The sequence below is a fragment of the Adelges cooleyi genome, unplaced genomic scaffold (assembly GCF_023614345.1).
Source record: "Adelges cooleyi isolate 19-005CV unplaced genomic scaffold, UGA_ACOO_1.1 ACOO_flye_CR_arks_rails_tigmint_CR_PRNA_376, whole genome shotgun sequence".
Lineage (NCBI taxonomy): Eukaryota > Metazoa > Arthropoda > Insecta > Hemiptera > Adelgidae > Adelges > Adelges cooleyi.
In genome coordinates, this window is record NW_026096053.1 from 11,539,765 (window position 1) to 11,771,893 (window position 232,129).

The 232,129-nt window shown below is 30.9% G+C and overlaps 8 protein-coding genes across 11 annotated transcripts; 3 read left to right on the forward strand and 5 right to left on the reverse strand.

The window, feature by feature from the left end:
• The first annotated feature begins 93,181 nt into the window (after positions 1 to 93,181).
• On the forward strand, positions 93,182 to 103,484 carry LOC126840351 (uncharacterized). Of its 2 annotated transcripts, XR_007686062.1 has the most exons (4): positions 93,182 to 93,650; positions 100,751 to 100,901; positions 101,228 to 102,449; positions 103,363 to 103,484. XR_007686062.1 is itself a non-coding variant. In XM_050576025.1 (3 exons), the coding sequence occupies exons 1-3, from the start codon at positions 93,518 to 93,520 to the stop codon at positions 101,814 to 101,816; spliced, it is 873 nt and encodes a 290-aa protein (XP_050431982.1). In that variant the 5' UTR covers positions 93,182 to 93,517; the 3' UTR covers positions 101,817 to 102,495. The 2 variants fall into 2 exon arrangements, 1 of the variants encoding a protein (XP_050431982.1); XM_050576025.1 differs by lacking the exon at positions 103,363 to 103,484 and having other exon boundaries at positions 101,228 to 102,495.
• A 230-nt stretch (positions 103,485 to 103,714) lies between these two features.
• On the reverse strand, positions 103,715 to 105,971 carry LOC126840352 (cyclin-dependent kinases regulatory subunit-like). The gene is made up of 3 exons (XM_050576026.1): positions 105,760 to 105,971; positions 104,729 to 104,856; positions 103,715 to 103,991 (listed from the first exon to the last, which is right to left on the reverse strand). The coding sequence occupies exons 1-3, from the start codon at positions 105,816 to 105,818 to the stop codon at positions 103,942 to 103,944; spliced, it is 237 nt and encodes a 78-aa protein (XP_050431983.1). The 5' UTR covers positions 105,819 to 105,971; the 3' UTR covers positions 103,715 to 103,941.
• A 116-nt stretch (positions 105,972 to 106,087) lies between these two features.
• Positions 106,088 to 109,522, forward strand: LOC126840374 (mitochondrial potassium channel ATP-binding subunit). Its single transcript, XM_050576056.1, has 14 exons — positions 106,088 to 106,276; positions 106,351 to 106,630; positions 106,698 to 106,853; positions 106,909 to 107,054; positions 107,129 to 107,204; positions 107,266 to 107,406; positions 107,476 to 107,634; positions 107,728 to 107,931; positions 107,991 to 108,110; positions 108,168 to 108,271; positions 108,602 to 108,776; positions 108,841 to 109,019; positions 109,109 to 109,256; positions 109,340 to 109,522. Exons 1-14 carry the CDS (start codon positions 106,215 to 106,217, stop codon positions 109,427 to 109,429), a joined length of 2,040 nt encoding a protein of 679 aa, XP_050432013.1. The 5' UTR covers positions 106,088 to 106,214; the 3' UTR covers positions 109,430 to 109,522.
• Positions 109,523 to 113,184: 3,662 nt separating this feature from the next.
• On the reverse strand, positions 113,185 to 144,321 carry LOC126840602 (myosin-IIIb-like). The gene is made up of 23 exons (XM_050576461.1): positions 144,165 to 144,321; positions 141,306 to 141,449; positions 140,733 to 140,908; positions 139,089 to 139,193; positions 138,801 to 138,977; positions 120,170 to 120,643; positions 119,392 to 119,508; positions 119,135 to 119,323; positions 118,857 to 119,059; positions 118,642 to 118,786; positions 118,353 to 118,545; positions 117,869 to 118,076; positions 117,658 to 117,802; positions 117,435 to 117,585; positions 116,631 to 116,866; positions 116,266 to 116,558; positions 115,832 to 115,997; positions 115,479 to 115,766; positions 115,281 to 115,361; positions 115,090 to 115,185; positions 114,138 to 114,208; positions 113,985 to 114,065; positions 113,185 to 113,902 (listed from the first exon to the last, which is right to left on the reverse strand). The coding sequence occupies exons 1-23, from the start codon at positions 144,190 to 144,192 to the stop codon at positions 113,758 to 113,760; spliced, it is 3,912 nt and encodes a 1,303-aa protein (XP_050432418.1). The 5' UTR covers positions 144,193 to 144,321; the 3' UTR covers positions 113,185 to 113,757.
• Positions 144,322 to 147,104: 2,783 nt separating this feature from the next.
• On the reverse strand, positions 147,105 to 155,865 carry LOC126840769 (ionotropic receptor 75a-like). Its single transcript, XM_050576708.1, has 12 exons — positions 155,596 to 155,865; positions 155,339 to 155,499; positions 155,082 to 155,249; positions 154,765 to 154,985; positions 153,309 to 153,520; positions 152,939 to 153,219; positions 152,716 to 152,857; positions 150,849 to 151,009; positions 150,698 to 150,777; positions 147,777 to 147,988; positions 147,425 to 147,705; positions 147,105 to 147,336 (listed from the first exon to the last, which is right to left on the reverse strand). Exons 1-12 carry the CDS (start codon positions 155,863 to 155,865, stop codon positions 147,105 to 147,107), a joined length of 2,421 nt encoding a protein of 806 aa, XP_050432665.1.
• Positions 155,866 to 158,100: 2,235 nt separating this feature from the next.
• On the reverse strand, positions 158,101 to 168,522 carry LOC126840772 (uncharacterized). The gene is made up of 17 exons (XM_050576712.1): positions 168,482 to 168,522; positions 168,215 to 168,393; positions 167,189 to 167,702; positions 165,796 to 165,963; positions 165,494 to 165,708; positions 165,049 to 165,260; positions 164,494 to 164,771; positions 164,194 to 164,414; positions 161,736 to 161,855; positions 161,473 to 161,663; positions 160,871 to 161,200; positions 159,822 to 159,967; positions 159,580 to 159,750; positions 159,255 to 159,472; positions 158,974 to 159,189; positions 158,421 to 158,688; positions 158,101 to 158,347 (listed from the first exon to the last, which is right to left on the reverse strand). The coding sequence occupies exons 3-17, from the start codon at positions 167,200 to 167,202 to the stop codon at positions 158,101 to 158,103; spliced, it is 3,015 nt and encodes a 1,004-aa protein (XP_050432669.1). The 5' UTR covers positions 167,203 to 167,702; positions 168,215 to 168,393; positions 168,482 to 168,522.
• A 4,418-nt stretch (positions 168,523 to 172,940) lies between these two features.
• LOC126840472 (aspartate aminotransferase, cytoplasmic-like) lies at positions 172,941 to 176,225 on the forward strand. The gene is made up of 8 exons (XM_050576232.1): positions 172,941 to 173,129; positions 173,719 to 173,900; positions 174,003 to 174,111; positions 174,422 to 174,639; positions 175,127 to 175,277; positions 175,423 to 175,588; positions 175,720 to 175,862; positions 175,932 to 176,225. The coding sequence occupies exons 1-8, from the start codon at positions 173,027 to 173,029 to the stop codon at positions 176,069 to 176,071; spliced, it is 1,212 nt and encodes a 403-aa protein (XP_050432189.1). The 5' UTR covers positions 172,941 to 173,026; the 3' UTR covers positions 176,072 to 176,225.
• A 2,649-nt stretch (positions 176,226 to 178,874) lies between these two features.
• On the reverse strand, positions 178,875 to 226,920 carry LOC126840183 (adipokinetic hormone/corazonin-related peptide receptor variant I). Of its 3 annotated transcripts, none has more exons than XM_050575764.1 (9): positions 226,603 to 226,920; positions 209,485 to 209,886; positions 207,140 to 207,288; positions 205,191 to 205,296; positions 200,690 to 200,897; positions 199,507 to 199,630; positions 188,953 to 189,097; positions 180,080 to 180,312; positions 178,875 to 179,411 (listed from the first exon to the last, which is right to left on the reverse strand). In XM_050575764.1, exons 2-9 carry the CDS (start codon positions 209,755 to 209,757, stop codon positions 179,360 to 179,362), a joined length of 1,290 nt encoding a protein of 429 aa, XP_050431721.1. In that variant the 5' UTR covers positions 209,758 to 209,886; positions 226,603 to 226,920; the 3' UTR covers positions 178,875 to 179,359. The 3 variants fall into 3 exon arrangements, with proteins under 3 accessions (XP_050431721.1, XP_050431722.1, XP_050431723.1); XM_050575765.1 differs by lacking the exon at positions 226,603 to 226,920 and adding an exon at positions 215,675 to 215,831; XM_050575766.1 differs by lacking the exon at positions 178,875 to 179,411 and adding an exon at positions 179,540 to 180,014.
• Positions 226,921 to 232,129: the final 5,209 nt, after the last annotated feature.

A 232,129-nucleotide genomic window follows, 5' to 3' on the forward strand; every position in this document is an offset into this window, starting at 1 on the left:
TGTTACCCTAAAAACGAAATTGTGGAATGTATTTTGGGCGGCGGTTCGGTGTACTACACAAACTGTCGGACACTTGACTGTCGGAAAACCGGTAATGCTCTGTTCTATCCAGGCGATTGGTGGTCGCACTAGTTTTCTGTTGACATTTGACCCAACCTAATTTCGTCAGGTCTCCGATCCACGTCAGGCTCTCCGCACGGTGTCTCGCGCCGTCACTTCTCGAGCCGCCGGCTACAATTGAATAATAAAAAAACGTAATATAATACTATAATGTGCATGGTTTTTGCCCGGCACTTCTCGGCCGATCTTCGAGGATGAATAATATTAATTCTTGCTGCTACCGCTGATACGGCTTGTGCGGCTGCGAAAGTCGACCGACGGCACGCGGCTAATTCAAATCGTGCCCGGCCGGGTGTTTTGGTTTGTTTTTTTGCGCACTCGCTCACAGGTGCTAATTTGCCGCCGGACGTTCGTGCAGGTGCACCTGGATTAATAATGATCATATATACCCAATAACGCGAGTGTAATATCGGACCGGGTATTGCGCAACTTTCTAATAATAATGGTATTACTGTTAGGACCATATCGTGGACAACGTGTCGAAACTATCGCGCGCCGGTCCTGTTGAGCCGCTTTAGGTCCAAAAGGCGAAATACACCGTGTACTATATAGTAGAACATGATAAAAAAATATACGCATCCTATATACCTACGCGTTCCATATGGTCGGCCGTGCCCGTCTGTGTGGTCAACGATTCCGATTTTTTGCCCTTCGCGCATAACAAGATGGCCTATACAATATAATATATACAATATACACAATATAATATATTATTTTCCGCGTGTATCTATCTGCGCGCGACTGCGGTGGCGTGATCGGCGCTAATTTGTTTTGGCCAAACGGGTTGCTGCGAACGCACACACTGGCGGCGGTCACGAAGCACTTAGCGATTTATATATTATGTGTGTGTGTATTATAAATGCGACGAGATCGGATATTATGTCCTGCGCGCTGTTGATGCGACGACCACCGTTCCGAAACGAGATCGGCCAGTGCGATTGATACCGGACTAATAGTGGAGAAGGGGGAGGGGGGGGGGAGGAATTTAAATTAAAAAAAATATATAGAACAGAGAATTACACGTATTCGCAATTAAAGCCTCGGAGTAGACCGTGCTTTGACCCCCAACACGACCACGGTGGTCACATTGCAGTGTCGCAGGCGTGTGGTTTATGCGTGATAATAATATATGTATGTTTGAATGAGATTTAATTTGAATTAATTGAACAGAGATAGTTAACAGATATTGCGGGCTCGGCGCCGTTTTTCGAGAAGCCGTTCCGCGATATTTATAAAAAGCAGCCGGTGGCGATTTCACAAAAACACCTCATAAATACCGTTAAGTGTATTTATTTGTGTATACGCCTGTATAATATTAATAATACTACTGTGTGACCTATACTCGACGGCGAAGTACAGTCTCGTTACAGCGCTTCCTCGTCGTACACACACGACCTCTGTACGGCCCTTAGTACATAGTTGTCGACCGCTTTTCAAGTTTATATATATGAGGAAATCGTGCCGGTAATTTTAACATGTAAACACAGTCGGCCAAATTATAAGCGTCGGTTATTGTTTACGGTATATTGGTTTTGTATAGTTGTGTAACCCGTTAAAATTGAAAATTGCTTAAGGGTAGTCCGTCTAAAGCACAGTAGCCGATAGAGTTTTTGACACGTTCGGTGAAAATAGGTCACTAAAATATAATACTGATCGCGTATAAAACAAATAACGATTACCGGAGATGGATTTTTTAAATTTTAATTAAATTATTTCCAGGAGAACAAGAACATTGTGTAGTAGCGTACGCTACTCGTAGGTTGACAATTGTTTAGTCAACGAAATTTAATCAACGATTATGGTCGGACAAAAAAAAAAAAAAGCAATTAAATAACTTTCAATTCACAGTACAACACAAAAAAAAAAATACAATGACCAACAGACAACATGCTTGTGCCGTCGGTTCGTTTTATAGGACAACGCGAAAGTGTAGTATTCAATTCGCAAAAGCTTTTAATTTTTTAAAAGGAATTCAAGATAACGTATTTGTATACAACTTTAACAATACTGTACTTTTACAATATTGTCTAGTCGAAATACAGAACACGGTATAGGATTTGATATACGTGTATTTTTTTTGTACATTTAATTAGTTTAATATTTTTCAATTTTCACTCAATGTTTGAATGAAATCGTCCGCGCCTTTGTGTCGTGTGTTTTTATTAAAACTCTGTATAGAATGCGCGGTTACCGCTCAGACAGCGTAAGCCCTTTTCATTTTGATTAAATTGTTATATTATTTTTTACTGTTTGCTTTATATGCATTATTATGTTTGTTAAGTATATTTGTCTACCGTCGAATCCCCCCTTTCAACAGAATTCAACTACAGCAATCGTAATGATAATAATAATAATGATATTTTAACGTTTAATTATACTTTAATATCCGCTGTCGGACGTTTGAATATTAAAATAATATTAAAACCGGTCGTGCAACAATATTATTATTAACTGTGTGTTGAACAGACTAATTTGGAGTGCAGTTTAATTACCGATAATTGATCAGTTTATATTCTGTGGAACTATGCATTAAGTTATAATATAAATCTGATTTTTCCAATTGTACGGAAGCATAACAAGCCTTTATTAGTTAAAATCCGAAATCCAAATGTTCTTCTCTTAAGTGGTTTTGTTTTATCTAATTACGACTAATATATAGTAACACAATCGACAACTTAAACCATAGTCATACGACGAGTAGGTACATTGGACAGTGTAAAACATAATTTTGAACCGATTGAAAAGTTGTTCTAGAACAAAGTATTGAAATATAAAGGTTAGGGGGAAAATGATAAATGTAATTTTGTTATATAAACGCTTAACAATATAGAATATATTATACAGTAATACACACAATACTTGTTGGTTATACTTTTCCTTAATTAATTACACTTAAAAATAGATTTAAGGTCAGTACTTGTTGTGAGTGCCCAACTTAACCGACGGGTAAAAAAATGTAATGATAGCACTGCTTACTACTTTGTTATTCAAATTCTCATTTAAATTGTGTAGCCATTACATTGGAAATGCCAATTAGCAAGATCATCTGATTTTATCGATCGCTATTAGCATGTTATTATAATATCTTGGCTAATTTAATAATAATAATACAATTATTTAGTTGGTTTTTCTATTTTAAGACAAAACCAAAACATGTTTGTATCAATGTTAAAATTATCTTTAACCTTGTCAAGTACTGTCTAAATTTTATATTTTTCAGTTAAAGCTTCAATCGCAGAATATTTATTTTGTTGGACAATTGTTGGGACTAACGAGATAGTGTTTTATATAGATTAGTTTAAAGTAACAAAAAACTATTGTTTGGAGAGTTCTAACATATTTAACTCGACCAATGCGCACAATGCACTGTAGTTGTAATTTTAGTTAAACGTCTTGAGAGATGTAAAACGCATTGTTAATATTATGTTACTGTCATGTAAAGCTTTTGTGTATAAAATAACAAAGTCATGATTTGGGTTTTTATTCCTTGTCCGATCCTTACCTACTTGAAAACTATTCTGGAAACAATTTCTACGGCGGACACTGATTGTCGACAAATCAACAAAAAGTCAAAACCACAACACAACACGGCTGCTGCCGAAAAGCTATTATTGGACAGTATAATTATTATTCTAAAAAGGGATATTGATAGAAATGGTTCACTGAATCGACAATACGCACCAACTGCCCATCCGCTCTTTGGTATTATACATTTTCCTGAACAGACTACTTGCAGTTGAATATTATTTTTAGTACTATAAGTTATAACAATTAGCATACTTTTTGCCTATTATAATTTGCCTTCCGTTATTCATTAATATTTTAATATACAACTGGCCCACAAACACAAAAATTATACACCGGTCCTACAACTTCAACAGTTAAACGTCCTAAAGGGCAACTGCCTGCCGGTCCGCGCCTCAGTTCGCTCTGCTGCTCATTACATAATAATACATTATAATATATGCCACAAAAATCGCTGTAATTGGATTCTTGTATATTTTGACAATAATTAAGCTCAAAAGATGCATGCAGCTAATAAAAAGTAGACTAGTTTCAAAAACCGATATTTATATTTTCTTTTGAGCCCATGAACTTACAAAAATAGTCATTTTATTTGAATGTGACCTTTGGTAAATGTGTAGCAAACATTGGCTATTGTATTTTCAGGCGTACAATATTTATTAATGGATGATTGTATAAGCTTCCTTTTTTTTTCATTATCGAAAAATAATAATAATGTCTTCAGTGACACAACTATAGGGGCTTATAAAATGTCACATCTTAATGTTAATTCATTAATCAAGAACTATATTGTATACAAATATGAAGTTACAAAATCACACCTGTAGAACGAGGTGAAATTAGGGGCGGGGTAGGGCGGTAAGGAGTGACTTCTATACGTGCCGAATCCCTGGAGAACACTTTACAAACCGTATGTGACATGAACAATTATTTATACTGCAGGTGTGCGCTAACTACACTGCATTTGAGTTTTTGGTCCTTTCACTACTTGACGGCGGCGGCGCATCGTCCTTCGACGAATTTCTTCGTTTTACATACAACAACACCTTTGCCGGTCGGTCATTTTTCACGTACACAATCGAAATGCATTTTATTGGCAAAACACAACAATATAGTATACACACCGTCCGTATTCTGTAATGAATGTCGCTTATTATATTTTATGTGTGCTTTGTGCGCTGCAAGGGAAAGACTACTACTACTACGAGAATATATAGACCAAACGGAAAAATAAAAAAGTAATGTGCAGACTTATCCGTTAAGTGTAAACACTTCAGCCGCGCAGTGCCGAAAAACAACAATGCCGTTTTTGCGATTTGTCATTTTAGTGTTTAAGTATAAACTCGAAACGTAACGGCTCGGATGTGTTTTATATTTATTCGCCGAGCTGTAAGTGCAATCTCGCCAATAGTATTACAGTGTAATATAATAGTGTTATATCCAGTGCGGATGATCGCGATGACTCGACGCGTCGTTTCATAATCCTAAAAATCTGTACTTACTATGCACTCGTTTATTCGGCTAGATTATTATTTTTTTAAATGCCATGCAATTATGACGAGGAAATAATTTTAATAGGGAAAATTCTTTTTGAGTACCGACACGGACAATAATATTATCAAAATGGATAATGATAGAAAACCCGTTTTGGAATTTCACATAAAAGTTTGGAAGTGTCAAAACTGGAATATTACAATTATGCATCGCAACTATTGGTGTCGAGTATTTGTATTTCTACATTTCGGCGCGCATGCATTCAATTAATTGTGTTGTGTAAGTATTCGTCTACAACGAAATAAACAACAACCGATTACAATAACAGTGGGATATATTGTCTAATGGTAAAATAACACGACACTCCCTGTATAATACACAGGGTGTAGCCATAACACGTTTACTTATATTGTTGAAAATACAAATTTTACAATATACTTAATGTCAGGTATTTATTAAAATAAAGCGTACCAAACAATTTTTTTTTGAAACTATTGAAATACAATATTTGTATCATGTTAAATTCCATATATTATGTTCCCCATTCGTCGTTATGATGTTATTAATTCCTGTCGGTTCCGTTTCTGTAACGCGGGGGGGAATGTAGTTTAATGGTGAAAATTGTATCTTTTTTGTCATATTAATACTGTGTTTCATCCGGATACGGATACGATACCTTTTGCTGAACACCGGAAAATCGTTACTTTCAACAGTGTTCCAGAGCATAATGGTTCACACACACGTTGACAGGGCGCCCTTTAGATCGACAAAAATAATGAAGCGTATTACTGTGATACAAAAGCCGCGTGGGATTACAACTGGGCTATTTTGGGGGGGGGGGGCACGTGTACACTGGATAGTGTACCGAGTAGAAATCAAGTAGAGTATTTTTACAGTTGTCGATAATATAAAGCAACGACAGCCAGCAGCCGGTTTCATAATAATAATAATAATGACGACGACAAATGCTATAACATAGGCTGGCGAATATACTCAGCGGCGTGTGTACTACACATATATCAGCTATTATAATGATAAGTCAGGGGACATTTCGGTGGAGGGCGACCGCCCAAAGTATCAACGCTGTTCGACCCCCAGGGCGGTATAGGCCGTTGCGTAAGGGCAATGGCATTTTCAAAGACACACGGCATCGATAAACACACCCTGTTATTATGCACAAAACGTTTCATAACCCTCCACTCTTGTCGACCCGGATCCAGGTGGTTTTGCAAAGTCCAAAAAGCAACCTGTAGAATAATATAATACAACAACATCATGTGCATTACAAAGAGAAATTCGTTTTTTATCCAACGAGCACAAACAAATGGAACTTTTGCACGTTAAGTGTAAATCAGTGCAGTGGAATTAAAAACAAAATATACAGCAAGCGAGAAATAAAAATTTGCAGAAATTAAAAAATCAATATATTAGTTATTTGCAACGCAAGTCACACGGTTGTTGTGATACTTGTTGGTCATTTTACTTATGATAAATATATTTATATATATATATATTAGGAGATATATTGCTGTGACTGCATTAACATTATTTTATCCACATAACTCGAGTTCGAGAGACATAATAATAATTCATCAAGCTATAAATGAGTTGTTCGGTGCGACATCAAAAAAAAAAAAAATAATCGCACAGATATATAATGTAAAATGTTTCAAACGGCTATGTGAGTTATTTTGCATCTATTCGAGTGAAGAGCACACTTAAACACTAATCATTTAACATGCTCAAAACAGGTTTACTTATAGTCGAGGTAATTTAAAAATTATTGTCTACATCTGCAGTTTAAATCGACGATGTACGAGTTTTTTTTTTTTGTTCTTTATCAATTCGCTTTTTGAATTACACACCAATTAAAAACAGTACCGGTCGTGTACAATAGTTTATATACATATATAGTACACACGCACATGCAGTTTATACATCCATAGCATTAATTACACGTCTGTCGCTAAAATAATCAGTCTAAACAATCCAACAGTGTATGGATGATTCATACAGATCTTCAATCTTAATAATAATAATAATAATAATAATTTACCGGTGATGTCAGTTATTTACTAAGTCGACTTGAGCTGTATTGTGTACAATTATATTATTATGTACAAACGGTGGGTTATTAAACCTCGAATGATGATGATGGTATACTGTTTTTGTAATAAAACATTTTTAAAAATGCGCAATCGGACAAAACGATAAGTTTTATCATTTCTGCCAGGAGTGTAAAAAATATATATACATAATAAATAAGTAGTTTTCGTAGTGGCTGTAACTTAATGCTCTGAAGTTTTTGATTAGTCATTTCTGGTTCGTTGCCAGTTGCCGTCGATAAAATTATAGTTGGAAAAATGTTTCGAAAATACTATGTTCCTGAAAAAAAAACGCACGTGGCTTTATCGATAACCCTGTAGTCCTTGTTTCTAAATAAGGCAATACAGCTTCGTAACTATCAGAGAAAAATGTACACACCGCGCGTACATTAAATATAATATTATGTTTTCTGCACTTGGCCAGGTTATATCGTCGGTCGTTTTACCTTCAGAGCATAAAAAGAATCTGCTATCGACGGATTTAACGTGAAATCCGTCTTGCGCTTTGATTTTTTTTTTCTTTTAGAAAATTGGATTCCTTGTAAAATTATCTACCGACAAAGTTTAACTTAAATATGCGAGTCTCGGAATAGGTATGTTTAGTTCATTAGAATCTACTTGGTTTTTTTTATTTTTGTCTGCCAATCTTTTTTGAAAAGCGTAAAATGTACAGTAGTGGGTTAAATGACTGAACAGTTAAAAATAACAACAAAAACGGTTCAATTTTTTAGGTTCGGTTCAAATTTTCTTTTGCCGGAGCTCATATTTGTTCATCCTTTTAGGTTTAGAGCTCTACTTGTAGCCTATGCGGTAGGCGAAACCAAAATGTTTGTCCGACTGGTACATGCAGCGCGCTCCTGATGTTTATTTGGTAACCAAAACAAGACCGTTTTACCAAAAAGAAGGTAATCGATCGCAATTATACAATATATAAAAAAAAATATTTATTTCACTATATTTCTTATCGACATGAACCAATCATCGCGTTATTGAAAACCAACGTTTTTTTCGGTGTTGAACAATACAACCGAATTTATACACACATCACTACTTTATAGTCGGCGTCCATCGTCCAAAACGGTTTTCGTTTTTTACATACATTTGAGACGAACGACAGCAGCTGCTACGGATCACGGTCCAGACTGCGGTCCACGTTGTCCTAGTCTTAACTACCATTAACAAACGTGCTCCCTAAACAATTTCCAGTTAGTTTAGTCTGCACGCTACAAATCACATTGGCAACACGACCCTGTGTTGAAATTCGGTGTCCTCGCTCGCAACCGTCTCCTCAGTAACGTGTACGGGCTTTTTCCACCAGCACTTTAGATGCTCAGGTCGTCCGGTCGGACCTAACCGGTTCTGCGCAGTCGTCGTCCGATGATAGTAATAATAATAATAATGGTTCGGTTTAGGCGGGTCACTAACCGAAAGCGGTGACGCCAACTATTGCCTTTTACCTATACGCCACCAATTATTATTACACGACGAGGGTTATCACGCCCCAAAAGCACACGCTGTATAATAATGAAGGATATCGTGTTGCACTTCTAATCTGTGCACAGCGACACTCGTGTTAATGGTACCTTTGGCGATGTGGCGGCAAAGAAATCCGGTCACGACTGGGTTGCACAACCGCGGTCGCCGTTAATTCGCTTCGCATTATATTCCAGTGTCAAATTATAAGTTATATATACTGTTAAATGTTAACCGGGTTTGTTGATTTGTTGAATTATTATTATCGACGGTTTTTTTTTCCTACTCCGAGAAAACCCTCTCAATATTGCATAATGTGTTAATATTAACTTACGTTACATATTATTATATTTATACTAGTTTCAAATAAAACAGTATAGATATATATCGTAGAGTAACAATATAAAGAGATGAGCTAACATAATATTGTACTAGTATGCGATAGTGAAGTAAGCAGAAAGACTAAACCAATGTGGCCACACAAAATATCTTAAAAAGTCCTCATTCGATTGGTACTCTATGTGAAAATAATAAGATTGTACCCCTTATCTATTATTTCAGGTGCTTCCATAAGAACAAATTTCAATACCTACTTGTATGATTGGAAATTGTTGAATCGCTTTTTCATGTTTTTAAATTGTACACGCTTGCAACTATACTATACATAGGAAGACTCTTTTTAAGACCCTTCTAGCCCCAGAATTTGGGTAAAATAAAAATACTTTTAAAACTGACCATGTACCATATTCACTGTACAAATAATCAATAAATGTATTTAATCGATAACCAATAATTATTACTTCGATTGGAGTAAAAATGCTAAAAAATCTGATCTAGTGTAGAATTTTGTGTACGTTGGTTTTAATATAAATTTCTTAATATGACTATTTCATATATAAACAACAGAAGATACATGCAAAATGAAATAATACTATGAAATATTTATGCTGATTACTTTTGGGTATTTTTTTACCATTCGTGCACTTACATTTTTGTCTTATGTCACGACTGACATGAAAGATAAGTAACAAATTTGTTTTTTTTTTTTACTTTTTATTATGACACATATCTTTTGTATAACGTGTAACCTCGCTACCGTTGTGTTTCGCGGTTTGATGCTGCTCGTACACGGTTTGCAGGGAGCCAATGTAAAAACTGAAAAACCAAACAAACCGAGTAGAAACTCTACCACCGGCGACGGGTTAACACCAAAGTTTTTTTTTAATGTCCCTCGCCGTTATCAGCGTCGTCTCGGGTACGCTGTACTTACAATAACAATAACAACAACATGTAGCGTGATATTATTATTATTATGGTATACAAGTAAAACAAGTATAATATAAGGTATAGGTACAGTGCTTGCGGTATATCTTGGCCGTTGACTTGTGTACCTATGTGTGTGTGTGTGTGTGTGTGTGTGTCCTAATTTGTGTCTGTGCCCGGTCGCTAATGCCACAATGAGTCACGACTGTTGTGTGTTTTTACGGTTTTGTGTCACGCGATTCGCCACGCCGCATCGCCTGTTTCTCTGCCCTGTCCTGTCCGGGATGAGCCCAAGCCCAAGCCGACCGACATGGGTCACCGGCACACGGCGGGCCCGTTCAATCGTGCACATATAATAATATAAACGTATTATGTTTTCGACAATGACGCTATGCCTACGACTCGTCGTCTCCATAACGGCCAAGAAATAAAAATGTAATATTCTTGTTAATGTAATTTTCGGCCTCCTTGGGAATAGGCCGGAACCTCCTCGCCACCCCGTTAGCATTAGGCCTCCTCTACAACGGCGTCGTGTGTATCGAATATTACGTGACTTATGTGTTATCGTCGTTCTTTTCTTCATTCGTCATCCACGTCGTCGTCGCCGCCGCCGCGATATTATTATTTTATGTGTCGTATACTATTTTCTATAATATTGCATTGTGTGGGCTCCGGCAATATGTTTTAATTTTTTTTAGGCCCGACCCGTGTCCTGATGTCGACGATAATGACATTCGTGTGGCCCGGATAAAGTTCCGGACAAAAATACAATTTTATTGGCTGACTTACTAAAAAAAAAAAAATGTAATTTTGCCATGAACTTTACACCTTTGATCTGTACGAACAGCTCGACCGGTCTTTACCAAACCGCTAACGACTGTCCAGAATGGTTATTGGTTGTCTTCTGGCCAGTGTCATTATTTTGTCTGTGTACCTCGAAATTAGTTACCCTTGAAGCGTATGACTAGAGATATTAGGAGTTCTACATGGATCACTAATAAGATTATTGTGGCAAAGCTGATATCAATTGTGAATCATGTTGTGAACACTGAAGCGCATACAAATTAGTCAAAAAACGTGCATTGGATTTGGAGCTTTATAACTCGGATAGTGTTTTTCACATTTTTGACCTGCCAAAATTGAACAACTGGATCATGCAGCCGCGCGCGCTGCATCTTTACTAGTATATGTCCGGGATAATTAATATTGTTGGTTTTTTCGCGTTAGAGCGTTTAACCGGGACGAGCTGTTGGGTTCATTATTATTATTATTATTTAAAAATAACCATTTGCTCTGGACTGTCCGACAAACAGGACGGACCGCATAATCATAGCGTATATTGCGGCCGAGATGTAAACAACAACAGCTATATAAAACTCAGCATCACATAATATATTATTATTATCATTATATTATGTAAATATAAACCACGACTCCGAGCGTTTGGCAAATTAGTCAAGTCAATCATAATATATATATATATATTATACAGCCAGGCGGGCCGTGAGAAACGGTCACCGATTTACATAATAATTCCATAGTAGAGTATTTTTATGTTACATAGAAATCTATCGCGGTCCAGGCGCAACGACCAATGTGCGCAGTGCATATTTTTAATATTTTTTAAATTTTTTTAAGCACCATCTGGGGACACATGCGTACCGTATAAGATTATAATTACGAGTGTGTGTGTGTGTCGATGATTCGTAGTATATTGTTTTTTTTTTTTAACTACCCGCATGGCCCAAACGAGTCGGCACCATTAACATAATTATTGAAGGCATTGAAAGAGTTTTGTGTGTTGTGGTGACTTAGAAATGCGCAGCGAGACGTCGACGAAACGTTTTTAGCGTCTGTTGCAGATTAGTATACATTATTATTATTATTATTATTTCAGACGGTAAACATTAATTGATACTCGAGCGGTGCGCGGTGGTCGTAAAAAAGCAATAAAACATCTAAGAACGCGTTAGACGCGTTTTTCTCTAGAAAACATTCACCGAATGTGACCGTATTTTACGAGCCGCCCCCTCAAAAAAAAAATCGCTTCTACCTAGTAATATGCATAATGCTATAATCGTATCCATACGACGACGTATGCTGTACTTGTATTTCTTGCAGGCAATCACACCTATAGGCTGTATACGATTTGGGAATTAAAATACGATTCTTTTGGTTTTTAAAACAGCATAAGCTTAATTATAATAAAATTAAAAAGTCATCGTCTTGAAGTTACGACAAAAACAACTCAATAATTTACATTCAATCGGTCGAACTGTCACAAAGTCTGTCGCCGAATTTCATAAAAAAAAATAAAATATTTATGATAAAAAATTAACCAATTAACACCTTATTATATATTACAAATTAACTTGATTTTAGATTTTATTATATTATCTACGCATAAATTAAACTCATACTTAAAAATCAAAATACATTTCTTACATAGTAATATTAATATTGAATATATAATATTTTTTTTAAATATAAATGTTTAACCATATCAAATAATATTATATAATATAATCATTCACGCGTGGTATTAATTAGAATAAATGAACGGATTATTTAAAAAAATCAGCATATATTTACATTACACGGTTGAAAAAAGTGGCCGGCAGTTAATTTTAGATGGTATATTTTATTTATTGTAATAGATTTTCTTTATACTATAAAAATAGCCAATTAAATGAGTTATAATTATTCGAAGATCTCGATTCATAAGCACAGATCCCACATTAATAATTTAAACGCATAAATTGAGTCTTCAAGTCGTGCTACCCGCCATCCGATCCAACCCGTTTCGCACATAAATATTATAAAATACAAACATACGGGTTTAATAACCATTTTCGTTTATTATAATGTAATATAAAAGTATAGTGTTTTTTCCTCACTCGTCCGCCGAATGATTTATTGTATTCGTATAATTACTGTCGCCGTTACCTACACCTTTGGAGATTACTAAAAAACAATATATTATAATAGTAATACCATCTCGTTGCCCCGTCGAAGCATAATATGCAGTATATATGCGAGTTACAAGATTCCAAAAAAAACGTTATTTTTCCAACAGTAATAGGAAAAAAATAAAAATTTGTCTATTACACCGGCAACTCACTTCTTGTACGGCACTAGTAGTGTTACTATTGTTCTTATGATAATTATTATTATGTCTAATGAGTTTCGACGTGCCCCGTTAATTTTTTTCTTTTTCCCTTAATATCAGCTATATAATCAAAAAAACATACCTACGGACTATATTTTAATAATATATGTATATACTTTATAGCCAGACAGGTTTCCCGAAACGCGTTTAAATACAATATATAATAATTAGGTTTTCATTATGCGGACTTTCAACCAGAAGTTACCCGTCTCGTTCGGTTCGCTGAACACCACAAAGCGATGGGGTTTTATTTCACGGTCGGCGTTTATAAACATTTTTTCTTTTTTTTTTTTGTTCACCAAATAAGCTGTTAAATCCCATAATATTATTATAACAACTGATACATTCCGCCGAATATTAGTCACATCGCACGCGCAACACATTTACCGACGTACCGAGCAAGGTTAAAAAGGACATTGTTCTCAATAGAAAAATACACTAAATAGTATACTTATGTATCTTCATTTCACATCTAGTTACCGTTACGCCGTTTGACGACACAACGACAATGGACTGTTATTCGGTGATAAAAAAAAACCCGAATGAATTATATATTTTAAATATTAATTAGTAGTTCAATTAGTAATCATTTTGTTTTGTAACCAAATCGACGTTTTCTTTTGAATAATAATTAAGTGTTTAAATTACCTGAGCACTTTACTCCAGGCATTTTAAGTTAAATCTATCGTATACTTGCGGATTGAACCAGTTATACGTATAATTATGTAAAGCTGGTTGATGTGTCAATTCAAAACTCGTTTATTAATAATTGACGTTGATTCTGTTTTAATATTACATATTAGTTGCACTAAACAGACGATGCTGTCGAATAAAACTAATTTAACTACGGTTAATTTTCAGTACAAAAAAATAATATTTTTCAGTAAAATCAACTATCTACAATAAATATTTATTTTCCAATTTAGATTACTACTGTATATAAGGAATCACTGAATAATAAACGGTCAAAAACACAAGTTACCCACCAAGTTTTATTAACTGGGTGTAACTATTATTAACTTGTAAGCAAAAGTGTCAACACTATATTATGTACCTAGGTAAAACAACCTAGGTACATAATATAGTATACCTAATTTACACAATATATTTTTTAGTGTTACTATTTTTTTTTTTTTTTAAATAAACTGCCGGTGACTTAAATTATATATTTGATGAAAATTTAACTTGAAATATTTGTTTTGTTTATTAAACTAAAAATCCATCGTCGCAGGGTTTTTATTATTTTTTTTATGACTTTTTTTATTGCTCTAGTTTTGTTTAATAGTTAATAAATCATATTGTCGTATTTTCATTAGTTTCGGCTCAACATGTTAAATATTGGTGTACCATACATATCATTATTATTATGTGTTAATTTATGCGTTCTACCTGAGGTAATCTAGTATTAAAACCCGACCATCATTAGCGCACGCATTCGAATTCATAAAATATTATGCAAAAACCTAGCAATCGCCTACACTCGTGATGTCTGCTACAAGCCGGTTTACATTTACACACACTTATACGGGATTTTAATCACTGCGGTTTTATAAACACATACTACCTACCTTTATAGTAATAATTAATACAGATATACACGTACGTTATTATATTAAAAACAAACGCATTTGATTTGATTTTTTTCACAGAACCTAATACTACATTTTGATAATACCGTGACGAATGCGTTGTATTATTGGCTTCTCCCCATAAGTCATCCTCGTTGTGTACACATACGCAGTACAGTCATCGTTAATCACGGCACACAATGAGTCTTATGGGAACATTTTTTCAATCGACCGAATGTCGCGCGTTTTAATATGTAAATTTTAATTTATATCTGTACGTTTTTATTTTCCATTTTTTTTTTTATAGAAATAAATTATTATTATTGTTGCAGTCGAAAGCACAACGATTTGATATTATTGTCGCCTCGAACTGATAAAGTTTTTTATTTATGTATAAACTCCAAGGTATATTCTCAATCGGTAATATTATAACGTTATGTAATTATGTATCGAGTACTTAAATGGTTCTCCGACTAAGTAACCTTTACAAATCAAACAAACCACGCATTTGTATACTCAATTATATTCTATAACGTACTACTCCTAACCTAAACTCACTTAACCAAACTATAGTCTATTCCAACAGTATGAATATAATATAATATAAATCTTTTTTTTGTAATGATTTTTGTAGATTTATATAAAGTTTTTTTTTTTTTTATGAGCATTCGAAGGTTAAACATTTTCATCTCAGTTAAGCAAGCGCGTTTGAAACCTGATTTGGACCACCTATCATATTGTAAATAATTTGTTTTAAATCATAATGTATGCCTACACTTTTATAATGTAACGTTTTGAAGTTTGTCAAATTCTATCGACAGAAAAATAATCTATGTGCTGTAATAATATTATAAAATGAACATTTTTGATCACTATAGCCTGGAACCATACCACGAAGAAGAATTATTAATGTGTTCTAGTTATTAAAATATGATTTTACGTAACCTGCCCATTGGGCGATTGAAAATATGCACCTAATTTATAATATTGCAGAGCTTACATTATAACTAAACCGTGTATCTAAATAATTATGTATGATCTAATAACTATTATAATATTGTTTTACTTGTTTTGATAAATTAATGTGATTAGTGTCAGGTTTTTCTATTACTAAAATGAGAGATAAAATATTTTTGCTCTATCAATTTATAGGTTTAAATATTTGACAAGCAAGCTTCAAATAAATGTAATATTTAAATGTTTGAAGTCGAATACTAGCGGCGTAATAATATGTTGCCAAATAGTGGTAGTGTGCAGCGAAAATTTGGCTTTCTCTAAGACTTGGGATAAAGGAGATGAAAGTTTATACAGTATGAGGTAGTATCACGTCGCGACACATTTACCAACTTCTCCTTAATATATTATACTTGATATCCTTTGTAGGCTGTATTTTCAGAAGCCGAATTTAACAAGAACATACTTTTATGCCTTTTATTTACTACCCATGCTACATTTTTCAACGTTATATCCCCTCCTACAATAATCTGGTAATAAGTCTTTGAGATGTAACAGACGAACACTAGTCACCGCAAAATCAAACAGACAACTACCGATTTCCGGTAGTTTGTACAAAGTACTTAATAATCATGCACTATTAATATGATTTTTATTACTGATTTTAGTTTAATCATAATATTTTAATGAGAACGTTTTATTCAACTAAACACGCTGGAGTATTGAAATTTTTGACTACTTAAAGTAGCTAAATAAATTGAATAAGTACCTACCATATACACAAACAGCTGTTCTAGGTTATGTTTTCATTAAATCAATTACTTCATAATGAATAAACAATTATCGTATATTATACGATTGGACTGATTGGTATGTTCGCATGTCATGTGCCCTGCATTTATTAAATACCACCATAATACATATTTGTTATTCTACTGATCATTGATCTTGAAAAATTATCATAAGACGTTAGGCAATCATGCTTGAATATGTTATTATTATTGTAATACGGGTTGTATAATCGAGTATAATATTATCTAGCTAGCGACAAGGTTGTACACTTGCACTTGACCGTAGTTAACAATTTCAAACGTAAAATTGATACGACAATGAATAAACATCTACAAATCATCTGGTAACTGTAAAAGCGTTTAATCATGATCGTATTATTGTTATTTGCATGGTTCAATAATACAATTGTTTTCGATAATGTATGCCTATAAGTAAACTATAATTATACAGCATATCAGGTTGTTAAAATACATACATATATTATTCTTACACTCAAGGTAATCGTTTCCGAGTATGGTTTTCCTGTTAACACTTGCGTTGTTAAGTCGTCCACTATAGGTACGTTTCTCACTATACCTACTCGTGTTGCTATTTAAAAACACTGGGTATTAATAATAATAGTAATACAAGGATTATATTTAACCAATAATTTTAAGGACCTTAGATTTGTTAAACAGTACCTGTATACATGACATGTCACTAATTATTGTAAGCGTTGCTGAGTAGAGAAATACAAAATTATGGTTTAATATCATAATATATATATATAAAAGCTTGTGTTCGATTTGGCCTTGTCATAACCAAATAAGTGTTGGTTAGCTAACACTATTTTTACACACTTATTTTTGGTTAATAAGCTACCCAAACAATAAAGTTTGGAATACAATAGACATAGAATATTATCATAAATTGTACAATACCGGGGCATACCTAATGGTTTTCCCGTTAGCTATAATCGGATGTGTCGGTAAAGTATTTTTGAGATATACCAACTTACAGTCAGCTTAGATTAGGTCATTATTAGGATGACACGTGGACATATTTGAAACTAACAAATGTGTACTTATTATTATCTACAAAATATTCTAAGTGATTTAACGTATATAGAATGAATAATGTAAATATAAATCTTAAATTGAATATCGCATACATTCGATGTATTATAATTTATACACACTTAAAGTCTCGTTATGAAGTTGCGCTAATCGACTTAAACGTGATAAAAATGTTACTGGTGCCCAAAGGCAATAAACAAAGTAACCTTGTTTGGATTTTTAACATGGTATCATTGCAATCGTTGGTATCTGTAATATTAGAAAAAAGACCTCGATTAAAAAAAAAACATTTACCATAAAATTGGGGATTTTAATTTTATTGTATATAACACTTAAATATTATATTGACTGATGAATACATCTTTATTACTCATGTATAACAGAAATTATTTATACTATTAGTTTTGTCACATTTTACAAAATTAGTGCGTTTAGTGTTCATAACTATTTATATAATACATTTATTAGGAGATCATAAATGTATTATATAAATAAATAATAATACGATAAATAAATAAATGAATAATTAGTTTAAGATTTCAGAATAATAATCATACATTAATGAATTGCCAGAGAATAATAGAAAATATTCAGGTTTTGTCAGTATGCCAAATATTTTTTATATTAAAATGTGGTTTTAACTTTTAATTGAAATATGCAACCGGTATCTATTATAAATAACTGTTACCGACGTTATATACTTTACAGGAGATCCAAATGCAATAATTACATTAATCAATTATGTTTAAATTCTATGTTAATGTGTGTGTGTTTGTTAACACTTCACTACATAAATTAAATACTTCCTCGCTATTTCCATATATAGTAATAATAAGTATTATAATGAAATTCCAGGTTGATATGAAACGACATGTGAAACGTTTTGGCTGCGCTACGACGTATTATGATTAATATAACATAATACCGATGTAATTAATTAACTTTTCTAAAAAAAAATTGATAGACAATATGTATTTATTGAGTATGATGAATATTGTTTTATAGATCGAATACACCTCTGTCTCCGTGACCTTTTTCATAAGGGGAAATGTATAGGCAATATCTGTACAATAACATAATAAAATATTTCAATGGATTTACATTTTTCAGCATCGACTTTTGGCTGACTTATTATGCAACGTGTCAGCTATATTGCATTGCATTTCCAAAGGCATATTATAATATTATGTATATTTAACCGGAATACCTATGATATATCCCACCTTTGAAATTGGGGATAATTTTTTTTTATATTTATAGAGATAATCGCTACAACTTCCTAGATTTCAATACAAGGCTCAATATTCCAAGACGTCTCCCGAAGAAGGGGTGGTCTTGGGTTATTTGGGGTGGTTTTTTTTTTCGGCTCACACGGAATGGAAGTCAAGACTAAGAAGAATGCACGTCGATTGCCAAACGAAACAAGACTATATATGTACACACATATTAGAAGTGTGTATACAAAAACTAAGTATAGAGTTAGCTGTGCTGTGGCCGCCGCCATTTCGTCTGTGCTGACTGCCGTCGTCGATAACAAACGTCGGCTGTGTGAGAAAACAATTATGCAAAACGAAAAATGTTTGTTTGCGCCTTGCCCGGTCCCCGACCTTAAGCCTCCGTCGCCGTTACTAATAATTATATCACTGACGTCGACACGAATAACGCAATCTTCGCAGTGTATAATAATAACAATAATAATAACACGAGAAGAAAACATATCCGGCAAGCGGCTTATCACTTGACGCGGTATCGCAGTTGATATTTAAAAAAAAAAAAAACGCTATTAAAAAAAAAAAAAAAATTATAATAATTAATAAATCGTAATGTTTACCCGGTTTTTTTTTCTTTTTAGAAAAACAATTTTACTGCGCATTTTATTTAATGCGCGTTGCACTGACCGACCGCATGTACATAATAATAATAATATGACGATAGTACTATTATAATATTATATTTTGTCGTAGATTAGCGATTGGAACAATAATAGTTAGTAGGCAGCGGTGAGTAATATATACCATAGTATGGAAATAATAATGCAAATAAATGTAAATAATGATAATCGTTGGCAATTGTTGTGTATACTTAAACGCCGACGTAAACAAAGCCTAACAGTGTCTACGGCCGTCAAATAGAGACCATTCCACGTGTGTTACGGCGACACAGTATTATTACTTTATTGCGGATAGGCGACTGCAAATGGCATGTGCGCACGCGCTCTAAGATTTTCATTTGGCTGTCACAACTGTGTTTATTATTGTTGTTGTCTCTCGAAACGATCGATACGGTGCATCATCAATTTTCCTGACCGACCTGTTTGGCGGATTTCCATTCGTATACCGATTGTCCGTCAAGGAAGCGAAATAAATGTAAACGCCGTTAATTAAACAGTAATGGTAATAATAATAATAATAATAATAATGCGTAATGGTAATAATAGTGTTTACTGCAAAGAAAAAACAATAATAAATTGCGTAAAGTTAATGCGCATCACGTGACAGAATCCGTTTGTTTAATTATATTTTTGGAGAGCACTTCAAAACGTGCAGCACACACGCTGCCGAACGGGTCAACGATATATATATTGACTATAGATTTTAATTTAATCGCATAAAACAATAATTGGAAAACGATTATAACGTTTTTAAATAATTACAAAGAACATTTTATGTGCAAGTTGCTTTTTCGTTTAAATAATATATTCTGATACAATTCATATAAACATTATTTGCTGGCCAATAAAAATGTTTAAAAAAATTGGACAAAAAAAAAACATTGACATTTTTAAAACGTTCAACTAGTCCGCATACAGCTAACTCGAATGTTTTCGAAAACGGAATATTTTAAAATCATGGCAGGAGCTTAAATGTTTCAATAATATTATTTACAACGTCATGTTCTTTTATTGTGAAAATCGTTTTAATGTTTTACTTATATTTTGAATAAATAAATAATAATAATTTATTAATAATACATCGTCTTATCAGCTCTTCAAGAGCCTTAGCTGTCAACACAACTTTCATTCATCTATATATCACTTATGCATTCTTTCCAATCAATATTCCCCATTTTCTCTAGGTCTAGTCTGCCGTTAGCGCTGAAGATGGCAAAATTGTTGCCGTGTAGAGTGTACTATTTTTATCGTTTAGAATTTAAATTTTCATTTCATTACTATTTCTCTAGGTCTTCTTTAATTTCATCCATCCAAAGTTTTCTGTGTCTCCCCTTAGGTCTTTTACCCGTTGGATTTTATTCCATAACTGCTCTGATTCCTTGACCCTTTTCATCATCAAAATCCGCACCACATATTGATGACCGGGAACCCATATTGATCTCAATATCAGTTAATGGAAATTTCTGGTGTTTGGATCGAGAATGGTTAAATGTCACTTTTTAGTCATTTTTCTGAAAATGCGGTTTTAGCCTTTTTAAAATTGTTAATGTGACCAACAAGTGCCCTTTTTGACCTAAAGTACTGAGTTTTTTTTTATCATTCTGTTATTGGCATGTACATAATGCAAATTTTTATAAAAATTATTACCTACGCCTTAAGTAAATAATATATGGGATGTTTAAAAATAGCTCCTCGTGCTAAAAACGTGTAGTTTAGCATATTAATATAGGAAATGGCCGAAATGCGCTACACGTGTCAGCGGCTAATAAGCGAATAACATGTTAATTTGCTTATTCAAGTCGTTATGCCATAACGGTTATGGGATAGAAAACAAATACTGCAACTATTCTAAGTGGATTGTTTACATTATTTTGAACCATCATTGTATGTGTCATTTGCTCATTATAATGTAATTATTGATGTATTGTTGTCTGTTGATGATAATGTTATACTATTCACACGATTTTGCACTTATAGCGCGTTTTAACTAATTAAAATTGAATATTTTATTATTTTAATTATTGTAAAAATAAAAACATTGTATTAGTTGGCACGTATAGTAGAATTTTCGTTTTTTTAATTAAATTATTAATAAATAATATATGAGTGTACGCCTTAAGTGCCTATGCGCAATGTATAATTAATAGTAATTTAAATCAAGGCAATTCTATTTATAAGTAAATAATTTAAAAATATATTTAAATTTCGCAAAAACAATAGGTATGTGGGTTATATTTTGCCAACTGAAAGTTGTTTTTCATAAAAACAGGTTTCTGCCCTCCCAAAGACATTTTTATATTATTTTTATCAAAAATGTCTATATGATGAATAAATTTAATTAATAACTACGGCACAAACAAACAACACGGTAATAATAATAATAATAATGTGCTATTTCTGTACGATTCACCGTCATCTTTTAAGCAAATGTCGTCCAGTGTTTTATTTTGCGCAAATGCATATTATTAACCAATTATTAAAAGGGTCGTGCAAACGTGTAAAAAATAAAAAAACCAACAGGTATACATTGACTACGAGCATACAGGGCGATTCGCTAAATATGACCTAGTCAATATCTCAGAAGATATTACACTTTTTTTTATACTCTCACAGTCAGTAAACCTAACCTAGTGAAGTTAAGATTTTTAAATGGTAACATACATTTTTTAATAACTTTTTAAATTAAGAATATTTTGCTGAACATTTTGACTGGTCGATATTTTAAAGTTAAATAATTATAAAAGTAACCATCCAAAAACAGATTATCGATCAGTCATAATGTTCAGAAAAATATTCTTAATTTGAAAAGTTGATATTATATTATACATAGGTACGTTACCATTTAAAAATCGTTAATTTTTGCGAGGGTTTAACACGGCATTAGGAATTATAGGAGTTATAGTATAGTTGAAATTAGGACTAATTGAATACATGACTGTGAAAGTATGAAAAATAATAATTTATAGCAGTCTAATATCAATATAAAACATCATCGACTGGTTCGTGTATAGTAAGTGAATCACCCTGTATACTATTTGCTGTAGCCGAACACTGCAACGCATTAACGTCGATTATGTACTAATCCGTGACGGTCGAACCCCTTTTTTCGCTTAACAATAAATCTCACGGCACGTTGGAAACAAAAAAAAAATAAAAATAGAAATGAACACGAATCCCGGAAATTGATAAAATGCATTAGTATGTCCACCGGTCCGTGATTATGTAAAAATATGCTTAATCAAATTGCGCTACACTCGAGAAATCATGGTTTGAATTATTTTCGTTAACAGTAGTATTGTTTTTTTTTTTGCATATTTTGGAAATTATAAAAAGCGATCATAGATAATACTTACACCCGACATCCGGGACCGTGTCACACTTGCAACGGAAGCTATTTAGTAAGTCTTTTTTTGTTATTCAGCATCGTACAATATCGTGTTGTACCATTAAATGGCGGTGGTCATTACGCAAAATGGCCGCATAATAATTTCCATGGTAAAATAACAATAATAATACTGTGTATGATCGCAGAGTTTTTTGGCCGTTGGCGTTCAAGACGGTGGAGAACAAGACCGAATGAATGATGCTTAGTTGTTTATCGCAAATAAAAACAGCTTTACGGTACAATTAAAACCGTTCGGTTTGTATAAAATAAACTTCCCACGCCAAGTCGAGCGGTTCTTCGAACTCGGTTTGACGAAACTTCCCTGCTAACGTAACCTTTGATATTACAATGTTATAATAAGTATTAAAGGTTTCCTGGATTTCTATTCGAGGGTTTCCGAAATTAATTCACTTCAACTACGCGTTTCCGATTTCAAAATATAACAAACGAGCAACTTGAGGTTTGTCGAGCTTCTCTAAGCTCCACGAAAATTCCGCCCTACCTCCGAATAAGTTTACCAAGTCTTACACAAATACATCAAATATATGTACGTCATAATTAGTGAGTAAGATTTTGCAGCATTGTAGTAGTTGTTCATGACACAACATTATTATGTATACAATGTTGTCTGCTTTGGATAATCGTGTGAAAATAATAGTATTTAGAAACAGTCTATCCTTATACTTATATTTACTTATACAGCGTTTGTAAGTCGATGGATTAATGTTGTTTTCATTATAAAATAACTCCCGTGAATTATTAATTATTCCTAAATAGCTGTTGTTAAGTATAATTTATTTATAATGCTTTCAAGTAGCGTTTGTTTTTTAACAATTATTTAGGAAACGACCTTGTGTTAAATACACAGTTGAACCAGTACTTAATGTGAGTTTAATGTCATTGTTCATTGTCCAACAACTTTGCAGTTACTTTTAACGGGGTTTCTTTAAAGTAAAACCAACTTTTTGTGCTCTGTATACTGTTAAACTGTTCAAATAGCGATTTGAATGACTGCCGGGAAAATATACTGTAGTAGTATTTTCTAATGTGTAACATTATTAGTTTTTTTTTCTTCCGCGAACGTCATTATCTATACCCACAACAGTCTAGTATGTTCTCTGTAGTAATAGTCATTAAGACTAGCCAATAATGAGCGTTTGCCGTTAAAACTATTTGTCTAAGATGTTGAATACAGTTAAATCTTAGATATATATATATATAGATTTAAGGGAATTAAATTTTCACTGTTTTATTTTTTTTATGTATTCATAACCGACCGTTTGACTGCGGCTATCGGAGACGACGATCTATACACAACTTCACCGCAGATCTATACCCAATCGATTGAATGGCCAAAGACTAATAACCCCATTAATATTGAATATCGGACAGCACCGGTCGCTGCTATTGTATTGTCTTTTTTATCACAAAACAATGTCATAATGTCAGTATACGAGATCTTGTGTACATATATATTATTATTATTATTATTTTAGTGATAACCTTTGTGGTAACCCTGTCAGTTCCCTTCTGCTCAGCGGACTACCACTCTCACAGGGAACAATATAGACAAGCAGAGCCTATCCGTAAAATCATAAGCATGTTGTTGTTTTGTCAGGATGAGATATTATAAACAAAGTTCTATAAATCATAAAATGTATAACTACATAGTGTAGACACGAGTGGTGAATAAATATTAGTGTATTATGATGTGACTTCACGTTCATCTTGACATTTTTTCAACTTTCCTCCAAAAGCCATCTTATTCAAGATGACCAATTTATTCGTTCAATGTGCAGAGGATAACTAAATAATACAGAATTTACACATTATTATTGTTCAAGTCGGTTCAAGATAATATTATTATCATTGAATTATAATAATATAGCGAGTACAATATTAAAATGTAAACAAGCAAGCCGGATATCTAAAAAATTGTTTTAATCATTTAAAATGAGTGTAACGAGAGAAAATAAAATCAAACTACATTTAGGAAGACAAAATTATATAATTGAACATACATAAAAATAATAATGTTCAATATTTATTAGCAAACTGACAACAACAACAGAAACTTAAGAGTTTATCAGTAAGTTGAACGCAAGCCAATTTTTTATATTTTATTTTACGATAAAATTAATGTTCCGGCAATAGAAACAGAATCATGCAATTAGAATTTGTTACGTTAACGATCGTCGATATATAAACAACACAAATTTTACAATGCTATTCTAAGTGTCACTTGTTACCACGTCATCAAGATGCTGAAGATGTAAAAATATTAACGATTCATCTAGTTTTAATAAGTATAGTATCAAACTCACTCAGTTGGACAATTTTAGACGTTGTAAAATTACAAGCATAACAATGTACCTATTTTATGCTATTTATTTTTTAACAACATTTTTTTTGTTTTTTTTTTTTTAGTTTTTCACGTCAAGGATACCACATAATAATATAATTAAACAACGGTAACACGTGTGCGTATATAATAGTTCAGTAAATGTATTTTTATTGTATAAAATCAAAACGTATAAATATATATATGTGTGTGTGTGTGTGTGTGTGTGTGTATGTGTAATTATTATGGTAATAGTATTCGTGCTACGCATCAAAATGGATTTCACTTTGACGATATCGAAGCAATTAACGTTTACAGAGTTAAAAAAGTACACGTGTGCATGAACAGTTAAAAATAGAATCACTGTATACGATGCGATCAAATTGTGATTCACAGAAAAAAATCTTCATACTAGTTACCCACATACTAGAATAATCGTTAAAACAATGTCCAATTCAATTTAATGCGAGGTATACAAATAATGGGGGTTTATTGATTATTAGCCTCATCATAGCCACGTTTCTTTTTAGTCTATACGATTTGTGTAAAATAATTTTCTGAAGTCCACCTTAGATGTAATGTTAAAAAAACCACAGAGTGTGCACCAACAGTCTATAATCTTACTGTCTTTGAGAAAAATAGATAATTCTAGCGGATTATCACATAATACATTTAATTGACAATTTCCATTTATATTTTTTTTAAAACCGTACACAGCGTTTTGTGTTTATCAAAATATAAAAACAAAATAAATATTAAGACACACGTTTTTGTTGTTAGAAAATTCGATTGTTATTTTTTATCGCTTATTAGTCACTTATAATAATTAATTGGTACAACTAAAAAAATCCCGAAGGGTAATCAGCTCCTTGTTATGTGGGCGCTCTTGAAACTAAATAATGTTCATGAAATTGTTATTTGTTAAATCAAGGTCGAGATTAAGACGCATCTCAGAAAATATTATTACCTATTAACGGGTTGTCCTCAGTGGATTTATTTTGTAGGCATATAGCATAAATGAATTAGTAAGGTCATTGGTCAAAGATGATTTACATCAGTAGAAAATTATTATTTATGTATAAAAATATTTTTTATCAACATTTATTTAGCAGTGCTGGTAAAAGTATATATATATATATATATATAGCCAAGCCTGTCAGAAATCAAGAACACTCTAACATACTCAATCGCTTGGTTATAAATATAATAGCTACTAATGTCTTTTGAGCAGACAATTGCCTTCGGTGTATGGCAGATGTCATAAACGCCGGTTCCTTGTTTTCTTTTTGTGGGTTCTCCCCAAAATCATAAAATAGGAATCTTTTTACTTATGTATACGCGCACAGTGTCTACATTCAAATTGGAAGAAATCCCTCGGACAGATTATTTACCGTTAAAACGGCGAAACTAATACGCTTCCAATTCAAGTAAACCCGGAGGTGAGGTAATATGAAACCGTTAGGGAAAAAAAGCTATAGCACAGTGGCGGCAGGCCTCCTCTCAGGCTGCCAAGACACACAGCCAAAGATTATAATATTCGATAAGGGTGCGTCCGACGTTGGTGCACGTGCTTTAGTATGAGAAATAATATCAAAGGTGTTTACTTATCGTGACAGGCGCAATTAAAACCAACACTAATCACTCAACCGCTTGAACGCTCGAACGCACACATACATACACACACCTAAACTGGGACAAAGGTCAATAACGCAATATCATTATCGTAGGTTCGAGAAAAAAAAAATCAGTGTATGAATGCCCAATAGGAAAAAAAACCTATTGACCGTCACAGTGGCCCAGTTAAAATCAATTAATTAGGCGCATAAGCAAACGGGTGAAGTGATATAAAAAAAAAAAAGGTTCACATTTGCATGTTAAACAAGGTGATATATTATTATGTTCAAAACAAACTTGTATAATTATTAATCGTCAACAGGTGCAGCTTGAAACTGTTGTCGTGCATACTGTTTCAATAGTATTACCCACTATTGTTAAATCACACCGATTGATAATAATTTATAGATGTATACAAGTTTGCCTAATGGAAACATTCGACGGACAAAAAAGTGTTTGAATAATTCAATATTTATTATCCAAAAATTAGAATATATGACATCGTACATTCGATTCTACATATTTGAATAATTTTCTATTATGTATTTCAAAGAGAATTTTTTAGTCTATTGTGTTTACCGAATTCAGAAATGGTTTCATAACTAACTTATACACAAAAGAAAATTAAGACAATTTGATTTTTGTCATTTGTACGTTGTTTACAACTTTGGAGTTGATAATTAAAAAAAACCAAAATTGACACACTAGAACAATTATTCCAAGGCTACGTTCGCATTCAGCTAAAAATTGTATGTAATTTGTTTTTTTGTTCCAAAAAAAAAGGCCAAATTTTGTTGCAATAATAATAAGTGTATACGAAAAAGTAAAAAAAAAATAAAATTTTAGTTATTTAAATTTTTTTTGTTTATTGTAAGTAAAGTGATGTCTTACAAGTTAAAAAATATAATTAATAATTATAGTCGATGAACCAATTGAACATTATTGTAGCCAGTAAATATGTTGCATTGCTTTTAAGCTCAATCGGTACTCGCAAGAATAAATAAATAAATATAAAATATATATATATATATATCTTATTATTAGTAATAGGATATGTATATATGACAGTTAGATCAAATATCTTTGACACTTAAGCAGTAATCGTGACTTTTTAGTTAGTTGCGTAATGCAAAGCTTAATGAGAGTATCGCAAAGAACTTTACATGACTCTTTGTAAATTGACTATTATTAATCAAATGTTTTATTACACATTGTAAGAAGATTCGTCACTACATGCAGATAAGTGGATAAATTGTCAGATATTAGCTGAACACCTGTCACCACAATGAGCTGGCGCAGCGTTTATGGCCTATGACTAACTACCGTAACTGAGACCGTGACCTATGGACGGAAAAATTAAGAAAACATACAGACATTTAGTTAAATTTAATTAAATTAAATAATTTCAATCATTTTTCTAATGTTTTCAACGTTTATGTCATACACGCCCTTCCGGTCATAATTGTTTTTGGTAAACGATTTCATAAAAAATGTTTTTTAAATTTAATTTTATACATAAAAAAACAGGTATTGTTCGAATTGGACATATTTTTTTTTCTTCAAAGGGTTAATTTAGAGGGTAAGTTTTATAACAACATGAATGTTTGAATAATGCAACGACTAGTCAATAACCAGTTTTTGAATGAGTATTAATTTCATTTTAAAGCCATAACCGTGGAGCAAAGATGGGGGTGAGAACTCAGCAGTGTACGCGGATAAAAAAAACATTTACCTGTTCCCACGCCTGAACTAATATAGTTACACATCACAGTGTAAACCTTTTAATTAAGACTTTGCAAAAACTTCCATACACCCGACTCCATTATAAATTGAAGGTATTACGCCCTCTTGACAGTTGACAGGCCTATAAACGATTTGTATTCTATATTAGAGGTAGCGTACAGCAATTCTATACTATTAGCTATCGGTTTTAAAGTTAGCTGTGCTGTTACAATAATGTGTGAATATAATAATATTATTATTGTGAACTCGAGGTCAACAACCCGAATTGTTTTTAACGAGCCGTCGCGTGTATGGAAACAAAAATAAAAAACCCATAAGTACACGATGATAATATTTTATTAAAAACATCGGTTCTCGTTTTAACCGGCCGAGTAATGTATAATGTAAATGCATAACTGATGGACGACCGGCTGACAGAAACATGTGCCGTGGCCGCCGACCGACCGTGTGCGTGTAAGTGTATTATCCAAGACACTACTGTTGTGGTTGTACTTAGAAGGCATGTATTGCGCATTTCAATATTTTAATCGTTGCGGCGCTAAGTATAACAACCAACGAGTATTGTGCCGCCGCTATCGTGTTTACTTGTAATATATTAATTTATTGTACCGACCGGATGACGTATAAGCCAATTGCGTGATATTATATTGAAATTCGATATCGTTTCTCGAACGAACTCCAAAAGGCTTTTCAACGAAATTATTATCGTTGTATTCGCGAAAATCACAAGTATACAAACATTATTATCATCAAATTTTATTGCCTCGATTTCTGCGAGACCGATTAATATGACCGTGTGTATTATGTACCATTGTCGGTTATCACTCATCACTTAATCGTATCGAAGGTTTCCAAAATCCTTTTAGTGTAATTTTTTTTTAAATGACTAATCGATTGTAAACCGAAATCCCGTATGTTATGTTATGAGGAAGGATCGGCGTCTTGGGAATACAATTGTTATTATCCAGAGCACATCGAATATACAAACATTACAATAGTTTACATCAAGGCCGGACGAGTAAAGTAATTCTACCGGCACTGTAAATTAACAGTAGAATATCATGTTCCTTATCTTTGGTCATCACACGTGTAGCGTTAAAAAATCCGCAACTCGTATACTTGAAAAATTTACTGTGATTTCCTGGTCAGCAATAAGCGAATTCGCCTATTGTAATAATTTACGGATAATTATTATACTACCGAGTATTAGCGTTTAGTGTTTTCTCGGTAATCGGTATTATTATATTATAATATGTACTCCAAACCTAATTTATAAAAAAAAAACACCAAAAAAAAATTACACGTGTACTCTATTATGTATCATAGATCATAATCTGGAGCGTTAACAAATATTATTACTATTGTTTCTAGTACACATATACTAATAGCTACCTATTTAATTTTTTAACGCGCCGTTGACCGTTTTTTGTTGGTGGTCAGTGCCCAGTGGTGTAATATTTCCCATTATGCGAATGTGCCAATGGCCTGCAATATTAAAATTTAGACCAGGGGCCTCGGGTTAGGTGAGTTTGGACAGCCGCATGTTTTTCACATCTTTTTGACTCTGATTACCGTGACTAGGCTGGGCACGCGTGCTAACTTTTGTTGCGTTAACTATTTTATAACAGACGGACCTTTTGAGTTGACGGTTTAATTGAGTGTTCCACTCACGAAAGTCAGCACTTCTTTCAATTACATATATTGGACTGCCTACTTAAATCCGAATGTGCCGAATTTGTCCAAATTGAGCTTTGCGAATTGTGATTGATGTTCTTCTTACTTCCGTGTTAAAAATATTTTGTACACGGTATGTATATTTTATACGCTATAATACGATACTGACTACCTACACACCATTATCATGTTAGATATTAGGTATTCGAAAGAAGCTCTTGACCTAATGAGACGGCGCGTACATACTAATATGCATCGGTATAAAGATGAGTTATGACTTATGGCTACTAATAGTTATTTAGTAGTCTGAACGTTTTCATCTATTCCGTTTAGTGTTAATACAAAATATTTATACTTGGGTGATAGTGATCATACTAATAAAGTCTTATCGTATATTTTTTTCGACGGCGACGCTAATTCGGCGTTAAGTATCGAATTACCAAGTATTTATTGTCAATAGTTTTTACACAAAATCATAGAACTGGCTCGCGAACATCGTTCGCTCACTAGCCCTTCAGCCAATCCACCCTTGTTTTGTTACAAAAGTGTCGAAATACAGTAAATTGCATTTTTTTATATAATATATAACTAGGTAGATCATTTTCCACTTTTTTGGTAACATCAAAATATTGCGTAGGACGCTTGGAACAATAATTAAGACAGATACGCATAATTTATAATACAAAAATATTTTAATAATTATTAAATTGTTTTGTTAAAATAAATTAATTGCTTACGGAAGTGTTCATAAAAATAATTTTAAAAAAATAACAAAAACCGTAAAAGAAAAAAATATAAGAGTAGTTGTAATTAATAAGGTCAAATTGAAATGTGTTGCTATGAACATTGTACTCATTATCTACTCTACTATAAGATAGTTGTATTGATACCAAAGAAAAGGCCAATTAAAGCCATAAAATACAAAATTATTTAGTATAAACTACCTTCTGGTAAAATAAGATTGTTTTGAATTTAAATATTCAAGTGAATTTATGTTATAACAAAAATCAGGATTCCAAGAAATTAAGAAATGGGAAAGTTAGGTATTGGTTTTTTTTTTTTTTGTAATAAATGAGTCATTGACGAAATTTAAATGACTCATGATAATGTGAAATCTAAAAGTCTTTGAAGTTTCGTGTCTAGTATATATAACAATACAAACTACACATCTGTTTAACATACAAAATACATATTGTGGTTAGCCACTTAAATATCGTTGGCCTTTTTCTTGATGGTACACCGGCTGCACGTCAGCTTGTTCGACGCAAAAATACCATTTTTTTTTTTTATTATAATTCATTATTTAAACCGAAGACTTTCAAAATGAAGAAGTCTTTTGTAATATTGCGACGTAGATGAGACTACTGAAAGCAATCTTAAAGAGTAATTAAAATTGTTTTTTTACAGTATACAAAAAAACATTAATCATTAGGTATATCCATTTCATCGTGGCTTTGAGTTTTCACCCGATGTCGTACACGAGCAGACACGTGTATTGTAATCGTATCGCTCTAACCGGAGTCGGAAACGAAATCAAAGGAGTGCTGCTACAATATGAGTCACACGGCTCAAACGGTAAATTTTAATGAGTCGGCCACAAAGTTGACAATAGTCGGTTTAGTTCTATTGCCGGCAGCACTACCGTATCATCGAGTCGAGTCACCAATACTAGTCTATTGACAATAATAATTATGTTATAAGAATAATTTCTACCTTATTATATTGTGCTCGACTCGTGTCATCAGTTGACAGTTATTTGTGTAACTGTCATGTTTTCGGTATTCGAAACTCAAACGAGAGGCTATTTGGTAAGTGTCGTTTATTGTAATAGTGAATTATCTCCTTGCAATTGAATTTTGAAATAACGAGCTTTTTGTAAAATATTAATGTGTAGGAAAACAAAATATACAAGTATTCATTCGGCGTTTTCTATTTTTAAAAAATTTTTTTTTGGCATTTATTGGAGTTACACCACTTTTACAATGAACGACACTTACGAGCAACGGTGTTGGTAACCCAAAAATATACAATATCGGAAACGGTAATCAATATCATAATTGGTTTGTTTATTTCGGCGAGTTTGTTTGTCTAATCTCACACGGTTGGGGGACTGCACGCGTGTCAGTCCGACCCGTTTAATAATACATTGTGTCGCGTGGGGAATATTATATTATTTTTTATAATAATATAATAATGCAACGAACGCGACTGAAGTGTTATTAAACACTCGCGTTGGACTTGAATGCATTTTGATTTACATCGGGTCCGTTTGCGTGTGTACCGAACGGTTTTTAATTATTGTCGAGGGCTTAACCTGTTTGGGGGGTTTTGTGACTGTCGCATCGAAGAGCGATATAGATATTTAATATGTTTTTAAACATTTTTTATACGAAAAACCAATATTAAGTTTTGGCTTCGCGTCGGCTAGAAAAAAGGTTCAGAAGATTGCAAAATCCGAATCAAATAATAATAATAAACGCACGTGTGGAAGTACATACAAGAAAGTCAGTGCGACACACGCAGTGTATTAAAAGTATTATTATTATTTTCTCGTCTTGCAATCGATACGACGTAAATCTTCGGGCTAGCCGCGGCCCTTGAAGTTGGTTTGTCTTATCTGAAACGTTATCTCTTTTGCTGGACAAACGTACATACCATTAAAACATGCTGCACAGTGTGTATTATTATGTGTTTGTGTAATAATAAAGAACGGCATAGTAATAAAGACCGCAACGTTTCGCCTACGTAGCTTATTTATATTTGTGTTTGTGTATATAAATATATACAACTAGGTATTTATATTCTGTATACTGTATACTGTACACAAACTGTTATTGCGCATTCGATTTTCTTATAGTAAAAAAAAAATATATATTATAGTAAACGTGATATCGGGCGCGCTCTGTTGGGTACGGCGAAGCAATCAATCGCCCACACATGCATGAATTTAAATTAGAATGAAATATAAATATTAAATTATTATTGTTATTTGGCATTACTATTATTACCGTTGTTGCAATAATATAACAATGTAGTCTTATAATGCTACTACTGAGTATTGTTATCGGGACGAGTCAATTAGGTTAGTAAGTCAATATTGACATAAAAAAAGTGAAATTTGTTTTATATTTCGTTCAAAACATTAACAAAGCGTCACGGCGTCACTCGTCGTTAAAATATAATATAATAATTGTATTAGGTACGTTTGGTTCTGTGAAAATAAGCTAACAGTAATAATTGTTGCTGTGATGATATAAAAATTCCCATGTGGGTCACCGAGTTCGGCTTGACCGATACAAAAAAAAACAAACTTGATAATAATTCATTCGATTCGAATAAAGGAGGCTTAGGATTTTTTATTTGAACAAAAACATACAAAAATATCGAGAAAGATGACACATGACAAACACTTAAAAATGAACATGTACATTTGAGTTTTTTTTATTTTGGTTTCAAAACATTAAAAATAGTTATTTATAAAAATTATAGATTAACAGTTTACAAGTACTTTTAAAAAAGTTTACTGGTAATTTTATATAATTTAGTAATAATTATTACGGCAAACGTAACCCGTAAAAACTACTAGGGATCAGCCGATCATTCATTTGGGATCTTATTTGAGATAGGAAAGGCTACTAAGGAAGTGGATCAACCATAGATAGCTGGGACTGCCTACTCATCTATAAATTGTAGTTGTGATGCACACAGACGAGTAATGGTATACGTTATGGTAGGCCGAAGAAGCTTTACAAGAAAAAAAAAGGAAGGGTAGGTACTACCGTTGGCGAACCGGGGACAGGTTACACGGTTGTTGAGTAAAAAAAATAGTATAGGTTTATTGTCCGTGAAATAACACTGTGGTATCGTATAGAATCTCAAAAGTAAATAGGAAAACAACGAAGGAAGACTACAAGATGCAAAAAGATCTTTTGACCGCACCAACAGGGTAACACTTATATTACATTACAGATTGCCATAATATCGATAACAATAATAATTGTAAACAAATCAAAACATGAGGTATATTTGAGATTTTCAAAAAAAGTTTGTCACTCTGTCAAGACGGTAGGCAATATTATGTTTAAATACTTTTACGCTCGTCACAACTCATAACCATATAATAGCTTATTCGTTTTCATTTTTATTTTCAGGTTTGTGTTGTTGCACTTTTGAACTGGGCATCGATACGCATCAATAATTGCTCAATGCTAACAAAATTAGATTGTCCCTATAGTGGTATAGGCTGTATCGAATGTCAATGAAAATATTTGATGATTATCGATACTGCATACTTTTATGGACTATACGTGGGTTAGACGGGTAGAGTTTTGTATGGATCGGGAGTCCGAACAGAATGGGGCTTAAGCGACCAAATAGGCATTCTCGCACCCTTCCAGTGTACCTCTGCACCGAATATGTATATTTTATCCTCGAGCCCTACGCGATACCGCGTGATGGGTCCGTGCTGATAATGCGGTGGTCGTTGTGGAACAATGGAAAAAATTGCACGGGTCGTACACGGTTACCATTCATTAAAGCCGCGAACAGATGTTAAATAGATCGGAAGGAACGAAGCAGAAAAAATATTTATACGTTTGACGTTTGCCGGAGGACATTTGATCGAAATCACCGAGCCGAACACCGTATAATAATGACAGGGATTCCAATCGCTGTACTCGGACATAGTACTCTGTAGTTACTATATAGTTGATTGAAATCTTTTCAGTTAGTCCTTTGCCGCCGCCGAGCGAGCATAAAACACAAAATAATATTAAAAAAAAAAAATACCCACGTTAAAGCTACGCCGCGCTGTCGAGTCATCAAGATGTACATAAAGATGGAAAATTTCATTAAAATGTTTCAAAAGTCCATTACCGTCTAAAATTCGTTGGCGAACCCTTAGAGGTCCATTCGAAATGTTTTCACAAACTGGTGAGAACGTCCATCGAATTTTATTTTCAATCGTTTTTACAGCAACATATTTCAGAGAAACAGTATTTTTGCTACATTGATAGTTAGGAAATATGTTTCAATTGTAATATACCCTTCAAGTTATTTTGGAGGGATAACATCTTAAGTTGAGGGAACTTAGCACCCCAAGCCCCTTACCCCTTGTTACGCCTAAGTTAATTAATAATAGTTATTTACGCATGTACATTGTAGTTCAGAGAAAATCGTTTGATGATTTTCTAATCGGGATACTATAATTATTAAACGTCTTATCGTTGACCTCATAATGTCAGTGCTTAATGCCCGACGTATAGAGAACTTGAATTTTCCCACACTAGCAACGGTGATTATAACTATTTTATCATCAACCCGCCTAAACAAGTAATCGTCGTGATTATTACTAGACAATTCGAGAAATGTAATGTCATTAAAAAATGTAATGCAACTATGTTAATTTGTATTACATTGTGTAACTTTAGATGGATTTAAAGAACGTATTATCTTAACATCGTATTAAACGTGGGATCAATCAGTTAAACGAGTGTAAAAAAAAGAGCTAATTATTAAATAGTATCTCTATTTTATTGCAACAAAATCAATTGATTTTAATCTGTTAATACACATATATAAATGATGTTAAAAAAATAATTAATTAATTTGCCCACGTGGCGCTGTTAATCGTTGCTCACTTCGTTGTACGCAGATTAAAAAAATGGCACATCTAAAAAAGTAAAGCTGATATAATCATCAGTGATTCTAATTACGTCTAAGTTTTTTCCGGACATTTTTTATTTATATCATTCAGCGGCGTAAATCAGCGCATTTTATACTATAGCCACCGTTGGCGAGAGAAATAAGTCATTATTAAGACATCATAAAACAGGAAATGTCAAAATTTACCGGCTTCCACAAAAGTGGAATTTAAATATTTAAAAAATTGTATAACTGGCATACATTATTTAATTTCCAGTTATAAAAAATATGTAGTTTTCGTCTGGACCGCAATGCTTAGTATATTTTAACAGACTCGTTGTGTTTAAGAGGGTAAAAAAATAAAATAAAAACTTAGTCATCGTTTTTACATTTTTCTTCACTGTTCTACGCGGTCGGTCGCTGAAGTGATAAATAATTAATAACGACCGGCAATTATTTTGCTGCGTGACTGACCGGCAGACAGGTACAAACGTGCACATTTATTTCCTGTACGTACTGAAATATTATTTGTATATATGTACAGAAGATATCATACAATGTGTAATAAAAACAATACAAAGCTCTATTTGGTGTGCATATAAATCGTCTGTAGGTAATTTAAGTGATAGTAACTAAAAAAAAGGTTCACGTGACGTTTATTTTAAAGACAAGTTTAGTTGTACAGTTTTTTCCGAACATTTTAGCTTCGATACAGATAGAAATACTTATCGATAATCATTTTTTAATTTTATTATTAAGTCTCCGGGAATTGGGAAATAAGCCCAAAGCCCTAAAGAGCAGCAAGAGCTTTAGAAAAGTTAATTGATGACAACCGACAATTGGTTGACATGCAAACAGCAAACTTGCTCGAATCGCTACAAGTATAATGTAATGTACGTACTCACTATTGCTAAAGTATGAGCCGAGCTAACAAGATTAAAGGGATTTAAAAGCTGGAATCTGGATGTTGAGTTTTACTAATTACTCAAAGATAGGTATTACATTTAATTATTATTTGGTTTGATGTATATACGTGTGTAGTTAGTGCTAAATAGTTTCTTGACTTATTATAAAACTGTGCCGAGATTATGCTGTTTTGGTTTTACACTGTTCAATTAAAGTATAGGTACCCTATACTCGCTAGCTAACAAATTGATGACAAATAAATAGTACTGTTTACTGTTTAGTATGTTTATAGATTCAGCATGTTTTTACTATATGTTTACAAAATATATATTAATTGGACTCGTTATATTCTTCTGAGAAAATTCACTAGTAGTTTTCACTAGCAGATAACAAAAGATTAACAGACGAAGCTCAAATTACATTATTTACCTTTATTACAATACTATAGTGTGTTAACTAGTTTTTTTTTTTAATACATTGTAAATTGATTTCCATCGTGTTGTTCGTTTTAGCTTCGATGCGGAGCTGATAAGTATTGTTACCACGGTGTATTCAAAATTGCTAAATCGGTTTCTTCATGTAGAACAAGCTTATAGATCAGAAATCGTACTCGGAAGGTACTATAGTGGGCGAAAAATATACCCCTTTAAATCTAGAAAAAATACCTTAAACAATTAACATAATTTTTACACTTAAATTTACGGTTGAAACGAAAACCGGTTCGGTAGACACTTCACGCTTCATAGAAAACGACTTCGCTTTTTAGTCTTTATTTGTACACAGTTACTTATAAAAAATACGCTTAATTTTTTATACTAATGAGGGGGGACTTTTAGTCACACGACTTCCCCTCCTTAGCCGCCTTTTTCCTCTGAACCAATGAAAGCATTTTATGACTAATATTCCAATGTGTTAGATTCACATATTTTCGAAATAGTTTACCTAATTAGACCGATCTGGAATGTAGAATTTTTTTTATAGAGCATAGGCACGAATATTATGAAACCAAAGAATAATAGAAAATACGAGGAAAAAAGAAAATGAATACTTAGCATAATAGTATAATTTTATTTTGTTGACGCAATAGAATAGGTAGAATAATTATTTTTAAATTATAACCTTGATGGAATGTTTAAATTATTCGAAGGCGACCATGTATGTACAAGTTAGCATAAATTATTTAATTATTATATAATCAACAGGAGTAATTACACGTTTGATAGAACCCGCTAATTTCGTTAGTAAAGATTTTAGTTAATTTACAACTTCCTCGAGTTAAGCGTTTATTACAGTACCTTAAAAATGTGCATACATTAGTAATTAATTTATGATTAAACGATTTTGATACGTTTCGTCTTTCGGTACGAACGTGCCCAGAATAATTTAAATCGTCTTTCGTAAAAGTAATTCGAAATGGTTACAATAAACGCATTGTTTAGTTTTAAAAACTAGGAAAATCAAAATACCATGTTATCTCTTTCAATCTCAATGGCTGTATTGATACACTCAAAAATGACTTTTCCATTGGTTACATATGATACCAAACGGTACGGATTATGGGTCTCTTTAAAAACAATCGAAGCCTGTTAGAAGTTTTCCACTCAATGCGTAGGTAAAAGGAATTACAGTGCAGTCGAGGGGTAAACGCTAAGGATACATATTTATTTACCCCAACAAAAACTTAACAGTGAAAAAGGGCCAAGTTCCAGACTCACTCCCAAAAAAGTCAGCCTATCAAAGTAGTGGTATCTATCTACATTGTGGCAAGTCTGCTATTTCTTTCATTCATATCCTCATTTCACACTGCTGAGCAATACTGCTCTTTCATTTGTACTGCTTAACACTGGACCAGTTTCTGAACGGAACAAGACCTTCCTGAATGAGGCATAAAACCGACTTGGCCGCAATGTAGATACCACTACTTTGATTGGCTGACTTTTTTGGTAGGAGATCTGGACCTTTTTTCTTTTCTTATGAATTATCTTTTTTCTATCGCACCCACGTTACTCCTACAGTGTTTTCAACTAATGCTGTTTTCCAAACTTGTTGCTAGGACAAGTCGGACTAGCCTTTTTAGCTGTTAATACATGTTAAAGAGCATATGTTAGTTATCTGAACGTGATTTAAAAAAAAAAATGTATATTTATCTACTCCTTGACATGTAAACGGGCATTTCGTAAGATGGCAATTCTGTGACGATTACACGCAAGAGGTAATAACAAGATATGTTTTTTCAATTTGAATACGCTTTATGTATATATTTGAGTTATTTCCAAGGGTTTTCCGAGAATAGATATTACGAAATCAGTCGAGACCAATACGCGTGCCGTGTGTATAAATTCGGTCTTTTAGATTTTGAATAGAAACGAGTGGAAGTTTTTGCATTTTATAAATCCTCCTATAGTATTGGGGAAAATTTCTCAGGAAAAAAATCCCATGTATTGTATACTGCATATTGTATAATATGAAATAATAAAAATGGCTCAAAGTCGTGGAAGCGGACAAACGCGTACCGTATACACTCGCCCTTTAAAATGTATTCATCGTTATAACGGCAGTCCAAAAAAAAAAAAAGGAAAGAAGAGAAGGAAAAAGGAAGATCTTAGGGCGAAAAAATGTAATCGTTTACCGAGAAATAGAGAGAGAGGTCTATTTTTATAGTTACGATTATGCACTCTCGGTATTTGCGAAACGCGATTTAAAAGATTATAATATATTATATATTTACCGTACCGTTACCACGTTATACTACTATTATTGGTATATATATATATGCTTGGGTACATGCATATTGCATAAATGATTTATAAAATATTCAAAAAAACAGAAACTATAAATACCTAAATAACGATAAAAAACTCTAACCGAAGGTACTATACATTTATGTTATACCTACGTCTTGTCGATAATAAAGTTATATATTTTTTTTTTTAGTGACAATTTCGCCAAAGCGTTCGGTCGTGCAAAACTGATATTTTGTATTCCTCCGTTTTAAGTTGACTTTGGAAAAAAAAAATATTAAATAAAAAAGTCCCCTTCGCCGTCGAAGCGATGATTGTTTTCAGACCGAGAATAGTAACCCTGCCGGCGCCGGTATAGAATATATATATATATAATATTATTGTATAGGTGTACACTATGTAAACCATTCTTTAGCCATGTGTAGGCACTCCGGTCAAACGCAAGCTGCTGGCCAACGTCGATAGTGATCGTGAAATGTCGTCTCGAACCAATTAAAAAGGTCAATAACACCGATGGAGAGTGTTGTGGCACCAACCACGCATGCGGTCATCCGTTTGAAACCGTTTCGCCGAGGTCGCCGCACAATGATGTAAGTATATTATTATAAACGGACCCGTTTGTACGCTTTTCTTAGGTGGACGTAACCGGCGAGTCTTGCCGATTTGTGCACAACACTTATTAACTGTTGTCTGTCGAAGCGTCGGCTCTTTCTTGTCAATCGCTCTTGAACCTTGAATCCACCGCAAAGCTTAATCCTAAAAACAGTTGGTCATTGTCGCTTCTACGAAATCCGGTCGACATTTATTAGTCGAAATAAAATGCGAAATCAAATCATATTGTCCTGTTCAATCCAAAAATTGACCATTCTAATGAATATCTGGTTCACAATAATACATAGGTATATGTTAGGATGTAGGTATTAATATACCTATTCTAGTTAAACAAAATTGTTGGGTATATAGTATTAATAGTTATTAGTTTGATTCCAAAGGGATTTTTATTTTTTACGCATACACAAATTATAATTATAATTATTTGTTTTATAGCGTAAGTGTTTTTAATGATGACTTAATTATTTTGCTTGTCTGTGAAAACGAGAAAAAAAATCATGAAAACCATAAGCTATTACTGCATACCTGTACATATCCGGTGTAGGTTCTTTTCAACACACACCTAATATATACAATCTGAAATATAAATATATTTTTTGATCGTACATTTAAGCTTTTGTAATTGATGCAAGTAAAAAACAAATAATTACTAATTGTAAGTAAACTAAAGAATAGTGAACAATATTTTGGACCGGTGCGTAAACTGTGTCTTTAGATTAGTTATCTGCACTGGATATAGAATGTGGGAAAATTATGTCAGTTTCTTTGTATCATCTTATCCGCGTGATCATTTTACTTAGAAGTATGTTAATAAACTAAAAAAAAAAGGAAATCATGTTCATAGAAACGAAAAATGATTTTTATCATACTCTATATCTGAGCATACTTGTTTTTTACTCTCTGTTCAGGTTTTCTCACATATAGCCGCAATTACAATGTTAACGCCTCGTGTCGGCTTATTCAAATATTCAAATTTTCGAAGCGGCATTTTGTGTAAACATAAAGAACGCCGCATTTGGCATTATACTCATATAAGTTGTGACCGGGACGTGGGATGTAGTTGCGAAGGTTAAGGTCAAGTTCTTGATTTTTCTGAACCTCGAGTGTCGTGCTACTCAATATAATAGTTCACACACACATTTTCGCATAATACAAATCTGATTTTTTTTTTGCATTGTAATTAATGGTTTTTTTGGTACATGACTCGGTTCTTTGTTTGGGATTCGATTCACAAATAATCAGAGAAAGAGTGTGTTTTGTTGTTCACACAACCTATAGTCTGGTTTTGTGGTCATTAAATGTACATAATGTACATAATGTAATATATGTAAGTTGTCACTTGTTGTATACATCATAAAAAATCATCGAGCATCTAGTGTGGACTAGATAACACTAAAAAACCGCGACCAATGTTGACATCAGCTGATTTTAAAGGGACAGAAAGGACTTTTGGATTGTCTGAACAGTTTTGGGTGCATCACGACATTTTTTGGTTTTCCGGTTTCCACAATACATTGTATCGGTGGCGAAGCGACGACCAGGGGCACACTCGACGCGCTCGGAATTACTACAACTGAACCAGACACATCTATAATAACTATTATTCAAAGTGTCAGCGACAAAACTCGGTGTGGATTACGGAGAACACATTTGGTCGGTGGAAGTGCTCAAGGGTGAACAATATAATATATATATATTTTATACACACACATACACACAACATGAAGTGCACGAGGGATGCAGGCTTGACCAAATGGGGTGAGAACGTAAAATAATAAATAAAGGAGTTGTTGTTATATTAATTATTAGTGCGTTTTTTTTTTTTTGGTAAATATTGTTAATATACAATAGTGTAACAGATTTAAGCTCAAGTTGTTTGTGGTTTTAAATTATTTTATAATACAACTGTATGATATTATAATCTTTTGGGACGACCACGGCTGAGATGGGAGCACTAAGGGAAAAATACTGTGGAAAAAGTAAAGCCGGGAACCGATTGGTGTGTTTGGGCAACGGAAAAGGAGAAGTGTATAAATTGTTAACTATTACAAACGCCAGTTCTTGTTCACAAAACAAAGGCAACTTAGATTAATAGAGAAATGATGATTGACGACCGTTTTGTTAATGTGTGACGCGTGTTCAGTTTATAGATCAACCTGTTATGTGTTTTAAGAAACAGCTGCTGTCAACGTTGTCCTCCCGTTTATACAAATTATAATATAGAAAATACATACAGCAACAATTTGAATAATAATATCTTTTGATTAAAAAAAAAAAAAAAATGTGTACCTTAAGGTACAACGCACGGGTTGAGCGAACGCAGCTGTGTCTGGATTTTGTGTCACCGTTCTACTTTGGGCATGCCATAATATCCAAAATATACTACATGCATAAATGCCGTATACAAAATAACAGATGTATTCTAACATTTACAATGAGAATAACTGTACAATAACGATAATACTATTACTAATAAAAATTGCTTAAGAGTCGGCCACTAAGTGACGCCCATACGCGTGCAAACGGAGTAAACAGCAGCTGCGTTATACTGTTTAGCTAAAGAAACGATCCATAATAATAATATGTATTTAATAGGGCCAAAATTACCAATTGATTGACCCAATTATGCGTTTGGTAATAAAATATTAGATGCTTATGAACAGCTTATTATTGTTCATCCTAAAGACTTAGTAGATACATGTAGAAACTGGAATTCCACGGAAAAATTCCTACATCTTCAATTATTTAAACAAATTGGCTAGTCACCGATTTTCTTCATTCACTGCCAGTGGATTCACCTTATAATACACAAATAACTAGTATTCCACAAGTGCATGGCTTGAGATTAGGAGGCCCTACAAAAATTGAATAGGTACGCGTTACATTGAAAACGGTAATTGCCCATTAGTTGTGATTTCCCACGATAACCACTATTCAACGCCGAATGCGTGATCCGGCCAAAAACAAAATGTACTTACATATTAAACTATTTTTCGTTAACTGGTCAGTTTAAATTGAGCTGGTCAAAAACGGTTTAACCCCACAATTAGTTACAGTCTTTTATCTATGATTACTATGTACGTTCCAACGCTAATGTGTTATGTGACGACTCAATATAATATTATAGTGCCTGTATTTATAATTTAATCACAACCGTTACCTAGTAAAATAACTTCACTTACTTTTTTTTTTTTTTAATTAATTTCAACCCTCAAAAGGAACTCGGAAAACCCCGAGGGGTGAAGACCAAATGTAGTTCCCTTATCATATTTGAAGCTTCTTGTTTCAAAACCAGCTAACACATTTTTTCCTAATCGTGTTTTTTCATAGTTTTAAATGATCAAACTGGTGTGTAAAACTATTATTGAATATCAATTAAAGGTTATTATAACTAGTAAAACTCCGTGTGGAAAATCGTGGTCAGTTTCAAAATCATCCATCTGACAATTTTTTTTGTTGTTTGTGAAAAATTATTGCTTATAGCTGGTTTGAAAATAGACGACTTATTTGCAAATTAGCACTAGCCTAGTTATAGACATCCTGTTTTATAAAATTTATTTTTTGTTTTAGGACTTAAACCGCACATCCTAGGTAAAGTGGATTGCAAGGTGAGAAGTATAAATTTAATATATGCACATTATTAGTGTTGGAACGTGAAATAAATGTGTACCCATGTCAGATCTATGGTTTAGAGCTAAAAAATGGGTACAAAGCTGTTGTCCATGAAATTAGACTGTTAAAAGACTGTATTTTATTATCTAAGAAGTATTTAGCGTCGTTTTTAAAAAAATGTATTTAAAACCGTACCTACACAGCCGGTTCGTTTGGTCATAATTATTATCTCTATATTATTATCTAAAACGAGAAATATGTTATTAACCGTCGAGGCGTCGTTGTGATATTAATATTATTATTATTATGTTTTATAAAAGGGTACTATACGCAAACAACTGTTTTGTTTTAAATCCCACGCACTGTTATAATAATACAGTATTAGACCGTAACTCTACATGGAGTTTGACGAAAAATATAATATAAACTAGTTTTAGTGAATGACGAAAAAAATCGTTAACTACACTCGACGGTCTACACTAACTATACTGTGTGTCGCCCCAAGATCGTAAATAGCGTTTAATTTACCGAGAGAGCCAGTTTTGACTATTATTATTATTATTGTGTGTTTTTTTTTTTTGGCCTGCCTTTCTCACTCTATCTCTCTCTCTCTCTCTCTCTAGATTTTTATTATATAATATTATTATAATGTGCATAACCGTCCCTCGGGCCGTTCATTTTTCTCATACAAATTGCCACCGACTATATGGTGCAGCGGGGGAGACCCCGGGCTGATATTTGAATTTTGTATACACGCGACATCTGCCAGTCACATGCGGTCACATGTACACAACCCGTTTGGCGCACACCCTCCCTCTTCTAATTAACAACTGAAAAACCGTTTTTACCCGTGCCCTTTGGCGTCGTCGCTGCACCAGAGGTAAACACAATAGTATACATTACACACACACACACACACACACACACACACTGCATACACTGCACACAGCTACAATGTACACATAGTAGTTACCTATAAAATGTATACTACAATAATATAATAATATACATTATTCATGCGGTTAAATGTTCCAACGCCAATTTATTTTAAATCACAGCACGGTCGAGAGCTAGTCGAAAAATCGGTGGAGGGTCGATTTGTGCAAGTTTTGTGCGTAAATTAAGTGCACGACATTTATCACTGTACGGGATAAGTAATAGCTGTGATAGTCTGTAGCGCGGTCGCGATCGCCGTTAAACGATTTTAAGTCTTGAAATTAATTCTTGTTTTAAATATTACGTGTACAATTATATTTTGTCAGGAAATCAACACAAATGTTTCAATAACATTTTCCGAAAACATCACATAAAATATTTTAAAATCATCAAACGAATGTTTTTTTATGGTAAAACAGAGTCTGTACGTTTTTACAAGTATATATTTTTGAACTTTATTTATTTGTATATTAGACATCATAGTATGTGTTGTTAGACCTTGGGTCTATAAGGGCCAATCTCACTTTCTGTAACTTGGCAAATGAGCTTTTAAGTTTTTATTCTCCATGAGGCCCGGGTACAAAACTTTGTTTACGCCAAAAATTGACACTGGCCTTTTTAAACCCAAAGTTCAGATAAGAGTATACACTAACTTTTTATACTAGTACATTATAACTGTAAGGTTGGATTATTCGAATTTGTATACTGGGCAGCAAATGTACTTTTATCAATTAACTACAAAAGCCTACGGAACAACCTGAATAAAAATCGATTATGTACTTCAATAAGCATAGATATGAATAATTAAATATAAATATCTGATCAAAATACATGACACAGCTATCTACATAATGTTATATTCGAACTGAGTATCCCACCGTGTGCCGTTAACCGTTCTTCGGCTGTTATGCATATTTTTTATTCGCCCGCAACAGTTGCTCTATCGATATTACTATACCATCTCAATTAAATAAAAAAATTATTTTTCATAAGCCTACTGGACCGCGAAGTTCACAGCACGCCCTCCGACTCTCGTTTAAAATTACACACGGTTTTTTTTTTACACATTAGACCAGTCATTCGTGTGTGCCGTTGTGGGACGTTGAAAAATGACTTGAAGCATTGAAATGGATTTTCGGGAACGTTGAATCATCTATGCCACAATATAATTAGTTTATAAAAATAATCAAATAACATACTTGTGGCAAATAGAGATAGCAATCTATTTTTAGTGGTTGTTGCCAGTGTGTATCGCCATGGTTATTAAACTTAACCGTTTATATTAATAGCTATAATGTTAGGATGCTTAGGATGCATTTATATGTTATGAATATTATTCATTCCATATTATCTATCGGAGTAAAGATTATGTTGTATAATATTATTGTACTACTTTGAGTCATCGCCTATTTGCATAAAAGTCGTAGTCGGTATTTTTAATTTTGTGTAATATATTATGTTATGTTTTTTCTTATTCTATGAGTGTTGTGGTCCAGGGAAAATATTATCATTTGATTATTTTCCCCCAATTATTAATTTTGCGTTAGTATTATAAAAATCTCTCTAAAATATAGTGGCAGAAGAAGAATATAATAGTGTGTCCTATTGTAATTAACTCCAGATCATTTTATATTAAACAAACAAAAACGCATATCAATACATAAGGTTTTAGTTTTATAATATCAGGCCGTAAAATATTAAATTTATATTAAAAAATATTGTGAAAGTAGTTTGTGTGCTGTTGTAGTGTAGTGGAGAATTCACATAGGTCAATATTTTTTTACCGACATCAAGAACCAATTGATGTCGTTGACTTTATACTGTATCTGATTAATTTGTTTCATTCATTTTTATACAATCAGTACAATACAAAAATTATATCTTTTTACCGAATGCTAACGTACAATTAATAAAATTGTATTTACACGTAAGCAATAGGCAGCAAGCGTGACTTGCGAATAAGAAGGAAACTCGTGCACGTTTTATGTTATATATGTAGAGTATTGGGAGTCAAGGTAAGGCAACTTGTGAAAAAAATATCTCTTTTTATAATAAACTGTTAGTAATTAATCGTTTTATTACAATTTATGCACTGTAAGAAAATTTGTATAAATTGTCGGATATCAGTTTAACACCTCTGTCGTCTTGTAATCGTGTCAAATAACAGTATATTAATCGGATAACCGGGTAAAAGAAAGCACAGGGCCTACGACGGTACTTTGTTAGTCCAATAGCAAGAGCTATCACGTGAACAATTAATGTAATTTTTAAAATATGTTCACATAACGTTTAACGCCAAACCGTGTCGTGACTAAGTGCTTCATAACTTCATAATCGGTCGATGTTATGTGTATCAAATTTGCATAATAACATATCTTGCTAAATTGTAACTCATATAATAGATTATTATAGGGTTCTTTGCGTGGGTTTCATCCTGATTACCACGAACAGGTTTCGGTGGAACATACCGACCTAATCTGACCGTAATTTGATCGAAAAATTTTTACAAACTTACAAAAAAACTGGTCGTGACCGTCGTGTGGAAAATGGATAATATTATCTCATGTCTATCGCTATACGATTAGATAACGACTACTAATCAATACTTGTCGAGAATAGAAAAACCAGAAATGATGCGGTTTTATGAATATAGGATAAGCATTTGAGCACCTGCCTAAAACTTTAGCCTAACTTACAAAATCTATAAAGTAATCGTCATGGATACATTATTAAGATAATGGATGACAATTTTAGCCACGCAATTTCATAGTTTTTATTTATAAAAATACGTTGTTTAGACTTTTGTAATGTATGCTATAAAAAAAATCACATAACATATTCAAATTTACAAAATTAGCGCTATGGCTGAACGATGATTTGCACTACTCAGCTTCAGTTCAGGTTAGATAAGTCCATTTTCTCAATATAATTTAAGGAACTCGACCATTTACTAAGGAGCAACAGATAGGCAACATAAAAAACGGCATTGAAAAACAAGTGACTTTCCAGTTTTCGTGCCATAGACAATATTCGGTTTAACAGAATCTAATCAGACTTAGACATGAAAGTTTACATACACAATTTTTATTATGAATAACTGCCTGGATAGTGGACATAACATAATGTTGCCAAGTACTAATTACTCGTTTGATTTATAGTTTAATTCAACAGTGAACAGAAGACCTGAAACAATAAGTTGTAATTTATGTCTAAAAATCAGTCACTGTGTTTTTATATGACTTGTTTTTAAAGACTTTAAAAACCACCAATTTTACATTATGTTGTGAAGCTAATGTTTGTCAGTTATTACCTAATGAACTACGCTCTCCTTCTCAAGGATAATAATAATATTCTATTTTTGTGTTTTGACAATAGTTAGCAAAAATATAACACTTTTAAGATGCTTTTAAAGAATAAGTGTCGTTGACATACATTGTTATATGATTGGAAATGTTTCTATTCTATTTCAAACCTAAAATTGATTGGATATTTGGTCGGTGTAAGGTTTCGAACAAATGCAGCGCAAGTGTAGAACACGGTATTAAATGTATTGTTTGATGGGGTAACTTGATGGGAAATTGTATTAGGATAATAGTCCAATATATAAAGTCTGTGTATTATAATATAGCCTGTGGTAATATTAAGTATGTATTCCAGGGTGGCGCGTGAGGGAGGAATGTACCTCGAAAAATCGTCGCCTTAAGGCAACACGTGTCGAAAGTTTGTCAAAAACTTATGGTAACACGGTTTCGTTACACGTTCTTTCGGGCATAGCAGCGGAGTAAATTTTAGTGTACAAAAAATATATAATATATGCCAGTCTCTGGAGATCTACAATAAAACAAATTGAGAAATATTTACTTCTTGGAATATTATCGCGTTTTGCATTTTACCTAAGAAACGCAGTTCGCCGCCGTCGCTTGTGATTACTACCCACTTCCGTCCAAGTATTTACCGCATTTCCCCCGTCCCTCTAGAGTAAGTAATGCTTGTTGTCCTTTGCTTGAAAGTTAAAAAAAAAAAAAATCAAAACGCCGGTTCAACGCGTACGGTACCAATGCACAACGTATTGCGACGTTGTCCTGGAACACATTATTTATATACACGCCGGCATAATAGTAATAATAATAATAATATGTACTTTGTTGTTGTTATTTTTTTGCCCCCCGACAAAAAACTCTTACGCCACTCTTGTTTAATGTCCTTTCCTGCGACCGAACTCGCCTTATAAGCCACGACCGGCGTGTCACACACTATAGGTCGTATTTCATCTCCGGTCGCCGTACAGCAACAACGGCAGCTCATTTAATCTAGTTCAATGCACGCGTTTCGCATTGTATGCTAATACAATTATTATTGTTATTGTCTGTGCGAAAAACCCGCCGCACAGACAAGTCCAAAAGGCTGCGTGAACTTTATGTATTTTATACTGTACACATTGTCGTCTTACATAAACAGCCCGCCGATAGGTTTTACCGGTGCACGGCCGCAGCTGTTGCTGTACACATTAGCATAAACGTCGTCGCGGACAAGTCAAAAACAGTTATGTGCAAACTGTGTAATAGTGAATAGTCCATAAACTTGTGAACTTCAATCTCAAACGTAACGCGCACAGTCTGTATTTTAACAGTGCTTACAAATGCATTTGTCAACTCTCACAGATTAACTTACAATTTTTACATAACATCATGGGAACCGCAAGAGCTGTTTATTTATTTAATGAGCAAAATAATTTGAGATAATATTTTGATATAGGAGCCATTTCGAACACGTCAACTTATTTAAGCTGATGTTTTACTAATCATTTTTTCTAGTTACATAACTATAGTTATTTTTATCTGAGTTATGGCGGAAGTCTGACCGGCGTATCTACTGCAAACCAATAGATTGTTGGTTTGAAAACCATATAAAAGTAAAAATATAAACGCTTATAAAACAACTTTAAAAATCAAAACTATAAATCGGTCTCTTAGCCCCTACAGAGGAGACGTTAACCTGATAGAATATATGTAAAAAAAACATTTACTATGAATATTTTCGTTTGTTATTTACATATAAATAATTGACTGTATTGATAAAAAGTCATTAATACCTAATTAAATTATACCCGTATAATATAATAACTCCAACGGCATCTAGCGTTATACAATAATGTTAATAACTTATGATAATACTCATCATTACCAGCTTAACAAGCCTTAAGTCCCAACGCTGTCAACGTGAAATGATGGTTTCTACCTTAAAATATTAACACACACTTATTTTGTTTTACAGATAACCGTAAAAGTACGCTTGTCACACACATGATCACAATTTATATATTATATATAATATAAACTATTATTATCATTATTTCTATGCAATTACTTAGGTACAGAGTTGTAAACAAAGTACGAACGCAGAGGCTGTTTCTTTAAACGCATCGTCGCGTGTGTAATGACCGGTCTCCGTATATCGTGAAATAAAATGTGCACATTTGCTTGTATACACATAATAATATATATTCATGATATGTATACGAATAATTTATTGTATCGTTTACATATTTTTCGGTACGACATATACTAATGCTAATATTCGCCGCCGGGAACCTCAGACGGCGGCGGATACAACGTAATCGACCGTATCCATAGTATACATATTATAGTAATATTTTAGGTAATTTATAGTTTTTTAGCCATTGCAAATGAATATCGCTATTTGAAAGTATATTGACGGTATGTCGGGCGTCGTTTGCCGGGTTTATCAAATAAACCAGTGAACATATTATATTGTAAAAATAGCACCATATGAAGCGGATAAATACAAGAAAACGCGTATGCGTTGTACGAAGGGCTCAACTTTTAAAGAAAACCCTGCAATTCGTTTACGGTATTACATTTAAACAATATGTAGGTGTGTACATGTATACCTATATATTATGTATGGTATAGTAAATACCATCGCTGAGTTGTCATGCTCGAACCGAGTTCCTACGCAAAGAGGATTCAGACGGTTCCCTAAACACACATGCATTTACCTTTGAAGTCGTTAGGGACAAAAAAAGAAAAATAGAAAAAGATTAACTGTCGATTTATCAGTAGTGACGTATGACCGCGTTAACCCAAAACCTTCATACGTTCTTTATATTCAGGATAAAATATAATATTGTGTAGTTTAATGCTTTTGCCGTGGAAAAATAAAAAGACATTAAATACACTTAAACTAAACGATTTGCGACGCGTGTACCACGGCCGGATCCAACTGATCCATATTTCTCGGTAAGAGCTCTGCTGGCCGTTGGCTTATCCTCGCAAGAACTTTATGACCTCATAAATACGTTCAATTACTTCCTTTCCTTATGTGCTAACAAAGTTGACCCTATTTTAAGGTAATTTACCGGACAAAGACTCGAAAACTAAAGTGATCGCCTTTAACAACACGGGTTTTCTTTACCATCATAAAACAAACTCGTAAAATACCTTTTAGTTAAAAAAAATAATAAATGATGTATAACAAAAAAAAAAAAACACAAGAACGTAAGACGTATAACGTACATGCAAGACTATAAATAATGATTTCTGTTTACTTTATCATAAGTTATATTTATCTCCCATTTTTTTTTTCAGTTTAACATAAGTACACTTTTCATAATAATAATAATACCTTTGCCTAACCTTAAATTGTGTTAAAATAATAATTGTCAAACTATATGCTCATTCCGGTCAAAGGGACTTAATGAAGTAAAGTTATTTTTGACGGCAAATATATTCTTTTTCGGTTAATTGTTTTCAAGTATAATTAAAAAAATACAATCCGTTAGTTCGACCGTGGCCTGGCAATGGAACTCTCCAAAGTATTGTACTTGCTGGCATATAAGGTGAGCGTTTAAGTACGAATTCCGGCAAATTATAACTTAATATTTTTAGTTAGAACTCTAACAAACGCCTTATTGTCTCGGCTATTATTAATATGTGCGCGTCATTAAATAAAGTAAAATTAAATTTCAAAAAATATATAACTAATAACAATAAAAATCTAGTCGAGGGTAGCACAGTGTTTTGTAATAGTACTATGACGTAGCTAGTGTACGCAGAAACTTACTGGCACAATGTCTAGAGCCTAGAAGAAATTGTAGTGCCTTCGAATAACAACAGTAACCGGCCCCACCGCTACTAAAAATAAAAACTAAACTACATCTGTCATATTTTATTACAATGTATTCATAATATTTATACAATTAATAGAAGCGAGCCCCCCTTATAGTTAATGTTGAACATTTATTGTTTTCAACTAACTGTCATAATATTTTTAACATTTGCTGAATATTATACGTTTAATAATAATTTCCCATAAATAATTCACGACGAAAACTTTAAACAAAAATAATAATTATAATATTGTTTCAACCGAACCCTGACGAAACCTTTTAAAAATATATTTATATCTCAAAATGCTGCGTGTGATACGAGCATGGCTTAATCTTAATAATTGTTTTTATATTCTACGTTACAGCAAATGATACTATCTGGACGGGGTAGGTTACCCGGAAATGTTCAAATCGCACGCCGTGCCTAATTATTGGCGATTTTTTTCCTTCTATTATTTTGTAATTCGGTATCTCTGCGGTACCGATGGGATTTTAATATTATCACGCATTGTGGTGTGTAAAGTGTGTGCGGATCGACGACGCGGGAAACCGCAGCCAAGTCAAAATATATATATATATATATATATATTATATACACGGATTTCCGGTCTCACGAAGTTTTGGTTGCACCTCGTCTCATCTTCCGTGTGGGCTCACGTCGGCAAGGCCGTGCGTGTCTTCGGCCGGGACACTGTGTCTTGTCGTATCGACGAAACCCACGCGTCCAGGGGTAACGGTCGGTGAAGGAGAAAGACATAGAGCAATGGTAGGGGGAGCTGGTCGAGGGTTAGGGGCAATGCGAAGCAACAATAAATGGGATATATGGTTCAGCGGTTTCCTATATTGAGTCATCCGAGTGTGTGTACATGGCGCGACACCGTGGACGCGCGGCTGGACGGTCCACTTGTTACGGAGGCCTTGGCCGTGCGCCGCTACGTTACCCGCATAAATAACTACCAGTACACCGATTTCGTTTTCTCGTATCGTTATATACCTAATGGGTAAAACAACCTAATACAAGTATGTCCTGTCGACCGGCTTTTAATTCACCACTGTATGTATGATCAATATCATTATATACGATAGGCCAACGATATGGCATTATCCGACCGAATAGGATAATATTACTAATCCAAAATCCAAACGTTGATCGATTATTATTTTTTGTACGACCAATCGCGGGCCAATTAATTGAACGTGACGGCAGATAATAATATGATCTTTCCATGTTGTATTAGCTTGGCCCGAGGATATACAATTTACAAGGTCTCCGGCAAACGTTTTACAATAATAATAATACATCCTAGATACAAAATATACATAGGCGTTATTGCATTTATTGCATTTATCTATCCACACGATGTATTGAACGAATAATACTAATTATAGTTTAGATGATGTGATTAACGCCCTATAATATATGAATAGTAGTTAGTGCGTGAATAGGACATGTGTATTTTAGCCCGTGATCATATCAATGACATCCAGTACCTGAACGAGCAAAAAATTTATATCCAAACAATAATACAGTAGCTCATGCGTGTCGTATATTATTTTGTCTGTTAATGGCTGCTGCTGATATTATTCTCCGTGTGCTTGTTATGTTTACCATATAGGTGCTGGTGTGTTGTTATACGCACTACTATTAAGCGACCATATAATACGTAGTCGAGTATGATTATTTGATAAAGCTAAAAAAGTCAAACTAATAACGACTTTACAGGCGGACGCTCTATTAACTATTATTACGATCATTTTTTATGGCTTGCGGTTACTATATTACATTATAATAAAATCGCTAAAACTCTAATAAAAAATGCTGTTTATGGTACGCTTCTATTCGGTCCTGCTAAAACAAATTTAAGCGCACTCTTAATGACCGCGTGTGTGTACACTACGCGGAAACATAATAATATTATAATAAAACCGCACAAACGAGATTACAATTGTTATTATAATTGACTAATTATGTATTATTATCGTACAAGTATGATAACCTTTTAAATTGAAAAGCCCGTACCGAAGTAAATAATACATAATTATAGATATTGTTACAGTGTGTATAGGTATATCATATACGGTATATACTATTACATTAATAATTAATTCAAAGAGGTCTTTTGGATTACCCGCAGACAAATTTTGGCCGCGTTCCGGATAACTTTAAAGTTTTGCTATTGTCAGTCGGGAAACCCTTTTGATGTTATTTCATGTGTCTATATTATATTATGTACCAAAGCATATTGGTCAACACAATTAAACGAATAATATGTAAGTGTAAAGGGACCGTATTGAGATAACATTTTAACTCGCCAAAAAGTTCTCAGATGGATAATATCGTGCAAAGTAGCCGTAGGTATACAAATTTTAGCAATGGATCATTTACATAAATTTCGTTAATCATCTAGGAAAACGTTCTATCGTCCGTTCGATTGGGTTGAAATACATAACCGTTACCTATTCTTAATACTGTCATTTCTAGAAGTTAAGTGCCATATTCTATAGTGTTATATTTTTTTATGTAAAGACGTTTTTAATAGAAATTATATGTATGTAGTTGTGTTGATGGTACCAAAAGTAGTAATGATCCGAAAATAGGCACTGCGGCGCCTAAGTGCCTAGGCCCTAGGACCTACAAAGCAGCATAATCTGGTCATCAATTTGCCTAACTTCACAAGATAATGTTATTGCGCTGAACACGTGCAAACCGTACAAAACCATTTTATCGTCGTTTTATTTGGTAAGTTATATTGATGATCGACGAGTTCTTATACAAAACGTTTACCTAAAGAAAAGCCTTAACGCACACATTTTTTTTTAACAATATAGAAATTCTAACAACCATCATTATAGGTTAGTATTTATATGTTTAATTATTTTATTATTCAGTCCTGTATATGCACTGGCACCAAACAACCCATTTATTGTGCACACATACAATTTTTGTTAAAGTTCAATCATGACGGCTAATATATGTTCATACTATCAATTATATCCGCAAACATATTCTAGTCTTAGCCAAAGCGATATTCCGTTCCTGTGCACGCTTGAAAAACTAGATAGATACAAAAATGTAATTTAAGTGATGTATTATCATTTCTTTGGGGAACTCTTTAGGAAACTTCGACGAATATTTTATGTATACTTGACTGTACTATTATTTATTACTCTGATATTTGTATTTACTTGCACTGTGTATATCTTATACAGGTATACCTAGAGTTGCTATATTATACCTTTCTACAAACTTCAGTATTATATCCTCAATCATTTATAAAATATTTATCTAACTTACCAAAAAGTACATAAATATATTTAAAACTGGTTTTTGACTGAATCATAGTTATTAAGTTATGATTATGTATGTGTGTATAATATGTACATGTGATGCAATAAATAAAAATAATGTTTATTAACATGATTTTATCATTTCGAGAGAGCTTTATTATTTTTTTTTTACTTTAAGAAAATAATTATTTACTAAATCATAATACATTTCATAAATCTAAGAATAATATAATAACTATTTTACATTTTTTTTAGTATACATATACAAACTTAAAGACACCAGAAAGTTTTCTGAATAGTCAGTGACCAATCGTCACCATAAAATTAATTTTTCAGCAATTATTGGACAGAACATTTATATGATACCAAAAATTCTTACTGCGTAGTAAGTTTATATTAACCTTATTAACAAAAATAATGTTTTAACATTCATATTTTCTTTGAAGGAAAGACATTGGATCATGAATTTGTTTTTTGGTTAGCTGATTAGTTATATAACTTATAAGAAATTTGTATTTCTCCTTATCACACTAATTAGTTATTACAATCCCATTCCCTTACCCCACCCTTCCCATTCGTGTCACACACATTTTCGGAAGACCCTTGCAGTCATAAAACATATTCATGTCAAAAAAAGGGTTCCTTTATGACCTTTATAATGTTATATAGGGCTTACTTGGGCATCAATCATAAATTTCAGACATTCGCCAGATTATTAAACAAAATAAGACCGCTTGGATTTGATGTATTTAATTTTTTATTTTTTGAGAAGTCCAAGGGGTAAAACAATAGTGAAGTTAATTTTAGTTTTTGGATCCGACGCATCGTAAAGACTTTTGCGCCGGATGGGCGATAAAATAAAAACTGCCACGCCAAGAAGTTCACCGTAACAAAAGAAGATTTATCGGGTATGGTTTACTGGGCGACTTTGGGACAACAGACAAATAATTTTTTTTTTAACTTGGAAAAAATAACCATAATTTAAATAGTAGGGGTACAAATATATGGCAATTGACAATAGGACCTCGGTCGTACCATAGTTTTCACGAATAATGGATGTAGGTTATGTAGTTAAGACTCAAGAGTAGGTATAGGCAAACATACATAATATGTATAATATATTTAATATATTGTTATATTCTGAGTATACTGTACTAGTACCGACGGTATCTCGTTAACCTTAGTAGGGTTATACAATTTAACACCAATTTGGATATCCATTCGAAAGCTAAACAGCGTGTGTATATACTGTACTGATATGTTGAATGTCTTGCGTCTGGCCGCACTGTTATTAATGATTGCTATTATCAAAACCGTCCATCGAAAATTCGAAATCATACTCTTTAAAATGATATCGGCATAAATCATCTTGTGAGATATTTTGAGAAATTAACCGATAATTAACGGTTTTATTGTTATTATTTTTAGCATATTACACAAACTGTAAAACAATAGCTGTTCCATTAGTTCGCGGGCAAACTGACGCATGCTACTGGTTTTTGCGATAAATTAATAAATTATACGTACAATTACTATAATTATTCATTAAAACGCCCGTCTTGTAAGCTTCGGCCCGAGTTCGTGTCATTCGAGTACTTGCGGTGCAGTAGCCGAACACCTGTCATGCTCACAAACCTGACACAAAATATATGAGAATCGTTTAACGGACCGACAGCGTCGGTAATATTTGCTTTGTTTATATTCACCAAGCTATAGTAACCACTATTAAGTATCCGTGTATTAATATTACAATTTTTTATAATATTATTTTTTATATTTATGTCTTCATGTACCTATATACTCTGGCCGATCCCACGTGGTCGGGAGTGTAAGGCGAAAATGTCTTAATAGTAATGCATCAAGGTCGGAATGAGAAATCCAGTTTAGGTCCCGAATTGCCGTCTGGCTAATTATTTTTTTTCAAAAACGTGATCTAGGCTTAAGCTCTGCCCAAGATCGTCAAGCTAATCGCGCCACCGGTTTGGAACATTTCGATCTGCACATACAACATGATTCCGCATTCTGGTGAATTAAATCTAGCGCGCTTTGATGACGTTATAGCAATATCATACCTAACCCAGATGCAGTCTATACGCTGAGCGCAATCCGTGTCCGACGGTAAGGCAAACCGGTATGATAGGCGCATATTATAATGTTTAAACGGTAAAACAGCGATTCGACGTGCTCTCGAATTTCTTCGGCCGCCCGTCAATCATCCAAAGGGGAGGCCGGCACATACATTGTGATGGCCCATGCCTATCCGGTATACCGTCGCCACCACCACCACCACCTCTGTTGTCACCCATGTTGCTATCGTATTGGAAATCCATGCGGGGCATATTATATACGCATAGAAGGGGTTCTATTCATTATTATTATTATTACTATTGCGCGTGTGCTTCGCGTACACCACCGCGGGACTTTGGGGTTGAGGGTCGCCCATTATCAACGAGCACACACCCGAAAATAATAAAAATACCCCCTGGAAGTCGGGCACACATCACAGCTGTTCCAGGTGCAGCAGTAGGCCGCGGCAATCGTAAAAATTGTTTAAGTGTATCGTAAATTTCGATTTTATGCGGTGGTCCCTGGCAGCAGCTTAGGCCTGGTTTTTTTTCCAAACATTTATACAATATATATATATATATATACTTTACGACAATCAGCGGCACTGTTATTGTTATGATTATACGCGCATGTATTTTTGCACGACAGCCAGATAGCTTCCCCGGCAGCAACGGCGGCGGCCATACCCGCGTACTTCTCCGCCTACTATTCATACACGCACCGAATGTACAATAATTTAATAATGTGTCATACGGCATAATACATAGTATAAGGTGGTGTTTTTTTTTTCGGCTTCCAGACAAATAAAAAAAACCACGACGAGATCGTCAAATACTCCCCCCGGCGGATAACCGAGTTTCTCCAAAATATACAAATTATTTACAATACACAACATTATGTGTTATTATGTTTTCCCCGAAAATGTTGGTCTGTTTTGATATAATTTCAACCCGGGACAGACGTTTACAACGCGAAGGATAGAATTCCAAATTTACCTTTTTTTTAATTTGATTTTACATAACAAGTAAAAGATAAAAATAACGGAATTTGTCTACGGGCTATGGTAAGTGTTCCTTCCCGAAACAAGGAACACTCTGTATACCTCTGAGAACCACTCAGAATATACCTCTGTATTATATCATTTTTCGAATAATGAGCCTGTACGGATCAGGTAACAGTTATAACAATAATAATACATACGACGGATGGTTTGTTATTCATTTTTGTCTTCTGCGCACAAGTCACACTGAATTAACAGTATCTAATTTTAAAACATTTTTCAATTATAAATTTGATGCAATTGCAAATGCGATAGAGTATGTTGGCGTTTCGGGAAGTTCGCCTGAAGTTTATCAGGTAAATTCTCTTGGTATAAGCATTGGAGAAACAGATGGAAATTTATCTAATTTAACTTTGATTCAAGCTGATGTTTATCAGCCACATACACCTGTCGCTAAAGAAGAAAACTACCCTGCACGCCGGCCTAAAAACTGGTACGGAAAATCAGAGATCTTAGCGTTACATAACAAAATTCAAAAATTGTTAAGTTTCTTGTTTTGATTAAACATCTAATTAAAATTGGGGTTTTATGAAATACATTTTTGTATTACTGCAATGCACGTTAAACTCATAGGTGTCCGCCAATAGGGAGAGAAATTACACATACTTTTATCTGCTTCTAACAGAGTTTATAGCTAACAAAACGGTATTATTGTTAAAACAAAATACGATAATTGGTTGGTATCCAGCTTAAAAAATGTATTTGAATCAGTTATAATATTACTTTTTTTTTATAATCACACAAAACACAGCACCCCTCGCATAAAACTTTTCAAATAACACACGAGCTCCCTATTGTTCATAACTAGATAACGACCAGTCATTATTTATTTTGCAAAACAACGTCCTCTACTTAATAATTAAATAATATTAAATATTATATCCGTTTATTAAGTTAAAAAGTTTGCCCAAGTAAATAACAATTAAAGTGGTGGGAGCTAAAATTGATTTTTATAAAGTTTTACAATAGAAAAGATAAAAACTGCAATCCTAATGTGTTTTATGAATGATGTTTTGCAGTGTCGTGCTTCAAAAAGTTGAATAAAGTTTAGTTGTACAACAAGTACAGAATGAAAAAAGTTATAGTTAACAAATAATATAGGATCAAAAATGTTTTTTTCCTATCACCCTTTTGATTGTCAAAAGGTTCTTTCAGTCACTAATTATGCTATAAAAACCATGGACACCCGTACAATCTATAATATGAAAGTTTAACTGTGGAATAAAGTTTAGAAATTAAAATTAGTTTTTGTAATAAAAATTGTAAATAAGTTCGTTGTTAAAAGTTGATTCAAATTTGGTAAATCCAACCCATTATTTTACAATGACTTAATATCGCAATTATATCACAATAAATAATTCGCTGGTATAAAACTACATTGAAAAGTAAATAAAAAAACATTGAATATTTACACATTATCTAAAGCTAAATGTAACATGATTTCTATCGACGATACAATTGCTATGATTATAATACTACTATGACATCACTATCTACTGTATAGTGGTTTTCTTTGAACTTATTCTGTTTGTTAAATAATATTATTTAAATTTAATTTGTTTTTTTAAATAATTATACCTACGCTGACTATATATTTTATAGTACAACTAACACTATAAATAATTATAGGTACACAGTGGGACGAATATCTCATTTGTAAAACATACAATACTTAAAAAAAGTAACGACTGGATAAAATGTTTTTCTTTGCTCAATAATTGAAATCTATAGAAAATAATATGATAAAGGGATAGTTGTTATTGCGATCCTCGGTATAATCGTATTATATCAATGTTATATTTAGTCAACATACAAATAAGTAGTTGCCTGTATACCTTTATTGCGTTTTTCTTTTTGGGAAAATAATATAATTTGCAATAAGATGTATTTCGATTACAATGAAATCGAACAAAGTCGGTCAAGATGATTTCGATAGAAGACAAAATAAGAACGAGGATATTAGACAGATTGGACGGTCAAGGACTGATTGTACGGAGAAAACAGGCAAAATAATTGAAAGCGATAATGGACATCGGTTACAATAGAAGAGATGGTTTCGATCAGAGCGTGCACTCACGTCAATACGCCCATCTGAAGGAGACAAACAAGACGGGCATTTTTTTTTCTTCAAATAAGGCTCAAATCGAAATGGGATCAGCGGTACTAACCGTAATCAAAGGTTTCGGAATGCACTAGCCAGTGTCTATTAGAATACCAATAAAAAAAAAACTTGAAAGTGTGGTCAATGGTTATCCGCAGTACATGTGTATGAATATTGTTTTACGGATGCGGTGTATTGTGTTTCAATATAAAAAAAACTAATTTTAATTTTTTGCAGGGTCATCAGTTATTAAACAAAAGTGTATTTTATCATACTGAATAATCCAGTTAAACAGCTCATAAGACGTATTATGTAAAACCAGTCAAAACAATCCCATTACAAACGTTCCTGATAATATTTTAGTAGGTACATATATATCATAAACATTGGTTTTTTTATGAAATCCGATTTTGTTTAAGCTATACACCAGTTTCAATAGTTTGTTTAAGTTAAATATAATAACTTAATACATAAGTAATTTCTTTATATAAATATATACAATAAATAATATTATTTATTATTTACATATTTCCCACGACTTCCTAATTTAAAATGTATTTATTTTATCTCATAATTATGCAACAATAGTTGTTTTGATATAACAATGTTATTTACAACTTAAATTTAGAAATCTAATATGCATATGATCACTCAAACATGTCAGTGGCGATGATGGTGCGACAAAAATAAATAATTAATAATATTAATATACCTATTAGGTCATCGTTTATATCCACACAGCAACTTATAGATAAAATATTTTCTAAATGTTTTGTTAAGGTCTGATGGAAAAATAATTGGGTATCATAATTTGTAATAATTTGGAAACTAATTTTGGTATGATAACTAAATTTCTAATAACTAAAAAAGGTTTATATTAACAAGTCCATTGGTTTTACAGTAATTATATACTTGTATTTATTGATTTGTGAGTTTTTAATTATAAGTGGTCAGCATTACATATAAAGTGGTATTAAGTAAAATTAACTTGTACTAAAAATCCAAAATATCCTCGTCGCAAGAGCCGATATTGCAATTATTTAAAGAGATACTGAGTTGTTTATAATAATTGACTAATAATATGTATTTAATGTAACTTTAAATTAAAAATATTTTGTTTTATTTAATGAAACACTAATTTTACGTTTTTTTTTTTTGATAAATAGGCTAGGAGTATATTAATTTTAAGTACATTGAAAATTATTTTTTGGCATTTTGTAAAGGCCACTTTTTATTTCATTTACAACACATTATTCGCTTCAATACTTACGGGCTATAGCTGCGTTTTAAGTTATCCAAACGCGTCAGTAAATTCTTAAACTCATATTATTGCATTTTTGTACAAGAATTCGGTGTTTGGATTAGAGAATAAAATAATTTGTTTTATTTTTCATAATAAAATTATACTCGTCTGTCGAGTAAAACGAACAAACCCATTAAAGCGAATGCGCCGAGGGAGATATGGGATTGTCGTTAAAATAAAAACACCTTAATATTTTATTATATTATTGTAGGTAGAAAAAACAAGTGCAAACAAAAATGCAAAAAAATTACATCCGCCAACTCGTATCAACCGGTGGTGCCATTGTTTTTCGGCCGAATCCCATTTGGAAGGTACACAACACACTTAGTATTTTATACTGAATGTAATTACAAAGTTCCGTATAGGGGGAAACGCTCTCGTAAAACGACGGAACGTCGTAAAAGTCTGAAATTGTTTTTTTAATACGTCATGGTAATAAAAAAACATACAAAATTATGTAGTCGAGGAAAAGAAATTGGCGGCAGAAACGGAGAATTGTAAACGAAACCAAGTGAACCAACTTAACGCGTCTGGTCAGTATTGGCGGTAGTGTTAAATTATTAATTTTGCATTGTACACCGATTCCGAAATACCTAATCTTTGCAAAGTACCGCGAACAGCAATACAAAAGCTTTACTACCACGCAGCAATGAAAAATGATATTATTATTTTATGTTTACATAATAATTGGACAGTAAATCGATCAAATCAATAACACAGATGTGTCAATAACATTAATTGATAATAATTATTACAAATGTAACAGTCAAACGTGAATTATTTTCAAAACACCAAACAAATATAATAATTAATTAATATTTGCCATCGAACGTCGCCAAAACATTTGGGAAATACATTGTATTCTTCTAAATTGACACAATATAAGTTATAGGGTATAATAATACAATGTTGTTAGTAATAACTAATAAATAACGTATAATGAAATACAATATTACTATGATAAATGATATCACGGTACAATTCTGAAGAGGCGAAAATTCATCATGGGGATTGGGGAAAGAAACGAGGATGGCCTGTTGTTATGGTACGTACTACTCGCGTTGTATGGCTTAGCCCTAGCCTGCAAATAACGACGGATATATATATTATATATATAAGTCTCCCTCGCACTTTGCGGTGGCATCGATCGTCATCATTACGACGACTACCATACTTGTGCCGAAACTTCAAATTGGACCGCTGACAGCCGAACGAATTAACTTGGCCTAGGATGTCAAAACTTGGAACGGAACTCGAAGGGACGCCAAACACCGTTGCTGCGGTCTAGCGAATGGGTTTGGTCCGTCCCTTCGGCCAGCGATTTCCCGGCAAACTATAACAGAATGCAGCAGCTGGTAATCAACACACCGTGGCCAGGACAATCCGGCCCCATACAGCTGATATATTATACGTATAGGTACTTACAACGTCGATTGTTTTTCATTCAATAAAACCGTCGCTTTCGATTCAGCCGAACGCAAACACAAGTATCGTTTTGCGCCAGACTGTACAGTACAATATCATGTCCGTTGACTGTCTCAATGCTCACGGTGAATAATAACATTATGATTTCACCTTTTGTACATGGGTTTCCTCGAAAACACAAGTTAATAACGATTTTTATGCTTACATATTCAATTATTGTGTACAGGTAAAAAGATTTTCGTCCGTTGTCTCGAAGCGTCTTATCATATTATAAGGTTTACTTCGTTTCGATAGGTGCCAAACACAAAAGGTAACTGATGCGAATATTTGTGCTTTTTGATAGCGTATAATATTATTTTTTTACTGATCAATCATTCGCATTCAATTCGTATTTTGTTTACAGCACGTTAAAAGACACCAATATTGTGGAAAACCAGACACCATTCAAAAACCTGGTATAGCGTTTCGTTAGCGACTTCATTCATATCTGTAAGTAAACAAGTACGGCTAATCTTCTGTAAACAGCTTCCCAATACGTTTACTGCGAACTCTTTTATGTACCGTCGCTGTCATTGTACATATGTATACTCTGTCGGTGCGTAAAAGAGGTACGGTACCACATACACTGGCATAATAGCAATATGTTACAACCTTTATACATTATATGGGCTTTTCAACGTCCGTCTCACTGTCGCCTACCCAGAATTCTATTGTAAACGTTTAATGGTTTCCACAGCTGATCATTCAGACAAAACGGTTCGGATGATCCTGCGTGACTGCATTCGGCAGCGTAGCCAGATGTAGATTTTTAGGCATAGAAATACCTTAAGGTGACGCATGGGGGCGAAAATTTCCCCTACAAAATCTGGCACATCAGCTACTCACGCACAAAAATTTATCAATTTCTATATTAACGCAAGGATATATGAATTAGATGTACCTATTGGGGAGTGGCAAAAGTTTAATTAAATATCCCACTAAACCTATACGTTCTAAAGTAAAAATTGTATAGTGAAACATTCAATTATTTCTCATTACGGATGTTAAATACATTGATAGTATCTCATAATTTATATAAATATGACTTATGATCTAATCAAAACTATAGTAACAACAATGATAATAACTTTGGGTATAGATTTTTTAAGATACTGATGCCCGGATTTTGTCCAACACTACAGATCTATTTAAAAATGGTACACTATATACATTGATACTGTGGCTGTACAGGGGAATGGGTCGGAACGGAGAAAGCCGTATAGATCTCGGATATCGTTTAACCGCGTTTACGCGTTCCATTGGCGGCGGCGTTGCGTTGTCGGCAAAGTCGAGATCGACTTTCATCGCTCCGCTCGGTGTGATAATAATATAATATTATTAATAAAATGTTGTAAGAAGCAATTTTCGAAACACTACACCCCGTTTACGAATTCGATATCCAGTCGTACGACACTGCCTCTATATAGAGCCCAAAGGCGGTGACGCCACGATAACAGATTATTTTTATTGCCTTAGGGTCGGAAGCGTGTAAGACCGCTACCATATATATATATATATATATATGTATTATTATAATATCTCTTCCGCCCGAGTGTATACCGATAGGCGAAGATATGGGCCGCCTTATGGGTCTTCCAAAGACCGACCGGTGTGTGAAAGTCTCGCTGTGTAGACATTTATCGTAGGTATACCTGGGATGCCGCCGAGTTTCTTCGGGGCTTCTTCGTGTCGCACAATACGTCGGTACGCTTAAATAATAATAAAAAAAAATACAAGTGTATTAATAATAAAAAAAATAACGCAAATGCGGGCGTCATCTTCGTTTCACCCTCGACCTGTTGTGTAGTGTTATGGTGTGTGTGTGTGTGTCAGACGGATGGAATTACCGTGGAAAGAACTCGAAAATTATACATAAAGCACGCGAAAACCAACAACGTAGCAATATATGTAGTTTTTCCAATTGTTTTATCTACGGCGATTGACCGACAGAGGTGGGCGGACCACATAGCTACACTGTATTATTGTTAGGTATATTCCTACTCGGATCCAACGTGTGAAATACGAGTGTTCTTTATTTTCACGTGATCGTTAAATCGCGGGCTTTAAGATGTACAAAACACATATCTATGTCTGTGGGAAAACAAGTCCGCAGTGCTTTTTATACTCTATCAGCTCGAACGCGGTTTATTATATTTTTATTATTATTATTGTTATTATATATTTTTTTTTAACTGTGCAAGAACGTCATAAGGGTTTACGAGAAACGTGTAAATTTACGGTCATGTAAATTAAACGATAAACCCTACACGGACTCGACGGCGCACTGTATAGGTAGGTCGTAGGTATACCGACGGAAATCCTTGGCTAAAGAAAAATTACATTACGATTGCTCACAACGGGTCCTTGAAATATCCATAACAATATTATGGCATTCAGTGACTTTATTGGGGTTCCCGTGTACTAAAACTCAAATTTTTATTATTGTCGTTTCTACCTCGTGCACATATAGTCAAGTGTAAATGCAAACTACAGTAAAAATATATATTCTAACCGCACTGACAAAACTTAAGGGAATTGCCGCAGTGTATTTATTAAACTAGTAAACTAGACGACACGAATGTCGCCCAGTGAAAATAACTTGTCACCTAGTTGATTATATTGTTAAAGACTGGGCGACACACAGTTTTCATGAGAAGAATTTTTTAATTATGTAGAAAACTAATTAGGTAATCAATGAGGTTCAAAGGTTCGACCAGAGAACTGAAAAACAAAATGTACACATCATTATTCACCCTAAACAGAGGGTGGTAGGAAAATGCGGATTTCAAAAACAAGCCATGCGAATATCCATTCATTGCGATAAAGCGTGTGCGTGTGTGCACAGCCACAATTATTATTTTTGTGCATGCCACTCTATATAGGGTGTACTCAAGGGTTTACGGTGTTGTTAACCATAAATATAACACATTTGGGTTTGGATTTGAAAAAAAACACAGACATTTTACAATTCAAAGATGGCCTTTAGGTATTTTTTTTCCTGGTATATTATTGTTATAATTATTATTGTCATCAATACAGCCAATCAAATTAACGGCGTAGCCAATATAGCACTGTCGCTGACATTGGGCGGTATGCATATTAGTAGTTCGGTTTTGGTAATTTTATTAATCCAAAATCTAAATAGCTACAAAGTACATCGTATATTGAAACGCCTATAAACCACAGGGTATTCAAAAAGCAATGTAGCTACATCGGATTGAATGTTATCGTGGCGAGGCGTTAAAACTACTAACGCAGCATATTATCATAGTTCAACAACCTAATCTCGTGACTTGTAGTAAACCTATTATGACTCTTTGCAAGCTAACCTAACCTAACCTAACCTACGGCTAAGTCGCGACGTCCATTACAAAAACGCCAAGCACAGCACAATATTACATTTCTACAATGTATATTCTACACTGCTAACACGTGAGTTCTATACAGAAACCTATGTGGGGGTTTGTCGACAGGCAATTAGGATTTCAACTCTCATTACCGCATCTCATTAGTATCATTAACTGGTTGAAAACAAAAAAAAAAATATTAATAGCACAGCATCAACGTTTCACGATGATTATATGAATTCGACGGACGGTGTAGTGTGTTTAAAAATAATTGGTAATTTAACCGCTTACCTAACCTAACCCAACCCGATTAGCCTGAACCGTGGGCTAAATAAAATACTACGGGTACGGTTATTCGAATTTGTCTGTAATTTATAATTTGAGTAGATTATTGAAGATCAAAAGGTCGGCGTTTGTCGATTATCGTGCGCTATAATACATTATATTCTCGGCACGCATTACATCCAGTCTTATCTTTTAGATTTTAATTTCTTTCGGAATTTAGAAACTATGATTGGTTGCATTTATCATGTAGTATAAACAGGAAATCCTTACCCTTCACTGCATACATTTTTTTTTAAACCATATGCTATAAATGTACTATACTACTTAAAAAAATAAAAATAAATTTTTTTTGAGTTTTGGTTTCATGGAAAACCAAAATAATGAATTGAAAAACATGATAAAGAATTGTACCAAATATGGAACATTGTGCATCAAAGATGTATAGCATGAGCAGATATAAACAATAAATACAATTGTTCCATACATGGAACATTGTGCAGTGAAGGGTTAATCATGAACCAGTTATAATGAAATGCTTGGTTTTTCAATAATTTAATATACTTCATATTTGTAAATAAACTGGACAGGGTAGCTAGTGATTAGTCTGATATTTGGGAACTGAACGCTTACTTAATGTTTAGCTAAATTGACGATATTCAACTAAAAAAGTTACAAGAATAAGGCATACAACGTTGCGCATGGTAAGTGGTAAAAGGTAATATTCCATTATTTAAAAAAAAAATTATTATTCCTTTTACCCCACTCCAAATAATATACTTTAAAATATGATTTGACTAATGGCAGTGTCAAAATAGAAAATGTCCTAATAACTCAATTCTGGTGTAAAAAGATCAGTTATCTAAATTTGAGGGGCAATAATTCGGGTGCACCGTATTCCTAAAATGTTGGTATATACAGGTTAGTTTAGCTTTCCATGTACTGTCGAAACGACCCTATTTCTTTGAAAAGGGATTGTTAGGAGTTCAAACTGAAAATATTTACGACGTTACCGTCAAATTTATTATATGGACCAGTTGATCAAATACTTCCCGGAACGTCTTCCGAATGGTATATAATATATATAGTATGCATTGTATACTATTATATTAATACATTGTGTTTCAACGATTGGCCATATTGGCGTTCGCAGGTAACGATCCTCTTGTGCTTTATCCAAGTGTTTTCATACACTTTATATTTAAACTTAAAGTTTTATTGGTTGGCACGTCATGTTGTAAATAGTTATTACTATAGCTGTGTGTATCAGCCTTAAAATAAAATCGCATAGTATTGTAACGTTGATATTATTATAGTATAGGAAAACTCGAGGGTAAGTAAGCCGTATCTAAGCAGTAAGCTTCTATAAGTGTAATAAATTATATCATATAGCTGATTAATATTCGTCTAGATAAAACTGAATAATGTATACTTAACCTAACCGGCGGTGTTTTATTGGCTAGATTAAAGACATAATACTTAATTTCTATCGTGGGTGTATACAAATACAGCTGGAAAAACACAACGTACACACTTCATCGCTTTGTTACAGTTTACTGATGTACTAGGGGACAGACAGCCGTCGGTAGTTAACATAAATTATAATATACAGCGTGCAATCTAATAAGTAACCCATGCCGGTGTATTTTTTTTTTTTTAAGTCTTTTCATTAACTATATACTTTTTTTAAAATTTATATCATATTATTTGACTAAAAAAATTGCGTCCAGTCACCAATAATTTATCTTTGATAGAGGAAGTATAAATTAATAATGTCGAGAGCACCAAATTATGTACGAATGGCATAATCCGACCTTGACTACTATACCTATTAATATGTATCATATAATAACTGTAATTGCAAATTAATGTGATTTATATTTTTTATGTTATTATACGAAAACGAATAACCATACTCGCTTGTATTTGAATCTTTAAAAATTTTATTGTGATAATGACGTCCAGGAAAATAAATCATATATTCGTATAGCTCATGTTTGTTTACATTTCTAAGGAGCTCTACCATACGTGAAGGGTCGTCTGTCGGTGTGCGTCAGAATAGCGCCGAGTCTAAAAGTCATAAATCACCCAACTCATCAGCTCTTTTGATACTTATGAGGTTTATGCAAATGAGTTTCTGAAAAATACACACACAAGTACATACCGGCTTCACGAATGTGGAAGATCATAAATTTCGGTATTAGTTTTTGGCATTTTCTACGCGAAACACAATTCTGTTCATTTATGGAAAGAGATTTCTGATATTTTCATAAAAAAAAAAAAGTACCATAAAGGGTCACCGTTGGCGAATCTGGGCCGTACATAAGACTTGACCTACTAAGTAAACGATAAATCTCATTTGTCAAGAACCGCCCAAGTGGCACGTAGTCATGATTTAATACAATATTATAAATAACAATTTATTTTTAGTGGGTGTTGATAGTTAATAAACTTCAAATGCTTATCGAACCGACCAAGCACTTCCTAAAGTCTTAACGCGAGTGAAAATATTACCTCTACTCTCACTACTTGGCCAATTCTATTCCTGTCTCCGCCATATCCAATATTATTACAGAATTCTTGTGACTGTATGGAAGGTGCATTTCGAGTTTAAATAGATATTAATTTGAATTCTATCTCGTGGGACCATTAGTCATCGGCACGGGTCTCGCAATACATTAACGAGGAGCAGCCCAAGTTTCCAAAGAACTTGCGGTCTGTTGTAATCACCCAGAAACGGACGTCATTTCTGACATAACTTTAACAGTGTCTGGTAAATAAATGTCCGCAAAGTTCTCATAGGCGGTTATTAATTATCATTTACCGATATATCTCGTAAGGCCGCGTAATGGCCGGTTCTGATAAAAATAAACAATGTGCAAAACTAATTGCAGTTAACACAATTTCATCGGATCCAACCAATGTGTGGGACAACTGCGCCGTCCGTGTTTTTAACTATATTAAAAGTTATTTGACACAGGCATCAACCGATGTCCACAAAACTAAATATTAAATAATTGCTAATTGCTCTTGGTTGGTCTGTTTCAGTCTTCTTAAATTTTGTTTTTAGACTAATGTGCTTTGTGAAACGTGCTGTTCCTTATTCTTTTAAAAAAGCTAATTAACTGATTATTTTGTAATACTGTACTAACGCTTAAACCGATAAAGAGTTTATCTGTTTAGCTGAACAAATAATTAACTACCAATAAAGATTTTTTTCCACTACGCTAATGTTATTCGAACTTTAACTAATTGTTTTTAAAACGGTTAGGTTTTTTTTACTAACATACCATAGTGGTTTTCTATAATTTATATTGTTTAATATAATATTTACCTAATGTAAGTTTTATTTTTTTTAATAGTACCTATTCGATTTAGCTTAAAAATGTTAATATAGGCGAGCTTATTATTCTGAAAATAATGAATAGGTATAAAGAGTTGATAACTAAGTTGCAAATACCGTTTGTACTCTTTTACATAAAACATTATCAACGGCAGTGACAGGAAATAATAATTGTATTTTCTTTTAAGAAATGCTAAATTAATTCAATGAGTATGCGAAATAATTTCCACTTCTTAGAAAACCTTTTTAAATTTTGTTCATTATTTACACTATAAATATTTACTTAGAATTTTAAGAATTAATTTTACTAACCGGAATTTAAATTATTATGAAAGGATGATTATTATTGAAAACGTTCTGCGTAAATTAAACTAATTTTCTCTGAATAATTAATTATTAATAATATTGTAAAGTGTTATAAATTTGATATCCGTAGAAAATTGACTTAAATCCCCTGACGATACAATATCGCCCAATCTTGTTTTAATAATATTGATTTAAGTCTCGCTCGTTTTATTTTACTTGTTTTACGTCGAAGGAAAATGTCAAACAAAATGTGGAGTACACTCAATCGTTAATTTGCGGTTAAAACGCAATGGGATTTATATAGTACTAGTTAAGAGAGAAGTACACTGAATCAATAATATAATGATATCGACAATTCTGTTGAGTTTGTATTGACATTTTCTACAACAGTTAGATTTTGATTTTTTCATTTATAGTGAAACAAACATATAAAAAGAGTACATCAAATTCATCGACAAGTGATCATCATTAACTGTACTTATTTATAATTAAACACAGTTGACAATATCGTGGCTACAGTATTACAACTAATTAGTTTGAAAATAAGTTTAGTAAAAATCGAAATAGTAACACGGTTAACTATATTTTGGCCGACTTCTAAAGGCATGGTTATTTAACATAATAATAATAAGAACGAAATTATTATGGCTGTTATTGTAAGATCCATAACGATTGCGGTTCTTCGTAATTTACTTACAAAAAGTATGCGATTTTATTACATTCAACTACCTATATTATATAATGTAAACTTGGAATAGCACTGAGGAACCGATAAAAAACGTGTGACGTGCGCATATATGTAGGTATTGGTATTGGCTATTGCCTAGGTTAAAGAGGAGGTATGGCTGAACTACTCTTCAGACCAATTAAATAATAATATGATAGTGATTACGACTGGTAGTGAGCCATTACTGCCCGTCCTTAATTTAATTCAACTTTGGGTGTAAGAGGGCCAATTCACTTGTAAAATTTAGCGAACGAGCTTTAAGAATATGAATTTTCCTCGATAGGTTTTGTGTTTAGCTTTTTCAATTTTAGTCCCGGGAGTGTAATTTTCTTACACAGTATGAAGGGTGATCTAATTTAGGTAGTTACAGTGTGTTTATGTTTAGCGTTCCAACTAATTTTTGCCAAACATTGTCATTGGCCCTTTCAGTCCCATGGTACAAAAACAACTGTGTATGACTTGGTTAGAAGTAGTAGGTTGTCATAATGTTATGCTGCCATGTCACGTGTGCACCTGATATCTGATACACACATATTATGTTTAATATACCTAATGGGTTTTAATGAGAAAAAAATCAATAAGACGTAAGCCTAATTATATGTATTTTGACATTGACCCGATCGATCCCATTTATGTATGGGAATAAGAAATAAGGAGAATATCACTAGTAATGGTTATCAGTTTTGAACAAATGATACTTAGTTTTTAGTATTTAGTCTCATCATTATTACATTTTATTAATTTTCATATTTAAAGATTAATAGTATAATGATAAAAAAAAAAAACACTAGACAAGTAAATAAAAAGTTATTATACTATTTATTGCCTATCATAGTTGGTATAAACTTAAAGGCGTAGTCACGCGTTCACGATTTTGGAATTTATTATAATACTTAATAACTATAAATTATTTAAAATGTGTTACGCCAGTATAAATTATATGGAAACGAATCGAATGCGCAATCTGTTCAGTGTTTACGCATAAGGAAGTTAGAGGAAGTTTTATTTCAATGGAACAACATAAATGGAAGTTCACGACTTACCGACGTCAGCACAAAAATCATAACATCGAATGTGCATCCTTGAAAATCTGTCCGTTTTTTTTTTATGAACGAACGATATATGTAACTTCTTAATATTTTTTATTTTATTTATTGGATCGACCTTCGCATTAGTAGTCACGACTTATAGAGAACAAATTTTCAATTAATTAAGTCTTGTCGCGTTATAAAAAAAACTTGTCAGCTTGTGTAGAGGTACGGTCGTTTGGTGTATCGTTTAAAAAAAACAAAGGTTTTTTTTTTGTAGTAAATGTCATATTTTATAGAGACCTTGACTTGTACACACATCATATAATAAAATGTATTGAACAATAATTCCATTGTGACTTTTCAACCCTACATTAACATAAAACATTATTTTACTAAATGGTGGCGTGATGCGGTTGTTAGGCGTTAGCACAGTGTAACAATTTACATTCGCCCCTGAAGTATTGTAAATTAACTGCAATAATAACAAGTTCATAAGGTTAAGCACTTAATTTAATCTGTGTATTTGATTATTACCGACAAATCCATGGTTAAGGTTCGTAGTTTTCATTAAAAAAAAAAACTGCTTGAGTTAAGAAACACTAAGATAACAAGTAAATAGCCTTCGGTTCAGTTCATTTGACTTTATTGAGTTATGTCGTATATAATGTCGTCTTAATGAACCAACTCGAGTTGATTTAAAAAAAAGTTTTTCTTCACCTTATTGGCCAGCAAGCCTACCTTTTTTTTATTATAGAATAATTATACATTGTGTACTAACGCTATAGAAAAAACACTTATTTTTAAAGGAAGGTCCATATACGAGTACAAAACGACTAATTTATTAAGGTACCGCGCGGGTTGATGGTATTTAATAGACTTAAGTTTAAACGTTAATTGAGCATATCTGCATATTAAATGAAATTATTTTATTGTTCCAGTATTTTTAATTTAGTTTGCGCTTAAAACGTCTCTCCGAGAAATTATACAGTATACCAGTAATTAATCAGAATGCGCCCTAACTAAAACTGTCAAGAATTAATCAAATGAAGCCAAAATAATTATAATACTCTAAATGCATTATAAATATGATATTATTATAATGGAGTGTTAGATACTTTTGATTTTTCAAATAATTTTAATAAAATATAAATGTTTTAATTACAATATTAAGTAAATGATAATTAATTATTCTTATAATATAAATTTCAATTAAAAATTACTTTTTTAATATATAGTCAATACACAGCCAAATTATATATGACTAAAAAAAATAATATATATATAGTACCTGAAATATTCTAAGTCAATTACAAGAGTAGGATTCCAGGTTTTTAATGAGAGCTAGCTAGATCTTAATTATTAAATATTATATACTTTATTACAATGTGATACTGTATAAACAATTATTTTTGAATAAAAATCCAAGTACAAGAATCTGGCTACATATTATGTTTTTTGACGTTAGTTGATTTTTTAAATTGTATCAAAACACTGTTTATGCTATTTCAGATTTTTTCCACTTCTTGAATTATTCTCCAAATTCGTAAAAAAACTAAAATTCGCGTTCAAAAAAAGGTGTAATTTGTAATTATATATTCTTTTTATTAACTTCACATATTAGCTATAGATCATATAATATACTGCAGTATACAGCATAATATACTAAATATATAGAAACAAACACTGTAAAATGGACAACTAAAATAATATATGCAAAAAAAAAAAAATTCACGAGTACTAATGGAAACTACGAGTTGTTACTTTTTGGTAATGTAATAAACTACTACTGATAATATTTTATTTTTTAAAACCTTTTTTTTTACGTACACCGGATTTTTTTACCGGATGGTATCACCACCACCACGGGTATACGCTGTAGGCTCTAATGTAATATATAATAATGTTGCACTTTCAAAGTAAAACCAAACGTTGTGGAAACGCTAAGCGGTCGAACTTATTGAAAAACGTCGTGCAGCTAGTCCAAGACACCTGCGTCCTACGCGCCATGTATAATATGTTCGTCACCGTTGCCGGTCATATTAGGCGGGCACAAGGCTACACTATGGCAAACGGCAGTAGTTGTGTCATGTCCAAGGTTCAAGCCGACTATCGAACTCCAAAATTATTATATTAACGCACGGTAGAGATGGTGGCGGCGACCGTAACCTTGACTGATCCACGCACATGTGCCAACTGCCAACACTTCCTGATCCGTTGCGCGAGGATATATAGCACACTTTGGAGAATTTATTTCATTACTTCAGGGAGCAGCGTTAAGTGTTTTATTATTATTATTTTTTTTTTTTTTGTAAATCCAGCTTCCAGTATAATTCGATGTTATTAATTTTTATTACAAGTAGTATTACACGTTTTTTTTTCCTCTCCAAAACATTAACGTGTCCCAAATCTTGTTCATTGATAATTATTTGATTATGCGAACAAATTCTCACGCTAAATTATTATGTAAGAAGAATACATTATACTGTTCGTACTTATATTACAAAAATTATACGTTTGATCAATGTATACTAATTTACAAATAATGTACTAGGTGATTTCGGATCCGATGTGGATGCGATGGACATTGCAAAAAATGTGAACGACCTCATTTGTATGCGATAAGAGGCAGAGAGAAAATTAAACTGTTAATTACTTTTTTTTACTGCCATTGTTATCTTTTAATGGATCTTTATTGTTTTTGTGATTGTTCGAATGGCCAATACTTATAATGATTATACAATTGAAATTGATATTTAAGACGATCGAAATTGATACTTAAGACGATTTATGAAAACTTTTTGTACGTTATCTCACGGTAAAAAACGCAACAAAAAAAAGTCTAAGAAATTAACAAACGTGTCTTCATTTGTTTTATGGAATCCATTTAAAGAAAAAAAATAATCACTACGCGTTGCACAATAGTCATGCCGTTATTATCAACATATATATTTTTTTAATGTGTACTTATATTTGAAAGCTAGTAATCATTTAATCGAATGCGTCACTGATTTGGAAATATAGTATCATACACATTAAAAAGCAAATCGGAGTTGATTATGGAAACATAGTAATAGTTTATTATTTATTTATTTTAGTTTAATATTATTACATGTGGAGAGAGACCTATTAATCGGCGAGTGCGTGCCATTTAACGTTCCATGTTGTTCATCATAAAAAACGGTACCTACCCGATTGTCGATAATAATATGTAGGAACCGTAAACTTGATTAGGCTAACAAGATTACTATCATCAATCCTCTCCCATTTATTAATTCATAGATAAATTTGATAACAAAAAAAAATCAACTAGACTCAAGAGTAAATGAATATTAAAATAAAAGCTGGTCAACTGGTAATTCTGATTAATTATGCAAGGAGAATCATTCGATCGAGACTTGAGATAACCGAAGAACCGATGTTGGACTTTTCAATATTATAGATATGATTTTTATGAACAAGGTTCCAGACTACCGTAGCGTACTCTAAGATGCGGAACTCACTAAGGAATAGCAAAGCCCATTTAAAGACTTTAAATTCGTAAATTCAGTGGTATGACGTCATATAAACCCAACAATACGGGATACTTCAAGAATTGTTTTCTGGATGTGGTTGTTAAAGGTTAAATTACTATATAAGATTACACCTGTCACGTATGGAGTTTACCCTAGGAAATACTGAATCCATGATTTTATATTCAAAATTCGTATACATGTATTAATGCGGGTACAATATTTATTATACAGGGGTATAGGGCAGAAGTAACTGAAAACAAAGGAGGTCATTTTTGAAATAATTAATAATAATTTGTTTGAATTTTTAACTGTCAGCTTTTAGACTAAAAGTTTTAGTATTAATAATATAAGATATATTGATTTACTGTACAACATTACATAAAACACAAATATTGTCGAGGTTTTTTTAAATAATATTTGCAATTTTTTTTTTACTAATCCTATTACTACAACAATTGGTCATAACATATTATATAATATTATAGCAAAAGCGTGTGTCAATTGCAATATAATGCAGCGGTAAAAACGTGATAATTGTTATGCTTAATGTGTATGTTATGATAATAATAATAAGATTGACAATTATTTTCCAGCAAACGGCCTTCTTATTTAAATCAAATTAATAAATAACAAACGTCAGCGACCGGATTGGCATAACATATAACTGAATTATATTTGCATGATGATAATATGATGAACAGGTAGTTGTAGTTGTCAGTTGTCTAGTAAGTTCTGCTGGCGGCGATGACACTACTAAACTATCGTGACAAGTATACGTTAACTATTAATTAAGCGCACAGCAAATCCGGGTCTTGCGAAATTCGTTATTTATTTACCTGAGTAGATTACCTGGTGTGTATTTTATCATAGTATAATAGAAGATCTGTACCATTAGCGGCTTGAACAGTGTATTGCAACCGGTCGAATGTCAAACAAATCAAAAGCAGAAAAACATGAACGGCTTATCAAGTTCAATGGGACTATTAATAACTGCACAAGAAATAAGGCCATGTAATTGCATATTATTATTATTGTTAAAAAAAAATATATATCGGCCAACTATCTAAAAATGTAATAATAAAGTGGCGAGGGATTAATTTCGATGAAAACTGCAGAGTGAATACTGTAAATTTACACCTAATAGCAAAGCGAAATAACTGAAGCATTACCGAAAGACCGATTATTGGCAAATCCGATTTTTCACAACAACGCACAATGTAATGTTATAATGTATTTAATAAGAAAAATAACCATTACTATATTATGCACGAAACGGTTGTCCTCGATTCGGCCGATAGATAAATGCACATTAGTTGCATTATGACACGCATTTGCAAGTACTTGATGCATATAGGTATTGTACATATTGTGCAGGCACGTTAAAAGGATGAAAGTAAAGGAAAGTATTAAAATTTGCATAAAATTTAGATTATATTATACCAGCGCATTGGCGTTTCGCAATCGAGTTCGGGGTTAATGTGTGTGCATTATTGTATATCAACGCTGTATTGATAAAATATTATGTTGCACGCCATTTATTTATACAGGGTTCAAGGTTTGCATTCGCAAAACGATCTAGTTGATCCATTTCTTTGGCGTCCAATTCAGACTAAACAAACCCGCCGGTCGCCTTAACACACCGCGTTGTCGCGTCTAAATAACAATTAATAATTTGTTTTTATTGCACTTGCGACCAATAACGGTAACAAAACACTTCAAATGCACATGTTACGACACCGTGTACTCGTTTAAAAAAACTAATATTAATATTTACAACATTTAGGTATACAGGATGATCCATCTGGTGTAAGGCACTCATTTTGTAGGAACATATAGGTATTTTGAAAAGTATTAGTTTTCTTTTACTTGTAGGTACATATTTTACTAAATTTTTCAATACTTGGAAAATGTTTACCATCATTCAGAATCACTTGTCTATCATAATCTCAAAACGTTTTATTGTGCCTGCGGTTATCAGTGTTCTCGCCTGATGTACTAGAGACAAGATCAGAACAATAGTTGTCCTATTTGTAATTTAATATAACATATTATATGCAATACTAATGCTGGCTAAACATCAAAAGTATTGACTTTTGCGCGTTTGTGAACTTAATTTAGAAAGATTTCTCGCTATATTACCTAACCTAAGCGGTCGGGTCGTTATAGTTTGTTCAAACATCAATGCAATAGATTTTTTTTCTCGAAAAGTTATATACCCATACTGATATGAGTGTATTAGTATATTAATTTGTCGACTATGCACGTATTTCATATTGTGTTCGGTCGGCTGAGCAGAACAAAAAACGACTAACGCATTAAACGCGATATTTTGTCGTTACACTAATCGGGATGGTCGTATCGTAGTAATAATAAAAAAACAAACGACAAAAGTTAAGCTCGTTTTTTATAGAGAGAGATCGTCCGATGTGTGTTTACCGCGGTAAGACCGGTGTGACGGACCAGAGATGCGAACGATAACGCCCGGTATACCTATCAAGCCCGGATAACACGCCGATATACCATATTGTAATATTGTTATGCCGCCGGTTTAGTTTATGCAGTGCTGTGATGTCAGGCACAGGGTATTAAAGACAAGACAAAAAAAAAGAGGATCTCATCGTGTTTTCAGCGCACGTTTCCGTCATCAACGGCCGAATTACTTATTATTTAAAAAAAATAGTAACCGTACAACGGTATAATCGTAAGGGGCATCAACGGCAAACGAGCGGCGCAATAGGCCAAATAACGAGGAAATTTTAATGAACAAATTCGTCGGAGACCGATTGCTGTCTTGTTGGCTGTGAAACAAAAACGATAGATAAAAGGAAACAAGCCGTCGTTGAACTGAAAAGCGCATCATGGCAGGATTTCGGGGTATTATTTTCCGTGTAGTCCACACAAGAGAACGGTCGAGCCTATTTTTTTTTTTTTTTTATAATATAGTCGTAAAAGAGAGAAGAGGAGTAAGACGAAGAAAACAAAAATAATCGTCGTATATAATAAAACATTAACCCGCGCCGTTCCACCAAACTCCCACAGGCTTTACATAACAGATAAGTATCAGCTGTGTGTGCCGTTGGACGTTATCCGCCGCGAACGAATGCCGTTCACGTCTATTATACATTTACACGCATGAATGGTCTTCAACTCGGAACATCCGCCGGACACGTAGGTACACAATGATATGTGAAGTGAAGGAGGGCGGTGAGCTTTTCGTTTTCTTAATTGTATACATCTCCAAGACCGGTGTAAAGGTAAAACAACTGTCTTGTATTTCGCGGACTAATCGACAATTGTACTTATCAACTGACGATGATCGGCTTAGGATTCCCAAACGAACTGAATAATAAAAATTTAATTTTACCGCGGATAAATTGCTTGATAATAGTTGTTGAATTTGCACGCATGGTTTTATAAGCGCCCATTTATTATTAAGCTGTTATAAAAATATAAGTGATCGCCCAAAAAGTATTAAGTTTAATTTATTGTATAAATCGCTATTTGTATTAGTGTGGAAAACGCATTTATATTATTACTTATCACTAACATTACAGCGATTCTTAATTATTATTCTTAAGGTTTCTACTGTTTTATATTTTTTCTTTTCACACACTTTTTATATTTTTCTAAATAAAACCATTTATTTTGTTGTTTTTTGGACATTTTAAAATATCTACAGTTATACTCTTCCCTTTTTTCTGGACAATTTTCCCAAGTATTGGCATGCAGTAGTCGTTGCCTATTAACTTTATACGAATCAAATAACACTATAAATACTTTTTAAATGCCAATGAAATCTTACTCTGGGATTAAAAACAAACATGTACATTTTTAACGGGTTAGTTAACGCACATTAACTTCTGCAAACGCGGTAGTAGTAATTGTGAATTAATTTATACCGTTACCAGTTTTTTTCTGTCATTAATGCGCGTTAACTTAATATGCATTGACATTTGGGTTTTTATACAATTTTAAATACCGTAGTTAGAGTGAATTAAATTTAAGTATTCGAATTTAATAGTTATTTCGCATTAAGTTAATGCGCATTAACGAATGTATTAACATATTGTTTGAAATTATTTATAATTTTTGTTTTGCTTGTGTTATTATGTTAATTTTAACCATTTATTTCGATATAAATTGTATTTAACCTGATCATATGGCGAAACACCAAAACTAGTAGTTACTAATACAAACATTTTTACATTACATGTAGGTAAGTTTTTACATAATATATTTTATTGTATTCCTAGAGTGTCATAATAATATATTCTCAAACTATTACATAAAATATTATTTGATATGTTGCATAACCAACATTGACATTTTTATTAGCGTTGTTTTAATTATAAATAATGTAACTTGATCTAACCTAGCTTTGCTACAAATAATCGATATAATTACTAATTTTATTTAGCCTGTTTTTACACGGGTTTACCTACACTAAATAACAATAAAATATTATTGTGATATTCTAGTAAGATGTAACAGACTCTGGCACAATACGTGGAGAGAGTGTTACGTTTGCAAATAGTTTTTAAAACATTTCCTCAATGGTAACAAATGGTCGCACCGACCATCTATTATAATTTCCTTAGGCCCAACATTGTTCGGTCCAATTACAACGGAGCAGTGTCGGTGTCAAACAATAATATAAAATAATGTGCGCTAAAATTTACACATATACGGGCCAGTATGTTATTTACCGGACACAGGACTTTGTAAATTGCCTGTATGGCTGTAAACACAAAAACGAACGGTTGGGCCTCTAAAAACGTTTTTGTGGTGTTTAAGTATCGTACATGTAAAAGCAATTACCCGTGAGTGGACAATAGTAGTAAAATGTTTTTATGTCGACCCGACAATCCAAATACCGATTGTAATATTATATTATAAATTAATGAATTACTAATATCGTAAATAAATTTTTAAAAATCCATGAAAGCTTTTTATTATTATATTTATAAGTATAATATTAAATATTATTCACATTTGATATACGTGACCCTTAATTTACCTTTTTGTGTCCAAAACTCAACAAGCTCATACATATTTACAGTTATCTGCACAATGTATAAACTGGACAGAGCTGAAATAAAACTGGTAATAATTATTAATTCAACGTCAATGGCTGATATTCTATATCGCAACCGTCTCAATAATATCATAGTGGGTTTTTCTTATCAATGTACGCCGTTTCATATGAATAATATAACATAACGCGGTGATCCCTAACACTCAAATAGGGTGAGAAATCCGAAATTAAAAAGAGTAAAAAAATTGGATGCTCGCCCTAGTCTCAACAAAGCCATGTCTTTTCAACGAAAATTGCGTCTGACGTTTCTTTGCAAGCAGTCTCGAATTGAATTTGACAAACATTGGCCTAGACGTGCATAATATAATATTTTCCCGCATGCCTAAGTCGTTTAGGTGGTTAAATAGGGAACTGTTATGTAGGTGCTGTAAAGTGTTTGAAACAACGTTAAGCCCCAGCAGTCAAGTATAATAATGGTATGCTTACATCAGCGCTACAGCACAAATCTACTTAGGGTTTGCTGGCAATGTGGTCGACGGACGACTCGAGAAACCACTACTACGCCATAAGCTTTTGTTTCATCAACAATGTTGTATTGAAATAATTAATGATGCTATATTATTACACTGTACTATTCTCTCGTAGGAGTGCGTGGCCAATGATTCGCACCGTTTATTCAAATAATTATAGTAATAATGATAATTGAAAATAAAACCGTTGTCGGCGTCGTATAATGAGGTTATTACGAGACCCTAATATTGATGCGCACACGGCTCGTGTATACAGAATATAGATAATAAAAATAATAACAAGAATATAGATAGTGAACGTGAAATGCAACGGCGAAGTGCGTATGGGAAAAGTTTGAGAAGGCCAGCCTCGACCCCAGGATATAGTTTCCTATGGGGTGGGTTTTAATTTTGTTTGAAGGGGGGAAAAGGTTCAAATACAAAAGCGGTGTAGCGTAACTTGTTTGCGCAAATTCGGATGTCAGATATTCTCATTGAACGACCAGCGACAGAATAACGCGGCCATTGAGACCTCTCGAAATGGAAATATTTTTAAACTACAATCAAAATAAAATATACGGTATACCTAAAAGTTTCACTGTCAATTTTCATACGCTTCGTCGTGCATCAAATTACGTCCGATGTCCTCGACACAAACTATAATTCATGACATGGAGTTAGTTTTCTATGGACGTAGGTAATATACTATCGACTAAAGCTCGAATATAAAAACAAGCAAAACAAATACAATATACTGACACAAGAAGGTTAGGTTAGGTTTTGTTTATTTTAGAGTAAAAGGAAATAGTATTAATTTTCCATATAAAACATACTTTATAAACTTAAATGTAGTAATAAATCACAGTTTTTTAATTATCTAGCTGAAATCAAGTTAATAAATGTGTTCTAATGAACCGGCCTGACATGTTTTTGCAGCTGTAAGTTATAGCCATGACACGCCAATGCAAACAGCTCGTTTTATAGTACGGAAGTCCCACCTGAAGCGGCTGAAGATTTGTCCATCCATCATTTCGTGGTACCAAATTATAAAATATTTATGTACAGCATAATACGATTATCTATAGAGATCTTTCATTAGCTACTGGTATAGATGCACTCCGTCTAGTCAATATTTATCAACATTATAATTGAAGGGGCAAGTCTCAACGTGTGCCTATAGTTTGTTTTTGAGTTCCTGCAGTGACACTGGGGACGTTGTTTTTTTTTTTATATGATTAGTGCTGTATTCTTGTCAAATACTCAAACGGAACGCACTCAAAACGAATTCCCCGTAGCATGAAAACAAAATCAAACTACACAGAGTGCGTTCACCCTTTCTTTTATAAAAACATCTCCCCTATGCCAGTTTAAAAAAAAAAAAACGTTTGCTAATCGACGATGCCCTCTTTTTTGTTAACCCTCGATGGGATACGAGCAGTTAGGGTTGTGTTGTTATTATTTCCTGGATAACTGAACAATATTATACACTTATACGTATATAAAGTATTTTGTTAACAAAAAAGAGCTCGTTTTAATAATTGCATAGTTCACGTCAGAGCCCAGAGGTAAGTATAAGGACTCTCCATCAGCAATATACCGTACACGGTATCTGCACAGAATACCGAACTAAATACACGGTTGCCAAGATTACAACAGGTAGCATAGTCGCGATGAACACAACAAGTATTGTTCGAGCACAAGTCGTTATGATAGAAGTATGGTTAATTAATGTTAATACAGTAATATATTTTGCCTCCTCAAAGAGTTATTTAATCTCGGGATGAGATGTACCTAAGGCCATAGTTTATATTCTTATCGAAAATTGAACAACTTGGCATTCTGTCCGTGTGTGCGTGATGCGTCTGCGAGTGAAAATTATATTAAGTAATCCAATTTGACATTGACCATTTTTAGCGGATAAACAATCCCCCAGGGAATATAATATTGTATACGCAAGTCGAAAAACACGTTTTAAATAATTCGGCGCGCCAAATTTATGAATAATACTTAAACATATGTACACATTATACAAAAACTGTAATCGTACACCAAAAACGTACAAAATGTTGAAATAAGTATCTTATATTAAATTATATGCACACAATATCTGGTAATACCTAGTATTATTATTTTTATCATCTATCTTAATTTTTATACCTCAAATAGACAAGTACAGAATACCGAACGTAGCAGGCAATAAACATAATAGTTATAAAGAATCATTATATTATATTGTTAAAATCAGTATTAACAACTATGAAAACATATATATATATATATATATATATATATTATAGGTATACAAATATTTTTAAGTTTTCAAGGTAATACAATAACATAATATGTTGTAGTGTGATAAACCGAAAAAATATTGCGTTGGTTGCTGTTATTGTTTGTGTCCGGCTGTATATTTGTCTCGGCAAAAAAAATCAAAAATCGATTTCCAAATAAGAGAAATGTTTAATAGTTAATAAATTATTGCAACTCGACGATTTTGACAATGCGGTAATTAATTATTATTAGCTTCAGTCCTGACACTGTTATTACTTGTAATTTAAAGATTTTATGATCAATTGCAATTGTGGCAGAAATATTTTAGGATTGAATATTTTTTAAACAACGCCAGAATAACGAAAAAAAAAAATCGAACGCAAGTTTCATAATAATAAATTATAAAATTGAAATCCTAAGAGGCTAAACTATTTCCCAAACTTTTACATTAAATGCAAAGTTACAAGTTATAAAAAAATACCATCACAGTCTAAGAGAAAACTTAATAAGTTTTGGTTAAATAATATTGCACTAAAATGTATGACAGCAGACATCAGTTATAGTTTCAATAACTTAGATTTGTTTTATTAACTAAGTTCCAAACTTTAAGGACTTAAGTGCTTACACGAGTATATATTTCATAATCTATGATAATAATTTGTTGTAGCTTATGCAATTTCTATCACACAATGTAATTTTTCATTGGAATCATTACAATAGTTAATGATGAAATTGTTGTGTTTAATACAAACCTATATCGAAAATATGATTTTGCTTTTTTAAATATAAAATTATTATAATATTAACTGTTGTAGTATTGTAATATTGATGGTCAATATGCGCGTGTATTATCGCATATAACAATACATATTTTGTTATTCTTTTTTTACCTTTAATAACATGATCATGTGTTTGACAGTAGTCCTAGACCCCTTCATCTGTGCTATTGTGGTCATCTGAATAGCATATTCACCAGTACTATACACGTCAATACTGTCCACTAGCATCCTTGATACTAGGCATAATAAAAGTAATTTGCGACTTACTTTTTCGATTGACCTAATTAATTCAAATTAGAGTCATTCATAATCAAATAATGAATACAGCACTTACGTTTCTCTCACAGTCAATTCTTAACGAGGCATTGGTTTGGTAATGACATTTTTTTACCTATAAATAATATTTTACATTTTATTGCATTAAACATTTAAAACGCATACGCTGGAAATAGATACTCAATCGAGGGAACGTTGTATCCCAATCACGACTTCTGCATAATATAAATCAAAGCAAAACGTTTAGACACAATCGACTAGGTGTTTACCTAACCGATTGTGCCTTTCATTAATATATGCATACACACTATTGGCGACTTTTCCAAATGTTAATGTTGTACTGCAGTTCTAAATGCTCGCATAAGAAGAAACCTGTCTCACATTTTGGCCAAATTGAGTTAGCAATACTGTTTGTTTTACAATGTCACATTAATCAACATTATTATCGACCGTTTATGCACTGGACATAATCGTATGCCGAAGCCTATACATATATAAACAGAGTTGAGTAATATTGACGCCGAGTTTTTATCATTTAAAGAGTATTATGTTTTCATCAACATTTAACGAGTAAACTTTGCCATTAAAAAAATTCTTCCGTTATAGGTAATATGCTCGGTTTAATTCGGTCACACCGTTGTTTATAAATTATAGTTAATTACTTTAGAGTTATCCACGGTGAAAATATACTAATACGAAATACTGAATAGCTAATGTGTGTAATATTGTAAACAATGTGTCCGGCGGAAACGGGTAGAGCAGAGGCCTCGATCACCGTAATGTAAAATGCTAACCTATTGCTTACTTCCCGAAATCGTGAAAACAATAGTGTAATTTTGTGATTACCGTACCAGATACGAACGCATACAGTGAGTGAATATACAAGTCCACGTATAGTATTGCCTATTATAGGCGAGTAGATTTTTTAATATGAGCTCTTTCCTTAATTATTTGACTAGCCGTCAGGTATACACCTATTTCCGCCTGCGGGCAGCCAACTAAAATGGTACGTTCTTTGAATACTCAAGTATTTCGCGTCTTCTTTCAACCACTTGTCATACACTTCATATTTTAGGGGAATAACAACAATACCCGTACATATCACCATCTCTCGCCAAATAGCTATGGAATTGTGTTCGAGCGGGCACTAATATTTTAGAGACTACTAACTGAATAATAATCGCCAGATAATCTTAGCTTTCCGCAAAGAAATATTTATTTAAAAAAGTATAGCACATTACTGTATTGTAATTCGTTAAAATAATTCAATAGAAATAGTATATTTATACCGGTTGATTTTAACCAATTGTTAATGTACACAAATATTTTATTAGACTGAATCATGAACTTTTTAGAATCATAGTTGTTTCATGTTCTAACAGAACTTAAATATTTTACTTACTTCTATATTACGGAGTCAATTTGCCGGGAATCATTTTGCAGAGATCAAAGTTTTGATGATCTTTTATTTAGAGCTACGGGTCACCTATACGACTGATTTGGTCAAAATATAATGATAATTGCTAACGAGTAAGTCATATGTAGGTAATTACATTTGTCGATGGAAAAATGAAATAACAATAAATTTAATAAACTCCAAAGCGGTGACAAGGCGAGTAACATAAATAATTCATAAGCCAAATAGACTGTACACGTCGCTCAAGCTGACGATGGTGACTTTTCGAGATGACGCATTTATAAAAACTTTTTCGGCATACCGTATAGCTATAAGGCCATAAAGCTTGTACCATAAACTGACGTTATATATTAAAAAAAGATTGCTTAAATCCAAATTCTATGTGATGCCGGTGGTAAATATGAATAAATAAAAATGAACTTTTTACGTTTTCCAGCGTAATATATGCAAGAAAGTAATATACGTGTTTCAGGTAGCTGTGTATAATATATAATGTATAATAATATTATACACCCACCTAAATGCTGCAGTCGGTATTAAAAACCCATTAATAGCGGACAACTTTCGCTTATGTAAAATTATTTCTATCGATTCAAATATGCTGACTTTGACAAACGGACGGTTTTGTTTTTAAAGTGGCGAACCTATGATTTACAAAAATAATTTTAATTCTATACTACATTATATTATTGTGATAAATCAAGTTCGATGGTCAACTAGATATGAGTACACAGATTTCAATATAATTAATACATTATAATTTACATAATATCTTGGATAGCAATAATTATGCTTGTAAGTTGTTATTATTAGTATTGTGGTTCCTTTTAATAAACGTGACGCGCGCGAAGGTTTCATAATTTACACAATGGAGGCCAAAAAAAGTCGAAAAAGATGAACTGAAAAACAATATAAAACAATACCTTGCCCGTGAATAATACACAATACACTTCTGCTGCGAGCGAGATTTGTGTTCTGATAAAAACATAATGCTGTAATAAAAAACTAGGATAAGGGTACCAGTATGAAATATTGCTTTAACGACAACAACAACAGTCATCTTAATAATTCTTAACCCTTATTGAAAATTATGGATATCCGACACTATAACCGGGCACCTGTTTCAAGTAGTATTGTACTTGAACGTGATAAATATAATATATTTTTTTTTTGTTCCGAATTTTTCACTGAACAATTTATATTTTACCGAACCGTCAGTAAAAAACACTACAAGTATCAGGAAAGTTGAAAAATATATTATAATCATTAAAATGAAAATCAACTACGCTATGAGTGGGGGTTAATATTAGTAGGAATGGTAAAATTAAAAGCTGTGTAAGGGACTTTTGAACATAAAATACGTGGCAGCAAGGAATGGAGGGAATTCATTAATTTTACCAGAAAATGGAAGAGATTTGAGAGAGTAGCGCCAAGATGAATTAATTGATAGGCATTTGTCTAGAATAGAGTTGCCAGTGGTCGGAGAGGAAGCTTTTTTCAATAAAAACTTACCCCCTAACCATTTAGCGCGGATGTATAGTGGAGAGACGCTTGATTCGGCTTCCCGGGCTGTAGAGGGCTGTAAATCTTATAGCCATATCTAGTGATATATTTTATCAAACACAAATACAAGTTCAATACTAGTAGTGGTCATTAAGCGTTAGGTCATGTTGGATTATTAAAAAAAAAAAAAATTAACTATTTGAACTATATTCTACTCAAAAATCATCCGGAATAATTATATATTTTTGCTAATAACCTTTAATAACAACTTGCTTAGAAATAAAATTAAAAATCGTTGTTTATTTCTATCGAAAATTGTACGTGCGTTTCATTTAGTATTGCAACCTGTACGTTTACAATATTATTATCCTATGTACGGTATCTTAACCACACTTAGCTATTAAGTAGGCGTACCTCCTCTAAAGATAGTCGAGTGCATACTGCAATTAGGACTTGTCTAAAGCTCCTACGCAGTGTAATATGCGCGCAGCCACTTTTATGTGTATAAAGCGGCGCTTGTTAATGCTCGCACTTTCGTTTTTGTTGTTTTTTTTTCGTGACAAAACACACATTAACGGACTGGAACGCGACGAATAAGTGAATCGCAACTGTCCAATGCAGGATGCTGCATGCATTTTGCAAACGGCCGATGTGCTGATCCTGATATTTATTAAAGAGAATAAAGCTCGGCGATGTCGTAGTAGTCAGGGGCAAACGCGATTGAAACAATATCCCCATCACGTTCTCGACTTAAAAGCAAGTATCTCGCGCATAGCATAATATTCCATCGGTCGCCGAATAGACCAAGCAGTCGACAAAGATAGGCACTCTGTGTTGAATAAAAATAAAAAAAACCAAAATTTGTCGGTCTTCCGTTTGTGTGTGTATTCAGTTCTGACGTTTGTACGCTTTCAGACCTCGGGGCACGGCTTGTTTCCGACGTGGATTTAATTTGAAGCAAAAAAAAAAAAACCACCCCATAGCCGTTATTCGATCGAAGTTTGCTCCGGTAGAGACAAGTATACCTACGCCTATCTGGCAAAGTTATCAAAGTAAGCGGTAACTTTATTTTAACAGTTGACTACCTTACGCACGTCATCGAGATAGGATTATAATGAGAGAAAAAAACAAATATCAGTTTATTACAACGTGTACTATATACCGTGAAACATTTAAATAGCGCTGCAACTCACATCCCATATTTTAGTATCTCATTAACATAAACATTATATGATTTCCAACGCCCGCTCGTTTCTGCTAGAAAAACACGTTTTCTATTGATTTTAACTATAAATAAAGATTTTGTAAAATAAAAAAAATATCAATACCGAACAGTTTTACAAATAGGTTGCTCGTGTAAACGATTAGTATGACTATTTTGCCAAAGCCTCACGTCATATACACCTTTTTGTAACAGTAAATTTATTTTTTGACTTGGAACTTGGACATTAAAACAGCGAATTGATCCGTAAATCAGGGTAAGTACTTCATAAATAGCCGGGGGTGTAGTATATCGAGTTAAAAATTATATTAAACCATCCTTATTCGCCCATTGGATTGCGTAACGAATTTCTAATTGCTTATCGATCCTTTCCTAGTACACTTCCTTAAACATTCAATCGTGTCGCGCCAGTGGACAATTTAAATTTGTAATTTGAATAGGCCGTCACACTGTCTTTTTTTGTGTATTAATTATATTTTACCAGTGCGCTGTTAAATACTCGGTTAAGTTATGCGGGTTTTAAATTAGAAAACGCTTTTTTGTCTTTAATTACATTTTTTGTTCAAACACTACACCGTTACCGTTTTTTTTTATGGTTATAGTAAAGAATTTAAAAAATCTCTTTTGACCTCGACCCTCTTGCATATTTATATCTCACCGACGTTATTATCTGGTTTTTTTTGTTTTCCTCTAGGGTTATCCACATTTTTCTTTTTTTTTTTTTTTGTACTTTTTATATATATAATTTTTCTCCGAAAGTTATTTCGCTGAGTTTTCGCATATTTGTACTTGCCTGGGAAACTCCTAAATAGGATACATGCCCCGGGAAAAGGGCCAGTTTGTTGGCTGTCAAACGAGAGCAGGTATAGAAAATCTAGTTCGGGTGGAAACAGGCTTACACCGACTAACGAGCGCGCCGAGCAACGAGATATATATATATATATATATATAATGGTTGGATCATAATAATATGTAACTGTGTTATCTCGATAAATTATTGATAATATGCACGCCGGTAACAAACTGCTGTAGCTGAAGACGATTAGATGATTTTTTATGAAAACGTGGAACGGCCGGCAAGGATGAGGAGAGAAAGCCGGTCCTACTGTTATAGTATATTACAGATACTCAGGAACCCTATAAATTATGAAAGGTATATTGTCGGTTGATTCAAGTGGTCTAATTTATGCAGCAGCTGTAAGTTCGTGCAATAACATCTGGACAAATATAGAGTATATATATACATATATGTATATTCTTTAACCCTAGTACGCAGTATGCTAGGTGTATACGGCACGACCGTCGCGCCATGGAAACAAATTAATTTACATATACATTTAATTTTTAATTCAAGGCGATTCAACAACCTGTAACGAAATAATTATACATAATGATAGGACATAGCACGCGGCCCATCACAGAATTAATGCCACAAAAAAAAAAAAAGTAACGCGGTACGACGACGAGAAACGTGCGTGCGGTTTTTTTTCATTCTCGAAAACAAAAGTAAGAAATACAATTATGATAATCCGCCGTTCGAGCTTTCACTACCAAAACACCGGATTGGGCCTAACGGTTTTTTTTTTTTTTTTGGTTCTAGGTCCTAAGCTAATCGGCTAATGTCGCGTGCGTCGGTCGCCGAGCAACATGGAAAACTTTAATTGAAATTGTCGTTTGGTCGGTCCGAGCATCTCTTTGCCGTAATACCGCTTTTGTCCGCTTTACTGGATGAAAACACGCACCCACCGACCGCAATAATTCCAAAAATCATTTCTATTACCCGTGCATACAGGGTGGCCCAAAAGTATAATTATCACACAGACAGCAAAGCTTGGACAGCTGTTAATGCACGGAAAAGATATCGTGAAAATGTACTAAAAATATTGTTTGACCGTAAACAGTTTATAACAGTTCAATAAAATTTCGACCACACTTTAAAAATACGAGTATTTTTTGTGATGTACCTTTGTTGCATTCCAATTATTATAGTTGTGTATTGTGTCCTAAGAAATATTATTAGATTAATCGCCAAGTTGGCAAAAACTTAAAAACTATTATGTGATTTTTGTCAGAGTTACACAGTCGCTAATTAAAACTAGACATTAATACTGCAGGGGATGTTATTTGTCCATTTGTCTTTAAGTATTAAGGAAAAAATAATTACAAGGAAAATTTTATACATAATTCACTAACAACTAAATAGTATAATGAAATTTAATTTACACGACAGTCCTCTACTACATTGCCGCCTATAGTGCCTAACGGGATCGAGTTAGAACTACAACGTGTGTATGGTCCTAACGTACCTAAAAAAATTATGTAAATTAATATGACCGTGTAAAACATCCGGTTAGAGGAAACGGCCTGGTGAACAAACCTAAATGTGTTTCACACAATACAACAGTAGTTGAGTAAGTATATGGAAAAAGCTTCAATATCCATCAAAATAGGACACGTTGTTTAATTAGTTTTAAAAAATAGTGTTATATTGCGCTTATCCGAATCAAAATCTATGTTATTTTTTTATCTTAACAAAATTTTTTGGCGACATATTAACATAATATTTAACGAGTACGGATAGACGAATGCTAGAGCACATACACAAATACACCATGTTTTATTGCAAGACAATGTATGAATGTTAAAGTTTTTTTTTTTAAAACAGATGATCTTTAAAAAATAAACTCAACTTTTACTGACAAAATTATACTTTAAAAAAACTATATATTTGTTAAAATGTATACATCTTATTTTAATGCAGAATATTATTAAAATAATGTATATGCACACAAACATTGTGTGACAGTTTGTCTAGCCTAACCATCTAAAACTAATTTTAATGTCACGGTTTACCGACTTTGGCTGTTGATTTCTGAGGGGAAAATACAATTAAAATAATTAACTTGATTTGTATGCCCAGTAAGTGGCAGGAAATTAAACATGATTGAAATTTATGCTTTCCTCTGCTCGTTTTATACCCAGGTTAAATACATATTATAAAAATGTATAACTAGACAACGATATTTTTACAAGTAATTTGTGTTGGCGTTTAAAAATTAATTATTATTCTGATAATATTATAGTGTATGTACTTTGTAATGTTAATGCGGTCGGTTATGTTCCCGTTTCCCGGAATAACTGACAAACAAGCACTCGCTGTTAGCATGAATTGAATTTAATGAGTTTTCATATTTACAAACATTGTCACTGTGAAATAGTTCACTTATTAAACAAAATTAATAATGTTATTTAATTTGAGGTGTACCAATTTCGTGTACCTTTCTCTGTTTTTGTATTTATATATAATATATATTATACATATTGAACCGTTTCTATTATTATAATTAAAATCCGCATTAGAACAAATATTCAAAGACTAGTAGCAGTGTAAGTATTATACAATCACTGCAGGACGGCGATCACTGCACTGTTATAAACGAAAATAAGGTTTGAACCTTATTTAGAAGTAGTTCTTTGTATTTTTTAACTGATAAATGATAATTAGTTAGATTTTTTAAATATTTTTAATATGTAGTGGTTAATGTGAGGAGAGATAAATACAATACGAATCAACTCCCCCCATATCTGCAAATACGCTATCGAATGTTAGTTATAGTCACAGTCACAAGCAATAGAATTACTTTCATACCAACGGTATAAGTAAATAGTTTTTTTTATCGTTTAAGCAAAGAAATAGAGGGCTGTGAAACGAAGGAGATGGTAGATGGGTGCGTTTGCTCAACCCTAATTAACTAAAAAACCGTCCTGAGGTTGGATCCCTTTTTTGATCAGATTATTCCAAATGACAATTATTTTTAGGCGGTTGAGTTCACCATACGACGACAATTGGGTCGGTCATTATTCTCTAGTATCTGCCTAACAAAAAAAATCATTACGGGTCGACTAATGCACCCGTGCTTGAATACAGTAATAATAACGGCATCATTATTATACTATACGAGAGGAGCTGAACTAATTTGCGTATTTACAATATTTGATAAACCTTTATAGGCTCTAATTAAACAATAAGTAATTTCAAGCTAACATAATTTCATAAGGTTATAATAAATACAATTTAAATAGGGTTTAGCGTATTATTGCGAATTAATGAGAAACATTAATACGCTAAACCCTAAACATTTTTATTTTTAATATCGGTCTAATTCGACCGATTACATCTTTAACGATTGCTTTGGCAAAGACATTTCTAGAAAATAGCCGGGGTTTGCTTTCGAGTTAAACATATTATAAAAAATATGTATTTGAAAACCCTAAGGACGACAGTTGTAAAGGGTTAGAGCTCCCGAGGGACATACTATCAATCGAAATGTTCTAAGTATTTATCATCGGATAGTGTGCCTGTCTAGGTGTAAAATGTAAATAATAAACGTAACAGTGTGACTTAATATGACGTTCGAGCGGTGGAGAATATATTTTTTAGGGAAACGATACCGCCAGAGACATCTATCGATCTGGCCGGTCTCCGCCGAGTTGCCGTCGCCACCGCTGTTTCTGCTGCCGGCATTCCGTCCCGTGTGTCTATATGACTTGCGTTCTAAACTTCTACCGATCCCCACGTACCCACGCCATACATTAACACACGAACACACACACAGACTGACTCACTGTAAAACACAAACACACACACACACACATAAGGCTTGCGCCGCGTTCACCGTTGGTACGGGCCACGGGGGAAAAAAACATTCAGTCAGAGCGTACTGCCCGCCAATGCTTGTCTGTGTGTTCGCCGCCGTCAGTCAACAATATTGGTTTGAAAATCCAAAAGTGCGATCCTTCGTCTCGGTTAGTTGCTCGGTTCGTCCCGATAGATTTCCCGGCACTCGGCAGTGTCCTGCCGTACGAATGAAGTCCGCAACCCTTGATTGAAATCCCGGTGTAGGGTTCTGGAAGTCCGGGAATAGCGCCATGTCTACGGAACAGGATGTCAGGCTGATTTCGCTGGTCCGAGATCGCGCGTTGATCTACAACAACGCGTGGAAGGATCGACGGTGCGTGGACAACCTGTGGCTGGAGATCAGCCTGCAAATGAGACTGCCAAGTAAAACACATATAGCATGTTTAATTTATTCGCATAACGATTGCATAATATTATAGTGTTCAACCCGTTCGAATGTAGTTTGATATTTTCAACTCTTCGAATACCTATTGTTTCGTTATGAGCAGTGCCGTAATCAGAGAAAATTTAGAGAGGGGGTGGTGGACATCACGCAAGTGGTACACGCCACCAACTTGTTAAGGAGTAAAGTACAGAACCCGCAAAATCATAGTTTAAAGCTAATACAGTAACGAGGATTCTTTATTTCTATAATACAAAAGTTAGCATATTTCAATGAAAGGCGATTGGGTGTAAAGCGGCAACTCATACTGTTGTCGGTTCGACAATCAGTCACGGGCGGTCTCCTCTCTCTAGGCAGGTGGTTGTTAGAAGAAAGAAACTTCCGTCTTCCTCCGAGGCGACCCCGAACTTAGACCTATTAAGCCTACTTTCAGACAAAAAAAACACAATTCGGTAGTTCTCTTTTACGCCACAAATAATTAATCTCATTATGAAAAATATTAACATCATATCTACTTCTGATCTGCGTACATAACACAACGTGTGTATTTAATTTGTAGTCTAGTATTTTTCAGGGCCAAATCAAGTTATCCGTAGGCTCAAGACTCCTAGGCCCTGGAGCATCCGTTTAATCTAGCACCCAAAGCGACTATTTTTGTCTTGATAGAAAAAACATGCCTTAAAACATAATATTATGCATTAACAACACGCACGGAAAAATAAACTAAAACGAATACGCACCTGTGCATAGAACAAAATACGTATTTGGTCCAACTAAAATTATGATTAATATAGTCACAATATATTTCTAGTTGGAATAAATAAATAAATAGTTAGCTCAACTAAAAATTTAGTAGGCCGTACTAAATGTATAGCTGCTTTAACTAAAAGTTTAGTTGGACCAACTATGTATTTTTTTATGTGCGCAGGTGCATATTCGTTTTTATTTGAATAAGGTACACAGTATTACCTATCTATCTATCTATAAGTAGCTAATGTTAAAACATTTGTGGCGTGTATGGAAGGCCGGAACCTTTGGGTTATTTTTTGGTCTACAGTTTTGGCGAGGGCTGTAGCCCCCCCCTCCCCAGAATTTTAACCCTAGTTGCGCCTATGGTAGTTACCTTCATGACCGCACTTGGTCATGACTATGAGTCACATTTTCTATATTATACCCTCTAATACTCTAATGCTCCTTAGGGAATAACGTCCAAGATTTGTATAAAAAATAAAATCAATAAGAAATCGTAAAAGAAGAAACGAGTTAATTATTTTACAGTCATGAACTATAATATCGGTTAAAAACAAATTATGATGTAATATAAGCCAATTTGCACAATATACTTGTTAAGCGTGTAAATCCTAAATAATTAACTCACTTCATTTGTGCAAACTGGCTGCACAAAAAAACCACGCATTAATAAAAAATATGTTAATTTGACTGTAGCTGAACAGAAAAGTAATTAAACATGGGTACTAATTATTGGAATTTGTATCATAATATTTATAACTATTTAAATCAAATGTTCTGTTTATCAGAGCCTGCACGCGGCTACATTCGTAAGCAACGGTAGATTTAAATTAATATATTATTATATTACAGTGTTCGTGTTTGTATTTAATTATTTAATCGACAACTCGTTTATTACATTATGTAGCTAGTGCATAATGTCTTAACAATGTAAAGTAACACTATATGTTAACTTAATTAGAACGATTTTAACGTTTAATGGGTGCGGGTAATACCACAACCAAGGTGGATCAATTTTGACTAAAAGTTAAAACACATACTCTATTATTACATCTATTATCTATCATACTATAAGTAGGTTAGGTTTGCAATTTAATTTGTCATATACGTGAAATTATCGGTTATAAGCTATTATTCAGTAAGCATCATAATATTACAACTATTAATCTGCAAAAGAATGCCTAATTATTATGAACATGCGGATTTCATAAATGTTAATTCGTAAATTGTTTTCTAATAATTTAGCAAAAAATAACACTTGTCTACAGTGTAGTGCAATAAACAATCAAGTTTTTTTTTTAAATTTATATGTAATGTTTAGTATTTTAAACTAATTAGTAAATTACTATTGACTTGTAATATCATATCAAAAACTAAATGTGATTTTTTATTGTCATTTTCTCAATGAAAATTATGCCAAAATCTACAATTTACAAATACAAATACGGCATAGGTACATACATAACAACACCGTTACTATTATGCCTAAAGGTTAACAACGTTGTAGCTGGTTGGCCATACCTAATTTTACATTAGGTACTTATGGGTATTAGCGTTAAGTAAATAAGTCGGTACGGTATATATGTGCAATTTGTGTAGTCAATGTTCGCGACACTCACAACTTACATAGTAGGTATTATATTGTAAAAAAAACGAATAAAAAAAAAGTGTCGGAAATGCCATACACAGTGTTTGGAAGGAAAGTGGGAAGTGTATAATATTATATTAATGATACAAAAGTGTTTTACTCTGATAATATCGTTTTCGTAAATACTTAAAAGCTCTAAGCACGACACGTGTATCATCCAAACGGGTATTAACGACAGTAACAAATGGTGTTGATAAAAACTACATAACAAATTAATGGGCAATTTTTAAGGTGGATGTACGTATTAAAAAAGAAACAGCTATCGATTTAAGGTGATACTGTTGACTAGCTTCGCCACGTAGTCATCAATTTATTATTGATAAATTGTAGTATGTTATAAGATATATTATGGAAGAAATTGTAAAAAAAAAATTCCTTCAGAGCTCCGCATCGAAGGTAAAATGCAGTTAAAATAGATGTTTTAATGTTTTCTGTAAAATATTTGAGACATAATGTAAATACTAACCTCGCTTTAATGAAATATTATTTTTTTATTTAATTAATTCCAGTTCCATTTAAATTTATTGTAAATTGAGATATCTAACAAGGAGGAAATTAATACAACTATTCAATAAAAAAAAATTATAGTTCATTATTTGTATCGCAGATAGTTTATGTTAGTCATTTATATATATATGACTAACCAATTTAAACTATTGTTTGCTAAAGTAATGAATAATGAGTAGATGATCAATAATAAATAAGTAATACCTAAGTTTATTATAATACAACATTTTGTCTTCATTGGTAACCATTTATCATGCGAACTTAGTACCTACATGACGATTCATAGTACTTTATCATATTATAATTTATAATATACGTTTTTCCCGTATCTCGTGTGTTTCTTAAAATATAATAATTATTAACTAATTCTGAATACGTGAATATAATTCATCATCATCATCGCATAGCTAATAGTATTGTTATTTTCACCTTATGCATGTTTGTCTGCTTGCGTGTGTGAATACATTGTTTTTAACAATTGACTGTTTAGTTTACAACTCATAAACTAAAAATGTCATGGTGTACTTCAATATTTCTCTTACGTTATTCATTTAGAAAATTAAATTTAAAAAAAAAAAATCGAAATTCCTTATTTATTTACTGCAATGTCAAAAATAAAAATAGAACCCTATTTGCATAATGCATTTTTTTAATTACTTATAATAAACTGGTGTCCATTTACTTAACGAGCTTAATATTGTAATAGTAACTATTTATTAATTGTCATGATACATAAAATAAGGTTTTATGAAATTTGCAAACAGTAAAAAACAGTTTGTAAACACATAATCCAATTTATTTGTGTTCCAACACAGGGGATTTAATCAATTAAATGGATTGCACCACTTGTGAATGTTTAACCAAAAATGTATTCAGTGTTTAAAGGTTGTACCGCATTTTCAAAGATATACTTTAAATATTTGCGTTCTTGACCAACATTTGCGGTTTTTAATACATTTTTTTTTAAGAAAAACAAACATATTGTAATCTATATATTATACTATAGTAAACATGGTTCGTTGCTATATACTTTTCCCGTCTTGGGCACACACACAGACGCCCTTTTACCTCTTCTTATAATGACATTTTCGTTCTTAGAACTCTCTTGATATAAAACCATATGCATATTATAAGATATAGTATTTATAATGATACATTTAAAACAAGCTTAAGTTTTAATAAAAAAATGCGAAAAAAAATTAGGTTTATAAGTCTACTTTAATATTGATAAAAAATGGCTTAAAGTATTTAAAACATAAAAATGTTAAACAATTTTCAGATTTATATCTCTATTCGAAACTTTTCCTATTTTATGGCTGAGCTACTTTGCATTTAAAATCTGTTTTTTGTTTTATTACCTAGCTGAGCTAGCTCGAAAAATGTTTATAGAAATAATGTCTGGTCTTAGGTTCCAAAAATTAAGCACTGTGTTTTCTAAAAGTGTGTAAAAACTTTTTGTTTTGAGCATGAAATCATTTTTGGAATTCATATCATGGTTTTTTAATAATGGTAGATATGCAATTTAGTTTTTGTTTTTTAATACAAGTACCAAATGTATAAGAGTTTATTGGACATTTTATGCCCCGGATAACTTGCAATACAAGTTTCAAATGTTTAGTTATACCATTTGAAGAGCTAACAATACTCGAATTACAACGTATGGAGGGAAAACCCTTAACATTGTAGTACATATTAAATTACTAATTTTAACAAATTTTAACAAATTTCAATTTTTTTTTTTTTTAATCCAGATTTTATTTAATTTATATACCTTATTTGTTGCATATGTAACTTTTTAAATGGAAACACAAACAGTGGCAAGGTTAAAACTTTATAAGCGCCATTTCAAAACACAACAACCTACACCCACCTATTATTAAAAAATAACGTTTTTCAAAAGTTAAAAAAAAAAAAAATATTGTGTCATTGTCAGTACCTTAGATTTGCACATTGAAAATAAACCATTTTAGTTTTTAATGTAAACGATTAATGAATAATAAATTCTTAAATATTTCATTCTCAATTAACACTAACTTACCTACATCACTAAGAGCTGACAAAATCTAGATGTATTTTATTGTAGTGTTTAATTGTGTTTATGCCATACAAGAGTTATATAATTCTATAATATATTTCCAAAATAATTTTTATAAAAAAATATATACATGTATTATTTTCAAGACATCAATTACATTTTTTTATAATTTGGAATTATTGAAAAACAGTTCTCTTCAAAATTGTTTCGGGGGCTTCTATGTAAACACTAAAACCGCGTAAAACGTTTTTTTGTATCTATTATTATATTATTTAATATACAGTCGCTAAAATCTGTAACATAAAAAAAAAATCTATTTTGGAATTCGAGTCGAAACTAGTTTATCCAAAGAAACATAAAAAAATACACGACTAAAAAAATGTAAAAACCAATATTACAGTTAACCGACATGATTAATCTAATTTTACTATACTCGCTTCTAAATAATGAGATTATTTAAATTTTCAAATAATTTGATTAGCAAAATTATAATTCTATTTCGTCATTCGCCATTAATTTTAGCTAATAAATCATTTTCATTTCAAATAATATGATAATAATTAAAGAAAATTAATGATTTTATTCCGGTAAACACAGCTCACACATTATCTACATTTATTATCAAATGACCTACAAAAATGTTTTTAAAAGTATTTTTTAGGGTTTTTCCTTAAACACTAAATAAACGTTTTTTTTTAAGACAAAGAATACAAACAAATGTAGGTAAATATTATTTTCAATGCAAGATTTACTTTTAAATTGAGTACATTTCAATTAGAATGTTATTAAATTAAGTCTGTCGATAATTAATTTATCGACTACGGCTCTTATGAAAATCTAGACTAATTGTTCATTAAAGAAACTCAACAAATCATAAGCTACACTAATGCTATTAGTTAGCTGTTCCTCGCTTATAATTTATTTTCCTACTAACTCTGTTTTTTTTTGTGCCATTTTTCTGTCGCTTTTAACTTATCCTTTGAAATTTATATTTGATTAACCTTTCGTAATTCACAGAATTCCAATATTTAGCATCGGCAAAAAATCTATAAAGACACGTTTTTCTTTATTGATTAAATTTTTTTTTTGTCGACATTTCTAAAGGAGACTATGGATAAATCAACAAACACTGAACTCTGCAGTTGTCAGTACTTGCGTCCAAGTATCAAAACGGTGTTTTAAAATTATATATATATATTTCAATCTCATGTAAATTAATTATATGGTAGATTAAATTGCCTTTTAACCGCACGGTAATTACCAACGTACGTCGCGTCAAATGAAAGTATAGATTTTCCAGAACGAGTGGGAATGAACATTAACGTTTGTTGTTTAATCAACTGTATTGTCGATGCACAGTAGTATAAAATACTCATTGTAGGTTAGTTTCAATATGAATTAAAAATTAAAATTGTTGTTTAACAATTGACATAGACCACATAGCACCAAATACTAATTATTATATGTTTGAATTTAATTTACATAGGTAGAATTTAAAAATTTAATGATTTAATAATGTAGTTAATTGTTTATAGTAATATATATCACCTGATTATGCCATTGTTAGTTTTGCATTTATATTAGTATATTTTAGTTTATATATTTATATTGTCATTTGTTTAATTTTATAAGTTTCGTTATTATTGTTTTTTTTCTCTCGAGTACTGTATTTGGGTAAACGGCCGTTATGTCATTAAATAAATAAATAAATATAGGAATAATAATAGTGATATGGACTTGACATTTTGGACAAAGTTTTCCCAAAAATGTTGGCAATGATCTTAATTGTTGTAAGGAAATTTATATCAACAATATTTCCATCGAATCAAATTCCAACATCTATTATCTCTTTTTTTTTAGTTAGCAAAAACAATATTTATAAAAAGATATTCTTAACTGCCGGTTTAAAGAAATCATTTAGGTACTTAGGTTCTACGTTTTTTTTTTATTCAAAGAGTTCTATTTGAACTTTTATAGCAATCATTAAAAAAAAAACTAATACCTATTGTAAAAGTGACATGTAAGATGTTTAATGAAACTACTTTAAAATAAAGATTGCATAATTGTAATTGAATTTTGATCATCGATTTTCTAATTAGGTATATATATTTGAACTAACAGCAGTTTATTTTTGTTATTAGCGGAATTATGTAAGAGGAAATGGACCAACTTGCGTAACACGTACGCCAGACACATTCGTGAAGAAAAAGCAGGATACATATACGACGGCGGTCGTAAACCTTGGTACTTGGCAGAGAAAATGTCATTCTTAAAAGACTACATGCATAACAGGTGAGGTGATCTGAACTAAAAGTTTGATGGTTATTAGAAAAATCAACTATAAAAGAAAAAAACTTGCCATTGACGAATATTATCAAAAAATTAGCTAAAAACTTTTAATTTCAAATATGCCCTATTAGAGGCGGTGCAATATAGCCGCGATAAGAGGTAAATGTCCCACTAAAATTTTGTTTTTTCTCACCAATCTCCATCTATAATTTATTATTATACATTTTTTAAATCAAATAATTAAAGAAACCCGAAATTCTTATCTTGTACCCCGTTATCGTGAAAACGTCATACCTATGTTGATAGAAAACAATTGCAATTTGTTACAGACCAAACTCTTTGGACGATTCTCAGTCGTCGTACTCGTGGTCGCCGGATTTCTCTGCCACCTCAGCTGGGAGTCACTATTTCCCGAAACGGGCAAAGTTGGAAAACGGGCGCGAGTCTCTTTCGCAGTTCGAAAGACTTTTGGCCGGCCCCAAAATCGACAGTAACCCGGACAACCAGGTCACGTGCACCGGGACGATCAAGGCCGAACCGCAGGACGGGTCCTATGCGCCGGAAGTGCAGCAAATCAACAGGCACGGGTCGAAAATGATAACGTCGTTGATATCCGGCGAGTCGGACGAAGATAACAATTCGGCGGAAGGGGCCGACGAAAATCGCAGGGATCCTTCCACCAGGTATTTTTTCAAGAGCATCATGTTGAACTACGACAAACTGTCGAGGAGACGGCGCCGGTTGTTCCAGCAAAAGATGTTGTACGGCCTGCACGAGCTGCTCAACGAACAGGAAGACGACATCCGGCAATCGCAGCGCACCGGTACAGACTTGTACCAGCACGGCCGGGAAGAATCCCGGGAAGGGCTTCGGTATTCTTCCGCCAATTCCCTGACCGACGACGCTACGCCCGAGTAGGAATAAATAATAATAATAATAACAGGTACCGCCGAGAATCTTGAACGAAACGCACAACATAGTACATTTGAACGCATTGTAAATAATATGAAATATAGGTTAGTATAAAAGCCCCCGTAGAACGTTCCTAAATATTATATTGTTACTGGCTAAACGGCTGGTGCAATGTAAACTATGTTTATGTACATAAAAACAACGACCAGGAAATGTAATATTTCTATGTATTAACATAAAAATACGCATGTAAAAAATTATTTTCCAAGTATATTATAATATTTTTAACATATTATAGTAGGTATATTTTTATTTGCGAAAATAAATTACACCTGTTATACTATCTACTCTTGTTATTAAAGAATCAAACAAATTCAGCTATCATGTCTCTTTTGGACTAGAAAATATTCGATTTGAAATTAGCCGCAAAACAGATAACGAGAAACGCGAAAAAGTTACAAAAAGACGAATCCAAAGAAAGGAGACAGTGTTGGCTGCACGTGATGCGCGGCCAACAAGACATTGCTCGAATACACGCTGAAAATGCGGTGCACAACCGTAATCAGAGCGTTGGCCTGTTGCAGCTGGGCGCCTCAGGGTACGGTCGAGCACATAGAAGCGGCAAAACTACAGAACAAGGTAAAAATGATGTACGCATATGAAGGGCACAGGGAAAGACGGTAGTTGTCACATTATGAAAATTTTGGAGTATAGCAAAAACAAAGTTCGTGAACTCCTCTACCTCTTACATAAGAGCTTAAAAAAAAACACATTAAATGCTACTCTAACAATAAATGTATTTATTTAAATAATCTATTGACATAAATAAAAAAAATTATTGGCATAAATTGAAAAAAAAAATGTTCATAATGTGACAACTACAATTTTTCCCCTGTGCCCTTCATATGGTTAAGATGACAAATGTCCAACGTGTACATTTTTAGGGAATTTTTCTCGGTTTAGTCGTAGAAGGGAAAAGGGTAAACTTTTTTTCATTTTTTAGCACAAAAGACTTTTAGTACAAAATTTGTTAAATTAAAGTTATGCAAATTTGTTAAAGAGTATTATGTAGTTGGATATTAGTTTACAAATATACGTTTTTGAAATATATTTTCTTTGAGCTAGAGATGTTATAAAAAAAAAAAAAAAAAACGTTCTGTAAAAACTTACAGTTTTAATATTTTCTATACAAGTGTTTGTAAGGCGCAATACACGATCTGGGTTATTATATATAATATATAATACCTAAAAATCAGTTTTTAAAACCAAATTTTATAGATAGCAATAAAATTTAATTTTTGAAGATCGTAGCGCCCTATAGAAATATATAAAATCTACTATGCAAAAATTACAAAAATATCAAAATAAAACTGTGTAAAAAATTTTTTTTCAGTAAATCGCTTTTGTAATACAACTACTATACGTCATATCCATGTCGCCATGCATCTTAATTTGGAGGTGCCTTAGACTCCAGACACAAAAGACCCCCCCTCCCCCAATACATCACTATGGCCATTGATTAAAATAGTTTTTTTAAATTATTATACTATAGATATCTTCGGCAATAGAGTCTGTAGTGTTTTCAATGGCCGTGGCGACACGAGCTATAAACATTCCTTCACTAACTCACACTATAGATAAGTTCGAGAAGATGACAGACTATTTGGACACGCGCCATTCTTATGCAGCAGAAGCCTTGTCCGGTAATCAACAAACAGGATCGGATCAAGTGGATCAGCTCATGGCCAATATCATTGAAGAAGCAAGGCTGGACATGAAAAACGCAATGCCCAGTCCAGAACACACACTGGTTATCCCTCCATTGCCGTTGCCTCCATCGGACACTGAACTCAACGAGAAACTCGCCAACTTAAGAAATAACTCTACCATTAAATGCACAAAAATTCAAAATTAATATATTTTTATTCTATAAATCGTCACATGTATTGGCAGTTATAATTTACGTACATCATATAACTAGACACTAGGAACACATTTTTATTTTATTTTATTGTATATACATAATATATAAATATAATACCACATTTATAAACATTTAGAAAAAATAACTAGCTAACAAAGTATAAAATTTGTATCAAAAGTCTTGCTTGAAGAAATCATTTGTCACTTACTATGTCAAAGGATTATTTTTATACCTCCGAAAGGGTATAATATGAGGTTCTGAAACAAAATAAATAAACACTGTACGTTGAGTGTTTTCATAATTATATTGTTTTATATGAAATATGAAGAAATGGTTAATTCAGTTTTATTAATTTTATTTCTACTACGATAAACGTTTTAATAAATTAAGTGACTACTAAAAAATCCATTACTGTATAATATTTGACAATAACCTTCTGAAAAATTTGTATTACTATTTAGCAAAGTACTCCTATGGTTATTTTTATTTAAGAATATTCATTTTTAACTAAAATAACAATTTATTTAATCAAGTCTCAAAAACAGACAAATACATTAAAAGCAAAATAATATAGAAATATTAAGCCAAGGCTACAACAAAATTCTTTGTACTATTTATTGAATTTTTAACTTTAGTTTGTTAAGCATAGTCAAGCTAGATTTGGTGGAAGCAACATGTATTTTTTGAAGAAATTTAATTAAATTTTTTATAAAAAGCTATTTAAAAAGTGGATTGCATAAAAAATAAAATAAAATTGTTATGCAGTTTGAATAAGAAATTATAATAGGTTCAGGTAAAACAAAACAAAACTAACAAGGCATAATAAAAAAAAATTCAATCTTGATTATTAGTGATACATGATTTAATGGTTTCTAGTTAGGTACCGAGAAAAGATTAACATTGCACGTCATGATTTTATTAGTAAGTGTATAAAACAAATTAACACACTAGAATGAAATATTCTAGTGATAAATTAACTTCTGAAAACACTAACCAGGATTGTATCGCATATAGTGAACCCATCCAGATGTCATCTGGATGCCCAAATTTCGCCATTCTGTTTCGGTCATCAAATGAGTTTTGGGTACTTGTTTGGCTACATCTTCTGGTAATATAACATGTCTACATGTATAGTATAAAAAAAACATGTTATAATTTATAGAAAAATGTTTAAAAAAGAATACTTTATTTTATACTAAACGAATATCAAGTGAAAATTTCAAATGACCAAATAAAAAAAAAAAATATGTGGCAATAACCCAGGTTAGTTTTTAAAGAGGCTTTGCCTTTAAATTTTTATGGGTATAAGAAAACCCAAAAAAAATTCTACTTATACAATCTATTTTTTTGGGTACATATCAAATATTTGCTAGGCTTAAATAAAATGCCTGGTTTTATTTTTTGGTTTGAGTTTATGGTGTGAAAATTATTACGAAATAGTTGGCCATTTTTTTTTTTAGGAGAATTCAACACATTTTATTTTAAAGCCAACAAACTTTTTAAAATTTAGGACATTATTGACAAGAAGGGTTTAAATTTTTGAAAAAACCGTATCTACATTAAATATAGAAAAATGTTAACAAGTTGAATGGTTTATTGTTAGCTTGGTGGCCAATTAAACACCAATTATATTGAAGTTTAATAAATTAAAATATAGCAAGGTAAATATCAAAAAACTATAACTCTAATTTATTAACAAAACACGTTAAACAAGCTAGGCAAAGCTACGGTGTGTGTTGGGGTAGCTGCTGTCTCAGGACGCATTCTAATGTAGGGCGTTCATTACATCTACACGTTAACATGTAATACAGAGTAAAAAAAGTCTTGCCCAGGGTGCTTTAATCTCTAGTTACGCCACTGTAAACAAGCGACACAGATAAATTTGAATATTGTATTGGATGACAAATCTACTTCAAAAGTAAAATAATAATTCACAATTTTTTATTATGTATCCATGTCTAAAGGCTAGGATGAAAATTACACATTGTATGGTAAGTTTGTAAGTAATACAATTTTGGTACTTACCTGTAAATATAAATGTCGTCTTCGTATTTGGCCGAATACTGAATGTCTTCTCTTGGCATATCGGTGAAAATTTCAATCTTTATTATCTTTAGATATACCACTTAAAGTAATCATCAAAAAACGAATGAAATATTAGGACGGAGTCGTTAACAGAATAATCTCTAGGTTTAAATATTATTATGAGCAGCAATTAGCGTAACAATACCGTTGGCGGGCTGATGGCGGCAAATTAGTGATAAGAAACATATGACTGATAAGACCAAAACACGTGGTCTATGGAAATAATTGATAACGTTATCACTTATTTTTGAAAATATCAGTGATATAAATAATAATTATTAAAAACCGTTTAGAGTTAATTTATATTGTTTATTTGTTTTTTTCTTATTTTAATAGTAAATTAGTGCTATATTCAAATTATAGTTTTTGCACAGTCTAGTTGATCAACTGATATAATGTTGCGTTTTTTTTGTTCTAAACCTATCAACTTAAAAACATTGCGTTTTTTTATCGCTAAGTAAGTTTTCCCATTTAACTTGCTTGCTTTACCAACAATACTGAAAATACATAATGGAAATTTCATCATAACAGATCAACTACAAAATCCAATGTGACGTATACAAAACATATTAGACAATTTTTAAAGAAAAAACCTCCGTCCACCGTGACCACGACAAAATCAAAACTATCCCCGCTATGGTGTCTAGTGGGATTTTCTGGATATATTGGTTCAAGATATTTTAACAATCAACAAAATATTGCATTCTGTGAAAATTCTAAACTTGAAAAAACATCAAAAGAATATTTTGATTGGAATAAATTTCTATCATATTTATCTCCAGATACTTTCAATTTACTGACCGCTATCATTGTAAGTCCTTCTTCATTTGTAATGTTTTATGTTTTTACTTATTTAACTTATTTGTAATATGTTTTAGGCAGCGTTTATTGTAGCTTTGTGCAATTTAAGTATACCAATCAATTTACAACAAGTTATAAATACTGTTCTTTATTTTGTTCGTGAAAATATGCAATTCGATTTTAATCAAATCGCCAAACCGTTATCCAAACTTTTGGCGCTCTACTTAGCACAAGTATGATTGGTAGTTTTTTTCATTGGGATGTGATGCTCATTCATTACTTTTATAGGGAATTTCTACATTTGTTTGCATAAGTATGTTGTCCAAAGTAGGTGAGAATGTCGCTATTCGTATGAGATATGAACTGTTCTCGTCAATTTTACGACAAGAATTAGAGTTTTTCGACAAAACTCGCACAGGAGATATTTTACAAAGGTATTGTTACCGTAGCTGTCTTGTTTTTGTTAATATCTCCATTAAATATAAAAAAAAATTACTTTTGTTTTTAGATTAACTACAGATGTTCAAGAATTTAAAAGTTCGTTTAAAATTGTCATCGTGCAAGGTCTAAAAAATGCAACACAAGTAATTTAGGTTGGATAACTTTTTTTAAAATTAACAAAATAAATATATTTTGTTTTTTTAGTTGATCGGTGGAGTGTATACACTTTATCATACGTCACCGGAAATGACAGCAGCTGTAGCTATTATTCTCCCTTCCGTTATCGTTATCGGTACATTTTTTGGCTCTATTTTAAGAAAATTAAGCAGACAAGCGCAAGAACAAGTATGAGCTTTATGTAAAATACTTATGATTAATTGGTAGTAATAATTGTAAGTACATTATTATTTTTAGGGCACAAAAGCTACAATTATAGCAGAAGAAGTTGTGGGTAATATAAGAACTGTCCGTGCGTTTGCATCCGAAAATCAAGAATGTGAACGGTTCTTGGAAGAAATTGAAAATAACGGTTTATTACATAAAAAATTAGGCTACGGTATTGGCTTATTTCAGGTAATTTAAAAAAAGTTGCTTTCTTAAGTGTTTTTACTTAAACATCATAAATTAATTAAACAGCACACAACAGTATGTTTTATGTCATCCTAGGCAGGCAGTAACGTGTTCTTAAACGGCATTGTTTTGGGTACAATTTTTCTTGGTGGACAACTAATGACGACTAATAAATTGGATCCTGGACAGCTAATGTCTTTTTTAATGGTCACTCAAATGTTGCAACACTCGATGGGACAGTTCTCACTATTATTCGGTCATTACGTCAAAGGTGTTGCCGCCGGCTCCAGAATATTTGAGGTAAGCTATAATATTTCGTTTGCATTTTTTACGACAAATAACGATTTAAATTTTTTTAGTACATCAATAAAATTCCTAAATCTCCACTTGAAGGTGGTTTGAAAATACCGTATCATTCGTTCAAGCCTGAAATAGAATTCGAAAATATTACTTTCTCCTATCCAACTAGAGCGGATCAAGTAAGTCATATGTTTTCAGATGAAAATTTTAAATGTTTAACATAAATAATATTACAGATTGTGTTGAAAAATTTTAATCTTAAACTCCCTCCTGGTAAAACTGTAGCCGTTGTTGGCTCATCGGGAAACGGTAAATCCACAATTGCCGCACTGCTTATGAGGTAAATAAAATGTAATACTCTTGTTTTGGACATGATATAATATGCATTGTTTAGAGAGAACATATTCAAAACTTAATTCTCATGAACCGTTTGCAAAAATATTCAATTAAAATTTTTATTAAAATATTATTTTTATTGAAGAAAAAAAAAATAAAGTTATTTATTTTTTATCTATGATATTTTCTTGCCAGTTGATTATAACATATTTTGCATTTTGTACTTTTTTTTTAAGACTATTTTTCAAAAAAATGTAAACTCGATAACGCCTTAATGTTTTTGTAAAAATGCCAACGCATAAATTATAATACGGTCTTGATTATTTACATTTAGATTTTACGATGTCAACTTTGGCAGTATTAAAGTGAGCGGCGAAGACATAAAGAACCTCGACCAGACGTGGTTACGAAGGCGAGCAATAGGACTAATAAATCAAGAACCTGTGTTGTTTGCAATTTCTATTTTAGAAAATATACGATATGGCAAGCCAGAAGCAACCGACAGTGAAGTAAGAAAATTGATCTGAATCAGTATGATGACATTAATTTGTATTTGTCGAATGTTTATGTTAGGTGATCGAAGCGGCTAAAATCGCTAATGCTCATTCGTTCATATCATCTTTTCCAAACGGATACGACACGGTTGTCGGAGAGCGTGGTGTCACGGTATCGGGAGGACAAAAACAGCGTATCGCCATCGCCAGAGCAATACTCAAAAACCCGTACATACTCGTTTTGGACGAAGCCACGAGGTACATAATTTAGTCTTAAGATTAAATTGTCTACACTCTATAGACTACAACATTTCAATTTTTAATTTGTCTTCTCGCTCAAATAATAGTGCCCTCGATACTGAATCAGAGATGCAAGTCCAATCGGCTTTGGAATCTGTGTCAAAGGGTAAAACAGTTTTAGTGATTGCTCATCGACTAAGTACGGTGAAGAACGCGGACATGATAGTAGTGTTGAACAAAGGAGAAGTTGTCGAAGTATGATCAAATGTTTTTCAATAACAATATTCTATAAAAAAAAAAATGTATTTTATTTATTTCATAATTTTTTTTTTTTTTAGATTGGCGACCACAAAACATTGTTGACGAAAAAAGGGTTCTATTGGAATCTAATGAACCAACAAACGTCAGACAAAGCTAAAGCCGCGTGATTTTTTACTTGAATTTTATAGGTTTATAACAGATATTATATATTATAATGTTGGTAATTATATAAATAAATATATATATTTTGTTATCTAGACACATTTTGGTTAGTGTTTTTTTTATTTACGTTTTACAAAAAAATTTTTTTAAATATTATTAATTTAAAATTAATAAAACATTGAATATATGTTTACAATATATAAACAACAATCTGTAAATTTAATAATATTTTTTAAACATTTAATCTACCGCCAAAATATTGTTTAAATAAAGTATTAAGAGGATGCCCCACAAACTGTATTTCGACCTCAAAACACAAACGTTGAATCGTTTTTATTTTTTCGATAACTTTTAAACACAATTAATATTTAAAATAAATTACTACATGTTTTGCTTACCGGTTACTTCGTATTAGGGATTATATACTCGTTTCCAAACCACCTATGAGGTAGAGTATTTGGCTCGTTTTTTTTAATGTGGTATCTCCATCTACGATGATGCTCAAATTGTATTTACTGTACAACCACCAGAAATGTGTGGTAGGGGCATTTCAAGCAAATGTGGACTTACGCATAGATGTCGATCCGGGCATAACTTAAGACTAACTTAATGACTAAAATATCCCGGTATCGACAGACTGGGCGGCCACGCAACAAACAATGGTGGACTTACGCATCGAAGCCGACCCGGGCATAACTTAAGACTAACTTATGTCTAACTTAATGACTAAAATATGCCGGTATCGACAGACTTTGCGTATAAGAGAGTACGAAGGAGGTTATCCAGTAGGATCACGGGATAGATATTGGTAATTTGATTTACAAAAAAATCTTGTTGGTGTACAAAATGTTGTGACTTGATTGACTGGACGCAAATTTTAAAGTAAGTAATTCATTTTTACTGAGCAGAAAATGTGAGAAGTTTATGAACTATAACGAGAACGACCACAACGCGAAAGTGAGAAGTTACAAACAAAAAAATTGTTAAAGTAGTTTATAGTTCAATTATCTGAAATGACAACAGTGCTAAAATGTGTAAATTTACTTAAACAAATAAATTATAATTGTGCGGTTGTCCAAAATAATTTATAAAGGGAGAATTGAGAGGAGTAAAATGGCATCATCGTACATAGACCTAATCCACGTAGTACTTGACTTAGTAGAGGGGAGGGGAGGTAATTCAATTTTTTAGATATTTTAGCGTAGGTACCTACTAGGTATCTTTATTTTACTTCCAAGTGAGACCAGAATATATTACTCAGAAATGTATTGATTTAGTTGAAAAAAATATTTCCAATAATTACACTCCCTTTTTATAAATTCGTCTGAGGAATACATTACTTATACTAAATCAAGCACTAGAAAAAGGTCTAGAATTAACAAACCAGTCATATAAAAGAAATTTTTTTTCAATTATTTATTTTGAATTCAATATGTAAGAATTTTACTGAGCAGAGAAACTTAAGTACAATTATTTCGTCTGTAGTTAATTCTGGACCATTACAGCTGTATACAATTAAATTATTATTAATATTTAAAATAAATTACTACCCCTTTTGAGGTTTTGGTCGCCTTCGCAATTTTTTTTTTGAAATAGCTTGAAGTTACGTCCAAACTTATGGTAGAACATGACAGTAATGTTTAAGTCGTTCGAAAAAGTAATTGTTTTAACGTAAAATATATCTGCAGAACGCTTCGACACAATGCATATTGTTCGCTGAAAATATTAAAATCTAAGTATTGACTTTTAATTACTATCAATATACAATTGCTACGTCTTGTTATTCAAACAACAAGCAGAAGTTAACATAGAAACGAATTGTTTTCAGCAGTTAAAAAAAAACTCACATAGAGTCAGCAAAGGTTTGCAAATTTTGTGTTCAAGGAGATTCTATATTATATTATATATAATAAAGGATCTCTTTGAACACAAAATTTGCTTTACATTAATAATATTAATTTAGCACAATTGAATTAATTGTGGTTGATAGAAGGGTGTATTTAGTAGCTCGTCCAGTATGCACATGCGTTTTATTCAAACAATTATTTATTATAAAAATAAACTTGATCAAATGAAAGATGTAAAACTTAATTAATTAAATATTAATGAAAATGGTTTGGAAATTTTTTTAAATAATATATGGCATTGTTACTTTTTTTGACATTACACTGGTGCAGACGACGCAACGCCTTAATTAGTTTACAAAAATAAATTATGTTTTTAATCTTAAATCATATGTATATTATTTCTATTATTATTAGGATTTAGGAATGTGGTTTTACATTTTTTTTTTAATGCAATTTAAGAAGTATAGTTTAGAGGGACGGATAGTTTTATTAAGGCCACGATATGATTAGAGATGCCTACTGAAAGATTTTGACGTACTTTCCAACTTCTTAACGCATAGCCCTAAACATGAGCCTTCCCTTCTCTCATATCACCAGTCACCGGACCCTATTTTCAAACATGCATCAATTTGTTATATACTGTAAAAATAATATAAGGTTTTTTTTCAGATGTTGAGATAATAAGTAAATATGACTCATTTATATGGAATCCCAAATACTTTTTATAATTTATAAGAATTAAATAAAAAAAGTATTTAACAATTAAATTGTTATGTGAAAAATGTTATCAGATTTCAGGACTTATATAGGTCTGTATTATACTTATTAAAAGCGTAATATGAAACCTAACTAAACTTAACATGTTGTTTATAAATTAATAATAATTGTAAATACTATCATTATACAAAATTTAAAAACCAGAACATAAAAATTGAATTTTCATGTAAAACTCACATAGCAAAAAATGCCTGTCTAGATGTAAAGTTTGATTTAAAGTTAAAAAATTAGACTAAAGTAGATCTGATGTACATAATAGTTTTTTATATGTATTTTTATCTTTGGGGAATCTGAAGACGTCTCAATAAATATTTTGTGTAAAGATTATGTATAACACGCAATACATTTGTAATAAGACTTCATAAAAAATGTATTGGAATTTTCTTCCAATGTTACAATTAAATACTGCATGACAAACCATACACTTTCATTTACCCATTTAAAAAAAAAATTATGCGTATCCAAAAGTAAAATAACAAGTTAAATTTTTAATGACCAAAAAATAGCTGTTGATTCAATATTTGATTTTATCGGCATTGTCAATTTGATTATCAGTCAAGAACCGTGACATATCATACAATAATTTTTAAACCGTGCACTATATTTCTTAAACTGGGAACTCAAATTGCCTCATGAGTCATGACGTCATGGAGTGCCGCCGTCAGCGCAGCACGTTGGCTCGCTGGAACTACATAGACATATATAAGTGTGAGTAAATATAAAGAAAAGGTTTTTAATTCACGTTCAAAATCCATGTTTTCTTTTACGCGATTTATATGGTTTATCGTTAATAAATTGAATACTTCTTCAATATAATATAAAAAGTTAAATTCAAGAGATGCATTTCAATTCCAATGCAAAATTTGAAATCTTTAATTTAGGTAAGTTTACTCAGTCAATCATTTTTTAAGTGTTGTCGTTTGATAACATCAATAGTATTACGATTGAAAATGAAAAGTTTTGAACAATTACAAAGTATTGGATTTTATTATTGGGGGTCAAGATGATAAAAAATAATGTTGAAAAATCTGTTACTATCAATAGTTTATGTAATACTAGTACAAAATTTGCTTTAGGCAATAAATTAAAAGGCCTTAAAACAAGATTTATATAAAATATGATCACTTTAATTTATTGTTTTAAATATAAATACAAAAATAAAATTTTACATTTATGAAATTTTGTCAATATTATCAAAAAAGATATAATATTAATATAACATCACACCACTTTAATAAGTCTTATCTAACAACTGGAATGCCGTTTAAATTTTATCACATTTTATATCATAAGACTTAGCTTAACGGCTGATAAACTATTCATAAGAAAAAAAAACTATGCACAATTAAAAAGTGGTTTACATCTAAAAAATAATCTTTTTTTTAAATACAATGAAAGGTTTTATAAGGAACATTATTTAAAACACTAATCATTATGTTAAAAAGTAATTAATTATAATAATTTTAAAAAATATATCCCAAATCCATAATTCAACAACAACGTACATCATATTTTTGGTTTGATTTAATGCGGGTTCAACTATCAGGAACTATATAAATACATAATTTGTTAAAAAAAATAATAATAATACTTAAATTAAGACTCCCAATAAATAATTTACCAAGTAAAAATAATACAAAATCAACAAAATAAAATTACTATCGACGAAAATTAGACAATGTGTGTTCTAATGTCGAGATAGTAATTTTTTATCCTTTGGCATTAGCCGATACGGGTCGGGCTCGTTGCACTAGCCGTTTGCGTAGGGATTCGGTGGGTGCGTGCTGAGTAGGCCTCAGCAGTTGTCGAAAGTCGAATCCTTCAGGTAGCTTGTTTATGTCTGGCGGTGTTAATCTGTGTAAAACAACAATACGATACATTTTATAACATTAATTAAGAAATTTCGACAAAAACAAATAGTGGCAGAAACACGAACCTTAACGGGGAAACCCATTTGGGCCTGTTGGTTAACAGTTGCTTGTTTTGATTGTTGTTGATCGGAGCAAACGTGCTTAACCTAAGTATAATAGTGCACAACTGAGAATTAATGCCGATTATAACACACGTTTAATAAATATTATATATTTACCTGTTTTCTGAATCGTATTTACAATAATTTTCTGTAACAAGTTTTTTTATGGCGTTATGCACTAAACCTTTCTGTAAAAATCATAAATAATAACAAATATTAATTAAGATTAGTTTTTTTTATAATACACACAACTATTTTTGGAATCTAAGAAAACATAAAACAACAAACGTAACATAAAGTGTAACGTTATCAAGCAAAAGGATAAAACTACTTTCGTATTAAAAAAAAAAAAACATCAAGTCACTAATGAAAATAATACTTAATGCTTACTTAAGTTAAAAATATTAGGGTACAAATCAATAAACAAATTAAAAATGTTTAAAAAAAATTGATGCAGAAGAGGCCATTGATATGAAATTGGTGTGTTGTATATTTTGTTGAGAAACTGTTGTGAAACCAATTTATACTTAAGTAAAAAATTATTATTCACATTATCAAATACAGATTGAATTAATACACTATAATTATTTACATCAAGTGTACAGAGTTCTAGATTTTGAAGTTATTTATTAATGAAGAAATGATCAAAGTTGCAAGGAAAGTGATACCTTGGAATATGAAAATGTGCAAGTTTAACAACATGTTTTTTATAATACAAACAAAATAATTTAAATTTATTGTACAATGAATTTTGGCTAATATTTTTGTGTCTAGAGCAATAAAATAATAACTTTAATCCTGTATAGTTGACTTTTTTTCAGTAAATTCCCGAATAGTTAAATAACACTATTACAGACACGGTACCACCAAACTGTGCTGTTTTTTTGTGTTCTAAAAAAAAATGTACTAAATTACGAAGAAAACAAAAACAAAATTAGTGTGATAGAAAACAATCTACGATAATAAATTGCAACCCTTTTAGTATTTGATTGCATGCTAACTACATGCAATTTCCGATAGGGTAAGAACACTTTAGCCGGGACAGTCCAATTTTTCAAAACGTGCCTACCTGACCAGTCGTTTTTATATCTTTCAAGCTATTTAAACAAACAGTTATATCCGTTTTCTTAATGACTTTGTAGAATTCTTTGTTGCGTGCGTAAACCTTTTTTTATTAATTAGTCACATAAGATATTAAAAACGACATATTTGATAAAATATATAATAACTAAGAACTTTAGATTTGATATTTTTACTTACATTTTTCGAAAAGTCTATCATGTTCTTCTCTCTTTCTACTTTCTGTTGCATTTTACACGGTAACACCTTGACGCCGTTTTGCTGTAAAATATAATATTTAGATCAAAATTTTGCAATTACAACAATAGTAAATAGTTATTTGAAACTAATTACTTTTAGTAGTTAAGCGTAACAAATATACAAATTTAAATTTATTACCTGAATATAGTTCTTTTTATTTTCTGCTACGATCAAAAGACTGGTGTTGTTGGTTTGGTTTTTAGGGGGAGAACTTTCTTTTAGTTCTTGACGATAAATAGGCGCTACCTCGCCGATGGGTATATCTCCTTTTGATTTCTTCTTCTTTTGACGCGCCAACCACCCTCTGGCGTGTTTTTGCAAAGTCAACGCTCCCCAAGACATTTGTTTTATCAACATTGTTTCTTTGTAGCGTTTCATCGCCAGCCATCTGCGTACACAACTCTGGACGATCACTATTTGACGTATCTGTAATCACATGCAAACAAATTTTAGAATCAATCAATATTTAAAAAAAAAAAAACTGATATTACTTGTATTTCGTGTAGTTTAGTCAAATGTTCGATGTGGTAATATTTTAAAAATACTTTAGTTTTTCCTATCGCCCAACCATCCAGTTTAAGTTTAATCAACAAATGTTTACAATTGTCTCGGGTAGGAGGAATTTTTTCGTACAAGCGGAATCCCAAAACGCTATATCTGCAAGTTAAAAAATGTATTAACTATTTATTTTGTTACTTAAAACTAGCTGCCAAATAATCCCTTAGATCGGGACGATTTCACTTGTTATCCCCTAATAATAGCTAATAGGTTGTATTGTTTTGTCGCAATAAGGTAAATGTGGACAAAAGGCACTCCGGTAATAGGCTATATTTTTATACATCACACAAGACAAGATTCAAGGATACAATTATTTAATATTTACATAGTAATATAATAAAAATTGATCACAGTGAAATAATATTACCTGTTTACAAAGTCTTTGAAGAGCAACCGATGTGAATATCCGTTTCGTCTGATTTTAATGGTCTCCATTACTCCGCTACATCGTAACTGTGCGACAACTTTGAGCGGGTCAAACTGTTTTGGTTGACGTTGGTCGTTAGGTTTAATGCAGCGTACGAATCTCGGTAGACTCACACCGGAATTATTACATCCCATACGGTGAAGTAATTCGGCCAACGAATGCCTAAAGTAAGTGGCAGCAGTTTGTTGACCCCGAGATTGTGACGCAAGACCCACTAACCCTGTTGGAGAGTCCTAACACAAATTATAAGATTAAAGAAAATTAAAATGTATAAATATATGTATCAGTTTTATTTGTTGTTTTACTTGAGAATAAAGATTGCCGGTTTTGGTGACTGGAGTTTGAAATAGCGCTCGGACGGTTTTGTTGTTCGATTTCCGTAACACTTGAATGGCCTCGATAGCTAATAAATGTCTGTTCTTTTCGAGCATGCCCGTAGCTTGGTAAGTAACGTTACCGGCAAAATGTTTGACTTCAAATTGCAAAGCGTTCGATTTTGGACGGATGTAATAATCGCATCTTATATTACAATGGAATTTTTCTGAAAACAAAAAAAAGTAATCATATTTTATTAGTGTAAACGATCACTAATGGTAAAAAATAATAAAAATCAAGTTATAATTTGATTTTAAATTGAAGTCTAACTATATAAGAAATAATCATAATTATTTAGGATTCTTTTACAAATTGTCCATAATTTCAAATTCATTCTCCCCAGCCGTCATTATGAATTTATTATTTTTGTTATAGTAACCCGAAAACTTAAATGATCATATTTTTTGGTTTTTTAAACAATTAAATATTAAAATAACTTGATTGAAAAAATTTAATTAAAAAATTATACATTTTCCAAAAAAAAAAAAAAATAATTAGGTTTTCTACAAAAAAAAGTTATGTTTAAGGAAGCATACACTTTTAATGGTTGTAAAATGTTTAAACAAATATACTAAAATACATTGCATAAGTTTTTCGAAAAATTTACAAGGCCTTGCTATCGTCCGAAATTTATGGGTTTTTTTGGTCTAATTTTATTCCGTTAATATATACACAAAATTAAATTTATTGGCTTAGTATGTAAAATTGTTTCATTAATTTTATCAATTGCTTACCAACTAAAGACCGATCAGTCGCTCTTGGAAATCTACTCTCCTCGTCTAGCAACGCCAAGAGGCCCATAGGCCTACTTACAAGCATGTCCAAAACAGGTCTGTTATCACAAAAGCCCACATGCTGTACAGGCACTCCTTCAGACTCGTATTCCTAAACCATATAACATAAAAAGTTAATGAAACGCAAACAGATATTTATTTGTTTATTTTCATTAGTACTTACGGCTTGTTCCAACGCAAAAACGTGTTGGTTAAAGAAAAACTGAAGCTGTTCGTTGGCTATATTTATGCAAAGCTGTTCGAAAGAATTATATGTGAAATTTTCAAACCCGAATATGTCTAGAATTCCAATTACGTTGTATTCGCCCCTAAAAATGTATTTTAATTTTTTTAAAAAACTACTAAGTAAATAATAAATGATCAAATCATTTTACCTATTGTTGTGAAAAGACAACAAACTGTTGATCGAGTTGACCAACCAATCAAACAACCTGCTGTACAAGGCGCGAGCAATAGCATCTCTCGTGGCAATGGCTTCCGATACGGAATTATTTCTTTGAATGATTTCCCCTCTCGTCACAACACTGTTCACACTCAAACATTCCAATAGGTCTGAACTCTCAATGTTCAAAAGACATGAAGCTAAAAAAAAAAAAAGATTATTTTTTGGAAATGATTTTAGGTTGGATGTCATTTCACAAGTTAGGGACGCTTTTATCGCTAGTTATAAGAGGGTCGATTTTTAATATTTGAATCGACTAATATGTTAAAGGCTAAAAACATGATCACTCTTCACAATGTTTTTCGCGTAAAGAAAATGTATTATAATTTACAATTTAACAAATATTATGTTAAATTGTAACAGTTTAAAATTTAAAACTTAACAATATTCTGTAGAGATTAATCAAATTACTTTACCTCTATGTATTGGTGTCAAGTCAATAACAGTGCTTTTATTATCAGTATTGTTGTCGGTTATTATTTCACCGAATTCAATGTCACCCAAATGTAAGATAGCCGCTAATATGCAATATATTGAATTTACTTCTTCGTCTTTAAAGCCCACTTGTTCGAACGCGTTTTTTAACTGAGCAAACTTGCCAATATTGTTCTATAAACGAGTTGAAATTATTTTTACACTAGACTGTTATTATTCATTGAAGAAAAAAAGTAAAAAAATATGTACAAGAGATCACCAAATTCTTACTTGTTTCGTTTTACTGTCTTGTCGGTCGGAAGGCAGATATGTGTGTGCATGTCGTAGTTCTCTATCTAAATGGAACTCTTTGAGTCTTTTATCGTGTTCCAATCCATCATAGATATAATAAAATGCATGGAAATTACTTTCCCCGCTATAAAAGGATTCAATATCGAGTTAATATTATTTGTAGTGGTACCTAAATTTAAGTATTTAAATATTACTTTGCTTGTTGAATGACCCTGGACTGTTCCAACAGATAGACCGAAACTCTGGCACCGGTCAACTGTCCGGTTTTTGTCATGCTGAGTTCAAGAAACTTGCCGAATCTCGATGAATTGTTATTAATTCCGGTTTTTGCGTTTCCAAAAGCCTCCATGATCGGATTCATCTGCAGAATTCTCTGTTCAAGATTTCTGTTTGGCGCCTACAAATTACGAGTACCCGAGTTCAATTATCAATCAATTAATGATATATTAAATTTAAAATTATCGTTTATTACCTTGCCGAGGTACACGAGTTGTTTCAGCAATAAGTTGCCAGATTCAGTTTTCCCAGCACCGCTCTCACCGCTGATCACAATCGATTGATTAGACTTTTCGTGCAACATAAACTGATATGCGGAATCGGCTATGGCAAATATGTGAGGAGGATACGCCGCTCTTAACTGATTAGAATACTTTGTTTGTTCCTGCATTAATAAATAGGAAACCGTTAGGTTGGGTTGGGTTGGCTTAATTTAAATAAAGTTTTCCTTACCGCCGATGTATACAACGGAAGCGATGTAAAAGGGTTTATGGCTAACAGTATATCTCCAATATAAGTATAGATTAAATTCATTTGGTATCTTTTCTTCAGTTGGTTAACAATTCTCTCCTAATAAATACAAAAAATAAAACATTTTAAAACTCATATCGTATCTAAGTTGTCAAAAATCAGTAAAAGAAAAGCTCGATTTAGACTTTTTCTATAGATACTTAAACCCAATAAAGTTTATATTTAATGGTTAAGAGGACGCTATATGTCCATTATTTTAAGTGCAAAACTATTTATTTCATAAACTACCCTATTCATTTTGTTTGTAGTTGTGTTAAATTTCATAATTTTGAAAACATATAGATAGGGGTAGACTAATTATTATTTGAAATGATTCTTTTTATTTATAAATTCATCTAATGTAATGAGTTAAAATTATTTATGTTTTACATTTTTAACGCAAACGAAAGACTTGTGTTGTCTGAATTCAGAAAAAATGTTTCTATTTTAGTTTTTGTCACAAGACAATTGTAGAGAAAACAACAACTATTGAGGAGAACTGTACAACAAAATTTTTTTTTTTGACCTTGAGAGTTTTTTTTTTGTAGCACTTTTGGGTATTTTAAAAATTATCCCCAGAGTCGTATAAAACAAAAATTAATTTTTTTGTTTTCAATCTAACTTAATATACTGTTACAGATTTATCAGGGCTTGGTGATCAGCATTCAGCACTATTTCAAACGAAAAATACCTGCCATTACAACGTGATGACAAATCTTACCTCGGACAAGCTGTCGAGTGCAGCAAGGTCGTCCACGTAGATGGTGGTAGGAGGAATTTTTCGCTTCGTCTTCAGTTTCCCGTGCTTGGTGGTGACGTCCGGGTGCTTTTGTAGCCGGCCACTGACTTCTTTTTGGTAACGAATTTCGGCTTTGAGCTCCTCGCGCACCCGCACAATACACTTGGACCCATGCACGATGAACGGGTCGTGGATAAGCAAGGCCGAAGTCGGTCGTTGCTCGAAGTCTTTCACCAAACACCTGCCCACAAAGTGCGTAAGCTTCGGAGCGTCCGGCCGGGCCGACAAGGGCAGCACAGGCGGAGGTTCCCTAGGGATCTGGAATAACGCCCTCATCGGGTGCAGTCCGCTTAACGGGGGATCGCCGACGGCCAATTCAATGGCGGTTATGCCCAAAGACCAGATATCACAACGGCTGTCATACGAAGAGTCGCGTTGTTGTTCGCAAGCAATTACCTGTTTAAGAAAAAAAAAAAAAAAATGTTTTTTTTTTAAAACATCAAATGTACGATTTTTTAATACGGGATAGACCGTATTGGATATTTTGTCAATATCCTGGACGAGTGCGATTTGTTTTCTCTAAACTCATCTCGAACATCTCGTTTAACACGTTTGGCAGTTAACAGTTATGTAAAATGTAAGAGTTACGAGAGTCAAAGTCGTAGCGTTACCTATATACTTATATTTAAATCGTCATCTATTGGGACATTATCTTGCGAATCGTGTAGAACAATATTTATAAATGCGCATAAATAATATATATGTTCATAATTGATCAGTATAATAATATGCTCACACAGCGACACCTTTCTCCAGAGTCTAGACACAGACATTATAGCGCCAGCTACAAAATAATTATGTAAATTGAGTTCCTAAGGACCAATGTAAATTATTTGGCAAAAACAAAAATTAAACCGCAAAATATGTAAATTAATGCGCTCTTGTAAAAAAATGGCATAATAAAAGTCATAATGAAAGGATGTTTTAAAAAAATGTATACTGAGCTGTACAGAAAATAAAAACCTTGAAACTCATCTGCCAAAAGTTAGATTATCGTTCAGGTACACGACACAGAATTATTTTTTTTGGATTTAACTCAGTGGCATGATTATGTGTTGAAAAAAAATTAAAAGTTTGGTGTAAAAACTAGCCAATTCAAAATTCGTAACTTTCTAGGGTAATAAAAATAAAATTATATATTGGGATTATTTCATTTTCCTTAATGGTAGAAACAACACATTTTGTGGTAACTTTGCAGAGAATAGTTGACTAGTCGGTTGTTGTACTAAAATATAGATAATTTTTCCATGACATTTTTTTTTTAACTGGATTTGTCTGGTTTTATACCAAATATTTTATAGTTTACTTATTACAAGAAAACTAGGTATATAAGTGTATCATTTTAGTTTTCTAACCTTTGTTTTTTTTATAACTAAAAAAAAAATTAAATACTAATTTTTTAGTACTATTGTAAAAACAAGCGTTTAGAATTTTTATAAATGTAAATGATTTTTTTCTAAAATGGTAAATTTTATGTGTCATATTTTGGTGCGACTGTGACGGAGAGCAGAGAGAAAAATGTCAGACTTTTCTCTCCTCTCAATAAGTATCAATGCTTAATAGAGGCAAAATTCGTATTATGTTTACACTTAATACTTCATTCATTACAATATATTGTGTATTTAATTTACGACATTAGTAATTATATTAACCACCAAAATAAATAGAACGAAAACAGTTTTAATATATCGTTAGTTATTTAACGCGGTTAATAATTACATATTATAATTTATTCATTATTATCATGGTTGAATAGACGGATTACATAAATCGGGTAAAATTCTACACCTAAGCAATTCTATCAAGTACTTTGTGGTAAATGCGTAGGGGGTTTGATCAACAACACAGATGGTCCAGAAAGACTTAACGAGCTGTTGTCTGTGAAATAGAATACAATAAGCGAAGAACCCAAACCGAATCCGTTAGGCGTGAACAAGTACATAAATGTAATTGTCCGTGACATCAAAACTCGAATTTATACATAATTGTAGATTATGCCAATTGGCAGTTAATAGTACATGTATAGTATAAAAAAAGCTGATCTTCAAACAGAGGGAAAAAAATTCCACACATATATATATATATTTTTTTTTTTTAAACACTCATTCTCATATGGTTAACGACATGTCTACAGTTACAATATCCACAGAAGGACTGTACCCATATAGGTATCGCCTTTAACAAAGTGTAATGAATAATTAATCATTTATAATATATACTTGTTCGCTATGTATTGCAAATATAGCACAAGTGACACGGATATCGTTAACTTTTTGTTAAAAAAAAAAAAAAAACGTTACATTATCTTAATTTAGCTCAATCGAATATTTGGAATGCTTAAACCTGGGCATTTTTTTTACATAACAAATAATAATTTGAAAGTAATGAATTATACTATCAGTACATTTTTATTTGACTGTTTCTAATAACCTGTTATTATTATTATTACCTGAGTTTTTAAAAAAATGTTTTAGTAAAATATATTTATTTGATTTGTCTTATTTGAACTTTTATTCGACTAATATTTTTCTAATGTATTATTTCCATTGTATTTATTTTACGAATTTTAATTTAAATAAAAAAATGCAATGCCCAAGTTTGGGAGCAGGTAAAGTTTCAATTAAAATTTGCATTTAAACTAAAGTAAAAAGTTTTCTAATTAGTCGAATCTATTTGTACGTTTACATTAAGTGTAACAAAAAGTAAAACTTTTGTTTTTTATTTGACTCACTTCTTTGGTTCTTTGATTTTAAATTGAGTACGGGCAACCGTTAGGGAAATAGCAACCGGGTCAAACCGAACCCTAAATCAAACGATTTATAGTACAATATAACTTTCTCACAGGATTAGTAGTTCGAATGGAGTATTCTCTTAGCATTATAACAAATATTGTGATTTTTTTCGGTAATAACTATAGTAATATAGTACAAAGACGGATAACCAATTATTATTAATGCGAAGCGACAAAAAAAAATGGCAGTGCTCGCCGCAATGCACTCGATTTGGTCGTCACGCAAATGCGTTTTCCGGACTTCTGAGGTAGGTATATTGGACGTTTGTCTTCACAATGACTACCAAAACGTCGGTTTGCGCTATTAAAATCGAATTTCGGAGTTTTGGACCCGCGACCTAATATACCTAACCGTTATTAGTAGATCTGACGGCCATGTCAATAGGTACTTTTAGAATTAAATCGACCAAATTTGATGGCCGTCGAGCAAAAATAATTTTTAACTTATTTTCTTTTTTAAATTAAATTCGCCTTGTGCACAGAGGCAATTACTTTGTACGCACAGACGTCGCATGGTATGGCATCCATATAACGGCGTGAGAAAGAATGTTTCACATAATAATATTATACGATTGAAAGTAGCTGACGGTAAACAAAAACAACGACGGCTCGCAGGCTGTTTATCTATTTTACTGTTGTCTATTATTATTTATCTTTTTTCGCCACCATAAACGCGTATTGGAAGTAAACCGAAGCAAAAAAAAAAAAAAAAACTGGTCCTCCAAGCTACCTTCTATTATAGAAGTACTACCAAGACACGCTAACATATCAAACATATTATATGCTGCGATATAACGAGCAACCACAACCGATTGACCTTTCTCTCACTATAATGTCATGTCTTCCTTCCGGCTGATCGTTTATCGCACGGTCTGTTCTGCCGACCAATCATTATTGTTCGCCCGGCTCGTATAGAAATTGGAAATACATAAAACATCCGATTGCCAAAATTATGACCGTCATGTACTGTAAGAGAGGTTTTTAATTTTTTCATCACTCAATGCCGCGACCTTACGCAACTGTAAGTTGAGAATCTGATAAACGTAAACAAATATAATTATACTTTATAGCGTTATCGTCGGCCAAGTCAGGTTATGTTACGTATTGTGTATCAGTATATGATATTTCGTATTATTCGTTTGACTTTGATGGGAGAGCAAGAGGTCTCAGGTCGGAGAAAACGCCGGAATAGGGACGGGCCAGAGAAATTTCCGTCTCGGACCACAACCATGCGCACACAAGACACGGTTTTGTGACTAATGAACGCACAAATGTATTTGTTGATTATAACCTTATTATGGGCGTTATGGAATTACTATGTGTTTAGTTTCGGTAGTTTCTGTTTTTTTTAATTTTTTATCATAATCATAATCACAAAATTATAATAAATTATACAAGCGAGAGTCGCGTTTTTAATTTCTACGCGTTTTGAATATCGAAAATGTCGTCGAAACAAACAGACCAGAAAACGAGTTTTGCATAGAATATATACATTTTTAATTGTCAACATTGTACCGCGAATCATTATTTTTCGTTTGTGGATTCGGCCGTGTCGTTTATTACATAAATACACTTAGCGCATTCAAGGAAATACTCCATCGTGAAAAACGAGTATACAAATCACAAAGCAGACAATTTCTACCAAAAAGTTTATCCCGATTTGGTTTTTAGTTTTTAAACAGAAGAAAAGAAAGATAAAAAAATCGAACAAATAAAAACTATAACGTGCTATGTCACTTTCTAGTTTCTGAAACATCTTTATTTTTACCAATTTATTTTTTTGTAAATTAAGTTATAAATTCGCAGTTTTACTAATTTGTTTAGGTTTTATAATTTTCTAGTAAAAATAAAAAATTAGCCTTATATAATAATTTTGTATTCACGTAGATAAATTACGTAGTACCACTAGATCAATTAATATTTAATAGATCTGTGATATTGGTGTAAAGGTTTTATTTTAAGCAAACTGCTAGTTTTAAATATAACTGGCATATGCATCAACAAAATAATAACTGCTACTCTAACTCATTAACTTTGTTACATCTATTCTAACTTTTTGTTTATACTTTGTAGCATTCCACCTCTAATTAACAATCACCAACACACAAATAAATAAGTTAGCTTATTTCTTTCAATTGTTTTTTTAAAAAAATGTTCTCTATAAATGCGTATTTTGTCTGTTAAATCTTAATAAAGCTTTTTCGGTTCCTATGAATAGACTTATTACGACGATAGGCGACCGCTAAAAGTCAAGAGCAGCAACTGTCGTTATTGACAGTTTCTGTACAAATATGATTGACGGTTCTCTCTCCGATGATGCTTGATAATATTATACATCTAACAGTTTGTGTAAGCTAACTGACAAACAACCAATGTATAGGCACTAAGTAATGTCTGTATATACTAATAATCTACTTTTCATCCCAATTATTTTACACGCCTCGATTTGACCAGTCGACACATTAGTGTTAAACAAATTAAAAAAATAAACATTAAAATTATATACACAGTCCGATGCGACTAAACGAGTTTTATAGAAAAATAAGAACATTGTAGGAGTTTCTATGCACACTAATAATTTAAGGGTCATTCAACTTTCACTATCCGAATCCACGTCAATAAGAAATCGCTGCCGCCGTTCACCCGTTTAGGTTTATCGGTGACCATTGATCGATAACGGTGAAGATTTCAACGATTTTCAGACCATAGGATTGCAGTAGGAAGCGATATACGCATCAGGGTACATCCGTTCGTATTGTTATTGAACCGGCGCGGCGGCCGACAGAGAAAGCCAATGGTTAAAGGCTTATGCAAAAGTAATAAAAAAAAATCACATACACATCTAGTTTGCACAACAGTAACTTAATATAAGATTTTGAGTGTAACGGTAAACGTTTTGGTAGTCCGCTATATTTCATATTCTTTATGTTATACTTTACCTATATTACACACGTTGGGAGAGTAATTTGGTCCTTCAATTTGTCACACATCAAACATGTTTGAATACCGAACCGAATACAACTCAAACTGTTAACTAGAAAATTGTTACGTTTATAGATACTAGACCTAGTCTTAGAAAAGAAGAAAAATAATAAAATGATAGGAGACTATTACGCTAAATGGTTACGAATCATAAAAAATTACAACGTAACATTTTAAAATGAACATCATTTGTCTTTCAAAACGAACAAATTATCGCCAAAAATACAACACAAAACCAATAAAGTGAATACATAGTAAATTATGTACTCGGTTGGTTTTTGTGAGTAGATTATGATAATACAAGGTTTTAATTTTCAAAAATATAATGAAGTTAAAGAGTTTTCACACACCACAAAAATCGTTTTCTTTATCAAGACCAATTTTTTAAAATTTTAGCAGTACGACACAATGCGGACTACAAACGTACTTTTATGTTAAAATAATTAAAATCATCAGCATGTAATAATAGTATTGTCAAACACATTTCTCCTCAATAAATAATGACATGAATGTAATTTCAATATACAGCTTGTTTTTCCGTATGACACTCGTACGACGAAAAATACACAACTGTTTAATGCGTACCTAACCTTTATGGTCTATTGCACTGCGCACACACGTTTTGAAGAGCGGCTAGTGTAATAGTATAGTTTTTGACATAGTTAATAATATTATACTGGTTTGTAAAATATAGGGCAGCAAGATCGAAAAAAAAACACTTTTTAAAACAAAACTCACCAAATAGAATCACGTTTGAAGATAAACGTTTAAATGGAAGAGCAACAACTAGAGCAGTCTTAATTGGCTGTTTTAGATTTTGCTCCATCTATGACCAATAATGATGACCATATAAAGATAACGTAGAGGTTAAGTTGGCGATTTTACGAATGCACCAACAATAAACCCAATTAGTTCGATTTTAATTGTCTGTAAAAAGTTCACTATTTCTAATTTTAAATTCGAGTAAACTATTCTTGATTTGGTATCTGGAATGAAACACTAGAGCGGATTTCTACTCTTAATTGGCTGCAGTGAATTTAGCTGTCTGGAATCTAGTTTGAGAGCAATTATATTATGTTAAAGAGTATAAACTATATATTATTATCGTTAAACTGTGTTTAGACGGGCAAACGGAACACGGTTTCTTTATTTAAACAAATTGCTCACTAAAACTCAACACAGGTTAAATAAAACGAAAGATAAAGTAAAATAGAGCAAACTAAAATATAACGCAAAAAATAGAAAAACAATCGACAAACTAAAAACTATATTAAATCAAGAAAATAATTATACATAAGAATTATTAACTGTATTTTGAACTATTTAGATAAGATCATTGCATAATAATTACTCCTTCATAAAATTATTCGACTACAAAAATATTTTGCTTTGAGTAAAACGAATATACACTTCCAGAGTTACAACCAATATAATATGAAATATTTCTTAAAAGCTTTTTTTTCTACAGAACAAATTTCATTCAGCTATTTAAAATTTAGAAATTTACACACAATTAAGTTCCTACCTTGATTTTCATGTTTTAACCATTTTAATGAGTCGCAAAACTGGTCGATTCCAGGATTTTAATACTATGATACTTATACACTACACTAGGAATACATGATAGATAACTACAGAATACAAACATATCCATCTCCGATATGGAGCACATTCGAGCACATGGTAAGCCAGAGAAAGTTAATACTTGAACGGGATATGATTTTCCGGTAGATTTTAGCACAGTTTGAATTAAATGGTCCGTTACCACGAGCATTATTCTAGTAACCTAAATAATTACGGTCTGAAGAAAAAAAATAACCAACAACCATACAACAGGTGGCCAAGTCGGAAAGTAGTGGTTCAATTAGATAACTTGGTTCGAGCACCTCTAATAATGGAAGTTAGAGGGAACTAAGCATTTACTTAATTATACAACATTAAAGTTTTTCGCGGTTAAGCAAATAAATCACGTATATAATAACATTATTCTGACAATTGTTTTATAGAAATGGTTTAATACATATTGAGAAGTTGTTGTCTTTATCGTAAGACATTCCAGTGGAATAATTTTCGGACGGCACATCATTAACTCTTATAATATATATAAAATATATATTATAATTTCCAGAAACATCCATTTAATTCATTATTCGAATTGTTCAAAATATTAAAAAACTTGGAAGTAGAAATAAAATAAGGAACGCGTTGTAAGCGGAAGGAAACGAAACGTATTCAACTAACGGTAACGTGACAAACCAAATGATTTTTTAAGTACAAGTTTTTTTATTTTATACAAGCATCTGTAAAAGGAAGAATATTATTATGTACTATATAATGATAGACCGAATCATATAACTATTTAATATAACCTTTCGAGTACACACAATAAACTCGAGGATTACTATAAGCGATGACTTAAGTACATTCGAAAATAATACCCTCTAAAATCTAAGTATATTATAACTAGGGTACAATATAGTTAGTAGCTAGTTGTACAAAATATAGCCAAGTATACATGAAAACGCTACGTTTCCTTAATATTTTTACGTTCGATTTGCTAGTTTACACTAAGGTGGATTTCGTATTAAATGTTTAATAATACTATTAGTTAATTTACTCTTCAGTAGATATTGTTATCAAAACGCTTTGCGCTTACATTGTACTTTAAAAGCTTATTAAACTGCTATATATTATGAAGAATATAGAGAAGCAACAGAACTCGTTTTTTTTAAAATGCAAATTTTGTTGTTAAATAATTCGTTTTGAACATTTTTAAACATGCATAGCATGTTTTTCTTGGTTTAAAAAAAGTGACTTTTCTGGTTTTTTTTCTGTGTTCTTCATATTATGTTTATCTCAGACTAGCGGCGTAAACATACTTAATACGTACCTATAGCAAATATTTATGTTTACAATGTTTTATATTTTTTACAACTTTCCTTTTAACCAGTAAATATATCATAAGCTTATTTTTTTACTATATTGGAACATTGACACGTATATACATAAACATATGTAACACAAATAATAGAATATAAATTACCATTGATTTTAAGAAAAAATATTCAAATTCGTTTTTATCATAAAACATGTGGATTAATTTCTTACACGTCCTACACTTTGTTGACTCCCAAACCCTAAAATATAACGTTATATCTCCCATTAAGTGGTCTACATTTCTAATCTGAAAGATGAATTTTTACAAACAAAACTGTACCAATAAAACATTATTTATGTTTGAAAAATGGCTAGTTATCAATAAAAGAATAAGTAAAAATTCAACTTTTAAATAAGGTATGACGTACATTTTATAAGAGACAGTTTAAATCGGAGTTTTAAGAGATGGCTATCTAGATGTTGTACATATTATAATTTATAGCTACGCATATTATGTATCTCGAAAAGTTTAAACGGTTTATCTCTTTAAACGGACGAAAATTGCTCTCAGTATTGAACTGATAAAACTTTAATGACCCGAATTATTGATCGTGTAGTGTCCGCTTTAAGCTAATTTTGTTTTAAAAGGATTCATCGTAATCAAACCACAGTAGCCAATTTATTCAAAATATTCTCCTTATATTATACTAGCGGTAGATACTCATCGACTGAGTGAAACCCATTTAATTCGCAAATTGCAATAAAAAATAAATAAATAGATTTAGCTTTTTAAATCACAATTTTTGTGAAAAATGTTCCCACTAAACACTACTTTTAGTATAACTACTTTTAGTCGTTCGAATAACTTCAAAATATAGATCAGACCATATAACTGTTCAGCTATATGTAATTTTTCAAGCTAAACCAGTGTAACTATACGTTCTAATGTAAATGTGAACCAACCATGTTTTTAACACCTAATTAAAGTTCACGCGATTTCTGAATGTTAGTTGTTGATTCCAAACAAACTATACATATATATTCATTTGCATTTTTAATCACCTAATAATTAGAAATTCAGTCTTGAAAACATAGCCGAAAGTTAAAACGGTTAAAATAATTTTCTTTATATTTTATGAATAAATTAACTATTCATAAATGGACAACGAGAAATTAATATTAAAATAAATAAACAGCATGAAACATATTATACATCGTGGGAAATGCAGGTTTTTGTAAAAAAATAATTTTTTGAAGTTGGTGTGAGGGTTCACATGTTCTTATGCTTTTTAGAAAAAAATGTGTCTCCTCTGAAATCAAGATTTTAGCCACGCAAGGTACGTTTAATCAAATTTTAAGTAAGATATTGGCCTGTTTTTTTTTTACGGGTAGCTATTATCTTGGTAGGGAGGAGGCTACTTCGTACCTGTTTTTTAATTTCGATGGAGTGAAGGGGGAATTAAGCTTTTGAAGTAATCACAAAAAAAATGAGTTTTTATCAGCATACGCAATTATAGCGTATGATGATGATGTAATGATAACTACAGGACAATTGGGGTGGAGAATGCAGAGAAATGGTTAATGGACAGGGAGAATTAAAGGGACGTTGTTGTTGATTACTTTTTTTTACCCCTTAAAAAGGCATAACACCACCTACTTAATAAAGAAAATGTATAGGCCACTTTTCGATCAAATTTGACAAAGTAATATTGGTATTAAGCATTTATCTTACATTTTTTCAATGTACCTAATCTGGCCCTATTTTTGTAACAAAAAACCTTCTGGAGCATCTTAACGCATACTCACATTTAAAAAAAATTAAAAATAAGAGTTCATCTATGTGTAGTAGATAGGTTTTTTATTTATGTGATCACATTGATTAAGTTATAGTATATTAGATAGGATACCATTATACAAATATGCATTTCGCAATTGTTTTTTTAAAAAACATCAAAAATACCTTTGAAAATAAGTAGATAAATTCTTAATAATTTATTTTGTTTACATGACCCAAAACATGTTCTGAGCGCCAAAAAAATTGAGTGGTTATTTTTAAATAGTGTAAAGTCAAGTGAGCAAATGTTAAACTAACAGGGCAAATGTAAATGTAATTTTTTTTTTTTTTTACAGAAACAACCAACAAAATGTCTGAAAACGATGTAGTACATTTAAATACTTAACACGAAAAATACTATTTACATTTGCCCCCATTTGTTTACAATCATCCCCACTTGACAAAAACCGTATTTTTTTTTTAAACCGGGGCATGTTCAGCTTAATTTTGTGTATTATTTAAGTTATTACTACGTTAATCGACTCCAATTGGTTTTCGAGCAAATACGTTATTATCGGTATCGAGATGACGTACCTCGGCGGTTTTCTAATCGGCCAAAGAAATCCTTTATCCTGTGTATGTTAAGAAACGACACTATATGAGGTACGACCGGGATCCGGATTCGACGACACTTAAAATAGGTTTAACGCGCGATGCACGGACGAGCGTAGCGCACAACGATGACCGCACGAGGACACTGGCAAGCGACGGGTATACGGTAACAAGTCGGTAACCAACACTCGGACCAAGTTCACGGCGAAGAAGTACACGGAGAAACGCGAACCGGTGGAGGCAGCCGCGGCGGTCTGTGAGCAAAAACAAACCAGTCGCGGCACTCCACACAGCTGCTGTTGCTGTGTTGTACCGATTTCTAAGTGTTTACACTCATCGTTTTGGCGCGCATCACTTGTCGTGTTGCCGGTGGAAGGACCACCGCCGCCGCAATAACAATAATAACTATTCCTAGGTACACACCACTTATCGCTCAAAACTTGTACAATGTGCATATTTGCCCGGTGATAACTGATAACGTCATGATCAAACGGATCCGATGACCTGTTTAGAAACCGGCGTTTCGCACGCACGCTTGCACCGGTTAGGTACATATACTATATAATAATAATAATAATAATATTATATTGTACCACCGCGACGGTCCGGGATCACTGGAAAAGCACATAATATCATTATCATTATACAGTGCGTTCAAAATAGTAATAATATACAACGTATATAATACAATGCATAAAGTCACTCTACGCGATACGAAGCGTGCGCGAGAGCGTTTAACCTATACCGGAAAAAAATAATTGACGCGGGCCGTTGGTCGATTTTTTAATTTGTTTTTTATATTTCCTTAATAACATACGGCCACAGTCCGCGTGTTCCTCGGTAAGACTTTTTTTTTTGTACACTTGCCCATTCTCGCGGCAATTAGTAGACCGAAAACAAACAACAAGTATATTATACAAAACAATTATACGTATATTATAATATTAAGATTTTGCATATAGGTACGATCGTTGTGTATACAATGCTGTACACAACTAACGCTTAATTAAATTTTATTATTTAAAATAGTAACTGTATACAAATGTATTTAAAACAAAAAAAATTTAACGTCCTTATTTAAAATAATTTAATATTTTCAAATTATTATTTGTTAGTTGCATAATAAAATATGTCTAATTTTGGCATAAATAATAATTTTTAAAAAAAATGTATTACCTTAAAACTATACAACATTAGGAATTTTTACACGTTATTTTCAAAGCAATGTTATTTACAATAATTACAGTTAACGCAGAATCAGAATCGGTTTATTATTCCCAAATCATCAGACTTGGAAATAATAATTTAATCACAGAATATTTTAAATAAGTTGAAACAATTTTTCTTTTGTATCTCCCGCTTCAATAGTAATGAACTGGGGCATCGATTGTATACTGTAGTTTTTTCCACATTGAAAGATACTCTATTCTAAAGAAAGCGTCTTAGTAGCCATAAGGCAAAACTACTTAATAATCTGGTTACAAATTTGACCTAACCGAGCGTAAAGTTAGTTAACTAAATTTAAGTTGGCTTAACTATGTTTTCAGCCAAAATACTATTATGCATTTTAGGTCTGGTAGCAATACAAACATGCAGTTATAGCACATAATACGTCATTTTGTCGTTTGAAGTGTGTGCAGTCAGTTCCAATAGTATTGTTCTTAATTAAATACGCCCACTGCGGAGAAGTTTATAATCAGTGTAATACATCAAATTAGCACAGTTAGTGCAAAAAATAATCCAGTAAACACTATTAGTATATATTCTATGCCTTTGGTACGTTAAAGTATATTGATTTGTTTACGTTTGACATCAATAAACCTCCGACTGACTCAGGCGGGGTTTTGATTTAATGCAGTGGGAGGATTAGTGATGTGTTCATGAAAAAAATCGTAATCCGAAAAAAAGGTAGGGAGGGTGCCGATATTTGACAGTAATCGTCCATGATCAGAGAAATAAACTGCCAGCATTTTCACAAGTACAACTACTACCTCGTGCTTCTCGACCAGGCCACTGCCGTTAAAATAAATTAGGACTAAAATTATTCCAGCTGCAAGCAACAGCGACGGTATTATGAATCGGTAGGGAAAATATTGAAAATGTAAAAGAGAATGATTAACTACTCTCACAATCGCACATCCCGTTTGTCAGATGTTTCCAGAAGGTTCCCCAATTATTTGGACGTTAAAAACATTCTTGGATAGAGTGGCGGACAATTATAAAGGTTACTTTTTCTCGGTTTTCTCCGAATGCACAAAAAAGGATTTATCCCTACTTCAACCCTCACACTATAGATGCTTTTCCTTTTAATCCGTAAATATAACTCAAGTACAATTACCGATTTATTTTGAACGTCAATACCTAAGTAGCCTGAAAACATTAACCGTTCTCGAATGTACATAGACGGTATATTTACCGGATAGATATCGGACAACCCACTAAACAAGAATGTTTTAATCGAATTTTGATTGAAAGTTACAATTACAAATTAGAATAATAATTACATTATTATCTAATCTTGAACGACGATAATCCATAGAAGTTATAATTACTAGTTCAAGAATGCAATTTCAAATTATCAAATTGGACTATTACAATATTGTCAATAATAGTCTGTGTAGAGAATGTTATAGGTTTTCCATTAAAACAAGTGTTATAGTCTATTCAATATAGATACACCAGAAAACCATTACTACAAAAGTAATTTTTATCAAAATTTCGCCATAACTTATAGGAGAATAAATTAAAAAAATATTAACACATAAAAATTAACCCATTAATTAGCTGTCATACTTAAAATTCACCCTTAATCAACCAAAGTCAAATATTGCCTATCTTGTGCCCCTAAATAAATTGCTGTTAGTTTTTTCCTTAGTTTAATTGCAAGTCATTAAATTATTAGTAGAATGCTCATAATTTGATTTGTAAATAATTTACTCGTTAAAAAAAAGGAACACGTATTTTTATGCGACCTCGTAAAAATCAAAACTCAGTAGACCAATGTTATTATATATTGTACTATTTTAATTTGAATTCATAATATTAAATACCTATTTATAATAGTATACAATATACATAAAAAGATTGAATGGTGTCAACGCGAAGAGAAATTGGATTTATTGGATTTTTTTTTATTAATTCTGTAATGAGTGAGGATAATAATGACCTATTCAATGTAAGAATATCGCAAATAAACATTAACAGAAGGTTCTTATGTGCCATCTATAAAAATTACTAATTGCACAGTTAGTTGTTTAACTTCCAAGTAGGTATTACTCGGACAACGATTAATTACCGTTAACCGTAAGTTTAAACATTTGTAACATCGACTCGTGTTCATACATCCTGTATAATTATTGTATGCTCGCGCCCTAATAATAAATGGATAGTTGTAAGTCTTATCACGCACCTAAAGAGTACATAACTGAGTAATTACATACATAAGAAATTATAGTAAATAAATGCGGTGTAATGAGAGACGTTTGATCAACTTGGGTAGCGTTAATTATTTTATTAGCAAGTACAGTGATTGTAAAAATGGTTTCAATTTACGGTATTGAATTGATTGTATTTAACAGCAACACTAATTGGTTAATTGTGTACCTGTACCTACAGTCATTATCATTTGAAATTCGAGAAATCATTTTTATAAAACAATTTATACAATGGATGTGCACAAATAATTGTTTATGTTTTTTATTTCATCTGATAAAAGACACGTATAGTCAAGTAAATATAGTTTGGCTTTAAACACCTTAAATTAAAACAATTTTGTTACAACTGAAATGCACAATACAACTTTCGAATAAACGCTTCGATGCGAATCTGTTGATGGTAGAAATACAGATATCGATAAAAGCTTTGTGATGAAAACAATGTGCTTAAAATTGTAATTTTAGTATTAACCTCTACTTAAAACCATACTTGAGAGTTAACAGCTAAACCAAAAAATTACAAAGTTTTAAATATATTTTATTGGATTTTAATTGGATTTTTATTTTATTCGAAATAAAAATAATGTGTACATTTGAAAAATAAAAAAATATGTTGTAATATTATATTAATAATATAGTTATTTTCGATTTGATACTTTATGACATCTTAGATAAATCTGTTACCTATTATAATTTATTGTTTTATTTTTATTCATACATAAAATAATTTATGTAAATTATGACGAGCAATCCAACGGAATAAACATTTTAAGCCATGTCAAAATAGGTTCACTTTTTTAAAAACACATTAAGTATATCTTTTTTTTTTACTCATATCACTATTTAATTTTTGAATAATTATTATAATAAAATATAATCTAATACACAATATATATATATATATATATATATATATATTAGAAAGTTATATTCGGAATACTTTCGAATAATTATACAGGATGGTTTTTAAAACAAAATTTCCTGTATCCGTAATCCGGCTTTACTGATTTTGAAAAACTGGTTTTATTCTATACATATAAATACGCATATGAATTAGTTTTATGCGATGCAAGCAAGTTTATTGTTTCTGTTAAGACAAATACGCTGTGCGTTACTCAAGTAATAAAATTAATCGAATCTGTCAGTATTATGCGATTTCGATTATTAAGATAACATAGCCTACTAGTATTTATTTTTGTGCGATATGCCGGAGAAATGTGTAGTTAGTATAATAATTCATTATTTTAAACATCTATTTACATAAAATGTCAAAAATGAATACCCATCATTTACTATTTAAACTGCTCGCGTGCCTAAAAAAGTATATTTTCAATTACTTACTAACATATTTATCATTGAATATTTTTTTTTTAATATTGTGTAGAACGTATGAACACAGAAGCCTCCTATTCTGTCTTGAATAAAATATTCCAGTTTTATAAAATAATAAAAATCTATTTTTTCTTTTTGTAAATATATGTTCACGTATCTATTAATAATGTTAAATAGAAGTTTTTGATATTTTTCATACTATAGAGTAAAAAATAATAGTTAAAATTAAAAAATGTATTTTTGGGTGTACTTAAAATACACACACTCGGTTAAACAGTATAATTATCGGTATTTTAATTGCACACGAAAAATATTTTAAGAGTACTTCAAAAGTATTTTTTTGAAATTCCTAATCGAATCTTGGTTTAAAAATAGTATGGTAAAAAATCAACGAATATAAATCAAACCTTCGTTCTCTGTCTTGAAACATCCGAATAGTCAAGTCCTAAACGAATTTCGATTCTTTTGAGTAATTGTTATCGTTTAACGAGGAGACCTCACTTGATGAATAAAAAAACTATAGCCAACGGCAGACCCTTTTTATTCTGCACACAATACTTTTATTTTGAAATAAAAATCAAACATTTTTAATAAAACAAGTTACAGTCTACTTAAAGCCTAACGGCTAAAGCTGGGAGGCCAAAGCTTTCTACAGTTATATTTTTAATAGAAAAATTAACAATATTATTGAATTTAGAAAAAATTGATTGTAAAATACACAATTTTTTAATGTAACTTATTGTTAATTATTAATGATTAAGTAGATAATTTTTTTAAGTTAATGAAAAGAAAATAATGCTTTCTATAAATATTTAATTTTAAACCCGCAAGGAGTTATATGTTTTATTTACTATGTAATTATATAGATAATCGGGTAATAAACATTTAATACGAGCAAAATAAAAACAAAAATAAAAAATGATAATATACTAAGTTAAGATACAATATTTATGTAAAGTATTATTTTCATTGATTTGTTAAAAATTTTATTTTAATTAGTCTTAAAACGCTATAATAATTATTTCAGTATTATAAATATTAGATGCCCTAAATTTGTATATATAGGCAACATATTTACGTGACTATATTTTTTGTTATGCGGTTTATTTTTAAGGAGTTTTATATAGGCACTATATAAGAAAAACAAAATTTTAATAAAATATTTCGGACATGCCAATTAATTTACCAGTCATTTTTATAAGCTTCAAGGTATTATTTTTAATTAAAATAATTTTTTCTATGGATAAAAGCCATTTTGGTTTATTTTAGAGCAAAAGGCCAGACAACATTTCGATTACTCAGGATTGTCTAATTTCAATTCTGTAAAGAGATTCAAATGGCTAATTTACTATGTTATGTTATGAAGCTAATTTTCATTTAAATATTTCAGTTACTTGTAATTAAATAAATTAAATTTGCATTTTTTTCAATAATGAAACTCAATTTTTTACTAAAAATAACCAAAAAATAAAAAATCTGTTTCCTGCAAACCTAGTAGAGTTCCCAAAGAACTCATAACTTTACAGAATTGTAATAGGGTAAATTACAAAACATTTACCATCAATACTGTTTTGCGGAGGACAAGTACGTGAGACCAATATTAACAGTAGATTTACCAAAGTTACACAATATATAGAGAAGAACAAATTAACTTGACATTAACTTTAGCGTTTTAATTATTTTGATATCTATAATAAATATTTTTTTATAAGCAAATGACAAAAAAAATAAACTTCACAAACAAATAATTTTGCTTATGTTTTAGTTATCAAAAAACTAAAAACACTACTCCGTAGATAAAGTTCTTCTCTATCCCTAGTAAACATTTTATATTGGTTACTGTAAATACCGCCCTTACATTCTTGTTCCTCGCAAAACCATTTGTCACGGGTAGGTAGCATCCTTTTAACAATAAAATACAACTTTACATGCTAGCGAGTTTTTCCAAAATAAAACGTTATTAAAATCAAAACCTGATAATTTAAGTAGTTTATACAATTATATAAAAAATAAAAATATTAAATGGTAAATACGTATGGTGGTGAAACTGTTAGTTTAGTCTCCATAAAAAGTGCCCAAATATTAAATACATTTTTAGCACTTAGAACCTTGGGTCCAGATAATGTTCCAGGCAAAGATAACACTTTACTTTGACAAAAAATTAATTATATTTTTTTTGATAGTCAAAGTACCTATATGGTTTTTAAATTAAACAATTATTTTGTACCTTGATTATTTTGAAAATTAAAAATAAAACATATCACTTTAACGAAACAAAAGGATTAGAAAAGATAGACATAAGTTTACAATAATGCTTGTTATTAAACAATTAAAAATGATAATACCACTCATAAAATAACTCTTTAATGTGAATGTAAACTCTCTAAGTAATTAATTGAATTTCTATTTGTATCAAGTACTTATCTTCCAAGTTATATCTGTATAAAATTATAATTAATGAGATTTACTACAAATTCAGAGCAAAAAATTATTTTTAAAAAAAATAGTTTGAAAATTTAAGGTGCCTTCCAATCTATATTGACTGTCAACCTAATAATTTTTGTCAATGCATACTATTGTTTAAGTTTCTAAAAACGGTCCTACACAATCATTTGTACATTTGGCAACGTGGTTCGGTGCTACGCTAGTCATGTGAGAGGTTTTGTCACAAAGTCAAAAGAATATATTCCTATCAAATACATCAGTAATGCAGAATTGGCTTAAGTCTAGGTTATTAAAAAAAAAAATTACCTCTGGAGCCATCCAATATGGTGTGCCGACAGATGTGTCACGTCGTCCCATGGTTGCTCCCAAATGAGAAGAAACGCCAAAATCGACTAATTTTACTTGTCCATCGTCTGTCAACAGTATGTTATGACCTTTGACGTCTCTGTGCATACAATGGTTGCGATGTAGGAAAGCCAGAGCCTATGGACAATATTTAATTTAGAGTTTAGTCTTTATAAATAAGATTTTAAAACAATATTATATAACATTAAATGTAATGTTATTACATTATTATAAGCAGTTGAGTTTTACCTGTAAGGTTTCATGTAAAATGTATGCGATTTGATCTTCAGTTAGTTGTTTTCCTCGAGATTTTAATCCATGTACTAAATCTGTAACTGAACCTCCATCACATAACTGTAAATGTAAATAAAATATAATTAATAATTAAATGTACCTAACATCAGACATAAAACATATTTTCTCAGCTACACATCGAAGCTAAAATTTACTAATTGCAAGTATTGATATTATTTTTAACGATCAACGGTTAATTTATAAGGAGGTGTTAATTTTAGAGTATAATTTTTCACTATACAACTTGTTATATAAGTAATAGCTTATAAGTAACTTAACAGTTATAATAATAAGTTGAGTTTGTTATAATTTTAGATCTTAATAATATGTCTGATAAACATTTGGGTATTTCCACATGTTCAATTTTAAAAATATATTTGAATTTGTCTACCGAGTGTTGATGTGAATACATATTTTGTCAATTATTAAGAACGTTTGTTTTCATTTTTAGTCATTCCTCAAAATTGGCAATATTTGAAAATAAAAATATATTTTCACATTAAATGTTTAAATATTGAAACATAACAAGCTCTGACAGATGCACAATTCATTTTTTGATGAAAATATTTTATTTTTAAAATCATACTCCTGGAAACGCCTAAATGTTTACCAAGCTTTTAAACAATAGTAGACTGATCCGAAGGTGGGCTGTTTTTTTATGTAAATTGCATAATAGCCTGAGCTGATAATTAACTTTGTTAATTAAGAGTCCCTGCTTATAAATCGCATAAAAAATTAACATTTACATTTGTACACTTATTTATTCCAAATTAAGCCTAACAGTTTGTTCAAAGATAAAAGTCTATACTCTACGCCACGCATTTTTGGCATTTATTTTGTTATCAGTTGGGGGTCACTGTAGTCATTGTTTTATAAATGTATGTATGACTTTCATAAATAATCTAGTCTATTTCTTAAATTTAATAACGTTTTATTTTAGTTTTTGTAAGCAAATAGAAAATACCTAAAAGTCTTACTCGCCTCACTTACAATTTTACATTTAATATTTGAACTTGATAAGATAAGTTTAACGTTTATAAAGTAATAAATAATCTAGACGCAAATATAAATGTAATAGTGTGATATAATAAGACAACAAAATGAAGAAGAAAGTAAATGAGAACTTATATATTGTCAATAGCTGGTACAACCTGATAAGTTATACTGTTGATGATTAATTATTACAATATAAATTCTACAATTTTGGAATTAATGGAAAAATTAGTATGTGCATGGTAACATGGTAAATTGTTTGTTAATGTTTTTATATATAATGTTATAATAACGTTATTTAAAATGTTTTTTTGTTACGTATACACTAAAATGTTAAACATTAAAAAAAGAAACGTTTCTATCATTATGATATATTTTTTTTTTTAAAAACTGTTTCAAGCTCTTGATTTGAGAGAGTACATGCCTATTGATAAGAACAAAAACCAGAGTATAATGATACTCTGATACATTGGTTGGTTCAGCATGAAAACTCACCTATGTATTATACTTAATTAGCATATGTTCTAAATTCTATACATCAGAGATTTTTTTAAACTGATAAAAATGTTTTTCATTATTATTGAAAACTTCACAAATGTCACTCACTTCCATAACAAACCATAACTGATCGGTTAGTTCTTTCGATCCTTTGACGAAATACAGTCCGTAAAACGAAGGTATGTTCGGATGCAAACTTAGATCTCTTAAGGCCAAGTATTCGTCTTCGATTTCTTCTTCATTACCGGCTATGTCTTCGAGTATCTTGATAGCGACAGTATCTCCTGAAAATCACAATAATTTAAACAACAATTAGTTTAAGATTAACCATAATATTGTTAAGGTCATTCGCATAACAAGTCATCTGGTAGTATGACAACCTAGGTTATTTTGTCGTTAGTCAATCGAATCGTAAATTAAGTAAACATGGATAGACCATGCCAAATACTTTTTTGGCGACCCAATTTTGGAAGCATACCTATAATGACCGACCGTTTTCTAATATAATAACCTTATTATTTTATGTGTTCATATCATTATCATAACGATGGCCTAATTTTATAAGCCCCTGGACTATCCGTGTAGATATTTTAATTTGCGATTAAATACACAACATAAAAATAATAATAATATAATAATTGACAATGTGTATAATATTAAAATATGTAGTTTTATGATTACCGGTAGCATTGTTTTTGGCACGGAACACTTCGCCGTAGGTGCCCTCGCCAATGAGTTCGTCGATAGTGAATAATCCTTCGGGACTGGGTACGGCGTCCAGCTCGAACCGTTGGCAAAGTCTGTGGTAGTCGACCATGCTGTCCGCTGCGAACAACGAGCAGACGACAACAATGATATTATTATGTCAGAGAGTCATTTGGAATTTTTTTTTCCTTTTTTATCGAAACAACAATAATGATAAAAATGAAATTTCAAAAACACACTACATCTAACGCCTGGCCCACATACGATAAAACGGTGCACATTATAACGACGAGTGTGTGTGTAAAATCATAATAACATGTTATCACGGACGGCGGACCCGTATTTTGTTATTATCACACGGAGGAGGAGTATAACTGTGTATCAACAGGAGGTTGAACTTGTAAACAAAAATCACCTGGCCTCCCTCCCGTCTTGGACGTGTGTGCACGCACATTATGATAATCCTCTCTCATGTCCTCTGATGCGGAACGCGGTTTTGAAAAAAAAAAAATAATAATGTGTACAGCGATGCCATTAAATCGACCGGAAGTGCATTGTAAAAAGAATTCTTTTAGTCTTTTTATTTTTTATAATGCTAATAGTACCTATGGTAGTCTACTAGTGTAGTACGTGATCCACATAATAATAATATAATGTATCACATCACTGCAACTATACATACGCCGTGCATACTTCACACGACTAATAAGCGCAATTATCTAATAATATGGTACTTAAGTTTTCAAGCAATAACAAGGCAAATAATACAAATGTTAAACATAATAATATAATATATTTCACACTTTTATAGTAATATATATATATATATACCTACATATTATATGTTATTATGTTATTACTATTATGACTGTGGTTGTACAAAATTATAAATACAGGTATTCCCATGAAACAGTTATAATAAAATATTTTGTGTTAGTCTCGAGGCCCCTACAAATGTTCTCCTAATTGTTTGTACCTTGTATCAAGTATGCCTCTTTTCTATATGTTAGCATATGGGCATACAAATTTTAGCTTAATGATAAATTTTATTGAATTCCCTTTACAATGTGCCTTAATAAGTGTATTAAGAATTTTCGAAAATATCCTATACTTTACTTCTTAAAAAATGGGTGGTTTGGCCAGTGCCAACGACCCCAATGCAAATAAATATTTATCGGCCCCTCCTCGTGTATTGTAAAATTAGTACAAATAAAGTAGATATAAATTATTTTTTACTTAAATATTTATGAGTAGTTAAAATAAATTATGTACTGTTGTACTCAGGTCTCAGTCTAATTATTTTGTCATTATCCAAAAATGAATTTATTCTCATTCGTAGTCTTTATTCAATATATATATATATATATATAAGTACTCATATATATTTAAACAATATATATATATATATATATATATATATTGTTTAATAATTAATAAACTATATATACCTATAGGTACACTCAATACATTAAAATCTTGACGTATTTAATACTATTCAGCTATTTAATGAACAAAATATTTATTAATTTGACCCAGTCACTTTGGCGAAAGATAAAATATTTAAATTTGAGATTTCGCTTGTCTTGTTTACATTTAACTGAAAACGAAAATAAACCAGTTATTATTAACACTGTCTAACTGTATTTTTAATGGGCTGATCACATTAGCAAAACCTTCTTATTTAGAAACTCTTAAAATAATAAAATTAAAAACAACAATATTCCTTTTTTATGTACCTATAACACAACATTGATATTATTTCATTAGCGATGCTTTTTTTAATAAATTCCATGTAAATTTATAATTATGCAAATAAATTATAAAAAATCATTCGTTGTAAACACTGAAAACAATTAAAAGATATAAACAAATTGGTGTAAACAGAAATAGTTTATAATATTTTGTATTTTGAATTTTAATGAGAAATAACAATTATTAAATAATTTTCATGTTGTACACATGCGTTTTTTCACTAACAAATGACCCAAATGACCGCTGTAATAACTATAAGTAATTACAATTATAATATTTGTCAGTATCGTTTTATTATTGCACGTCAATCAGGTTTGCTAACACGGAAAAAACAATAAACTCATTTAACCTTATATCAATGACGTATACAAATTTTTTTGAACAAAATAATGCATTTTCTAAATGCATATACAGTGTTTTATAAGGGTTTATCCACCGAAAACCTTTATGGTGTCTTGTGAATATTTGAAAACAATGTGCATAGTTTAATACAAAATAAATAATTAGTATTTTAGAAAATTGTTTTTTTTTTTCAAACTTTTGGTAACGCCAAAAAACAGTTTAAAATTTAAGTAAGATTAACTTTAGTTCAGGTTATAAATAATGTGTAGAGAAGTCCCACTGTGATACACGAGTATGGTTTTAAAATTAAATATTCATCAATCGTATTATCTATTTTATAAAACTTTACAATGATTAATCAAATGATATTAAGTCAAAAACATAAAAATTTTAAGAAGAATATCTAAATGATGATAAATCCTTTTTTTTGCAAAAAGTTACTTTTTTATTTTAATGGCTAGAATATTAAAAAATTCAAATTCTTTAATGAATTTTGTGTACTTAACAAATTTTGTTAAACCAAATTCGTCTTATTAACAAAATGACCTAACACTTTTTTTATTTTTGAAACCAATAGATTTTTATATTAGATTTAATCTCCGCATAGATAAAAAAATATGGCAGCAATATAGATACAAATTAATACTTACATTGATATACCTATTTTATAATGTTGATCTGACTTATTTTGACCAAGCACCAACTATATATAATATAATATATGACGATATCAGTACTTACGAGATAACAAGATATCACTGTACAGCATAGCAGACGTAGGTGTTCTTAATTTAAACAACAACAAAACTTACTAAAATTTAACCGTTCACAAATGAGAGTCAACAACACAAGTTAAATCGGAATGGAAACAAATTGGAAGTACGTTTGACTTGTAAAAAAAAAATCTTTACACATATAGAAAAACTTAACGAAAAAAAAAACTTTTAAGACACAATCGTTGTTTTTATAAAACATTAAAATATGTTAAATGAAACACTGATATATACTAACGTACACGGTAAGTTTTGCTGAAATAGTATTTTGTATTACACAGTGAAATAATTATATGTTGTTATGCACGAGCGATGTCCTTCGATGATCATTTTAATAATAAAAAAAAAGGGTTTTGAATTGTAGGTAATTTTGTTTATAGTAAAAAAACACACGTACACTGAAAACAGCGAAAAATTCAAAAGAAAAGTATGCGTTCGGAAAAAAGTAAGTAAAATAAAAAAAACTTATATATAGAATTGACTATAGCAGGTACCTATACACTAAGTCATAGGCAATACCTGGCAGCCGGTGGTCGCTTATTAAATTAACGTCAGTTGCAAGGCTGCGTGTTTTAAGTAGATTATAACGGAGGTTTAAAACGTATTGGGTCATGTCATACTGATCGAACGAATAATAATAATAATCATATGTCGACCATTTTAATGATTTACATTTTACACACGTGTAATTTTGTATTAAGACCAAAGGCAAATATCGTTTTGTTTTTTTTTATACAATTCGTTCTTAGAATTAATTTAGAAGGTTAACGACTTAGAGGACGTCGCATATGTCATTTTTCGTGCAATAAAAATAACAAGCATTCTGCAAACATCTCCTAAACAAATGTATGATACTAACTAGGCATTGACATTAATACAAATGTCGAACACCAAGACTATGTCTGCTCGAAGATTTTTTTTAATTTTATGAATACTTTTTTGGTTAAAAAAAAAGGAAAAAATGATTTTTTAAAACAAAATATAGATAGACTTTGATTTTAAAAATGCTTCGAAGGTACACACTAGTTCTCGTTTCAAAAAGATTAGAAAATGTTATCCACATTTTTGGAGACCTTGTTTGTATAGAAAATCATTATCAAAGAAGGATGTGATATTTTGATAAAAAAAATAACCAACAATAAGGTATTCCCGATACCATCTTAATAAATAAACAAAAAGGGTGGCTTAAAAACCCAAACTAAATGTTAGGAATGCAAATGATTTTGAGGATGCTAGTTTTATTTATTTAGTTATTTTAACTAGAAATGTATTGTGTATTAACCATAATTTTAGTTGGACCCACTGTTTTTTTTTTTTTTTGGTGAAGTAGCCATTAAAATATATTAATGTGAGTTTCGAATTGCGTTTGGTTTGTATATTATAATATTGAATATTCTCCTATTTCACCTTTTTTTTTTATTGTCTAGAGAATTATTTTTTTCCGATACATTTCTCGGCTGTTGGTAAGAATTTGTATGTTTTTTTTATGAATTACTCGCATTGGTCTCGTCGTGAATTTCGTTATTTTACTTTTATCAGTCTTCGGGTTATTTTTAATTCGCTATACTGATTCATTTACATATTACAATATATAAAATTTTTATTGATCTTTAACCGGAGACTTTCAAATAAATTTGGCCGTGTGAAAAAACGTGTGTTATATTATATTTATATACGTGTTGAGTTAAAGCGCGTTTCAACGATTTTCAATTGGATACTTAGGACAATTAATGTGACATTTATTCCTCGCCGGGCAATGCGTTAATCGCTAAGCAAATCGAAGATAATATCACAAGAACCAGTTTTTCATAATAATTAAGAAGTCTATAATGTCATTTTAAACCTACCCAACCGGATACAATGTGATATAAAATTTCTAGTCGTAAATCGAACATGCCCGCGTTATATCATGGAACAAAGTTTAAAAAACTAGTTTTAGTACTTGCTTCAAATTTGTTTAAGTGAAATCGAATTGAATATTCATTTATTTTAATTAACAGAAAATGAAATCGATTGTCATGCACATAACGTGATAATCTAAAAATAATTTTCAGACACAATTTTTATAGTATATTTATTATACACGCCAATAACTGAATTCCCTGCCAGGTCATAACCTATTACAATTAGAACTATTTATTTGTAAATGAGTAGTAAGTAATAAACGTTTAAATGTTTCAATATTAATCGTTTATGATTTTACTACCGCCCGTTCAGCTTGGCGGGGGATATATTAAATTCATAACGGACACTTTAATAGGTTATTTGGTGTATAGTCACGAATGCCTGAAAGATACACTTGTCTAAATCTATCGGTCATCGCTTCAGCCTAGTTTAGGTGGACCGATTTTGCGAGAAAACTAGTTTAAATTGCTTAAACAATTAATACAGTTATTAATTCTAATGAAATTTAACAAAGCACTTAGCATAGATTAATATATTGTGTTGCTATCAAAACCCCATAAAATCGGCATTAAAATCCGATGAGAAATCTGGGGAGGGAAGAGTTGGAATAATAATAAAAAATGGAGTGATTAAGCGGGACGAGGCAAGGGGGAATAATGCCTAACGGTGTTAAGGATATTAATCAATAAGTGAGGAAATACGGATAATGAGGGATGAGATAATGATAAGAATGGTAATTGGTAACGTAAAATAAGGGAAATTAAAAACGATTTTTAACGATAGCAAACTATTAAAAGAAAGATAGTGATTGATACTGGATAGGTAATGACTCACTGGAAAATATTATGTTCTATTTTATTGTTTAAGAAGCAGCATTCTGTTTAGGTTGAATTGTTTTTTTGACAATACATTCCCCGGTTTTATTAGTGTAATAATTATTTTAAATAATATTAATGTATACAGGTAATAATAACTAATTTTGCAAACAACTAATTACTTAAACTCAAATAAATCGGGTTGTCAACTGCAAACTTAGAAAATGTTCAATGATAAATATCAACAAAGAGATTAAATATCCGATAAATAATAGCAAAAGAGCTGGGATTATGTCACTGAATTTTATACCGACAAATGATTCTTTGGATTTCCATTTGCTGTAAACGCAAATAGGTTTGCTACTACGCCACCGTTTTAGCTCTCTATTGATGAAGCCAGTTTCTAACAGTTTAATATACCTGTGAAAATAATGAAAATGTATTATTTTTCTTAACTCGTTTGAAATAATAATAATAATAATAATATGTTATCGAGCATCGACTTTACCCGTAAGAAAACAACTTTTTGTACGGTGATTTCTTTTGCAACATAACACTACATCGGTTCGGTTTTGTTATGCTGATTTCCGCCAAATCACATTTTTCGCTCTCGGTAAATAGTTTGCTTATAAACCAATAACTGGTGGCCGTGTCGGTGAAAAACGCATAATTTCCTTTCATTACTTTCTCAACGCCTTCGGCATTTAACACGAATTCGGCTTTTTGGCCATGCGAATTACGCCGACAATCTAAAATCTCTTTCATCAACGGATTGACCTCGGCAATTTCCTGCAAAAACAAATGCACGATCATTTTATGTGATAACACAATATCAGACGAGGAATGTATAATTATAATACATTGGCCAGAATACGCAAATAAACGCTGTCCTCGATTCCCACTTTCATACGGCTTTTGACTATTTTTTCTAAAGAATCAATTTTTTTCACAGAAGGACGGAGCAAGCTAACCACGCTACTGGATGAGTAAAATTGGTACACAAATATACCAACAACAAACACTAAAATGAAAATCACTCGCCCGGCTGGTTTTACCGGCTGCACGTGAATTCCTGAAAAATGTACATTTTTTTAGTTTACAGTAAAGCATTGTCAGCTCAACAATGCAATTAAGGAATGCGGGAATTTGTGCGGTTCTTAGAGTTTTCGCCACAAAAAACAAGAAAATTTTTGGAATTTTCGTTGAGCTCTTATTACTTTGTTTTGTTGGAAAACGATTTTTCATTTGTTTTTTTTTATAAAAGAATGATGTTTTGATATTAAACAATTTGATAGCACGGTAATTGGAAAATAAACATCAAAATATAAATTATGACAACTTTTGTTACAAACATTAAAAAAAACATTAAGATTTTTATCTTCAAAGGCACTATGCTTTACTGAATTTATAATAACTGTAGGTGGAATACTTAACACGTTGACCGCCATGAGATCTAATATGAGATATCACAAAACTTTGTCCTGGCCGCCAAGGGGTTTTTTTCGAAGTTTACTCAAAAAATTGTTGAACATTTTTTTTCTCAGATTTTATTCAAAATTTGTAAACATTAATAAAAAGTTGTTTCTAACACGTTTTTTATAGTTTCAAGTCAATTAGAGCTGAGATTTCGAATTCGATCTTGTGGCCGTAGGATGTAACTCACTGAAAAATTATTAATATTACCCTTACCGCGAGATCTTCAAATAAATATCATACCAATTATTACCATTTTATGAGATCTCAGATTAAATATCAAAACATTTTTATTTTAAAAACTAACCTCTTTATCATTGTAGTAAAACATATACTATACTAAAAAAGTCGACATATTATTATTATTATCTCCCCAGTTGGGGATCATCTGTATCATCGTACGATGAGTAATCAAAGGATGAATTTAACATGTCATTAATACGGTCAGTGTCCATTATTAATTATTAAAAACTTAATATTATAATAATAATATTAAATAATATATATTATGTTGAAACATAGTACATTTAAAAAAATATGCACATGGTATCAATGATAAGATAGAAAACATACATTTCAAAAAATCATAGAAAAAAAACTGATAACGCTAGACGCTTGCTAAAAAGACCCAATGAAAGTGGCAACACTGTACTTTTCAAATAAAATGTTAAAATACTGATAATTGAGACCAGAAACGAAATATCACCAATTGAAAATAATTGGTAATGAGATCTCTTAATAAATCTCACGACACATTTTTTGGAAAAAGTTGAGATTTCGAATTATATCTCATGGCCGTTACAAGTAACACAGTGAAAAACCCCGTGGCGGTCAACGTGTTAAATAAGTTGAATGATTTAAAATTTAATTTTCTTAACAATAAAATGTGAAAGAATAGGAACGAGACGAATTTCAAGAGAAAAATATAAAAGGCAGGGTATATAAAAGAAGGATTGCTTTATAAAAGATGTTGTTTAAAAGTCGTTTTATGTTATACGAGTCTGTTACTCCGGAAGTCCATTAGTGACCTTTGTATTTTCACGTTCGACGCCTTTTATAGAATCCAACCCCACCGAAACACTCATTATTATTAAATAATGATATAATAATTGATTTCCTAAACAAAAAAAGTCATCCGTGCTGTTAAGTTGTCTAACCACAGCCCCGTATTCAGTAATACATATTCCATTAGTTATAATATTAAAAGTAAATTCAATATTATGCATTTAATATTAATTACACTTCTTGAAAATGCGATTTTTAAGCATTAAATAGATAATAATATATATTCATTTTGTTTTAGTCATTTATGCGCAATACATCAAAATGTACACAATTCAATAAATTTCAATCACTGAAAAAAAGAAAATTTAATATTTCCTTACAATTTTTTTTTTAAATTAATTGTCATTTAAAAATAGTATTATATTTTGTACTCTACGGCAACAAAAAAAAAATACAATAGAAAGGAAATTTACCTAAAAAGATCATTGCTAATTAAAAATAAATAATTTTAAAATTCATGGAATAAGAACAAAATTCTGCAAAATGTTCTTTTGAATTAAAAAAAAAATATATTTTTTTAAACTAGTTTCTTCTACCTTCGATGGATTATATTGGAAAATTGACGTTTTTGTATAATGAAGATAACATACCTTGTTGACAATAAGCGCCAATATTTGTGAGCAGCACGTTAAACAATGAATCTAATTTCAAAGATGTTGAAGAATATTCATAGTGGATAATAACGTAACATGTCAACACAATCAACACAAAAACAGCAGTCAGACAGCACCAAACTTTGTATGAAAACGGTCTAAGAAGTGTAGGCCTGCTTTCGTTGACTAACGGATGACGAAATATAAAATGAGGCCTGAAAAATAAATATTATGTTTTCAAAATGCAGTTACTAATTATTATGGGTTACTTTTTATTAATAACTGATAAAGAATGATTTTAATAATAATCTACTTTATAATGGTTGCTGTAAAAAAAAAATTATTAGTTGCAAATCTATTTCATTGCAGTAAATTAATTGTTAAGATGAGGTATATTAAGTGTTCGAAAATATGTTCTATGGATAGTAGACACTCTTAGAGGATTAGTCATATTTATGTGAAATACATTTAATTATGTGCGGCCAGAGTAAATGAGAATACCGCAGAGCTATTTAATTTAATTCTATTACATAGCATGGTATTATCTTGCATTAGAACTTGCCTATGCCGCCAAATGGTTACGGATGCATAGTCGATGACATCAAGCCTCTCGTTTGTATAGGCAGCTACGCCAGACACATCAGCTTTACCGGCGATCAAAGCTTCAATCATTCCATCCCAGGATCCATTGGTCTTAAAGCCCCACGAGTTCGACGATTTCAAATTAATCCTAAAGCAATACCCAACCCGCGGTTACATTTAATCACACCGATTATCATGTTATTGTGCATTTTTAGTTACGAGAAATTAAACATTTTTGCCAACGGTTCGAATGTCGCATAACTGAATCTAGATACAGAATCCAAGTTAAACACCCCATAAGATTTTAAATAATTAACTAGTTCACGACCGCTTAACCGCCGCTCGCTGGTGTTTAGCCCGGCGCTGCCATAAGGGTTGGCCTGGAACAATATTAGGATATGTCTACACAGTTCGTACTGATTATGCATTTAAAACTATAAATATAATAATATTATATACCACATTGATAACATTTAATGTTAAATTATGCAAGTCCGTTCTTTTGTCGTACTTCCAAGAACGCATACCCCACTTTCCGTACAGAGTTTCATTGACAATGCCGACGATTAAACGACCTCTTGGTGAAGGGGCAGTACGATAAATGTCATACAGTTGCCACTTGTCGGTTTCCGAGTGAGCGTAAAAGACTTCACTATTTAAATTCAGACTTATGTTTTTGATTTTCACAAACCGTTCTATTTCGTTTATACCACGATGTTGATTAATCATTAGCCAATGATAACTGGAATTCCAGAGGTCACTATCGGCAAACTATATTACAATGTACACACATTTTTTAATTAGTCAAACACATTCATATACTATGAATGAATTTTCAGTTCCGAAAAAAAACATATTTTGGCGATTTTGCTTGTTAACACACAAAATATGGTAAAAATATAAACAATTATAAATTCAATCTATTTTACTAACAAATTATTTAACATAATATTTCTAAACAAAACTATACTTCTTATCCACGTGTAAAAATAACTATCCCGTTGTTTTACTAAAAGAATAAAAGACAAATGCGCGATTTATGACTTACTTTAGTATCGTGACATGACCAATCCATTATTACTCCTAGGCCTGTATAATGTATATGCGTATTTAAAGCATTTTCAAGTACATGTTTATTTTGAAAATCATCTACGTTGCGAAATGAAACCGAAATACTATTTGCATTAAGATCGTTCAATGCTTTGACTCTGTCTAAAATATTAATTCTTAGTAGTTATTGTAGGATAAAAAAATAAAATAAATTTTGAAAAATACTTGAATGGGACCAGCATGATGTGTAGAGGATTGCACTTTTGATTTTTTTATTCAATAAAAATATTTTAATTAGATTACATTTATTTTCCACGTTTTCTTGCGAGTGGACACCGAACGGTTTTAAAGAATACAGTAAAACACAAAGCAATCCAAATAAAATGTTCATCGTTTTATTTTATGCCAAAAACCGATTGACTGTTTACAACACAGTGTAATATTCATGAATATAATATAATTGATAGTATATGTCTACATTAAGTAAAATATCCGTACAAACAAAATAATAATGAATTATTTTACAATATTTAACCTAATTATTACTTTATATGTTATACTTGGTACGTTATTAATATGTTAGATTGACGTAGATTAAACAAAAAAAAATAGCATACATGTATAATATAAATGCTGCGTAGGTACTATTAAATAATATAGACGAATAAAACCTTTAATGACTATCAACTAGAAAATGTATAAATTATTCACTGTTTGACAACAATGACTATAGGTACTTAATAAGTAAATAGGTCACGCAATAATAATGTATCGAAAGTTGATGTCATGCTATAAACAATATATTATTATGGGAAATAGTATCTGTATTCCATGTACCTACGCTAAAAATTATTTTATGTATTTAAAAATATTTTTGTGTGGGATATCCTTAAAAAAAACTGTCTAGTTTTTCTCATTCCATTACAAATTATAATAAAAGATGCATATATTATATTTATCGTGCTTGGTACCAGAAAATTAAGTATTCGACAATTAAACTCAGTAAAGAAACGATGAATCCGATAACTAATACTACTAAAGCTGGAAGTATATCGCCGAGTTTGACACTAGTAAACGCATCGCCGCTTTTCAATTTGTTATACATACAAGTAGGCTTATTGGCGTGCCACCGCCTCAGCTCTCTGTTGACGAAGCCTGTTTCTAAAAGCTTGACATACCTACGACATAAATATTTATTTAACATAAAAATTAATACTACACTAATTGTAAAAAAAAAATATGATAATTTTCAAACACACCCGTATGAAAATAACTTTTTGTATGGTGATCTCTTTCGCAGCATCATGCTTCCGCGACTTGGTTTGGTTAAACTTATTTCCGTCAATTCGCATTTTTCTTTTTCAGAAAACAACTTACCCATGAACCAATAACTAGTGGCCGTATCAGTGAAAAATGCATAGCCGCCTTTTTTTACTTTAGCAACGCCTTCGGCATTCAACACGTATTCGGCTTTCAGTCTTCGAGAATCATTTTTAATGCCTAAAATGTTTTCCATCGTCGGATTAATCATAGAAAGTTCCTAAAATATGTTGTCTTTTATTATACATTATCGGTAAACATACTTATAGGTAGATACTAATAATATTAGAAGTAAAGAGCGGTGAGTACTTTGGTCAATAGTCGTACGTTGACACTGTCTTCGATTCCTATTTTGAAACGGCTATTGGCTAGTTTTTCCAAAGAATCAATATTTTTAACGGGTTGGTGAAGCAAGCTGGCTACAATGCTGGACGAGTAAAATTGGTACAATAACGTTCCAAAAAAGAACACCAAAATAAAAATTACTCTACCGGCTAATTTTGTCGGTTGTACATAAAAACCTAAAAAAATATGTTATTTTAACAACAAGAACTGCCAAGCCATGTAATTTTAATAGGTATATAGTATTTAGGACCATATGTGTTATGTGCGTTAAAAAAAAGCCAAGTAGTAAATATATTTATTGAATTATACAATATATCTGTAAATTATGTTATTGTAAAAACAAAGGAGCTCGAAGATATAAATGTCAAAACTTGAACATATAGGATAATTCTAGAGGTTATTTGCCACCGAAAATTTTAAGCAATGTTATATTTTATGATTTTCTTTCAAGTTGTAACTACCCAACCTAAAAATAGAATATCATTGGTAACTTCGAACTTTTAATTTCAGAATAAACCAGATTTCATCAATGAAAAAAACATAAAAATTAAAACTTTTCTTCAGTAATTTAGAACTAACATTAGTAAAATAATAATACTTAAATTTTTTTTTTTTTTGTTTTTTATTTAGAATTTGTACAATCTGTAATAAATGTAATTACAATAAGAACAAAGGATAAATTACATGGTAGGCAAATATATAATAATATATTGATACAGTAGACTTGTTAGAAGAGGCCAGCCAGAGCTGGTACTTCATGACGTGTGAGATCGTGGATTAGTCAACCATTAGATCGCGACACCACGTTCGCTTTAGGCGCCTTCTGGGGTCACCAGGGATTGTGTGCACGGATAGTTCCGAGATCAGGTGGTTTTTATGGCTAAAGGTTTTGGAGTGTAGGCGTTTGTAGAAGGTTTTGGCAGAGTTAAGGACTGTTGGGATGGAGAGATTTATACTTTAAATAATTTTAAAATAGGCAACTTCCATTTAATAACAAAATCTATGGTGAGCGTAGGAACCGCTGAAAATTTGATGTACAACAATCACTAATAGCCAAAATAACCAAAAATTTGGGGAATTCCTGACCGTGATTTTAATTTTAAAAATGTTATTATAATGAAGATTTTTTAACTGAAAAGGCGATCGTAACCGTAGCTCAATACAGAATTCACTAGGCAATTGTGGCTCTCTCTTATACTTATCTAGGACGAGTTTGAAACTATAAAAAGAATTCTAAACGTTTAAGGAGATTGAAAATGGTCCGATTTTCAGAGTAAAATGTTTTACTAAGTTATTGCATAAATATAACCCCTTAAAAATATGTTTAAACACCTTAAAAGCAGTATTTATTTTTCAGCATGTATTTATGCATAAATTATGCACAATGCTATACTTACAAAGGATCCGCTCGTACACTTACTCTGTTGGCAGTATGCAGCGATATTTATAAGTAATACATTAGCCAAGATTGAGTTGGTTTTCAACTGAGATGAAAAATGTTCATATTTTACGATAAGGTAAAACGTCAGTACAGACAACACTAGCATTCCGACTAGACTACACCAAACGGTAAACGAAAACGGTCTAAGTAGAGTAAGATTGTCTTGGCTTCCTGTAGGATGCAGAAATGTAAAGCAAGGCCTGTATATCATATAAGTATACAAATTAAGATACATTCATTAACAGACACACAACTAGTACAAATCAAAAATATTCACTATACAAGGAACTAATTACTTATGTAGCCAAAGTGTTACAGAGGTATAGTCGATAACGTCAAGCCTATCAGTCTTATAGGCAGCCGTTCCGGAAATATCAGCTCTCCCTTGGACTAAAGCTTTAATCATACCGTCCCAAGAACCATTTAGTTTGTAGCCCCACGAATTTGTAGATCTCAGACGAACTCTAAATTTATAACAAACTATACTTGTATGATGTGCAAGTCTAGTTGAATAATTTTATAGTAGACTGACAGATGTAAATAAATATATTACGAAAAGTTAAATATTTTCATCAAGGGTTCGAATGCTGCATAACTAAACTTGGCCATTGTATCCACATTGTAGACCTCAAACGATTTTAAGTAATTAACTAGTTCACGACCGCTTAACCGCCGTTCGCTGGTGTTTAACCCGGCTCTGCCATAAGGGTTGGCCTGGAACAATATTAGGATATATATATATATATATATATATATATATATATATATTATATTTATATTTATATCTATAAATATATATTAATTATATACCACATTGATAACATTTAATGTTAAATTATGCAAGTCCGTTCTTTTGTCATACTTCCACGAACGCAAACCCCACTTTCCGTACAGAGTTTCATTGACTATGCCGACGATTAAACGACCTCTTGGTGAAAGGGCAGTACGATAAATGTCATACAGTTGCCACTTGTCGGTTTCCCAGTGAGCGTAAAAGACTTCACTATCTAAATTCAGACTTATGTTTTTGATTTTCACAAACCGGTCTATTTCGTTTATACCACGGTGTTGATTAATCATTAGCCAATGATAACTGGAATTCCAGAAGTTGCTGTCCGAAAACTGTAATTAATTTTACATTAAAAAACTATAAAATAAACAACATTTTGTTATTCGTCTGTGTTTCCTTTCAAACGTAAAAAAAAACAAATAATTAGAATATATTTCATATTTTTAACTAAATGCTTCAATTCTAATAGATATTATTAATTACCAAGGACATGAACTTACATGATAAAGTGTATCGTCAAAACAAGACCAATCCAATATTACTCCCAGCACGGTATGGCTCATTGATATACTTAATACGTTTTCTGTGAAGTGGTTATTCTGTAAATCGTCCGCATTGCGAAATAACACGGAAACATTGTTTGCATTTAATACATGCATTGCTTGTATTTTGCCTAGAACATCAATATATTTATATAATAGAATACAATAGTACATATTATAATATTATACACTATAGAATAACAGAAGAAAAATATATATTTAGACATGGTTAAAGAATAAGTGTATTATGTACATGGTTAGGTGTTAATTCGAATAAAATAGTATTCGATTGAAATAATAAATAAAAAAATGATTTGAATTTAAATATTATCTTATTATTGCAACAAATAACGTTGTTCCATTAGTTTTTTATTGTATATTCATTGTATAACTTCCAAGTGGTTTGAAATTAGTGCCATTTACTAAAAGTTCAAAAAAATAAGATTTTATAAAAAAACAAATAAGTTTTGTGTGACTTAGGTTGAAAATTCCGAATATAAAATATGATCTAACTTTTCTGTTGACAGTAACACATGTTTAAATGCGTGTATCGTGTATAAAATAATAAATTTAATAATATATGATACTAATTAGGATAAATAATAATAACAACTTACTTGAACGCGTCCAGCATGGTGTAAATAGGACTGCTGTATTTATTTGTTTATTTGATAAAAACGTTTTTATTAAATACAATTTCTTTTTGCTAATATCTTGCGAATAAATAAGGAAAATATTGAAATAATATATTGCGACCGATATTATTAAATTTGAAATTCTCATAGCGGTACATTTAGATAAACAAATTTGTTATAACTCTTACTTACACACGTGCCAACAGAAATATAAAATTATTACTTTTAATGCACATAAACAGTAACAAATAACTATATTGAATACATTTAACTTGTGTTTAGTAGTTTACACCCGACCAAATACGTTGGTGGTACAATGGTTTTGTCTTAACGCGGCGTTTCGATTTACACGAATGAAAAAAAGCCTATGTTAGTTCACTTGTATTTCTATAATGATAAAATGATAACGATAAAGTGAGACTTTAACAGAATTGTGAATTATTTTTGAAATTTAAAATGCGGTTATCTGGAACATGTACATTAATTTGTTTTAAACACAATAATTTCTAACGTTAAGTAAACATGTCACGCGACACCAATTCATCGAACTCTGGGGTCATTATACCAATTACAATTTGGATACAAACCCAGTTTGGATAATAAAATATTTTTAGTTTATTAGTTGCACGTATAAATTATATGGCTATTTATTTATTTTAAATGCGTAATAACTCCCACGGGGGGAACTGGACATAAAATATGACATACCTATATAATTATGCTTTATGACCTATTATAGATATTTCAGTTTAATAAATCTATAATAGTTCTTCATGTAGAATTTCGAAACAATTATACATGTACACAGTATAATCTTTTACAAACTTTTTGACGAGCTCAGTGTTTACTATAGAAAATAATTCTCAATATATTTAACTTTGTTTGTAATTAAAGTACCGTTTGGTGTTTTAATTGTATAATTCTCTAGTCTGTTTAATTTATCATATTTTTTTCACTGTGGTGGACAATATCTACCCACTACAAAACTGTAGCACAAGGATTAATGATGTTTGGATCCGACAGAAACAAGCAATAAGAGAAGAAAGCTACCTACTATTCTCCGTTGAAAATGTTAACAATATTGTACTCTCGCTTTATTTCTAATGTCAACAATGTTTCATTAGTTATTGCCTTTTCTGTTTTTGCTATACATAGATTTTTTTTATAGAGTTTGGACTTTTTTAACAAACAAATCACTAAGATATTGTAGTAACATAAATCATGTATTCAATTATATTAAATACATTTATATAATTATCATTATTAGATTATCATTTAGTAGCTAAAGTTTTTTTCTAAAACGAAAATATTATTTTCACCAATTGTTTACAACTATCCCAACTGATATCTAATAGTAATTGACGTGCTTTTTATTTTTAGTTTTCAAATGATGCACAATGATTTCCAAAGTAAAAATAATTAACGAAACGATAACACCGAATAATAAGAATGCTAAAATTGATGTTATGTCTTTGAATTCCACGCTGACCAGAGATTCTTCGGTAATTCTTTTCCCTTTGACACAATGCGGCTTCTTGGCGTGCCAGTTTTTCAGTTCCCTGTCGACCAGTCCAGTTTCGAGCAAAACGCTATGTCTGAAATATAATCAAAATCAGATCGGCTCTCTTGTGAGGCATATTAATTAAGGTATCTGGTGTTAAGATTTACGAGTGCGAAATCAGCTTTTTATACGGTGATCGTTTTTGAATGAGAAATCCGGTCACTTCGGGTCTGCTGATAAACAATTCCGACAAATCGCATTTTTCCTTTTCAGTGAAGATATCGTTAATGAAAAAATAACTAACCGCCGGATCGGTAAAAAAAGCATAATTGCCTTTTTTCAATTTTTCCACGCCAGCTTTGGGTGTAATATATTCGTTTGTGGGATTTATCTTTGTGTCGACGATTTTTTTCAAATAAGGATTCTTTTCGCTCTCTGACTGGAAAATAATAAAAAAACGTATGTGCACAAGAAAAATGTTATACTAGTTTAAGTGGCTGGTTTGTAAGGGCGCGTTATGATATATTATGTTCATTTTCACCCGACTGCAGCAGATGAAGTAATGTGTTTAGATGTAATGTATTTGTTTTATTTGTTCCCACTTTGTACTGAATTTACTAAACTGATTTTGTTGAAATTAATTGGAATTAGGGTTTCCTTTATTTTTATAGATTGTCGTTTAAACCGTAACGTATAATAATAATATGCGTTAACGTGCACTAACGTTCATTAATATTTTGAGTATAGACCAGTTCTCGATGCCAAAGTCCATCCCGCTTTCTTCTAATTTTTTCACCGTATCAATATTCTTTGTGGTCGGACGCAGCAGTCCTGATACTATGCTCGACGAGTAAAACTGATAAATTACCATACTGAATATGAACATTAGAAGAATGATTAGCCTGTTGCTGAGCTTCGGCGACTCTACGACTAAACCTGATAAGTATACGAAAAAACGATACTTATAGGTATTTAATAGTAAAACCCCAATTTGTGTTTACCTTGTTGACACAGAGTGGCTACCTTAAGCAGCACAATATCACTCCATATTTTTAGCGTGACTTCAGAATCGTCCGATTGAAAACGATTAATTATGTAGTAGACACCAGCTGAGATGATCATTATGCCGATTATACAAAACCAAACCTGCCGCTCAAACGGTCGCACGAATATGTTTATATTATCGGTGGACCGTGGATGGCGAAATATAAAGCAAGGACTTTAAATCATACAAAATTAATAATTATAAATATGATCAAACCAAAATCGTTATTTCGAAGAAAAAAATAGGATTTTTCTGTTTTTTCCTCCCGTTTAAGTACTAACTCGTGCTTCCAAGTTGACACCGACGAATAATCTGTTACATCTAACCGTTCTGTTCTTATGGCGTTCAGGCAAACCGAAAAATCTGCTTCGCCGCTAAGAAGAGCTCCTACTAGTCCATCCCATTTACCATCAACCATGTAGCCCCACTTATCCGTATGGATTAGATTCATTCTAAAACCGAAATTGCTAATATTATACAATATGTAATTTATCAAAAACAGGCAGCTGAAATAAATATATACGTCATATTCAACAAATTCCTCGTCAAAGGGTACATTATGGCATAACTAAATCTCTGAACTGAATACGATCGATCTGTGCTGTACGTAGTCAAAAAATAAATGAGTTCTTCCTTGGACGGTTGAACTAATGTTGCATTGGTATTGACCTAAAAAAATATCAACGAACGGTGATTGTAATATACACCAAAAAGAGTATTGAATCATTTTATATATTTTTTTAATAACAGTACGTATTATTTAAATAAAAAAATAATCTATGTATATTGTTTGGTTAGGTTAGGTTTGTTCTTAAGGAAAGCCAGATTTACAAACATCTTAAATAAATTTATTATAGTTTTCCTCTACTCGCAGTTACTAGATTGGTAAAAAAACGTTTCCCCATCATAGAGTTAAAAGCGTAATAAAATCTATATAAAGTAGTTATCATTTTAGTGCACAGTAAGCACTAAGCACACTGTCTTAGTTTCGCTAATGTGTATTTTCTGATTTTTCTTTTATTTCCAAGATAGAATGTTTTTTTTTAAACTGCAGTCATTATGGTAAAATAACCTTAAAATATAAAGCCTAGGGGTAATGACAATAAACCTGTGGTACCGAGGTCGGATCAATAATTGGCCATTCGTACTTTTTGCGTTTTTTCTAGTAGTTCTGTCGAATTTCCTATTTCTGATTGGTCTAAGACAGCTTGGGCCGAGCATTAGGAATCAAAAAAGAAAACAAATAGAAGTTCCCTGGGAATACCTTAGCGCTAATTTGACACTCTGGAGAAATTCCAATGAAATGATATGCGCCATTATTAGGGTTAAGTGCACTTGACAGAATACTCAATTTATTTTAATGTATTTGTTATTTTAATTCTAATAAGGTTGGGAACCTTAATTAAATATTCATATATTCTTATTATAGGCTATTATTTAGGTAAATTATTTATTTGAATTACGAAAATGTATTGTCAATATTAGTACATACATTTTTATTTTTTACTAACAACTATATCAATTTTAAACTACTATAAGACTATTTAGTTGTCTTTATTGGACATAACTTACTAATGTGATAGCATTTAGTGTTAAATTTTTCAGATCCGATCTCTTATCGTATTTCCATGACCGACGTCCCCATTTTCCAGCGATCCTATTCAGTTCATCGATCACGAGTTGGCCTCTGGGTTCGTAAGCTGTCCGATAGATATCGTATAGCCGCCATTTATAACCGTCCTTATCAAATGTCCGTTCGATTGGATATGCCAAAATCACTTCACTGTATACCGTTAGACTAATGTTGTGGTGACTTAGAAAATATTCAATACCATCGTTCGCATTTAGATCCATTAACATCAGCCAGTGATAACTTGAATTCCAATAGTGTCTCTCTACAAACTTGATATATATTATATATGTTTCCCTATTACTATTTCATTGTGCTGACATTGGTATGTGTAGTTTAAAGGTTAACCTGTAATTGATTATACCCTACAAAATTGGGAACTAGTACATATAGAGGAGTATATGTTTAATACTTTAATGTATGAAGTTTTGCTAACTTAACATCATCAACATGTTTTTTATAATTACTAAAAAAGTATAATATATTTTCATTAACTCTTTGTATAGTACTAGTTCGTAAGGTATTAATTGAATTAAAAATATACCTCGAATGACGCGTTCTTCAAACAATTCCAATCAATCACAACTCCTAATATGGGAGACGATATTGAGATTGATAATACATTATTCAAATTATCTCTTTCTTCATATGAAAAGTTTACCAAGTCTGCTGGAGCATGAAATGATATTGCGACATAGTGTAGTCTGTTTAAATTGTTCATTACCTGTAGCCTGTCTGGTGAAATGTACAGGTTAATGGTTAAAATCCACGAATATGCGATTTTATACATAATCTATAAGGATTTACTTGATTCCGTCCAACAAGTGAAAAACACAGCTGTATTTAGTGATTTCTTAATTAAAAACTCTTCGATCAGCTCATATTGAGTATTGAAATCTGTTAATGCCAAACAATTAGAAGAGAATACTAAAAACAAGCATACGAACCACATGTTTAGAGGATAAAGTGTATTAGACTATTGAAAGGGTTTCAGATTATATCATGACATATTTGTACTTATGCACGAATTAATATAAATAATAAACAAAGAGAATTAATTCTGACATTTTTTTTTAACGACCAATTGTCTTTCAACATTGATAATTTTGACATGGGTACAAATAAAAATAACACATGCACATATGTAAGGGACGATTATTACTTGGGCCAAAGTATTATTAAATAACTTATAATCTTTTTACTTGTACTGGTAAAAATTCTAATAAATATCCAACAAATGTAATTTGGTCAAATTGAATAATAATTTATTATACAAAAGATCAAAGGATCAACTATATTATGTAGTTCGTGACTAATTTTATCATTTTGATTGACAATATATTGTCAAAATATATAGACAGTATTTCATAAAGGGTTAGGTTAGGTTTTACATAAAATGTTCAAACTTGGTTTTCCATAAAAACGCTTAAAAAAAACAAAAAAAGAGGTGAAATTTTATAGAAAAGTTGAAAAACGGGAACGCCAGACGACGAAGATTTTACCGCGAAACTTATCGCTATTAGATTTATCCATAGTTGTGACTACTCTTAAAGAGATATTGCGGAAAACGATATAAACAAACTCAGCTAACTTAAAAGGAGTAATTTGAAATAACGCTAATTAGACAAAAAACTATTACATACATTTCACGATAAAATGTGTTCTTTGTCATACACAAATTTAAAAGGATTAAATATAAAACGATTACGGTAAACCTTCGCGGTTGTTGGTTATTAAATTAAATTTATAACATTATACAATCTGTAAAACGGTAACCAGAAGCATAGTATCTATATTAATATCTTTGCGTTTGAACTTAATTCGCCCGGCGGAAGAAAAACAAATAAAATACACATTCTACCTACTTTGAAATGTTACTTTTTAATTAAGGTTTTTTAAACTGCCCGAATAAGTATTTACACGGATTACTTTAAATTAAATTCGTTAAAGTCCTGGGATGCTGCTATAATTATCATACTAATTTGGTTTTAAAAAAAACAATTCATTTTGAATTTAACATCTCTTTTGAATTTGTTTAATAAGAATAGTTTTTATCATAGCCCGGATCCGTTGACTTTTTGCACGGTTTTGAAATTTAAAAATCTAATTCTCGAGGATAATATTTTTAATTGACTATATTAAATCGGGTGATTTTAAAATAAATTATAGGTATATAAAGGCCCGGTTCAACAATATGCCTAGATTGAGTAAATTGATTTTAGGTTTTACCCAGTCGGTTTAACAAAAAAATAGCTTCTAGCTATCAAAGCTAAAATGTAGAAGTTATTTATAATAGAAAATTAATTTTCCTAAAACATTTCTTTTATGTACATTTACAACATCTATATTGTTCAATATGTTAATTCTTAAGTCATAACGATGAGTATCCTATTCCTATATTTATCAAACGAAGAATTTGTTTTCAAATAAACGACAAAATTGAACATTTATAAACAATTATTTACAAGTCATTTGTATCATCATTGCACGAGACTATTAATAATAAATAAGAACTGTCGAGCCTTCACGTCGTATAGATTTAAACCATTTAGCACCATCATCAAAATCAATATTTTATGACACAACGTCATTAATAACTGAAGGATAAAAAGTGTAAAAAAATTATTTTCTCGGGACATACCCTGAGCTACCAAAATAATACACATACTAAGAAATTCAGTGTATGTATACTCTTAAAATACACTTTCAAGTTTCAAAAATAATTAATAAATAAAAAGGTAAAATAGTCCAAGTATATTCTCAATACGTTACATAAATGAACTCAACAAAACCTTCGTTACAGGTATCTACATTTCATTTCAAACATTACAAGTAATAGGTATATTTTATACTCCATAGTATGTTATTGACTATTAATTAGAAAATGTTAAAAGTGTTAAAAAAAACAAATCATTAAATTACAAAAATTAAATTGAAAATGTATTATTAAATTATATTAATATTTGTATACACTATATTCATAACCTGATGATCAATTTTTAAGTCATCTTTGAACATGTCTGTTAAGAGGAACGAAAAGAGCTAATTTATGTGGGGCAAACTAAGCAATATTTTACATAATCTAATCTAAGCGCCATTTAAATACGCCAAATAATTTAAACGGAAACGAATACCATATTTTTTTAGCTACAAAAATGTCAAAGTTATTTTTTTTTCAAATGTCAAGTTTCTTTGCAGACAATTTGGCTCTTTTCATTTTCCTTTAACGTCTAGTAACACATGTTAGGTTATAACCATCAGTTACGAGTTTTGAATCGGTGTACAATAATTTCTATTATAAAAATCACGATGGCTAAGACTATGCCACAAAACAATAACGTTAGAACGGGTAGTACGTCGTGCAGCGAAACGTCTGCCCCGGCCGTTTGGTCGGTTTGCGATTTTCCATCGTTGCACTTGGGTCTTTTGGCTCTCCATTTTTGGGTTTCCCGGTGAATGATGCCCGTTTCCAGTAAAACAACATTGCTGTAACATAATGTAATACGCTATTAATGCATTTCGTGCGAACAAAAGACTCTTCGAAGCGGTTTGCATAACAGGTTACCCGTAAGAAAAAAGTTTTTTGTACGGAGATCGCTTCCTCAACATTTGGCTGCCTATCTCTCTGGCGGTCGCTATTTCAGTTAGATCACATTTCTCCTCTTCGGTGAACAAACTATTTATCAACCAATACGTGGACGCGGGATCCGTGAAAAAAGCGTATCTTTCCTTTTGCATCTTCCGAACACCTTCCGCCGGCAAAACATACTCGGGTGCTCTACCCGGGCGATGAATCTTTTCGTTTATGATCTTTTGCACCATCGTGTTGTTCGCGGCAGCTTTCTTTAACACACAAGGAGAACCGTGAATTTACATTGCCAAAAATAATGACAATTATGGAAGTTATATCAATTTTTAAGAAACGACGACAACGCTTGGAGATTTTAAGAATCAATGATTTCGTTGACTTTTGTCAAAAGTCTTATATTATTTGAATACATACGGTTATTCGGTTTACTTCCACTATTAGAATATATTGTATTTATTTCATAATTGTCAACATTTCCGGTAACTGTTATAATGATAGTACGTATATTAATTGTAGACAAGTAAGTAATACCTCAATAAGGGCTCGGAGGTTGGCCATGTCTTCTACGCCTGCGTCCAGCCCGCTGTTGGCCAATTTCTCGATGGTGTTTATGCTCTTGACAGGAGTAACCAATAAGCTGGCCACGATACTAGACGAATAGAATTGGTACAATATCGTCGAGAATAGAAACATCATGACAAAGATCAGCCTTCCAGAGAATTTTTTAGGCTGCTCGCTCGAGCCTAAAAAAACGACCAAGGTTGTTAATTTGGCAATAGTCAAACATAAATTAAATTATAAATAGTCTCTAAAATTTACGCAGGTTTTTAAATAATTGTAACTAAAAAAGTGTAATATAAAATCTAGATTATATTAAATTATTCAAAATATGTTTTTTTTTTATAATTTTATGACCAGTTTTGAATCTTTATAGCCAGTGTATTTATATGGGTTTTATATGTGATATTCATCTAACCCTGCTGACAAGTAGCGCCGATACTGATGAGGACAGCCGTCGTCAAAGAGTTAATGTTCGAAGATATAATGTTGTTTTCAGAACGCACTATGGCATAAAACGTCATGGTTATCGCTAATGAAATGGCCACACAGCTGAACCAAACGTAAGTGTCGAACGGCTTAAAAAACACATTGGATATGCCAGAACGAGGGTGCCGAAATATAAACCCTGGGCTGATGAAAATAAATAATTAATTTTCCTGTATATTATAACATATATATCGTAATATTGTTTTAATTGTAAAACTAAACTACACTTACTAGAATTCATAAGATGCTACCGAACAATAGTCGACTACTTTCAATCTTTCTGCTCGCATCGCAGCAATAGCAGTCAAGTCGGTTTTACCGGTCAACAATGTTTCGACAAGACCATTCCATCTGCCGTTGATAACTTCGCCCCAAGAATTAGTCACAGTAATAGTCGTTCTAGAACAAAACCAAAATTAATTATCGTTTGCTTTGTATACTTATAAGTTGTATCGGAAAACTCTTATTTTTATAAGGATAAATGATTAAACTTAATTATTAAAAAAGTTCAAGCATGCCGTGTTTTTAAAAATACTGTAATTTTTTAGGGTATTTTTTGTAATATCTTATTATCACTTATATCATACATTTATTTATCATTATATTTTCTCTATTTTGAAGTGGAAGAGGTGAAACTTCTTGAACTTTTGAAGTGTAGTAAAATAAATAAAAAAATCAAGCAGATGATCGATTTAATCATTGATTAAGAATTCTTAATCTATGATTTTATGTAGGACATTCATTTCCTTGGAAAAAAATAATAAAGTTTTACTTTTTGAAACATTTTTATTTATTTTATTAGAAAAATACAATTTTCAAATATTTACAATTTTATACGTTTTTTTTTTAATTTTATAGGGTAAAGAGGAAACTTTTTTCTTTTTAGGTTCATTTGATCCATTGGTTTAAAAAATATCGTAGTTATTGGTAAAATTCAAAAAGTAATACGCATAATTGTAAAAACAATAACTTTACAGCTTAGCATCAAAGCCAAAATAATAGGAAATAGCGCAAAACTCTGGCCATAAATGTAATAAATATAGTATAAATATTGGCCTAATGGGCCATTCTAAGCGTATCTATAGGTTATATTTTATACTTGACTTAATGTACTTTAGGCTATACATTTATATATATATGATTATGTCTTACTGTAAGTTTCAGATAGAAGAACCCTTCTTGTTATTTATCTACACATTATTATATCGGACGCTAAAGATAACAATATTCTTGATTCTTGGTCCATACAATTATACAATATGAACAAACTAAAAAATCTTTTTTTTTTTTAAAGTTACGATAAAAATATTTCTAGGAAAAACTCTTCGCCTTTGTCTTTTGTTGAATGCAATTTTGCTTTTTCTAGTGGTTAAAAAGTAAAAATGTTCTCATTTTTCAATTAGAAATGTTTAACTGACAAAAATTAATTTGAGAAAAGTCTTTAAGTTTCCTTAGATATAAGATGTAAATATTATATAATTATATTATAAGAATAGCTTGTTTGAGTGAAAAGTCTACTGCAGTATAGTTCCTCTTCACTTTTTCCCCATTTACTTTTTACACAATCCTAAAGCATACATTTAATACATTGGATTTTCGTTTTAAGGTAAAATGATAATTTTACCGGAAGTTAAACATAGTCAGTAGTGGTTCAAAGATTGCATACGAGTATCTTGGGATTGTATCCAGTTGATTTAAATCATACGTTTTTAAGTGTTTTATTATTTCCTTGGTGTCAGATTTATTGTTTATACTACGAAGATTGACCTAAAAACAAAACATTTTTGTAATTAACGAGTTTTATAATTATTCAAAAATGGTTCACGTGCCACAAACGCTGCGTGTAAGGTCAAATTATGCAAATTTGTTCTGCGGTCATATTTCCACAAATGGTTAACCCATCGTCCATAAGATGTCCCATTCAAGACGTCGACGATCAACGTTCCTCTAGGCTCGGCAGCAGTCCGGTAAACGTCATAAAACGTTTTTGGCTCACTAGGGGAAACCAACATCAGTTCACTATCAAAGTTTAAACCAAAATTCACCATTTTCACGAAACTAGCCACTTCTTGATCGTTATAATCGTTCATGATCACAAGCCAATGATAACTTGAATTCCACAACGCGTTGGCTGCAAACTAAGAATTCAAGAAAAATCAACCTGTTTTACTAATCTGTTCAGGGTTGGCCCTCATTCGGATACAATTATTGTATCTATTTAATAAATTAGTGATATTTTATATTTTATTATTAGAATATTCATTTTTTCAATATTATATTTTTTAGTTCGATAAATGCTGAAGTTCTTGCATAGGATATAGAACATAATTCTTTTTCAATGTTCCTCATCATTCTTATTGAATTTGTATTCGTCCTTGGACCGTAATTACACCTTTCAATTACTATTTAATGTCTAATACTTATTAATATTTATTATTAATTATTTTGTAAATGTTATATTATGTTTTTTTTTGTTGCTACTTGATTAATACCATACGAATAAATACATAAAAAATGTATTCGTAAATAATAATAGAATATTATTTGAATGACGAATATAGTGTATTAATATCGGTTAACATACATTTTTTATTCCTATACCCAACGCTGCGTAATTGTATTTATGATATATTCAAAGGATTATACAAACTTGATAAGAGTAATAATCATTTGAAAAACACGACCATTCCATGATTATTCCCAGCTTATTTGAATTATATGGCAAGCTTAACACGTTTGTCAACGCCGAATGGTCTTTGAAGTCGTTAGTGCCACGAAATGATAATGAAATGTTATCTGAATTTAATTTCTTCATGGCATGCGTTTTATCTGGTGTGTTAAGAATTTTTTTTTAAAGATTGGTAAAACATTAGAATACAAATACTATACAAATACGATAAATATTGATGATAAATACTTGAATGAGCCCAACAAACGTAGAGAACTGCCACGTCGATTTTTTTGTTTTTTAAAAAATTTTCAATTATACTAAAATGTGTGTAGAAATCCGCTAACGAGCTTTTTGTACACAAAAAAATAATAACATATGATAAATGTAAAAACTTCATTATAACTAAGCGGAAATTGTCTTAAATTAATTAATGAATTTTTGATCGACTAGAAAATCAAAATAATTAACAAAACATTGTTCAGATATAAAATTGAAATAGTTTCTGGCTTGTTTGGGCAAATGAAACTAAAATTACACTAGTTTTGGCGTTCACATACTCGCATGTCCACCAGCACTATTATTATGTGCTAGTAGTTACTAGTTAATCGGTGTTGAATAAAAAATAATTATAGCTGTAGTAAATATATTAGTTTATATTCGATGTAAAGACAATTATTATTCATGTTTGTAATAATGAGGATGTTTAACTGACACGAAACTTCCCTGTGTTTAAAGAGAAAATAATTATTATCTACAGCGCTTAAGTATTAACATTTTCCACAGCTATTAATCCTAAACTGCGATAGTTTTTGTCACTGTCTTTGTCATAAAAATTATTGCTTTTATAACGTTTTCCTATTTGTATAATATAACTTCAAATATTTTGTATTCCTCTACGAGTTATGCGGTTTAATAATGTATTGTACGGCAACCGTTGAGTGTTGTCTTAACTGTTTAGATAAACAATTAATACACATTATGAATGAGTGTCGATAAAGAAAAAAAACCGTGAGATATGTACTATTTTAAATATACCTACCAACCTACTTGTATTAAAGGAAAATTATTGAGAATGAGATATTGTCCAAGATGGTTAACAATTTTAAGCAATAGGAAAAAAAGGAAGTAATAATAATAGTATATTTAACGCCCCTAAGGCAAGAGTGCAACATACATAATAAATTATAAATTATGAATTGTAAAGAACAGAACACAGTTTTTTACATTGAATGTTACTAAACTAAACATATAAAGATAACATTAATTAAATAACATTTTTCGAGGTAACCGTACCAGTGTAAGCTTTATTTACAGCTATGGTATATTTTATAAAATATATAATATGTAAATTTAAAATATATACATAGACCAGGAATGAGTTAAACTTTAAAGCGACCAATCTTATCTAAAAAACAAAATTAAACAATAAAATATATTTCCTTTATACCTGACTTAGTTTCTAGTATTTAAAGCCTTTGTTATTTATTTGGACGACTGTGTTGTAGTGTCAAATGTAACGTACGATGAGACCATCAAATTCTATTGTTATTTTGTTAATACTATTTTTGAATAATGTATTAAATCATTAAACAAATACTTCCAGTTCGACAGTATTAAATACATTGTCCTACAATTAGAGTTGGCTAATTAATAGCTTTATTTACTGTTCGGTTCACATTGGTCATTATCCTAAGCAATGTGGCAAGAATGCTAATTGTTTTGATGTGACGTTGACAAATAAATACTCCTAAATCCAACAGTAGTGTCTATCAATAAATTAACAATAAATTCAAATCCTTGGTCTGACACAGATTGTTTTTGTAATTCTTTAAATGTCTATTGTAATTTGCTTAGTATCAATTCTAATAGTTTGTATACAAATGACAGCACTTCTTTTTTTTTTTGATGGGAGAACTAGTTTTAAAGGACTTATAGATAGTATTTATTGTATAACAGTCGACAGTTTGCAAGCGCACCGACTCATAATAAAAAAATTAAATTGTGGTGTAAAAGGGGAATACCCCTGGTACTTCCTCAAACTGTAGCACTGAAGACCCAGGAAATTTTTTTGCAAGAACCATTAAATATTTTTTATTTGAATTGAATTTTTTTGATCATCATACTTATACACATTTTTTTATCGTTTTGTCTAAACATATGAGTTATGAAACGGATATTTCTTGTATTTAATAATAATTGTTTTATTGATTATATTAAATTGTGTTCAATTTTAAAACCTCACGTAGGTGAGGTGTCACTAACCTATGGATACTCTGCATCAAATATTATTACTCAGAAACGACTTATGAAGATAATCTTGGTAAATTGGAAGTTTAATATTACAACGTGACTTCAGGCGTGATGTATGAGTGATTTTTATTAGTAACCAATAATATTAGATTTTTTTTTGTTGTTCATATTTGAATAAAACATTGTATGATTGTGTAGCTTGATCAGTTTTGTATAATAAATGTTTTATTGCACTCTGGTTTTTTTTAAACCCTTTTTAATTTTATTACAAACTAATTAACAGTTAATACACATGATTATTTCAAGTACATACTCGTGATATTAGTAAAAAATGTTTGTTTAAGACCATGTTTTAGGTTCGTTCGTACGATCTACAATTACAGTAATCTATTTACATAATGCGAAAATTATATCACTAAGAACAAAAACTTTACTATACCACTTACAAATACAGACGTATTATATACATACTTGGACGTATTTTAGTTACAATTATAATCCATATTTATATTAGCTTCACGTGAATCCTTAGAAGATTAGATATATATATATATATATATTCCCGTTAAAGTTTAATACGTATAATGTATTGTGCACATGATAGTACCTAGCACACAGAACAAGATATATATATATATATATATATATATATAGATATTTTAAGAATGTAAAAAGAAAAAAATAGTATAGTATAAAGTTGTATAGATTTGAAGTTATAGTTATAAAATTAATGTTTTGTTGTACATCTTTGATACAATACTCCAATATTTGAAATTCAGTCATATCCTTTTTCCTAACGGTGATATAGTCCAAAAAATCATGTATTCCATTTGATTTAAAAGTAATTAGCATTGTATTACTATATTAACACTAGTCATTATTAGTATGTAATGATACAATTAGTAAGCTAACATAGATATATATAATTATTATTTTTATTACAATTTTAATATAATTCTCAATCCTTTAATTTGTGAATAAAGTTATTGTAATTAGATTTTTTTTTTATTTTACAAAAAACAATCTGTACAAAAATATGTACAATTAGTTTTTTTTCTAAATTATATTTTAAAGCTTGAATATCTTGAAAAGAAAGCCATCCATTGGTAACACCTGTTTTTAGATTTGAAGTTAAAAAAGTTCACTCATTCATTCTTAAAATCGGGAAAAACAGAAAAATAAAACGATTTTTATACTTAAATTATTAACTTGCTATAATTTCGAGAAAAATCCTCGGATCTAGTTAAAATTTATAAGAAATATTTATTTTTCTACAAAAATAGCCTCAAATCAGAAAGCTCTAACCCCCACACAAGGGGGTGAAAGTTTTTTGGACTTTAGTCAATCAGTGAAAATTAGTGAGCCTATAACTTATTGAAGAATAAAAATAATCGTGCTAACAGATTTTTTGTAATTGCCGGGAACTGTGATTTTTTTTGGCAAATGTTGTGCAAAAAAATGTAAACACGTACTTAATTGTGTAAAATCATTTCAAATATATGTATATATTTATTTAAAAAAATGAGTGGTCTCACAAAGTACACTTAATACGACACACGTTCATTTCCAGCGGGTGATAGTACTAAAAGATTTTTTTCTCTTTCAAACTATTTAATTGCTACTTGAGACCAGGTCGCTTTAAAAAAGTACCTACTTGAGACCAGGTAATTTTAAAAAAATACCTACTTGAGACCAGGTCGTTTAAAAAGAGTACCTACTTGAGACCATGCTAAACTAAAGAGCTCTGGTTTTAATATTACACTCGACATCACACTGAGACCATAATAGCGTTGTTAGTTAAACAAAGACCAGCACAACAGTGTATTATTGTATTTATTAATGTGTACACAGGAGACATATATATTGAATAAAAATCATCATTAAGTCTGTAAGTACTAAATACTATAAATGTATATAATAATTTTTAATACCTAATCAATTATTAAAATATAATTATTTTAAACAATCGAATTTCCACAAACTATGTGAACTACTACAAATATATACTTAACATTTCTTAACTATTTTTCTTTTTACATTAATAACTAATGTTCTACACCATACATCTCAAAAAACGCCCTCTCTCCCACTCTCTACCTGTCTCTATTGTTTTTATATTATACCTACTCACTTTTACGTACTACAGAAAATCTAGGACCATAATATAACTAATTTAAATATATATTCCGTTTATGATAAAAAAAAAAGGGTTTGTGTATCTATTCGATTAATTAATAGTCTAACCTAATAGCAGCTAAGAAAAGGTAGTCAGATCATAAAAAAAATATCTAAAAGACTAAAATAATATCGTTTGATATTTTATGTCATTATCTTTTTATAATGTAAGTGTTTTATTATAAGACTTTAATATGAATCATTAAGTACATAGTTATCTAGAAAGATAAACAGGAACGATTAAGGCAGTGGTATAAAACACAAGGAGTATCGGTTTTTTCAATTAATTATTAAAACACTTGCTAAAGCCTTGTGAATATTTTTTATTCGTGCCAATACAGGTAACTTCAACTAACAATAGTAATTATGGACAGCAAAACAGTGTGCCGACCGGTTTCAGCAATGTACCATCTCTCAGCATTATACGCCCAGGATGATAATCCTTCTAAAGTTGATCTTTTAATTGGTTGTAAGTTATATATTAGTTGTATAAAATAAAACTAATTCTCATTAAGTTTTCTTAGGTTTGGAAAACGTGTATTAACTTATATATCTATAACTTTAAATTTCAAAATAATTTGTATCCATTAAAACATCATATCATACAATTTTCTAACTTCTAAGATCGATTATAAGTAAGATTAAAACTCTACATTTATGGAGGTCGGGTATTTAAAGTTGTTGAATAATTACACTAGGTTAAGTTATTCGTTACCATACGTTATCTAATATTTTTAGAAAAAAGTGTTTCTTCAAAAAATTAGCAGTTAAAGATGAAATTTTAAAAGAAGTAGTTGCGGTAGCTATATAATTACCATTAAACAATTTATTAATCAAAATAGTTTTTCTGCAACGAAAAAAAAAATGTGTGACGAGTTCATTCGTCATCGTATTAATCTTCTATTATTAACTAGTATTTTACTATACTAGCTACCGAATTTTAATAAATTATATGTGATACTTATGTATTGTTTATTTTTTAATTAATTACTGTTATCCTGCACTACAAATCTTTGGCTTAACATATACTTATGGCAACACATTATTGTTATTTTTAGATTACAAAACAGAACAGAGTGATATCTATGCGTTGCCTGTGGTACAAAGAGTAGAAACCTTAGTGACGCAACAGATCAAGAACCATAAATATTTACCACTTTTGGGGTCAGAACATTTTGTTAGAGACGCTTGTCAATTATTGTATGGTCAGGACGTCAAAGAAAGATTGAACAATGGAACAGTAATAACTATATAATTATCAAAATAACTGCATATTTCTATTAGATAGAAAAAAAACAATGATATTAATTCATACATAATAATTCCAACTTGGTTTTTGTAGGTGTTTGGCGTTCAAACCATCGGTTGTACTGGAGGTATGAGAGTCGGCGCCGACCTCTTAGTTTCCCATATGAACTGTACCACTTTTTACGTTTCAGACCCAACCTGGGGTAATTATATTTGAATTGACTACCTACCCTATATTACTGTAATACTGCAAAGTATTGTATTATTTGTGTTATTCGCGAATAAGAGAAACGAATGAAAAGTTTAAATGGTGAAGATGAATGTGTGAAGTAGCTTGGTTAGATAGAATTAAGAGTGAGTATATTACAGGAGGTAGTTTGGGAGTTGTGCTAACATAGTACAAAACAGAAGAAAATAATTAATAGGGATACTGTAGAAACGTTGAAAGAAGGAAAAACATTTTCAGAAATCAAAACAGATTTTATCTAAACGTCTTACTGTTTTTATTTACAGAAAACCACAGATTAATATTTTTAAGCAGTGGTTTTTTGAAAGCGAAAACCTACCGTTATTGGAATGAAGCAAACAAATGTCTAGATTTTGAAGGGCTCTGTGAAGATCTGTCAGACGCTCCTAGCAAATCAGTGATCGTACTTCAAGCATGCGGTCATAATCCCACGAGTCTAGATCCTTCGAAAAAGCAATGGGAACGAATAGCTGATATAATACAGGTGAGTGGAAAGAGATTTACTATTCGACGAAAACATTGAGAGAATCAAGGATTATCAGAAATATAATATGTGAGGTGAAAAGGGACATTTTGTCGCAAAAATAAAATTTTGAGTTACTGGTTATTCTAAATTCAGAACATTTTGAGACCAAAATCGTTCTCCTACCTCGAAAATTAGATTTCACAGTACACTACTAGTAGTAGTAGTAGTAGTACATGGTAGTTTTATGTCCCGCTTAAAAGTAGATTCTATAGCCCAATACTTGCAATTCGTAAATGGTTTAATTGGGCTGCGCCCACGATGTCCCTGCAGGACTGTTATTAAAAATGTGGAAAATAAAATGACAATAGTACAATACAATGTTATTTATTCAATTTAAACTCACATAGAAAAATATGAGAAAAACAAGATGTGCAGTACCGTTATCTCGTGAGACAGAGTTTAATTATATTGTTATAAGTAAGCATCATTTCCAATTATTTTCCAGCAACGCCATCTGATACCGTTCTTCGACATAGCCTACCAAGGTTTCGCAACAGGAAATACTGACAAAGACGCTTGGGTTATCCGGTACTTCGTTAGTCGAGGAATTGAGTTACTCTGTGCTCAGTCCTTTTCTAAAAACTTTGGATTGTACAGTAAGTATAAGAATAAAACTAGCCTGTTCATTTGTTAGCAAATGTTTGTATTTTTGAAGTTGACCATTTTTATGGTAAAAAAATAAAAATGGATGCCTAAAGCAAAAATATGTTTGTCATTGATCAATATTATTATTATTATTAGACGAAAGAGTGGGCAACTTGAGTTTTTCGTTGAACTCTTCTGATTACACGGCGGCCTACAAATCTCAAATTGAATTAAGTATACGATCTTCCTATTCAAGTGCACCTAATCACGGAGCTCTAACCGTCCATACGATAATGAATGACAACGGACTGCGCGAAGAATGGTACAGTTACACAACATAAAATATTAATAATAATATTATGTTTGTTACAGCGTTATAAGACGTTACAACATTATAGCAGTATTAATTTACAGTTAACACTTACTCACGCAATACAATTATAATTGTTTAAGGTTACTTACTCTGAAGAACATGTACGACCGCGTTAATGGATTAAGACACACCTTAAGGGAATTGTTAGAGAAATCTGATGCACCGGGTTCTTGGAGTCACATTACCGACGGAAAGGGAATGTTCAGTTACTTGGGTATAACAGGTGAATAATGCAGAAAATTATTGAACTAGAGCTTTTGTCAATTTATCACAAACCTTCGACTAATTTCAGAAAATCAAGTAGAACACTTGCGGACTAAGTTTCACGTTTACGTTTCATTAACGGGTCGCATAAACTTGTGCAGTTTGAATGACAACAACATCGGTTATGTGGCCAAATCAATTGCTTCTACGTTGAAAGAGGTCCAGTGATATTTTACATTTCATTTTATTGCAATGAATGTGGTTCAACATCGTTTGAAACAAGCGGATAAGTTAGAAGTCTGATTCGAAAATATCTTATACCTATAATCTACAATGTTATTTTCACGAACATAAATTAAATATACTATTTTTACTAAAACCAGTTTTAATGTTCTTCCTTTATCTAATTTCCTTTCTCTCTTTTTTTTTTTAAAAGAAACAATGAGCTATAGTAAAGTATCATTTGAAAACGGTCTTTAGTCAGAGTAAGCTATTGGTTTTTCTTTTACTATCATATGGATCCAAAATAAATAGTTAAGCTCAAACAACTGATGTTTAAGTGAAAATCTATAGAATGTAAAAATAAAAAATAAAATATTTATTTAACGTTTAACCAGAAAATCTGCACGAGAAATGTTTTTGGAAAAATTATGTGATGCGTTATTAATAACCAACACGTGATAACATTACATTATTGTGTTATTACATAATCACTCAAGCAACTTGTAAAAGTACATTTTTTTTTACAATAAAAAACGTGCATGTGTTAATATCCTTAAGAGTTTTTTTATGTTTTCCATCATACTCACCACGTTATACACCTTACACATGTTAAAATAATGTAGGATTATGAGAAAGACTAAAAGAGTCATTGTTTGATAATAATGTTGTATTGGCTTTAACTAATTATGAGTACTCTAGCGTGTACTATCCAAACGCTAACTGGTTGTAATTATATCAACAAAATTATATAATACTGGCTGATAACGTAATAATCGAAAAAACAATTGGATCCGTGTATCTATTCAAAACAATTATTATTATTTTAACAAGCCGTTGGAAAATTTTTTTTAGTAATTATAATTTATAATATTTAACTGGTTTTAAAGAAAAATGTCTGGACACCCGAATGAATTACAATGCCAGCAAGAGAACACGGGAAACGCTTTAAAGGGCAACAAATCGAAAGATGACTGCAATCGGCCAAGACCTTTACACGCAGCTGGTCTCGTTAGGCACTCGCAGTGTTGTAGGCCAACAGCGATTTCCCCTGTAGTAGCATGTGAATCGCCGGTAGCCAAAGTTAGTGCCACTGATGATCACTATTGCGACGGAACTACTCAACAATCATTAATTCCGAAACATGTCAAAGTAAGTGTCGACAATTATTGCAAATGTATGCCGTATGTAAAATAATATAATATAGCTGTAAGTTCCTACTACATGCGGATTAATCGATCGAAGCCGAAAATAAGAGTTTTACCAAATGTAGCCAATGTATGCCAACACAGTGCATTTCGTGAACCTTTAAATTTTCTATGAACTTATTATTTTGGCACAAGATGACGCACACAGTATATCGTGTACAAATGATTTTTAAATATTAATATACTTTGGTCAAAATGTGTAGTATGCCGTACAGAAATTATAAAACGTTTTTTTTTTCCGCACAGTTTAAAGTATGTTTTAGTTTACACGTTTACTCGTCTAAGTACTAGTTTTTGCCAAAAACTGATATTGTCCGAAGTAAAAATAGGTTTTTTTTTAATCTCACAATCAGTATCGCCCAGATTGAAAGGGGAACGCTTTTGCTTTGCTTCCCTTCCACAACCCGACATCGTTTATTCACAACAAAAAAAAAAAAGTTTTGAAATCTATACACTGTCACGAGTGCCATGGCTTTTTGGTTACAGATTCAAGAGTGTGCTTGTGTTAAGTTTAACGGCATGCAAGACTTATGTCAGCATCCAGCGTGCCAACAAAGAGTGGGCTGTTTTGATGTTCCATTTCCGAGCTGCCGGCCTGCTTGTGAATGGAAACATCTATATGGAAAAATATCCTACGGCTATCCAAGTACAAACAATTGCTGAGCGCCGACCGATTTTATAAATAAACATTTTTACTGAAAATAAAAACAACTTTTAATTTAATTACAACACAGACATTTATTTAAATACACGCATTGTAAGTGTATTGTCTGTCGAATAATATTAAAGTTTGTCTGATACGTGGGAGAGCCATGAATTTCGACCGGGAAAAAAAACAACTTAAAAAATGATGAAAGGAAATGAGTTTTTAAACTGTATTTAAATTAAATAAGTGTTTACCAAAACCGTAGTACGACTCGATGTACATATAATATATTGCTGCATCCATCCGTACCGTTTGTAAATAATAAAACTGTTAAAACATTATAATACAATTGGATCCAAATCTACAAATAAAAACTGTATGTAGTTACTCGGATTCTGTGTTATATTTTAAATTTAAAGATTAGTATTTTTATTTTATTTTTTAATCTCGTGTCAAGACCAGGCTAATGGTGAAGTGTAACGAGCCAAATAATACCCCATTAAAAGTCAAGTAGGCAAAATTCTTGGAAATATAAAAAAGACATTTTGTGTCAAGACTACCGAGTCAGTGGCAGGCACTCTTGTTGTCCGATCGAGTACCAGATGTTATGAACGCGTACGAAATTACAACAATTACACAAATATTCCATTGTTGGATAACAATCCCATTTAAATTATAAAACCGTCCTATCAAAGCGAGATTACCACATTTTCACCCATTTATTGTTTTAATATTCTCGCAAGAGTATGGTTAGGGATTTCCCGGCTAGAGTGAGACATTTAACATTTTTTTAATAGGATATTTTAAAACTATAGACATTATTTAACACATGAAATGAAGTTACACGACCTTTTATGTATAACCAATATTTATTATTTATAATTATACAATACAATGATGTTAGATAAGTATAACGTCTAAGGTAGAATGCAATTTATTTAGGAACTTAGATATATATAGTTGTTTTGGTCTACAAAATATTCAATTTAGTTTTACAACTAATGTAAACTAGTTGCTTACAATATTAATAACTATGATATTTATACTAATAATGGAAAGAAAAAAATTACGGAATGTAACATTATACTATATTTATAACTGAAAACTTATAAATAATGGTGGTAATCTAAAGACCTATACATTAAAAAGGTATATTTTTTATCCCTCTTCGAGTAAGGTATTTCATAACAATTGTTATTCACACAAATGGGACAGACATCTCGTTGTATAAATAGCTGCCAATTAATTGGCACTCAAAATAATATTATATATACGAAAATTATAAAACAAAGTATAGTAAATACATTTTATAAATCAAATTCTGGAGCTTCGATACAATTAGTATAAAATAAAAATATACTAAACAGATATAAGTACCTTAATTTATTAAGCCATTAAATGTAGATAATTAAATACATACATTAACCGTATTTTTCATTTCAATTAACTCGAACTATTTAGTATAATAATGCCGGTGTGATGAATTAAATACAAACTAAAAACAATAATTTTAATAAATAATTATTCTCACAAATAAATAAATAAATATCTAAAAAATGGAACCAAAAAAAACTGAATTTATTTAGACATTTTATGAATATTTATTTATTTTCGGTATTTTCTTTTTTGTGTTGAGTATTAATTTTTTTTAAAATATGGACTCGCGTATTGTAATGTCTTAATCGATTAAGTATATAATAAAAATAGTCTTGAACTCTATGAAGTTATGTATTAACAAAACAAAATCAAAATATTAAGTGGCCTTAATATTCCAATAACAAAAAAATAATAATAAAAACACAACATAAATCAAATTAATTATTATACAACCGTATGCTATTAACTAATGATATTGCTGGAAGCAAAAACATACACTAATTATTCAGCCATCGGGTAGTTCGGAAAGGTTTTATAGTCTTACAATCATAATAATAAATTATTATAATTTTGTATGAAAGTAAGACGTAATAAAAGCTTCAAAAATAGTCTACACGCTTATAAAATAATAGTTAAATGCCAGCAGCTGGTTCGTACTTACCTAATAGAATATCTAAGTTAACAAACAATCCTATATTGTATTCAAAGAAAACACTGCGAACTTAAAATTATTGTCAGAAATAATTTTGTAGAAATAAAAATATTAAATAATAAGTAAAACCTTACTCTTTGATATCGTATAGTACCGTTGAGTTGTGATTATCTTTGGATTCGTTTTCATCTGACAAAAGCGTCATGTTGGTAACGTTTTCAGTGGAGACCTTGCTACCATTGCCGTTTTGACAACGTGTATAGATCATTGTGGAATCTTCAACGTTGGATTTGCGGTCATTCTTCGATCGCACAGTCAGTTTGTGCCACGTAATGACTCTCAGCGAGGCAATTGATTCTCCGGTTCCCTGACAAAATAAAAAAATAAAAAACCAAGTTGCTACAGTCTTTATACTATATAAATCAAACAGATGTTACTAGTTATTGCATATTCGCATTGCCTTAGTCAAAAACGTCTGCGTGCTTATTACTATTCAGATTTATACATCTTTTTTACTAGTTATATGGGCTGAAATTTACGTGCCGAATATACGAACCCTTAAGTGTACTATTATAGTAGCACAACATAAAAACCCTCTACTAAATTTCGTGTGAAAAAAAAAGGGACAATAAAAAAAACTATTTGTTGGGATAACAAGGTGTATTAGGCTAAGTTATGTAAACCAAAAATATTACCTAATATTATAACTAGTTACTTGACCAGAACATTTTTACAGGGATACAGAACTTTTAGGTTAGATAACTACTAATTTTTGTAATTATTTTTTGTATCACTAAACGTATAATAAATATTTTTTTTTCCTAGAGTTTCTACCGCTCACTACTTTTTCTACTTTTAAGAGTCGCTTCTTTTTTCTACATTGTAAAAATTTGTTATAAATATTTCCTGTATAAAATTGAGGGACGAAGATGAGGGCTTTAACTGTGATATCACTAATTTTTATTTTATATTTTACAAAGTTAAAAAATGTGTATCTAAGCTATTTGTGTTGCCAAGCAAATTCATACTGTCCTTTTTACAGTTTTTTAGGGTTTTTTCTTAATAGTTGTATGTACTTTAGAAAATACTAATTTGCACTTATTATACAATTCAATAAACCGCGCGTAAACGAATAAACTTAATACCTAAACCTTTTAAAAGGTTGTCAATGTCAAGTGTACGCTGCTGTACAAACAGAGATAGGATAGAAAGCGGAGTTAGGGAAAAAGCAGCAGCTTATTATTAACATATATTTTATGAAATTAAAGGTAATAATCTGCACAGTATTTCTGATATTTTGACGCATATTTGATATAAATCGGCTCAGTGATTCGTTAGTTAGAGAACTACGTTGAAAACGACGAAATTTACACGTTTTAAATGGGTACAATTTATCATTCACAATCTCGTTTTTTTTTACTTAGAACGAATTTGTATTTTTATTCATTTCTTAGGTTCATATAAATATTATGAACGCATGTAAGTAACGTATTTGTTTATACTGACGGAATACACTGCAATATTAATGATACAATTTGTTTATACATTTTATATTGTATTGTGCAAATTATACACAATAATTTATAAGTAAAAAAAAGTTTAGTTTTTCAAACGTTTGAATTTTTAGCTTCGACGTTAGCCGTATTAGCTCAAATTTATTTTATTTTTTAGCTATAACACTACAGATCAGCTAATGAGTTGAAAACCAACAAATATATAATTAGCGATTTCTAATAGAACGAATGGACATTCTTTTTTTATTTCGATTTTTTCGGGACAGTTTTTGAAAACAAGATAACAAAAACATTTATATTACCTAAATACTAATTTATTGAAACGTTTTATAATTTTTAAAATCATTATAGGTACAGCCGGGTAACTCTATTGTTTACACTTAAATACGAAATGAAACTTAATAAAAACTCTAAGACATAATAGAATACATGACAACATAAGTAAAAGCCTTCAGTTAATCAAAACTGTATGGTGAATTTTTGGAAGGGAAGTAATCAGTAAATTGGAAAATAAAATATAGGGAGAACGGAATAATCATTTTAAGTATAACAAAAAATGATAGCGGAAAACATCTCTGGTTTGTCCCGAAGAGCTGAACAATTAAAAATAACAGCTGGTAAACCACCACTATTAATCAGTGTTTCTGTTTTTGAAAAATAATGGTATTACTGCATTTTTTTTAATTTTAAGAAATCTTTAATAATGTTAAGTGATTGCAGAAGAAATGTCTGGTAATCGGTGTACCAATTGACAGATCTAATTATGATTTAACAAATATATCTTTGTATGATAATTGTCTACCCTTCTTAAAAAAAAAACTTGGAGACTTGTTCAAGCGTATCGAATAATCAATTTTGAAAATAATCAAGGTCATATTATAACAATATTTATGTAATTATTATACGATTAGCTAACAACTGTCTATGTGCCTACCAATGCGGTAGGTCAGCACTACCGTGTGAAATGTTATACCTGTATACAGACTATAATGTGTGTGACATTTCAGTACTGTTCGACACATATTTGCTTTTAGTATAAATTAATTATACCGACTGAATGATTTATGTATATATATTCGACATGGCCGTTGCAAAATAAGGAACATTCAATACCCTTTCTATGAATGGTGTAAGGTCCTATGTGCATGTATGCACAATATGTTGGCATATAGCTACAATGCGAGAAACATAGATGATATGTTAATTAACCACTGTGCCAGAAAAACAATCACGTTGTCTCTTGAAGATACTTAAACAAACAGCGTCACTTGTAGTTTACATTATATGACTAACATAATAGTATGCCATTTTACACAGCGATTGCACTGATAAAACGTTTCGAAATGTCGACTAAGAATAGCTACAAATTGAAAATGATTGATTAGACATCCGAGTAGTGTCATGCTTTCAACAATTCTAGCAAAAATAATAATATAATAATAGGTTTTATTTTTAAAATTTAACTTTTAAAAAACCCTCTTACTTTCACAATAAAACAAGGTCAATAGGGATGCGAGATTACTGTGGGTTTATTGCAAGTGTAATTCATTACATGAATTACTGTAACCAAATTGAACGAATTATATTTGTCTACGTAAAAAAATCGTGAGTTTTATTAATTTGTGTATTAAGTGAAAAATGTAAAAGTGCTATTGATTGAACCCTTATTGGTCTTACACTGACACTGTGGAAATAAATAATGTTTCAAAAAAAATCTGCACTAAAATATACTTTGCACAACTATAAAAACTGCTCAACAAATTAATCAACGTTTACGGCCATCACGTAAGCGGCACATCAATTTGAAACGACACTGTAAGAGTTATTTATTAAAATTACTTAACACATTATATTACAATGAATGTTAAAAATTATATAAAACATTTTTACTTTTTAAACAATTTGTGAAAACAAATATGAATCGCTTCATGCAAAAAGGGCCTAAGTTACCATTTTATCAAAAACGTGATTATTACAGATTCGTTATCACTCTACTTAGACGCATCGATTCATGTTAAAACGGCATTATTCCCATTACTAGAACCCATTATAAACAAGCATCTTAAATATGACATTTTTGTTAAAAGGGCTTCAGTCACGGACTAAAGCCCGTTTAACATGAAATTAGGCGCCTCGTCCACAGATACTTGTTGGAAAAGAAATAGATCTGCTAAGGAAGCGAGTGTCCAGTGCTTACAATTAAAGGAAAAAAATGGTTTAAATTCAAATTGAATGTCTAGAGGTTAGTTAATTATAAGGCGAGTGTCCGGTTCTGCTTACTAACCGATTAGTGTAAAAAAATGGTTTAAATTAAATTTGAATGTCTAGAGGTTAGTCGGTTAAAAAGCGAGTGTCCGGTGCATTTTTAGATAGCCGCCGAGGTCGCTTCTTATTTTTAACATAGTATGGGGTTTTTGCATTTAGAAGCGGACAGGTCAAGTTAAAATTAATGTTTTTGAGGCTTCAACTGTTTCTAAACGTTGAAATATAAATAAAAACAAAAATAACATAAACTTTAACGAAATAGTAAGTTATAGAGATGTATGAATAAGGTTTTGTTTGTTCAGTGAATAAAGGTATACATCATTATAGTATTAAAACATTATTCAATTCGCATAATATATATTAATTTAAAATTAATATTTTATTTTTATTTTTTGAATTAAGTGTCTATTTTGTTGTTTTTAAGGCTAACAAAATTTGTTTTATGATAAAATTGTCGTTTTTATTATTTTAATGCCATGAACTAAAATGTTTGAAATAAATCAAATACATAAAATTACTGATTTTTGTAAAAAGGGTCTAAGTCCACTTTACTTAAATGCTAATAATCTGGACTGCATTTGAAAATAATAATAATATTGTTTTACAGAATGTAATTTTACTGTTTAATATCTATTAAATTTGATAAAGCCCTAATATATTTATGCATTCTGAAACATATCAAACGTTTTTTTTAATTTTTCCAAAAAATTAAAGTTAAGGACTAAGGCCCTTTTTGCATGAAGCGATTCATATGTATAACTGGGTTGTCAAATTTTAAGGACCCCACATTACAGTATGGTACACTATACCTATTGGCTATTATAAAAAAACGATCGACCTTCTAAGCAGTGGCGGCCCCGGGCCCGTCATAGGAGACTTTGAAACTGAGTTTCCCCATAAATATCTTTAGCTACTAATAAATAATTATATTTCATCATGTAGCTGAACGGGCCATGAAGGCCCAACGCTGCCGTCATGAGATGGTTTCTTGACGAACTCGCTTCCGGGACGGGTCGTCAATCCGTCGCCGGAGAGGGGGATGGCGGTTCCTTTTTATCGGACGATTGCTCGCCCAGCAAACGGAGCGCCTGTGACCGAGTGTCGAACCGGCGACAGTGAGCGCTAACACACTGCCGCCTTACCCACTCGGCCACTCCTCTTCCTAAATAATTATATAAACAATAATAAATAATATGGACATTCTCCCGAACCACAAAGTATATCCGATTTATTTTATTGTGTTTATTAAAGTCCACGCAATCTGTAAACAGTTATTTTGATGGATTTGTTATGGAATACGGCGGTCGCCGGTTCAGTGGAATGGGCAACAATCGACCGGTCGTTTCAATCATAACAGGTAGTGTTATCGGCGGATTTGGTTAAGAGGGTCAGGGAGAATTAGCCGCGTAATAATTTTATTAATGTGAAAATGGAAAAAGACATATTTTTGGATTTTTCATTACAAATAATTTTAATACGTGTACGTTGCAAGTATAACACTTGCAGTTCAAAAAATCAATAAATCAAAGATAATAAAGGTTCTTCTTGTTTGATGTTTTTTTTTTTAGTAGGTAATAATAGTTAAAGTTTTCAGTTTCCCCTGAATATTTTCCTACGGGCTGTCACTGCTTCTAAGAGTTTCAATATATGCTTCAGGTGTTTATAAGAAGTCAATTAGACATAGTCTGTTTACATTGGAATACAGGAGTAATCAACAACAACAAAAACCTTTGATTATAGTTAGAAAAAACTAGATATTCTACATATACCTACACTACAGTCTACAATGGATTGTTCAACACATTTGACCGCTGAATATTTACTAATGTCTACACTCTACCGTATGAAACTTTCTAAAATGTATACAACGTTTTTCGTTAAGGATTAAGAAAACTAATTCCAGAAGAACAAAAATAAATAGTTTAACAGAACATGATATATTGTACTAATTTAACTGATATTACCGCTTAAAACTGAAACAGCGACACTACAAACTTATACCTCGTTGTTGTTTCTGAGAACAGATTCGCCTAAGTTTGCCTTATGCAAAGCATGTGTGTTGGGTTACTTTAGAGCTATTTTACCTGTATCAGCTTAGCTTAGATGTTTTATTAATACGATCTTGCCGGTCGCAGGGTCATTAGACTGTTACAGTAAAATATCATCCAAGCGTTTGATATATATATTAATTATTTTCGACTGTAGGCTCGGCAACAGACTCTATACCGCGTCCCACGTATGTAACATTAAGGACTATTTAATTGTTCTTAAAATCTGCGTGACGCATATAATTAATACCTTTAAGTGATTAACAACCGTAAAGTATCCGACAGCATGTTTAACCCTTGTTTCACATACACGGGGATGGTTGCAGCCAAAAACCGCACACTTATGATTTCAATCCCAAAAAGGTAGGTAGACAAAAACCGCACAATTAATCGGTTGCCAGTAGGTACACTATATAGCCAAATACCGCACACTTATATTGGGTAAAGAAAGGTACAACGTATACAAGGGAATTCAAAATATTATCCGTTTTTAATTGAAAAACAAAAATAAGTTAGTTAATAGGCACATTTTAATACATCATTTTTAATTAAATTGGGTTTATTTTTAGGAACACTTGTTTAAATGTTGGGAAGAATTTTTAGGGAGATTTTTGAAGAATTTTTAAGGACGGAGATCGTTTGAAATTTCTTAAGAACGTCGGCAATCAAGTATAGCCAAAAAAAATTTGATCATTTTTTAAAAAAAATGTATTAAATTAAATTAATTAAAATGTTTCAATATTTAATTTGTACCTTAAAAATGTTCTTTGAATAAATATATAAGTATTAAATCATAGTTTATACATCATTATAAAATGTGCGGTTTTTGGATACAGCAATTTTAAAAAGTATTCGGTTTTAACCTACTAAATGTGTGCGGTTTTGCCCTGTATTTTATCACAAGTGTGCGGTTTTTGGAGTCAACGACGGGGATAAGGGTCTGATGGCCTACAAAATTTAAACGTTGAAAGAAATGTCGGTTGGGACGTATAATGATGAATGCGATCCGCCAGTTTCCAAACCACTGTAAAACAAATTTTTTATTTTAGATATTACCTTTTTCCTGCACGTGCCGTCGCTGACTCTATTAGTCTAATATACTATGTTTAAAAGGTTCTTGAATATATATATATATATATATATATATATATATCAACAAAGTGATATACATAGTTGCGATAGTCCGACACAAAAGATGCTCTGGTTTCATCTCAATATCATGATCAGGTTTATGTAATGAAAACTATAAGTAAAGAGACCCGTAAGTAGACCGAAAAATAAGAGAAAAATCAAAACTTAACTTTTAAAAAAAAAACTCATCTTTTCAAGCACAAAACACTCGATGTATATATTTTTTATAATTATAATTAGGTATAATTGTCATGATCAAAACAATAATAAATTATAAAATACAATCTGTGATATAAAAAATAAATCATCTCTTGTGCGTCATGCGATTTCACAATAAAAAAGACAATTAACAAAAAAATTTCGACTAGACGTATATACATAATAATATATAAAACAAATAAAAACAATTATAAAATTTAAAGAGTAATAAAATTTATACTACATAGTTTTATATTAAACACAAGACGTACATATGATAATATATGATTGTATATATTGTACGTGAATTGTTTAATGTTTTTTTTTTAGTAGTATACATTTTCGGCAAGGTCGGCAAGTGGTATAAATACCATAAGACTTAACATATTTTAATCTATAAAAAGTCGTTTGTTACGGCAGCAAATGAAAATGTCAACATTTTTGTTTTTGTGCCAAATTTAGATATTATACCCTAACAGTAACAATTATTAATATTTTATCAGAGACTAAATAAACGTAAGCTGACGCCCATATAACTGCTAACCTAACGTAACGTCCGTATGTTATGTTAAATTTAGTGCTAAAGGTTGATAAGAAAAAACTCTATTTATAACTTTGTTTATGTGTGATAAATGGGAATCCCATGCATGCAATAATAAAATCAATTTGTAAATATTGTTAATTATGTAAAAATACTTTATGATTAACCGCAAATCAAATAATAATGTTTACCGATCCAGAATACAAAACTAGTTTTAATATTTTATCGATTCATAATAATGTGGTGTAGACTAGCATAAAACATGTTTTAATTAATCAAATTTGTTGCATTTTTTTTCTATCAGCTCTTTTTTTTTTTTTTTGCTATTATTAATACCCACTTACTCTGAAGATTCAAAGGTCTATAATTTGTACTTTTTTAATTTAAAAAACAAATTTTCTGCTAGCGGACTTAATTACTCGTTAGCCTAACCAAACTGATTGAGAGTCGACATTATAACGTTTCTATCACAAAGCGTAAATGTTTTAACCGCCGGGTAATTCTTTGATGAGAAGAATGCTTAAGTTTCAATTTCTATGTATATTATTATTACAAACGAGTTTTTTGTTGGGCAATAACCGTAAAGCTCCCAAATTAAACTACCAAAATAAAAACGAAATCGTTAAAAATCGAATAATTTTTTATTTACAAGTAAATACACTGTAATAGATACTAGAATTAGTTAGTTCAATAATCAAAAACAAAATTTAATATAATGTGAACACATGAGACGGCCACATCACATTGCCAGGAACACCAGGTTAGCTAATTATTTTTTCAATGCCCTATTTTCGTTTTTCCAGCTGTTCAATTAATCTAATAAAAATAAGCCAATTTTTTAGAAAAAATATATCACCTACAACAATCTCGAAACCGACAATATTGTGTTTCTCTTGCGCGCCATATGTTGTTCGATTTGTTTTATTAGGAATCTCAAAAAACCTCCCCCGGCCAAGCCGTATAACTCTTATTTTCGCGGTGCCATAAAACGGACAATAACTAATTGGCACTAATTATTATACGGTAACAGTCGATTACAACTAAATATTGTTTACATATATAATAAAACATCCGAAAAGCTTTGTACGAAAAATCCAAAAACAAAAAACAAAACAAAGCGTGCGGGCAGAGCAAAAGAAAACATTCAGTTTTTTTTTTTTTAACTTAAGGCATTTACTACTGTACACAGTGACCGTTACAAGAATATAATCTATAAACAGTTATTCGATTCTGCAAACCGTTAAGGAAAGCGCAGGCAGGCGTATTTCGGTAGTACATGCGGTAGACGCCGAATTGGTCCTGGGTCTCACCTGCGTCACTAACGTTCTCCTAGTGCGTATGTTGAACGCCCCGTACACTATGGGGTTCATGCATGAATTGGTGCACGCAAACATGAACAACACGTGTTGCACTTTCTGGTCCACCATTTGTGCCGATATGTTGTCCGTCCAATACCTGCAAGCAACACACACGTCAAGTATGATTTATTGTTAGCATCAAATTGATTATTTCCAAACGCTCGCGAAAGCGTTCGAGAAAAAAAAGTACATAGATAGTAGATGGCCAAACTAAAGTTATGATTAATATACAGAAACGCGACAGGGATTGTCCAGGTGGAATACTTAAAATAAACAGTTGGGCTAACCAAACATTTAGTCGGCCGAACTAAATGTATAATGTAGTTGCTTTAAGAGGGCGTTGCGCCGGTGATTTTCAGTGGTAAAAACATGTTTATGCCAACTGAAAATAACTCGCTTAATTTTGGTTTTAGAGTAAAAGCACCCATCATAAAATTAAAAGAAAACAATATTGCGGAGGGCAAAACGGTGCGTTTAAAAAAAAAAAAAATCATTTTTTGAAAAGTTACAGTCATTTAAAAATGTTAAAATAGTCGTTATTTCTAAACTATGTATTGAGCGTCATGCTTGGAATAATGAAAAAACGCACCGTCTTGCCCTCCGGAATATTGTTCTCTTTTAATTTTATAATGGGTGATTTTACGTGAAAACCAAAATTAAGCGAGTTATTTTCAGTATGCTTAAACGTGTAGAGATGAAAAAACATTTTTAAATCGCTTTCAAGGATGCTGTGATAGTCCAAAAAATAAATTAACTACCAAAATAGAGTTCTAGTTATTGAACTAATAATTACACATCACAGTTTAACCTTTAAATTAAGATTTTGTAAAAAATTGCCTATACTTTACTCCTTAAAAATGGTCGGTGCGGCGTCCTCTTAACAACAATACTTAATCTAAAAAAACCTTGAGCAACTTATGGTTATATAAATATATATATATATATAATTAAATTGTTGTCATCTTCAGCGCTAACGACAGACTACATTGTTGCCGAAAACGTAAACGCGGAGAGTGTATTATTTTATGGTTAAAGGTGTTTTAAATATTATTTTACTTTACAACAACACTAATTAGTTTACCCAATTATGCATTTTTCCCCCGCGTTGTAACAAAAATAATTTAATAACCCACATAAAACCGCACAACGTTTTGTTTTAACTCGAAGACTATGTCTAACCTAACCTAACCTAACCTACCGTACAAGCATATAGAAAGAAAGTCATCCAAGTGAGGCCAAGTCAGTCTTGTGAAATCGATTTCATCACATCAAGCGTTATGCTTGCGAATTTCGAAATAGTATAAGGAAGCCCAGCACAATAAAAACTTAGGACAACAAAGAAAAAAATCAGTCCACGGTAAAAACAACTTTATCTCGTTTACAGGCACAAGTGTCACATAAGTCAATGCCTTCTCAACTGCGCGTTAATGGTTAACGCTGACCAAGCTGGTCGTACTATTGCTTTCTTATAGTGAAAGAAAATTGCTAGCACTCAAATCATTCAATTATTGTCTTTCTCGTCTTATCTTATAGAAAAAGGTTTACCTACTCCACAAAACGGATTACTTGATTTAAATACACAAATTTCGGGGGTTGCGTGGACGTTCATTAAATGTTTAGTAGATCATTAGACATTTATTATTACCGTGAACAACATAACATACGTACTGACTCATGATTGGTCCATTAAATTTTAATGAATTATTAAATTTGTATGTAACCCTTCATAATGATACCATTTTAAACCAGTATTATTATTCTGACAAAAATGATCAACATTTAAAAATAGGGACACACGCCGAGTAAACTGGACGCGTTTTGGGGGCCCCAGGGGCAAAAATAAGCATGCGGGCAGTTAATCAATTATCTTTCATCTCATCGGTCCAGCGGTGTTCGACTAGTAAGTCCAACCGCGTTTGACCTTTCCTAGCAAACGGTGTTCTTGGCTACAAGCCAACAGCATTACTTTTCTATATTTCTCTTACGGTGTAGGCTAACAACCGTATACATCCTACTCCACTACTGTCCGTTCCAAACAGCTTACGCCAATTACATTAATAGTTATTTATTTTTTATTTATAGGCTAACCACCGTGTTCCACCCCTCAGCTTATATATTTTTTTCTCTCTTTTGCACTATTTGGGACGTTATTGTAAGTAAGAATCTTAAATATTCGTAGTTAGGAGTAATTTTCTAACCCATTCGCTCCAGCGGTGTTTATACTTAAAGTATCAACCGCGGTTGGGCGATTCGGTTTTATTCTTTATTTTTTTTCTTTTAGCGTCTTTCAACATATTTTCAAACATCAGTGTAACGTAGATGAACACATATTTATTACTAGAAAAGAATAATAAAGGATTAAAAAATTCTTTTTAAAAAACAACGAGAAAATTACGAGTTATTTAATTGTAGTTAGAGAGTAGTTAGTAAACCTTTCATTAAAATATACTTCATAAATTAAAGAACAGACCTATTCTGTCAAAAACATAAGTGATAGGATTGTGTTGATAGGTAGGGATTGTTTCACTTTGGAGGATACTTGTTGTTAAATATTATAAAATATCACACACACTCGGTAAATATTTATAAATTACCAGGGTTTTATCGACAAAAACCTCCTTTCAAATTATTAAACAGAAAAATAGTGTTCTTTTATTTTGTTCTTCTAACAAGTTTTTAAAATGTAGTTAACGACCTTTTTACCTTTTTATTGGTCGAATTATAAACCTTTTGTTTCTGTTCCTTCTCTATGATTTTTGTTATGTATTATATTCAAACATTAAACGTCATGAGTATCTATATATTTTCATGAATAGTAGTAAGTATAAACACGGAAAGGGAATTGAAAAAAAAACTTACACGACCTGTGATTCGTCATTATGATAGGACATTAAAGCTAAACTTTTTTTTTAACGCAACACCAAACATTTTTCATTTTAAAAATATCGACGAAATATCATCAAGTCATAAAATTATGACAGCCCGCTCTTACTTAAATGTGCACAGAAAATTTTAATTTATCAATATTGTTTTTTCAAAACCTTTTATAGTCTCGAATGTGACTCGAGATGAGCATTCAAGAAGAACCAAAATTTGTAGGGCATGACGAAATAATATTAATACAAAGGACGGCGTACGCTGTATGCAAAACAACAACTCCCACGTCGGGGACGCTCATACGGATAACCAAAGAATTCACCAGATAAACCATTTCAATCTATTTATTTTAAACTATCCCAACACCTAGTCATTGAGGAATGCCTCATGTATTATTCTAACGGAATTTTTAAAATAACTTATTCGTTAAGAGAGCAAATCCTTTTGAGTTTAATCGAATGGCGAAAAGAGCGAGTTGATAATACTGAACGAAATACAAAACAGCCGAGTCTGCAACCACGAAAGAGTATTTTCATGTCTCGTTGAAGTACAGAATAAATTTAGAGTAGTGGTAGAATTATAGATAATGAAATAGTATATTAACAAGCTAGTATCTAAGGTGGCTAGTAAACATATCAAGTTTCTGGCTTATACTTTAGTGATTTCATAATATCTGGCCTTAAACAATTCATAGGAAATACAACATATCTCCCACCCCTATCACCTACCCCTATCTTCTACCCATCTCATACCCCTATCTCCTACCCCGTGTAACGCTTTTGTAACGAACGCTTTTTTCGGTTATGTGCCAGAGCTAAGACATGAAAATGTCAAAAAAATGTAAACTCAATAAATGGCCAAACTGCCATGAAGTAACACACAGAAAGTAGTAAAGTGTATCAACAATATAAATATAAGGCCTGCAAAACTAAAGCACGCGGTAATCTTGTACTTAAAAAAAGCAAAATCACGTGTACCGGATGTGGGTAATTATACTAACGACTTCATCGTCTTAGAATGCCTATCGAAAATCTAAACGGAAACCGCTCAAACAAAGGCACATAGAACTAGACAGTAACAGTCTGTTCAGAAATAATATGCGTTGAAAATATTCATTTTAACAATAATGAACAACTTTTCTTAACTAATTTTCATTATTTTTATTACTGTCACTAAAACGATGTTATCGCTATTATTTTTTTTTTATTTTGAGCTGGCTTGACAGTTCTTTGTGTTTAACATTTTAAAATGACTTCTCTTACTGACTCTTATTATTATATTGCTAGTATATTGTAAAATAAGCTGCAGCAAATATTTATAATGTTATTATGAATATACAGTATGTGATGATATAAGACAAAATATAGTATATAATTTAAAATATATGCTACAACATAATAAATATGTATTAAATATGTTATTGAATAGCACTTCATTGAAAAAGGATAACAGGCGGCTTATAATACTAAATCGATACTCCAAGGAAATGTTGAAAAAACATCTACAATTGAAAAAAAACAATAGTAGTGAAAACAATAAGGTCTATTGCATATTTTTATGTATTCTGATATAGTTTTTTATGATATTTATATTTTAAATAAGAAGATAAATACAAATCACAGAACTTTTAACTTAATCATTTATTAATATTAAACACAATATGCATTTCTGCACATATTATGACTAAATCGGGGCACCTATTTCTAAAGAATAAAAAATGAACTGTATTTTATGCGCATTATCATTGGCGCAATCGCTCCATCATAAAACTTGAGCACCTACTTAATTTTAAGAAGTTGCCTTCTCACTAATAAAATCTGGATACGTATCTGACGGCAGGTAATTTGTATGTACGAAAAAATAAATCAGATTATCAATGTTTTTTTTAATATTCAAATTTAAAATATTATTTTAAAGAGTTGTTCGAAAGGTTAATTTTAAAAGCCAAACAGCAACTTACATATTTGATTTAGCTCTTGAAACCAGAATGATATAATAGTTTTTTTTTCTATAAAAAAGCATATGACAATTTTTTTTGGCAAAAACTGTGATATTTGTCTATTTTTTTACAAAAATGTTTTTTATTCACATGTAAAACGCTACAAGTCATTCGACATTTTAATTTTAATCTTATTAATCAATTAGTTTAATAAATTCTGTACTTATGCCTTTTACACCGTCCGTATATATTACGGTAGTCAGTTGGCTTATTGATTGTTTAATATTATTATACACACATACGCGTGGCTACAAGTTAATTGTGCGCCGAAAGTCATTTATTGTCGATATCGATCAAGCAGATACTCAAAAATAATATTAACCTAATCGATGGATAATAAGTTATTGAGACATATTATGAGAATGTAATAAGACGGCTATTGCTCGGATGCAGTGGATCGACTTAAATATAGCTTGTGCGTTTATAGAAATAAAAAGAAAAATTGATTAAAGATAAGGAGGAAATGCGATGTCCTACTGAGTCTGTTAGGTTCCTAGTCGATTGTAATCTCAATCGCGCGTAAAGACAATAAACAACTCATCGACCAACTAAAATGTTTAGCACAAAGTACTTTTGTACTTTTCAAATAGACATACTTCAGTGAATAGTGAGTACACAAAACGAGCACCGTACCAGGCGTTGTATGGTGAATAAAAAAAATTATACAAGTTTGATCCTATAAAAAACATTGTGCAATATACTAGTATAATATATTATACAAATAATTAAAACGGGTTGATGATGCTAGTCCCTAGAAAATACAACCGTTTAAAACTAACAATGTCGGTTGAATCGGTTATTAAATGTATGATGTATCGTTTTATCCTCTTAAATTATATTATGTTTTGTACATGATAAATTATAGCCAATAATAATTATGCGGATTACTTTATTATGCTTACATCTACTAAGCCTTATACGTAATTTACATTGACTAAGAGGATGGCACACATACTACTTTTTAAAGCGTTCGGTATATACCCTTAGGCCTTACCGCAAAAATATGTTGTCAAAATATTATCAACAAATTATATAACTCATGTATTGGTAAGAAATAAAATGTTTGTTTAAGTATTACGAAAATATTGTTAATTATATTTTATTTATATTTTAAAGAATATTTCAACAATATTACGGTTAATGTTATTTTATAAACATTTCATCTCGTGCAAAACCCTTATTATAAATATTTAAAAATAATTAACTTTGTGTGAACCAAAAAAAAGGCATCGTAAAACACAAAGCTCCTCGAGAAGGCATTGTACTATATTTCTATCGATTCCAACATCATCTTTAAATTATAAATATTATGTTAAGAGATGTCAACAGAATGCTTGTTTTTCACAAAACTGCATATTATGTCACAAGCTTTTTCTCAAGCTCCGTACTCAAACTTATTTTAATAGTTACTTTTTGCTAAAAAAAGTTGAGGAAAAAAAATATACATCAGTTATAATAACCTAACGCTATATGCCTAATTAGTAGTATTTTTGTTTTATAACATAACTTCTTACTTCAATTCTATAATACACAATTTTAAATACCAAATTTTTAAACTTTTTTTTTTTTGCGTGTTCATAATGTTTCTTGTATAATAAATTGACAACGTTTGTTCTAAAATACTATAAGGAAATTTCCAAACAATATTTTTTCCACATTCCAATGCCTACAATAATAACACTGATGAGATTATGAAACTAATCTGCTAACTCGCAAAAGTCCACCGGCTATTCGCATGCCATAAGTAATTACATCATACACTTCACGCATACTTTCTGTGCAAAAATAATATACATTTCAATACTAATATAACATTAAATAACTTTATATCTCGATGAATATTGACCTAGTATCTTATATAGCTATTTTAATTGTAAATTCATCAAATTCCTAGTTATTAGTCAGTATTTTTTTAAAGGTGTTCGTTAGCTGTTCTAAAAATAGTCATGCAGTGCGGAAGTTTAAAGTTCGAGCGAATGCATTCGGTCAATGGATGGCTTTAAATTAATAATATTTGATCATTTAATGCTGTTATTTCACAATTCGATATTTGGGTATTTCATTCGTTTAATTCAGGTTTGAACTCATTATTAAATAACAGTATAATATACTATGTTAGCTATCGCAGTAGAAATGGAAGTTCATCGAAGACATTCAATTTGTTTTTACTATCGTCAATGACTTATCTGACTGCTGACACCAACTCACTTCAGCTATATTTTACCAAACAACGTTGTATATCACTTTCAGTAGCTCATCTATGTCAAACAACATGTATCATATCACAGTAATAATAATATCATTTGAACCTCAGTGATCCGATTTCACTTCCAACATACATTTTTTCATTAAACGCACTTAAGATCAGCTTTCCAAATTCTAGATTTTGCGTATATTTTTTTGACTTCTACAATAAGTTATCAAAAATAAAGTAATATCATTTGTTCATGTCGACCCGTCAACAACAGTCCAACTAAGCATGGATCTACTACCCTACATCCAAGGTATGAACGCTTGAACCACATCATAAATCACAATAGTCACATAAATTAAACGTGGCCGACACAATCAAATGCTAGTAGTCGAGTATACTTATCTTATAATTTTAAAAAACAGTTCACTAATCTAACCTAGTAGCCAATCGTAGAATATGGCAATTATCATCGGTTTGCTTCAAAGACACAACAAAGCCAACTTAAAATACCATTTATTAATTTATTTAACCAATTATTTTTCAGATATACTTGTACTCGATAGCTAATAAATCAAATTATGTGTTTCCAAACCCCCAAATAACCTCTCTAAAACCCCATCTTGTTTAGAAAATATAATATTGCTTCTCAGTTTTGAACTCCGCATTCAATTCAGAATTTGAATTGCTTTAAATAAACGATACTTAGGTCACTAAGTTATCTCCACCATTCAGCTATCTTTTAAAAAACATTTTCAATTTCACTGTGAAACTGTATTTCTCAAAAAGTTCTATTGGTCCATCTTGAACTAGTTATACTAAATTTAATTGAATAACAAAAATTCCCCGAAACAAATATATTAACTAAAACGAAAATGAAAAGTTTTATTCGAATAATATTAGTAACAGTTTTATTTAATAAAAAATTATTCAAATAATGCCAAAATTCTAACACCTAAAGACGAGCTTGACGTATGTGCGTTGAAATGGCAAACGTTTTTAATGTGCTTAACCAGTAATGATGTAAGTCTATGTATTCTTATTTGTGAAAAGGAGTTTTGTCTCGAGGCAGTAATAGATTTAGACTATAATCCCATATTGTTCTCCTATATAATAAAAATCCATTTTTCTTACGGTCACGCGAAAACGTATTCCGAAAATCACTAAAAACTGTGGAATGTTTGGAAATTAAAATGGGTACAAATTACAATGTTTAATTAAAAACCAATTGGAAAGTAGTGCGAGAAGCATAGCAGCTTGCGTATTTTACACCATATGGCAGGCTTACATAAATGTACATAGCGTACCTCATAAATTAAAAATTAAATTTATTTTAATAAAAAATCAGAATTGGACGTGAAAAAGTGTTTAGCGATAAACATCAAATTCGGACGCAGTTTTGAATTGTCGTTATTTAAATGAGAACTAGAATAGGAGTTTTCCTCCAAAAAATATGTTATTTTCTTGAAAAAAAATGTTGATCAACGCGACAAGACCAGCTGTCTCTGCTATTAATTCTTTGGTCGTATTTTAATAATTTATTGTTTGTTGTACGATGATAACGTACAGCAAATACTAAATTTATTATCACATGGATTAGTGACAAACAGGATCGAAATAAAATACTTTTATCAATTTTCAAATATTTAATCAACAATATATTGCAAACATACATATTAATATGTGTGTACAGTTCACAAAATGTAACATTATTGTAATCCTGTACGCCGACGATTACGGATCGTTTGTTAAAATTGGTATTTATTTTAATGTACATAAAGGTATTATTGTCCTAAATACAAATGTTTTATCTTTTGCGCTTTATCTATTGTGTGGAGTTGAGAATGTAATTATTGATTTTACATGGATGTGTTTTCTTTTTGCATTTGTTGTAGACACTTATGTTTAATTTTTGCAAGGTTCTGACTAACGTAGTCCGTCATGCATTACATACAATAACTGAGTGTCTAGATTTGTAAATCAATGAGGTAATTTTTTTTAAAAAAACCTGTTGTATTATCTATTAAATCAACGGCCCAACTCACATAAAATAGCATAATCAAAGACGGAGTTTTTTTACCTTTGAGATGTTTTCTACCGAACTACATAAGAACAAATTATGTATTGATTCAAGTTCTTTTATAGGGGAAAATTGCTTAACTTTTATGTTTAATTTGATTGATATAAACACAGATTAGATAATAATTTTATCTAGTCTGTGATATAACTGAGACGCTCAAGTTGCCATTATTCAACATTGACTGTCATATGTTTTATACCTTACAGGAAATCAATTAAAAATATGATAAAAATAAGTTATAAAATAATGCATAACTGTGCTATAGTCAATAGCATAAAGGTTATAGCATACATTTAAACTTACTATTGAAGTAAAAATACCGAATAAAATAATATACAATTATTTTATGATGAAAAATTAAAAACAAACTCGTGTTCGTTCATTTACAATAAAATATAATTATTTACTCACAATAAATATTAAGTACAAATGTATTTAAATAATTTTATTTTCGATTAATATTGGATAGTTATTTAATTATTCACGAATAGTCGGAAAAATAATTTAATAATTGTTTTTTTTTTTTAGGTCACATTCATTTTTATCATTTGATATAATTTATGAACAGTTATGCTATTGTTATGTATAATTATTGAACTAAAAAATACTAAGATATAGGTAATGCTCACATATCATTGAATTTATAATGAACAAAGAATAAATTATTAATAATTAATACACAAATTACACCCAATAAACAAACAATTCGCCTATAACAACAGTAGCTATCACTCAAAAAAATGTTAACACCGTTGAAAATACTTTATGTTGAATCTATAACCACAGCCTTGGCGTGTGTGTGTGTTTTTTTTAAATTAATGGACTGCTGTTATATGATTATAACATATGTTCGGTAATATCTTATGACATTTATGTATACTTGCTGAATACTTAATCTTGCTATATAAGTATGAATTTCGTACACTGTACGAACGAAACGTATTACAGTGACAAATCGTGGCGGAAAAAAGAAATGTAGGTGACAACTGCCTTTTGAAATAATTTAGCGTGGAAAAATAAATGTGTCCAACCTAAAATATGATGTTTCAGCGTTTAGTAAATATATACAGAGTGATTTACCAACACTGAGCCTGTGAGATGATGTGTAATGTTTAGTGTGCTCTCATGTATTACTTATGTCTTCCTCGCTCATTCTGTATAGCACGAGATCTCGCAATCTAAGGATATGGCATAATTTTGTGTAAATACCAAATATTTGCTGGACTTTAACAGAAAAAACCAGCTGAGTGTCTTTAGGTTAGGAATTTTTGGCGGCTCTAAATCTATTGCACATTGCACTCTTTAATGTCTATAATTAACTGGTACTAAATTATGTAATAAAAAACAAATAAAACTTACCAAATTGCCATGATATAGTAAGGCGTCCAGCAAACAACAAACGCCAATACGATAATGATTGTCATTTTTAATGTTCTACTTTTGGCCCGTCCCAAAAATCCCAATCTTCGTACGTTTTCCGTACCTAAACACCGGAAAAAGTGCAAATGAAATATTAAAACGATTTTATATGTTTAGTACACAGTTATATGATACATATAACTATGTAGGTAAAAATGTAAGTAATAAGGGCGATCGGAAACTTTGATATGAATACCGGTCCTCTAAGACAAATATATTTTATGGAAATCCCATCATTAAAATTTATTAACTTGTTTTAATAACCATACCTAACCAAAAACGAATGACATCGTAATTACAAAATAAACATATAATAATTATAATATAATATATATATATATATATATATATATATATTACTAATTACTGTAGAGAATTGGAATAATAAATGAAAAAAATCACTTCTTATTTGCAATTAATTATTTTTTCAATAATATACTAGTTAACAACATAACATTATAAAACGATATGCCATTATAATAAATATCATACTTTTTTAAATTTTTAACAATTTATTATCTACGTGGTACCTACACCAATAAAACGTTTTCTAAAATTATCTCGTTGAATGTATTTTGTTTTGTGAATTCTAAATTATTTTTAAAGCACAAGAGGTAATATAGTCATTTTTAGAAATCTAAAGTCTGGTTATAAAATCATAATGAAATTTATTTAATTTTTGTAAATTAAAACATTTTTGTATTTATATTTTAAAGCAATATTTTCACCTTAAAGGGGTGTGATTTTATAATAATGAGTGACCTAATCTAACCTTATAACAAACATACAGTTGTGTAAAACATTCTGCGTGAAATCAAATTTATAATAAATGTGATTTATACTAAATCTGGGAAAAATGTACTTGAAATAGTTGAATTTGTTAATAGTAATATTTTGTGATATTTTTTTGATACTAAACAAAACAGAGAATCAAAATTTAACTGTACAAGAATAGACGCACAAAAATATTAATTATCTGAATTCTTAATGTGTAAAAATTACAATACAATTAAAAATCAGAGAATTTTTAATTTATTATATACCATAGGTTACAAAATAGTTCAATAATTGAACTATTTTGTATAATTATTATAATATAATACCCATAGTATAGTATACATACCACATATGGACTCTCTGGATCTTCTGTAAATCTCGATGATAATAGATGCATAACAAAACAGTATAACTATTAATGGCAACCAATACATCATGAACATTCCAAAGTATAAATACGCCAGTTCGTGTAGTTCAGACGGATAAGCGTTAAAAGTAACACACTGTACAAAATAACTAAACTTAGGATGTCTTTCTACGTGGAATATGTAACTCTGAAAAAAAATATCACATCGTGTTATGTTAATAATGTTCAATCAACAATTTAATTTGGCGTGAAAACCGGTGCTTTTTAATCGATTTGAATTATTATTATTTTATCTCGGACCGAAGCAAAATATTTTTAGAGCTTGAGTTAGAGTGTAAGACCATCACAGTAATTTTTATAGGATGTATTACAATTTTTTTCTTATCAAACCTGCTTTGCGCGGGACAAGTAGTACATGAGTATTAGAGTTAATAATACTGCACAGTATTATTTTTTTTATAATATCAAAACTAATTTTTTTTTTAAACAAATTGAAAAAAGGAAAACAAATGACTCTTAACGAATGAATAATTTTGATTGTATTTAAGTTATCAAAAAACTAAAAACTCTACGGCGTGGATAAAGTTCTCTATACATTGTAAAACTTTACATGATTACTTTAAATACCGCCCTCGCATACTTTTCCCCCGCAAAAGCATTTTGTACGGATAAATTACGGATGTGTAGCATCCTCTTTAAATAGACTTTGTACAATTCCAAATACAGAACCGCGGTGAGCGTTAAAGATTAATTTCATTACTGACAATGAGTTTATATTTTTATATTATATTACGTGTTCAAATTTCACAGTTTTTATTCAAAAGAGTCAGGATCGACACACAATAGGAGAACGTAAGCAGATGGTGGCCGTTCACAGTCAACTCGGCTGATATTTTCACTACATTAAGTTCTTGTCAAGTGAGTATAATATGCCTATCTATAAAATATCAGTGAAAGATTACATTGTATTCATGGCACACGATATCACTGTAACACATTCATTATTCAAGATCGAGCTAAAAGCAACCATTCACCGCGTGCAATGTGTAAAGTTTAACATAGTTATATTATATGTCATCCGATGACGCAAAATAATGAAATAATATAATCCAAGAAGTGAAACCAAATCCACTTAAGACCAAGGTAATAGATCGAAATTACTACTACTAATAACCGTCGATAACTGATTACCTAGAGTCTAGGTTAGGCCATAGGTAACTAAATACATGCACTGTATTGGGTCTCAAACGCCGGGACAAGATTGAACACGCAAAAAAGATCAGGTTAGACAAAAATGTAAATTCGATCATGTTAGCCACATTAGACATTGTAGCCATTGGAGATGTTCTTATGTTTGATGCTTATATTTGAAATACATATTCGAATGTAATGTAAGATTATAAAATTTCAACTGGTATAAGAGATGTTGTAGTACGAATAAAAACACGTTACCTTTTTAAATATGCTATGTTTATATATATATATATACTGAGTTCTGTACTAAATTTTAAAGAAGACAAAGAAACTTTGCCAAAGTGTTTTGGATAAAATTGTATTTCAAATGAACCGTGTAAGGGTATATTACAATAAGGAGTTATGGCGAAGCGCTTTATACATGCTAACTAGAGGGAGGGGGGATAATTTCCCCCCAGAATCAAAAACAAAAACAGTATTACAATTTTTAGTAGTAGAGTAAATACTACGATTATGGTTGATCGTCGATCTATAGTAATTATTTGTCGCCGTAGTTATATATCGTAAATATAACAACATAATGAAAATATTTTTCGGATATCTGATGATCAATATTCACTCTAACAGCAACCTAGAAAATTTCTGTCAAAGTGTAATTTCCCGTTTTTTTGGTTTTTCCTTAATAATAATAAAAAAGGTTTGACTGCAGATTTTTAAGAAAAACTATAGATGTTATAGCCTTCAGTCTAATTTTCAAACCTTAAGACCTATATCTTTGCCTGAAAGTGGAAAATAAATAAAAAGTTTCTTCCCCTTCTTGAGAAAAGGGTTTGTGATATTTTTTTGGTTCGTTGACGTTTATTGATAATATCTGAAGAATATTTTTTATTTTTTAGGCGTTTTTTCTAAACTTTAAAAGTGGAAATGGGAACTTTTCAAATTTTTAGTATAATAAAGTACCTTTTAAGTATGATTTCTGATCTATAGAGTTGCTATATGAAGAAATCGGTTCAGCGATTTAAAAGATATCGTGGGTCCAGACACATTCACAATCACAAAACACATCATTGTAAAAACAATACCTTCTCAGTTCCTTGTAAAAGCTAAAAATTATAGTTGTCACGAATAACAGTAATAATATCAAGCGAAAAGTGCGAAAAAACAAAAAATGTTCATTTATAAATGTCCTGACTTAAAAGTCATTACTTATTAATCATCAATGTCAAAATATCGTGTTATGCTCCCCACAATTTTCAGAAATAAGCTTGCAATATTAATTTTAACATCAGCCACGCACGAATACTCGTTACTGTGCATTTCGAAGTACATAGCTTTAATATAATACAATATGGTTCAACTTTATTCGGTGAAATTGTTAATAGCAGATGCCCATTTTCAAAAATTTCACTTTTTTAATAATTTTATTATTTTTTCTTTGATGAATATTTACAGTTTAATTAAATACAATTCTATCATAATTTACTAAATTATGATAGAATAATACTATTTATTACTATATTGAGCTGTTTTAATTAATAATTCACTAAATTCGCGAATACTTTTAACTTGTGTAATATACATGTGTATAATTTTTAGGCTATACTGATGAGAACGGCCATTGCCCGTTTTGTTTTAACCATGTCAGTTTATTTCCCGAGGGGAGCTGATAGAACTTACATTTTTGTTTGTGTATAATTATTTTATACTTGGTTCGATGTTAATGAATTCCGAACATACTACTTTGCTCAAAAACCGTTTGTAAGTGTCCAAAGGGTGTTACTATTCGGCACTTACATGTGTCGAAGGGCCCACCTGTCAGCGGAAAGGACGGTTTATTAAAAAACTAAGGCATAAACGTACCAGACGTCAGACTACCTTTTACGCTAAATGTTTTATTTTTAGTTCCTTCTTTTTAATATAAAGTATAAAGACCATAGTAATGCTGTGATCTCTGACGTAACGGAGATGTCGAATTTAAAGGATGGTATTTTATTTTATTCCTTTTATTCAGTTGTACTCGTCTGCTCGTTTTGTGTATTGTGCACAGTCACGTGTATTAAAAATTATTATATTATATGATACTTTAATACAAATATTAAATATTAAACAGGATTTTCTCTTTGCTGTGTACACAAAAAATATTTTAAACAATGTTTAAAAAAATTCCAAAATCGTCTGTAACTTAAAATGGTTTAATTTATAAAATGCAGAATGAAACTAATAAAGAGCCTTTTCAAACTGAAGTCCTTCTTTTTCCGTTAAGACGAACTTAAAACAAATTGACTGGCGGTAAACTAAACTTGATGGTCAAGGATCATTTCGAAAATTGATATCGACCATTAACCTACTTTATATCGACACTATTAGCAACAACCTACACTCAACTCTATTATTCAAGGATCAGTATTAGTAGGAGGTCAATAATGTTGATTCTTATACAGACCTACACAGCCAGAATGAAAGTATGATAGTAGTATAGTAATTTTACTAAAGTGCGTTTTGTTTGACAATTCTTATGAAAACGGTAAAAAATGCGCAAGGGAAAAATTAACTTATTATTCCTATTTCCTGAACAACACTTATAAATAAAATATTACTTTTGTTGGTACGAATTTTATCATTTTACTTCTGAGTAGGAATAGTAAGATTGTCTCATTAAAATTGAACGCGTTTATTATATTAAAAATAATTGTCTTAGATCTGTCAGCTGTCAACCGATTTGAATAAAACCATGTATTCAAATGTATAATGAAACTCTGTACATTTAACAGCGTGTAATACCAAGTAGGATTTCATTTTTATCATTTTTCTTACTGGAGATACTTTAGATTATGTTCTTTTACAATATTAGACAATAATCAAACTTTAATATTTGTTTTCCGGAGCTCTATCAACTTTTTAAAGCTTTAATAGTAACGTATAAATTTAATTAACTTTTCAAACTAAAAATTTTTTTCTGATAATGTTGACTGGTCGATAACCAGTTTTGGACAATTACTTTTAAAGTTAAGTATTAAATTATTAATTAATGGCGGGAGGTGGAGTGCGGTAGAGAAAAGCTCGCAAATAAAAATAATATTATACTCCTATTCTTCCGGCGAACAGAGTATACACTTTACCTTTCCTCCCGTCTTAAATAAAAAATTGTAATAGCTTTTAAAGTGATTATCCAAAACTGGTTATCGACCAGTCAAAGATTTCAGCAAATTATTCTTAACTCGACAGTGTGATAGTTAAAATTCAAAATGTAATTAGATGAGAAAGTTATATTTTCAATTTATTTTACCTGAGGTAAACTGCAAACGAACGATGCGAACCAAGCTATTGCGATCATTAATTTTCCTCTGCTATCCATTTGGTATAGTCGCATAGGTTGTAGTACGGCCAAATATCTACAACAGATAAATAGTTAATAAATATATAGAAATAAAAACACATTTAAACCTTGAACTCATATTAATACTGTGGAATTATATAATGCACTTGGGCATTGAGGCGGTGTTTTCGTTTAAAATTTTCAGGTGCAATCATAGAGATAGTAGGTTAAAATAAAGACTTACACATAAGGTACATTTTATCACATTACAATTATTTATTACCTAGCAGATAAACCAGCACTCGACTATGATATTCTGTTTCTTTAATTAAATAATAAATATACATTTTGTACTATTTGTATTTATAATTAATCTGGGCATGATATAATTAAACGTAGTTTACTCTGAAAAAATAATTTGCACAAAGTTCAGATTTTTATTAGATAGTAACACCACATACCTACTATAAAACCTCTTCTTACAATTATTACTTAATATACTATTGAATTGACTAATGTATTAATTTTTAAAAGTCTATATTTCTCAGTTTCGCATCGAAGCTAAAAAGTAATCGAGGGTATTAATAAGAGTGAGATCAGAAAGTCAAAAATTATAAGAAAAATAAAACACAGTACGTCATGTCGAGTAGGTAATAGGTATAAAGTTGGATTAATAATTGAGTTGTGTGTAAAAGATAGGCCGGTAACAAACGAGAAGGGGTGGGTTGAATCACATTTAATGAAAACATCGTGTAGTGGGAAAAATCATTTAGTTTTAATGCAAAGCAAGAGTGGATAGGCAATTATTGTGGTCTAATCGAAGACGGGAATACAAGCAACAATGAGCTTGCTGGCAAAGACGTACAAAGATACTGAAGGGCGAACCGAACCATGTGAGCCGGCGAACGATGATGGAAGGTTAGTCCAATTTTTGCAATTGCACAAATGGAAAACATATGACTTAAGAGAAGAGTAAATGTTTGATAATTGCACATTTTGTATTGGCTAATAAAAATTATAATATGATAGAAGTACGGTTGCAAATCAGCGATTTTATTACTGACTTTAAATCCATAAAAATTGTTAATTATTAAAGAAATATATAAAAAGTAGATCAAATTTTAAGCATGAGATGACAAACCGGAAAAATTTAAACAGAATATTTGTAAATACCTTCCTTTTTTGACAGGAGAATAAGCAAAACCAAATTCATTTAAAAAGGCGATCATGTGGTTTGGAAATTTGTGCACAGCTTGTTACGGTTTATTTTTCACATAGCTTTACTAGCAATTCATTACCAAACAAAGAAGGACAACTCAACAAAAAGTTAAACCTTTTAGTTCTTGGAAAAGTCACGGTAAAATAATAAATTATACTTTTAGTTTTACAATTACAGTAAAATGCCTCCCTAAAAGAGGTGTCCGTATTTTTTATGGGTTATGGTTTTAAACTGAAAACCAAATGTTGAGCCTAAAACACATATTTGAAAAGTCTTTCTTTTAATAATTGTTAGCAGCTTAAGGGGCAGGCTAACTTAACAAATAAATGTTTTCAAACAAGTAAAAAGTATATTTTAATACTGATATACCTATAAGACAGTTTAATTTAAAGAATATGAAAAATATGTATTATAGAAAATTATACTCAAGTTTTACGAATACAGGTATTATAGTTAAATCGAATAAATAATGAGAAAATTATTGCTTTATGTTCTTGGTAATAAATGCGGCTTACAAACAAATAGTATCATTAATTACTTGCATGTAAGTATATAGATTGTACTTTGAAAAAAGTGCAATTCGTTAAGAAAAATTTAAGAACTAAGTTTATGAAGAAATGATACCTATATTTTTATTTTATAACGTTTTCTAATAGCTATAAAATACAAAATGATAAAAATAGGTATATTATGTTTTTACCTGTCTACGCTGATGCAAATTAAAATGAAACTAGAAAGGTACAATCCAAATATTCTGAAGAATGCCATTATACGACACATAGGATCACCGAACACCCATTGCACTGTCCATGCCCATGTTATTTCTAATGGCATCATTAAAAACGTTACCTGAAAAAAGACAGAAAATTATTAATGTACACGAAAACCGCATACAAATTTTATATACTTCATAAGATAAGGTATTATCTACAACAAACGTTAATTGTTTTATTTGAAAATTATAAACCCGGTTTTTAGTAACTACATTTTTTGGGCGTTTTTCTCGATTTTAAATAGGATGGGTAAGCTTTTTAATTTGTTTACCTAATAAGATACATTTAAGTACTATTTCTTATCAATTGAGTTGCAACATTAAGAAATTGGTTCAGTGGTTTAGAAAATATGGTTCCAGACAAAAAAAAAATCAACATAAAAAAGGTAACAGTGATGTTATTTTTTTTAGTAAATTGATAATACTCGCCAAGCTGTATTAATCATAATATTTTTTTTTTTAATGATAAGTTTAAAAACCTTTAAATAAATAAATTCAAACTACAGAATTAAATGATATAACATTAACAGAAAACCATAACTAAAATCACAATTTTAAATGATTAATAGATGTATCTAATGAAGTATAATTTGCTTTATCTTTCTAGCATTTATTTTTATTTGGATGAATTAATATTTAAGTATACTTATAACGAGTTCCTCGTTTTAAAGGTTATATATTGAGAACAAATGACCCACACAGCATAAATATATTTTAAAAATAATCCGTACTTAAATTATTACCAAACAGATGTTTTTTTGAAAATGGAAGCCAAGAATTTCGGACAGACCTTACAAAAGATTTTAGACGATATACATTGATTTATTGACTTTTAAAAGTCAGTTTTGGGTAATAGAAATATATTACTTTCCTAGCTATACATTATTTTTTATTTGGTTGACAGAAATTATTACGATGAATTGCTCGTCTATTGTCACTACTTTTAACTTTTTATAGATAATAATACACGAAATCTTGTTCGATTCTTTATCATCATAAAATATAAAACCTAATAGACTAGTATAATATGATTAATCAGTTAATAAAAATAAGCTTATCCAAGTACTTTGATTTGTACATTATTTGTTAAGGAATTAACTACTAAAGAGAAAAAAAATTAAAGTTATTTAAAAAAAAAAAATGTGATTTTAAATGTTAAATATTAAGCTAAACATTAGGTTTATCGAAAAAATAATACGACATCGTCTCCAAAATCTTGTATCTTTTTGTTATAGATATGTATACACTAAAATTATTGTAGAGAGAGTAAAACGCTTTCTGCGTAGGTATGTTTTAACGTAGGAAAATAATTAGCTGTATGACGTCCTCTTAAGTAAAAACAACAGAAAACACAATAATGATAACTCTTCACCTCATCCCGTATAATAAAAGTGGGGTCAGCCACTTGAAAACAAAAACAATAATGATAACACTTTGAAAATGTAACACTACTAAGCCTGAAACGTGCAAAACAAAAAGTACAAATATAACTACAACCAAGGCTTATGAAATATGTACTACCTATTTAAATTATTTTTTCTCTGCATAATTCATGAAGTAAGTATAGTCACCGACTATACTTACTTGGGACTAAAAACTTTGCGACTTTTAGATAAGAAACTGATCATTTATTTTTTTGTTCTAATTAAGAACATTTTTACATCGAAAAATTTGAATCGTTTATTTATAAAAGTACAAAGAACCTTTAAAAAACTTAAAAAAAATTATTTTGTACTCATAAATTATACTTTAAGTAATATACTAACTATATTTACTTTTTGAAACGTACAGCACAAATCTAAATTCAAGGTAAAATATTTAAAATACAATTTCGTTCTTAAGTGTTAGTCTTAATGATAAAAATCCGGATTAACCAGATTTACGGATTTAATTTGTTTTTCTTTACTAATATATGTAGTAATAAAATTGTAGTTTTAAATATAACCGTGCCTCTATAAGTTTAGTAAGTTAGGTTTTGTTCTTGGGTTGAGAAAATAAAATTTGAACATCTAGATAGTTTGTTAAGTTTAAACTTAAATCCGAATTCTAGTCACACCCCTATTTTGTAACCCTCTTTCATAAACAAAAGATGTTTTATTTACTGACATAAATAAACGATAGGAAAGTAGAAAGTTCTGCAAGTAATATTATAATAATTACCAACTATGACATTTTATGGCCGATTTCTTCATGTAGCAAGTCAGGTAGGTATAGGTCAGAAATCGTACCCGGAAGGTACTTAAATACTATAAATAAAATATGTTGTAACTTACAATGAGATCGGCGATGGCCAAATGCATAAGCATAGCGTGTATCCTGGTGCCGGCCTTTCGCTTGCGTTTCAATATAATAGTGAGGACGGTTATGTTGCCAATTGCCGAAATCACCATCAATATGCTGTAAGTAATTATCGCCAGCATGTGACCATCGTTGAAACGCAAGTCGTATGGTAGACTGGTTTCGTTGTACACAGTGGTATTGGAGTCGTTATCAGATTTCACACCGGAATAAGTAAGAACCAGAGGAGGTCCGCCACTCGAACCCATCCCCTGCCTTGAAGGAAGCAACTACAAAAGTCAATTTCCACTAACAATAAGACACCAATCACGACCAACCGATTTTCGTCAATCCGTCTTGTTTCATTTTTGGCATTGAGTTCCCTTTAATCTCATTATCTGAAATAGAAAATAGAAATTCCAGTTAGAAACGCATAACATTGTAATATATGCGACTTCACGTAAATGACAAATAATACATCAAATGCGATATTGATAAATTTCTTTTAAAATAATTAAGCGTTTTTTGTTCTACACCAGAGATTGAAAGGCTTAATGGGTTTTTATTTAGTTGGTTCGGTTCGAGTTTTGATTCAGTTTGTGAACAGTTAATATATTATGTTAATTGCCGAGTGATTTAAAAGGTCGAACTGAAGATAAACAGCAACTGGGGTGTCATCTGTGTCACCATTAAACCCTTTAAGTTTTATCAATTTGAAAAATAGTTATTCTTACTTTTTATACTTTTAGGTAAATTAATAAACAAAAAATGTATAATATTTATAATTTTTATCTCCGGTTTTTTTGTTTATTATTTTATTAATACCTTAACTAGCAATTGGCATCTATTTCAGGTTTTATTTTGTATGATGAACTAAGTCAAAATTATCAAAATGTATTAATTCCGTGAATACCTACTTATTGTTTAAAAAGGTAATTATTACACTGCCATTTTTACAGCTCAAAAACTCAACTACACCCAATTTCTACGTTTCATTCGAATCATCGAGTGAATAAAAAAAATCGACTTCCAAGTTTCCAAAGACAATGGCGAATTTGTATTATAAAAATATAGTAAATGCCTCAATTCCATGCTTCGTATTAAAACAAATAATGAATAACTACAAAACAGATACGTCATTGTCTTAAAACAGTCATCCTTTTTCCATTATATAGTAGGTATATTTTCGCTCTAAAACCGGAAACTTAAAGGTTAGATAGTGAAAAACGTTGTCAAGACAGATAAAACAAGTTAACTACTAAATCAAAAATACTAGCTGCTGTACTCATAAAACGTATAAATGCATATAATTATTTTTTAAATATTAATATTTTTAAAAAATAAATGCCTATACCGAAACTCTAAATAAATACGGGGTATAATACCGTTCTACTAAAGAATTAAGTTTCCACATTATGTATCGTTTATAAGACAGCGAGTACATTACCTACTTAACTAACAGAAACTTTTTTTAAAAATAACTCGCTAACCTTGTTCGCCTCCATTTTTTCCCCCACGAAATACGATTACTTATCTACTTTTTTCCACACAGCAGCTGTAAACTAGCTAATTTAGTGCCAATAAGTGCCCCGATAACTTTTATAAAGCGCACAACTAACGTTTACTCTGTTACAAATTAATTTGTAGTTTACTATTGTGTTTGTGAGCATTATTTTTTATTCTTAATCGTACCATTATTGTCCACCTTCTAATATAGTTTATGTTACTCGCTGTGTCCTATTGAAAAAATTCAAGTATTATAGCGAATCCACTACAAACTAAATTTAAATAATTCATTAATTATTCAAGTACGTATTATATTGTTCGGAGGCATATTATAAGACACGTGTACGTTTTGTTGACTATAATTTTCTCAACGATTTGAATTGTCATTGAAGTATTGACAGATCTCAGAAGCTATAATTTATTATTAATAACAAATATTTTACAATTGTAAAAAATGTATTATTAATAACAAATATTTTACAATTGTAAAAAAAAAGTAATAGGTAAATTAGATTTTCTTTCATATTGTTGTGATTTTTTTTTTCAATACCGAACTTAATATTTAGCTTATTATTTTTAAGTGTATTCATACTTATGTTCTCTATTCTATCGATAGTCAGATAAGTATCCTTTGTTAACACAAAAATATAATTTGATTAAATCCCACGCTAATTATTTTTTTTTTTAGTTTATATAGTGTTTTTTTAATAGATTTATACAATACTAATGCACTTGTCAATGCATTGTCATTTTATAACGATGACTGTTGCGCTCGTGCCTACCTACATACAAGTGCTTACGATTCATTGTAATTTTTTAAGTTTTAGACTACTATATAGGCATACAGGATTGGTGAAGTACATAAATATTTACATGACAGATAGCCATCATCAACGAAAAAATAAATAAGGTATTATAATAATTTAAAACTCGTTTCTATTAGATCTTGGTACCTACTATTTTTAGCTATACATGCAAAATGTAATTACATACGACTACGTAGTACTTCAAAAAGTATACAAGTGCTTTAACAAGAGAGTAAATGATTGAACGTTAGCCTTTAATTTAATAACTACTCTTGGTATCAAACTACTATGACGACGTCTGTAGCCATTAAATATAGAAAACTCTATCTGTATAGTACCAAAATACAAATATAAATGAAATACAAAATAAAATATAATTTAGTAATTTACTATTACAATAATTTATATTGTACTGCCATGTAAAATCACTTTTAATTTTTATAGGATTTACTAGAAGAAAAAAATTCTACCCTGCATTGTAATTAATACATTTCTGTTACCGTACTAGGTTTAAATTATTTATTTTTCAACAGCAAATTAAAAATCCACAGCAGTTTTGACCATTATTTAAAATATTTTGGAAATAAATTAAAAAGTTGTTGACATTTTCAAACATGTTAAAACGATATTAAATGTGTTTATCGCCGTCAATCCAATTACACCTCACTACGTCAATAACTTTACAGCTCATTACACAGTATTTTCATTAAAGAGGCTCATCTTCAGCTATGTGTGTATAATGTACACCGACCATGACCCAGAGGAGCTAGGAAGGGGGCCTAAGTGGCTTATATTTTATGTCAAGCCTAAAAATGTCAAGATGCTACCATAAATAATAACGTATAACAATTCAAAAACATTTGCAATTAAATATTTTTACGTTAAAAAATAATACGAGAATGAACAAGAATATATTCGTCAAGCATTTTTTTTGTATTAGCCTGCTTAAGTTAACTCTTTTCTTTTGACATTTCTAGATCCCTAAATTTCTAACCGCCAAATGCAGCTGTCTGTTGAATAAAATTAAAAAATCATACCGCATTAGTTGTAATTATAATTAAAAAAAAATTAATTATTTTGTTTGAAATTGATTACCTATTTCAACTGTTATGGTCTAAAACGATTAACATTTTTTTTTTATTATTATTATGAGATACAATTATTATGAACACCTTCAGCAGTGTTTATAATTATATTTTTTCATGAAAATTAATTATGTATTTATTTATTACAAAAACAAATGATTTTTGAAATGGCAAAATTATATTGTGCTAATTAATAATAGCTAATATCCATAAATAGACCAATAATGTATGAAAAATAATCAGCTTTTGAATAATTAATGAGTTTAAATAATGCTCAACTTTCAGCCTTCACCTTGATCACCAGAATCTTGACATGTGATAATGTGTCTATTCAATGAATAGTCTTAATTTTTTAGGCTACCGGAAATTCATGTTTTTTTTAGTTGTGTCACTATTGTTGTGCATATGCGATATCTACTAATTGTATCTAAAATAAGTATTTAAGAGATTTTCATGAGGGTCTTTGTGCAAATTCGAATTTTTTGGTCGCATTAATACTGTTTAAAGGGTGGTAATATACATATAAAATCTTATAAGGGATAATCATTTTTTTTGGGTAAGAAAAAAGTACAGTGAAATATTATTATCTGCGTGCGTTTAACCGCAACACTTCCGCTTTAACGCAGTTTGAATTCATTTAAAATTGTTAAGTAGTTATTCAAAGCTTGTTTTTAAGCAGTAAAACAATTTAAAAAATGTCATTCTTGTTATAATAAACAAATTAAATAAATGGGCCTTGAGACTTTAAAAACTATTTTTTAGCGTTTCTACATTCTCCTAACTACGGGTTTAAATCAAGATAAATGAATAACAATAATTTACTGCTTCTAATTTTATTATATCTTTAAACAACTGCCCACCGTTGAATACGTGGTTAAAACATTTCATAATTTAATTTTGTTTCATATATATTTAAATCATCTCTTTAGGCGACATTTTTTATCACTAATAGTTTTTTAAGGCTTTAATAAGTTTATAAAAACATATTTTATATTGCAGTTAAATTTAGGCAGCTTAAATAATATTTGTTAATTTTTTTTTTATAGTCTTATATTTTTAAGCCATTATAATATAAATTGGAAAAATTATAACGCTTAAAGTCCAAGGTGTATGTAAAGAAAAAGCATAATATTATAAAGGTTATGTCTTGGTTTTTAACTCTAAGAGCGTAATATATCATTCGTTATTGTATCCAAAAACCGACCAAAGGAAGAGGGTGAGTTTTAAACATTTCTTATACTTGTTATACGTCATAACCAGGGTTAATTAATCACTTTCAATTATATTTTTTCATTAATTGATGTTTACTCATCAAGCGCGTGTTCTATTAAAGTAAAACACAATATTAACTTTTAAGCATAATTATTTAAATATATGCATTACAAATATTTAAAAAAACTCAGCTCAATGGGAAGGCAGCGATCACCACGCCCCTCTCCTCAAATATAACAAAGATATCATTTAACATATTATGTCCGTTTTAAACAAATAAAACATTTGTTTACACGTAAAAATTCTGCACTGTAATGGTTTTTAAATTATGACAATTCTCTTTTGTGTATTTTATTATTACATGCTTTTCTTTAACTCGCTAACACGTGCATACGTTTTGCACGGGTATCTTGCAAAATTAATTTAGTAATCTATTCACAATTATTAAGTACCTTTAATAGGACTAAAAAGTAAAAATTTAATTTAAAATAACTTTTTTAAAAACACGCTTTTCTAAAAAATAGTTAAAAAGTGAACTAAAAATTAAAAAATAATTTTACTACAAGAACAATTTACCTATCAACTGTAGCACATTTTTTTTTAAATGTCAATTACTTTGAAAACAACCGAAAATTAACAAAGAAAAGCTATTCAACAAAGTCCAAATTCATTGAGTTAAGTATTATGAAATGTATGTGTCACACACTAAAATTGAACCAAATTAAAATTACACAAAAACTTACAATATGAAACATTATCTGTAATTGTATCTGATAAATGTATTAGGGACTTAATTAAATAGGGCCTACGCTTTTCTTTTTAGTCAACAATTAAAGATGTTAAACATTATTCAAAAACTGTAGTTAATTTTCGGTTGTTTTCAAAGTAATTGTCATTTTAAATAAAATGTGCTACAGTTGATTGGTAAATTATTGTTCTTGTAGTAAAATTATTTTTTACTTTTGAGCTCACTATTTTTTAGAAAATCATGTTTTTAAATGTATTTATATATTTTTGTTTTTATGTAAACGATCCGTATAACAGTTTTGGGACTTGTTAATCGAAGCGCTCAATGAAAAATATATATCTTTATTTATTTTACGTTAATTTTTAAGTTTATTTACCTATGTAACTAATGATATTAATTTTTGTAATAATTTCAAAATATAGATGTTATTATAAGTAAGCTAACTTAACGTATAATTGTTAAAAATAAAATAAAAATATGCGATTTAACACTTTTTTATTAGTTTTGAAAGAAACATCGAAGACAACTAGTGAACATCGACCATGATAAAACATTTAAATTATAATTTTCATTTTGCTCTCCTATAAAACTTTGTAAAAGTTACTTATACTCTTTTGGTTTTCACCAATCCATATGTAATTTTTATGATTAACTTCGATGTAAAGCTGAAAAGATATGAATTTTCCACCATGCGTTGTTTAAATAGGTACTCTTATTTTGACTAACTGTAGCTAATGAAATAGAAAATAATATTATCTTTCGAAATAAGCACTACTGTTATAATATTCTAGTGTGTTGCTAATGCTAGTGTATGAAAAATGAAACCAACCTGTACGAATTGTCTCAACTAACTGATTGTTCGCTTTTAAACCCTTTGATGAAGTTTATACGACGAAAACGATAACCCCGAACTATAATTTTTATCGAATATTACTATTAAATACGTCCGCGAATCTGATAAAAGTCGTATCTCAATAACAGATAATATGCAAACAGACGTTATGCTCGATTCGCCGATTGCAGCCAAGTACGGCGGTTGTCCTGTTGCTCGTCACCACATCCGTAGATTCGGCTTATTATCTTGCGCACATGCGTTTAGCACCTAGTCCGCGCTGTATATATGTATGACGTATAAACACCCCTGATGTAAATAAAAGGTCTACCGTTTCATATAAAAACGGTGTACAGCTGTGTTGAGAATAAGCTACTAAACATTTTGACTGGTCGATTGACGATAGCATAAAGACTAACAATAATATTTTATAACATAATTTTTAAAAAAAAAAGAAATGTTTAAAAATGTTTCTAAAAAAAAAAAAACTACAAAATCACTCTTGTATTTAAAAAAAAGTAACGTGTCTTACGTTAATTTTTTCACTCTGTATACATGAAAAAAATTTCAACAAAATTCAGGTATATTAAATTGTAAACGATCTATTTTGAGTTTGGAATCGTGGATCTGGTTTTTTTTTTATTGTTCTTCTTCGTACAAATATCCGACAACTTCGAGATATTCAGTCTAAAATAACTAGTTTCAATCTAAATACATCAAATATTAAAAAATATCAAAACAACGCAATAGTTTCGCGTAAGTATAATTTACAATTTACTTCGGTTCAATTGCTTAGGCCTTTTAAAGTAGAGTTTTTCCCTCGGTGAATTGACTATAACTACACATAGAATTTTATAAACATGAGAGATTGTATTCAGTGTAAAACTAGATAACATGAAGACTAAAGTATTAGTCGGAAGCTATGGTTTATAAAATATGTGTTGTTGTCAAAAATATTAAATTAATTTTGAAGCCAGTTAATAAAATAATTTGATTTTTAAGTGTCATATTTCAGTTTTAGGGATCATATTTTGAATTGCAAACATTTTGATTAGTTTTCAAGTTAGAATTTTTAAATAAAAATTTTAATTTTTCATACGAATCAAATAAATAAAATCGCAAAGAAGTACTTAAAGTAAGATAAGGATCTGAATATATATTATGTATGCATATATATAATTTAGAGATTGGGTCAATATATTTTCATAAAAAACATATGGTATTTTGATTCAATCGATAACAGCAGATAAAAGGTCGTAATTCATTGAAAGTTCTGAGAACTAATGTGATTATTACAAAACAAACATTACAATTCAGACATGTAGTAAATACATCCATGCAATAAACAACACAAAAAAAAGAAGTATTAAACATCCAAAACAACATTTATGCCTGATTACAAAGTGAAAAAAAAAATGAGATTTTACAAGCAACCACAATAGGAATAGGATGATGCAAAACAATTCAATAAAAATTACAAATTGCTAAATCTAACACTATTATACATTTCTGTAAAAATGTCCTCGCCAAGTAATTTATCAATAATGATGAGTACTAATATTATGTGTGTACAACTTTATAATTGCTATGATTTTACTGGTTTTATATACAAATTATATTTATAACATGTAGAAACGTTTTCTTCTTTAGGTAGCCCAAACTGTATGTTTTGTTTTCAATTTTGAGTCGAATTCTGTAGGTTTCTTGATTATGTAGTCGTTATACTTTTTTTTATAAATAAACCGTAAATGATGAAATATTACAAGAAGAGCTATATTATAATACTATATTTCTGTGGCTTGGGTCTAAAAGGACCAATGTCAATTTTGGGCATAAACGAGTTAGTCTACTAAATGCAAAATTTGAAACATCCTTTATATAATAAAATATAAAAAAAAATCACACTTTGAGGCCAAAAAATGAATTACTTATGAAGAGTTAGGTAAAAACATGAGTATAAAGCCTAAAGGAAAATAAAAACTTCAAAGCTCATTTTCCGAATGTTCCAAAAAGTGAAATTGGCTCTTTTAGACCCAAGCCACAGATTTATATTTACTATAAAATAAATCCAAAGTTTGCCTTTTTTTAATACAAAATATTTGATTTATTTGAATAAGATTAATGACTTGATAACTTTTAATATTAATATTTATGGTTATAATTATACCTGAATGATCGAGAAGTATCCGGTTTTTATTAATAACACTTTAATAAAAATGCAACTAATTAGTGTATTTTACTTTCTTATAAACGTTTAATGAATTTATGTATTTCGGTTATTTTTTCTTTACCTTCCCTTATGTTTTTTTCAGAAAACTAATTGAATTATTTTTAACACGGGAAGCAATATTATTTTATAAATAATTATACATTGTTATACAATGTATAACCTACGACGTATTTTTTATAATTAATTTATAATGGCAGACCTTAAATTTCTGAAAGGAGAAAAAAAAAGGAACATAAAATCAATTACCTATAGGTTAATTTTTAGCTAAAACAGATAAAAAATAAATTTAAGCTAATTTTAAATAGGCAATAATTCGTATAAATTAAATTAATATGTAATATAAATTATAGATCAAATCACCAATTGTAAAAATCCAAATAACCCAATCGGTAAGAATGTAACTTTTCTTAATTACAAAACAATTTTGAAAAATATGTGTTTAAATATGATACATTTTAATTAAAATCAAATATGCTATGTTCACGCATAATAGACAATAGTAAATGATAAAATCCGGGCTCTCTCTAAACTTCCAACGCATGTACAAATGGAAGTTTAGAGAGAACCCGGAGTGCGATTGCGACTCAGTGTACAGTCGATGTAACACTTAAATTTGGACAGCCAACTAAGGAGATAGGACAGTGATTTGGAGGACTTCACCAAAGTAACCCCAGAGGCAGTGGCCTGGTTGGATTCTCTGGATGTTGATATTTAGTTTAATTCAATTTATTGTGATACTTAATATGATATTTTTGCTTAAACCTTAAAATGCTCATTTATGCTATAATAATAATTTAATCTGTTACCTAATAAGGAATTTAATTTAGTGCTGTCGTTCATTATAATGTCGTACGAATAAATGAATAAATAATAATAAAATGAATATTTTTTTTACTTTTTTACAAAAGATGTTATATTTTTCCTTTATTTTACGAAATCAAAAATGTTTATAAAAAGTTGTATACAACTTTTTTCAAAAAGGTTTGTAATAACTTTTAAAATTGAAATAGTTTGAAAATAATAAAACTGTAGAGTAGACTTTACTAGTTAGAAAGGCCATTTATCTTATGACTATGATTATAATATATCATGTATGTTTTTTTTTATGCGGATAATACTCAGTTAATTGATGAGTCACTTTTATTAAAAACGCCCTGGCGTGAATCTGTGCTATTATAACCACACACACAGTCGTTCATCAAGTATTATACTTCCACTTACAAGGAAGAAGAGTACTGTGAAATATTATTTTTTGCTAGACGAGCTATACAACTTTCGCCCAACCTTTTATAGTATGCCCCGCACTAAATCCGAAAATATATAAAACTAGGGTTTTAGCTTCCAAAATTGTATCCTTTTAGTTTTAATATAGGAAATATAAATAAAAAATTATATTCAACAACTCAGACGTTAAAACTAATTAATACCCGATATAGAACTTAATACGTAATTAAAATTCAAGCTTAAGTGAAAAGTGAGTATATCCTGTTAAATTTGTCAGTGTCAATAATAGTTTTTGCATTTTTCCAAAAAGCTGGTTCAAATCTCGAAACGATAATTGTTAATAATAATTGTTAATTATTAATTTTTTCATAAAGCACGTTCATTTAATTCTATTAATAATTGTAGTTTTTTTTCTTTATTATTATTTCTTTGTTGTTATTTATTCAGATTTTAATGTCCGTTGAATATTATCTCGGCTAATTAGACTGCATAATGTATAAAGAACAACAGAATAAACGCAAATCTACCAGTATTTGTGTAATCGCAAAGTATTTAATTTATTGATTGAAAAATGTTTGATTTACTGTAATTCTGCTTATTTAAGACACGTGAATTTATAGATTTTTATTGTCATCGTGAGCTTATTATCGACAATTCTATCAAATAAAAATTACAATGTTTGTGATCACTATTTTATTTTTAGCAGAGTTAATATTTGTATCCCCGTTATCGCTCATATTTGTTTAATATGCATAGTCGTTAGCCGTCTATATAATAATTTACTACGTTTCAATGACAATCAATAATAATTTTTATATTTAACCATAATTATAATTTTACAGAGCTCACCTTTGAGTATTGAAAAATTTATTGTAACATCGACATTTTCAGTACACGTTGTATTATCGTTAGTTTTTTAATAAACTTTTATATAATAATGTAATTGTTAAATCTTCTAATTTCTTAGTTGTTATGTCTTTTATATGTAAATGTGTGCAAAAACCAAAAATAAGGGAAGTACTTAAAGAACTATTGTTGTTTATTTTCCAGTGGATTTTAAATTGAAGGGAGGGGCGAAGCACTGAACACTTAGAACGGTACATATTTTAGGATAATTAAAATGCGTCGTATAACAACAATAATTTGGACACAATTTAAAATAAAATAGTTTCAAAAAAAAAAATTAGAAATTAATACTACAAAAATTATTATTTTAATAAGCCACTGTTGCTAATGTCCCCATAATCTTCTCTAGATTTTAGTAAATAATGTCACTCATCCATTCACCATCTAAACTGTTTTATTTTTTTACCTACCTATTATTTATTTTTTAGTATTCATCATTTATACGATTTACGGTTTTCACTTTTTTTATATATAACACCAAGTACTTGTAATAATTGTTATTTATACAAGGTGAAACACAACTTATACAATCATATACGGTTATTCTCAGAGTCAGAATTCACGGTATTGGTTTTGTTAAATAAACAAAGCTGATTTTATATGTATATTGATCACAAAACTATATAAAACAATTGTGTTTGCATAATGTTGGATTATCCAAATTATTTTTAATGAACTATGCCATTAGAATTTCCAATAAAAATTTCGAATGCATGAAAAAATAAAAATAAATATTTTTAAAAAGGTACCTACAATATATTATAATCAGCTGCTTAAAGTTCGATGAAATGATTGAATAAACTTGCTCTTATGACTACCAAATATTTTGTTAAGAAGCTCATAATGTACTATATAGTTATTTTAAATGACTGACAGTAGTTGTAAATTACAACTCAAAAGCCTGAATTAGATTGTTTTTAAATACTTCATATTGACCATATGGTGACGATATTCTGTGACCATATTCATATAGTGAACATATTCTGTGACCATATCGGTGCGTTAGGCTTTTACGGGCTAACTATAAAATGTCAAATAAGTTAAACAATTATATTATACTCGCAAGTAAATAGATACGCTGTAAGAATAAATAAATAGATCATCATAGTTTAAATGCGCAGAGATTAAATTTGGACAGATATTATTAGTAGATTATAATAATAACAAAGTAATATTATATAATATACAAATAAACCCCTGAAATAATAATCCTTACTACAAGCATAATATCTGCTCGTCATGCTTCACATCACTTGTAGATGAGTTTTTAATAATTGTTTTATTTAAAACAATACATCTTGCAATCGGTACCTCTTAGTATATTAAATTACGTACAATGGTTTGTAAACATTTCATAACAAACATATTTTATTTTAATTACATTATTTACCTAAAAAATGAAGTGCCAAGATAACTTCAAGTTGTATGTAGTTTTTTTATACAAAAAACTGAATTTTCTTATTTACATAATAATATTATAACTATATTTTAGTTAGTCAAATTCATTAAACATATAAATATTGTTACGTTTCAATGTTAACTAGATTGAAATCCGGATTGTAAATGAGTATTTAAAAGAGGTGAAGTCTTTACATATTTTTTCAAGTTTGAGGCTGATAGTTTCATTTTTTAAATAAGAAATATTAATTGAAGCCCGTAGAACAAAGACCAGTATTATTTTATATTGATAAATTTCACAGAACTCTTAAAATAATAACATAATGGTCGGAATTTGTAGATTGTATAGTTTTTTCTTTATTGTGTTGTGATTATAATTTATAACCAATACGTATGATTTTACTCTTTATCTAATTACGAAGGTTGCTTGGATGGAAGGGCCTAAACCAGTTAAACTTGTTTAACTCAATACTAAAAGTGAAACTTAGAGGAAAAATGCTTTTGTACGTTTAAGTAAATAAATTGCGATAATCATCAAACACTTTAGCACTTATACTTTAACAATACGCGATAAGTTTTATAGATCCTCATAATTACTAAATCACAAACAATTTGTGATGTGGAAATATTAAAAATATACAGCTTTATAAAATATAATGTTGTCCGTGTAATATGCATATATTTAGTATATATTATTCAAGTAAAATACATATTAAATAAGAATGTGTGATGTATAAATATATATTTATAATTTATAATTTATGCGTTTTTAATGAAAAACAAAAAATGCAGTTTTTACTACCTATTGAATTAATATGGTTAAAAAATTATTCCATTTCCATTTATTTTGAATAACACTTACATTTATAATTAAGACTGATAATTTATTATGGCTGTCTTTAATTAGCGAATAAATAAAAAAAAATACTTATGACCCCGAAATAGAAAAAAATTGTTTACATCTATATATATGCCTCAAAGAGCAATTAAAAAAACAACAATGGTTGTCACAAAAAATATACACTATTGGGACTTACTAAACCGGTATTTAGTTAAGGAAAATTAATAATAGTTATAGTATATTTTTTATTCGTGAAAAATTCCCTTATTTTTAAACTCATTATATTGTTGACTTGTCATATTTTTTATAACAATTAAAACAAGTGTAAACAAATAAATATAGTTATAACATACCTACACGTTACTTTTATATTATAAAATGTATCATTACATTTTCACAATCATTTTTTTCTAAATTAGGTTTATTAATATTATATTGTTTATAATGTATAACATTAAAACTCACTTTAATTGACTCTCTTTGAACAAAATTATTTGCATTTTGATATTATTGAAAAACGGCAGTGATGGTAAAATATTTAAAGAAATAAATAAATCCACTTATTTTTTAATTTCAATGTAGTACCTTTATAGTAAATCTATACTACAAATATATTATTTCGAAAATGTTTATAACAAACTTGTCGTGAAAGAGATGAGCAAACCTAAAATATAATTTTCCTGGACGGTTAACTGGTTTGTGACTGAATTGTTGCTGGTTAGCATTATTTCAACTTATATACGCGATACACGTGTACCTATAATATGATGATTTTGATAACTTGTATGTTTTGTAATTAAAAATGTATTTTTTTAATTCTGCATTATAATTTCCATTTGTTTTAAATAAATGATTACATTTTATTTTTACAATAAAATGTTCGCAAGAAAATAAGTTTAATTGTTTTAATCCTACTTCAATTGGGTTTAAAAATAACTGCGTGGTATTTTTTAGGTATTCAGAAGTTTATCTATTAGGTATTTGTCAATATCGTAAATAAAAAAGTAAAAATGCTTTAAATTTCAACTCAACTAAACCACACGAACTTACATAAAAAAAGTAGATGTGAACTAACGGAATTCGTTGAAAAACAATATTTTAATGCAAATCTGTGACATATGTTTAAAAACATTTAGACTTCAATATTATAAAGCAAATATAATTTTAATAAAGCTAAGATATAATAATAAAAAAAAATTTTAGTTGCTTATGCTTATTCTTTATTTATTTTTTTTTATCTAGTGTGCTAAATATTTTTAAATGGCCTAGATGAAGTGTAATTCCCTTTGCACTCCTTCCCTGACGTTAGATAATCGGATTTATCAACAACAATCTCGAAGGCCAAACAAACAAATTATGCACCCATCATTTAATAATACCAATGTAATTAATTTAATTAACAAATCGTCGGTCGACGTGCAAAATACAGTCTATGGTAAAGACATTTTGATATACTAAGCACAAATGGCGTGGTTTTTGTCATAAGACGGATTGGACGACCAAGACATGGCCATTAATCATGAAATCCGTTTCGAATACAGTATTTTTTCTCGACTAATGAAAATGTCTCTTCTATTTAATGTGCTCTTTAAAGAAAAACTTTTTGAGTTGTACTTAGCGACGATATTGTACGTTAAAAATGCGCACATTTTTGAAAATATCTGGTTGTCTAGTGTACAATTATTTTTATTCGATTTTATTGTTACGCATTAGGTATTAGTATATTACCTCAGCATCAATCAGAACTGCGTAAAAGTATAATGTAGACAAATACATTAAGCATTTTTTTTTTTTTTTTTTGTTACACGTACATTTTAATCGCGCAATAATCCAGATTTCTTCCGTAAAATATGTCACCAACAATAATTGTTTATGACTTTGTATATATATGTAAAGCAAAAACCACATGGATAACAAGAATAAAATTATCAAAGCCAATTGATATTAATATAGATCAGCCATAATAATATTATATAAGACTTGTGTTTTAATTGATAATTAACGTGTCACACGTGTGGATTTTTTTATTTTTATTTATTCTGTTTTTCAACAAAAATTTATTTAACTGGTTACAAGTATACAGAGTGTCCCACAAAGATTTGTCAAATTAAATAACTTTTGTTCTAGTGTATCTTTTGAAGATTTTTTTTATTTTAAGTAATTTATACTCATTTACGCTATAAATACCACAATACAAAACGTGATGGTTAAAACACAAATGAGTTTAAAATTAATTTAAAAAAAAAAAAATCTTACAAATATTTAGTAGAACAAGTTATTTAATTTGTCTCTGAGAAACGCACCAGTCCCAAAAAAAACCTATGTACAGTTATTTTAATTACAGAAAATCGTTTTTTATTATTTTTATCCCCTACTACTACTTTAAGCTAATTAACTCATAAACTACTGTGCGGTTTTAGTATTTTTGGCAAGTCGATGCACGATTTTTCTGTTGCAAAAAAAAAAAATTTAATAATAAATGCCAATCGATAACGAAATATGATATTAAGAACGATTGTTGAGACGGTTTACATAGGAGTTTTTTTTTTGTGATTAGTATCAGTTAGTTTTTTTCTTTTTAAATATATTCCGTGCTCTTATTCAAAGAACCTAACACAGTCAACAATAAAAAATTCTAACAAATTTAAATAAAAATCAGGTTTATTGCAATATGAGTTCTTTTTTTTTGCTCGAACAAATTTAAAACATAATTTTAAACGTATATAAACTATTTTTAATTAATAATATACATTTTTTTTTAATAATGTATCAAAAAATATTTGATCATACGATGTAATACTTACAAATCAATTTCTATTTTAAAAATATTTATATAATGATCACATAATACCTAAAAACAACAACATAATCTGGTGCACATATACACCATATTATTTTAGTTTTATTAAAAATAGATAAATACATACTAATTTATTTTATTTAAATGTTTGCTATACCTTAAAGTATAATTTGTGAGTATTATAAAAATATGGATTATAGTCTCGTTTTTTTGGACTTCCCATAAAACAAAACAGGTTTTTTTTTAGCATAACAATATAAACCAACATTTGATTTAATATCTTTAAAAAAATATAAAAAACCGCTTCCAATAAAACATTCGTACGAAACAGTTTTATAGGTACGACTATGAGTATATCATTTAATATCATCAATATAATAGTGTATTGTTACAAAAAAAAAGTTTAATTTTTGAAATAATTATGCGTGAGATGCTTTGATTAAGTACTATCACATTATTTTGTTAAGGAAAAAAGGTGTTTACCTATAGTGTTCTTTTTCAATGTGAAGTTAATTGCTGTTAAAAAAAAAATGATATGTTTATGATAATAATGAGTTGTGCAATCGTGTTAAAAGTCATAATTCTAATCTGAAAAAGGAAATAAACTGAATCAATGATAAATAAGTAATATTATAAGAAATAAACATGTTGCCGCGGATGTACTACCGTGTAGGCACTATGATATGTAATGTGTATGTATATTAATTATAAATTGAGTAATGTTTGATCGGGAACTCAAAGGTGATGTTAAATATTTATGCGTAATTTCTCGATGACTACATTAAAATTTTGATGGAACAATAACTTTTTAACAGGATATAATTGACAGTTTTTAAAAACTTTTGGTAGTCGACATACTTGACGTGGTATCATTTAACTATGTTTTCTGGAAAACGTTTATTTTACCTAAGTGTAGACATTTAAAACTCTTCTATTTTAAATCAACAAGTAGGCGTATAGTTGTTTGAATATTTTATTCGATCCTGACACTTACTCAAATGAACATTCAAGCGTAGTTTAAATATTTGGTACCATCGATAATTATTTTTAAGAGCGCAATTTTTTCATATTTAATGAGTTGATGTATTTTTTTTTAGAAGGAGGATGAAATCTAGAATAATTTCCAGCATACTGTTGGTACCTGGAGTACCTGGAACAGGTTTTTCGTCGATTAGGTTAGGTTAGGTTAGGGTATCACCGTAATGCTTTTTATCAGTAGACTCCCACACAAAACATACTGTTTGCGGTTAAAATAAAACCTAGACGATATTTTAAATCGTCTGCCGATGATGTTTTAATACTATTATTTTACCTTATACGCACAGTTTCTCGGACGGGACCCGAAAACGTGTATAGAGAGTTCGGTATATGCAATATGGTTAAAAAAAAAAAAATGTTAATTTTTTGTTACAGCGCTTTGTTTTCAAACGCCATTCATGTGAGCCTCAAATATTCGAACGGTATCGAGATTTAGGTTTCAATTGTTAATTTTTTTTTTTTTTTGTGATTGATGGAGGGCGATTTACCTGTTGTCCTGTTATCCCGAATGATGGTGGTGGTGGTGGAGGCGGGTGAGATTTCCCAGTGAACAAAACAAAAACCCAGAGAAAAACGTTATCCCACCGTAGGTACAGGAACAGCAACGCAAAACAGAACAATATAATAAGCACATACACCAACACAAACGAAGGTCGGCCCTGCGGCGGCGGGCGCAATAACTTTTCGGCGAACGACCGCGGTCGCAAATATTATTATTATTTTTTTAAAATTATTATTGGCCGGTCCGCTATACAGCCGTGTATTGAACGTGTGCGCGCACGGTGGCTGTTGGGAAACTGACCATACGAAATATATTACTATTTAAATAAGTATCAATCTTCCGGCGTACGAACGGCCGCCGCCGCCGCCGCTGCCACCTCGTTTAGAGGTCGAACCGAGTTCGGGTCAAGCCGATATCGCCGTGTATGCATACATACTTACATATTTTATTGGTATTAAAAATATAATAATAATAATAATACTATCTTAAAAATGATTTACGACGAAGAGATACGAAAAATAGGAAAACACACACACACACACACAATTATTAATGTATACAACAACGCAAACACACAAACACAAAGGTGATCGTAGTATGGTGGAAAACAAAAAAAACAAACGTCTATAATATAGGTTGTTGTGACGGATCTAGTCGTCACCGCCGTTTTGAATACCATTTTCTTTCGCTCGGCGTTTCATGTAACACTAAAGCGCCACGAGACCAATGCGGGAGGGTAGGGGAGGGGAACGGGAATAATTTATACATAATAGTTTTTTTTTTTTTTTGTACGTTCATACATATTTTTTTTTATACTAAGATAATATTATACATATAGTCAGCTGACTACCACGAGGTTTATATTGGCGGTACGGGTCTTTTTTTTTCATGACAAGTAGATAGTCATCGTTAATAACTCGCAGGAAAAAGGTACGGTTCAGTTGCACTATCTTGCGCAAAATGAATTATATGCAAGGAAAAAATTCTTATCATCAGTTGCGCTATAAGAGATTTAAGTCGCACTTATTTATGAAAGTTTACGTCAATGTGCGTTTCTAGTCGAATCTATTTATCCTTTTTTTTTGTAATTTTTTTAAGAAGAGAAAATATTATTGTTATTTTAATTTATTTTATTAACGCTTAACAATCTTGCATTGACGATTAAATATATTAAACTTCAACTTTTATCAATTCATATAAAAGTGGAAATATTTAGCGGCTCCGCGAGAAATCTCTCTAAGAATATAACTTTACACCAAGATTTAAGTTTATAATCGAGGCACATTCAAACATATTGATTAATCCACAAGATTCACAGAGATAAGTTTATTTCACGTGACTTATCAACACCGCCGGTTTGTTGGCCTCAAAAAGAGTACAATCGCCGTTTTTGTTGGAAATCGCCCAGAAATCTTATTTATAACAGATACAACTGAAATACGTATAGACACATGATATTATGCATTAAATTTGGACAGCAGCTAATATTTTCCATAGATAACATCTGCTGAATTCGTTACGCAGAATGAAAAGGTTACAACGAACATTTATCTTAGTTTTCAAAGGGTCGTTTTTGGAAAAAAATTTTAATTTTCGAAAGGAATATTGAAGTAAATAAAAGTACTTTTATTTTGAAACTATAACACTTACTTCTAACTACTTAGCTAGAAATGTTTCGTGTTGAATTTATATATGTTTTTTTTTATCATTAATTTTGTTGTAACTCGCACACAATAAGCAATGTATTAAAATGATTTTGAGACCAAATTATACAAAAAACAAACATTACATACAAAAGTTTGACTTTTCAAAAATATTACCTGGAACCTTTTCACTTTAAAACAGTGGTATCATCAATTTTAAAATTATCGGCCAAAAAAATGTACATATAATATAGTACAGAAATGCGCCAACACCGATACTATATCCCTTCTTGATTCATTATACAGTTAATTAACACAGGCCATTAATAATTAATTATCGCATTAGGTTAAAATTTAATATTTATACCTTAAAAATAATAATAATAATATTTAATAATTTCTTATTTTAGTATTTTTATATCCTAACAATTCGAGCTTGATACCTAAATCGAAATCATTGAGAAACCTCATTAAACATTAAGAATTGAATAAATGTTTTTTATTAATAAATGTAAAAACGATATATTATATTCAGACAAGATGGATCAAAGGCCAACACATGTTGTGGGCGAAAGAGTCAATTATGCAATTTTCCACACAGTTATACCATTAACTTATAATAAGTACAGTATGTATTATAAAATTAATAATTACACAGACTTTTATACTAACTTATTTAATTGGTATTTATCAAATTTAATTTGAATTTTGATTTTTTTTTTTTACATAATGAACTTAACAAATTTAAGATCTTTAGATTTTATTACAATAATAATTATTCTACTATTAAATACTTAAACAAAACATTAACAATAATAATTTTCATAATCTAAATTAATATGAATAATAATATCAAACAAACACATACATTCCTATAAAGTCAATCATATTTGTTTTAGTAAACAGGCATAAACAATTATAATATAATGCCGATTAAGCTGTTTTAAAAACGAATTCATCTATTAAATTTAATTAAAATGAATTTTACAAGATACGTTATGGATTTTAATAACCTTATATTTATTAATCTTTTTGAAATGTATAAAATATGTAAGGCATGTACATAATTACAGATACGATAATGGACTTACTTATTCTTTTAAAATGACTGAAAAAGCTAAGGGATTAGTCATTTAAATATTGCTAATTGTTTTTTTTATATACTAAAGTGACTTTTTTGACGCATCTATTAAAATTATTTCAATTTGTTTTTATAAAAAACGTTAACAGCTAATTTTAAGGAAGCGGCTAAGAGTCGGATTTTTTTATTCTATTATAATAAAATTAATTGTATTTTTATATGTTATAAAAACTGTACCGAAAAAAGTAATGCGTTTGGTTGACATTACGAAAAGTGACATGGCGTTTTAGTTTTTAGTCGACCTATGCAATTTTCTTATTTCCGTCCAATTTTTGGCTGGTAATTACCTACAAAAAATTATACTTATTATATGATATATGATAAACTAAAATGTCAATTGTACTACTGTAGCAAAAAAATGTTAAATGTTCTTTTTTTCCAGACTAAGGCAAATGCCTTTTTTTATTTCAACGTACAGATTGAATTAATTATGTAATTATTTAAAACTTAAGTTAATTAGTCTGCATTTAATTAAAAGATGAAAAAAACATGTATTACATGGAACACTCGTGCAAAATAATATATTATATTTAAAAAAACTAATTTTAAGGTAAATGCAAATTCTTCAATTAAATTCAAAAAATGACTAAAAAATAGAAATGTAACAATAAATAATTCAACATAGGTTTCAGAATCATAAACCTTGAAATAAAATATTATATTTCAAATAAATGTATAACGTATAGTATACGGCATATACGATGTGTTAAAAGGTATTTAAATACTTAATCTACATACATTAAAAAAACGCTCACTATATTATCATTGAATACATCACAAATATTTACTCTTCTTGTTTAAATTAAAATATAAATTACCATGCAAAATAATAATTTGGTAGATTAACATGTCAATTAAATACTAATAAATTGGTGTACATGCGACTTTTACTCACTATTCGAGTATATAAGGTGTCTTTTATTTATTTTTCGAGCTTATGTACCGCGATTGAACCAAATATAAAAATGTATATTATTACTATAACTTAAAGGAATAATATTATATTTTAATATACTACAGGAAAAATAACAGTATTCGCATTGCTTTGTAACTCACAGTATCTGACATTAGCTTGAGTATTGTAGATGTTATTATAGTGTTAAGATACGCTCTACCTGAACAGATTGCCTACCCAAATATTATACCAACGACCCTCATACTAAACACCTGTAGGTACTAGTCTTTGACATTTTTTTTCCTTTTTAGATGTGAGTAAATATTATTATATTGACCTAAATTTAATAAAAATGCCGTCATACATTATCATATTCTATTTTAAATGTATTTCTAAAGGGGAAACAATCATAGATGTATTCCAAAATGAACCTTTTGGGGACAACAGGAACAACCAAATAAGAAAAATATTGTTGTTATTAATATAAAACCGTATCATGTTTCATATTTCACTTTTTGACATTTTTACAATATTCTATCGATAACATTTTTTTTTTTCAATGATAAACCAAACGATAGATTTCAAATTTTGCTGTAGGTACTTTTGTTATTGTTATTTCTTGCCACACGTGTGCAGGCTACGTATTCGGTATTTTGAACTAAAATAATATGTTGATCGCGCACAAGGTGGACGCATTTATTTGGTTCGCCTTAATAATAATAGTGTCGTAGAAATTGCACACGGCCTATAAGAAAGGTTTTGATAACCACACGCACTCGGGCTACACTATACCGATTCCATTTTTTTTTTTAAAGGTCTAAGTACCTATCCTAATTGAAAACCACTCGGGTATCAAATGGAGATTTTTCCCAGTTTATAAAATACCTATACCTACTAATTGAATATATTGTCGTTTTAACTTAATAGCTAATATGTTCCGAGAAGTTCAAAATACTACCTGGGCGTATAGTGCAATCCCTGGTTATAGCAAATTCAATAGTAGAATAAAATATATCCAACGCAATATTACGTTATATATATATTATATGTATGCCAACATTGCATGGTACCTTTAATTTTTTCAATTTAAATTATTAACGATTTTGTTTTGATCTGATTAAATTCTACACGCCTTAACGTTTACCTATTTGTACTTTTTATAATAATAATATAGTCAAAATAAATGAAAAAGAAATAGTAGAAAAAAACGTACTCGAGGAAAAAATAATAGGCCAAGGTCCACAGTTTAACAAAAAAAATGTGGTTATTACTTACATCAATGATATAACCATTTACAAGTTTAGTCATATTTAATAATATGACATATTTATTGATAAAACAAAACAGAAATTCAAGTGTTAAAGAACAAATTCTGTAAATTATCATTTTTTTTATTCAAGAACTGTTTATTTTTATTTTTTACTGTACAACAAAGTTTGACCTTCGTTTGAAACATGAATCTGCTCCCAAAATGTCAAAAGCACGTCTCTCTATGTTTTGAATAGCCACCAAAATTAAAAACAACTTACAAAACAAAAATCAAATTTTTTTTAATTTTCTTTTATGTAAAATAAAACAGAACTACAGATATTTTACATTAATTCAGACAGTTCTGAGTTCAGATATAAAAACAGAATAAAAAAAATCTATTCCAAATACATTTTAGAAAATTATTTCAATTTACCTACTGAACACGTTGGAAATATCACAAAACGGCGGATTTTTACAACATTGGAAGTGATTTACGAAATAACTAGACGTGCTGGAGAAATTCTCAAGCAAGATTCGGATTCACCACAAAAAAAAAAATGATAAAACTAATTCGAAAATAATT

Coding starts and splice junctions, on each gene's coding strand:
- LOC126840351 (XM_050576025.1), top strand. CDS start 93,518: ATGTCTACGGAACAGGATGTCAGGCTGATTTCGCTGGTCCGAGATCGC. Junction 93,651..100,750: donor CCTGCAAATGAGACTGCCAA/GTAAAACACATA, acceptor TTTTGTTATTAG/CGGAATTATGTAAGAGGAAA. Junction 100,902..101,227: donor AAAGACTACATGCATAACAG/GTGAGGTGATCT, acceptor AATTTGTTACAG/ACCAAACTCTTTGGACGATT.
- LOC126840352 (XM_050576026.1), bottom strand. CDS start 105,818: ATGCCAAGAGAAGACATTCAGTATTCGGCCAAATACGAAGACGACATT. Junction 104,857..105,759: donor GACGACATTTATATTTACAG/GTAAGTACCAAA, acceptor CTATACATGTAG/ACATGTTATATTACCAGAAG. Junction 103,992..104,728: donor CTATATGCGATACAATCCTG/GTTAGTGTTTTC, acceptor ATTTTGTTTCAG/AACCTCATATTATACCCTTT.
- LOC126840374 (XM_050576056.1), top strand. CDS start 106,215: ATGTTGCGTTTTTTTTGTTCTAAACCTATCAACTTAAAAACATTGCGT. Junction 106,631..106,697: donor ATTTACTGACCGCTATCATT/GTAAGTCCTTCT, acceptor AATATGTTTTAG/GCAGCGTTTATTGTAGCTTT. Junction 106,854..106,908: donor TGGCGCTCTACTTAGCACAA/GTATGATTGGTA, acceptor TTACTTTTATAG/GGAATTTCTACATTTGTTTG.
- LOC126840602 (XM_050576461.1), bottom strand. CDS start 144,192: ATGCTGTACAGTGATATCTTGTTATCTC. Junction 119,509..120,169: donor CACTCGACAGCTTGTCCGAG/GTAAGATTTGTC, acceptor TGTATTTATTAG/GAGAGAATTGTTAACCAACT. Junction 113,903..113,984: donor AAATGGGTTTCCCCGTTAAG/GTTCGTGTTTCT, acceptor TGTTTTACACAG/ATTAACACCGCCAGACATAA.
- LOC126840769 (XM_050576708.1), bottom strand. CDS start 155,865: ATGATTAATCAACACCGTGGTATAAACGAAATAGACCGGTTTGTGAAA. Junction 155,250..155,338: donor ATGAAAATATTTAACTTTTC/GTAATATATTTA, acceptor TTATAAATTTAG/AGTTCGTCTGAGATCTACAA. Junction 147,706..147,776: donor ATTTGCGTATTCTGGCCAAT/GTATTATAATTA, acceptor TTGTTTTTGCAG/GAAATTGCCGAGGTCAATCC.
- LOC126840772 (XM_050576712.1), bottom strand. Junction 164,772..165,048: donor ACCTCCGAGCCCTTATTGAG/GTATTACTTACT, acceptor TGTGTGTTAAAG/AAAGCTGCCGCGAACAACAC. Junction 161,856..164,193: donor TGTACACCGATTCAAAACTC/GTAACTGATGGT, acceptor GCTTGTTTTTAG/TATTCTCTTCTAATTGTTTG.
- LOC126840472 (XM_050576232.1), top strand. CDS start 173,027: ATGGACAGCAAAACAGTGTGCCGACCGGTTTCAGCAATGTACCATCTC. Junction 173,130..173,718: donor AGTTGATCTTTTAATTGGTT/GTAAGTTATATA, acceptor TGTTATTTTTAG/ATTACAAAACAGAACAGAGT. Junction 175,863..175,931: donor CAGTTACTTGGGTATAACAG/GTGAATAATGCA, acceptor GACTAATTTCAG/AAAATCAAGTAGAACACTTG.
- LOC126840183 (XM_050575764.1), bottom strand. CDS start 209,757: ATGGGTTCGAGTGGCGGACCTCCTCTGGTTCTTACTTATTCCGGTGTG. Junction 205,297..207,139: donor ATTTGCATCAGCGTAGACAG/GTAAAAACATAA, acceptor TATCTGTTGTAG/ATATTTGGCCGTACTACAAC. Junction 200,898..205,190: donor TCGTTTGCAGTTTACCTCAG/GTAAAATAAATT, acceptor ATTTTTTTTCAG/AGTTACATATTCCACGTAGA.